General features: G+C 31.8%; 30 protein-coding genes, 2 long non-coding RNA genes and 2 pseudogenes across 57 annotated transcripts; 18 read left to right on the top strand and 16 right to left on the bottom strand.

Annotated features, from left to right (window-relative positions):
• Positions 1-8,039: 8,039 nt before the first annotated feature.
• Positions 8,040-9,554, top strand: LOC106797097 (uncharacterized). Of its 2 annotated transcripts, none has more exons than XR_005889735.1 (2): positions 8,040-8,396; positions 9,226-9,554. It is a non-coding gene; the product is annotated as an uncharacterized lncRNA (long non-coding RNA). The 2 variants fall into 2 exon arrangements; XR_005889734.1 differs by having other exon boundaries at positions 9,207-9,554.
• A 3,822-nt stretch (positions 9,555-13,376) lies between these two features.
• Positions 13,377-19,140, top strand: LOC100812876 (ELMO domain-containing protein A). 4 transcript variants are annotated; one of them, XM_006602801.4, is made up of 10 exons: positions 13,380-13,903; positions 14,856-14,965; positions 15,539-15,607; positions 15,786-15,901; positions 15,998-16,052; positions 16,992-17,042; positions 17,165-17,285; positions 17,899-17,946; positions 18,342-18,436; positions 18,564-19,140. In XM_006602801.4, exons 1-10 carry the CDS (start codon positions 13,819-13,821, stop codon positions 18,663-18,665), a joined length of 852 nt encoding a protein of 283 aa, XP_006602864.1. In that variant the 5' UTR covers positions 13,380-13,818; the 3' UTR covers positions 18,666-19,140. The 4 variants fall into 4 exon arrangements, with proteins under 4 accessions (XP_014626627.1, XP_014626628.1, XP_006602864.1 ...); XM_014771141.3 differs by lacking the exon at positions 17,899-17,946 and having other exon boundaries at positions 13,377-13,903; XM_003552441.5 differs by lacking the exon at positions 16,992-17,042 and having other exon boundaries at positions 13,382-13,903.
• A 3,161-nt stretch (positions 19,141-22,301) lies between these two features.
• Positions 22,302-30,921, bottom strand: WRKY38 (WRKY transcription factor 38). 2 transcript variants are annotated; one of them, NM_001250616.2, is made up of 5 exons: positions 30,370-30,696; positions 30,077-30,156; positions 29,315-29,476; positions 22,737-22,903; positions 22,615-22,634 (listed from the first exon to the last, which is right to left on the bottom strand). In NM_001250616.2, the coding sequence occupies exons 1-4, from the start codon at positions 30,640-30,642 to the stop codon at positions 22,741-22,743; spliced, it is 678 nt and encodes a 225-aa protein (NP_001237545.1). In that variant the 5' UTR covers positions 30,643-30,696; the 3' UTR covers positions 22,615-22,634; positions 22,737-22,740. The 2 variants fall into 2 exon arrangements, with proteins under 2 accessions (XP_040867497.1, NP_001237545.1); XM_041011563.1 differs by having other exon boundaries at positions 22,302-22,903; positions 30,370-30,921.
• Positions 30,922-39,709: 8,788 nt separating this feature from the next.
• Positions 39,710-41,697, bottom strand: LOC100812333 (transcription termination factor MTEF1, chloroplastic). Of its 2 annotated transcripts, none has more exons than XM_006602800.4 (2): positions 40,996-41,697; positions 39,710-40,120 (listed from the first exon to the last, which is right to left on the bottom strand). In XM_006602800.4, the coding sequence occupies exons 1-2, from the start codon at positions 41,440-41,442 to the stop codon at positions 39,755-39,757; spliced, it is 813 nt and encodes a 270-aa protein (XP_006602863.1). In that variant the 5' UTR covers positions 41,443-41,697; the 3' UTR covers positions 39,710-39,754. The 2 variants fall into 2 exon arrangements, with proteins under 2 accessions (XP_006602863.1, XP_003552488.1); XM_003552440.4 differs by having other exon boundaries at positions 39,710-40,132; positions 40,996-41,659.
• Positions 41,698-42,742: 1,045 nt separating this feature from the next.
• LOC100306156 (ribosomal protein S21 family protein) lies at positions 42,743-44,962 on the bottom strand. The gene is made up of 3 exons (NM_001349697.1): positions 44,854-44,962; positions 43,826-44,199; positions 42,743-43,038 (listed from the first exon to the last, which is right to left on the bottom strand). The coding sequence occupies exons 2-3, from the start codon at positions 44,152-44,154 to the stop codon at positions 43,029-43,031; spliced, it is 339 nt and encodes a 112-aa protein (NP_001336626.1). The 5' UTR covers positions 44,155-44,199; positions 44,854-44,962; the 3' UTR covers positions 42,743-43,028.
• Positions 44,963-45,841: 879 nt separating this feature from the next.
• LOC100811406 (pentatricopeptide repeat-containing protein At1g71460, chloroplastic-like) lies at positions 45,842-51,066 on the bottom strand (annotated as a pseudogene).
• Positions 51,067-51,874: 808 nt separating this feature from the next.
• LOC100810725 (PRA1 family protein F2-like) lies at positions 51,875-52,709 on the top strand. Its single transcript, NM_001254565.3, has one exon. It carries the CDS (start codon positions 52,040-52,042, stop codon positions 52,628-52,630), a length of 591 nt encoding a protein of 196 aa, NP_001241494.1. The 5' UTR covers positions 51,875-52,039; the 3' UTR covers positions 52,631-52,709.
• A 2,459-nt stretch (positions 52,710-55,168) lies between these two features.
• LOC102660528 (uncharacterized) lies at positions 55,169-57,574 on the bottom strand. 2 transcript variants are annotated; one of them, XM_006602799.4, is made up of 6 exons: positions 57,282-57,573; positions 56,995-57,075; positions 56,376-56,444; positions 56,079-56,249; positions 55,506-55,859; positions 55,169-55,393 (listed from the first exon to the last, which is right to left on the bottom strand). In XM_006602799.4, exons 1-6 carry the CDS (start codon positions 57,363-57,365, stop codon positions 55,355-55,357), a joined length of 798 nt encoding a protein of 265 aa, XP_006602862.1. In that variant the 5' UTR covers positions 57,366-57,573; the 3' UTR covers positions 55,169-55,354. The 2 variants fall into 2 exon arrangements, with proteins under 2 accessions (XP_006602862.1, XP_014626697.1); XM_014771211.3 differs by having other exon boundaries at positions 55,169-55,859; positions 57,282-57,574.
• A 3,607-nt stretch (positions 57,575-61,181) lies between these two features.
• Positions 61,182-62,129, bottom strand: LOC100810863 (uncharacterized). 2 transcript variants are annotated; one of them, XM_006602797.4, is made up of 2 exons: positions 61,738-62,129; positions 61,182-61,585 (listed from the first exon to the last, which is right to left on the bottom strand). In XM_006602797.4, exons 1-2 carry the CDS (start codon positions 62,117-62,119, stop codon positions 61,572-61,574), a joined length of 396 nt encoding a protein of 131 aa, XP_006602860.3. In that variant the 5' UTR covers positions 62,120-62,129; the 3' UTR covers positions 61,182-61,571. The 2 variants fall into 2 exon arrangements, with proteins under 2 accessions (XP_006602860.3, XP_006602859.3); XM_006602796.4 differs by having other exon boundaries at positions 61,304-61,605.
• A 712-nt stretch (positions 62,130-62,841) lies between these two features.
• On the bottom strand, positions 62,842-67,960 carry LOC100810197 (uncharacterized). 3 transcript variants are annotated; one of them, XM_003552436.5, is made up of 5 exons: positions 67,453-67,960; positions 65,746-66,645; positions 64,565-64,965; positions 63,283-63,352; positions 62,842-63,083 (listed from the first exon to the last, which is right to left on the bottom strand). In XM_003552436.5, exons 2-5 carry the CDS (start codon positions 66,507-66,509, stop codon positions 63,020-63,022), a joined length of 1,299 nt encoding a protein of 432 aa, XP_003552484.1. In that variant the 5' UTR covers positions 66,510-66,645; positions 67,453-67,960; the 3' UTR covers positions 62,842-63,019. The 3 variants fall into 3 exon arrangements, with proteins under 3 accessions (XP_003552484.1, XP_006602857.1, XP_040868094.1); XM_006602794.4 differs by having other exon boundaries at positions 65,746-66,636; positions 67,453-67,844; XM_041012160.1 differs by lacking the exon at positions 63,283-63,352 and having other exon boundaries at positions 67,453-67,889.
• A 4,752-nt stretch (positions 67,961-72,712) lies between these two features.
• Positions 72,713-73,715, bottom strand: LOC121173976 (uncharacterized). The gene has a single exon (XM_041011850.1). The coding sequence runs from the start codon at positions 73,713-73,715 to the stop codon at positions 72,774-72,776; it is 942 nt and encodes a 313-aa protein (XP_040867784.1). The 3' UTR covers positions 72,713-72,773.
• Positions 73,716-75,725: 2,010 nt separating this feature from the next.
• Positions 75,726-80,654, top strand: LOC100809664 (cysteine protease ATG4). Of its 8 annotated transcripts, none has more exons than XM_041012158.1 (11): positions 75,732-75,928; positions 76,378-76,419; positions 76,859-77,003; positions 77,092-77,388; positions 77,467-77,552; positions 77,689-77,739; positions 77,903-78,273; positions 78,825-78,963; positions 79,780-79,838; positions 79,930-80,000; positions 80,100-80,654. In XM_041012158.1, the coding sequence occupies exons 4-11, from the start codon at positions 77,196-77,198 to the stop codon at positions 80,309-80,311; spliced, it is 1,182 nt and encodes a 393-aa protein (XP_040868092.1). In that variant the 5' UTR covers positions 75,732-75,928; positions 76,378-76,419; positions 76,859-77,003; positions 77,092-77,195; the 3' UTR covers positions 80,312-80,654. The 8 variants fall into 8 exon arrangements, with proteins under 8 accessions (XP_014626623.1, XP_014626621.1, XP_040868092.1 ...); XM_041012155.1 differs by having other exon boundaries at positions 76,859-77,037; positions 77,119-77,388; XM_014771137.3 differs by lacking the exon at positions 76,378-76,419 and having other exon boundaries at positions 75,726-75,928; positions 76,859-77,037; positions 77,137-77,388.
• A 4,759-nt stretch (positions 80,655-85,413) lies between these two features.
• On the top strand, positions 85,414-93,174 carry LOC100809120 (2-dehydro-3-deoxyphosphooctonate aldolase). 2 transcript variants are annotated; one of them, XM_006602793.4, is made up of 15 exons: positions 85,414-85,512; positions 85,634-85,688; positions 85,821-85,918; positions 86,922-87,018; positions 87,716-87,781; positions 88,440-88,499; positions 88,607-88,681; positions 88,807-88,891; positions 89,350-89,408; positions 90,242-90,286; positions 91,102-91,200; positions 91,379-91,426; positions 91,572-91,619; positions 92,234-92,298; positions 92,903-93,174. In XM_006602793.4, exons 2-14 carry the CDS (start codon positions 85,650-85,652, stop codon positions 92,288-92,290), a joined length of 876 nt encoding a protein of 291 aa, XP_006602856.1. In that variant the 5' UTR covers positions 85,414-85,512; positions 85,634-85,649; the 3' UTR covers positions 92,291-92,298; positions 92,903-93,174. The 2 variants fall into 2 exon arrangements, with proteins under 2 accessions (XP_006602856.1, XP_014626657.1); XM_014771171.3 differs by having other exon boundaries at positions 85,471-85,539.
• A 1,571-nt stretch (positions 93,175-94,745) lies between these two features.
• On the top strand, positions 94,746-99,798 carry LOC100808583 (nucleolin). 2 transcript variants are annotated; one of them, XM_006602792.4, is made up of 12 exons: positions 94,746-95,262; positions 95,948-96,519; positions 96,605-96,694; positions 96,817-97,056; positions 97,469-97,690; positions 97,768-98,062; positions 98,146-98,486; positions 98,589-98,695; positions 98,787-98,890; positions 98,979-99,052; positions 99,144-99,240; positions 99,422-99,798. In XM_006602792.4, the coding sequence occupies exons 1-11, from the start codon at positions 95,046-95,048 to the stop codon at positions 99,237-99,239; spliced, it is 2,358 nt and encodes a 785-aa protein (XP_006602855.1). In that variant the 5' UTR covers positions 94,746-95,045; the 3' UTR covers position 99,240; positions 99,422-99,798. The 2 variants fall into 2 exon arrangements, with proteins under 2 accessions (XP_006602855.1, XP_003552481.1); XM_003552433.5 differs by having other exon boundaries at positions 99,367-99,798.
• A 3,401-nt stretch (positions 99,799-103,199) lies between these two features.
• CYP29 (peptidyl-prolyl cis-trans isomerase CYP29) lies at positions 103,200-108,467 on the top strand. Its single transcript, XM_003552432.5, has 5 exons — positions 103,200-103,887; positions 104,638-104,736; positions 105,689-105,733; positions 106,617-106,754; positions 107,647-108,467. Exons 1-5 carry the CDS (start codon positions 103,522-103,524, stop codon positions 107,977-107,979), a joined length of 981 nt encoding a protein of 326 aa, XP_003552480.1. The 5' UTR covers positions 103,200-103,521; the 3' UTR covers positions 107,980-108,467.
• Positions 108,468-109,797: 1,330 nt separating this feature from the next.
• On the top strand, positions 109,798-111,679 carry LOC100807518 (trihelix transcription factor ASIL2). The gene has a single exon (XM_041012152.1). The coding sequence runs from the start codon at positions 110,441-110,443 to the stop codon at positions 111,401-111,403; it is 963 nt and encodes a 320-aa protein (XP_040868086.1). The 5' UTR covers positions 109,798-110,440; the 3' UTR covers positions 111,404-111,679.
• A 2,543-nt stretch (positions 111,680-114,222) lies between these two features.
• Positions 114,223-115,474, top strand: LOC106797058 (uncharacterized). 2 transcript variants are annotated; one of them, XR_005889733.1, is made up of 2 exons: positions 114,223-114,484; positions 115,195-115,474. It is a non-coding gene; the product is annotated as an uncharacterized lncRNA (long non-coding RNA). The 2 variants fall into 2 exon arrangements; XR_001386090.3 differs by having other exon boundaries at positions 115,192-115,474.
• Positions 115,475-120,512: 5,038 nt separating this feature from the next.
• Positions 120,513-122,265, top strand: LOC100806451 (cyclin-U4-1). Its single transcript, XM_003552429.5, has 2 exons — positions 120,513-120,959; positions 121,903-122,265. The coding sequence occupies exons 1-2, from the start codon at positions 120,622-120,624 to the stop codon at positions 122,180-122,182; spliced, it is 618 nt and encodes a 205-aa protein (XP_003552477.1). The 5' UTR covers positions 120,513-120,621; the 3' UTR covers positions 122,183-122,265.
• Positions 122,266-131,727: 9,462 nt separating this feature from the next.
• Positions 131,728-132,251, bottom strand: LOC100809807 (uncharacterized; annotated as a pseudogene).
• Positions 132,252-136,349: 4,098 nt separating this feature from the next.
• Positions 136,350-137,131, bottom strand: LOC100500285 (uncharacterized). The gene has a single exon (NM_001248902.2). The coding sequence runs from the start codon at positions 137,085-137,087 to the stop codon at positions 136,560-136,562; it is 528 nt and encodes a 175-aa protein (NP_001235831.1). The 5' UTR covers positions 137,088-137,131; the 3' UTR covers positions 136,350-136,559.
• A 5,324-nt stretch (positions 137,132-142,455) lies between these two features.
• Positions 142,456-143,248, bottom strand: LOC100805925 (uncharacterized). The gene has a single exon (XM_003552428.4). The coding sequence runs from the start codon at positions 143,229-143,231 to the stop codon at positions 142,680-142,682; it is 552 nt and encodes a 183-aa protein (XP_003552476.3). The 5' UTR covers positions 143,232-143,248; the 3' UTR covers positions 142,456-142,679.
• A 3,929-nt stretch (positions 143,249-147,177) lies between these two features.
• On the top strand, positions 147,178-147,968 carry LOC100500673 (uncharacterized). Its single transcript, NM_001250810.3, has one exon. The coding sequence runs from the start codon at positions 147,431-147,433 to the stop codon at positions 147,806-147,808; it is 378 nt and encodes a 125-aa protein (NP_001237739.1). The 5' UTR covers positions 147,178-147,430; the 3' UTR covers positions 147,809-147,968.
• A 2,640-nt stretch (positions 147,969-150,608) lies between these two features.
• Positions 150,609-153,129, top strand: LOC100805386 (trafficking protein particle complex subunit 2-like protein). Its single transcript, XM_003552427.5, has 5 exons — positions 150,609-150,814; positions 150,910-151,006; positions 151,202-151,280; positions 151,393-151,474; positions 152,831-153,129. Exons 1-5 carry the CDS (start codon positions 150,782-150,784, stop codon positions 152,969-152,971), a joined length of 432 nt encoding a protein of 143 aa, XP_003552475.1. The 5' UTR covers positions 150,609-150,781; the 3' UTR covers positions 152,972-153,129.
• Positions 153,130-156,116: 2,987 nt separating this feature from the next.
• On the top strand, positions 156,117-162,789 carry LOC100804483 (V-type proton ATPase subunit B 2). The gene is made up of 15 exons (XM_003552425.4): positions 156,117-156,237; positions 156,426-156,507; positions 156,711-156,766; positions 156,900-156,998; positions 157,349-157,408; positions 158,163-158,274; positions 158,351-158,559; positions 159,891-160,022; positions 160,543-160,680; positions 160,930-161,080; positions 161,168-161,250; positions 161,883-161,930; positions 162,124-162,177; positions 162,258-162,341; positions 162,439-162,789. The coding sequence occupies exons 2-15, from the start codon at positions 156,450-156,452 to the stop codon at positions 162,622-162,624; spliced, it is 1,470 nt and encodes a 489-aa protein (XP_003552473.1). The 5' UTR covers positions 156,117-156,237; positions 156,426-156,449; the 3' UTR covers positions 162,625-162,789.
• Positions 162,790-167,532: 4,743 nt separating this feature from the next.
• LOC100803960 (AT-hook motif nuclear-localized protein 23-like) lies at positions 167,533-169,055 on the top strand. Of its 3 annotated transcripts, none has more exons than XM_003552424.4 (2): positions 167,533-167,800; positions 167,959-169,055. In XM_003552424.4, exon 2 carries the CDS (start codon positions 167,971-167,973, stop codon positions 168,775-168,777), a length of 807 nt encoding a protein of 268 aa, XP_003552472.1. In that variant the 5' UTR covers positions 167,533-167,800; positions 167,959-167,970; the 3' UTR covers positions 168,778-169,055.
• An 11,643-nt stretch (positions 169,056-180,698) lies between these two features.
• On the top strand, positions 180,699-182,616 carry LOC100809269 (UDP-glycosyltransferase 74G1-like). Its single transcript, NM_001398405.1, has 2 exons — positions 180,699-181,379; positions 181,686-182,616. Exons 1-2 carry the CDS (start codon positions 180,753-180,755, stop codon positions 182,436-182,438), a joined length of 1,380 nt encoding a protein of 459 aa, NP_001385334.1. The 5' UTR covers positions 180,699-180,752; the 3' UTR covers positions 182,439-182,616.
• Positions 182,617-189,785: 7,169 nt separating this feature from the next.
• On the top strand, positions 189,786-191,959 carry LOC100803423 (UDP-glycosyltransferase 74G1). Its single transcript, XM_003552423.5, has 2 exons — positions 189,786-190,523; positions 190,889-191,959. Exons 1-2 carry the CDS (start codon positions 189,897-189,899, stop codon positions 191,624-191,626), a joined length of 1,365 nt encoding a protein of 454 aa, XP_003552471.1. The 5' UTR covers positions 189,786-189,896; the 3' UTR covers positions 191,627-191,959.
• Positions 191,960-193,002: 1,043 nt separating this feature from the next.
• LOC100802368 (acyl-coenzyme A thioesterase 9, mitochondrial) lies at positions 193,003-196,487 on the top strand. Its single transcript, XM_003552421.4, has 5 exons — positions 193,003-193,767; positions 194,352-194,529; positions 194,798-195,264; positions 195,705-195,833; positions 195,968-196,487. Exons 1-5 carry the CDS (start codon positions 193,357-193,359, stop codon positions 196,127-196,129), a joined length of 1,347 nt encoding a protein of 448 aa, XP_003552469.2. The 5' UTR covers positions 193,003-193,356; the 3' UTR covers positions 196,130-196,487.
• A 1,944-nt stretch (positions 196,488-198,431) lies between these two features.
• Positions 198,432-203,330, bottom strand: LOC100801837 (formin-like protein 1). The gene is made up of 4 exons (XM_006602791.4): positions 201,229-203,330; positions 200,793-200,992; positions 200,033-200,277; positions 198,432-199,537 (listed from the first exon to the last, which is right to left on the bottom strand). The coding sequence occupies exons 1-4, from the start codon at positions 203,088-203,090 to the stop codon at positions 198,725-198,727; spliced, it is 3,120 nt and encodes a 1,039-aa protein (XP_006602854.1). The 5' UTR covers positions 203,091-203,330; the 3' UTR covers positions 198,432-198,724.
• A 4,851-nt stretch (positions 203,331-208,181) lies between these two features.
• Positions 208,182-213,035, bottom strand: LOC100808729 (rhodanese-like domain-containing protein 4A, chloroplastic). Its single transcript, XM_003551653.5, has 4 exons — positions 212,356-213,035; positions 211,354-211,456; positions 210,765-211,010; positions 208,182-208,437 (listed from the first exon to the last, which is right to left on the bottom strand). The coding sequence occupies exons 1-4, from the start codon at positions 212,979-212,981 to the stop codon at positions 208,387-208,389; spliced, it is 1,026 nt and encodes a 341-aa protein (XP_003551701.1). The 5' UTR covers positions 212,982-213,035; the 3' UTR covers positions 208,182-208,386.
• Positions 213,036-213,573: 538 nt separating this feature from the next.
• Positions 213,574-218,546, bottom strand: LOC100808204 (TPR repeat-containing protein ZIP4). The gene is made up of 5 exons (XM_006602790.4): positions 217,187-218,546; positions 215,639-215,828; positions 215,521-215,553; positions 214,670-215,287; positions 213,574-214,494 (listed from the first exon to the last, which is right to left on the bottom strand). Exons 1-5 carry the CDS (start codon positions 218,506-218,508, stop codon positions 213,871-213,873), a joined length of 2,787 nt encoding a protein of 928 aa, XP_006602853.2. The 5' UTR covers positions 218,509-218,546; the 3' UTR covers positions 213,574-213,870.
• Positions 218,547-222,794: 4,248 nt separating this feature from the next.
• On the top strand, positions 222,795-226,577 carry LOC100527229 (uncharacterized). 3 transcript variants are annotated; one of them, XM_006601715.3, is made up of 7 exons: positions 222,795-222,989; positions 223,082-223,233; positions 223,342-223,451; positions 223,876-223,961; positions 224,689-224,793; positions 224,884-225,043; positions 226,102-226,577. In XM_006601715.3, exons 1-6 carry the CDS (start codon positions 222,880-222,882, stop codon positions 225,017-225,019), a joined length of 699 nt encoding a protein of 232 aa, XP_006601778.1. In that variant the 5' UTR covers positions 222,795-222,879; the 3' UTR covers positions 225,020-225,043; positions 226,102-226,577. The 3 variants fall into 3 exon arrangements, with proteins under 3 accessions (XP_006601778.1, XP_006601777.1, NP_001236705.1); XM_006601714.3 differs by having other exon boundaries at positions 222,829-222,989; positions 226,097-226,577; NM_001249776.2 differs by lacking the exon at positions 226,102-226,577 and having other exon boundaries at positions 222,858-222,989; positions 224,884-225,040.
• Positions 226,578-232,511: 5,934 nt separating this feature from the next.
• LOC100801294 (probably inactive leucine-rich repeat receptor-like protein kinase At5g48380-like) lies at positions 232,512-235,621 on the bottom strand. 2 transcript variants are annotated; one of them, XM_006601761.4, is made up of 3 exons: positions 235,339-235,621; positions 234,089-235,067; positions 232,512-233,698 (listed from the first exon to the last, which is right to left on the bottom strand). In XM_006601761.4, the coding sequence occupies exons 2-3, from the start codon at positions 234,935-234,937 to the stop codon at positions 232,691-232,693; spliced, it is 1,857 nt and encodes a 618-aa protein (XP_006601824.1). In that variant the 5' UTR covers positions 234,938-235,067; positions 235,339-235,621; the 3' UTR covers positions 232,512-232,690. The 2 variants fall into 2 exon arrangements, with proteins under 2 accessions (XP_006601824.1, NP_001239701.1); NM_001252772.1 differs by lacking the exon at positions 235,339-235,621 and having other exon boundaries at positions 232,691-233,698; positions 234,089-234,859.
• A 6,228-nt stretch (positions 235,622-241,849) lies between these two features.
• Positions 241,850-244,410, bottom strand: LOC100500015 (uncharacterized). Its single transcript, NM_001248702.2, is given in 3 exon segments — positions 241,850-242,210; positions 242,648-242,781; positions 244,217-244,410. Coding segments are annotated over 3 exon segments (339 nt in total). The 5' UTR covers positions 244,329-244,410; the 3' UTR covers positions 241,850-242,117.
• Between the last annotated feature and the right edge of the window lie 704 nt (positions 244,411-245,114).

Genomic DNA, 245,114 nt, shown 5'->3' with positions numbered 1-245,114 from the left:
TAGAAAATATATCTACCATTTTTTTAAGGAATGCCATATGGTTATGTATATAACACAAATTCTTTCCTTTTATTAGGGGTGACAAATGAATTAATTTATGCATCATTCATTCAATCCATTCACAATAAATTCATCCATTACAAAAAAAAAATAAAACAACTAGATGGATCCAAATCTATCTATTTCATAATGATTAATGATCCATCTATTATTTTAAAAATTTAATAGATCCTCTAATCAATACTTAATGGATTAAAATTGATTCAACTTAATAAGTAGAGAATTTGTGGGTAATTTTTTACCGATGTTAACCATGATTTTTTTCGATCATCATCAGTCGATACTATTTTTTTAGCAAACATTGACTCCAGTTTTTTGGTAGATGTAGGTTGATAATTTTTTTTATCAACGTCGACTAGAGTTTTTTTGTCTCACATCAACTGATGACGTTTTTTAATCGACAATTGTTGATGTTGCTTTTCGAATGATGTCAGCTAAGGTTTATTTGGCCGACTTTGGTTAGAGCTATTTTTCTAGCCAATGTCGTCTAGAGCTTTTCGGCCTACGTCAGTTGGTGATATTTTCAGTCAACATTGACTTATTCTATTTTTTGGATGATGCCAACTAGGGGTTTTTTGGCCGAATTTGGTAAGAGTTATTTTTTGGTCGACATCAGCTAAAATTTTTTGGGACAACATTGATTGATGATGTTTTTTTATCAATATATATCTATCGAGACTATTTTTTTGACTAATGTCGGATAGGATTTTTTGGTTGGCATTTGCAAAGGCTAATTTTTGGCCGACTTCAACTAGGGTTTTTGGTCAACATCAGCCATGGATTTTTTCTATTGGTTAGGTTTTTTTTTTATCAATGTCGGTTGAGGCTATTTTACGGTTAATGTCAGCCAAAAAATATCACTAACCAATCTCATTCAAAAAACCTAGCTAACATCAACCAAAAATTGCTCTATTGGACTATCTATTAAAAATCCCTAGCCAACATCAATCAAAAAATAACATTGGCCAATGTTGACTGAAAAAACTCTAACTAGCGTTGGCCAAAATATCCTTCCAAGCATCGGCCAAAAAACCTTGCCTTCATCAGCCAAAAATCCCTAACAGACATCTCGGCAAAAAATAATCTCAATTGACATTGAGCAAGAAACTCCTTGTCAACGTTAGTCGAAAAATAGTCTCAATTAACATTGACCGAAAAATCCCTAATCGATGTTAACCAAAAATAGTCACCACCAACCGTAGCAAAAAGACCAAGCCAACATCGGCAAAAAAAAACTCTTAAAATTTAGAATGTTTAAATATAATAAGTAACGTGATAATACAAAAAGAAAGAGTTACAAAAAAATCAAAAATATTATTCATATATTTGAAAATTTAGAATGTTTAAAAATCATTCCTCTCTTAAAAGAATCAGTTCATCATTATGCAATTGAAAAAACACATACATCCATGAGTCCATCATTATCAGAGCATAGCTCAAACACTGTTGAGAGATTCTAAAATGATCATAACAGTGAAGATTAAAAAAAAATTATCAGAGTCCATGCGTATTGTTTCAGAAGCACCAGTTGATAATTGGTGATGATTCAGATGAGGGTGAAGGAAGCGTGGATCAGAAATCACACGCAAGAATTGTTTGCTAACGGATTTGCATTGAAGAAGAAAATGAAGTGGTAAACGATGAAGAATTTCAGCAAGTTGGTCAATTCAAATGATATGTTCATATTCATATATTTTTAATTTGATTTACGAGGAACTGTGTCTTCTTTGCTTATATTTTTTTCACTTCGTGTAAGGGAAATATAATTTCATCTTAGACTTGTAAAACGGAATCGTATTTATGTGAAAATGATAATTTTAAATGATTTAAAAATCCACTCATGTGTGTAGTGAAATAACATTTTTCGTAGTGAAAATAGTAATTCCCTCATAAAACTAGTAGTGAGCCCACTTTAGAACACCCAAAGTTTGGGCTTGAACATGGTTTGAGATAAAAATAAACAAAAATGTTATTGCCTAGTCTACTTAATGACAAAAGGATAGATTTGGACCGAAAAACAACGAAGTGATGAAATGCGTGTTATTAATCATCTAGCCATAGAGGGATCCATTTTAGAAAATAAGGTGAGAAATTATAATCATCTGAATGAAAATTTAATAATTAATATTTAAATAACTACACATATAATTTAAGGTTTAAGTATTTTTTTTAATTCTTGTAATTTAGTGTATTTTTGCTTTTTGTTCTTATAAAACTATTTTTTTTCTTGTTATCACAAATTATATTTGTTTTATTTTTCATCCTTATAGCATTTTAGATATGATTTTTTTAATCATTCAAAGTATTATTTAAAGTGTTTTAAGTAATAAAAAATCAAACATAATTTACAAAAATAAAAAATAAAAAATAGTTTTATAAGAATAAATAAAAAAACATTAAATTATAAGGATACAAATATATTGAAATCATAATTCAATCTCCGCGAATAAACAATCATGCATTCTCAGGTTTAATATATATTAGCGGATTGCAATTTAAAAGATCACATATTGATTATTTTCCAATCCACTAGGCATTACCCCCGGGTTCAGACTAAGATGTTCAGTATATGAGCATACTATTTATCTAAAATTTCAACTAATGATTATAACTTCTTGTTTTATTTTTTAAAATAAATATATCATTTTAGACAAATATGATTTTAAGGATAAAATGTGATGATAATTATGAAGGTTAACTTCCGCTAGATCACACATCCCTCTCCCTTATTTGGTGTGCATGCATGCACCTCCAATATGTCCCCAAAGAAATACACGAGTCCTGATTTATCTTGCTCTACAGCCTTTCAAAAGGAATATATCAGTAGTATACTATTAATTAGTGTATTTTAAGAAAACTAAAATTACAACTTATTAATTAACATACTAGTATTTATTTGCATAAGAAAAAAATTATTAATTGTATTTTTTAAAAAAATTACATTATTGATACAAAATATGTATTAATTTTATTGATGACTAATTTTCGTTATTGAAAAATCTGCTAATCACCTTTAATAAAAAAATTTAATTATGTTTTTTTCATAAGACTAATCTTACTTAAAGAATCAAGTTGAAGTTCAGCTTGGACCAATAACTCAATAATGATATTTACTACCTGTCTTTGAGTTCCTTTGAATTAATTATGTTATTATAACTATTATTATAATTTTATATTTTGACAATGTACTTCTTTAATAGTCGAATTCTTCTTAAAGCACATACCCCACTTTCATCTGTTCCAGTCGTATACCTAACGGGGAGAGGGGGGAGTTGTTCATATTTCACAACATATATCTGATTTCGTATTATTGTCAAACTAGATCAAGTCTTTTTCAATGAAACATCCTTACGACCAACGGCATAAAGAAGCCTTCATTTACAAACATTTAACAAATTGTTTTCCTAAAGAAATGGTCCCCATATATAAACCTTTTTTCACAAAAACTAAAAGTGTAACTTTTTATATATGAGAACTTTATGCCTTTTAGTTTTCATGAAGCTTTATAATTCATGTAAGTTCGCGTTCAGATCAAAATAGGATTAAGCACTAGATAGTGACCCAAAATTGGCTGCTTTGTTCCAATAGTGTCTATTGTCAATTGACACTCTGACATGTTTTATTTTTTTTAAGACCATAGGTGATTTTTTAGGGAAATCCTCTTTGTGCCGATAAAACATTTATAAAATAATGATTTTAATTTTCTAATGATATTTTTAATATACAAAACTCAAATTTAGAACACTTGTGAAGGAGAATTAAACTACTGTTTGAATCAACTCGTTGTTTACTTTAATATATTTTTTGCCACTCTTATTTATGAAATTATATAAAATTTCTCTTAAATGTAATTTGATTGGTAAAGAAGGAAAAAAATACCATCGATAAACTTGGTTGGGACATATAACTGGAGAATGGTTGGGACATATAATTGGAGAAGGCCACTTCTAATAACTGGACGATTGCCCTATAGATTATTGATGGTGGGGCATATATCTTGAAGAACCGATAGATTGATAACCACATTGTGTTGTGAGTTGTGGAAAACTAGGTTCTGCTTGTAGTTCATTATGTTGGATAAAAGAATGAATAATTAAATATAATATTTGAGGTTGTATACTGACTCCCTCCATAGGTTGATGACTTTCTGAGGTGATATCTATCATTCTTAGAATATAATATTGTATGTATTATGAAATTTCATGTAAATAACTGTGTTCATCATATTGTTAACCTTGAACTATATGATTGTAAACGATCATTTCACATAGCAATCCACCTTTGGTGATATTGAGATCAATATCATTCTATTATTCATCTCCTATCTTCTTTATGGAGTTGATTTAGATTTAATGGGCTAAGTGAAATAGTTTGGTGAAAACCAACTTGTCTCATGACTGATCCGTTTGATGAAACTCCATAGTACATGGTGAAACACATGAGAGGTATGACAACATGAGCAATGGGAGAAAGATCAACATTTATTAATCGGCTTATTGCATCTTTGTGATAAGGAGTCCATAAAAATTGTAATAAAAATTACATTAGCATACATGATGATGATTAAAGATATTCAACATAATTGTTATTAATTAAACAACCGCATTTGGTCGTAATCAATCAAACATGTAACGTATGAGTTGTCCTGAATAGGTAGGAATGGCGGTGTTTTACATGGGGCGAGACCACATATCAAAGAAAACACTTCATTTGTTACACTAATAATGTCATAGAAATACAATTTTACATACCTATATAGAAGAGGAAATCCTAGTTCTACATGAACTTCTTCGTTAATGTATTCTTATATGCATGGAGAAATGCAAGTAATCCAATCCCACACCTATGATTGGAGAAGCAACATGCATCCTCCAATATTTTCTTGCTTAATTAAAGTCAAACCTGTTATTTAAAACTAGTTAAAGACAAGCCAATACAGTTGAATCCGAACTGTAGTTTCTAACAATAGTTAAGTCATGCAATAATAATAGATACATCAAATGAACTCAAGAGTATGATGTATTTGACATAAAAATCCACCTATCAACATCATCATATGAGCTCATGCATGTTGTGCCATAACAACTTCCTTGCTCCCATGTTATTGCAACATGTTCTTCTTGGCATGTACAAATAGACTTGTTTGTTAACCTAATCTACATGTTGAAAAACATTTATAAGACTTATGAACTTTAGTTTCATTCCCTTGAATAAAGACTATTGGTCTTAGTATATGAGTTCAAATTTTGTTCCAAACCCTAAAATGCGACAAAACTAATCAAAAAGGTCAAGTAGTAGTTGCATATATGAAATAGATGAATCGGTTCCAAATAAACCTAAAAACTGTTCAAGATGTCACAATGAAGGACATCATCATAATAATTGTCCATATAAGCAATGAAATATATGAAATATCTTATAATATTTTATCTTCTTTTCATACTTAATTAATAGTGTATGTTATTTAAATTATATTAAATTTCACTCATTTATCATTTTATTATTAACATATTATTTTTGTTATATTTTAAAGAAAAATTAGAAACTCCTTAATCATTTATAACTTTATGCTAAAATAAAACCCATTTTATATTCACGAAAATAAAATTAAAAAAAACGAAATCAGTTAAATTATGTAAAAATCAAAATTCTAAAATAGTCAATTGATGCATGATTTCTTCATATAAAAAACAATCAAAATGAAAATGTTTGTGCGAGTACAATTTGTTTGTATGTGAAATCATGATTCTAATGACAACTTATCCATTTTCATAAATAATTCAAAACTACCCATTCTGATAATTTTGAAAAAAAAAATACACACTATAATAGTAAAAAAAAGCCGACTTAAATGGATGGTCACCAACTTATTCTTGAGGGCTGTCCTTTTAAAATATTATTACTAAATTATTTTTAGGTCTATAAATATAAGAAGTGAAGACAATTCTTGTCAACACCATATCGCAATATTTATAGATAACTATTTATTAAATTTAAATTAAGTCCCACATTAATTAAGCCTTGTATTATACACCCACATTATTCACTATGGTTTTAGAACTATCTATCTATATATATATATATATATATATATATATATATATAATGACGTGGGTTTGTCCCCGAATGCCTAGAGACAGTATTAATTTTTTTTTTTATATATATGTTCTACTGAAATTTCTTTTCACTTCGAGTTTGGGACAGTGTTGAAGTTGAACTAAGAGATCTAAGAAAGCGACCCAAACATATATATATTTTTAGTGGAAGTTATTAATTTATATGTTCTACTGAAATTTCTTTTCATATTCACAATTATTAATATTTGACAACTCATAGAAGCTTGTGGTGACTACCCTGGTGGTGTGTGACATCCTCATATATATTATTAATATTTTTCATGACCAAACAAGTTGTCTGGTCGCTAACCAAAATCAGTTAAAACAACTTGAAATAGAGAAACAGGGCAAAGTTGTTTGGTACGGATAGGCATATAATGAATCACCCACCCTTATTTAAATGTGGATAGACTATAAGCATGTCTATTTCAGTGTCTACATATGCTTACTTGACGCGCATCTATATATGTACTGCAAACTATAACATTATCACTACTTTATAAATATTGAATGCTTTATGAGCGTATAGAATGAGTGTCCAAACACGCACGCACTATAAACTAACAAAAGATGATATTTTTTTATATATGACACTATGATCTAAAGCGTTCCCAAATAATAGTATTTACGTAGCATTTTTAATTGGAAGTGTTATTCAATAAAATACAGAGTTTTATAAAAAAAAACATTTTATTTTTCATTTTATTCCTTCAAATGCTCATATATATATATATATATATATATATATATATATATATATATATATATATATATATATTCTTTGACTTTCTATACAACTAAATACGAAGAGAGAAATTTATAAAAAAACATTTTATTTTCCATTTTTTTTCCTTCTTTACTTCTCATTTTTTTTTATTATCCTTATTAATTAAACCCAACATACTATAGATCTTTTCCAACATAATAGCTCACTAACTAATGGCTAATTAAGTTGCATAGAATATTAGCCCTATAATATATATAACACCTAACTTATGATATTGTGTAGGTGGTCTAATTTCACGAGCATAAAGTGACTAAAAAAATTGAGGGATAGTGCTCACTAGCTAGCAGTCCCAGTGGCCACGTCTTGAATGGAGGATTGATGATAATTTACTAGATCTTATAGTTCTGCGGCCACATGCAAATATACGTGTATGACAATTTTTTAAACTAAAAGTCATTTCAATATGTTTGGCAAACTGTTTTGTTTTAAATAACAAGAAACCTTCAAATGGATTCTATTCTCCAGTATATATCCACATATAAAACTTTTAAATTTTCTCATGATTTATAATTCTAGCAATAAAACATCCATTCACTCTACATCGATCAAATGGTTTAAACGAACAATGAGCTGTGAGATATTTAAAAATTAGGCAACGATAATAACTTCCTAAGATATATATTAAATTCAACGTTAGAAAGTAACACGCATTGCCATAGTATTAAAATCATCGTGAAATTATAATCAGAATTTTGCTACAGGCACAACATCGTTATAACAACTCAAACAAATATATATGATGTGATTATAATTGTTAAATAAAAGCTCTCATTAGTTTTATTCAAAGAAAAGAATTGATAATATCTCATACACCCCCACGACTTAATTAGAAGCTAATCATATGTACTGAGAAATAAATAAAAAATTAGAATTTGAAAAGCTCTCCAACGTCAGAATAACCATTCAATTTGTGATAATCATGATAAGTGAGCTTTTGGAAGATGGAATGGCCCCATGGCCATTGATTCAACATTACTTTTTATCATAATTAAGGGGCCATTTTATGCAGCCGAAAGGGTTACACGGTTTATATATGATTTTCTGAAATTTAGTGGTACAGGCCTATATATTATACTTTAAACCACACAAAGCAAGAAGACATACGAGTGTGGAACAAGAAAAATGTGCTCACGACTCACGTAGACTCCAAGCATTAAAAAAAAAGTGAATACCCCCTTTTTTTCTTGGTTGAGAAATCTGGACCTTAATTATTCCAATTTTTCTATTGTGAAAAAGAACATTCCAACATTTTAAAATTTTTCTGAAATTTGGTGGTGCAGCCTATATTATACTTTGACTACACGGGCAAGAACACATACGAGTATGGAACAAGAAAAATGTGCTCACGTAGACTGCAAGCATTAAAAAGAAAATGAGAGAACTTTTTTTTTTGGTGGAGGCATCTAGACCTTAATAATCCTAATTTTACTACCGTGAGAATCAACACTTGAACCTGTTTAAACTTTTATATTAAAGTTATTTGAACACAATTTGAAATATATAAATGAAAAAAAAACGCAATTTTGTAAATTGTTGAGGGTTGTGATTGAGTCAGGTTAACATTAATATAACGTGCACTTTTAATGCAAAATAAAAATATGATTTAGCAATATTATTTATTTTACTTTTTTTTCATCATAGATATGTAATTGGTTAAAGTATTTGATGGTTAATTTTTATCAAAAGAATCTTGATTGACCATTTTAATTAAGTGAAGTCTTCTTTTTCAACATATTTTTTTTTATTCACAATGTTCAAAACTTAATATTTTGTTTAAAGAATTTGAACTTAATTTCACTCAAACCTAACATGTTAGTATTATTTATTTATTTATTTTACTTTAGTGTGAGATTCGTGATTTAACTAGGGGACAACATCAATTGACACCAAATGTCAAATTTGTGCTCTTGTACCTTTTAATATCTTTTGGTAGCACTTGAAATTAGGTAATCGAATAGTTGAATCATTTAATATTATCTTTATGATAATGTATGTCAAATTTATTATAAATTAGACATTTGATGTTATGTTATACTTTTCAATTTTTATATATATAAAAATGTTAGGCAGTATAAGTATACAATTTTGACACTTAGTGTAAATTGATCCTATTCCTTTAATTCATGATATTCATATTTCAAGAATTTAAAGTAAAATACTAATATATAACAACTACTTTTACATAAGCTCAACATAAAATTTTAGATTAATGTAAACTGATACCATATATTTTGGTTTATTAGCCTTAAATGTTTTGTTTAGGAAAATTATGACATCAAAGAAACCAGATAAGATTGATAGAGCATGCATGCTGGTTAGTCTTGGAAAAGTGAAGCACCCAAAAAAAGTGAGTACATGCATGTTAAATTCGCCCGCACGTAAAGTGGCTGCAACTTTTTTGGAGGCTCGCAAGATGCATGCGCGTGGACCAAGCTCTTAAAATATCCAGACCCATTTATGCTGTATAATAAACACTTCGTTAATTATTAAACAAAAAGCTTGATCCACTTCAGCAATGTTAATTTCAAGCTTGTAGGCAAACTCTTCAAAGAATAGCAACTTTAATAACACAAGTAACGATTATTGTCGAATCTAAAGTGTATGAAGAAGCTTTGTAATAAGGAAACAATAATTTGTGAAATAATATTCTGATGAAATCTAGTTTTGCTAAGGTACCTATGGATTGTGAGAGATCTATCTTTGAAAACGGGACAATATCCATCGCGATGTCGTCTAAGAAGAAAAGTACTTAAAGTTCAATGTCTCAAGATCGAATCTAATTGAGTCAACCATTTATGTCTAATATATATTATTTAAAAGAGATTGTGTAAAATTACTAATTTGGAGGTTGAATGATAATAAAGAATCCTAACAAGATACGGCATGTGTATGGATTCTTATTACTCTTTATTTCAGTTTATCATTAGTGAAAATAATTTTTAAGATAAATAAAGAAAAGTAAAAGAAAAAGTTAGTTTTTTTTAGTATAATAGTGGTATAGGTGTAGTATATTGGTGAAGCTGAAAGTGTTCTCTACACACACTTTTCCAAATGAACTTCCCTCTGCACCCATCATGGCCGGGCCATGTTTGGTAACATCCCATGTGAATGTGACTTCTGTTTTCAAAAACTTAGAGAGCATTATGGTCGACCCCAGCTTACACAGACACATGATGCTGTCTAATGCTCTCACAAAGTTTTAGCACGTTCAAGAAATAATCTGGGTAATATAAATTTTATAGCGTTTTAAGGTTTTGAAATCGGTGTCCAGCAAATTAAAAAAATTCATGAATTAATAATCACTACTATATTTGATGGAAAAAGAGTTTGATTATCTTTTGATTTGTTTGATTTTTAATAATATTTAAACCCCATTAGAGAAAATTTTCTTGTTCTAGAGGAAAAAAGAAACTAAGGAATTATGGGACATTTGCTAAAGAATTTTTTTTTAAGAATATGAATTATGATTAGTGGGACTCATGAATTTTGAGAATAATATTTCCTGGAATAAGTAAAATTTATTTGATTAGTCATTAAAAATATTTAGATAAAATATTTTAGAATTAAAGGGTTATGTGACATTTTTATCAATCATTTAAATTATTTATTATATTAACAAAAGTAACATATATTTTTACTGTAATAAAAAAAATTAAATTTAAAAAATAAGATTCTCACCTCATAGAAAAATAACATTGTTACCCATAATTTTTTTTAAAAGATACCAAATATAGGAAATTAAGATTCTCAACTTAAGATTAAGAAACCCAAAACTTCCCTCTTACCAAATACCTCCTATGTGTCAAAATAATCACCAACCAACCTCCAACATAATATTTTTCCTTATTATAAAAGCACAAAATCACTTAACACAATTAAACCTTAACTGGAGTTCCAAAATGTATTTGAAAACTATCATAATATCTACTATCAAATGATATTTATAGTCATGATATATATATATATATATATATATATATATATATATATATATATATATATAATTATACAATTTCAAAATTTATAATTAATTAATAGAAATAATATATAACAAGTCTAATATTTAAACTTTATTTACAATGTTAGGCGCATACTAATACCAACTAATTATAATTTAGATTTTAGTCTGTTTCATTTTATAATATAATACCCTAAAATACTAGCCTTTTAATGGTTGATTTAAGTAGACTCGAGCTAGGTTGTTGTTAATTATTTGTAACTAGACTAGATTCATGAATCTCAACAAATAATTGCTCTATAACCTCTTTAACTTTTTTAAAACTCGACTCATATTAATAAATCATATTCAGCTTAGTTGGCCTCCTTGGATATATTTAGAATTTGTGATAGATTTATGATTTATATAACATTTGAGAGAGTTATTTACTAATATGTAACGGAAAAAGTTGTGCTACCAAGTTGAAAACATAAAATTATAGAGCAGCCAAATTACCATTTCCTCCCCTAAACTTTGTCAATATTTTAATATTAAGAAAGGTAATTACAGAACTTCAAAAGAATTTTAAGTGCCCTAAAAAAAGAATTTTAAGCTTAATCCATGATCAAGTAATTTAACAGTTGAATTATAGCATTAATTATTAGTCCCAAATTTTATAAAATTGAACAACTACAAATATATAATCAAAGGGTTATCACACCCACAAGAGTTTAATTTATCTTTACAAATACCATTACACTCATTTTTCGCTCATTTTTCCTAGTAGAAAAAACAGAAGGACCAATGAGATATTATCTTACATAATTAAAGGATGAACTTAACGATAAAACTATTTTTAAATACTAAAGCGTTTACTCTATAATTTAATTATCATATTCCAATGGACGCATCACGCACGTTAGAAGTTCAAATAACATTTCATTAATATTTAGTATTACAAATATACAAAAATTTTGTTGAAAGCAAAAACTCAGTCAAACGAGTAACCTAACACTGTGTATGTTCTCCCGTTGAATGAAATAGAACAAGAGGGGGTGAGTCAGAAAGAAAAAAGAAAGCAACTAAACGAAGTTTCTTTTTCTTTCACTGAATATCACTTGTAAGATTATTAAAGAAATGAAATAAAGTTTCATTATATTTTGTTACTGCAGTTCATTATATTTATGTTCTGCTCCATTTATCCTAAATTTGGGACGAATATATAATTTAGTTTTTCAAAGAGAAAATGATGAGAATGATTTTCTTTGTGTTATATTTTTTTTTTTCCGTGTGTTATATGTTCCTTCCTCGTTAATTTTTAAATTCCCAAACAAGGGAATTCATTAACCCTACCCACGTGATTTTCTTTTAGAAGTAATAAAAAGTTTGGTTTGATAAATTGACGTGACTCAATACGCTTTTTGTGATTTCTGGAAAAAGGGTTTTTTAATCATGTACAAAGGTGGTTTAAGTAGCCTAAAACCTGATTTGGGTTGTAAGTCAATTTGTGTGCTATTTTGAAGATCAAATTAATTAATTTTCGTTATCTACGTTCAATTAGCTAGTTTGAAGAATACTGTAAAAAAAAAAAGCTAGTTTGAAGAGTCAGTTCCCACTAGCATGAAACATTGAAACCTTCTGTTCCACTTTCTCAAAAAAAAAAAAAAAAGAGAGTAAAAATTAATTAATCCATTTAACTCACTTCACGTGATGGGCATGGATGAGAGCGAGATAGGACTTTAAACCCACAATTGCATTTTTACAAAGATATTATGAGTGTCTTTGGAATCACATCTCTTCCTTTAAATTAAATATGCAAATTAGCAAAAGTTACAACTGATAACATTGCATTTGATACGCATTTCTTCATATACTTTCGGATATATTTATGTTCAACTTGTCTTAATGTAAATCTCATTTAATAATAAAATAATCATTAAATATAACGTGTTAAAGAATATTGTCCGAACATTTTTCATGCACATTAACACGTTGGAAAAATTCTTTAATACAATTTTTAATATATTTATTAAAATTTATAAAAAAATTTAAAATTTATTTATGAATAGAAACACTTATAAAACAGATTGAACCGAGACTTGTACAATTTTATAATTTCTTAATAATATAAAAAAAATATTTTTTAATAAATTTAAATAGTAAAAAATGTATTAAAACGAACATGTAAAAAAATATGTTATTAATATTGTCTATTAATAAATTATTTGTCATTCAATCTTAAATACTGAATTCATTTAATAAACTAATGTTTTCTAACAAACATTTTTCTATAGTATAGATTAAAATCGAATTTTTTACCGCATGTTATTGCTAGCCAGGTTATACCATATCAATAAAACATTTTGTGTGTCAAATAAAAATAAAAATGAGAAATTGAAAATAATAATAAGTATTATTATCACTAATAAAAAATAATAATAATTTGTCACAAAATAAATGCGGCATATGTAAACGAGAGAGCGCAACCGCAACCTCAAGCGCAGTCCTGTCTGCTTCCGAAACGTTGAGATGGTGAAGAAGTAAAGGAAGGATGCCTTAAACGTGCGTTTTAGAGAGAGAAAACAAAACCAAACAAACAAACAAGTCAGAATCTCTTCTCTTCTCTTTCTCTATCGTAACTCTCTTCTCTGCTCTCAGATCTTCCAAAACCCTCCTTTCCTTCATTACTAAAATCACTTCTCTTCAAAGATTCTTTTTCTCTTTCTTTCTCAGCCTCCACTTCTTTTTTCTTTCCCGCGCCCTCCAACCGCTTCTTGCTCCGTTTTTCCCTTCCCGCATTTCATCTCACTTGCATTTTCCGCTCCGTACGGAATTGTTGTCCACTCTGCAATTATTTTCCGGGAAAAACAGAGCATTCTCCCGATGACAGTAACATTTTTGTGAGGAAGTGAAGAAAAATGGACGATAGAGGCGGTTCCTTCGTCGCCGTGAGAAGAATTTCGCAGGGTCTTGATCGAAGCAACACGTGCCATTCAAGTTCCGGTAAAAAAAAAAAAAAAAAATTCTCGTGATTTTCGCGTTTTTTCATTGTTTGATTCATTCTCTATTCTCTCCCCCTCTCACTCTCGTAATAGTCTTTGATTCGAGATTGAACTCGGGTTTTTCACTTGCGTGATGTTTGCGGATGTTCAAAATTGCGTTGGTGGGCGAATTACCGAATTCATTATTCATAAATACAGCTACTACTTTTTAGTAAATTTTAATTAATTAATAATAATAATTATTATTATTATTTTAATTTTGATTGGTCTGAGACTTTGAGTTGAGCTTGGTAGAGATCTCTATGGAGCTCAGTTTACTATCAAAAAGGTGTAAATTAATCTTATCTTAGCGTTAAAAGTTGTTTAATGTGGTTAATTTATGGGTTCTATCTGTGGTGGTGTTATATCACAGATCTAGCATTCGTGAAATGCATTATTAGTGTTTATGTATATTGGAAAATGCAGATACTGTTGTATTTCTTTCTTTTCATTCTAGCGTGAAGCTGAGTTCTACTGTTTAGGTGCAGAAATAGTGGGAAATTATGAATAAAGCAAGCTTGTTGGGTGGCACTATGATTGAAACTAAGCAAGTGGATAGCATAATGATTAAAGCAAAGACCACTCTTCCCTCGGGTTATATATGGTTGCTTGGCTTTGTCCTTTTTTCCTTGTCCTGAGCATAGACAATAATATGAGTAATAGAGAACAAAATATCTGTCGCCGCTCAAAAAAGCGATAGAAAGGGAAACGGTGAAGGGGTAGGCAATATTTTGTGGTTAGGATAAGGTGGGTGGTTGTAGAAGCTTTGGTGAACAACAGCTGTGGTGTGCTGAGGAATAATTAATTACTCATAAAACACACAATTGATTTCCGTCGAACAAATTTATTGTAGATTTGTGACACAAAAATTGGAAGCTCAATCTTCATTTATGGGCAATTTTGTTTTGTTACAGCTGAGTTTGTGACAGGATCAACAGCATGGCTTGGCAGAGGTCTGTCCTGTGTCTGTGCACAGAGAAGAGAAAGCGATGCCAGACCCTCTTTTGATTTAACTCCGGCCCAGGTAATGCTTTTTTGTGATTTAATTACTGAAGCAGTAATTTGATAGTACTCATTAAGTAATTCTGTTAATTTTTCTCTTGGGCATCTTCCTGCAAAAAATAAATAAATAAACAAACGAAATTTTATAATGTGACTTTGTTGATGATGTGCTTCTTCTTTAAATGAGATAAGCTTCTTTTGAACTATTTGCAGCAACCAAAGCCTTTTCAGAATTTCATGTGATAAAAGCATAGAGCTATAAATTCTTATTGAAACATCTACCTTTTTACCAAATATAAAAAATAAAATTCAATTGTATTTCGGGCTATGTGTTTTGTTTATTGTTTCTGGAAATTTCACTCATTTTGAAAAAAATTGTAGTTACGTACAATTTATAGCTTGCTCTGAACTTGTAACAGCTTCTTTGACACCCATGTTTCACATGCTTGGTTTTTTTGTTTGTCTTATAATGTTTGCTTGTGTTGCATACCTTGTGAGATCAAAATAGCATTTCACTCTCTACTTATTCTTTCTATTAAATATTGTTTATAACTATGGCATGACAAATTCTTAGTGCTGAATCTTCAATTCTCAGGAGGAGTGCTTGCAGAGGCTACAGAATCGCATTGATATTCCATATGATGGTTCTATCCCTGAGCACCAGGTACTCCTTCTATTGATATTTTTCAAGTTGTTGTGAGTGATATGGCAATAACTATGAAGTCTATCAAAGACTTTAAGCCATGTACACATTACTTTATGTGCTGCCTTTGTCTTACCATGTGTGCAATCTTTATCTCTCAAGAATGTAATTTAGATTTGCTTTTGATGCATTGCCTTAGGATGCCCTAAGAGCTTTATGGAGTGCTGCATTTCCTGAAGAAGAACTCCATGGTTTGATTTCTGAGCAGTGGAAGAACATGGGCTGGCAAGGGAAGGATCCATCAACAGATTTTAGGTAGATATTATTCTAGATGTTTTAATCTCTATGCCATATACTGTCTTTAGTCAAACTACTTGTTGTTAATAATGTCTAAATGTGTATATTTGGTAGGGGTGGTGGTTTCATATCATTGGAGAATTTGTTGTTTTTTGCTAGGAATTTCCCGGTATGGTCTCTTTCTATTTTTGTTCACATTTTATTGTATTGTAAAAAATATTTTTGAGCCTCTTTTTTACTTGACCAAAATCAATGCATAGATTTAGATTGTTATAAATAAAGCTTATTTGATCACTTGAGGGGATTAACAATGCAATCATATTAGGATTTCATCCAAAAGAAATGCCATTTGTGTTTCTAATTGTAAATAGTTATGGGACTTCTGTAGATAAATATTTTGTTCTAGGATATTTATCTGTTTGAAGAATGAGTACTTCCTCTTTTTAAAGTTAAAAATGAGGGATTGTCATCTTTTTCTTTCTTGGTTCTTGCATGCTTTATTAGATGGTTGATGTGGCGGGAAAAAAATTAATAGGCAACAATTTAGCCGAAATCCTTTCTGATCTGAATAAAATTCTTGTGTTCTGATTTTGGACTTCATGATAGAAATTTTTTGCCAGATTAATTAGTTCTTTTGCTTTATCTTTGACATATTTGTCATGCATTTTAGGTTGAATTATAAATGAGAAAAGAGAATCACATTGAAATGAATTGATCTTGTTTTTCTTTTCCAATGGTCTCTGTCTGTTGAATTACACCAGCCCCATCAGAGTCAGGTAAAATATACTAATATAGTCAAGGAACTTCATAGTAATTTTTTTTTTTTGTTATTCACTGTTTTCTGGATGTTGAAAATCTGTGCGTATCTTAGCAATGTGAATTGGATACATAGTGAGTTGTGATAATATATGCCTTAAATGCTTAGATTCTTCAGATAATTTTCTAAAATAAGGTGTCCTCCTTTTCATGCTCTTATCCCTGGTTTCCTTGTATATTTTTACTTTCTTGGTGTTGAATAAGCATAGACTACATATTTCATTTGTTATGAGTGGTTGCCAATTTTGTTTAAGGAATATTATGTATCAGACATGTCACTGTGATCTTTCAGGTTTTACCAGACACATTTTTTGCGTTTCTTTTAGACCCTAATTCCCCAAGGGTTTGTCTTTTTTACTCTAGTCTTGGTTCAATCCTCCAAGAACTTTCGGGTCAACCTAAGTTTGAATCAGTCTTTGCTATTCATTTATCTTAATCATAAAGCTTGAACTTTTCATTTTGTAGAAATCTTTTCAAGACCTTTTACGGAAGCAGGAAGGAGATCGGTCAGTGTGGGAATATCCATTTGCTGTTGCTGGTGTTAACATCACATTCATGCTTATTCAGATGCTGGATCTTGAAGCAGGTTATTTTACTTCTCCTTTTAGTTTTCTAGTCTCCGTATATTTCATCTATAAAAGGATGAATGGGGGATGCCTTTATGTATGGGCACATTTGTTTCCTCATTCTGGTCTGGTGATATGTCAAGTTCATAGAGCACTACTACCAAATAACCCTTAGAATGTTATATGCTGACATAAAATTTTACCAGTTACTCTTGTATAATCCAGTTACCACTGATCATTATCTGAGTGATGGCTAGTGCCACATTGTAATTATAAGGAATTAGATTAGATGTGTCCAAGAGTTATCCCACCAAGAGCATAAAGTTTTTACTTTATTTGAAAGAATGGAAGTTGGCCATTCCAATCCAATGATGTAGGCCAACCTTATACATCCACTCCCCACTTTTAAAAATTTTATGATAATTTTTTGCATATTATGAAATTGTTTTCTCTTGGTTCAAATAAATATGGCTTGTTACCGATTATAATATTTTCGATTATATTTCTGATGTTAGATATCATGAAATTGCATGTTTCTTAATGCAGACTATTGCAGCATAGATGTTTTTTGCAAGTATGAAATGAATTGAATTTGCTCACTATGTTATCTGTTACTAATGCTTTCCTTCACAGTCAAACCTCGGACACTGGTGGGAGCAACTTTCCTAAAATTTCTTGCAGGTGGCCTTTATTATTCCTCTCATTAATCTATAAATTTTACTTGTATTTTTGTTCAGTTTGGATGGGAAGCAGGGAGGTAGGAACTTAACCATAACAAAATGGAAAAATGTTACAAAAGTATTGGGTACATTTGTTTTGATTTAAAAAGGCATTTTTTACGGAGCATGTTTCTTCCACTACCTCTCTTTCACTTATCTTTTCTAACTTAAATTTTTTTTCTCGTCTGATTGGTGCTATATAATTTGTATTAGATTAATGAAAAATCTTTCATGTGAAATGGCATTGCTTGACGAAAATACTTGTGTTTATAACTTTTACATGATAGTGGCAGCAGTCTTCATTTTGTTAGTTTTCTTTTTCAAGTTCCTAAATTCATTTCTATGCTTGTTTGACAGAAAATGATTCAGCTTTTGATCTTCTCTATTGCATAACATTCAAGATGATGGATCAACAATGGCTTTCTATGCGTGCTTCATATATGGATTTTAATGTATGTATTTATCATGAATTTATTCTGTAGAGATTATGAAATATTATGGCACTAGCAAATTTAATTGAAATATGTAAGTTTACTTGGATTGCTAGTGATTATCAACATGCTACTTATGTTATAACAGACAGTAATGAAGTCTACTCGCCGTCAGCTGGAGAAAGAGCTTCTGCTTGAAGACATAATGCGGCTAGAAGATGTACCCTCATACAAACTTCTCACACGATAGTTGTTGATACTTACTCCAAGCCTACTCTACTAGTTTTAACCACAAGGTTGTACTTGATGTGATGCTACCCTTATAATTTCGATTCCTTCCAATTCGGCTTTTAACCTTCTAACAAGACTGAGGTGAGCCTAAGTATGATATCATCAAGGTTCTGGAGTCAGCAGTTGAGCTTTTAATCTAGTTGGAGGATAATATTGTGGGTGGGACAAACTGCCAGGGGAGTCTGAAATGTAGGTTTGCTTGGTACCAAAAAAGATTAGATTGTAATGAATTGTGGTTTGCCTATATATTTCCTCAATGTCCATCAATGGGCAAATATAGCTTGCAGTATTGTAATTCAGGCAGTTTGTACCCTTTTTTCTGGTCTACAGGCAGGTGTACCTAAGTAGGTAGATTCTGCCTGGGCCTTGTTTGTGGAGGAATTGATATACTGCATATTGTTGTTTGAGTAAGATTTAATGTTTGAGTTGATGAATAGTTCCTTAACTATTGCTTTTGGCTAAAAGTACCCTAGTTTTAATTTTATGCTTGCTTTTCTGGTGCTCTGAGATAAAAGATAAACTCTTGGGGCATTCATTACAATGAAATTGATCTTGGTGATTTATAAATGCCACTTCAAACTAACCAGTGAATTGGTCAGCTAACTAGTTTGAATAAGTTATGTTTCGGTTGTACAATTGAACAAATGCGAATAAGATTGAGTTGGTTCTAAATTGAATTGAATTAGTACGAATATTGGTGAATTTATAGTTACTCTACATACAATTACTCAGCAAGATGAATGACAATGTATATGACTACTGAATTTTCTTTCATTTCTTGAAAATTACCAGCGGTAATGAAATGGGAGAATAGTGTTCTTTCTTTTAAATAGTAGATAATAAAAGACTCGCGGGGTACAGTATTTAAAGACTTCGGTTAGTTGCTTAAGTGAGCAATTAAGTTTCTTATTAAAACTAGTGCAACCTATAAAATACGAATCCTTTATGCATGAATCGAGACGAAATCAGACAGATTTTGTTTTTGTAATTTTATTAGTTTTTAATGAAATAAAAAAAATAATTATAAAATGAGATGGAAATCACCCGTGCGTCTTTGTGCCCTGCTTTCTTCACAAACTTTCGTACCATCCAGCATTTTTGTTAAATCTATTTACCTTAGGATGAGCACATTTTAAAATTTTGAATAAAAGAAAAAATGAGGAGAGAAAATTTTGAACTTTTTATTTCTTAAAGTCATTTTTTTGTCTTTTCATTTATTTTATTTTTCAACCGAATAAAAGATTTTTAAAATTTGTAAAATTTTCTTATTTTATTTTCCTTTATTCAAACATATGGTAAGAGTTCGAATTATTTTTCTTTTGAAAAGGTAAAATAAGTGCAATACAATGGGTACGAAGAGCATTAATGAATGAACAATAAAGGAACATGAAAACTTCCTTTAAGATTTATATGATATGGTGAACATGTACGTACCCACCTGAAAGAATAAGCTATTAATTCCAAAATAAAAACACAATATGGCTAGGAAATGCATTAATGAACCGTAAGGGACAACAAGACCTGTTTAGCATTTATATGACTGTGAACATGTCCCACGTAAAAGAATAAAATTATAAAACCATTAATTCCAACATAAAACAGACATAGTAATAAATTGCAATACAATAATGTTTTTCTCACACTTCTTCATGAAAGGTGAGATGAGTAAAAAAAATAGAAAAAAAAGGAAATAAACAAAAAAGAAGGATTATAAAAATAAAATATAGATACTTGCTAACACACACTTATTTTTAATGAAGATTATCTTAGCAAATTACACCCTAAGTGTACTTTAAGAAAATTGAAGTTATAGTTGGTTAAAAAACTTTTTTATTATAAATAAGTGTGTATAAAAAAAAATAGGTGTGCATAAAAAAAAGGCAGGTGTATGTTAGCAAATTTCATACCCAAGCTATATCTTAAATATATTTTAAGATAATTGTAATTACAACTTGCTAAAATACCCCTAAAAAACAAACGTTTTTGGAGTTAGCTCACCTTTAGGGGATTGATCCTTTGTCTCATCCCTTGTAGCACATTGTCACCTAAGGCAAAGGAAGAATACCCTCACCTCCTCCGGCTTATCATTGGTACTTAATTTGCTCAAGGCTCCAAACTAAAAGTTGGCAACTATACACGGGAATTGCCCTCGTTGAAAGGCTTAACCCATCACCTTCCTACACAATTAAGCTGTAGACAACAATACACCACCTTGTTCACTTTCCCAAAGACACCCTTTTCTTTCAAGAAGATTCACAACATGCATGTCAAGCTAGATAAGAGTGAGAGAGAGAGATTCATTTGAATTATACACTTGAATATTGTGAGAGATGATATCTAGCTAGATGGTGGTTAATTAGACAAGCCTTTTGAACTGATAGCATTTTCCAACTCACCTAAAGAACTTTCGACCTACAATGCCTCAGCAACAATATTGTCTTTAAGTTGGTGATGAAAGAAAGTGCTTGTTAATCACTTGAGACCATATATAGATGGCATTGTTGAACCTAGTTAGAGTACTTAAATTCCTAGTCGCGGTATTTCTGAGAAGAGAAAACCATGATTACCCAAGGAGCTGGTCGCTTGTGCATTTTTTGCATATAATTCTCAAATTAAGCCCATGTTAGGCCCATTCAAATACACCGGCCCGACCCGAATTTCTAAAGTTGGACTGAAGCCCAAAGTTGTTCAAATCAACACAAAACAACAGAAACTTTTCTGAGATATCTACTCAATCGAGAGGAGGACTTTCTGAGAGAAATGAAGAGCTACGGATTGAAAATAAGACAAATTGGCAAAGAAATCTGCAATCCTATAGTCTTTACGTAATGCATGTGCAATCCGCGCAATGCGTTCTTTTCATCTAAGGAACTCAATGGATATACATGTACATATATAACAAGTGATTCTTATGACAACATTAGCATGCATTATTCCAGCAATACTCTTATTTTATACCTTTAGCTTAAATTCGTTAGACACTAAAATAGTGAAAGTAGGGGATATGATATTAAGGTTTTGTTGTTTATAAAAGGGTATATATGATATGAGGTGAGAACTGAGAACCGATCCTGCATGCTATGAATCTTACATTGAGTAGAATAAGAAGTTTAATGCAATAGTTTAGTCATGGAGTTCTTCCAATTTTTTGCTGATCAGAAAAAAAATGGAGTTCTTCCAATTTTTGCTGATCAGAAAAAAAAAATGGAGTTCTTCCACTTGATATTACTTTTAGGTTGAACTCTCCTCTCAGAAGCTACTTATCTAGTATTAGTTAATATGAGAAGGAATGATACAAATCGTCATGAAACATATGTTCATGTTTTATTATTTATATGAAAATTAAATTAAGAAAGGAAGATATAGTCATCTATTTGACAAGTTTGTTATAAAAATGTATATTGTTCGTTACGAAAAAAAAATCGTGCTAACACATAAATGGAACTCATTTTGTGGTTTCTGTTAAATAAGTGAATTAATTTTTTCTTTTATATATTGATTAACTTTAAAATAACCAATAAAACATGTACACATACATTGGTATACATAGATTCGTATCATTGTATCTCACATTAAATAGCTGATACGTGATACGTAACTATAAGTAGAGAATGTATTCAGATAATATCAGTTAGTACACGTACTAGTACTGCAAAGATCAAGATATCTTATACACGATATTAAAGTCCATGACATCCCTACACATGGTCATCTTATCTAGCTAAAAAATAATAATCTATATATTGACAACAAAAAAAGCTTCCAAATATATGGACAAGATAAAATATTTTTTTGTGGGGTAATGTGGTTCCCTCCAAATAGGAAAAATATGGAGAAAGAAATCTAGGGAAATGTTTTAACAAGCATATCGATACTGAGAGTTCTGAATAATGACATGACTGAGTTCATCTTTGAAGCACACTGAACTCTGTGGCAAAGTACATGGCAATCTATCAATAATATCATAGTGCCTTAATTGAGTTCATAATTAAATACATGCTGATCATCATTATAAGCAAATGACATTGACCTTACTAGAAAGAGGTAAAGCATTCATTCTCGGATGAATTTGAGTCGTCGCAAGGGGAGTGATTGTGTCTACCTTCATAGGTGGTTATCACCATACGACAATCCTCTGAGAGTCGTTCAACCCTCTTCTTCACCCTACAGTTGTTGTGCGTGCAGCGGTAATAACTTCTTCAATATCCCAACAAATAGACCAGTAAGAAACAAATTGAATAGGAGTAAATAAATCAGAAAATTGAAAGATAGATATTTTTTTTTCATTTTTTATCTTGCTTTTTGTATCGAATTAATCTTTAAATTGACATTATGCTAGTCCATTAAATTACTCAAAATGAAACTTAAGATGTGATAACTATATTCCCAAGTTTGATAGTTAACAAATTAACTATTATTAGTTAAAAGCTGAAAGTTGTAGCCAATTATTAAAAGTTGAAAATTGAAAAATTAACTTATTAAATTATAATTATTTAATAAAATTAATTTTTGAAGTATGTGAAAAATACAAAATAACAAAAAAATAATAAAATTATAATTTATTTGAAAAAATAATTAAAAAAATGAATAAATACATTAAAAATAAAAATAAAAGAAAATATAAAAAATTAGAATATAGTATTTATGTTAGAAGTCACTAAAAAAATTATTTATTGAATAATCAAATAAATTTTTCAGTTACTTAAAAAAAATTAAAAACTCAATAAAATATCTTATCAAACATAATCATAAATCTTTTAAATACTTTATGACTAAAATATGATTAGGGTTTAATTATCAAATTTACAAGTCTAAAAGAATATATGTTGAGAAAGATTAATTTTTCACTTTCGACCGGAGGAATAGGGATAATTTTTTTTTTTAATTTACTAGATGAATGGCTATAAATTCTTGATGTGCATGACAGATACTGCGTATAGAAGTTATCGATGGTCTGTGAATATATTTCTCTTAACAAGATATTAATCTTAGAAGGGAACCTATATATCCAACAAAACCAGCCTTACTTGCAGGCTGGCTTCTGAAATTTGACCTCTCTCTATATTCTATGATTATATTCGTTGGAGTTTTCTGTTGTGCTCAGATTCCTTTAAAATTTAGCAATCATTTGCGGTATGGTATAAGGAAAAAGACTTGAATTGGGATGGCTTGCCATTATTGGATAATTAATATACATAATTACTTTAAAATGAGATTATTTAATTTCAGACGGTACTGTTGACCTTAGACTTGTAATTTTTAATATCAGTTTAATAAGCACCCACTTGTAAGTTAATTAGAAATCAATTCATCTTTCATATAACTCTTAAAAGTAGTTATCAATAAAAGTTTACTGACTTATTGTATAATTTACAATTAAATAACAGGGTAAAAAAGTGCATATTAATATATAGATTAAAAACTCCTCATATTCATAAATTTTACCTTTGGTGATTTATTTATTTATTTTTTAAAAAATTTAACATGGTGGACTATTGATAAATAGTCTTCGGAAGACCATAATTGATCTTCACTCGATCAATAAATAAACAAAACAAATGAATGAATATAAGTATATAACACAAAATTAACAAAAATATTTCACTTTTTTACAACAGTTATTTGTTTTGTATCCATAAAATATTATCATGATAAATAACCCTAGAAATAGTAAAAAAAATTAAATAAAAACTATATTATTAAAATAATATATAAACAAGATTGGCTACAATTTATAGCTATATTATTATATACCATTTTAATATATAATAATTGATTACAATACTTATAATGACTACGTATTATTTATATATACTACTATAAGATAATAAAATTATGAAATATATCAATGGATTTAATTAAAATACAGTATAAAGTTACTTTAAACCATCATCTAATTATAGATTATTATATCATGATTAAAAATTATTTATTCTTGTAATAATTACTCAAAATGTCATACTTGAAATTACTTTAAAACATACATAAAATAGTTAGCACTGACGATATATAAATTTTGAATTATACTACATCAATTTATAATTGAAACAATTAAATTTTCTTGACATGTTTAAATACATTCAGGTTTCTACTCTATGTACAAGGGAAAATAGTGTAATTAATTCACATTATATGCGGTAATGAAAAATTCACATTAAATATGGGTGGTAGATATTTATATAATTCCTTAATGCTGAGATTTAATAACGATGCATAAAGTAAAATACAGTATATGTTATAATTAATAAACACGTATGTCTAATGTGATAAGCACAAAGCTCATGTATGTAGGTTCAATGCAATTACCCCTTAAATTACTTATATACTAAAAGATTACCGTCGATTTTATATATAAAAATTAAAAGTTTAGTCCAAATTTCTCACAAAGTTTTATTATCGAATTATATAATACAAAAAAAAAAAATGAAATTTCATTTCAATCCAACATATTTATCATTTTAAATTAATGTATATTTTTTTTAAAAAAAATAAGGACAATTATTAGAGCGTACATATTATTATTATTATTATTATTATTATTATTATTATTATTATTATTATAATATCAAACTTATAGAGCATAAGTTTGACATAATACTTAAGTGTAAAAATTTTATTATAATTAATATAAAACTTAATAATTTTCAGTTATTTGACAATTTATGAAGATATAGTACACTGACCGGATAAAAAGCTTTACAATGTCAATATATTGCTATTAAATTAAAATGTTTTATATATGCATTTATGTTTCAAAACATGTATTTTCATCAATACAAAAAATTGGAGATTTTTATAAAACAAAAAGATAACATTTTAATTATTTAAAAATCGAAATTATATAATGTTTTACACGTCCAATTATTTTTCATTTAAAATTTAATTTTTACAATTATATTCTTTCATGAATAAATTCACATTTACAAATACAAAAAGTATTTTAATAAAATATTTAGTAATTATAAATTAATCAAGAATCAGTAATGAAGTCATGCTCTATCTCTACATAAAAATTGAATTTAAATACTTTGTTGTTCGTTATAGTTAGCCTCCTGATCCACTGCTCACTATATTTATTTAATGAGCTATTTCGAACTATTAAGTGAAAAAATATCAATTATGCCTAATATATCAATGAAGTTATTTTTTTTAAAACAAACATGTAGATTTTTCCTTCTTTTTTATTTCTTTTGGTTAATCTTGTCGGTTTTTTCATAAAAACATCTGATTGACTTAAATTGTAAATTTTATTCAATTTAATTCGTTTGATACAATTAAATCATGTGATGGATAAATTTTTAGGTTTTTGTTAACTTTTTAATATATAAATCCATCAAAACATAAAAAATTAATTACATCAAAATACATTAAATATATAAGCCTAACATGAATTCATCTAAATTCTAAACTAATTGTCAACCCACAATATATATAGAGAGAATTAAACTTGACTCATAATATAAATTTTTTTTTATACAATAATAATAAAGTTTTTAAGATAAACATGTTATTTCTCCCACTCCAATGTAATTCCTCTACTGGTATTTATTTTCAATAAAATTGGTAGTGAAGTTTGGTACTGCATCACTTTATGATGTAAATTATTGTTTGTTAAATAATATATGTTAATGTCAACCATGTCCCATCATCATATTTGAAACATTTATTTTTTCAGTTCCATGAACCTTTGTCCATGAAGTCATTAATTTCAATAACTCTTCCATCTTCCTAATTGCACTTCTAAGTAAATATCTTTAAGTGCAATTTTGTTATGATGGTATGTAACAGATATCTTGCTTTTTAGTTTAATGATATAGGATATAAATAGCATTTTGACCATGTTGCAATAGTGTCCGGAAGTACCTCTAGTAAAACTGTTCTTATAATGTTCCTTCCCATGCACGCAACAATTTTAATTAAGATACACAGAAAATGTATATCATTTGGGTCAAATATGCTTGTTACAAATATGTAAAGCAATTAACACAAGAATAAATCATAACTAGCTGTTCTAGGGTCCTGAACCCATTTTCTTCCTTAAGACTAGATATGTCTATTAACCCAGACCCAGTGTCATTGAATTCGACAAATCAATTCGTAAGAAGAATGAGATATTACTTAACATCAAGATGACAAAAGAAAACTTGTCTTTTTCTCAAACTAAATATTCAATATGTACGTAAATCTGAATATTTGTTTTAGTCTTGATATTTATTTAACTTACACGGCCAATTGAACAAATTCAATGCATCATTCACTTAGTTTCAATCCAACTGATTCAAACTTGAGTAACTAGTCTAAATAAGTTATTGGATTGATTATACTATTGAACCAATCTAAAACTAAGCTGAACCTTTTCAGGGTTAATTAATTGAACAAATTTTAAAAATATTAATGCAAAATTTTATGAATGTGTGGTTTTAACTTATTATGACCTAATAACGCTGATTAGAAAAAACTTATGACCTAATTACTTACTTTAATAACATCAATCATATGGATTGATAATACAATTTAACCAATCTAAAACTAGGCTGAACCAATCAAGATCATGTTAGTTTTTAATTATTCTGTGACTTTAATTTTTTAATTAATATTAATTATTTATGTATGACTGAACAAGATTAAATTTATTTTTCTCACTTTTATATAAAAAATGATTTTCTCACGAGATAAATTAATTGCTGTATATGACTCAATCTGTCTGAACAATAACTTGTTAATTAAACTTATTATAATCTAGCTAGTATTCCGACCAAATAAATGATCCGGTTAAGATTAATGAATAAAATTGTTTTAATGCAAGCATGATCTATTTATTACCTTCCATATCAAATATTATAACATGTCGCCTATTTTGGAAACATTTTAGGAAGATCCCAGTATATGGTTGAACTGGTCCAGTCGCACCTTTAAAACTACTTTTTTCTTTTACAGTTTATTGTGAGTGATGTCGGAACTAACTTGCTCCTCATGCGCTACTAACTTACTAAATTCTTAGCTTTTCCTGTAGTAGCATTGAGGCACATGACCATAATAACTCTATTCCCCCTTTTCTCATTCAGGATAAAACTTATATAAAACCTTTCATTCTAATGTAGCTGAAAAATAAACTTATTGTACTTTATCAACACACACACATATACATATATAGAAGTAACAAAGAAGAACCTTGAGCGATAAGTCATATATTTTCACCAGATGTATAAAATTGTGAGAGTTTTACATACATGTTATTATTATATTTGAATGAAAAGGCTCCATGCATTTTTGTTGTTGTTGAAACAAGTAACATATTAATTAAATTAAAAGTAATATAATAATAATATAATGATATGATCAAACAACATATAACAAACTATAAAGAAGAAGAAGAAGAAGGAATGCAATATAAACAATTAAAATAAAAATTGAAGCTTTATTAGATGAAAATAAGTACATTATTAGAGCAGCAGTATAGAATTATGCAGGAACCTTCCTGTTTTAATTTGCTGTATCTGTTTTGTGAGTGGTAAGGGTACATCTTGTGCTCTTTTCCATTTCATTATCAATAATATTTCAGTTTTCGTTTTAAAAAAATAGATGAAAATTAGTATAAAATTATAATAGTTTTTTATGACATTTTAACATAAGCATAAATTGGATTTGGAAAACCAGAAAAATGATTGAGTTACAAAGGAAAAACTTTAAGTTCAATTGCAGGCTTTCCCAGTGATGGATAAATATGCGGAGAACTTTGTCATAGAAATAACACGACAAATTAAATTGGATGGCTTTGAAATAGAGTACGAAAGAGGGGACCCTATAGTGCACCTTATTGTCAAAACTCTAATAATAGCCCACCAAATATATTATCAGTGATATACACATATATCTATTTTCCCCCTTCCATTTCAATATTTGACTTCAAGTTAAGCCTAAGGCTCAATTAATGTGCATCAACAATGCATTATCCCTTCAGCATTATTTATGCATTATTGAAATAAACGATCATGAATCATTTCTATTTCCTCAATATATAGGTCGTAGATTCCCTCTATTTCTTTTGTCCCCGTGTGTAATTAAACTTTCGTGTATCCATTTCTTTCTTACAAACAAAAGTCTAGGATGAATGATGCCAATAAATCTTGAGACTTGTGATCAAGATTTGATTAAATTATTCACTACCGACATAACTTTTTCCCAGAAAAGACATTTTACCTTCATTCCCCCCGGGTATAATGCCTGTGATATTGCCAGTGTACTCAACCACACATTTTCTGTTCATAGACAGTTTCACACATCTTGAAAAGTATATAGTTTATATAATGTTTATCTTTTCATCAACCTCTCCCGCATCTTGAATGTCTTGCAATTATTATATTCAATGAATGTCATTTGATAGGGTAGTTGAGCAAAAAATTTTCAGTTCAAGTCCTAGTTATTATGGCTTCCTTTTATCGAAATCAAGTGCTGCTTTAACTTCAGTTTTGATGAATCAGTGCAGTAAAAGAATAATTCAACTTTCGTGTGATAATTAATTCAACTCATTATTTGTCCTAAAAATTAACATATGGTTTACCATAATGAGCAAATAAAAGCCATGGTTAATCATGATTTGAATATTACCTTGGATGAAGGCTATTCTTGACAACTTTCTGGCCATATTTCCTCCATTTGTAACCATCATCAAGCACATCTACATCACTTCTTGTTTGAAAACAAAACCTTGGTTCTCTAAGCTTCCTCCTTATTTTCACCTTGTTCTTCTCTGTAGCTGCGCTCCTCCACCTACCATAACAGGTACATTATGTAGCATAATATTAGTTTCAAACTTTCTTCATCCCCGTTAATCGCATTTCTCAAATTGAAACAAACGATTAAGATTTAAGTTAAAAAATAGAAATAAAAGATGGACGACTGATCTGTTTGAGAGAACATGTGGAGTCACTAGTGATGAATAAGTGAATTCAAGAATCATCAAGTGTCAAGATTCAAGACTTTTGAGTTTTGAGTCTTTAAGGTCTTTCTTCCAATACTAACCTAAATGAGATTTTAAATTATGGTCGTGGCTGCTTTTTTGTTGCAATTTGTGAAAAAAATATGAAGATGAGTCCTTAAAAACCTTGATGTTACATATGAAATCGTAGTCATGAACCGTTTTGTAAAACCTTGTTTGAAGACAAAAGAAGCAATCCCTTCCTTATAAAGATTGGAGACCTTTTAGATATTCTGATCTGGTGTCTGAAGAATATCTCTTTAATTGGATATATAAACAAATAAATATTTTCGTGCATGCACTTGGAGAGAGAGGGAGGTTAAGAGAGCAAAGAGGAGGGACATAAAAATTACAAGTAGTGGAATGAAATTGAAGTTGGAAGAGGGATATACCAAGTGTTGTTGTTGCCTTGATCACTACCATTTCCAGTGCAATTTTCATCTTCGACAGGCTTTGGATCCAGAGTTCCTACCTAAATTAAATACCATAACCCAACTCTTTTTAGAAAGGCAAGTGATTGAATACCCTAAGATCGAAAAGGACACAAAAAAATAAAAAACACAAAAAGTAAATAAAATCCATAACTGAATATTATAAGGGTGAAGATTATAGAGAACTAGATCGATCTTAATTTCAAATATAGAGATTAATTTTGCAAAGTACATCGCAAAGTGAATATAACCACCTGGTCGTTATTCCAAGTTTTCGTGACAAGTCCGCTATGACTCATGAATCCGATGGTTGCGGTGGGGGTCGTGGCAGTGACAGCAACAACGCCAGTATCACTATTTAAGGATTGAGAGAGGTGAGAAGATTGAGATTGTGAAGAGGGTGACAAGAAGCCAAGGACCTGGTTTTCTTCATATTGAACAAAACCCATTTCGTGTAAGGCTTGTGGGGTGTTGGTGAACGAAACTTGAAGCTCATAATTGGGTGCACCACCTCTCTCTGCTTCCATATCTCACTTTTGGATGGTTCCAACTTGAATTTTCACTCACTAACTAGTCTTTTGCTTCGTCTCTTCTTCCTAGCTAGATCTTCTTCTGTGGAAAACCTCAAATTCTATGCCATGTGATTGGAAGGAACACAAAGAAATTAAGGGTAATTCAACGACCGAGACAAGAAGGGTTTTGTACTTGAGTCAACTGCTACTACATGTTTTCCAGTTATGTTAAACCTTTAGAATTATTCCTTCTCCTTTTTCTTTAAGGTGGTCTATTCCATTTCTAGTTTACACACACTATTTTAAATACACGTGCGTTGTCCAACAAGTGTTTTTCAAGGGAATCTGTATCAATTGGCGGAGAGGAATGGAATTAGCAAAAATTGTTGTCTTAATTAGTTGCCTCACATATTTCAAGGAATTAAGAAAACATTGTTAGTAAACAACAAGTAAAAATGTAGAATATTCAAAAGAGTTTTTCTTTTTGACTTGACTTAAATTAGTCAAGATCAAATATAATTTTCAGATATGGAAAACATTATAAAAAAAATAATATATTAGGCATTTTAAAAACATTCTATTCTTTTATATTTAATATTTTATTTTTAACAATATGCTATACACATTTATAGAAGTATCCATATTTAATCTTACTTGCATATGATTCTATAAAAATGGGATATTGTTTTTTCAGGATATATTCTATAAACTACATTCTATAAAATAATTTTTGTAGTTAATACAACCCTCCTGAAATCATACACATATGTGAGGTCGCAGAATCAAGGTGTAATTAAGTTTACAGAAAATTATTATGTGGGATTAATTATTATTTACTTGTTAATATTACTCTTTGTAAAAAAAATATACGAAAAAGATTGTTTGTGTTTTGTGCGTGTGTGTGTGAATAGATTGTATGTGTTTAACACACTGAATAAGTGAGACAAGCCCTAACATAAACACACCGATATAATGTTTAAGTTGGATTCATATATTTAAATAAGTTAATTTTATAATTTAGGCTTATTATTTTATTTAGATTTATTAGATCCTTTTTTAAGCAATGGACTAAAATAATCTTTAAAAATAAGTTTTTGGTATTATATTTTTTAAAAAATAAATTTTTAATATAATAAAAATGTATGGTTTATACCATTTTTCTTTATAAAATATCGGGGGTTTTTTGTTCTTATGTATAGTGTACACAAAGAGTGCACACTTGTCAATCAAGTTGCTTGAACTTCTCATAATTCATTTTCTTTATGAATTTTTTTTATAGCTTAGAGTATTCCTTATTTTATTATTAATAAAATTCCATTAGTAATATATATATAAAAAAAAGAACACACGTACTCACAGCAAATTATTCATAGGCTTTTTAAAATAAACTCATAAAGTTTAAACATACGATGATTGTTTATATAAGCAAACTTAAAGTAGCTTAAATTTATTTTCTTAATAAAAATAAACGTTTAGTTAAATATTTAATGAGTCAAAACAAATTATTTCATTTGGTTACATCCCTATTTATACCATGTAGCTTTAGGGTAAGAATTACTTTTAATTTGCATTTTTTTTCTAATAAAAATGGAGAAGAAAAAAAATCGACAACATTTGGTTGCACCTTCCCCCTATTCTGTCCTCTTTTGTTCGGTAAATCTTGTCATTTACTTGACTGAAATATTAAATTTATTGAATGTCAATTGGGGCGGCACCCTATATCTAAACTTTCAATTACAGATCATACACAAATCCATCATCTATACCAAATGTTTCTATCACCGACGTCAGAACATAAAATTAATTGACACAAAAGGCAGCGACAAAATACCCTTATTCTGCTAAACAACATAATGTAAGAAATCTTTGTAAAAAGTGACATTATTAGTTGAAGAAAATTTCAAATTGAACCCAAAAACTAAAGTAGAAAAACAAAAATATCTATTTAACCAAAATAGATTTTTTTTATCCATAAAAATTAAAAACAAATAAATATTAAGAGATTTACAACAATTTACTTATCATGCTCAACCAATTAAACTACATCTCTTTGCTAACCAAAATAGTTTCTCTTGATTAATTATTTTATTATATATATATATATATATATATATATATATATATATATATTTTATAAAATGAGTTTTGAACTACTGATGAAATATTTTATTATTTATATAGCTTACATTTAACTATTTTATACTATTTCACACGTCAAATAATTTCATTAATTAATTGAAATATTGTTATCAATCAAATAGCTGGAAGGACTGAATAAAAAAAGTAGCTGGAAGGATTCCTAATTAATTTGTCACTAAAAAAAACTAAGTTGATAAATGAATATTTTGTTTAATTTGTGTTTCAAACATGTATATTAAGATTTTATGACAATGTTCTCAACGCTAAAATACTTCTACTCGCATGTATAATAGGATTTTTTTTTTTGTTACAGTATGGAAAAGAAACGAAAATAAATTAAACAAGGACCACCAAAATTTATTAAGAATTGATATTGTTTTTGGTAATAAAACAACTAATCTCTGTGTGTGTATATATATTTATCTCTCTCTGTGTGTGTGTGTATATATATATATATATATATATATATATATATATATATATATATATATATATATATAACTTGTAAAAAATTATGTGTCGGAAATAACATTTAATGGGTGTTTTTGATTTCTCAAAGATGTTATGTCCAATTGAAACTTGAGATCGAATTGAAGTGTTTTGTTGAAAATGCATTTGAATCGAGTAGAAAATCAAAGTTTTTTTTAATCAGCTACAATAGAGAATCGAAGCTAAAGAATGAATAATCTGGGAAATGGAAATCTTGGTTGAAACCTATATTTATACCAGAATATTCTTAAGATTATTTTGATTCTAACTCTCCAAATATATATTTAGAATTAAAAAATAAAAACTTTTTGCATAAAAATTTAAATCAAAATACAAATCAAATTAATAAAAAATTCTCAAAATAAATTTTACACTCAACATTATCTTAAGCTAATATGCCTTAACTGAAAAATAGCTTTAACATTATCATAATGACGTAGAATGACCACTTCAACACGCAATTTCTTGTAATTATAAGCTATTTATCAACTGAATTATTTCTACCGTTCCTGGCTCCATATAGTTCATTTTGTTAAGAAACATATATATAGTTTTCATCAAAATATATATAATATGAGAAAGGATTCAAGATTTTCAAATTATAATACGTGTTGTTTCCAGGGAGATTGCATATGGGAAAAAAAATAATGCTAAAATGGCTCTTGGGAGATTACGTGCTGCAAGATAGCGAAGTGGCAACAAGAGAGTGTTGGAAATGGTTGAACGCATCACAGGCATGGTCTTTCATTCCCTTGAGAAATAATACTATAATGTACTGCATTTTAAAATTAAACATTTTCTTTAAAATTGATTAAAAATCATTTTTTAATAGATCTCACTTCTTATTAATTAAATAATAAATCTCACTCGTAAGTAATAATTTAAAAAATCAAATAATTAATATGCTGAAATTAATATTAAATTATTAAGATAATATTTGGATTTGATCTTTGATGAAAATAATTTTTTCTTAGATTTTACTTATTTTTTGGCTGAAATTGTAGATTAATCAAAATCCTGACAAATCATAGGATTAGGATAAAAAATAATTAAAAAAAAAAACTAACAATAAAAAAGTCTGTAGGAAGTATGCTCATGAATGTAACACATCGATCTCCATTCCTATTTCAGTGTTTTTAAGGAAGAGAGATGACACTACTAGCTACTATAGGGGTTCTACATATATAGACCTAAGAAGATAATGGTAGTGGAAGAGCAAAAGAAACAGAACAAAACAAATATCATATTTTCAAGAATGAAAATCTTAAACATAGGTATAAGTTAGTGTGAAATTTATATAGAATATCTACAATACTAAATCTTTTTTATTACTTCGTGATGTAGTGGATTAACTTATATAAAATTAAGTTTCTCTTCCAAATAATATAAGCATATATAGCCTTCAAGATTAAATACACAGTACTCGGTTATTTCATGATATTAACAATCTCTCAATACCCACCGAATTGACAAATAGTTGATATGAATGGACATCATACATAATATGTTTCGAAAAGTTACGCTTCCTCTCTCTAACAATAGAGGTGAGAGAAATTATTGAGAAATATCAATCTTTATGGTCTTAAAAATTGGAAACAAACAAACTCTCGCAGAAGTTAATGAAGATATGTTTTAGAAAAGTGTTATCCACATAGTGGTCCCTCTTACATCCGTGGTCTCACATTTATGCATTATTTGTTGCCTTCAACTTTCTCTCTATCTCTTTCAATCTCTCTATGTCTCCTCATGGATGTTTTATCACTGTTTAATTTAATAACATCCATTAATTAGGATATATATATATATATATATATATATATATATATATATATATATATATATATATATATATATATATATATATATATATGGGAGAGACAGATCAGTGAGAGAATTATTTTATTTGGAGAAGTGAGAGAATTAAATAGCCGTAGATCAAAGTAAAAGGTCTAGATTTAATTGTTAATTAAAATTACATGTGCATCCAATTTTGGTCCTTTCACACTCTTATTTTTCCAATACTTTTACATTTTCTTTCTTCACTGTCCCGTCATCTTCCTCGTTTGTGATCATCATTCTAAAAAACTTCAGCTTTTGGTCAGATGCCTTCAGTCTTTTATAATGGTGATCACGAATAAGAAAGATGACGGGACAATGAAGAAAGGAAAGGTAATACAGCGAAAGAATTGGAAACCCAAGAGTGAGAAAAGCACTTCTTCGTGTGAGAGAACCAAAATTGAATGCACGTGTAATTTTAATTAGGAATTAAGTCTGGACCTTTTATTTTGATCTAAGGGCTGCTATCTAATCCTCTCACCTCTCATATTAAAATTTTGATCTAAGGACTGCTATTTAATCCTCTCACCTCTCATGATAAAACAGACTCCTCCCACCTGATATATGTTTTCATTGCAGTCGGCTCAAGCACTTTATGTGCAAAAATCATTGGATATTTATTTGTTCTATAAGTGGTATCAAACTAAACCACATCCCCAAACACGAAAGTCAATGAAAACAGAGCAAGTTGAAAAACCCCAATAAGAGGATGTGAGGAGTGATCTATGCTAACCAAACGAATAAGAAAGATGATGGGACAACGAAGAAAGGAAAGGTAATACATGCGAAAGAATTGGAAACCCAAGAGTGAGAAAAGCACTTCGTGTGAGAGAACCAAAATTGGCTCACCTAATATATGTTTTCATTGCCGTCAAGGCTCAAGTACTTTATGGTGCAAAAATCATTGAATATTTATTTGTTCTATAAGTGGTATCAAACTAAACCACATCCCCAAATACAAAAGTCAATGAAAACAGAGCAAGTTGAAAACCCCAATAGGAAGATGTGAGGAACAAACCAGGAAGATGACGAGACGGCGAAGAAATCGAAAACCAAAGAGTGAGTAAAGTATTGCGCGCATGACTTATCAATTAAATTTGGACCTTCTATTTTGATTTAAGTGTTGTTATTTAATCCTCTCACCTCTCATGATAAAACACTCCTCTCACCTCCTCTCACCTTATATGCCCCTGTATATATAATTGAAAAACTGACCTTTTAGGTTAGCTGATAACGAATAAAAATAATATATAAAAACATGCATGTACATCTATGTGTTTATTGTTTTAGTACTTTTACAACCTATGCATCTTTGTTCTCTATTACCCATTTGAGCCTTTTCTTACTTTCATTTTTGCAAATACTTGTTCTCATTTATAGTTTTAGACACATATATGTGTATATATATTGTTCGAATACAATGTGTTAGAAATTGTATATAGGTTTAGAAATTTGTTTTAGTATTATTTGAATAATATTATGCTGAAATTGATATTGGCTACATTATTTATTTAATTTTTAAAATATTATATTCTACTGAAATATTTTACTCATACGTATTATATGAACTATTGTTCTCTTTAATTACTACTTTTATCTTTTTTTAGTTAGTCTCGTGTATTTACCTTAGTTTTCTATTCAAGAATTATCTGTATATTATGTTTTGCATAGTTTGCAAATATTTTTTGAATTGTCCAAAATTGTGGGTGGTATGAGATTGTAAATTCACATAAATATATAGGTTTAATTACACTTATTTTTTCCTTAGTTTTAAAATTTTATGCAATTTTTTAATATTATTTTCTACTGAAATATTCTACTCATATGTATTATGTGAATTATTGTTCTCTTTAGTTACTATTTTTTTAATTAGTCTCATGTATTTACCTTAGTTTTCTATTCAAGAATGATTTGTATATTATGTTTTGCATAGTTTGCAAATAGTTTTTGAACTGTCCAAAATTAGAGGTGGTATGAGATTGTAAATTTACATAAATATATAGGCTTAGTTACACTTATTTCTTCCTTAATTTTAAAAGTACATGCATTTTTTATTTTTTGTTTGCCTCTTGAGCATTTTTTTCGTGTATTTTGCTCCCTATTTTTTTTAATTGTGCCATGGCCAATTTAATCCTGTCATCAATTGACTCTAATGCAGCAATGTTAATGCTAACTCCGGTGCTTTGATGCTAGTATGGACAACTGACATGGCGCTCTCTGATTCTAACATAGCAATACATGTGGCAATAACATGCATAGATCATTGACAATGACAATGACATTGAAGTTCATAATTACCATTCAACGTTTAGATAAATTTAATTATTTCAATAAATAAATAAGTTAAAACTTAGTCTTATGTTTGATCGTATAAATTACTCGAGGTCAAGTTCTATAAGCTTGACATTAAGAAAAGATAAACATCTTATATGTCTGAGTATAATCATAAACAAAAATATTAATTTTGGATAAAGAAAAAATACTTAGTAAATTTTACTTGTCTTAAAAAAATAGCATTATCTAATTTTTATGTTCACGTTTCATTATACTTTCTTTCTTCTCTTTATTTTATTTCATTTTTTACAAGTAAATGTCTATTAAATAGTTAATAAACTTTAAAATACTTCAAAAATATATTTGATAAATTAGAATAATCAAGTTATAAATGAGTAACAAGCTAAATTTAAAACTTTTTATTTGTATAACTTCGTTTATTTAAATTAATTGAACTTCAACATAATATCTTACAAGTGAAACTTGAATATTAAATACTCAACCATGTTCAAAACATTTACGCCATAGATGCAGTCACTCAAATTAATTAGCACTAGATCGTTTGAATTTAACCGATAGTTTTGAGCCAATATTGATTATATTTGATTGAGCATAACTATATATGTGATAGAGCTGGAGCAGGCAAAATGAACCAGGTTCAGATTGGACCAAATTGAACGGTAAAAATATTGGTCCAAATAAAATTAAACCTCTTATGTATTCATTGGGGGCAGATTTGACTCAAAAATATAGCATCAAATTCAATTGAGTCTATTTTAACCCAATAGACCATCAAATCCAATTAGAGTTCAAAAAATAAAATCCATATAAAATATGAACCGACTTCACCTAATTTATTTTTTACACTTGATCCAACAAACCATCCATTTTGTCAACTCTAGATATATCTCACGAGAAAAATCAAAGAATAAGTGTCAAGTGACACTTCAAGAACCACTAAATAAAAAAAAATGCTTGTCAATTCGAAGTAATCTAACAGTCTAAAATTTGGCCAGACAGACTAGAACAACAAAATATACCCTAGCAGGAAAATAGGAATGGAAAGAATAAAGTATACCAACAGGCTTACAAAACTCATGATTTCTAAATATGAAAATTCAAAAGTGTAATAAACAATACTCCAAAAGCAGGGTTACAAATTGAACTTTTGAAGCAATTTGAGGGAGTGAAATAAAGAGGTGGAGATCATAATGAGGAAGCAAAGCAGTGTATATATGTGCTGAATTCCATGCAGCAATTATGGCTCTTGGATCAATTTCAAAGTCTTCCAAAATCTAATGATGGAAGAGTGAAGCATCAGATATACGTGGGTCCCATTGTCTCGAACCTTTTGTCCCTTCACTTTATAAGTTTCTTTCGTTCTGGCATCTCATTTATTTCACCTCCCCCGGGTGGGTTAGGTTAGCAATGGAATGGAATCTTCTTTCAACGGGTAAAACTTGGTAATCTTTACCAAACTTTGCTTTGTCTGTCTATCGTCACTTAATTGTAGTATTTTTTTTAAATCAATTTGTGGGTATAGTTCTTTTTATCCCTAAGACACTAAGTTACTAGTATCCAAAGTCCAAATATCTTTAGGCTTTTCATCAAACTGGGCCTTTTCTTCCCTGGACTTCCTATACTCTTAGATGGGCTGCTATTCACACCCCTTTTTTTGCTTTTTTATCCGCTTGCTCGTTTTTTGTATGTTTTATAAAATATTTTTTCGAAAATGTATGACCTAGTATTGTTAACTATGTTACAAGAACTAGTTTTCCGAGTTCTGAATACAGAATATTGCATTACAGAAACTAGTTTTTGTGATGGCATTTCACTCAAAAAGTAAAATAAATAATAATAAAAAATTGCATTACGGATAGTTTGATGTGCATTTGTTCAAAATGGAGACCTACGAGATTGAATATTTTGATTATTTTCCTTTAGAGATTCAAATTCTAATAGCTTTGGAGATAGAAGATTGTCCATTTTTCTCATAAATCACCTTAAACGTAGCAGACAACAGCTGATCAGGACCTAGTTCTCCCCTCTTCTGTCAAAAAATGGATGGAACCATGTTTGGTAGTTTTGGTTTTGGATTTGTCATGTAATGTTTGTTAAGCATGTAACCTTGGGGAGCAATAACCTATGTGGTAAAGTTCCTGATTCTGTGGATTCATTGATAAACTTTGGACTTCATGATTTGGTAATTGTTTGTCTCGAAATATATTACTGCTTTACCCGAAAAGTTGCAAACACTTGTGGTTACTTGATATTTTGGGACTCAACTAGTTTATGGAAATATAACAGTCTATTTGGATTAGACAATTAAAAAGAAGATAATATCTTGTTGAATCATATAAGGTTATGAGCAAATATGTGAGTTGACTAATCACTTCCACTTGGCGTAGAACTTTTGATCAGCCCACATCAACATTCTATTCAAGGGAATCCTAACACCCCTTTTTTTCAAATGCAAGTGCCTTGGCACAATCCTCTCCTTCAAACTGAACCCAAAGTACTGAGGGAACCTCTTCAAGTCCTCCAAATCCCTCTCCATTTCCTTGACAAGATACACAAACTTTGGCCATAAATTGTTCTCCACGTCATACCCAAAAATTGCGGGTAACCTAGCACAAGCCCTGACAGCCTCCTCGTACGAAAACCCCAACTCTTGCAAGAACTCAACTTTCGCATGCAGCTTGTCTACGCGCGTGTTCAGCAGGTGCGCGTTCCTTGTCGTTGGCCGGTTCAGCCCCTGCACCCCAACCTAAACAAACTATTTCACATATATTAAATAATATATTCAATTTTATTTTAAATATACAAAAGTGTTTTTATTCAGCTATTATGTTAAAAATTAAAATAATGTCAATAACCATTTTATATGTATATAAAAATAACAGTTAAACTAACAGACATAATTAGACACAACTGATTAGTATATTAAAATTAAAATTAAACCATTCAAATAATATTTAAGTTTGATCATTAACAAGATTGATGAATCGTGAGATGAAGACAAAAAAATAATAGTTAAATTAATTCTTACAATTGCTAATGTAAATTTATTAAATCTATAAAAATGAAAAATAGTAGTATTTTAGTAGTTGAATTTGTTAAATGACTAAAGATTTAAAAAATTATTTAATAAATAATGTTTATAGGAATTTAATATACATACATTGTTAGTATAATTTTTTATTGAGTTGTCAATCAATGGAAAATTATTTTCAATATCACTTTAAACATAATTATTATAAAACCAATAAACTTATTATATATAACAATTTGTAATTAAATGATAATATAAAAAATTATTATCAATATATATGTTATTTATTATTTTATAGTAATTGTCTTAAAAACTACATTCAATCCATTGTTAATTAGTTGATGCTATACTAAAATTAAATTCAATGTGTTTTTATAATTTCAAATATTAAATTGAAAAACGAATGAATGATACAGGCATTAATAATGTATATAATTTTTTTGTTGACATGTATGATAATTAGTTGGAAAAAATATATAAGTGGATAACATTTTCTTTTCTATGAACAAAAATAAGGACTGTCTAATGTATATAATTTATAAATAAATAAAAAATGAAATGAAATCCATGTACGGCACCTGCCGGAGAAATTGGAGCGTGGGTCGGAGGCAGAGGTCGACGTGTGAGAAGAGGAGTTTGGGGCATCGGAGGATGAGGTCGCGGGACTCGGATTTCGTGGCGGCGAGGTCGTCGGCGAGGAAGCGGAACACGGCGGAGACGTCGGAGGGGACGACGGCGGTGGTGAAGAGCTCAGGGGTCAGGAACTTGAGGCGAGGGATGTCGGCGTCGGAGAAAGAGTGCGACTTGAGGAATGTGAGAGTGTCGATGATGTGGTCGACGTCGTTGGGGAGAGGAAGGTCCTCTGGTTTGGTTTTTGGGTCGATTATGGTTAAGGCTCGCAGGTATCGCAGGTTTTCGCGGTACCTTGTTCGGAACTTTATGTAACCGCTCGAGTTGGGACTGCGGTTGGAGGTGTGTGAGTAAGAAGATGTAATTGGGAGGTGCAGAGAGTAACTGAGGAGCATTTCTGTTTCGGCTTAGCGGGAAATGTATGTCGCAGGTTAGACCAGTGAAGTGATGATAAGGAATATGGATAATCTTGTTTGTTTTCACTGGCTTCACTTTTTTATTTTATTTTATTTTTTGGACTTACTTTAGAGAATCAAATTCTATGACTGGAGTTTAATATTTTTTTTTGAAAAATACGATGAATTTAAATTATCTACCGGTCAAAGACCATCTTAATTATAAGTGTAGTATTTCCTTTTAGTCGACTTTTTATTAGACTAATTTATCTTTTAGTTATTCTTTAAACTATTCTTTGAACTATATATTGCACCTTTTTTTTTTTCTTTAAGCTCTCGTACCAAATTAAGCATATTAATTTGTTAAAAAAAAACAAATTTAATACTTTAAAAAAATGTTGGCAGACCAGCACGTAGATCTTGTCTTTCCACTAGTTTTTATAAAGTGAAAAAATTATTGTATATGATAACTTATTAAATTAAAGTATAAAACCTTTGTCAATGCGGTCTAATTAAATTCTTCGTTTATATGTATTTTACTGTAGTTTCTTCTCTTTGGGTTTTGTTTCCTATTAGACTACAAATATATAATCCAAGAGTGCAAAGCTAATTGGGTGTAAATCAATAGCTCACGCCCAAAGTTCGTGACTTAGTTACTATTCTTAAACTGTTTTTGGAACACTTAATCTGTCAGATTACTATTGTAAACCTCATCAAGGAAAAGCTAAACACTTATAACGTGCGCACATAGAAATGCTTAATATATGTGGTAATAAGATGCAATCCTCATTGGTTGCACAAGACTATTATAGCTGCAATTGCATAAATAAATATGGTGCAGTAAAGAGAAAAGGCGCATAATTGACAACAAACCTTCAAGGCTTCAACCAACCACATCACACCCAGCTGCGAACATGTAATCTAGGTTATGCACTACCAAGGGCATACTATAACATATTATTCTGTAAATTAAACTAATACAGGACTGATACACCATTATAATTCATTAACGAGACATTTAATTCCATATGATATCAAACTCCCTATTGACGAGCAACAATAATATAGCAATTTTTATTAGCTTAATTTACCAAAAAGAAAGTGACAAGACGGGGAAAAAACCTTCAATAAATATCCGACTACAAGTCTTCAACTCTAGCTAGAGATCTATCTTTTACTCTTCTAGAAATGAAAAATATTTATAGGCTATTTCAACAAGTGACATGGGAATAGAATTCATTAAATACTTCAAGGAGCATATTAAATAAATTATCCTAGTAAAAAGAAATAACAGGATAATCCTGCATCCACAACTGCTGCTTGAAAACTGCCATCACAAATAAAGAACATTCAACATCTTGACTCAGATTCAAGACTTGACCAAACCATTGTCATACTTGTCATAAAATGTATACTTTATTTATTGTATAGATTGCAAATGCATCTGATACAAAAAATCACAGCTACCAAAGTACTTACGACCTGATTCGGGCATTGGAAAGAATGTGTCGACTGCAGTGGCCACATGCAAATTATAAAATAATTGCAACTTATGCTGACCATTTTTTGTGTGAACTGCAACTTTCTCATAGACCCCTGCCATATTGCAATAGAATATGCAAAAAGTCAGAACAAATAGAAGCAACATAAAATCTTATAAAATGTGAGCATCACAAAGACCAAAAAAGGGTAAGTGTTTAAGCAAAGGGAATGAAGTGGAATAAAATCCCCAGGCTAGAATGATATAATATGCCTTCGATTCAATTCAAACTTTAGTTTTTACTAACTCTCACACTAAAGCATCCAAGGCATAAAAACCTGGCAAATCTCCATAAAAGCAGAACAAGATAGACCATTACTTCCAAACTTGGAATTAACTAGTGAACAGATTAACGGATCTCAAGTTAATATCTTCAAGGTTAAAGATTGCAGGCTAAATTGATATCTTACGCATAATTATTTCACTTCAGCAACAAAACCACATCTCAGTATGTTCAGAGCGTAGGCTAGATAGAGAAAATAAGCCCACAAGAAATATGGTAAAATTCATCTTATTTTGAGTTTTTTTCCTATGAAAAGATAAAGTGATTATATAGTATAACAAGGCTCTAAAAATAATCTTTTTTTGCAAGGCTTATATGTGTGTGTGGTGTGTTTTAGTGTCCTATATTTGGGACATTGGCCATACTGGAGTGTCTGTGTCAAAATCTATGCTGCATAGCTTAAATAATTCCCACTATTGCAGGATATTCTCTGGAATTTAGCTAACATCATGTATTTAGAGTATTACTTGGATAAAAAGAAATGTGATGTAGAGTCAAGGTGCATATTTTGCTAATATTCTAAAGGGGAAAATTAGGTCTTTTACACAAGCGCTATATACCTGACTTTCTTGATCATAATGGCCTTAAGTTTCTTAGCAAGATCTTCAGATCGAATCTTCCGCTCCAAGTTCTTTTGGGCTAAAACACGCTTCTCAGAGTTTTTGATATGGAATCTTTGTTCTTGCTTTATCATCCTCTCAATCCCACTTGATTGCATCTTACGCTGCATCAATCCCAATGCTGCTTCCAAGTTCCCACCCATGACCTTCACTCTTATGCCTCTGCATTGCTGGAGCTGCTGCATTTGATGATGCCCATTATTGAAGGGTTCAGGTGTGAAACCTGAATGTCTGACTAAGCTTGATAAACGCCTTGCAACTGAGTTCATATCTAGGGGAGATGAATGTGCTTACTACTATTCCTTTTATAAGCACTAGCAAAAAGCAAAAGAAAGAGAAAAAAACTCAATTTCAAGAAGAAAAAAAAACAAAATCTAGTTATATTGCTCTTGAAAAAGCATCATGCATTAAAAAGGAGGGACAATCATAGTTTTATCTTTTTTATAAATTTATTGGAACTTTCATATGAATTAATTTTGGGGGATTTAGTAAGTTGTTTAGGTAGTATTAGGGTAGATTTAGAACTGGAGTATTATTTGGATATTATATAGATTCAAAAGAACCTAGGCAATGGCTTACATCTCAATCAAATATGCTTATCAAAGGGTCTGCTATCTGTTAAACAAAATAGAACGTATATAATTCACAATTTGCTCCAACTCAAACATCTGCTTGTACCAGAATTTACTAATTAAACCAGAACCCCTAATTTTGTATTTCATACCAAGTAGCTCTTGTCCAGACTAGGATTTTCAAATAGATCCAAATATTTTCCATCAGAGGCGTATTCTAGTTTAAAACAAAGAAATAACACGTCTAAGTAGTGACCACAAGAAAACACGCACAAAAACCACAATTTCACAGTAGAGGGTCAAAACTGAATTAGGGATCAATACTCTCATTGCAGTTAATTAGAAAGAAATGAACGGAAAGGAGGAGCGAAAATGAAAAAAGGTCCAAGAATTTACCTCTGGTTGCCTAGTCGGAGGAAGTCGCGTCGCGGCAGATAGGGCTTCAAAGTCGAAACTGAGATTCTTGAACAGGGAAAGTTTATTTTATTTTTGGCCAAACGACGGCGTATAGGAATGGAAGTATTTTCAATTTTAGGGTCACCACTCACTGGGTTTTGAATTATGAAACCTGAAGAATCCGTTTCTTAAGTATAACTGTATAAGGGTTAAATTTTTTTATTTTTTTTAAAGAATATATAAGAATTGAAATAAAAATGTGTTTCCAAAAACTAAAGATATATTTAATTTTTAAGTGATTAGTTTAATTTGAACCAACATATAAATTATATTTTGTTTGCACCGAGAATATCATTTCACTTACAATAGGAGAGTATTAATAAAATAAATTTATAATAGAAGAGTAATTTCTTCAAGATGTAGAAATTACCAAATGAATATTATCTCTTTACAAAATCTTTTTTATAGATATAATCAAGAACCAAACGCCTATTAACATATTTAATGGATTTAATTATCTATCAATTGTGTTGTAATTTGTTGGTAAAGAAACATATAAAATTAAAACCAACTAATCATGTTGGGTTTTCATCAAGTCATTTAAACCAATAATAGATTAGGCATTAGTGTAAAACTAAATTTGGTTGGAAGAAACTTTTCAAATTACAGTAGAAAAAGGACTTAAATCAACCCAATTTATGCTTTGAGAATGGACATGGATTGGAATATTGAAACTATGCAAGGTTACTTTTGTCCAAGTAATTTTTAAAACACCAGATTCCCAAAAGGTATGAATGATATAAACACTTAATTTGGTAGAGAAGCTTCAAGAAAATCTTATGAGCCGTATAGTATGGAACAAAATTACAAATACATGACAATTTACAAATTCTGAGCCAAAAGTTACATTTTAGTATTCTGCATTGTTCAACATTCTATAAATCCTTTAGAAGGAAAAGGTGTTGTCTCTTCTACAAGAAAGAACTCATTTGTTCAAATCTCTGAGCTTTCTCTAGCTGACCATTGCAGTCTTATGAGCCGTATAGTATGAAACAAAATTACAAATACATGACAATTTACAAATTCTGAGCCAAAAGTTACATTTATGTATTCTGGATTGTTCAACATTCTATAAATCCTTTAGAAGGAAAAGGTGTTGTCTCTTCTACAAGAAAGAACCCATTTGTTCAAATCTCTGAGCTTTCTCTAGCTGACCATTGCAGGTAAGTAATCGCACCATAATAGCGAAGTGTTCCTTAGATGCTTCAATCTTATTTCTAGGCATTGAATTGAAGATTCTACAAGCATCATCAACAAATCCAGCTGTCACATATAGATAGAATGGCTTCAAAAGTGAAGTGGTTTGGAGAATATCTCATCTGATCAAAAAGGTTAACTGCATCTTGATACAATTCAAGATCTCCATATGCCCTTATAAGAGCAGTCCATGTCATAGAACCTTTAACTGGAACTGCATTAAACACCAAATTAGCTTTATTAATATCTCCAAATGAACCATACATATTAATAAGTTCTGCAGAAACAAAATGGACTGATTTAAAGTCCCTTTTCAATATCTGCCCATGAATCTCCTTCCCCGAGCTTTACAAGTTTAGTTCACCACAAACACTCAACATCCTTCTTATACCAACAGAGTCAGGCCTATGCTTTGACAATTGCATTGACCTAATCACACCAAGTGCTTCACACAGATATCCATTTTCAATATAAGAATCAATCATGGCGGTCCATGAAATCACATTCCTTTGTTCCATATTATCAAATAATCTTCTAGAATACTCAAAAACACCACACTTAGAGTACATTGTCATCAATGAAGAAGTTACAGACACACTAGGCAGAAACCAATGTTTCAAAGCGTAAGCATGAATCTGCTTCGCTTGTTCCAAAGCCCTCAACTGTGCACAAACTGGAAGAACAGTGGCAAGTGTCACCACATCAGGCCTGAACCCTTCTTGCTGCATCCAAATCGTGGACCTCAGTGCCTGCTTTAGTTTCCCATTCACAGCATACCCTGCCATCAGAGCCGTCCAACAAACCACATTCCTCTCCTTCGAACCATAAAAAACCTGTCTTGCCGAAATCATATCCCCACACTTGCAATACATATCAATCAAAGCAGACTGAACTGGCACCAGCTTAGAGTATGACTTCGTTTTCACAACATAAGCATGAAACTCCTGACCCAACCTCCTCAGACAAACCTCCCAGATCACAGGAATAACAATAGTCATCACAACCGAACTCAGCTTCACTCCCTCCTCCACCATCCACCTCACATACTCCAACACCTCCCTCTGCAACCTATTGTGCGCAAACCCAGCAAGCATCGCACCCCACACAACAATATCCCTCTCGGGAATCTCCTCAAACACCCGGCACGCAAGCATAACTTTCCCACACTTGAAGTACTTATCAATAAAACTGGTTCTAAGAATGTAGTTATCCACCAATCCATTCTTGATCAGAAGCCCATGAGTCTTCAATCCTTGCAAAAATGCTGTTGCACCGGCAAAGCTCTTAATCACATTAGAGAAACTATACACATTCAACTCAACCCCCAATGCCCTCATCTCAGTATAAGTCTTGAGCACATCAATGTACCGTCTTTTCCCCGAAACCACAGTCCCTCTGAGCAGAGCATTCCACGGGTACACGCTCTCACAGGGCAATCCATCAAACAGTTTCTGTGCATCTTCCAACGACCCACATGCCGTGTACATGTGAACAAGCTTTGTCCGTAAGAAAGCGTTGTTTTCGAGTCCATTGATTCTGATGTGGGTGTGAACTTCCTTTCCTTGGGGCAGTGACTTGGTGCGAATGCACGCGGCGATGACCGAAGAGAAAGTGGTGGCGTCGACGGGAATGCCGCGTTGGTCCACTTAGTCCAAGATGGTAAGAGCTTCCTTGAGCTTGTTCTGGCGATTTGATGTCTTTGTAGATGAAGATTGGGTTTTTGTTGTGGAGGGGAAAGGAGCACGGAAACGCGTTTTTTCGGTGAAGGGTTTTGGCTTTTTTGTTCTGTGTTTTCTGGGGGTGGCGAATCTGGGAGGTTTTGTGTGGTGGGTTTTGGAGGGTGGTGGTGGGGATCGTGGGGAGGGTCTAAAGCTGAAGACTTGAAAAATGTTGGGTGTGGAATGTGGAGAGAGACGAAACAGAGTTTTCCATGGATAACTAACAAACGGAATAGATATTTTTTATGTGAGGCAGGTTTTTGGAGTAGAACAGAACATGTAAATCATAGATAATTTTTTTTACGTAATAAATCATAGATATGAATCATTTTTATTTTTATTTTATTGTATTTGGTAACTAGAGTAACTAGTGTATATTTGAAAAAATTAATTAAAAAATTAGTAGGATTTAAAGAATTAGTTAAAAGTTTGTTGATAGCTAATAAATTAGTTTATTAAATTATTAATGCTCAATAAAATTAACGGTAAAAGTAGTTGAAAATTATAAAATAACATAAAAATAGTATAATTATAATTTATTTAAAAAAGATAATTAAGAAATTGAATAAATATATTAAGAAGATAAATGAAATAAAATATAAAAAATTAAAATTTAATGTTTTAAAAAAATGTTAAAAAATACTAAAAAAGACTTGTTTACCTTCAAACAAGTTTTTCAATTAATAAAAAAAATTAAAAATTAACTAAATTATCTTGTTGAACATAATCCTAATCATACTTTTCTTGATTCTCTAAAAGAATATATTTTGTAAGGATTAATCTCTCTTTCTCACAAACTCAACATGTGTTATCAATTATATTATATTGAATATCATTTTGATCATAATAGATGCTTGAGATTATATTATAACCCCTTAAAGGTGATGTAATTGATTTTTTTTAAAATATATATATATATATATATATATATATATATATATATATATATATATATATATATATAAAAGCTAAGTTTTAAATATAAAATAAATGTATTTAATGTTTTGATAAATGATACAATAACATACAATATTAATCCCTTATCCATGAGTTTGACTATATGAATCACACAACCACAACCAAGGACATATTCAGGCCTAGATTGTTGAGGAGACAATTTATTTTGGCCATTTTATAGAGAATAAACTTCATCCAATAAATATATGTGTGAAAATAACTAAATCCAAATTAAAATATTAAACTACATTTAGATGCAATTAACCAGTGTTTACTTAAACTTCCCTTATTTCCTACTAATATTAAAAATATCCGTGATATGAGGGTGAAAAATGAAACTATACCTTTACTATTCGACGTGTGAACTGAAGAAGGATGTTAACATTCAAAAAAAGTCATTACCAGCAGTTTGACATTACAGTGGGTGTTGTGTTGGTTCCATTAAATTGACTCAAAACAACTTATGCAAGTACAAAGAAGTTCCCCAATTTGGACTTCAATTTGTTACTTGCCAAATCTTCTACCGCCTAACCAAGCACTTAATCTTAAACAAAAAGGAACTATAAAAGTATTATTTTAACTGTTTAGAATAGTAATTTTCTCGTGAGAATAAACCATCTGTGGAACATCATCCAATTAGTTCCTAAAATTAAAGAATCAAAAAAGAAAGTCTTTCAAATTGGTTTCCCAAGTTAAGTTAGTCTAAATCGCAACGTTAGTCACCTAATGTAGTTTAACACGTTAAATGTCAAGCAAATAACTCATTAGGGTCAGCTTAGTGACATAGGATTTACGATTTAGGTACTATTCATGAGTGGGTGTTGCTAGGTGCACCTAGCATTATTGCTGGTGCACCCAGCACCCTATGTGTAAAGACAAAAGTACCCCCGGATATATTTAAAGTATTTTTTGTGCACCCAACTCATTCTGTTTGATCAGCGTATGTGATAATGTGATCCGCATATGATTTTGTTGATCCGCAAGTTTGTTAAGGATCAAGTTGATCCGCAAGTTGCTCACGGATCAAGTTGATTTGTAAGACTTCTATGGATTAACTTGATCCGTAAACACCTAACATCAGCCTTAAAGCATTGACTCGGGGAAGAAAAAAACAAGGCCTTTAAACTACAAAATTTTTTCACTAAGCAATTTAGGGGGGAGAAAAAAACAGAGTAGATAAAATTGAGTATGGAATACGAGTTAAACGCATTGACTCTGGAAGAAAAAAAAGACAAAGCTCAATAAACTTGAGAAACGTTCACCGAGTAAATTAAGAAAGAAGAAAAGAAGAGTAAAAAAAATCGAGTATTGAATACGAATCAAACACATTTGACTTTGGAAGAAAAAAAAAACAAGCTCAATGTTTAAAACTTCATAAACGTTGAGGGAGCAATTAGGAAGGAAAAAGAAGAGTTTTAAAAAATGGTGCATTGAATACGAATTAAATGCAGAAGAGGAAAAAAATGGTGCTTTGAATATGAATTAAATGCAAAAGAGGAAAAAAATGGTGCATTGAATACAAATTAAATGTAGAAGAGGAAAAAAATGGAAAATTGAATACAAATTAAATGCAGAAGAGGAAAAAAATGGAAAATTGAATAGCTCGGCGCGAAAAAGAAGAAGAAACCGACATAGTGAATTAATTGAAAAAACGTTAAAGGAGAAAAACGTTTACGTTTTCATGGTAATGCACGCAGAGACTTTCGATGTTGTAGAGAGGAGCATGACCGTCGTCAGCAGAAACGGCTTCCACCACCGATCCAACGTCAACAACAATTTGCTAGCGATTCGCATCCATTGAATTCAATTAAATTTCTTTGATGCGTTTCACTTTATTGCAGAGAGAGAGGCTTCGATTTTTTCAACCACAATGACGAAGAAGAGTTCTTGAACCAAGAACTGAAATACCCTTGATCCATAAGCCTTTTAAGTTGATCCGTATAAAGCTTACAGATCAAGTTGATCCATAAAAGGCATATGGATCAACTTGATCCGCATTTGATCCACGCGTCTTACACGGATCAACTTGATCCGCACGTATTACACGGATCAACTTGATCCGCATGAGACTTTCACAGATCAAGTTGATCCACCGGTGTTTTACGGATCACCCTGATCCGTACATATTACTAGTGGAGGAGCATTTTTGGCATTATCAAGTGATGCTGGGTGCACCAACAATAATGCTCAATGCACCAAGCAACATCCCATGCATAAGAGTCAAACCATTATAATCCAAAAAAATGTCAAGCAAAAATGTTCTGTATCCTCTATGTGCCATACCACTCAGCAAAATGATATACCAAAATCTTCTCTTCTTCTATCTGTATGTCTTTCTAATTCATCTCTCTGTCTCTGTCTCTAGTATCCTTTAAAAATTATTTTTCTGAATTCACGCATTCACAAATTGGAACTGCTGGATGAATATTGACAATTCACGTTTTGGATGCATATTTTAAGTTAGATATATCAAAATAAAAATATAAAACGTAGTCATTTGGTCTACATTTAACTTAGCCGAATGCAGAAAATTCTGGTCCCCCTTGCTCTCATCCTTCCCTCTAAATACTTTGTTTTCTTTTGCATACTCTTCCATTTGGAAGAGACACGTAAAGACTTGTGTGATACTTAACGTATAACCTTAGCTGATATATATTATATTATGGACTAAGGTAACCAACAAAACTAACTTAAAGGATTTTTTAAATTTCTCTAATTCTAGAAACCAATCCAATAACGCCTTACAGATTCGTTAAAGATGGTAAGTACTTAATTTACTCTTTCTCCCTAATTACCGATATTAAAGAAATTGTGATCTCAAAGACAATACAACTAGAAATAGCTAGTTAGAATTGAAGAAGAATAACAACAAACTTTTACCAAAGTAACCAGAATGAATAGTAGGTTAAGTTAGTATTCTATGAGTAACACTTGACTAAGTCTTCAAACGCTCAAATTATTCAATAGGAAACATTTTACTAAGTCTTCAAATTCAAAGTCGTCGTCAACCAGCTGTCCTCAGAAATTAATGCTCCCTCTTTTCCTTAGATTCTATTCTATATATTATGAATCAACTTGAACCAAATTATATTCGTAGAGAAAGTAAATACAAGTAGTAATCTAAATCTCTATCCTTATAGTTTTCTGTGAGACACTTTTGGAACAAATTTCTCAATATCATTTGTTTCTCATCAAGAGCAGTTTTTCAATTGAGCAATATTTCTTTGATCTTCCAATTTTTCACTTCAATTGCCATGGCAAATTATGGAACCACACAGAGAATTCCCACCTCCTCAACACCACAATCCACCGCTGACACTTATGAACCAGAACCAAAAGCACCCCATGAAAAGTTCTACAGTGATTTCAGAATCTACTGCCCCATTAACATACCCTCAACATCAGAAGCTGCAGGGGTACGTATCATGAGAAACATGTGCAATTTCGGATTGTACTACACACTCTTTGTGTGGATCATACTCTTCATAACCCTCATCCCTCAGCGTAAGGTGTCATTGATTCTGTTTGTCATCATGACCTATGTGACAACCCTTTATTTTTTACTCTTGAGGGCATTTCCAAACTCTGTTGTGCTTCACAGAATCATAGACAAAAGAGTTGTGCTGGCTTTGCTAGCAATTGCAACTGCAGTGCAGCTGATTTTGACTAAGGCAGGTATACATCTTGCAGTGACTTTGGCTAGCAGTGTGCCTGTGCTTTTGGTTCATGCTGTTCTGTGGGCTAGTTATGATGCCTTTGAGGTTGAGGATTCTTCTGCTAAAGGGGAACTGGCTCCTCTTGCTGGCCATAGTGAAAGTGTTGCTGACAATTCTGATGCTGTTTAAAATTTTGGGGGCTCACTATGTTGTCCTTTCTGAGTTTTGTTTCTTACATCGACATTGATATCATTAAAATAATGCAAAAGAAAAAATATATATATGATATAATAAGAAGATGCAAATGCATACATGTAGTGGTTTTTTTAATACTAAGAAGTTTAGATGAGTTAAATTCTGGTAATTCACTAAGGACACACGTATTTATTAGATATGAGTTTGATCTTTATCAATTAGATCAATCTTTGTTGGCCATAAATAATACAGGTACAAAGTATATGTACAACTATCTTGAATAAAAGTCTAGATACAAAAGTGTGAATTCCATTTTCCTTCTTTTTTACTGAAATTTGTTTACTCTAATAACATTTTGATCAATCACATTTGTTTTTCAAGGTCAACTGCAAAGTATAGAATCGATAGTTCCTATAATTTGAAATGTCCTCTTTATACAGAAAAATCCCACAAGCCAAGTCATAGTCGTATACTGAATGAATTGCAAGGCAAGTTCCTACTATTTAGAAAATGATTTTAGACTAATAATAATACTGATAGAATTGACCACTCAGACTTGCCAATTGCTAATACTGCTTCTTAGCACTGTCTAAGTGGTGCCGGCTCTGATGCTCTCTTGTATGATATATTGGACTTTTGGGGTAGAGAATTATTGTATGGTTTGAGATTTATTGCCTGTCTAGAATTCTGATCAATATTTGTTTGACATGTAGTCATTTTTAATTAATTCTTTAATTATACTGTAGTATATAATAATTTCTCGAAGGTGGGAGGAAAAGAGGAACCTAACTATCATTTGCTAATATCAGATGATGACTGAGGAAAAGAGGAACCTAACTATCATTTGTTTTCAAATAGTCAATTTCTCGACAGACAGGCTCAACCTCATAGAAGCCAATCAAGCAATTGACTATCAACCAGTCAATCAGAACATTTTCATATTGAACTTCTCGTAAGACCACTAAAGCCACATGAATTAACAATACGTGATCAATCAAATAAAAAAAAATATAATCCTTTTCTAAATGCATATATTGCTTATAGAAAATTTCAACCATTTCAATAATTGTTATTTTAGCAAAAAGAAGTTTAAAACTACATTTAACAAATTTTAGGTAAAAAAATCGACAATATATTTCAATAAAAATTTAAAGAACTGGCTTGATTATTGATTTAAAATGTTAAACAAAATCCATTAAGATAATTTAATAAGTAATGTTTCTGCATCATAAAAAGTTCAACAGATAATATCCAAAAAATTATAATAATTTAATAAATTATTGTAAAATTAGTATACAAAATCTCATTTTTAGACTTCACTTTAAGTCTAAATATATATTGAATCACCCCTAAAACGTCTACTTCAAAAGTTGAATTATTCCTCCATCTAGTTTGCTGTAATACCTATCTTGAGTATGTTTTTCGCCAGGTGGTATATGAATAAAATTATTTTTCAGTTGATAAGAGTTTTGTGATGACGATTTTTTTAATTACGTTTTATATTGACAAACTTTTCAGTTGCATTTCTGTTAGAAATGTCAAGTGATTTTATTAAATTTGAATGATGCATGTTTAGACTAAATTGTACGGGTTATTTTATAAATGTAAAAAAGATGATGTGTGAAAAACAAAATCAAAATTGCTTTAAATAAGGCTCCCTAATTGGATGGGGGCTTTTGGGGGAGGGTACTGGGTACGTAGTTGACAAAAGCTTTTCAAATCCACGTGTAGCATATACTATAGGAAAAAATTATCACAGTTTAGACTTTAGATGAAACATACAAAAGTTTTTAAATCTACAAATGTGCAAACAAAGGCGAATGTACCTTTGGAAGCCGTACGGAGACGTTCCGTTAACTGCTTGAGATGGCTGCGAGATGCTTTGGCATAGGTGATTTTGAGAAGGATCCAGAGATCATGCGAGGTCTTGATTTGAGACATCAGGGAGGCCACTTCATTAGAGAGAGTGGTGAGGAGAGCACCATATATAAGGCGGTCCTGTCGACGCCAGGTTTGGTAAGCAGGATTCTGAGTTGTTACCGGAAGTGATGCAGTGGTGGGATCGTTTCCGACGGAGTGGCGTCGAAGATGTTAGAGCGGTGAGGATCGTTTCTGACGGCGAAGGAAAAGATCCATCTGGATATTGGAGGAGATCATAGCCATCAAGGAGAGCTTCAACTTGTTGTTTCCAATTAGGATAATTATTGGGAAGAAGTTTGGTGACATTGGTGAAAGTGATGCAAGCAAGGGGTTTGGATGGCTCATGGGGGTTGGGAATGAAGGAGTTGTTGTCGGCCATGGGAGGCAAGGGTGGAAAACGACGTCCTTAATTGAAGAAATAGGGAATGAGTGGATCGTTTAGGCTGATACCATATAGAGGAATAGGTTTGTAACTTTTATTCATAATTTGATATTAGTTTACAGTGATATATACAAGTGAACAGCCCTAATATGTAGTGAATCAAGCTACCAATCTCCTAATAATTGTCAACAAATCATAATTGAAAATAACATATTTACACGGCTAAATAATTAAAGGAATTGAAAACTAATTATTATTATTGATAGTTACCCTATATGCCAAAGCACTAAGCATTCATCACTTGGCTCCTCCATCTTGTTTTGGGCATCTCCAGGAAGCAAAAAGCACCAGCAAGACCACAACAAGAAGCAGCATAACAAAGCCAAGAACCCCTAAAGATGCAAACAAGATGCCACTCATTCTAAACGTGCCACACATGACATCAAACCCTGATGCTGCAGCAACCAACACAGATAAACAGTACAGAAGAGAAAGGCACAGCATTGAGATGATAGGCACTCTAAAAGCCAAAGACCAAACCACAATTAATGTGTACACAAAACTCACTATGAACATTCCAGTCCATAAAATTGCTGGCAAGAACCCGGTAGAGGCTTTCGACAAACTTAGTATCTGTGAGCTGTTTCTTGAGCTTATGGATTGGGATAGGTTCTCAAAAGGGTTGCCTAAAGCAGATAAAAGTGCTGCTTGAACTCCATATAACTTAACTGCTAATGCAGCACGATGTTCCTGTGGACAAATTATCTTTGTTGAACAGAACTGTATGAATGTCTCACGAATGGAAACACTTACAGAATCATTTTTTGTTAATCCTTGGCCTCTGCGTTCTAAAGTTTTTCTCATTTCTTTGATGTTTATCACATGGGAAGAGGAAGAAGATATAGAAGGTTCCTTGTTTGCCTGTCAAAATTAGGAAGAATTACTCAAATTTTAATCTCTTAAGCTTCAGGAGAAATTATTATATGGTCAGAAACTACTACATGTCTATAGTCCTAACTAATTTTTACACATGTAATAAAAAAAATTGCAAAGAAAAAACTATACTTTGTTTGTAAATCCCATTTATATGGTTACTATTTTTTTCTCAAATGAGCAAGCAAATTAATCTGGATGACTAACCTTGTCAATGTGGCTGCTTTTCTTTTTCCGTTTCTTGGTGAGTATGTCGTTAGAGTTGTTGATAGTTTTTTTAAGTTCCTTCTGACCTTTTTCCTCGTCGCTTTGTGTGCTCCACTCTTCTTCATCTTCCTCATCAATATAGGCTTTATTGTAAGGCAATATTTTGTCAGGCTGCAAAGTGCATGTGGAGACAAAAGTCATATACAGTCTAAAGTAGTGTTTCGGCATCTGTTGCATGAACAGAGAAAAGTCACGGGTAACATGACAAAAATGAAGAACATAATGGTGATCTCTTGCCTCATAATATACTGCTGTAGCATTTCTCAAGTACACAATTGTTCTCAGTAACTCCTTATTTGTAGGGTACTGTTAATGCAAACACGAAAGACATGTATGTTAGAAAGGGGGAGGAAACAAAGAAACACACAAAACAGAAAAATAATGATGAGGACAACAACAACCATAATGAGATACAGATTGGGATAAAACATTAGATGATTCAATTTTCAATCAAAATTGATCTTCATCTCTATACTTTAAAAAGCATAATTTTGGGTAATCACTTCTCACCTTAGTATCTCTCTAGTTTCATAAAGAAAACACACAAAACAGAAAAATAATGATGAGGACAACAACAACCATAATGAGATACAGATTGGGATAAAACATTAGATGATTCAATTTTCAATCAAAATTGATCTCCATCTCTATACTTTAAAAAGCATAATTTTGGGTAATCACTTCTCACCTTAGTATCTCTCTAGTTTCATAAAGAAAAATGAAATTTACTAATTGTGAAAAATACCATAATCAAAATCATTCACTTTAAAGCATAGGTACAAATCATAAGATCAATTTTGATTGAAAATTGAAAGATTTATAACACATTTTACTCAAAAGATTAACAATTTTGTACCTCAATTTGTTTCTCTGGAAATCTCCCTGCAGCTGACCCTCGACGCAATTTCCTGTATATGATTGGATTTGGTTGCCTTGCCTTTGTTGTTAATGATTTGCAAAATAAAATAAAAAGGCCACTTAAAGCCAAAATTAAAATAAAATAAAAAAATCAACTTTGAGGAGGAAGCAAGGTGCATAGCAACTACCAAGTGGCCACTTAATGGCTATTTTTGTTTGTAAGCATCAGTCAAATTTAACTTTGAGGGAAAACAAAACAAGGTGCACTACTGCTGCATAACTTACAGGCTTTCTTGGAAGCAAGAACTTATTGTTTACATTGTTCTCCCTGGCCTGTTCTGAAACAGAAGAAAGACTCAAAGGATCCATGACACAAGAGGATCGCCAATTCTACAAGATGCCAATTTAAAATATTTGGCTTCCAACTTCCATGATCATCCTCCAAGTCTTAACTAGTGTTGTGATGAAATTACATAGAAACTTCGAACCATATAGCTCATGCTTCTTCCTTTTCATGCGTTGGAAGCTTCTTCCGCCTACAATTTGTTTTTCTTTTTTTCCAACAATTTATGCTTTTTTCAAGAGTGTATAGGCAGGGACGGATCCACGTTGAGGCAGGGTGTGGCTATAGCCACACCAGAATTTTTTAAATTATAATTTTAACTAAAAACTTTTTACGTTAGTTTATTAAATTATAGATATTTAGTAAAATTAACTATTATGCTAATTGGTAAATAATAAAATAACCTAAAGAACATGTAATTATAACAAAAATCATTAGTTTTAATTTTTAAGATAATTTTTTATACTTATTATTTTTGTTTAAATATTAAATATTTACTAATGTTAAATAATATAATGTTAAAAATAACGTTTTTTTTTATAATTACACGTTCTTAGTTTGTTTTTTTACAAAGGCTACATGTTCGTAGTTATAAATCAGCACTAAGTTATGATATTAAAATAATAAACATATAGTATTAAAATAAAATTTTAATGAAATAAATATATAACCCAAAGATAGCTAATGTAATAGGTTGTGCTCCGGGCAATAACTTTATGACTGCTCTTACGATTCAAAAGGATAGAGACAAGAATTGCTTCGGGACAAACAAGTATCTCAATTTGTTAAATTGATTGAAGAGGGTCAGATAGAGACTAGTAGTGGATTAAATCAATAATCATCTATTACTAAAGCGGGTGACACTCGTTGGGGTTCCCACTTTAGGACTTTCACTAGTTTGATGACTATATATGGTGTCATTATTGAGGTACTTGAAGAAGTCGGGAAAGATATGTCATTTGAAAAATATGGTGAAACTATGCTTTTGCTAGATGTGCTTCAGTCCTTTAATTTTATTTTCATGTTATACCTGATGGTTGAGATTTTAGGATTTACAAATGATTTAAGTGTAGCGCTACAAAAGCGTGATCAAGATCTTTTGAATGTTTTATCACTTGTCAAAGCCACCAAAGAAGAATTACAAGAAATAAGGAATGATGGATGGGAAGAACTTATATCTAAGGTTATGGAAATTTGCAATAAGCATGATATTGATGTGCCTGATTTGGATGCACTGTATGTGCAAGGGAAGAAACCTAGACGACATGCTACCACTTCTAGTGTTTCTAATTTGCATCATTTTAAGCATGATTATTTATTTAGTGTTTTAGATTTGTAGTTGCATGACCTCAATGCTAGGTTTGATGAAGATAATACTGAACTTTTACAATCTGTTTCATGTTTGAGTCCCTCATAATCATTTGAAGCTTTTGATGTGAAAAAATTGTTGAGGATGGTTGAACTTTATCCAAATGATTTTGTAGATGTGCTAGAAGTGGTGGTACGACATCAGCTTCAGAATTATGTCAGAAATGTTCGATGTGATCCAAAATTTGCAAAGTTAAAAGGACTTTCAGACCTTTGTGCAAAGCTTGTGGAAACAAAAAAGTGCAACACATTTTATATAGTTTATAGGCTTTTGAAGTTGGCTTTAGTCTTGCCGGTAGCAACTGCAAGTGTGAAACATGTTTTTTCAGTTATGAAATTTGTGAAGAGTCAACTATGTAACAAAATGAGTTATCAATGGTTAAATGATTGTCTTATAACTTTTATAGAAATAGATGCTGTTGAAACAATCAACAATAATGTTATTTTAACTCATTTTCAAAAAATGGATAATAGACGATTTTCATTGTAAATACATTTCCTTAAACAACATTATTTCTTATTTTCAATATATTTTAGTCTATAATTTTTTTTATATTTTAGCCACACTGATATTTATTGTCTGGATCCGTCCCTGTGTATAGGTATATATGGTGTCATTGCCGGCCTTTTTTCTAGATAACTTTTTCTAAAGTTGAATGAAAAGGAGGAAGAAGCTTCCAAAGTTGATTTTTTTTTCTTTCAAAAATATTATTTTAATTTACAATATTTTTAGGTTTAATTAGTATTTTAGTCTCTCAATTTGGGAGTTTAACTTTTATAGTTCCTTAAATTTAAATATATTTTAGTTTTAAAATTTTAAAAATTACTCTTTTTAGTCTCTTATGAATATGCACCAAATAGAGAATAATACATTGACAATTTATAACAAATTTTAACTGTCCAGATTTGGTTTTTGGATTTCAGCGCCAATATTTGTATTCTTTTAAAGACACTTATGTTATGCATGTTGTTAGTTAATTGTTTCTCCTACTACAATTCATTCGACCGTTATTCTTTGATCACATTCTTCATTATCTCTAAGGCACTCAATTTCCAAGTATTTTTTTTCCTTGGTCTTCCTCCTTGGAGTTGTATGCTTATTTTGATGAATTACGGTGGTAATTTCACTTATCGTAAGTCTATAATAATGTTTTGCATCTTTCAAAGAAATTCTCTTATTTCTTGGAAGAGCAAAAAGCAACCATTATATCTTGATTCTCTACAAAAGTTGAGTATTGTGCCATGACATTCATCACAATAGACTTTTATGCATTGTGATAATATAAGTATCATACAAATCACTCACAACTTAGTATTTCATGAACGCATTAAAGATATTAAGATTGACTTTCATTTCACTATATATCACTCAAACCATTACTTTAATCTTTGTTTCTTCCTCCATGCAAATTATTGACTTGTTCACAAAACCACATTCCACTCAATGTTTTTGTTTTTTAAATAGCAAACTCTCAATGCTTTTTATTTATTTATTTATTTTTGTTAATCATGATATTGGTACAAAGTAATCCAGCGAGAAACAATAACTAATGTTCATCAAAAATCATGAACACACACAAGGTGAATATTTTTTTCTCAACATAATTTATTTTATATTCAAAATCATGATTCGAATCTTGAATCACTTGCTTAAGAAATACATTCAACAAAATCCTGTTCCTTTGTGATAATGAAAAGAATCAAAGCTTTTGGTTTTAATAATGATTTCCGGGGAAAATATCACACACCATCTCATAAGGAATCTCATTATTTTTCTTGAATATTGTTGATGACTACACTAAAGTTTTGTGGGTTTATGTGATAAAGGATAAAAGTAAAACTGAAACTTATCAATATCTCGACAACTTCTGCAACATGGTAAAAATGCACTTTGGTTCCTAGGTACAACATGCTCTCGTATTGACAACGATACTAATGAGTTTACATGTTTTTTTTTTCTTTATAATTTTTTTCACTTAGTTTTATCACTCAAGTATTATTTTTCATGAATTTATTATATATAAGTTTTTTTTCGTATTTTATTGTCATAATTTTTTAATATTTATACATTTTATCATTATGTTAGTAATAAAAACCATATCATTTTATAAAAATTGGTGATCAAATTGATCCTTTAATTAGTTTATATATTACATTAATTTGCTCAAATGGGTAACGCATAATAAATTGTAAAAGATGTCATGTGAACTAAGAAAGACAGGGATCAAAGAAAAACTTTTTATCTTAATGGATTAAACTGAAATCTAAAATGTAAATAAGGGACTTATTTTCATTGTATTTTCTTTCTCTCGTCTCTCTCGCGTTTGAAATGATGAGTTAAAGCTCTCGTGAACAACAACAACAACAAATGATGAGTTAAAGTTATTTTAATTTACGTTACACAAAATATAAAGTATTGAGATAATTAATTATGACATTATTTAGATTATGCTAAATTGATGAATAGTTTTTATATTTATTAAAACTATGAAAATAAATACACAAATATTTTCTCAAACTAATTAAGTCTTTTTTTTTCAAAACTCACTAGATAAATAGATATTTATGAAAAAATATAAATAAAAATATCGAGAGAGATAATAACTATGAACATTTTTTCCTTTTAACTTGCAATTTAAAACTATGAAGTGGACAATGTAGTATGTACAACCAAAATCAAACATCAAACATTCTCTAGAGCCTTGGCTCGACATGCACATCCATTATGGCCAACAAGAGGAGTCAGTTCTTTGGTGCCAGAATCATCCTCAATCTCAAAGGCATGATGACTAACCCACAAAACTGCATGCACCAAAACAAAAGGCACAGCACAAGCCAAAGTCACAGCAAGTTGAATCCCTGCCTCAGTCAAAATCAGCTGCACAAATGTTGCAAACACTAGCAAAGCCAACACAAACTTTTTATCTATGGTTCTATGAAGGAAAATAGATTTGGGGTATGCCCTTAGAACTAAACAATAAATAACTATCACATAGGTCATGATGACCAAGATAATCAATGACAACTTACGATGAGGAATGAGGACTATGAAGAGTATGATCCACACAAAGAGTGTGTAGTACAAGCCAAGATGCTCCAAGTTTCTGATGACACGAATTGCTGCAGCTTCTGAAGTCAGGGGCATGGTGAAGGGCCAGTAGATTTTGAAATCAGTGTACAACTTTTCATGAGGCCCTTTTGGTTCGTAAGGGTCTAAGGAGGGTGGTGAAGGTGTGGTGGTAGTGTTGGGTGTTCTTTGTGTAGTTCCAAAGTTTGCCATAAGATTTGAAGTGGAATTTGGAGGATCAGAGAATGGCTCAATTGAGGTACCTCTTCTATTGAACCACAAATTAGAGAAGTTTGTTGCATATGCCCCACAGAAACTAGAAGGATAATAGTAAGATGAGTACATGTTGTGCAATTGAATGAAATTCATACGTATATAGAATCTTAACTCGTTTTAATTTATTTTCTAGTCCAGGACAAGACCTATTGTCATAAAGACATGCATGGCGAATATCAAGGAAATTTCGTAAAGAAAAGTACAATATTAGGGAACCTTCATTGTTGTTTCTAATGTGGCTCTCACTTAATGTTCTTGGGTCCATGTGAGTGTGTCCATCCAAACTAGAGTGTAATTTAAGAAAACTTTGTTCTTGATTAACAATTTTAGAAAATAACGGATGAAAATAAAGTTGAGTTTGAGACAATATATACTTGGATTGAGACAATATAAAGTTGATTAACTTTGTTCTTTGAACCTTTTGTTTTTACATGTTAATGTTTGTTTGGAAACTATCCATTTAAAAAAAAAAATCACCAAATTGTCAAAAAAAAATATTTCTAACATAAATTGATACGAATACGTATTTAATAATTTTAATTTATCTCGTAGCCAATATTAATTAAATAACTAATAAAATGTGTTTCTTTTTTATTTTTACCTATTAAATTGATGACTAAATATTGAATGTGAGATATTGTTGTAAGGAGAGTTCAAACGATGGTTCATATTTAGTGTTTAACGGTAATTGAAGCAAAATCATAGTTCCTAGCGAATTGAACCACCGTAACATCTGATGAAGACATGAAGTCGTAATTGCAGAAAATGTAGAATAGAACAAGCATGATGTCTGAAATAAATAATTCCATCTGAATTAATTTTCAATGCCAAGGCAAATGTTTTATTTTACATCAACAGGGAGACCAATATATGTGGAATTAAATCTCACCACTGCTAAATACTCATAAAGTATATGATCCCTATGAAATGGTACAATACAAGAACAAGTTTCTAACGGGGACTCAAAAATCAGTTTTGACGAAACTTGGGCCACACTGTAATTACTCCTGGTCTCATCTCCTCAAAACGGTACCTGCAGCACAACACAAAATATAAAAAGATAAGAACCAAAGTAAACCTTATTCCTAGAGGCATATAATGGGTATCTCATGCACTAGGCTACACATTTTTTTATTCATTTTCAATGTCCTCAACAATGTTAATGGGAGCAAAGGGAAGGGAAGGAAGCAGTAAAGATAGCATATTGCATAGGCCATAGGGAGATTTTCCACCTGTTTTCATTGAGGAAACTTCTGACAGCTGCAGGAAGAGCCGCCAGTCCTCGACTGTGATTACCGATGCCTGTAGAAATGAAAATGTAATTAGGGCTGTGCTTAATGCCGATTGTTGATCCCAAGCATGGATACAGGTTTGCTAAATGAATAATTAAAATCCTAATTTTGTATTCAAGAAAATTGATAAATTTTCAATAAATAAACAAATTCATTGAATGGTGCCAAGGTAAGCAACAAGTATTATAACTGGTGATTTGGAGAAAAGGTTGGAAAAGAATACCAAAGGAGAAGTTCTTTGGATATAATATTCCTTTTCTATAATTTTCCCAAAGAAACAACTAGTAAAAGAAAATGATCAGCAGAAAGAAGCATGACTCATAGTGGGGACAGTAAGATGGGCTAGGCTGGATTTTTCATCCATGTATAGATCCCATCTTGACCTAGTTGCATGCACAACATTTTTTTTTGTGTGTGTGTAACCAAGAGGTATCTGGAATTTTTTATTTGACACTCAACTAATTATCCTTCCATCGGATCGGCCCATTTTGGGATAAAGTGGTAACTCCCAAGTGCAATTTCATGCCCAAGCCGGGGATCGAACCACAAAACGTGGTTAAGGAACCCATGTGCCACACCAGTTGCATGCAAAACAGGATGATTAGTGTTTTCACCTTTAAAATTGTTCAAGTTGCATGATTAACTTATAGGGGAAAAAAGAAAGAAATTACTAATCTTAACAGATAATTACATTATTCCATGAATAAGAGAAGGGTTAAACAGATAAAATGTCAGATTACAATATATTTTAAAACATATAGAAGTAAGGTGATCACTTGGAGAATTTGACATATCTTCCAAAGGTTATCAACAACTCACGAGAATTACCAAGTTCACAAATCTGAGAAAATAAATGGCTGACCAAAAAATAGAAAAAAGGAATACAAAAACAAGGAATGAATGTTTATTTATATGATTAACGGAAGGGTTAGTATGATTTTGAAGAATGTTTGCTTCAGTAAAATGACAACTAACAGACACTAAAAACTGTAAATTTTATGTCCAAATAGACATGACAAAAAACCTTTTGAAAGAGAATAAACAGTATTGTATAGGAGATCTAGGCATAACAAAAATTAAATGCTACCCATGTTGGTTGAAGTGCACATTAGCCTATGCATATGCAAAATCAAAAAGAACTTCTCCAGAGGCATAATTACCTATACAAGTATAAACATAGAATTTATATGTTATCCATGGTAAAAAAAAGTAGGCAAGATACCTGTTATGACATGTAAAGCTAACGGTCTAAGCCGTAATGGTGCTTGTGTATCCAATTTTTCCCTGTCCATGAAATTGAAAGATCCAAGAGTAGAATGTCCAAGCCCATTTTCCTTCACTCCATTTGAAGTGGCTGAACTCTTTGAGAAGCCTTGGCATTCAATTCTGTAGAGATGTTCTTGCAATGCTTGAATAGCTTCGGTTGCATGAAGACCATGCAAATCAAGTCTCCAGATATCATTTTCATTATTCCTGATACTTAAAATTTTTTTGGCTGCATCAGAATTAAGTTCTTCAGCAGTATGCCATTCCGCCCGAGCTTTCATTGAATGATGTTGAGCAGAAAAATGATCACCTCTTAGAAAAGCACTAGAAGCTGCCTTAGAATGGCGTGATGCTAACCTGTTTAATTAAAAAGGTATGAAGTCTCAATTCAGAGTGACCATCTGTATACAGACATGTGATCTTTTCAATAAAATAACTGTTGTAAAACTCAAATGGTTTCACCTCTAATTATGGACAAGGATGAAATCCCTGTAATTGAAAGTGATTACAAATGAAAAATCTTGAAGAGAAGTTATATGATAAAATGGATTAATAAGACCCTTCAAATCTAAAAGAATGTGCAAAACTGGAAATGCCATCACATAAAATCAGCATAGGCTCTGCTCTTTCTCAAGAAGTTATTGCAAGTCAAAAACCATATTACTATTTACAGACATAAATGAAAACAGAAGGCACCACCACAGACATAAATTCATTACTTAATGCTGTTTTTACTGTAACTGATTCAGGTTAAGGAAATCTTTTCTCTAAGCACATTACAAGTAGTTTTGAGACCAAAGACATTATAGGTATAGCAGATGACAAAACAGGAACTTGTTCAAATCCCATCTTGATAAGGTCAAATTAAGTCAAGCATTGATCAATATGTTTCACTGCATGTAGATCCATCTTCACTACACGGTGTTTCAATTTCACCATGTCATCTTATATAGAAATAGACAACAGAAGAAAAAACATACATACATACATAAGTATGCATATATTACCTGAGAAAATAATGCAAAACAGAAAAAATGACAAAATAATGCTGATAAATAAATAGCCAAACAATAAAAGCATGTACGAAATAACAACTAACACCATTTCCAGAAAGAATACATGTATTAGCATTCATACCTCATTGTCCTCAATGCATCCTTTCGATTGCTAATGTAAATATCATCATCCTCCCATTCAGGCTCAACAGGAACAGAATTCAAGAGTTTCATTTTGCATCTCAAGTAATCAACACCAGATAGCTTTTGACCTGAGGGAGCATTTCTATCCTCCAAGTCCTTATCATTGTCTTGGAGATTATCAACAAGATTATAATCGAAGGGAATGTCATCCTCAACCTTTTCTGAAGTAAGACTATCATCAGTCTTATCCATACAAGGAGTATCATCTGAAGTAGTTGATCTAGGATTTATTGATACTTTGGATTCTTCAAAATTCACTGCAGGGGCCATTGTTTCCAATAAAGATGTGGCCTTGTCGATATTGTTATTAACAGCAGTGAAGATATCGTCTATCAAGCTATGTTCAGCCCAAAGATGCTGCTCTCTAAGCTTTTTGATAGCTAAATTAACATCTTCCTGAGTAGTAGCCCCACAATATTTTCCATCAGAATCAGAACCTAGCATTGCCTTTTTGCTATTCCCATCCTCATTCAATGGGGGGAAATTTTTAGTTGGGAGAAGTACTGAAGAGAAAGGCTTTGCGGGAACATGATTCTTCTTGATTATAGGATCAGTAGGGCCTATAGCTGGGAAAGGGTCGTCGTCAACTTCAGATTCAAAATCCTTATTCTTTCTCTGCTTGAGATCAAAAGCTGTCCAACCAGAGGATTGACCCTTAGCCCATGACATCTTCTTAAGAGAAGAATGGGCTGAAGCGGCCATCTTGGTCCTTACACCATAATTTGGTCTCAAATCACTTTGCAATCTCTCTGTCTGAAGACTCGTGCAGATTTAGAACTCAGAAAGCCACAATCTGGAGAGTTTGCTTGCTAAAAGTCCTAGTCAATAACTGTAAGCCCTAAGCATCATACCACCCACCAGTATGTTAGACAATCAAGGTATAATATATTCATGAAAACATGATATGATCATACATTTTATATCATATGACAGTTTTTAAACTAGCTCAATTTAAAACTCAGGTGCATTTGGAAGAGCTTATTTGCAGTTTATTTAAGTCATGTTTGGATAAACTTCTCCATAAGCACTTATAAGAAAAGAAAAAAGAAGGTATAATGGATTGAGCTTCTCCCATAAGTTAAAATCATCTAAACTTTAATAAAATTTCAGTATATAAGTTCATTTTAATTTATTCAAGAAATTCAATTCATTTTTCCTTCTTATTTTATTCTCTTACAAATGTTTATAGAAAAGTTTATTCAAACATAACCTTAAACTTATCTTATGACATAACCAAGTAGTATTTCAAAGATCTTATGAAAACAGCTTATTCAACTTATTTCAATAAATCTCTAGAACAGTTCAGAAACAACTTAAAACTTACATTAAAAACAATTTAACCTTATTTCCTCTTTAATTATAAAAACAACTTATATACAGGCTTACATGATAACAACCTAAAGCCTATTCAATAAGCGTTCAATTATGTTATTTATCCAACCACACCCTTAATCAGATAAAACACCATCAATTAAATCTTAATAGAGAATTCAAAGCAAGCACAGCACAAAAAGTATGCCTAATAATCCCAAAACAACACAAAACATCATACACCATTCCCAACAAACCCAGAAACTAAATTTAAAAACATAAAACAAAAGATGAAAAATCGGGCTTAAAGAAGAAAACCCAGATGAAAACTAACCTTTTTTTTCAGAAGAAAATAACAGGACAAAGAGGGTAGCTTGAATGTTATTTGGGAGATAGAAAGCGTAACCAAGGAATGAATCTATCGAAGGGTTGAAAAAGCGACGGAACCACGAAGTCAAGCACTTGTCGGTGGAAGAAATTTGCGACGGAACAGTGTTGCAGTGAACCAGATTTGCACCTGTTATCCATAAATCTTCTGTATAGAGATTGCAAAGAGAGGAAGAACAAAAGTTTGGGGTTTTCTGGCGTTTCCTCCCAAAGGGTCTCTCAGAGGCCACAAATAGATTCTAGAGAGAGAAAAAACGACGTAGAGAGAGAGAGAGAGAGATCTGACAGCCGCCGTGCCGTCACCGTCACGGAATCAATAACGCCGTCACGGAAGCAAAACAATACGCGAATCGCAATGATAACTTCGGAATTTACGAAAATCCCCTCCTTGATTTCCGGTACCTATTACTGTGTTACCGTATGTTCGTACCTAATTTTCATTTTCCATTCAAATTAAAATTTAGACACAAAAATAAAAATTAAAAATATCTTCACAAATCAAACGATCTTATTATTTTAATATATATATTACCGGCTTGTCACGTGTCAACCGCCAAACAATTGTTCACTTTTTATTTTACTTTAAATCAAAATATTTTGCTCTTATTTTTTCTCTTTCTTTTTTTCACTTCAAAAATTATGTATGTCAAGGATTTCAATGCTAATTTGGTACAAACAGAAAATGCATCAAACACCATTAGAGGTTTATTATTTTGATCAAAATCATACATGAGAGACATTCTTATCTTACTTAAATTAAATAAAATTATTATGGATAGCAAATTTTTTTAAAAGTTAAATTTACCAAAGAAAGAGTTAATTTTCTTAATGTTTTTATTTCTCCAACTACCCAAAAAATATATATATATATTACCATATCTTAAATATAATTTCTTAACTTCCAAAAAAGATATATGTAGAAAACCAGAAAAAAAGTAATACACCAAAAACACGAATCACGTATGTGGTTTAATGTCTTTTTAGTAAAACAAGTATAAAATAGTACAAGATAAGTTTGAGTATTGTATAAAATAAATGTTTATTTTTATATATTATAAAAAAAATATACAAATTATATTTCAGATTTATGATAAAAGAAATAATTATCAAACAAGATGGTTGTTAATCATTGACCAAATCTGTTTAGAAAAAATTAGAAATAGGAAAACAAGTTAAAATGAAAGGGATAAGTAGTTAAAAAATTAATATCAAATGCTTGTGGTTTACATTTTATGTAATTTTTATTATGTTTATAGTTATTTTTAACATGATAAATTTTTATATAAATAAATTTAATCAGATAAATTTCACGTCTTAATTCGATAAAATCACAATTATACAAAATTGTGTTTCAAAATCGAAAATGTTCATTATTTTTAAGGACAGCATCAATTCAAATGTGAGAGATAAAACACTAAAATAAATCTTTTAAAATATAAAATAATAAAAGTATTTTTAGCCAAAAAAATTAACAAATTAGAAAACATTTTTTAAAAATCAACTTGGCATTGGCCCTATCTTTGCATGTATTAAGTGGAAATGAAGACCCAAGCCATACTTATACAAGAGGAAGATCGATTTCGAGACGCGTAGCTTTAATATAAACGTTTGTCTAAGGTGTCTTGAATTTGTCAAACCAAAGAACAATAATTGGAACACTGGAGCAAGACAAAAGTATCAGGGCATTACTCAAATAAATAAATAAACTTGTCTTGGACTTTATAGATCAGTTGCATTAAAAAAAATTCTTAAAAAAGATTTTAGGTTTAAGCTTTTTGGATGAAAAATATAATTAAGAGAAAAGAATTTTATTAAAGATAGTCAATTATGATTTTTTGAGAAAGTTAATAAATATTTCATACCAATAACATAAAGAATATATATATATATATATATATATATATATATATATATATATATATATATAACATTTTTCAGATTAGTTTAGTATAATTAATTAAAAAAGTCAATTTCAAAAATTTCAAATCACATTAATACTCTAGATAGAAATGTACAAAGAATAGATGTAGAAGGTATTTTATAAATCATTTCTTAATACAACCAATCTAGAAATATCTCATAAAAGATTGCAAAATTACAAAGGAAGTCCATATATCTAAATCAGTTGATAAAGAATCTATCTAAAAAAATATTTTCTACATGGGTTCTCGGTTAATCCAAAAATGTTTTCTAGATGAAATTTTTAATAATTGATATAAAATGTATTAAAAAAATATCACCATCTTATATATTACATTGATTTTTTCTAAATTAATATAACTTTTTCAATATAAAGAATGTTTTTTACTAATACATTTATTATCCACATTAATGTAGGAACCAAAGCATTTAAACATAAAAAAAAAGTTAAAAAAGGAACAAATTCCTCCTAATAAAAAATAAAGTAATCATCAATAAAAATTTAATAAATAGTATAATAAGTGGTCTTAAGTTTAAGTTTGAGATAAATAATTATGTTAAATATTGAAAAGAGAGTTTGTTGTTGTTAGTAGTCTTATACGACTTAAACAAGATTAACTTATTTGAAGAATATTTATGTTCTTTATATATATAACAAAATATATAATTTGGAGTTCTCTCTTTTTTTTCTATTTCTATTAGATTTTTTTTATCTTTATTTGTATGTTTTATTTTCTTAACTAAAATTTTCCTCTTAATTTATCCCTTTTTTATCTCTATTTCTAAATTATATTTTAATAATTTTTTTCTTAAAAAAGATAGTTAAAAAAACCTTGTATCACAATTTAAATTATTTATTGTAAATCTAAAATATAAATTTTAAAATCAAATATATTTTTATAGTAAATTGTACTCATAATATAATTTACATATTAAACATATTTATTTACGTGTTGTGTTTTTATGTACAATAATGTTTTATGACAATCAGGTTTGAATATAAAATTTCATACAAACTACTCAAATACCTTCTTTTTTTTTACAGAAACTTAAACCCCTAGTTAATAAGCCAACTTTTAATATGTTATTTAGTTATTATAAATTATGAATTTTAATTATATAAAAACAAACATTTTATCGTACAATTTTTTTTAAAAATAACTATGTATTTTTTTATAAAAAAAAACTTTAGAATGATAAAACTTACACGCATTAATTTTAGAACCATCTTTTACAATTATCGTACAAGTTATCACATAAGAAAAATTTCTTGTCCTCTTCTTAAGGAAGAATTACTTGTTATCCTCCAAAACAAAATAATCCCCACTATCTATTCCTTGGGTACTGATCACTAATTTAATGATGATATAAGAGGAAGAGGACATAAGAATTTTCATTAAATGATACCTTAATTCAACTGTAACCATTCTTTTGTCTTGTAATTTTTTTTATGACTGAATAAAAATGTGTGTGAAATTTGTTAACGAAAGCTACTACAAATTACTAATAATATTTTTTTTGTATGAATTAAAGGATTCTTCAACCAAAAGTTAATGATTAATATTTAAGATATTGAAATTTAATTAAGAGATTGATTTTCCTAAATAAATATATTTTATATATATGAGTCAGAAATCAAATTCAAAATCACATGCTTAAGGAACATGCTATCTTTTAAAAGTATGGGAAAATTAATAAATAATAAATTCTAACTTAAATATACTAATTAAAGTTGAGTGTTTTTATATGAAATCATATTAATCTTTTATGAAGCTTCTAAACAAAATATTAACTTCTTATCAAACATAATCTTGTTTGAAGTTAGTAACATTATTATGAATAATAAATCTTTTCTTTTGAGTATTTAACTCTACGGTATAATTAGGATTCAAAGTTGAGACTAATTGATTAAACTAAAATATCATCAATTCAGTTAATTCACTTGATCAGTAATTAAGGCTGAATTTCCTTTTAAAAGAAAGTAATTAATGTTGAATTACATGATGAAAAGTAGAGAGGATAGGATACAATAGGGTTATCCTTACTAATTCATGAGCAATTCCATTAGCTCGATCACCTCTAATAAATCCCATATCAAAGGTGAATTGCATGTCAATATCTTCCTACATTCTTCAATAAAGTGATCAGCCTCATATAGATCCTCCCTTTTGCTGCATAATCTGTCAACCAAGCACCTCAAACACCACATCTGAAACCATCAGATTAATAGCCCGTAGCAATCTCAAAGCTTCTCCTTCCAATACGTTTAATCAAGGTGTTCACCAACAAGTTCTATCCAATCTAAATTGGCCTTGATCTCCTCTAACATACATGCCAGTACCACTGCAATATCGGTTTGCAAAGAAGCTTGCATCTACATTACATTTAAATGCACCAGATGCGGGTTTCTTCCACACTGCAATATTAACATGTCCATGTTATTAGCTACCCGACCACATACTGCACCAACTCACCAAGCTTCTGCACGTTACTCCAGCTCTGGAAGAAACAACTCTGATACTGATTTTGCAGTCTAAACACATGGATCAATGTTACTTTGCAGTTGAAGCTGAATCCTGCAGCAACCAATATTCACGTTGTAAGTGAGAAAAAAAAAGTGTGGACAGATGTTTCCACTTCAGTTTCACATAAAGGGCAAATGATAGGGCATTGCACTCCTCTAGAGTTCAAGTTTGATCTTGTAGGAATAATATTTCACTCCCTACATAGTCCCAAATTCTAGTGTCCTCTTGCATGATATTCAGAATTGGAACCCTCAATTAATATTGCATGTACATCATCTTGGCCAAACAAATCTCCAAGAAAAATCGAGTTCCAACAATGATTTCGTGATCTATATATAAGAGCTTCCACATTCAACTCTTCCAAGCCTTCAATAATGGGTGATCTAATAAACGCACTTTGCTTATCCTGCAGCCACGGATCCCTCCATACATTAATATTAGCATCATTTTGGCCCCAACCTCCGTCTAACCCCTTTCTTAAGGAGCATTTTTTTTATGCTTAGCCATGTGAATGATGGGTTGCTACTAAGATTCGCACCCATAAAATTTCCTTTAGAAAAATATTTAGGAGATGACAGTATTATGATTAGAGATGAACCTCCATCCTTGTTTTTCTAACATGTCCAAATTGAAGTCGTAAATGTTCCAGAAACAGTGGCGGAGCCAGAAAAATTATAAAGCCTGGGCAAAAATTTAAAGATAGCAAATTCACATTGTATATAATATGTAAATAGTAATCAATCAAAATAAAAGAAACTCGTCATTTTGTCAACAAAAATATAGTTTAAAATAAAAGAGATAAACATAATCTTACAATAGCGGGTTAAATAAAATTACGAGGCAAGTGTCCTTTCCGAGACTTCTTTGCGGTAAATGTTCGAATAATATCAATATCATCAAGTGACTTGAATATCTCCCGCTCGGTGTAACATACCATCAAGTCATTGAACCACACATCGTTGATCTTATTGCGCAATTTAGACTTGATAATCTTCATTGCTGAAAAAGCTCTTTCAACGGATGCTGTCGACACCGGCAATATCAAAGCTAGCTCAATAAGTTTATAAACCAATGGAAATACCAAATGTTTCTCAGTTTGAACCATCTTCATAGCCAAACTTTGAACATCTTCACAAGTGGAAAAAGAAGCATTTCTTCTCACTTGAAGCACATAAGTTTCAAGTTGATCCCTAATTGTTCCTCGGTCATCATCAGAAAAGTCTGCATGATAAATATCAGCAAGACGAGCAAGCTTATCAACATCAAACTTGGAGAAAGAGTTCTTGGGGTCAAGACATGAGAAGCAATCAAGTATAATGTTACTTCCTTCACTAAAGCGGTGATCCATCTCCACACATATTTTATCAATAGCAACATAAAAAATCTCTGCACGGTAATGATGAAGATTAGTGATAGTCCTCCCTTCTGCTCTTGAACGACCCCGAACTGGTATTTCGTCATCCATATTTGGTACCAGAATACTTTTAGCAACACAAAATCCTTGGACATCGGCAAAAAAATTATTCCAGCCACTCTCTCTCATTGTGTCCAACCCAGCTTTGACAACATCAACTAATTCCATGTCATTCACAATATTAAGATCTTTTCTTTGCAATATATTTGAAAGCTTCCTATGACCTGGATCACGCACAATCTCATTTGGGTTAAACTCATTAACCACATTAGGTGGCGATTCTAATTCGGCTTCTTGTTGTACAACATTCACATTCTCAATACTTGCTCTATCAACCAAAAATCTCCTCATCTCTGAAATTAAATGATTTTAAGTTAATACTCAATTAACAATTAAAATCATAAGAATCAAAATTTAAATAAGAATAGTTTTTCAAAATAAAAGTAATCTCTTATGATTTATAAAGAGTAGGAACAAGCATTATATTATATTCAATTAAACACCATTATAGAAACTAATAAAATTAGATAACCAAAAGAAACCTTTATTGTAGATAATTTATCTATCAATAAACAAATTTACAAGTGGTATGATTCCACTGTAAAAGATCTTTTTACTGCTATTATAAATAATACTATATGCTTATAATATTACTAGATACACACTTTAGTTTGACTTATCAATAAAACTTTTATAACCAATGAATATTGCTGTGTAGTAGCTTAATCTGCCACTTAGCAGCACACAAAATGACAAAATATATTATAAAGTAAATATTTTTTATAATGAAATTTATTGAAGTTATCAGTATGATACAATATTATAATTTCACCATATGAGATTTTAGATAAACTTGAAAAATATGGGACCCATTTTCACAATGTTAGTACTTCTATATAACATAAAATATTTAACCTTTCAAAGACAAACCCAAATTTTTCTTCTTCTTTGTGTCTGCTACTACTAGGCGGTGCAAATAAACTCAAATTTTTCTTCTTCTTCTTCTCTGCTACCTTTGTGTTAATTGTTTCAATTTAAAACCACAATCAGTTGAAATTAAACAATTACTAACCGAAAAAAAAAAGGGGAAGGCGGTAGTCGGAAAAGAACCAGTAGGTGTGGATGGCGGAAGCTTTAAGGTTTCTACAGTGTTGCTGCGGTGACGAAGCTTTACTTCTTTTGTTTCTGTTACCTATATTTTTGCCCTTTTAATTTTTAACTCTTACAATTGTTTTGCCCTTTCAATTTCTTGCCCTTTCTTTAATATTTTTCTTTTAATTTTCTCCATTTTTATGTTTGTGTAAAATTATTTCATAATTTATATATAAGTATTTATTTATTATAAATTATAAATTTTAGTTATATAAAATAAACATTCACTAAAATACTAGTAATTGATAAATGTACAACTTAGATTTATAGAACAACATCACATGATATTTGCTTTAAGCTCATAGTAAATTTGTGAAAAAGCTGACCAATAATAATGAATTCATGTGATTGGTGTTTCTATAGTTGTTATTATCCTATTGCATGAATTATCGTAATTATTGTTTACAAAGGGTAAATAAATGAGAAGGAAAATTCTACCAAGAAAAAAAAAAAAGAGTGAAGGATAAGAATACACAGTCCACAAAAAGGGTTATGCCAGCTAGTTCAACTAACTATTTAACATCAAGATACTTTTTGTTGAATCTGCGTGCTAAACATGATAGTTGCCCGTTTAATTCATTAATAAAGAAAAATAATAGTACAGCACCAAAAAAAAAAAAAGAAAAATATTAGTAACATAAAATTAAAAGGGTTATGCCAGAGCCTGGGCAATTGCCCAGGGTAGCCGGGCCTTGAAACCGCCTATGTCCAGAAACCTCCATTATCCTTTAGGCCACATAGTTTATCTCAAACCAACCGATTTCTTATAAAATATTTTATTAGAAGAGGTCAAATGAATTTTAATAGTCTTTAGATCTAAAGAAAACTTAAAAATTTGGATAGTCTATACTCATTTTGACTTTTTTTTCTTTCTCTGAAGGCATTAAATTCGGCTGAAAAATAATTTTGATGAGCATAATAAAAATGAATTATTCTCCAACTTTTCATCGAGATAGTCTTGATAACAAATAAAAAGAAAACAACAGAAAAATCATTCAGCAAACAGAAAAAAAAAAACAGAAAATCTTAACGACCCTTAATTTTTTCAGTGAAATAAATTTAATTTTGTTTGCCACAATTTGAGGCTTGAGTTGAGTTTATTTTATTTTTTATTTCGTGGAAAATAGAACAAGGCTTGAGTTGAGTTGAACTCCTTTATAAATTTTTTAGTAATCTCTATATTATAATTTTTTTAGTAATCTCAATAATGACAGAGTTAGGAACATAAGAGAGGTTGAGACTTGAGAGAAATTAAAAAAGCCAAAAACAAAACAAAACAAGGAACCTAAGAGAGGTTGAGACTTGAGAGAAAGAGAGAGCTGAAGTAGAGTCCGAACCAAGTCTCATAGCTGAGAGTTTAGGATCGGAATTCTGCCTCCGTTCTTCTTCATCTCACCTACCACCTTAACCTCGTATGTCACCCTTCCTCTCTCTTTATTTTACCTTATTTTCTTCGAATTCGCTTTCGACACAAAAATAATTTTTTTTCGCTCGGAGGATTCGTCGTTTTCTTCGCACAATTGCTTTAGCTTCTTCTCTCTGCCTTTGATTGAATGCCTTAAAAACCATTCAATTTGGGTCTCTCTGCAAAATTCCCTTCTGGGTTCTCTTCCGTGTTGTTGGCTTGGCTTTATACATTTTTCTGCTTTGGAATTTATGTGTCTGATGGCTGATGCATACTTTCTTACTGATTATCCAATATATTTGAAGCCATGGTTAAATTTCAACATGTATGCTGCTATCATTGATTTTGGGCATCGATTTCATGTTTGTATAATGCTTTTCTCTCATATTTAAGATGGTTATGTGGATTTGGGGCACTTGACTTTACACAAATTTTTCTTAATATTATTTTGATTAGGGGATTAAAGAAGTCATGGCTATATGGGGTGGTTGATGGAAGGTACCATAGATTATTAACTTATTATTTTTCTTATCATTGATTTCTTTCTTAGTTTCTTGCTTTCATTCTTGTAGAGCTTTTTTTCTAGCTTTCTTTCTTTCTTTGTTGGTTGCTTTTTTATTCTATATTCATTGATAGGAATACATTTCTTCTTTCTCCTGATGGGCAGAAAGTTTGATTTGGATCACTTTAACCAGCTGAACCAACCTGTGTTGGTAGTTTCCTCGATCATCCCTTTGAGTATTTGTAGAAGTCTAAAATGCAGATTATCGTGTCTTTTTTGGCTAGCAGTAGAATGTGTTAGCTTAAGAAAAGTTTCTTTTTTTTTTTGGTTCTTAGATGTATCTTTCAACTTTTAGATTGTCAGTGAATAATAATGAGCATGTGTTTTTGAAGATTTCAGGTCTTTATTTCATTATTTACCTGTTTTTACTGGCAGATATTAGCACAAACTTGGTTTGCTTCTATGAGCCAAATCTCGTGTTTCCTTCTGCTTCATAATGGTCTTGAAGGGTCTATGTGAGAGGATTGTTTCTTCAAAATGCTCTTCTAAAAGCTCAACCGAGACTGTAGATAATACACAGGTGCCCGTTTATTCAAAAGCAGGATCTAGTGACTGTAAGTTTCCCAAGGCTTCCTTATGGTCAAGCATCTTTACATCTGGTTTTTCAGTGGTTGAAACATATAGTGAATCATCAGCTTCTGAAAAGAAAGCAGTTCCTTCTCGAAGTAGTGGGTGGGCAGCTGCTGTGAGGAAAGTTGTTACTGGTGGCTCAATGAGGAGATTTCAGGAGCGTGTACTAGGATCAAGCAGGACTGACATTTCAAGTTCTGATGGTGATATATGGCTTCTAGGTGTATGTCATAAAATTTCACAGCAAGAATCTACTGGAGGTGTTGATACTAGTAATGGATTGGCATCATTTGAACAAGATTTTTCATCAAAAATCCTAGTTACATATCGGAAAGGTCTGTTGAATGTATACTACTTCCTTTTCAGGGATATGATAAATATTAAACTAACAAATTTTAACATGCATACTATAGGCTTTGATGCTATTGGAGATACAAAGTATACCAGTGATGTTAATTGGGGTTGTATGCTTCGAAGCAGTCAGATGCTGGTTGCTCAGGTATGATGCCTTCTATATAATGATTGCTTTTGACAAGGAAATTGTTACATGATACCTTATATTTTCTGTTTTTCTTTTTTGCCTGTTTTTGTTGTCTTTCAAAATAAAGCTACTAATGTGGCTTCCTTGTGCACAGGCATTACTTTTTCATAAATTAGGTAGATCATGGAGAAAACCTATTGACAAGGTCAGCTGATTGATATGCAATGTGTTGTTTCAGTAATTAGACTGTTTTTCCCCCTCTCTTTCTCTCTGTTCTACTTTTTGTCTTCACGTCTTTGTATGTCTTGTTTTGTCTTGAGATATAATGTCATTGGGTTGACTCATTGTTGTACTTCTATAATTTACAGCCACTGGATAAAGAATATATTGACGTCTTGCAACTTTTTGGTGATTCGGAGGCTTCTGCCTTTTCTATCCACAATCTTCTTCAAGCCGGTAAAGGTTATGGCCTTGCTGTTGGGTCATGGGTGGGACCATATGCCATGTGTCGCACATGGGAAGTTCTAGCCCGTAAGAAAAATGACCTTGGAGAACCGCCACTTCCGATGGCTATTTATGTTGTTTCTGGAGATGAAGACGGGGAGCGTGGTGGAGCACCGGTTGTCTGCATTGAAGATGCCTCCAAACGCTGCTCTGAGTTTTCAAGTGGCTTAGCTGTTTGGACACCTCTACTTTTATTGGTTCCTTTGGTTCTTGGACTTGATAAAGTCAATCCTAGGTGTGTAACATTTTCAAGGTTCTTTGGTACTATGTAATTGATTCACAGTTGAGCCTAGTAATATCATTATATTTGTTAAAAAGAAATGTTCCCTGCCTATTCGGATTACAAATAACAGAGGTGGCAATCCGCAAAGAAACTTTCCTTTATCTTTATTCTTAAATTGTTGGTTTAAATATCTTTTTAGTCCTTACAATTTAACGTTTTTTTGCTTTTCGTCCTTGCAAAATTATTTTTGTTTTTGGTCCTCGCAAATTATGTTTGTTTTGTTTTTAGTCCTTAGAGCACTTTAGGTAGGGCTTTAAACAGTGGAAAAAGTGTTATATAAAGCATTATAAGGACAAAAAACAAAAACATAATTTGCAAGGACTAAAAACAAAAAAAAAAAGCAAAAAAACGTTAAATTACAAGGACTAAAAAGATATTTAAGCCTAAATTGTTAAACTCAAGAACAAGCAGACTGAATTACAGTTCAGGTTTAGACAACACAGGGTTTTGTTCATTTTTTACTGTAGCGCAATGACTGATTGGTTGCATCTATAAATTGTCAGGTATATTCCATTATTGCGCTCAACTTTTAAATTTCCCCAAAGCCTTGGCATCATGGGCGGCAAACCAGGTGCTTCAACATACATTATTGGTGTTCAGAATGAGAAGGCATTCTACCTTGATCCCCATGATGTTCAGCAGGTACGAGTGTATAAAAAAATATTATTTATTAGTCATCTCAATACTTTTGAGATTGTGAAACTTGTATCATATTTGTTATATATGAATTAACTTATTGAATGTATAATTTATAGGCATGCTATGCTCCATCTTCACTTCAAATCTGCCATTAATTACTAAGCTAGTATTAAATGTTATTTGTGTTTTTGATATAATAAATGCCTTTTTTTAATTCTTCTTGTTGGCACTTTATCCTGAATATTGACTACCACGGAGCATCTTTATGTATGTAAATACATGTATACAAATTTAGAAAGCAATGACCTTACTGAAAATGTTTTGTGGAATTACAATCATGCATGTTTTGTTAGTTATTTTGCCATGTCATTATTTTGGATTTGTAAATGGGTAACAATGGGGTCCTGAATTTGAGGTTACAAATTGTTGACTTAATGCGGGAATGGGCTAATAGAATTTGGTTAATGGTGTAGGTATGTACATATTTGGATATTGGGGGAGCTTGAGATGGTTTCTGGTGTATAGAGGGAAACATTACAATATTAGCCTATCTGTACTACTCTTGAGTGCCAAACAAAATAATTAAAAAGAACTGCTAATTGCTTAAAGGAAAGAAAAGAAAGTGCACAAACAAAATTACTATAAAATGAAGAAAAAAAGATGGATACATGATAACCTAGTTGTTGGGACTTGGGAGGGAATGAAATCCCATTTGCTTTCCTTGCTGTTTATGCATGACTTCAATCATATTATTGTGTAGGCTGTTACTGGCTGGTGAACAATCAATAGCTTGCTAAGTATGTCTTAAATGGTTTTCAGGTTGTTAATATCAGTGGGGATACTCAAGAGCCTACTGGTACTTCATCATACCATTGCAAGTAGGCTTTCTACTATTATTGATTTTATTTTATTCTGTTAACTACAACTCGTACACTCTTGATTGTCTAACTATTTTAAAACTCTTACTAGTGTTATGAGGCACATACCCCTAGATTCAATTGATCCATCCTTGGCTATTGGATTTTACTGCCGAGACAAAGGTTTGCTGGTTACTCTTGCTAATTTCAAGTGTTCAATACTTACGGCTAATATCCAAGCTTTCTATTGACTCTCATCACTCCAATAATGGTGGCTGGCAGATGATTTTGATGATTTCTGCTCCCAAGCTTCCAAGCTTGCAGAAGAATCAAATGGTGCACCGTTGTTCACTGTAGCTAAGTCTCGGAGTTTCTCAAAGCAAGTGAGTAATGATGTGTCAGGTGACAACACTGGATTCCAAGAGGATGATTTCCCTGGCATGGACTGCGGCAATGATACAGTAACCAATGAGGATGATTGGCAACTCTTATAAATGTGATTGCCGGACTATGACATGGATTCAAAGTACAGGTCAAAAATTTGTTGCTTGATTCTCATGGGCCTAATTGCCACTGCAAGTTTGGTTGATCCCTGGCATGGGGATTCCACTCTTCAAACATTGTTTAATAGTCTTATAGAAAGTAATTTAAATTCATTATGATTCTTTGGCTTAAAATCATTTGCTCATTTGTTCGTATAGCTAACCAGGTATTTGTTGTACATTACAACGGCTAGTTTGATCATATTTGTTGCCTGTACCCTTTTATTTGCTACACAAATGTAGTGGATAGTATTGTGGGACTATCAACTAAATGGTAGAAAGTAGTTCATATTGAGAGAATGTTTTCTTTAAATAGAACATAGCATAAACCAATCACTTGAGTCCCTTAATATAAAATATGGGTAAAGCTCTTTAGTAGTTGCACTGCAGTGATGTCGCATTAGCTAGTCACGTGAATGATCTGTGAGTGTGTTTTGTCTAGACATTTTAGCATTTGTTCCACACGTTCCAAGAAATCAAATGTGATTGGAGAAATTGATGGATTCACATTCAATACAGATTCAATGTTTTTTATATACACACCTTATGACATGTCAATACTGCTGTCATCTTCATGTGTTAGTTGGCAGGTTAGAGATCACTCCATGGGAGTGATCTCTCAATATATAAAGGTTGTTGCTTCTGCACCAAAAATGGAGAGAAAATGGCTTCCTGAGCCATTTTTGGCTTCTAGATTGGTTACACCGTTTACATTATGGATTATTACCCAATCGGAAAGGTGAAAAAAAAAATAGATTGGCAATCCATAAAACTTCATTCGGATTCGTATGAGACTATGGATTGCGTTGGTAAGTGATCCATACGATTTATTTTAAATTTTTTTAAAATATGTTTTACAAATTAATGGTTCAAGCAAGAATTGAACTTCTAACTTTTGCGTTATTAGTACAATACTCTAACCAACTAATCTAATAAGTCAATTATGTTATAAAATAATTAATGTCGTTATTTATAACATTAAAATTTTTAATATATATTTAATGCATATGTAAATTTAGATAATAAATTTTATAATAATTAATATGTTTACATATATGAATTTTTATGAAATTTATGATTTTTATTTAAAATTTATATATTTTAAAAAATACATTAGTAGATTTATGTTTATAAACTTATGATTTTTATTTACAATTTATATATCTAAACAAATTAATTATTAGATCAAAATTAATTATCACAAAATTTATTATTTAAATTTACATGCACATTAAATATACATTAGAAATTTTAGTGTTACATACAACAATGTTAATTATTTTATAACATAAGTGGTCTATGAACTCAGTTGGTTACGTACTAGTCAATTCGTATGAGATTTACGGATTGTCCAATCCGTATCAATTTTTAAGTCCAATCCGTATCAATTTTACAGAAGGACAAAACAGGAATCGCAATGTTGTGCTGGGTGTACCAGCAATTATTTTGGGTGCGTGTAGCAACAACCGTACAGTTAAGGATCACTTGGGCTTTGATACCTAAATTGATATTATTTTGGGCTAAAAGTGTCCAAAATGCATAGTTTGGCATTCAACCAAATCTAATGGTTTAAATTGTAATAACTCAGATTGAGCCCTACCTGAACTTTACAATGACAAAAATATGAAGTAAAGTTAAGGTTTTCCTTTGAAATGATTTACCAGTGGCTAAAAATTTGTTTAAAGGAATATATTCTGTCAGCATTTCATTTTCTTTTCATGCGTCATGTGGAGACCAAGCATAATCAAATGTGTGCCTCTTTGTTTTATGTCTAATGGTTGAAATCTAGCACAAGCCAGCCAATTACACGGCTAGTAGACAATGCCTCATTCTGGAGATGGTGGATTTGTTCAGCTTGAGAGTTTAACAAATTAAAAATGATAGTCTTTAATTATACAGTGAGTGATTGTTGAATCGTTTCAAAACAAATAAAATTATGATTAATTTTGTAGTATAGGAATAATCTAGGTCGACTCAGAGATACAATCCAATTTGGTTTCGACTTCAATACACTTATAAACAACATGGAGAATTTAAATGAATAGTTTGTAAGCAATAAAAAGAAATGCAAAAACATAAAACAGAAATGCATAATCTAAAACAGAACAGATTTTTGGAAACAGAATATGAAATAGGTTTAATATCATCAATCCAATTTACTAAATCAAGCAATTCGAATTATCACAGTTTCTACAAATAATGTTTGGATTGTGAAAGTTCAGCCAATTTCATTAGAGAAAGTTCAATCAAATTAATCTCTAAACTTATTGAGATGACAAATTAGATTGAAATATCATCTAAACAACATATGATTAAATTCGAAACTAGAAAATGAATCCACAACCTAATTCGTTTTCAATCCTAAACACATTCATAATCATGAAAATTAAAAATAAGATTGAAAAAAATGAACATTCACATATAATTGAAATACTAAACCAGAACTCAAATTTAGCCTTGCTTGGATTGGATTTTTGGATTGATTGTTTGTTTAGTCTTTCATGATCATTGCTAGTGGAAGAGCAACGAAATTTGTGCAAGAAAAAGGTAGAACAGAGTTGAAGAGAGGAAGAAGAATGAAGAACAATGGAGAGAAAAAGACAAAAAAAAGTTTGATCCTAAATCTTACACCACAAGTTTCTAAATCTGTTTTTGTGCAAAACGAAGTAACTAAGTAACTAACTTCACTAATATACACAATGACTAATCATAAGGAAAGGATGAGTCTTGATTAGACCCATTTAATCTACCTAATTAAGCTAATTATACAAAGCAAAACCCAATTTCGCAATCCAATTATTCATGTACCAATGTTCCGACTTCCAAGCCCAAAATGACCCTCAAAATGGCATTGGTGCAAGCTTATCTGAGGCAAAAATGAAGCTCTTTTACTTAGCTTTTTAGGACTACTCATATACTCCAATTTAGAATTATATAGTGTCTTATGGGCCTTGCAATAGGTAGATATGTTAAGTAACTACAAAATCTGAAAATAAATAATAATTATTAATTAAGCTCAATTAATTGCCTAAAATAAAAACTAAACTAAGGTGAAAAAATAAGAATAAAAGAAAGGTAAAAAAGTTAAGAAAAATACAAAAATACTAAACTATTCAATCAGGGGAATAACAAATTCATAATACAAGTACTTGAAACCATGCGAAGCACCTTCAAATTGAGTTGAATTAGTTTTGTAAAATATGTATTATAAGTTTCATCGGTGGAAATCAAATTTTGAGACCTGATGATTTATATAGCATTAACCATTGTATTGGTTAAAGTTATATTATCACTGATATTTTTTATTATAATTTTTGTAACATTGTATTAGGAAAGTTGAAAGTTTCAAAAAAGAAAAAGGGAAAGATAAACACACGCAATGGAAACAATAAAAATATCAAATGAGCAAATTAATATTTCCTGCTTGAGACCCTGAGGAGTATAATAAACAATTATAGGAAAAAAAAAATATTTGAGCAACCCAAACAAATAATAAAATAAGTAAATGTTGACACCAAAATTTTAACTGAAAAACCTCCTTAATCCGAGGTAAAACTATGGAATCTAGTCCAAGTTATATAGTCCATACTAATATAATATTTTTAATTATAAATTAATACAAGTAATTAATAATTGACAAAAAAATACAACTAATTAATACATTAAATTATGTATTACATATAAATTGTGTTTTTTTTATCACATGTATCCTTTCACTGGATACAAGTATTGTACATAACTAATATTTTAAATTGTGCATTGTAAAAAATATATATTCATTTTATACAACTAAAATTTATAATTTATAATAAATAAAATATTTCTAAACATATAAATTAAGTTATAATTAAAATATACAATAAATAATTTTTTAACATATAAATTATATTTTAGATTTATGATATATTGTTATTTTAAATTGTTGACAATTTCTTTTATAAAAATACTCAAATTCAAGTTAGACATAAAGATATTAAGAATGATAGAAGGAAGGAAATAAGAAGTTAGACATGGTTGGCAACATATTTGCTAGAAACTTGCTATCCTCATTAACAGCTTAATTACCAAATCATTCAGGTTTGTTGGCAACCACCAGATTGGCTTTACAATTGATTTCAGATAATAGAAGCACCCTTCATCATTATGTTTCGATAATCAGAAAATTCAAGACTTTAAGCAATGTGCTGATGAGTTAGCAAAGCATGGATCTCTCTAAATGTGATTTTCATGTTCAGGACACCTGTCCCCCTCTCATGGTGCAACTGATTTTTGCTGATGTATCAGGTGTTCATTACCTGAGACCTTATTTGTTTTGTTTATGTTGTTTTATTATCCTGTATAGAACAAAAATAACTGTTTTTTTTTTTACAATAACACTAAGGAGAATTTGAGATTTCATGAAAATCATTCACATCCTCACTAAGTATTTTTTGGTTACACATTCCTCTTAAGTTGATAAGTTAGATAATGACTAACAAAAATAAAACGAAAAAAATATCACACTTTAGTAGTATCTTTGTATTGACAGAAAGATCATTACTGTCATTGTGGAACGATTTTTATTATTTGAAGGTTGAATTTTAATAAATAAATAATATATATCCTGATAATGTAATACATTATTATCTTATTACATACAGTTATATATAACAATAATACTAACTTCTTACTTGTTCACAATATAAAAAAGTTCGTGTCTATTAAACTCACTTAAAAATATTATATATATATATTTAAAATATCTGACATTATAGTATATATTTTTATTTGCTTTTTATACATACCTCGAAAAATATTTCATAAAATTAAATTAAAGTCAAAGTGAATATTTTTCTCCTTGAATCTATTCCTATTAATAAAAAGATAATTATTTTTTTATGTGCATATTTATTATTTTAAATTACTCTTTAAATATATATATTTATTTTTATTTCTTTTATTAATTTTTAAAATATAATTATTATCACTATTTTCTTTAATAATTTTTTATTTTAATTTTTTTAAAATAAAAATAGAGATACAAAGTATTTTTTTAACTAGTAAAAATAACTAAAACCAGAGAGTACTAGTAGTATTTAGCCACCGACATAACTGTGCTTTGGAATTTGGAGTGCAATAATTCTGATTCTACCGTCATCAACTAGGAGAAGAAGGTACACCGCAACGCAACGCAACGCAACGTTGTTTCTCTTTTCAGATCTCTCATTCTCACTCTGTTTTACATACAATGTCGTTCTGAATCACTGCATCTTTTCTTATTTCCACTCTCTGCAGCTTCATTTTCTGCAAAATGGATCCCTCTGCGGCATTGCTATTTAACCACCTCAAGGTCCGTGATTTCTCGCTGATTATTATTTTCTAGACTTTGAATTTTTCTGGGTCAAGGCCAAAATTCTCTTTTTTCTTATTTTTTTTATTCTCAATTTTCTCTGATGGGTTGTGTTTCTTTCAATCTCACCAGGGTGCAGACCCGTTCTTCCTGCTAGCGGGTCCTAATGTGATTGAATCGGAGGAGCACATTCTGCGGATGGCTAAGAACATCAAGAGTGTTGCATCTGAGTATGTAATTATCTCTATTTATTTATGATTAATACTTTTTTTTAATGGGAAAATAAATGTGATTTGATGGAAATCCATTAGGAAGTGCCACTGTAGCACCATGAGTTGTCAAACATTTATTAGTAGTTGATTTTACATCAAAATAGATCTTTGGCAACTCATTTTAGGTGTTTGATACTCATGAGAAAAAGATGGATACGGGAGTTATACTCATTGGTTTTAAGCCAACTTCTTTGTAGTCTTCTGTATGAAGTTAAATATTTAAAGCAAGAGCTAACTATACTGACACTTCCTAAGATTTCTTAAGATTGCACATGATCCCATGCTCTTTTAACGTTTACTGCGACCCCCCTTACAAGGATACACACTGCAATGTATTTCTTGGGTAACAGGGGTGTCAATGTAATGTATTTCAAACAATTAAGAGGACTAATGTAGGGGTAAAAACAAGAAGGGTATTGCGGGGAAGTTAACGAATGTGATTTACTCTTAAAATAAAGGTTTTAATTTTGATTCACTGTCTGTGTAGAAGTTATTTTGCACCTATCATTGTTTAGAAAGTATGGGTATGATAGTAACTAATTGAAAAGTCAAACTCTTATAGTGACATGACGAAGACATGGCTGGATGATGGTCTAGAAACTTGCACTTAAGGGTCAAAGTTAAAATTGTGAATGAAATGGTTTGTAGACATGATATTAGTTTTATCTTTGTAGCTAACATGATCTTGAGTGTATATGTGTCTTTCAGAGTTGAAATACCATTGGTTTTCACTCTGTGTAGAAGTTATTTTGCACCTATCATTGTTTAGAAAGTATGGGTATGATAAAACTAATTGAAAAGTCAAACTCTTATACTGACATGACAAAGACATGGTTGCGTGATGGTCTAGAAACTTGCACTTAAGGGTCAAAGTTAAAATTGTGAATGAAATGGTTTGTAGACATGATATTAGTTTTATCTTTGAAGCTAACATGATCTTGAGTGTATATGTGTCTTTCAGAGTTGGAATACCATTGGTTTTCAAGTCAAGCTTTGACAAAGCTAACCGAACATCATCAAAATCATTTCGTGGCCCGGGGATGGCTGAGGGATTGAAGGTTCATATTTCTGCTACCATGTTGCGATAATATCTCCTTGTGATTTGTATCTAGAGGGTTCTAGGTGTTGTAATTGTTCAATAACATGAGATGATGAGACTATATTAGCTCTGTTAAATTTTCATGATTTCAGTTGTATATGAGTAATATAAAGTCGTCTTATCCTAAATAACTGCCAAAGGTAGCTCGAGACGGGGTGGGAGTGGGGTGTGTTAGTTTCCAAATCATTGTAGGGGTACTTTAGCCATATATCCCGCTAATGTGAGATTGTAACAGGGTTCTTTATATTGTTTCTGGTTCCATCTATGCCTAGAGATTTTGGAGTTAAATATTGTCAGAGTTGGAGGTAGCATCTGTGCACCTTATTGTAGGGCCTTGAGAAATCTCATCTATGGGTCAAATGTCACCTCTTCCAGTGCCAAAGGAAAAATATGCTATACTAGTACTAGTAAAATTTCAAGTCATCTTTGTAGTGTGTGGGAATTACAACAGAAATCTTACTTAGGAAGGAGTTGTTTATGACCTTTAATAGCCATTGGCACAAGCACTGGTACAGTAATATACATTTAGTGTGTTTGTTTAACATGTAAATTGCTTTATCTAAATCACCAAATTTTGTACTGGATAAAGCTATTTTATCTTTGTTGAATGTTTTCCTTCTTTTTTCCCGCCTCTTATTTTGATGTTTTATTCTCAGATACTCGAGAAGGTAAAAATAGCTTATGACATTCCTATAGTGACAGATGTGCATGAGACCATCCAGGTAAAATGTTTAGTTTTACTATATATACAATATACAATTGTCAGTTTGATATTTATTTTTGTCTGTTTGGTTATGTTGTATGGAATTCATATTTCATGGCCTTCTTGTATGGGTCAAGGATCACTTACAGTACTAACATTATTTGGCATATCAATCAAACTAGTTTGATCTTAATTATTTGTTGTTTTGGAGGGATAATCATTACTTGCTTGTTAGTGTGGAAAGAAAAAAAATAGCACTAACTTTTCTTCAAGTGATGCTCTGATAAATGGAATGTTAAGTTGTTAACATCATGAAATAGTTGATACCTGGATTAAATTCTTATATGTTCTTTCCCCTCATGCAATCAGTTTATGTTGAAATGGTAACTTGAAAAACATTTTGCTTGGATCATTCATTGGTATGAAACTATATCTTGTAAATCCAAGCTTGGCTCTCTTATTATCACTGATATTTTCCTTAACACTTGGCTGTACCCACCCATCTAATTTTGAAACTCAGAATGGTTAGCACCTTTACTATCAATAATTTTGTAATATACTATCATATTGAATAATTAAATTGGTTCTTCCAGTGTATACTTGTCATTGGAATGTGGTATTGATAGTTCAGATTCTAACTCATGGTCTGCCTTTGGCACGTTTATATTTTTTGCCAGTGTGAAGCAGTTGGCAGAGTTGCAGATATCATTCAGATTCCAGCATTCTTGTGTCGCCAAGTAAATATCTATTGCATTCAATTTCAATATCCATTATAATTTTCTGGTTAAAATTTTAATAGATGTGCCAACTTCAATTATTTCATTCATTTTATTTCTAATGACAGACAGATCTTCTAGTTGCAGCAGCCAAAACTGGGAAAATTATCAACATTAAGAAGGGCCAGTTCTGTGCTCCTTCTGTTAGTATACTATCCAACTTTATGAGTTACAATTTCAATAGTTAGCAATGACTTAACTTAAGCCTCGGAATTAGTGTCTCCTGATTTTTACCATTATTCATGTTTCATAGTTTTCATGTCTATAGGTGATGACAAATTCAGCTGAAAAGGTTCGGTTAGCTGGAAATCCTAATGTGATGGTTTGTGAGAGAGGAACAATGTTTGGATACAGTGAGTTAATAGCAACTATTTTGAGGTTTTCTGTATGTTCCTGAATGATGTGAATCTTGCAAGAACTATTCAATAATTGATATCAGTAATTGCTTAATGTGGAGTAAATTGTTGTTTTTCCTTTCATTTTGTAATGCTTAATTTTTTAGAGCATTTTCTGCAAGATGTAATTTCAATAAGAAAATGTCATATCAAGGGATGCTAGTTATTTCTCTATGGCCACCTGTTCTTATTTCATTGTTGTCTTGCGTTCTTTTCACTCATCTTATTTAAAATTGAAATCTCAATTTTTATTTTATTAATCTGTTACCCAACCTCTTGGCTTCTCCTTTTAATCAAAACTTTTAATGTGTATCAGAGGTATAATATTGCCTTAAAACAGTTAGTATTGAAATTAGTTCTTTTGTTTTTGTTTTCAAAACCCAGAATTGATTAAAATCTTTTCCTTTTTCATACAGATGATTTGATTGTTGATCCACGTAACTTGGAGTGGATGAGAGAAGCCAATTGTCCCATTGTAAGTAAATCTTTCTTTTATAGTATGCTTTAAGATATACTGTTTGAACATTTATATCATTTCTTATTGAATGTAAGGATACAGTTGAGAAGGGCATTTTCTTCCTGCAGCTTTTCTTGATGGCATTGTCCTAATAATTTATTTGATGAAAATATTATAGTTGATTAAATGAGATGAATCCATGTGAACACAATCAACCTGATGGCTGATACACACCTTTTAATGGTAAAAGTTGCTTCAATTGCTTACTCTATGGGACATTTTCTCTCAAATGCTCACATCTCTCCCTTCTCTGTGACTTACTGACTTAGGAGAAGGTTTATTCTGTAGTTCCTGAAAATGTTTTTCTTGGTCTGGATAATAACCCAAGTTTTAACGTACAGATGACTCCTATCAATAAGCTAGAACAAGAGTATTTTATTTTGAATTCAAAATGCAAAGTAATTCACCAATATACATACCAGATAGAAAACTAAACAAATAGATTCACATAGAATTTATTCTTGTGTGGTTCAGAGGACCTAATTCATTTTTGTTGATCTTTTAGTCAAAGGGTATATAACATTTCCCTTTCTTGCAATGCCTAATTAATAAAATAGTTATTTACTCAATGAATCAATTAAGAAGTAAAGCAGAGTGTTGCATTTATTTAACTATAAGAGTGAGATTGAACTTAATTCTTTACTATTCCCTTATTATAAAGAACTATTCTTTTAAGCAGTTTTTCTTTTGGCACTGTTTTAAATTTTCTTATGGTGAAGTTTCTTGCTACTATCTCTGTATGCTGTTTATTTTTAGAAAACTCGAATATTTGATTTTGGTGTTTGCCTCAGGTAGCTGATATAACTCACTCACTACAACAGCCTGCTGGAAAGATGGTGTGTTTAGCATTGTTTATTCCCATATTTCTTTGATATTAACGTCATTTTGAACTGTATATTTCATGTGACAGTATTTTAACCTGCAACATTTTAAAAATAAAAAATTCCAAAAATAGTGGAATAAACCTTTATTGTTGAAGTATTGGTGTTCACAATATCTGTTAGAATATTTGAATTGCTGGTGTTTTCTGAGTCTTAGTATGTTAGCAGTCTTATTGGGCTAGGCTTCTATTGATTGTGTTGTGCTACACTAGAACATGACCTAGATTACTAGTACATCTGTACAAGTAGTGTTGTTTGTATTTTACAGCACCAGCACATCAATTTTATATCAGCCATTGACAATTCTTTTTCTCCCTTTCTCTTTCACATCAATTATCTTAATTTCAACAGTCTCTTTTTTATATTTGCATTGGGCATGTCATAGTATGTGAATACAGCATAGGTCAAAATGTGACTCATTTAATTTTGCTGGGAGAACTACAGATCATAGTTTTGTTTTCAGATTTGCAATGTCTAAAGTTCATGTGTGGCTTCTATGCTTTGCAGATTTGTGAGGAACTGAGGATCATTTAGAATCTTCAAGTATTGTGTTGTTCCCTGTGTGTTTTTGCTGTGTAAACCTCTATGCTATGCTCCATTGAAATCTTTTAAGTATATTGAAGTCTCACATGATCTTTAAGTATGTTACTTCTGAACCCAACTATCAGATCTGACTTCTGTAGTTCTAGCTTTTAAAAATAACTTTCTGAAATGACCTTTCCAAATCTTACACCTGGTTCATTGGATTAAAATTCTGCTTTCATGATTAGTTGGATGGGGGAGGTGTTGCTAGTGGAGGTCTTCGAGAACTAATACCTTGCATTGCAAGGACAGCAGTTGCCGTTGGAGTGGATGGGATCTTCATGGAGGTATGGTGAATAGCCTATGCTAGTTATAATTTACTAGAATAATTATAAAAGAATGTAGTTCAGAGTAAAATCTCAGCTATATAGCCATCATACTTGTGATTCCAAGATCTGCTATTCAAAGAGTATCTTTATTTAGTTTGTCAATCACTGAGCTTCTAAAAGCTTTTTGGGTTTTCAGGTGCATGATGATCCACTGAATGCACCTGTTGATGGCCCAACACAGTGGGTGAGTTGCTGCTTAGCACAGTTATTTAGATTTATAAACATCATTTCCTCAATATTGTTTTCCTTTGGATGTTCCCTATATTTTTTTTTTTATCAAATAGGGCACTTAATGAACTATGTATGTACTAAATCCTCTTATTTGACAGCCTTTGCGCCACTTTAAGGAGCTACTTGAAGAGCTTGTAGCCATTGCTGTAAGTTGTTGATTGAAATTTATGATTCTAAGTTGCATAATAAATCTGTAAGTAGGCAAATTGAACTATTCTTCATACCTCTAGGGCCTAGGACATATTAAGTTCTCTTATTCTAAATAGAAAATCTTGTTTGTTATTAAATACCTTGCCAATGAAGATGTTAATAAATACCCCTTTAGGATTAATTTCCAACTCATACTGTTCTGTTCAGAAGAGTGACCAGAAGATGGTTGAAAATAATTAAAATAATTCTAGATCCTCACCAATTAAAATTGGTCAGGTTGGGTTTAGGCAATCATCGGTGCAACCTGATCCCATTTGAGTCAGGTCATTCTTTTATTATTAAATAATAAAAAAATGGAGAAATACAAAAAAATAATGGAGAAAGCAAAAATCATGAAAGAAAGCTAATATCCTATCTCAAAAGTCAGAAATATTTTTGAAGCACGTTCGTTAAATCACATTAAGTTTATTTATTTATTGAGTATCATATTAAGTGTTATCATTTTTTTATAGTCGGGTTAAGTATGAGATTGCCAAAAATTAAAAACAATTTGAATTGCTATGTATTTTTGAACTTATATTTGATTAACTCCAGTTTTGATATATTGTAGAGGGTAAGCAAAGGGAAGCAACGGTTCAACATTGATCTCACACCATTTCGTGAATAAAAAAAATGGTAAGAAATGCTTTGTTTTTTCACTTTATATTCATTTGTTTTTGTTTCTCCGGCTAGTTAAGGTTCTTTTTTCTTTGTGATTTTTTGACTAAAATTATAACCAGTATACTGTGAAGAAGTATCTCAGTCTTAAATCTTATTGTGAAAGCTGTTCTTAAAACCATTGAGATTTGAGAGGGTATAAAGGCAAAGATTTTACGTACTACATGAAACATCCTTCAAAGTGTAATTAATATACATCCATTGATAAAGAGTAAAGACTTAAAATCAAAATTGAGCTTTAAAGTCAATCAGTTATGATCTTAGTTACAAATTGCTTAATATAAGTAATCCTTTAATTTCAATTAAACATTGACCAATCACTAAATTGTAATTTAACTTAATGTAAGCATCGAAACAAGGTTTAAATAACTAGAAACTTCTAATGCAAAACAAGACCAGGAATGCAACAAATTAATGATAAATCTAGAACTAGTTAAAACAACCACCCTACTGCCTTTTATCCTATTGTGATTTTATTTGAATGAAATTAGAAGTGCTTAAACTATTTTAAAGCATAAATGCATTCATTTTTATTTTTTTTAAATCTGGTCTTTGTTTGCAGGTGATGGTTTTCAGTTATTCTGAATGTAATTTCTTTACCATTGGTCTTTTAAGATTGTTCAAGGGTGAATGCAAAACTGTCTCCTCTCACAAGTTCCTTATAAGGAGAGTTTATCTTAAAAATATTATTTGATGATCAATGCATGTTACTCTGAAGTGGTAACACTATACCAACTCAAGTTTGTCACATATCCTGTGTAGCCTTAATCATGTCAGTTACTAAAGTTGAGGCAATTAATTGAATATTAAGATATAGGTAGATTAATTATTAAATTTATTATTAGGTAAATTAATTTATTATTTTTGTCATTTCTCCCAAGTACTTTCTACAAGGTTTTCAAGCCATTTCTAAAATATCTCAAAATTTTGGCTGTGGCTTAGGGATATTGTTTACGATTTAGGAGAAATATCAGAAAATGATGTATAAGGATATATGGTTTAATGCATGATCTACTTGGTAAATTGTATTGGTGCCTCATTATTTAAAAACACTATCAGTGGTTATGCACTAATTGTTGGTGGTTCCAATGACGCAATGATATTTGAACTGATAATAGATTAGTAAGTAGTTTATACATTGGTTTTGTTACACTGATAGTTGTATGTTTTATTACATTTAGTTTTGTTACACTTTGATTTCACTGAAAAAGTCGAACCAAGGAGAATTAAACAGTATATTTATTCTTTTATGTTTATGCGCCAAATGCTACCTAGAGGAGGATTGCAAGGATAACAATTATGTGTTTTTTACTTGAATTTCATCATCTTTTTTGGGTGACACCAAATAAGGCGAGGGAACTCACTCGATGAAAGACAAGACCTGTATTTTAAATTTCTAGTTCAAATGAGCAAGTTACAGTAATACTTCCTGAAATTTAGTGGACTTACACAAGCACCCACAATTATTTTAATCATTACTTTTGTCTCCCCAGTTTGAGGACGTGTTAATACTTTCGAAGATATAAGATGTTAATGTTATTGAGAAAAAAAAAGATGTTAATATAATGTTTTTAAACTCAAAGGACAGTTAGTGTAAAAAAATAAAAAAAAGTGAAATTATGTGTAATCATATGAAATCTCAGAAATTATTGTTGTAATTTGCTATTTTTTTAATTAACCGATCTAATCATAGTTTATCAGGCTTATTTCCAAAAAATAAAGTTTTTATTGAACTAAAACTTCAGTTTAGACACCTAAGTTGAAATTAGTCATTTTTTTTTCAATTCATTATAGCTCACAATTCACATCGGGGCCTACCTAAGTGTATATTTAGATACATGTATCAACAAACTTATTCGCCGAGTCAATGCTTCTCCTTGTACCTTTATATTTCATCAATTGGACTTTGAAAAAAATTACAACATACACATCTTTAATGCTAAAACAGCATAGTCTAAATGGAGCTAGGTAACTATTTTACCATCTCTAAATGATATCGTGTAGATTTTATTTTAATGATAAGATTTTATCTTTTTTCAAAAATTTTTATTGTATGTGTTTTTAAGGATTTTTCTTATCTCTTATCTCTTTGAATCTATATTTTTTTATCAGTCTATTTTAATCTATATATATTTTTATCTTCATCTCTAAATTCAATTCAAATATACAAGTATATTTCTTAATCATTATGATTAAAATAAACGTATATCACAATATAAATTACGTATTATAAAAATAATATAATTTATATATTAAAATTACATATTATGAATTTTAGTTATATAAATAATAATTATCTTTTACTGTATATTTTATTAATATTTTTTTACTGTATATTAAAATTGAAAACCTCATGTAGTAATCATAAATTATTTCCATAAATTCAAATAATCTCCCAAGACCAAGGGCTTATTCCAAATACTACTAACTAGCATCGCCGCTTGTTCCTTTTCAAGGGTTTTGTGTTCTCCTTTGCTCCCTATTTGATTCTCTCTCTCTTGGTGTTTTTGTCTCTGTCTTCACCAAAATTTCTATCTTTATTCACATTCGGCAATTGGGTTCGCTTCCAATTTTTATTTCGCCTTCGACCACCTTCGGAACCTTTCTTCCCTTCCTTCTTCTGCAAATTAGGGTTTTATTTCCAATTGGGTAATTTTTAATTTGGGAATCTCGTTTATTCAATTTGGATCAAGAAATCCGCGACAATGCCTCCGAGAATAGTGAAGAGAGGTGCTGCGGCAAAGAGGGCATCGAGGGGATCCTCAAAGGCTGCACCTGAGAACCAGCCTGAGCCTGAAACTACGGAAGTGGTTGTGAAAAATAATCAAGAAAATCCGGTTGTTGATGCTGTGGTGGAAGAGAAGCTCGTTGATGTGGAGCAAGAACACGAGGAAGTACCAAATGAGTCGGCTAAGGTGGAAAGTAAGTCCCTTTTTTTTTATTAATTTATATATTTTTTAGATTTTAGATTTTCTTTATTTGGATCTTAGGAGGGTGATATGTGTGCAATGTTATTTGTGATTTAACGTTTTTTGTATTTTGTGGATGTTATGTGAGATGGGTTTGCCAAAAGTTCATTTTTTTTCATACTTGGAATTTAAAATGGGGGTATCATGTGAATTTGGGTCCTGCCAAGGTTTAAAATCATCGCGCAGACAGTTTTCTAAAACATTGAGTTCTACACTTGTGTATATCTTAATTTGATTAGGAAATAACTGGTGAACATATAGCTTGCTTATGTAGCAAGGGAAATCTGGAAATTTATATAGCTTTTCCGCCCCAACCATTTTGGTAAAGTTATGGAACTATTTGAGCGAGCATTTTTAAGATAGATTATGATTAGATGGTGCTACCTATTATTGAAAGTTTTCTGTACTTGGCAACTTGAGATGGAAGCCTGTTGTATGGGATGGATATGCTATGGAGGTGTTTTTTATTTTTTTGGCTCTAATTCCTTTTCTGATGTGTGTTATGCAATGTTGGAAATGGTTTGGACCAAGAATGGGGATTGGTTGTGGATTATGGACTTCCTTATTTTAATAATTACTATGATGTTAGGAAAGTTGTGTTTTGACTGGGATGATTTTAAATATTTATTTTTTGGCAGACACTGAAGAGGAGGTTAAGGAGTCTATAGATGAATATGAAAAAGATGAACACTTAGATTTTGAGGATAATTACCCTGAGTACGAAGCAGAGGAGTATGGTGGTGTTGACTATGACGAGAAGGAAATTGAACAAGAAGAAGGTCAGGAGGAGGGAGATGAAGTAGAGGAAGATCCTGAAGAGATTGTAGGTGAAGAAGAGGGTGATACAGGTGATGAAGAAGTTGAATATGTTTATGAAGAAGTTGAGGATGATGATGATGATGATGATGAGCATGCTGTTGAAGAGTTTGAGCATGATGAGCATGCACAGAAGCCTGATGCGGAGGAAGAGGAACACCGTGAAGTTGTAAAGGAGAGGCGAAAGCGGAAGGAATTTGAAGTATTTGTTGGTGGCCTAGATAAGGATGCTACTGAGCATGATCTGAAAAAGGTTTTTGGTAAAGTTGGGGTAGTTACTGAAGTCCGGCTGATGATAAATCCCCAGACTAAAAGGAACAAGGGATTTGCATTCTTGCGCTTTGAAACGGTTGAGCAAGCAAGAAGAGCTGTGGTGGAGCTAAAAAATCCAGTGGTAATCTTTGATCTTATCATATAGTTAAAGCAGGTTTAAAGTTGCCTGTATATTCAATCATATGTTTTCATTGCTACAATTTCAGATTAATGGCAAACAATGTGGTGTTACTCCAAGTCAGGACAGTGATACTCTCTACTTAGGTAACATATGCAAGACATGGAAAAAGGAAGCTGTAAGTTTTTCTCCTGGTCTTTTCTTGCTACCTCTAACACCTGAGTTATGCTTACTAGTATTATTTTTTTTGCCACCTTCAAGGCATGAGATTCTAACTGTTAATGCAACTTCTGGTGCCAGTTAAAGGAGAAACTGAAACATTATGGAGTAGAAAATGTGGAGGATTTGACTTTAATAGAAGATGGCACTAATGAGGGGATGAACCGAGGATTTGCATTTTTGGAGTTTTCATCTCGTTCAGATGCTAAGGAAGCCTACAGGCGACTGCAGAAGAGAGATGTTGCATTTGGAGTTGATAAGCCTGCGAAGGTTTCCTTTGCTGACTCCTTTATTGATCTGGGTGATGAAATTATGGCACAGGTATTTTTCTGAATCTGATTTCCTTTCTTTTCCAAGGTCATTACATAAAAACTGCAAAGTATGATTCTTCAATCTTATTGAAGCATTTGGGCTACTTGTAAACATCTATGTTGGCTTCCAACAGGGTTTTTTTTTTGGTAGACAGTATTTGGTGTTATCACTTCAGTTTTCTTAATACTCTAGGTTTATTTTTGTATTTGATTAATAAATTTCTACAAATTTAACCCAGTTTACTTTACTCTAGAGATTGGGCAGGCATAAACTTTATTAGTTTTAATACATGGACAAGCATACATTCTATCCCTGTCATGATCATAAGGTGTTTAGCTGTTAATAACTTGAGATACCTTATATTTGCTGATCAATTGTCATTTGTTTTTTTATGTACCTGATGAAGTATAACTATCTGCAGGTTAAAACTGTATTTGTTGATTCGCTGCCTCCTTCATGGGATGAAGTTTATGTCCGAGATCTTCTCAAGAAATATGGAGAGATTGAAAAAATTGAGCTTGCTAAGGACATGCCAGCTGCTCGGAGGAAGAATTATGGATTTGTTACATTTAGTACACATGCTGCTGCTGTGGAATGTGCTGATAGCATTACTAGTGCAGGGTTAGGTGAAGGTGACAAAAAGGTCTGTTTGGCATTTAAGTTCATTGTACTTTGCAACAGATAAATGTGGCATTTTGTAATGCCTCTTGCTTGTTTCAGGCAAAAGTTAGGGCTAGATTGTCACGGCCTCTTTCAAAACCTCTTCAGAGAGGCCGTGGAAAACATGTTAATCATGGGGACTTTCGTTCTGGCCGCAATTCTGGAAGATTGGTAAGATCTTCACGGAGTCGACCTGCACCACGTAGTCTTCCTGCCCGTGTGGTGAGAGGAGTTGGAAGTCGTGTTCCGCCTGTTAGACCTATTAGTGTGAGAAGTAGACGTCCTGTCACATCCATGCTAGAAAGATCCAGGCCAGTGGCTCCTCCAGCTAGAAGCTATGACAGGAGATTGGCTGGTATGAGTTATATATATCTGACTTCCTCTTGTTAGTCTGTCTTTATGAATATTATTATATGATATATTATTTTTAATTGTTAGCTCCTGCATATCCAAAAAGTGGCATGAAAAGAGATTATAGACGACGTGTGAATCTACCACCTCCGAGAAATAGAGTTGCTGCAGATTATGGCTCTAGGTTAGCCTCTCAGAGGCACACATCTCATAGGGATTATCCTGCCCGTGGCTCTAACTACCCTGAGCTGCATAGAAGTACATCTCGTGGTTCTGCACCAAAGAGAGGTTATGTTGATGATGGCCATGGCCAAAGATTTGAGAGGGCTCCTCCTCCTCCTCCTCCTCCCCCCCATCTAAGTTACCGTGAAGGACGGCCACGCGATTATGACACTCTATCTGGCTCAAAACGTCCTTATACTGATATAGTAAGTATTATTTCTAAACATGTATTTTAATAGTATTGTTTTAAATTTCATTTATTTCTCTTTTTGCTAAATGAAATTCCTTTTACTTGAATTTCTCATCAGGATGATGTTCCTCCTCGGTATGATACCAGTGCTCGCCAATCAAGATCTCGTTTAAATTATGACTATGGAGGTAGTGCTTCACAGTATGGAGATGCTTATGGTGACAGGTTAGTTTCTTCTAAACACAAGGTTTTTGCAATCTCCTTGCTCCAATCCTGTTGTTCTTTAGTAACTTATTCCTCACATTTTGGTTTGTAGACTTGGAAGATCTAGTCTTGGATATAGTGGCAGCAGAAATTCTATTTCTAGTCAAGACTTACATGGTACATATGGCAGTCGACAAGGCATGAGTTATGGCGGAGGTGGACACATATAATCTGAATGTTATCTTAAAGTTAAACATCAGATGTTATTTGCTTAGTGCTTACATCTTAGTGTGTTTCATGTCAGGTTCTTTTGGTGGTAGTGATGGTGGTATGTACTCATCAAGTTATGGTGGCGATTATGTATCCCGTGGAAGTGATGTTAGTTTCTCATCTTTCTTAATTGGAAGTAGTTTGATTTATGGCTATCTGTCTGTGACGTTCTCATTTTATTGTGTTCTTGATGATGTAGGTTGGTGGCCGTTCATATTCATCTATGTATTCTGGTAGAGGGGTGGGTGATAGCAGCAATTATATGGGTGGTGGTGGATCTGGGTCATATTATTGAGGTAAGTCTTCTAACTCTTTGCCATTGCATTTTGTGAAGTACATGCGGAGGCACTAGTATATGTAAATCTCATTTTCTCTAGAAGATTTCTCTACCCTCAAACGACATCTCCATATTTTTCCATAAGGGATGACTGGCTGAAGATTGATCCCCTGGTCACTAGTGAATTTATCTATGAACAGATCTAAATACAATAAAGAGGCTGCTGTAGGATGTGGAATTTGAAGCTTATGCTCATTATGATGCCTACCATGTGGAGCTGAACATTGCTAATTAATTGCCTGGTTTGGGTATTTATCAAAGATCAAGGGTTATGCCAATTCAAGTCTTCTATCAGATGGACGAATTTTGAGTTCTTCAATTTGTGCTGTAAGTACTGAAGCTGATTAGAAATGGAAAGAGAAGTGCTGAGCATGTGATGTATAAATAAACTTCGTATTATTAAGCTCCCTTGTGGGTGGGTAATTTGAAAGATCACTCCATATCCTGTTCATTTGGAAAGAACCAAGGCCACAGATTACTTTTTGATTACGGATTATTGGATTTTTTTCTCCTGTCATAAAGTTGGTTTTTTTCCTAACAAAAGTATATTGTTACTCTTTGGATTCATTATATTTTTGCCGGTGCTAAGATCACGAACAAGAGTACCCAGCACTTTGTGGAGCTACCATTGGTAGTAGTAATATGATCACTACTTCGGCAATAAATAAAGGAAAGATTATGATATAGTAACATATCCTAGAAAGCATCATGCACTGATTATGTGTTGCTGGAGTTTGTCTAACATGGTATTTTGTACTAAGGGGCAGTACAAGATGCATATGGAGCATTGCATATTTTTCCTTAAGATTGTTTACTTGCCCCCCTTGGAATTTTTCTTTGTGATGCAATTATTTTTGCGCACTTCATTACTATGCAATCCAATTGTGTATATCGGAAGACATTTGCACGATGCTATATCATTGGAAAACGCAACTTTACGAGATTATAAAGTAGCTGGAATGGATTCAATATCATCTGTTACCTACCGATTTAGAATATCGAGAATATATGGGAATTGGCACTTTATGCACCAGGTTATATATCCTGCTTGGTTTAGAAGAACTCATGCCCCAATGGCAAACATGAACTAACCAAAATATCACTAGAATGTCTATGCATTCATGAACTAGGTCTTCTCATTTTTTTAATCCCCAGTTGGGTAGTTAGTTTCCAACTCACCATTTTATCAGCCTTAAGTTGCAAATGCTTATAAAGTATTGATGCTCGGAGTCTTCAAAAGTGCTGGAAGCTGATGTTGGCAAAATGAGAATATTAGATAATGACTATTTAGGATTTTTCTAACATGTTATCTGCTTTTCAAAAGTGGTTCTGATCAGTACTAGAGGGTTGTTACTTTGATAATGTTGTGTTATAGTTCATGCATATCTGAATTCTCTACATGCTTTATGTTCTTTTAAGATCCTTGTGTAGCTTGTGAATAATTGGTGTCAATCAGGGTTTGCATTGTTCTTAGCTTTTGGTGAAAGGCTTTCATTTTCTTACCCTTTCACTGTATGAGGGATCTTTACGGACTTGTTGAAGTTTAGTTTCCAGTGTGTTCCTTTTGTGCACTGGAGGGTGCTGCCCCTTATCATGTTTGGTTAAATTGGTTTCTGCATAGCTCTAAATTTTTCTAGTGGCATTGAATTTGACATCATGATTTAGTTTTACAATTTTTGTAAATTGTTCCATTCATGACATTGTAGTTCTGGCAAAAGCACCATATGATGCTAAGTTTCGAATTTTGTATTGTGGTTGTACGCTGATACACTCTCGAGCTGCTTTTGTTTCTGAATGGGTTCTGTAACTAGGGATTCCCTGAACATGCTTTTACAACACTTAATTTGGAACAACGTGCTTTGATGACATAATCTTGTTTTGCTTTTGATAAGATACCCCGCCTGATTGCCTTTGTCAAGTTGGCATTTTGTAGTTGATGTTCGACCCAATTTGTCGAATTGTGCAAAATTTAAGACTAGTCCATTTAATATACTGAATCTTGTACCATGTACCATTCAAATGGATATTATGCTGAAATGCTTGATGTAAAAATTGATCCTAAATAAGAGTAAAGCTTGACTATTGGATTGTCCGAAACTACAAAACTAAAGTACCATATTTTTTATTTACACATTCAGATATCAATTCTTAGTTGGATGATGGTACACATTATTTTAATTTATTTAAGACTTAATAATGTTCGTTTTGGTTTATTATGTGTTGTAGTTATTTTGTTTAAGCATATTAAGGTTTTTGAAATGTATTTTATTTTGATTTTTATTTAAAAAAATTAAAAGTTAATAAAACACTAACATTGTTAAGGAAAAGTTGAAAAAATATGATCAAAATGATATATTTTGAAAATATAATAAATTAGAATGAAATTTTTAAAATTTAATGTTAAAAGTTAAACAGTGAAACATAATGTATGAAAAGTCACATTTAAGTATTTATTTAACCTCTACATTGGTATCTAGAAAAATGAATTATAAGAAATATTTTGCTGAGTAGGATTATTCTTTTTAAGTGGATGGTGCAAGCGCATTGGTATCTAGAAAAATATCTCCTTGTAGCAATCATAAGGAAATATTTTGGTATAATGATAAAATTAACGCAAGTTTTAAATACCTCAATTTATAAGAACAATGTTAGGGCATAAGTCACTATGGTCTTAAATTAAAACTAAGATAGTCTTGTCTTGGTTATTGAGTTGAACGAAAATTGACTCAACTAACTGCTTGTTTGGTGTTGCGGTCATGAAGTCTAACATGTATTAAAGTAGAAGAAACTAAAATACCTTTCTTGATTGTTTTTTGCAATTTGATGTGATTTGAGCTTCAACTGTGCTATCTAAAATGGATCCAAACATTGTTTGGGTAAGCACTTGTAAAATTTCTGCTTGATTTTATTTATTTATTTTAAATGTTAAAATGTTAGTATAAATAATTTTTTATTCTAGACAATGATCTAAAAGAAAATTTTTCAATGTGAGACTTATATATGTGAAAATTCACTTAAAAAGCTGGTATTTCAATGTAATTTTGGATGATATGAATTAATTATAAATGTCAACACAAGTTATCAAGGTAAAATTCAAATTCAAATTAGAACAACACTAAAAAAGAGCTGCGTTCAAGTTTTGAAATTAGAGTTTCCAATTATAATTAAATCTGAAATATAAAATAACTTGAAATTAAGAATTACGGATAACTTGAAATTACTGCGTTCGAGTTTTGAAATTAGAGTTTCCAGTTACCAAATTCTTAATATTATTACATATGTTAAATAATGAGATTTAACAACGTCAATGACTAACCATTTATTAATTAATATTTTAGAGACAATTTATATCATATTAACAAGCATTTTAAACATTTAGATGCTAATTAGTGTGAATATGATTTCGTAAAAGAGCAAAAAGGTGACTAATTGATTACTTTTTCAAATTTACTTTACCTTCTGTTCTGTCATATAAATTTCACGTTTTAAAAATAGATACTTATTGTTTGTGATTGCAATTCGTGCAAGGGAGATTCATACAAAATGGTAGCAATCCTGATTTAAAAATATTAATTAAAAAATCATTAAATAGACTTAAAAATAAATAAATGTTAATTAATCTTCTTGGAGCATTAAGGAATTAAAAGAAAAAATATTTTTTATCAGAATGCATAAAGTTTCGTTATTCACAATTTTTTTTTTTACACTCTTTTATAATGTTCACACTAAATATTTTTTATTTTTAATTTCTTAATTAATATTCTAAGAATAATTATTATCAAAATTAAAATCCAGAAAAAAAAAATACTTGCAACATTAAATACTATTATATGTATGATTAAAAAATTTTGATTACCGCATGAATGCGTCAGCATTCCCTCAGTCCAAATTGTCGTTGTCAAACACATAGTAAATTATGCATGCGCTGTGGACGCACCCAATGTGATTGTGAGGTGAAAACAGTGATAAGAGTCACAAGACAAAGCTGAGTGTATAAAACACAAAGGAAAAAGGAAAGAGATAAAGATAGAATAGATTGGAAAATAACGTGTCGTTTTTTTTTTTTTTGCGGTGGAAGCATCCCCTTTGTGTTTTGTTGCAACTTCATAATGAAAAAGCCGCGAAGGTTGTTGTCGCTGTCGTCCCATGTTTCTCTGTTCTTCGTTCCACAAACGTAGAAAAGAAGAACGAAAAACGAAAAACAAAAGCACCCCATTTGATTTTCTCCGCAATCTGAAAAATGGGTCGTCGCCAAAACGACTCAGATTTCGGTAGATTCGCGATTCTCGTCCTCTTCTTGATAGGTGCAATCTCCTGCTCCGCGGTGTACCTTTTCCTTACTGTGGTCTTCAGGCCCAGCACCGAGTCTCTGCCTTCAGTGGATGATGATGTGGGGGTTGCAGAAGAGGAGAATTGTTGCAGAGGGATTGAAAATTTGGAGCTTTGGGGTGATGCTGTGAAATGGGGTTCTGAATTTAGGTTGAATTCCTCGGAGGAATGTTGCATGGCTTGTAAGAGAATGTGTAGCGGCGAGGGAGGGCCTTGTATGTGTAATTCATGGGTGTATTGTGGAGATAGAGAGGCTTGTGGACCTAGATTTGGCGAGGTATTGTTACATTTCTTTTATTTTGCCACTACAAGATTTAATTTTATCATGTGTGTCATGTGATTTAGGACATTTAGTATTGTTGATCCATTTGATTGGCTCATGCAAATGCATATCTCCGCACATGTAATGTCTATTTATCACTATTATGCAATTTTTATTGCCATTCCTGAAGTTTTGGTTTTTAACCGTGTTGAATTGCATCGTGTGGTTCATGTAACATACCGAATAATCCCCGCTGTGAGATCTAGCTTAAGATTCATGTGCTATTTGATGGGGAGACCTCAATTGTTCTGAATTGGGCGCTCCATCTTGGAGGTCCGATTTTCTTTTTAGTCTATGAGCCTAAAACCAACCTTTCTTATTCTCAGAATCTTATGATGATGCTTTCAATTTTTGCCTATGCAATTGGTTTTTATCATACCTTTATGTTCTGTTTATTGAATACTCGATACATGGTGAACTCTTACAGATTATCATAAAGATCTATTTGGATAGATATGAATCTAGTTGGCTTAATGCCTTTGTGGTTTAACTGAATGGTACTCATGAATGGGTTATGATTTATGTCTTGATTTGGAAATTTGGTTGGGCATAATAATAATCTCATGGTAAAGATACACTCTTTTAGCTGGAGTAGTTCATTATTGCTTCAAATGTACAATTGTATAAGGATGGAATATTCCTGTTTTTTATGCATAGAATTTTAGATGTACTTGATCCTAATATTGTTTCCTGCTTTTGTTTCAGTGTTGGTTAAAAAAACAAAAGGATGCTTTAAATCCTGATCGACGAGACTCGGGAGATCTAGTAATGTGGACTTCTGGGTTTGTCTTTGATAAGGGAGAGGTAGGAATATTATTTATTGTAGTTAGTTTGTTGGCATATACTACATATACCAATTTGAGATATGTATCTCCATCAATTATTTTATTTGGGTTCTAAAAGCATTTTCTTTCTAATTAGAAAGAAATTCATTGCAACAAAGGGAAAAACTAGAAAGAAGAAAAGGGAGGATGAGGAATCCTCCCCTGCAAAAGTATAAACAAAAAACTACAAACAAAAAAGAGAACATCAATGCTACAAAGCTGTCCAGTCTCTCAAAATATCTACTAGGGTAATCCCATTATTAAATATGCCATGTGTTAAACTCCTGATAGAAACCGAACACCTAATTGTATCCTAAAAGAAGTAGTGTCATTGAAACCTTCTCAAGAATACTAGAGTTATGCTCCAACCAAATTGTAAAAGTTGTGTTATGAAGTACACTATATAAAAACTTCTATTATTAGATGAGAAACAAGGTAGATTGTACTGCATAATGTTTTCCTCTTTGGATTGTTATGAAAGGCAGAAAGTTTTGCTGAACAAATAGGAAGGCCAAAGTTTTGTGTTCCCTGCCAGTTAATCTGTCAATGTTTAGACATTCATATTTTTTAATCTTCTAAATTACTTTTGGAGGATCTTCTGATACCAAGTCACATTACTCTCAATACATATTTAGATAATACAGCTTTATGTTAGAATCACCTCATTTTAATGCGTTGATAAATTTTTTGTTTTCATGATCCTAAAGTTAAAGTCTTTATGTTATTAAGATTTATCCCATCTTTCTGTCTATAAATGTATTTATGTGTAAGCATTAAGCAATGCCTTATGTTCATTATAATTTGCTCTATATATTCTCAATATACCTTTGTTTTTTGCTCATGGTTAAGCTATGTGATTGTTGCTTATATTTTAGCTTCTGTATATCTTTGAGCTATATCTTTAACTTTTCCTTATACACTTGTATTTTTAGGGAATTGTTGGTATGGAAACTGACCATGGAATTCTTCGAATAAAAGTAAGTATTTGTCTACATGGCCACTATATTATATATCATTTACATTCATTGCACATTTTTTACCTTGTGTATTTTGTATCCAGTATGCCGGACATATTTTTCGTTTTATTTTATTTCTATTGTGTATTCCTTAATGTTTAATCTAGCAAATGATGCATGACCAATGTGTTTAAAAAACTCATTCAAAAAACATATAACTGCTAGTAGATTGCTAATTTGCTTCTCTGTATATGTCTTTATATGTGTGTGTAAAGGAGAGGGACCAATGGATGCCATACATGCCTTGATAATAAAATATTTTGCTGAGCTTTAGATAATCCACATGCTTGGTTGACCAGTATTGTTTTCAATGTGATATTGTTTAGTCATTTTACAGATGGACTATGGGAAATTTGAGTATACATAGCAGACGTTTATTGATAGGCTAGTTATTTGCCTGGAGATAAAGAGATCAAAGATTTTTCACACTTTATTTAAATTGTGCCTATTTGATTTTTTTTCTTCTTCTAATGCAATATCCAATTGGTCAACTAGGGTTTGGGACAAGTTCGATATTAAAAATGCAATTATCAAGGCATGTATGACAAGCGACTGAGGGACATTTTGATATAAACTGTGCCGATCAGTAGTTATAGCTTGAAGATATTGCACATAACATTATCTTGCATCATACTTCCCTTTAGTTTTACAGTGTGGCTGTAAAGGAGGGGGAGGGGAGTTGTTTAGATTTGAAGCCCTTGTTTGATAAGGATCCCGTCTTCTCTAAGCATTAATCATACTGTTAATGTAACTTGCAATACTGTATCATGACTTCTAATGTTCAATAGACATAGATTGAGAGGAGAAAACTGAAAAAATGTGTTCTAAACTTTCATTTCTACAGCTTTTGCCTGAATGTGCTCCACATTCTGTTTCCTACATTCTGGAGCTGTTGGCATTGCCACATTGTGTTGGTTGCCAGCTTCATCGTGCTGAAAGCCGAGGAAGCTTTTGGGATTCAGAAGGAAACCACATTAAAAAGGTAAGGTTCATTATGTGAATAGCTATACAAAATTGTGCATATGTATTGCTGCTTCTGCGTAGATTTGTTTCTTTTATTTTATTTGTGATTTTTTTATAATCAATTTCTTTGTGAATGAATTAATTTTGACTAGTAGTTTCTCTCTGTAGACTCAGTGCTCCTCACATGATTGGCTGTTGTACTTTTATACCGACTGCCAATGTTATTACTATGTTTTTTCTTTATGATTGGACTGGAAATTGTGAAAAACCTGGGTCTATATCACATGAAAAAGTCTAGAAGATGATCATATTTCTTTCCTACTTTCTTTTAGACTTTTAGTGTGAACTTATCTTGAGAGATTATTAGAGTTTGTTCAGTTTAAATATCAACATAGTTTTAATTTAATGTTTACCACCAATTACCATAAGAAAAAGAAAAATGAAGTTTTTTTATCAAAAGAATTCAAACTTGTGCTCCCCATGCTGAATTCCTGTTATCCTATTTTGAGTATTTTCAATTTAAATGGTTTTATTTCGTTTTTCATGCTACCCTATACCAATATTTCTCGGTAATTATTTTTACTTGGTTACTCTTTGTTTTACTGCATTTAATGGTTTTAACTCTCAACTTTTTGTGTCGTTCCTGTGTCGATCATTATAATGAAAAAAAGGAGGAAAAAGAGAAAATCAACTAGTGGATCCACTTATGCTTGGTACTGGTTTTATCCTATACGTGCATCTGCTTAATTTTTATCCTATCTTGTTCAAATTAGTTGAAGTCTGTTCCTGGATGGTGGAAACTTGTCCTGTGCTAGCTGCATTGTTCTTAAATTTCATTCTGTATAACTTACCTCCAGACGATTGATTGATATATTGACCCTCGTGTGGCATGGTTTTGAATGTTGACATAGGCTCCATATGGTCCTCCTTTCGCACTTATTCAAGGAACATTGGAATCCTATGGGTCTATGTTCAAGGATATTCCTAAAGAGCACTGTCCTACCATAAGAAGAGGATCTGTTGCATGGGTTGGTTCTGGTCCAGAATTCTTCATCAGCCTCGCCGATCACGGGGAATGGAGAAATGCATACACTGTGTTTGGTTCTGTTCTATCTGAAGATATGGAAATTTTAGAGAAAATTGCTCAGCTTCCAACTAAATCAGAAATTTGGAATAATATTAAAGTTTCTGTCTTGGAGAACCCAGTTTCATTACGGTTTCGGAGAATGAACAAAAAGTCTTAAAATCCTCAGTTTCATTGGTTTGTTCTCTCAATTTTTTCATCCTTTATTAAGTGATAATGACTTTCAGTCTATCAAGGCAATACAGGAATGGATCTTGGGCTCAAAGTTACTTTTCTACATGCTTGAAGGGGTCTAAAGGATGTTAAGTTATTATTCAGGCACCAAATTATAGCTGATTGCAAATCAAATAGAGTTGAGTATACTACAAGTTTGATAGGCATGAGACTTTGTGGATATTTCATGATTCTGTTATTTCATTTTTTCCTTGTACAGAACTTAAATTAGTGTAAAAGAAAGGGAAGCACCATTTTCATTTTCCTTGAAAACAGAAGGCATAGAGGATATTATATTAGGCCCCAAGATACAACACTCATTTGCAATTTGCAAGCATTATGTGCTACAAAATTAGTGGACATTTCTTGATTCACCTATTATGATGTAGACAAGTTGGAGATATAGAATAGAATTGACTAACTGATTGTATGGAAGTTGTGGCGTGCACTTTTATTTAGACTTTTAGTCTTTATATTCACGTCATGAAAAATTTCTTGGAGAAGCTTTACGCCTTCTATGTTTCTGGATGGGACTTCAATTTTCAACGCTGTATCGTAGCAAGTTACGCAATAAAATATGGGCTTAAATATTGGAACATTTATCAAACCTGACAGCTTCTAATCTTAGTCCAAAAGTTCGCAATTATTCATGTGTTTGTAACTGGTTGGGAACCTAGAAAATCAATCTTACTAACTTAACATTTATTGGTTTAATTGATAGGAAATTTGAACTTCTTTAAAAACATAGTCTTGATTTTTTTTTTCTTTGCTTCGGTTGGGAGTTAAGAAAAATTATTGGAAGAATTGTCCCTTGAGATAAGTTTATATGATTTTACTCGAATTAGTTAAGAGTTTGGTATCACATAAAAAAAAGAAATATGTTCATCTAAAATGAAATATAATGCACTCCATTATTAAGTTTCGGTAATTATTTAAATTTCAAATAGAATATCATTAGCAACATATTTTCAAATTTGGTTCTTTCGTTGTTCAATTTTATAAACATTCTCTTTGTATTTCCTTTTTTTTTATTATTAACCTTTTTCTCTTGTTCAGTTAAAAACTTAAATGTTACGATGTTGATTGGGTTTCTTCCATAAAATAAAATAAAAACGATATCAATTGGGTCAGATATAACGATAAGAATTATTCATTACTCATTCATTCAACGATCAATAACCTTTAATCCTTTTGAATTTCAATGTTTATAAGTAAATTAGATAAGAACTAGTTTATTAAAATGTTTATATTTATGAAAAATATAGAAATATGTCTAACTTCTAACTGGCCTGAAAGTTACAGATAACGTTGAAAAAAAAATTAAGTAGCATGATGGATAGGACCTATTCCACCTTGGCTGTTGGGTAGGTTCATAGACAGACTAACTTTAACCCATGCGCTATGCTTATTGTGAGAGTAATACTGCACTTGATAGTTTAACTTTAACAAGATTTTAGGTTTAACTCATCTAGGTTTGAAATTTACTTTAAAACAATAAGATGCAAGTCTCTCTAAAAATACCTGTGGTTAGTTTCATTATACATTGATTGAGGATTTGACTTATTTAAAGTATGAAGCATATTTTACAAAATAAAAATTCCAAAAGTATTTAATTTCATAAGTTATATATGCGATGGTACAAGAGTCACAACTTGAAGTGATGGTGATGAGTGTTTTAGTGGGTGCTCAAAGCCCCATCCATAGGTCATTAACAAAGAACGCATGGCACTCGCACTCGCACCACGTGATGGCGTGAACCAAAATTCACATAAACCCCACAATTTTCCCAAACTTTAAGAAGATATATTCCACGCCCCCTCCACTCGTCCTTGTTTTATTGGCTCTCTCCAATAAATACAAATTCATTCTTTTCCCCACACCACACCACACCACACCACCACCTTTTGTCAAACCAAACCCACTTGCCACCACATCCCCCAAAAACCAAACCCTCCCCATTAAAAATGTTGGCAAACACTAATCCCAATCCAAAACCTACTACTCACTCACTCACTCACCCACCCACCCTTGGCGGTGGATAACTTTAATAACACCCACCCCACAAAACAGCTAATTTTGATGATAAGGGCAAGGGAAAGGGAATTGGAATTGGTCATGGCCAAAGTCAGAGGTGGACCTCTCTCCCCCGCGGCGCACGTTAGCCCCTCTCCCAAGCGGTGCTCCCCTCCTCATCCACCCACGTCACTCATTCTGCCGCACATCCCTCCCCACTTTAACAACAACCATGCCCTTACCCTTACCCTCACCATTTCACTCTCACCCTCACCCAACACCCCCTTATCCTGCGCCCCTCCCCTCCTCCTTATCCTTCACCCTATTCTCTCACCCCCACCACACCCTTACCTAAAAACTAAAAACCCAATCTTTTTCTCTCTCCACCACCAACCATGGCCTCCCCTTCTTCCCCCACCGACTCCAACCCACCCTCTGCCGTCCCCCTCCCTCTCCCGGCGCCTCCCGCCACCTCCTCCCGCCGCCTTCCTCCTCCCTGCTGGACCCCGGAGGAAACCGCCGCCCTCATCGACGCCTACCGCGACAAATGGTACTCCCTCGGCCGCACCAACCTGAAGGCTACCCACTGGCAAGAGGTGGCCGACGCCGTCACCGCGCAGTGCCCCAACGCCTCCCCCACGGCGAAAACCGCCGTGCAGTGCCGCCACAAGATGGAGAAGCTCCGCAAACGCTACCGCACCGAAATCCAACGCCTCCGCAACCTCCCCTTCCCCCGCCTCAACAACGCCAACACCAATTCCCCTTCCTCGTGGGTCCACTTCAAATCCATGGACTCCATGGAAAAAGGCCCCAACCACAAACCCCACTCCGACATCAACAACAACCTCAATTTCCACGATGACGACGACGACGACTATCTGTACGAGGAATTCAAAACCGCCCCCGGATCCAACACCAACACGAGAAGCCTCAACAAGCTCTACAAGAACAACAACGGATTCAATTCGGGTGGTTCGGGCTCCGGATCCGGGTTTCGGATTCGGATCCCGGCCGGCGTGCCACAACAACAACATACGGCGTCGTCTAATAAGATTTTCAACAGCCATCTTCCTCCCGGGATAGTGCCACGTGGCGGAGGCGTGAAGAGGGAGCGTGAGAGGGACGCGGTGGCGGAGATGGTGGAGGCGATTAAGGTCCTTCGCGACGGGTTCGTGAGGATGGAGCAGATGAAGATGGAGATGGCGAGGGAGATCGAGAGCATGCGGATGGAGATGGAGATGAAGCGCACCGAGATGATCCTGGACTCGCAGCAGAGGATTGTTGAGGCTTTTGCAATGGCCGTTTCGCAGAAGAGGAGCAAGGGCAAGTCCACGCCCTCACCTTCATCGCAACCGTAGAATAATCGAAATCGAATTTGAAATCGGACGGTGAGGGTGATTGATTAATTGTGTTTAGTGGTTCGGTTTCTTGATTAGCTAGGTTCTCATATTTTGCAATAGTCTTCTGTTACTTTTTTTTTTTTTTTTCTTTTAATTGTTAGCTGGTGATGTTTGGATGTGTTGAATGCTGGAAACTTGATATTGGGTTTTAGGATGGGTGAATGTGGGTTTAGCATTTGATATCGGTTAATTGTAATTTTCTGTCTCAATAATTTCTTACTTACAGATTTGGAACTCCCTAGTTTTGTTTGATTACATCTAACTTTTGTAGTAGTTTTTTATTATTCCGATGAATTGTCTCGTCTTATAATTGGCATTTGCCAATCTTTTTTTTTAGCCATGTATTTGCGCAAAAAATTTGGAAATTTTGTTGATGATTAATATCTATTTTAAACTTTTAATGAGATCTCTTTCTTGAGCCAAGTTTTTTTTCATCCACGTTAAGTCCACCATATTAGTTGATAATTGGATGTATGAATGGATGGACGAGTGTGTAAATTTCTTTATAATATCAATGCCTGTTGCTGATTTTTTTTTTTTTTTAACCTTGTAATGCAATGAAAACGCAACTTCTTTGTTATTAATATATATACACAATATTAAAACAAACATCAGAAATGTGATTTATTGCATTATGTTTTTATTTTTTAAACCCTTTAATTTCAACACTCACCATCACCGGATACTTACTCTGGCTGTCCCTCTTCCTTTGAGTAATCGTAGAACCATTTTTGCATAATCCAATGCGTATACAAAAACCAACAACCAAAAGCAAGCATGCATGCAACTGGCATCAGCTAGCCAACACAAAACACCATACCAAGGGCATACACTCCCACCATAAATTTTTCCAATCATGCTGCCCGAACTTTCATTAAACTATCAATCTCCAATTTTGTTTCGTTGACTTATTTTTTGTTTCATTACATTGTTAGAATTTTTTTCCTAAAATCTTATGGGTTCCAATTAATTGTGATATTTTATTTTGTCAAAATGGGTTACTATTATACTTTATTGTGATAATGGACTTTGGATACATAATTCTGTGAAAAATAATGTGAGTCTAACTGTTAGGCCTATAATTTGAAGCATGTAATCAGGCAAAGAAAAATTTGATTTTTTGATTTGAAGGATTCATGCAACTCAGATAATTTCGGTACATTTAATTTGTTCTTAACAAGTAAGAAATCTTATTTAAATATTATTAATGTTCTAAATTCATATAAAATATGTGTTGTTCTTTACATGGTTTTTCTTACATTTGTTATCTTAGCCACTTTTATATAATTTAGGACCTGATTGTTTATCTCAATTGCGGTGATTTCTGTTAAGAATTGTTTTTGTGCAATTGGGTGATGGTGTCTCCATTGCTATCATATCTGATAGTGTTCCTCATTATTTTCTCGTTAGTATTTTTAATTTTTTTATTTTTAATCTTTCATTTATTTTTATTGTTCAGAATTAATTCTAAATATAATCTAAATGAGGGACTAAAAACCCACAACACATGGACTAATTTGAGAAATAAAAATAAATTACAGACTAAAAATATACCAAAAGAAATTTACAGAGACTAAAATGTTAATAAAAATTAACAAAAGATTATTTCACAAAATTTTTTAGGAGCCAAAAATTGGAATCTGAAAAAATTTAGCCACAAAACTTAATTAATCCCTTTTATTTTGGGAATGATAAAAAATACAATCTTTTAAACACACTTTTATCAATGTATTTACTTAGGAAAAGTGACGATGATGAAGATGATGAAATCGAATCGGATTTCAAATTCAAGAAAACAAATTATCTCAATTTCACCATAATTATTTATCATATATATTTTTTAAGGTTTATTTGTAATTTTAAAAAAAATTAAAGAATTCAACTTATCTTTTAAAACTTAAAAGCACACTTATCAACCGGACCACATATGGACCATTTGATATACTTTTTTGAGTGATTGATCTTTTTGGTCAGTTTATAAATAAAAATACTAATATGAACTTAAAAGCACACTTATCAACCGGGACCACATATGGACCATTTTTTTCTAAATAATTTACTAGCATGGTCCTTTTTTAATTGTTCAATGGTCTAAATTATATGTTTGACCAATAATAAAAAAAAGACTAATCAGAAAATTATTTTGAAAGATATCTATATTAGTGTTTTGTTTATAAAATTGACCAAAAATGGTCCATCATTCACACTTCTTCACCTTAATTAGAAGTCATTCATGCTTAAGTAAAAAAAATAGTATTTATTCAAATTTAAAAAAAATTTGAACGCGCCTCTTTCTTAAAAAAAAAAACAAAATTTTGAATGTTTTAACTATTTATAAGATCAAATAGTCTACATATCATTAAAAATGTTTGTATTAAATTTTAATAAAATTGAACAACAACAAAATAATCAAATTATTAATATTTTAATATTTATATTATGTGAATTTTAATGTATATAACGTAATAACAAATGAAAATATAATTTTTTCTATTCAAATTTCAAAATTCTGTTATAGTCACCCATGGAAGATTGAGCTATCCACAAAAAAGAAATTTACTTAGATTGAAAAATTATTAAATGGTTTAGAATTATCACATGTTAATAGAAACTAATCTCTATCTTATAGTATCTATTCATGTTTTTCAATTAACGAATGAAGATTAATAATATTCCACCATTTGTCATGTACAAATTAACAGAGACTATAGTAGTTTAGAACTATATGATAAATTCTCCTACTTTACTCCTTGCTTTTGACATCATTGTTAGTTTGTTTTAGCTTTTAGCATTCTTTCTGATCCTTCTTCTGACTTTCTATATGCTGCAGGCTTATGAAGAATCTAATCTAAATGATGCCGGCCATGCAGGGGCGATAAAATACTTTTGACCCAACAAAGATATTACGAGGGAAAAGGTATAAAGGATTTGATGAATGAAAAGATGAAGAGAGAAGAAAAGCAATTTAGAGAAGAGATGTTTAAGTTTACATGCTTCATACGTGGTTGTCATGATGCTAGCAAACTCTTGCAATACAAGGTAAGGGTTTTCTTTTTTTTTTAACCAAGAAATGCAAGGTAAGTTGGTAAAATTATTGTCATGCACAGTAACATAATTTTCTCAATAACCCTGTGTACTTCAGAAGTATCTGGTTTTCTTTATAAGAAGTCTTGTATTAACAGCGTAAAAAGTGACCGACCATGTACAAAAAATGAATTACCGGGAATCTTGTAATAACAAAGGAAAAAGTGACGGTGAACCTACACGAACCGCCTACCTAGGAAGTTTTGTAACAATAATGTTAAAATGAAGAATATGTACCTGCAGGTATCAGGTACCCATACCCTACTACATACTTGCTAACTTTGTTTCTTTGTGAGTTATTATTCTCTATGCTTTTGTTTTGCTTTCTGATTTATGTCACTAGTTAATCTAGAGGATATATAAATCTTGACTCATCATTTAAAAAGATGATCTTGAGCTCATGCTTTTGTTTTGCTTTCTGATTTCATGATCACTTCCTATTCTAATATTTCTTTTCAAAGGTTTTCTTATTCATTATGTTCTTGTAAAATTAAAGTAATAAAAATACTATTTGAGTATGAATTATGTATGGTCATTAATTATTGTCACCCCTGTTCATTGTTAATCACAAAATAATACTAGTCACAGGAGGGGCTAAAGAATTTACTTGACTCCTTGATTTTGACATCATTGTCTTTTTTCTGACTTTCTATATGCTGCAGCAGAAATATGGTGATGAAGAGATTGGTGCAAAGAAAGGATATGCTTACCTCTCATTCTCTGATTTGTATGGGTCATCAATTCCACGTTTATACAACTGGATGACAAGTCCACTCTCAACAAGTATAGGGCTCCCTTCAGTAGAACAAGTATATACTTCTCATCATCAAGGACTGTCATGAATCATAATAAGATAAAGTTTTTTACACCTAAGGTAGAACAACTGCAATACATGTCCAATGGTTGTAACCTAAACAAGTATGAGGAAGTAGACATACCCTTCAACACAGTAGACATAGTTTAATTGATTTAGCACGGTATCGCTTGAAATTATGATTTGTGTGCTTATTTTCCCCAAGGAACAAGTCAAGTTGGCATATCAATACTCAGGCGAGGCATAGTTCTCGGGAGTTGCCATTCTTATATCCGTACTTGCTATTCCCACTCACTAACTTTGAGCATGATTCCTTTTGTTTTTAATTTTATTATATTGTTTTTTTTAATATAAACATGAAAAATATGGAGAATTTTTTCAACAAAAATATTATAATGATTCAATTTAAGCTCATAGCCAATAAATATATATAAGGAGTACGTACCAATAAGACATTGCCCATAACAGTAACGCATTATTCTCTATTATTAGTTAAAGTTTATCAAATAAAAAACAAGACTTATAAAAATTTGTGATTTCTGATAAATTTAAATTAATAATAGAAGATGTGTGAATGTTCCTGAAACTAAATTTCACATACAATTTATAAGACTTATCCAAAAACATTCAACTGAGATGAAATGCAATTTCACATAGAATTTACTAGACTTACCCCAAAAACACGGTTCATGATCATAGAATGATGTTTAACGTCATCATGTAAACAAACAACAATTATTATTAGTTTGATTAACAAACATCGTCGTCGACCTCGTAAAGCTAGTTCATCTCGTTGAAAACTCTGACAAAGCATCCAAACTAACGTCGTTGAGTTCTGGAACATAATAGCACGGCGTGGCAATCAACATAAGCAAGATAAAAATCTGCATGTAGCACCACATGATAGTCATGATATCTGTAATTCGCTGAAAGAACTCAGTAAATGCATCCTCGAAGCTCAACAGCGATTGTGTTCACGATTTGAAAGAAAATTGAGAAGTCAGCATTTGTGCTCGATATCTGATGATACTGGGACCCATTATGAGCAAAGCGCAGTGGAAGTGACGAGGAATGTGGAATACACTATGCAACATGGAAGATGAAATTCCTTGAAGCCCAAAGCTTTTTTTGCTGGGGTGTCAGTCAAATCCATAGGAAAAATGGGAAGGATATTTTTTGTGTTTTCCTGACAAAAGCAAGAAATCTAATCAATGTAGTTTCGCCGTATATTAATGTATCTCAACATAAGAAATTCTTGCAAACAATGACATGTCAAAAAATCATTTCTTTATCTTCATCTGTTCTCTTTTTCTGTCCCCAATTTCTCAAGTTAGCCACTAGTGTTTTTCTTCATTTAAAAATACATTTCTTAAGGTTTTGTTTGGTTACAAATTAAATATTAGCCCTGCTCTGATTCGCGGACTTGCTTTTTAATTATGATACAAAATGTTGTTTAAAGATTCAGTTTTTACCAAAACCGTCGTTAGTGGTAATTTTATAAATATTAGACGCCTTAACGAACGTGGTAAACACTTTCATGTATTACTAGCTATTATCACTTCTTGTCATCAATGTCATGCCTAAGACGAATTGGGTTAAATTACATGGATTCTGGAAATACCTACTGCAGGCTGCCTACAAAATGAAGTTGTTATTTCTGTTCATTATTAATCAGAAAATAAGAATCACTAGTATAGGATTCAAAGGAGAAGTTCTGACTAGATTTGACTCCTTGCTTTTGACATCGTTAGTTTTTTTGTTGCTTTTACAATCCTTTCTATCCTTCTTCTGACCTTCTACATGCTGCAGACAGCTATTATGTTGAGAGAGATGATAAGAAGTCTGGAGGGCATCCCAGAAATTGTGAAGCTATTGAACACCACAGGAAAGGAGTTATTCCAGAATAGCCATGAATCATATTTATTATAATATTTTATACACTAAGGTAGCGTTGGACTGTGATGGCAAAATCACTTCCCAACAACTGCAACAAGACAAGTCCATTCTAAACACGTATTGGGTCCTGAATGTTGCAAATGAAGGTTGTTCCATACCAGCCAAAGTACGGAACGATAATAATATTTTGTACACTAAGGTAGCTTTGGACTGGGATGGAAAAATGACTTCACAACTGCAAGACAAGTCCACTGGTTGTAATCTAAACCCAATTCTGGGTAAGGGAATGCAAGGAGAAAAGGAGGAGAAAGAAGAACCCTTCAGTGTCTAGCCAAACGCAAGCAAAATGCGCAACATATTTCATCTTTTGTGGCTGCAACCATTGTGTTTCTTTGGATTATCTTTGCCATATGCACCCACTCACCGATTAACCAGCTTCAGCCATTCCACAAACTACATGGCCCTGTTGTCATTTGGTCCTCTTTCTCGAGCCATTTGGTTTTATGGTGTTTCTTTGGGCTAGTGCTGCAACCATTGTTGTTGGAGCACCATTCTCTCGCATGCAGAGTGCAATGCTTATGTTTTGGACCATGTGGATGCTTGCATTGTGAGATCAGCTAAATCAATCACTGAAGTGTACGTTCCAATATTGGGAATCCTTTTCTCTGGGTGGTATATGCTCGTGGAAAACCTGCAGCCAGCACATCAAGGGTAATGAACAAAGAAGCCAATGTGTGTTAAAGTGTTGCCTCCTACATACATATATATATATATATATATATATATATATATATATATATATATATATATATATATATATATATATATATATATATATATAATTATATGCATGCTGGTGTTTTCTGGTTGCTGTCTAACATGCACCTTACTGTTGAGGGTGCATCCATGCTCCAATTGCTTATAGCCAAAGATTTTATATTAATCAAATAATAAACTTCATAGAAATAAATCTACGGCTGTAAAGCTTGGTGCATGCTTCCATGCCCCCAAACCAAAAAAGGAGCATTTAGAAGCCTGTGTGTTTCTTGTTCTAGTTTGTGTCAATAATTCATAGGTCAAACTCCCTACTTTCGGTGCAGTGCTGTGATGTATTACTGTTGTACGCTTCCTTCACATTCTACAGTTTGTATTTGGTACCAAACTTTTATGCTAAACTAAGTCCAAAAGCCCGTGCGTTTTGGACAATTATAATCATTATTGTAATTTTTAATTTGATGTTGTATATTTTTATCCCTTAATGTGTATTTTATATATTAATAACTATATCGCATTAATTATAGATAGACGTTTTAATATGTATAAACACCCAACGCATGCTAAATATTAAGAAAAACGAAACAAATATGATAAATAAATAAAATATTTCTTTACATTGGAAAAATTAAGTAAAAGAAAAGGATTTGTAAACTGAACATGTGTTAATAACAGTATCTATTGCAGAACAACTCGTCTATGAGAACAACTCAGTCTAAAGAAACTGTATTTAGAATCGAATCCACTGATTTGACCTGTTCTATCCGAAATTACTTTGGTGACCAGTCATGACACGCTAAAACATTAAACAATTTCAAAATTGGTGAAAACCGGACTAGAATTGGTGTTGAAAATTGGGTTTGAACCAAAATGTTTTTTAAATTTCTTAATTTTTTTTAAAAGATAAATAAAAATACATATTTAATAAATATTTCAAATAGGTATAAATAATTTTATTAATTATTAACTTAAATATCAGTAGAAGATCTCAATAATTATATTTAATGGATTTAATTTACGTAAGATTAGATATAGTAGCTGTTACACAAAGCCAGCCTTTGTCGTGATGTTTTGCACTTTAGATTATTTAATTTCTTTCATAGCCAATGTCCGAAACAATGGTTTCCTCAGTGGGTTGAGTACAGTGCCGAGTTAGAGATAATTGTACTAAATTGGACAACAAGCATAAGGATATGACCATATGGATTAGAAAATATTATACTCTCTCTCTCTCTCTGTCTCTCTCTCTCTCTGTTTTCTAGACGCCATTTTCTATTTGCAATTACAGCCAATTGTTCCAGCTTGGTTATTTGATTAGTAGGCTAAACCCACCTCATTCTAGCTCTGATTTCAAGGTACCCAGTTGTTGCTATGCAATTGCATAAGAATGTTCATTTTTGTGGTTGATATAGGGAATGTTCATTAATTCAACAATCAAGGTCACATTGCATAAGGAATGCAATTTTAAGACACCCAGTTGTTGTATGCAATTATTGATTTCTTAACTATCAAACACTGATTCAAATTAACCGTATACATTGAATATTATGTAAAAATATTAAGCAACCCTGGAGTATGTTCATTAATTCATCAAGTTCATGTCATGAATTCTTATGAAAAGTCAGATTAATTGTAAGTACGTACTTAGTGCCAAATTAGCAAAAATATTAAATCAGTTCCTTATACTGTAGTATTATGATCTAATATATAGCATGCATGTTATTGATATTCATTTAATTTTGCACATATTTAAATTATATTTTATCAAAGTCAATTCAACACAGGTACACAACAGTAAAATAAATGGACACTGGGAGAGCACCCAAAACATTCACCTTCCCTTTCACAAATTAATGGACCCTTTTTTTTGTTCACAATTAATGGACCCTTTAAGATGCCAAATCTCTGAATCTAATTAAAGCTAGATGAGCTTAAGCCTTACAAATTAGTGACTATTATTCCCTATTATATTGTTAAAAGTCTGAAATTGATTTGGGTCACATGAACCAATCTTGAAACCAAGCAACACCTTTCTCTGCATTTGTTTTATGGGAGGTATAAGCAAATAAGAAGGAACAAAAGCAGCATTTACTAATGCCATGGACCAACATAGCAAATCCAGGTTATGTCACCCCACTTGTTCAGAATCAAAACACATGCAAAGGTCGCCTAATTAGACGTGGGACCCTTAGATTACCATCTCAAATTTCCCACAAGTAATCACATGATGGGTATGGAATGCCGAAACCGTTGTCACAAATAAATCACCAGAAAACCACAGTTCCTTTGCAACAAAGAGACATCAACCCACAATAAACACGTTCCTTTTTTTCCCTCTTTTGCAAGTCAAGTTTTGAATCGAAGAAGAGGAAAAACAAAAAATCATTACCCAACTCAAAACCCCAAAACTTTTTTAAGCCGAAAAGGACACAAGCCACCACAAATGCCAACTTACACGTAGATAATTTAAATTACAAAGGGGCATTTTGGCCAAGAAAAGTTAACAAACAACCTCTCTCACTAGTTTAACACAATCCTTATATTATATATACCTTCACTATCTGACATCAATTCCAAGCTCTTTACTACCTAGAATTTGTTACCACTCATGGCAGAGCTTGAGAGTCCTAATGTTATGCCTAAGCTTATATCATTTCTCTCATCTCTCCTCAAAAGGGTAGCTGAATCTAATGATCTTAACCAGCAACAACTCCTACACCAAAAGGTCTCAGTTTTCCATGGCTTGACTCGCCCCACCATCTCAATTCAAAGCTACCTTGAGAGAATTTTCAAGTATGCCAACTGCAGTCCATCATGCTTCATTGTTGCATACGTCTACCTTGATCGCTTCACTCAAAGGCAACCCTCCTTGCCCATCAACTTCTTTAATGTGCACCGGTTACTCATCACCAGCGTTATGGTGGCTGCAAAATTCATGGATGACTTGTAAGTATCTCAATGTGATCAATACACTGCTTAATTTTGTTTTCTTTTTTAAATCTAATACCCTTAAAGTCTATGATAATCAATGATGGATTCTAAAGTTTAGGCCTCGCTCTCAGAAATTTCTGAGATATTTCTTTGATTAGATGAAGTTAATTGACTTGGAAGAACAAATTTAAAAAAATTCTGGGGGTTCTAAATTTCTTAGTATCAAATTGTCGTGATTAGGTACACGTAAACCAACCAACATGGTGAGGTATGGTTAGCAAATAATCATGTTGCTAATATATGTGGTCAGAGGAGGTGGATCCCCCTATCTGTATGTATGAAATAATATTTGTTGGGAGCTAGAGGTTAAATTCTTAAATGTATCTTTGTTCCTCGAGGATTAGTCTCCCACTCAATCAATTAAGAGAAAAACAAGAGAATTGCTCTACCATTCCTGTGGTTGGAGATTGATGTTTTTCCTTGTCAACTGTGAAGTATTTCATTACTAGGAGAGAGAGAAAATAAATTTCTCTGATAAACCCAGATCTTGCATGTTAGTTTTTCCCTGTTAAATTTGCTGGCTTTCATTTTTTACCAAAATAATGATCTGGTATATAGTTGTAAATTGAAAACGACCACGCCTCTTAAAAGAATATAGTCTTGCTTGTGAATAATACTATGTCCAGGCTGGCTTTACATTGGAAAGAGACCACCCACCCATGTGACCCCACCACTTTATTGCATGTACGCAGCAGCAAACTTTTAAACACAATCATGATCTTCCTGAAAATTTATGTCTCTACACAAATCTATGATCGAATTTAGAACAAGACACAAAAGGAAATGCCAAAACTCCTAATGATTATTGACTTGCTTGTTTTTTAACTTAAAATATTTTTACATGCTATTCAGCAAATTCCTTTAGTGTTAACTTTTCTGTCTCTCTTGAAATCCTAAGGTACTACAACAATGCTTACTATGCAAAAGTTGGAGGAATTACCACAATAGAGATGAACTTTCTTGAGGTGGACTTTTTATTTGGTTTGGGTTTCCATTTAAATGTAACCCCTGGCACCTTCCAAGCGTACTGTGCACATCTCCAAAGCGAAATGCTGCTGATGCAACCACTGAATTTTGCAGATTCTTCCTTAAGTTTAGGAAAATCTCTAAAGGCACATTTATGCTACAATGAGGACGAATCTTCTTCCCATCAAAAGCAACAACAATTAGCTGTTTGATTTCTTGCATTACCTCAATGCATGTAATCTAGCTGTAGATGTATGAACCTATTATAGATTTTCAAATTAAATTATTTTGGTCCTGCTCTCTTCTTACTTCTTTGTGTCTCTAATTAGTAAAAGAAAATTTCTATTTTTCTATTTCTGAACTCTGGTTAAATTATTTGGCATTGCACAGAACTACAGATAATGGTCTCTTCTTTACAGTCTGGCTAAATGAGTGGTATTTTTAATTAGCTCTACTAATATAATAATTTATTGTTTCTTTGTATGGTTGAGACCGATTCTTGTGTTGTCCACCTTTGGATTCTCTTGGCAATTTGCAATTGCATTGTCACTAAGAGAAAGCTTTTAACAACATTTTGGACGAAAATTTGTGTGGTGAGTGAGTACATGTCCATTTTGGCCATAAGTAGACAAAAGAATGGCGTGCACAGTTCAATAGAGAGCTACTATTTTAATGTAACTTTGCACTAGTCTACACCGAATAGGTCCATCCCTTCTAGGGTCCAGGAATCAGTTAGAGATTCAGTATGTTACTTGAAAGGAAAAATATTGGTGAAACTTTACTCCTAACTAAAATCAAGAGGAAAAAATAGATACATTAATTGATATGATAAGAAAAAAAAGTGTTAAACAAGTATTTGTAATATGGTGGTATATATATATATATATATATATTTTTTTTTTTTTTTTGTTTCACTATTCACAAGATGTAACACATGAACTAGTAATTGACTCTTTAAATATATGATATGAGTTTGATTTTTGTGTATATGAATAAAGCATGTACATGTAGGAAAAAGAATTGTTTCTTAACTAACACCTTACTTTCTTAAAAAAAATTAGTATCATAACTTTGGACGGTAAAAATACTTTACTTTAAAAAACAACATTATTCAACTAGAACCTACATTTCATAATAGTCTCTATTCTCAAGTGGGAATTCAAATTATCAGGATTTCTAGAATATTTTAGATTATCTAATGGCTATACTTGGATGGCATGATTGTGAGTTGTGACTCACCACGCCACATTGGAGTGTCTTAAATAGAGGGTCAATGTATCATTAGTCAGACTAGTTTATCCCATTTACTATTAATCTACTGGTTTACATACTCACTTAGGTCTCAGAATGCATTTCATATACTTTCGTGGCTTTACAGTGATACTAGCATAATCACCGACATTCCATTCAACATCAAACAGATAGTGCGTGCTAATTGACAGTTGGGCTAATTCTTCGGAAGTGAAGAAACATGTGCAATAATGGACAACTATAATTAGTTGGTTACATGTATATAGAAAGTGACAGAGGGAGAGAGAGTAGTGCACCACGAAGCAAAACTTAACTGCTTGGTATAAGTCTATCTGTCTGTTTTTATTAGTTTATAAACATTTGAAAATCACAATTTGAGTCATTTGAGACTGGGTATATGGTAATTACAATGATATTTTTTTTTCAACTAATGATTTAACTATATATTCGGGAAAAAAATAGTAAAAAACTCTTTGATGAAATTTCACGAGAAATTGCTAATGAGATCATTGTGGATAAAGTTTCGCATTATTTACAACATTTAAGAAATACTAAAAAGGGGTCTATACTTTAGAAGTGTTAAACTATTTTATTAAAAAACTAACACATGATCTATGAAATTACCGATATGGTTGAATTAGGTTTAGAAGATAATAAAGTACTTGTTTGCTGTAAAATTCATTAGAATTAATTAATATGTTGAATAGCCTGTTTATTTGATCTTATGCATGGGACATGATTGTTTAATGAGAAGTTAGTAAATATATATGACTTTCACTTTTTTTTATAGAAAAATTGAGCTAGTTTTTGGTTTGGCAACGAGTGTCCAAACAACTATGAATTTGATTGAAATGTGTATTAAATTAATTTGAATCACATATTTACACTTGAACGTTTTTTTTAGTATAACAAATGAATTTCATATTTTGAAATAAGTAGGGACAAAATTATTCAAATTGTTACTCAAAAGGAGTCTTGCTGCAGCTAGTACTTCACTACCCGTTGAACTAACTTTAGTTGGTAACACTATCTTTTATAATCTTTGCTTTTCTATTAAAATGGTATTTTATTTGAGATAGTTAACAAAAATTATCAATAGAAGCAATGTTCTATCATCTTCCTTCTAGTCTAATCCTATAGGTTATGTTTTGTAGTTCCGCCTACCACTCCAATCCAAATTAATGTGCACCTTATCACACTCGTCAATTTCTTACCTCCTTTCAGAATAGTTGGTACTTGCTGGATCTGCAAGCTATAAATTAAAGAACACAATCATGTTGAGTAATTATTACATACGTGATAAAATCAGTACAACGAATTAATCAATTAAGAAGTTAAAATGTATAATTAACTATTGATAACATATCTGTCGATTTTTACTAGAATAAATTGACATAATTGCAAAGATATGCTGTCTTCGAAGTATGTACGAGGCCATGAAGATTATTAAATAATGTCCCTTGATAAATGTCATGATCGTATTAATTGTTTGCGACAATTGATAGAATGCGAGCATAAATTTAGGATCATTTGTTTTGGTAGAAAAGGAATATATTCGGCAAATCCTTGCTTAATTTTCACGAGTTTGAACTTTCAAGTGATGGAAAAATAAACCACAGAAAGTTAAATTTTATGAGATGGTAAATAGAGTTGAATTGGTGGAAAGTGACTTCGGTTTCGTCATGCCAAGTCATTTTTCATATTTCTTTTAATTCCTTATCAAGAAGGATCAAATTATATCCTTGTATGCTAAAAATTAATATTATTAATAAATTAGAAATTTTCATCTCAAAATATATGGTTAGACTAATAGTTCTTATTATATAAATTATAATCATATTTATAAAATCTTAAATAAATATAAACTATTTAATCCATTAATATTTACAAAAATCATAATATAATATTATATAGTTTATAAACAATTAATCTCTTAATTAATGTATTGATTTTTTCAACAATTAATATATTAATATAGTATACAACGAAATTTTGTTTTTGCTGTGTTATAAGTCTCACTCCTTACTTTTACTTATAGAACAACGGAAACAGATTTTTCTTGTGTATTGTACACAATTGAAACATTTCGTCAAGGGTATTTTTTTTTAAGAATAATATAAAAAGAGTGGGTGGGAATAGCGAGTTAAAGGTGTGAAAAATGAAAATAACATGGGTCATATTCTTTGTGGACTAAAGGTTTTTTCACCTCATAAAAATTAAGATGTACTCTTTTATATTCCGAAACAGGGCTAATCGTAAATGTAAATTACTTTTCAGAATATAAAGAGGTGCTCCTTGATTTTTATGGGGCACAGAAAGAAGCATTCTTCACTGTGTTTTGTAATTTGTTTAAACTTTTCGTAGCCCAATAATCAACCCAACTAAAAAGAAGCGTCTATTGCTTACTGTGCCCTTTTCAGACTTCCAAAATGATCAATTTGGAAGGTAAAAAAATTCCAAAAAGAGTGTAGGGGGCAACAACTTTGAGGTGCAGGAAGCAACAACCAAAAGAAGCAAGAGGAAAGAGAAGGAATGACAAAACCAATCCTCTTGGCTATGCGTTGACCCAAAGGATTTTGTATATTTTTTTTAACCACAAACAAATGACTATTGTTTTTTGCACTTCCCATGTTGTTTCCTGTACTTCCTTTTTTCTTGCAAAATGTTTATTCCAAAATGTAAAATTACATTCCGGAATGCACTCTCTTTTTGGATTCCGGACTAATCAGTCCGGAGGATTAAAAAATATTTTGAAAAGAATACTGGAAGCAATATGGGAGTGCAGGTAGCAATAGTCCAAAGAAATGAGAAGGATGGAATCCTTTCTAGGTCTATCTTGGCCCACAAGAAAAGAAAAGAAAAATGATCTAAGAAATAACAATAACATAAAATTTGGGGCCAAACCCAATTGAAAATAATGTTATATGTTTATCGAGATTGACTCATGGTTTTGATCATTGTTGTTTACTAACAAAAGAAATGAAAAGAAAAATAACATAAATATTAAGAATAAAAGAAAATAGATAAATTTTACATTATTATCTAATTAAAAAAATTTTGTGTATAATAAATTTATTATTTTCTATAATAATTATCTTAAAAATCATATAATAACATTAATTAATTGTGTAATACTGTTCTACACTTTCAATTCTTCCACGACTATTAACCTGTGTAATACTGTTCTACACTTTCAATTCTTCCACGACTATTAACCTCTAAAAATAAAATGAGAAACCAAAAGTAGTTATTCATAAAAACAATATGTCCCTCCATTTTCTTTTCTTTTTCCAAAAGGATCACAACAAAGATGAAATGTATAAAAAAAATAGACAAGATATGGTATTCACGGGTGGCCGGTGGGATTTTAATTATTCAAAAACTAAATGAGTTAATGCTTAAATTTTGATGGATAAATTGGTGTTTGGCTCTTTTTTCTTGTACAGCTTTCCAATGAGCTAAATACTACTGTTGCACGCGTTCTTATATTTCAGTGATCCTACAACAATAATACACCATTTCTTAGTAACAAAGGTCTAGATCGACCAGCAATTTATTCAAGTGATGAAATATAACTTTGCTACAAAATGGAAGCAATTCTCTCTAAAGTAATTCCAAAAACAAGCTAACAACAAGTTTAGGACGTACGTATTTTGTCCAAAACTATATTATTCATCATATGAAAACAGCCAAGTCCTTCCTAGTGTTAAACTCAATAGAATAAATAAGCTAGTTATTGATTGATATAGATATTACCACGTGTAATAAGTACTCTCCTATATGCTGAACCACATACTAATTGTGTTGATTGAGTATTAGCCACGTGCTACTTCAGTGCAGAAAAAAACTAGCTGAAATAATATCATTTTGTGTATTTGATCACAATAACAAGAAACAAAAATAATTTCCGTTGTAACTGTTTTCCCCTTTCTCTCTCTCATTCTTGAAAAAGTGTATGTGCGTGTATGTGCGTGATTTTTTTGATGAATTTATACTCCAACAAATGGTATCCAGAGCAGGCTGTTGAAGTGTGATCATCGATTGAAAGTGAGGTGAGTGAAACCTAAACACGAGAGACGGTAAACGAGTGAAAACACGAGAGGCGGTAAGGAACTTTATCAATGGCAACGACGAACGGAAACTTTCCGGCGAACTTTCCTGTTCTTGATGGGAGAAATTACGATCAGTGGAGTATGAAGATGAAGGCGATCCTCGGTTATCAAGATGTGTGGGATCTGGTGGTGAACGGACTTGATCTGTTGTCGGAGAATCCAACCGCTGCGCAACAAGCGATATATAGAGATGCAAAGAAGAAGGATTGCAAAGGTTTGTGCATTCTGCATCAGTGTGTGAATCAAGCAATTTTTTAGAAAATTGCGAGATCGGAGACGAGCAAAGAGGCGTGGGATGTTCTCGCGAGCTCCTACGCCGGTGATCAGAAATTGAAGAAAGTACGGCTTCAAACTCTAAGGCGACAGTATGAATTGCTACGCATGGAAGAGAGTGAGACAATTGCTACCTATTTCACTCCTGTTCAAACCATGACAAATCAAATGCAATCGTGTGGTGAAACTTTGTCTGATAAGAAAATTGTTGAGAAGATATTACGATCGGTGCATTCGCGATTTGATCATGTCACGGTAGCGATTGAAGAATCGAAGGATCTATCAACGCTAAAATTGGAGGAGCTTCAAGGATCACTTGAAGCACATGAACAACGAATGAATGAGAGGAAGTCTGTGAAGCCTAGCACTGAACAAGCACTCATGGCAGAAAGTGGAAACAAAAGTCGTGACAGTCAAGGAAGACGTGGCAGAAGTAGAAACAATTACAGAGGAGGAAAAGGCAGAGGTAACAATTGTAACTCAAACTCTGGTAGAGGAAATTCTAGTAATAATTACAATAGTGAACAAAAGAACAATAGCAGTGAGAATTATATAAGAAGAGGTGGAAGAGGTGCTAGAGGAAGAGGTGGAAGAGGAGGAAGAAAAACTGATAAGAGTCACATTCAATGCTATAATTGTGAGAAATACGGTCATTTTGCTGATGAATGTTATAGTAATCCAAGCCACACTGATGCAAGATTGGCTCAAGAAGAAGATGGGAAAGAGGAAATTCTGTTAATGGCAGTAAAGGAGGAAATTGGTGATGATGGAGTGGAAGAAGTGAGGAAGGAGAAAGTAGATATAGAAGAAGTGTTATATATGGTGACTGTGAAGGATGAGAGTGATCATGGTGATAACTAGTTCCTTGACACTGGGTGTTCAACACACATGTCAGGAAAGAAGGAATGGTTTGTTGAGATAGATTTCACTGTCAAAAGCAGGGTGAGATTTGCTGATGACAGGACTATGAAGGTTGAAGGTGTAGGAAAGGTGATGATTAGGAAGAGAGATGGATCTAAATGCTTTATTTCTAGAGTGTTGTATGTTCCAGGAATGAAGAGCAATCTTCTAAGCATTGGACAGCTACTGGAGAAAGGTTACAAGATGGTGTTGGAGGATTGTGCCATGAAGGTGTATGACAATGAAAAGAGATTGTTGATTAAAGCAAATTTGTCAAAGAATAGAACATTTAAAGATGAGCTAGATGTTCTAGTGCAACAGTGTTTAGCATCAACAATTGACAAGGAAGAATGGCTATGGCATTTTCGTTATGGTCACTTAAACTTCACATATCTGAATAGGTTACAGAGTAAGGGAATAGTGAAAGGAATTCCTCATATCAAGGTGCCAAATGATGTATGTGGAGAGTGTATAAAAAGCAAGATGTCCAGAAACTCATTCAATCAAAATGTATCCACAAGATCCAAGAAGAAGTTGCAAGTTGTTTTTTCTAATGTATGTGGACCAATTCAACATATGACTCCTGGAGGTAACAAATACTTTGTTACATTTATAGATGAGTTTAGTAGAAAACTTTGGATTTACTTGATTAAGAGGAAGAGTGATGTGATTGAAGTATTCAAGAAATTCAAAGTTTCAGTGGAGAAACAATGTGGAAAGAATTTAGAGATATTAAGAACGGATGGTGGGGGTGAATATGTATCTGCTGGGTTTGCTGAATTTTGTGAGAAAGAAGGCATCACACATGAAGTAACACCTCCATACACTCCTTAACATAATGGAGTAGCTGAGAGGAAGAATAGAACTTTGTTGAACATGGTGAGGAGCATGTTAAAGAGCAAGAAACTACCAAAATATTTGTGGGGAGAAGCTGTGAACACTATTGCATACATCTTGAACAGAAGCCCAACTAGGAAATTGGAAAATATAACACCTGAGGAAGCTTAGACAGGAGTGAAACCAAGTGTGTCTCACCTCAGAGTGTTTGGATCTATTTGTTATAGACATGTACCTGACCAACTGAGAACTAAACTTGAAGATAAAGGAGAAATGATGATATTGATTGGATATCACTCAACTGGAGGTTATAAATTGTTGAATCCAGTGAACAACAAGATAGTGATAAGCAGGGATGTAGTGGTGGATGAAAGCAAGGATTGGGAGTGGAATGTCACACCAGAGATAGAAAAACATAATCAAGTTGAATTGCAACTTGAAGACAGTGACACTGTGACTGTGCAAGAAAATGAAACTGGAGAAGGCAATGCTGAAGGACCAAGAAGATCTTTGAGACAGAGACAAGTCCCTCAAAGATTAATTGATTTTGAATTGTTGAATGATGGTGCAATTAATGATGAAGGTGAGATAGTGCATTTTGCACTACTAGCTGAATCTGAGCCACTCACAGTGGAAGAAGCAATGCAGAATAAGAAATGGATTAAAGCTATGAATGAAGAGCTTAATTCCATAGAAAAGAATAATACTTGGGAGTTAGTGGAACTACCAAAGAATAAGAAAGTCATTGGAGTGAAGTGGGTGTATAAGGTGAAAGTAAATCCCAAAGGAGAAGTGGTGAGGTATAAGGCGAGGTTAGTAGCAAGGGGATTTCTCCAAAGGCAAGGCATTGACTATGAAGAAGTATTTGCACCTGTGGCCAGATTAGAGACAGTGAGAGTGGTGGTGGCACATGCAAGTTTGAGAGGGTGGAAACTACATCAACTTGATGTAAAATCAGCATTTTTGAATGGTCATTTACAAGAAGAAGTGTATATTGATCAACCACCTGGGTTTGCAGTGAAAGGCAGTGAGAGCAAGGTGTTCAAATTGAGGAAGGCTTTATATGGGTTGAAACAAGCACCACGTGCTTGGAACATGAAAATAGATAAGAGCTTGACCAATTTGGGTTTTGTGAAGTGTAGGTCTGAGCATGGAGTGTATGTGAAGTCAGGGGGTGAAGACATTATGATGCTATGCCTTTATGTTGATGATCTGTTATTGACAGGAAACATTGAAGCAAAAGTGAATGAATTTAAGAAAAATCAGATGGATGAGTTTGACATGACTGACCTGGGTGAGTTGTCATATTTTCTTGGAATTGAATTCAAGAAGTGTAGTGAGGGAATTGTTCTCACACAGCAAAAATATGCTATTGATATTCTGCATAGATTCAATATGCAACACTGTAACAATGCTGAAACACCTGCAGAAGCTGGATTGTGGCTCGATAGAGATAGTGAAGAGGACTTGGTAGATGCTACTGAGTTTAGAAGGATTGTTGGGGCATTGAGATATCTTTGCAACACCAGACCTGATCTGGTTTTCAGTGTTGGTCTGATTAGCAGAGTTATGGACAGGCCTAGAGTATCACATCTCAATGCAGCAAAATGAATATTGAGATATGTGAAAGGAACAATTGGTTATGGAATTTTGATGCCCATTAACCATAGTGAAAATACAAGAAAACTATATGGCTATACAGATGTTGATTGGTGTGGAGACAAAAGTGATAGGAAGAGCACTGCTGGGTTTGTTTTTCTAATTGATTCAGCACCAATTTCTTGGAGCTCGAAGAAGGAATCTGTGGTTGCACTTTCATCGTGCGAAGCTGAATACATTGCTGGTGCAATGGGAGCTTGTCAAGCAGTGTGGCTTGATACTTTGATGCAGAAACTGAAGATCAAAGAAGAAGGTCCAGTTGAGTTATATGTAGATAACAAATCTACAATCAAGTTAGCCAAACATCCAATTGCACATGGAAGATCAAAGCACATTGAAACCAAATTTCATTTCATAAGAGACCAAGTTACGAAGGGAAAATTCAAGTTGAAGTTCTGCAGATCAGAAGATCAACTTGCAGATATATTTACCAAGTCCTTGAAATCTGAAACCTTCAAGAAACAGAGAAGCATGCTGAATATTGTTGATAGTAGGAAATTAGCTTAAGGGGGTGTGTTAAACTCAATAGAATAAATAAGCTAGTTATTGATTGACATAGATATTGATTGATGTAATATCATTTTGTGTATTTGATCACAATAACAAGAAACAGAAATAATTTCCGTTGTAACTGTTTTCCCCTTTCTTGCTCTCGTTCTTGGAAAAGTGTATGTTCGTGTATGTGCGTGATTTTTTTGATGAATTTATACTGCAACACCTAGTTCCTAAAGCTCCACAAGATCAAGCACGAACTGGGTTTGTGTATTCTTAAAGAAATAACTCCTCAAGTACAATTTGAAGATAGTAACCAGAGATCTCACAAGAAGGGGCCCCGCAGCAATGATAAGGATTAAATCGATAGAGTTTTTTGGGGAGATAGCAAAAAGGGCTGATCCAAAAGTCATAGCCATGGAAACAGTGGCAGCCCATATCTCAAAATGGAAAGGAAACTTGTGAGTGAGTAACAAAATAACAAAGATGGAATTAAAAAAGGCCAAAGAATTGAAGATGAGGAAGACATAGTAAGCATGCTCATCTGAAGCATATATTGCTCTTCTTGCAAGTGTCCATCCTTATTCTCTTGCCAAACTCCACCAGGAGGATTCACTCCAGCTTGAAATGTCACTACTGCAACCAAAGTGAAGATTATCAAAAGAATGTTTCTTGTTTCTCTTGGTGTGTCCCTTACTTCTTCATACTTAAAGTATGTTAGCCAATTCTTCCTAATGCCAATTGGAAGAGTACCCATTTTTATTTATTTATTGAGTGAATAGACAATTTAGTCCCTGAGACTGTACCCACTTTACATATTAGTCTCTAACTTAATATTAAATTCAAAATAATCCCTATCTTTGCATAAGTGTTGCAAAATAGTCATTCCGTTAAATTTTAAAGTAACGCCGTTAGTGAGGTCAATTTTAGTGTCACGTGGATAGTCCACGTGGCACTAAAGGATGACGTGGCATGACACATGGACGTGTCTCTTAAAAGATGTCACGTCATTTGATGATAACAAAACTAGTAAATAGGTAATTTAGTCCCTGACTTTGTACCCCTGTTGTATATTAGTCCCTAACTTACTGAAAAATTCAAAATAGTCTCTATCTTTTGTATAAGTATTGCAAAATAGTCATTCCATTAAATTTTAAAGTAACGCTGTTAGTGAGGTCAATTTTAGTGTCACGTCATTTGATGATGATAGAATTAGTGACTTCTTCAAATTTGATGGTTCTGAACCAATTGAGGCATATATACGAAAAAGAACCCACACACACTTGAACAAATAAAAAGAACCAAAAATTCACAGCAACAACCTTATCTCTGTAGCCGTTAACACCAATGGGCGAGGTCTGCATAACCATTCTTTTTTCCTCTTTTTTTTTCTTCAATGACTATCAATGTATCATTCCGTGTTCTGATTTTTTTTTGTGTTTTGAATAGGAAGAGAAAAAACCAGAGGAAAACAAAGTGGAGGAGAAAAAAACAGAGGAAGAAGAAAAGAAAGAAGAAGAGAAAAAACCAAAAGAATCAAAAGATGACAAGGAATCCAAGGAGGAATCTGTGCCGCCAGAAATCGTGCAAGGCACAACCTTTGCAATGCATGGACACTTTAAACACGATTTCTGACATCTTTTAAGTTAGGGACTATTTTGCAACATGTATGCAAAAGATAGGGACTATTTTGAATTTTTCATTAAGTTAGGAACTAATATGCAACATGTGTACAAAATCAGAGACTAAATTGCCTATTTACTCGTTTTGTTATCATCAAATGATGTAACATCTTTTAGGAGGCACGTTCACGTGTCATGCCACGTCATCCTTTAATGTCATGTTGGATAGTCCACGTGGCACTAAAATTGACCTCACTAACGGCGTTACTTTTAAATTTAACGGAAGGACTATTTTGCAACACTTATGCAAAGATAGAGACTATTTTAAATTTAACATTAAGTAAGGACTAATATGCAAAATGGGTACAATCTCAGAGACTAAATTGTCTATTCACTCTTTATTTATTTATTTTGGTCAAGATTGAAGACTCTATGTATGTAATAGGCTGATTAATTGAGTGTTGTATTTATAGACGATATTCCAGCTTATAAAATCAGGGAGAATAGTCCTTGTGTTAATTATTAGGCTTTATTACACTAAATTAATTTTCTTATTTTTTTAATTTATTATTTGAGTCTTTCTATATTTCAAAATATACTATCTTAATTTTCATTTCAACATTTAAATTTTAAATATTTATTGAAATAGAAAGTTAATCAATATTTTCTTAAAAAATAACAACTTAAAAAAATATTTAAGAAAGAATTACGGTCATAATCCTTAAAATAAGAAATAGATTCTTTTACTATTATTCAAATACTCATTTAAATATTTAATATAAAATATAAAGTTAATATAAATTTTATGTAAAAATAATTTAAAATTTAATTTTTTTTAATTTATTTTATTTTATAATCTTACGTATTATCTTTTAAATATAATATATAAAATTAAATTTTATTTTGACATAAATTATATAAGTTTTATTTTTATTTTATATATATTTTAATTTATATAAAATTAAAATTTAATTTTATATATTGTATTTTTTAAAAAATATATATATAAGATTATAAAAATATAATAAATTAAAAAAAAATTATATAAAACTTATATTAATATTAGGTCAAACGTTGAAAGGACCTTTTGCTATTAAGTTTTAATCCTTTTGCTATTAAGTTAAAAATGAGGGCATGTAAAGTCCTTTACGTCATTCAAGATTCCGGTGCACAAGACAATGCTAATAAGGACGAAAGGTTTACCAAAAGTCTTCTAGTAAGAACAATGTGCCACTTGCTTTAATTAGTCTTGTTTGTTTGGATATAAAGTAAGAAAAGAAAAACAAGGTTTCTAGTTGACTTGGTTGACGTGGAATTGGAAAGGAGAACCACTAAAAATTATTAATATTATCATCATTGAAAAAAAAAATTATGTAAGGGGACAATGATTAACTAGACTCATGGACAATGTAAGGGACAGGCGCAGTCTTGTCCTTGACTATCCCTCTCCCCTCAGACGTGAACTAATTCTCATTAATAAAAAGAAAATTTTCTAATTTAATAGTAAAAGAATAAACTAAACAAAGCACATAAATAAATAAGAACTTAAAAATAAAGAAAGTATGGGGAAATTTAGAAAGTTAAACATGTCTTTTGGGAATTGAGGGACGTGAACCTCACACCATTTCTTAAGTTGATGGATTTTTTTCTTATTATAAATTTTATTGTTGTCAATATTAAATTAATAGTTGACAAAAGAAAAGGTTTGTGAGGAAATTATCACCATAATACATATATTATTTATTTATTTTTTGCATAAAAAATATTTTCCAATCAAATTTTGTTATCTAGTCCTTGTCGATGTGCTATACATATACCTGTCCTTGTTCGCACATGGGATCTTCTTAATCAAATTCATATCACAAGGTTATATATTCATAGAAAAGATGGATCAAATTAATTATATCAATATAATTTTAATAATTATTATATTATTTTTTATAATTTAATATAAAATATATTTTTATTAATTCAATTGTTGAATTAGATTTGTATATTAACAAGATGATTTGTGTCAAATTTTATCAAAATTAAATAAGATACAAAAAAGTAATCAAATGATCAATAGTTTAATATATTTTAAAATATTTATATCACTTTAATTTTAATCTATATGAATAGGGTAGTAAGTAATTTTAAATTAATATAAAATTTTGCACATGATATATGTGAAAGAAATTTTCAATTCAATAATGAGTTTTAAAAAAATATTATTCAATTGAAAGTTATAAAATAATGTAATAGTTGTTAAAAATTATTATTCAGTTAAAAATGTGTTTAAAAAGTATGTTATTAGCATATAACGCAAAAAAAATTAAATGACTCTTAGCATTTAATTGAAGGTAAAATATTTCAAAACATTAAGTCAAATTGATTTCATCATTGTTTAGTTTACTAACAAATTGTACTCATAGAGGTGGATCTACCACCAAGGTTACTACCCATCAGCATTAGGCGATTACCCCATTGGCCAAGGGCAAGTACCCTTCAATTATGACAATGCAAGGAACTAATTAAGGATTAAGGAAATGAGATTACTTAAAGGTAATACAATCATCATTTAGATCTCATTAGCATGTAATTACGTATTAGCATCATTACTAACTCTAAAGGTAAGGTCCATGAATCCAATTAATGTCCCTTAAAATGTATATATAAAGGATGAAATTTTCAAAATTACATGCCTTCATTTTCATTTATTATTTTCATTTATCATTAGGGAAAATCATTGACTTGAGCGTGCAGGCACCCACCCTCACGTGCATTGGAGAAGGAGCTCAGTGAGCAAGAGAAGAGAAGAAAATGATGTCACATTTGGAGAGAAGAAAATTACCTTAATATCCTTGTGCAGTGCAGGTACACAAAATAAAGAAGTAAAAAAGACAATATCAGAGAATTTGAAACTAAAATGAGAAATCAAAAGTAAAATTATTCAAAAACTAAACCGGTGTCCCTCTTTATATTTTTTTTAAGGTTCACATACTACTAAATGTGCAACAAAGATAATGTATAAAAAAAATGTAAACAATAGACAAAATACGGTATTCACAGGTTGCTGGGATTTTTACTATTCAAAAACTAATGTATTAATGCTTAAATTTTTATGTATAAATTGGTGTTTAGCTCTTTAAATTTCTTGTGCCGCTTTCCAATATTACAGTTGCACGCGTTAATCTTGTACTTCAATGATCCTTCAACCTTTCTTAGTTTGATAGGAGCTCAAAATATAGAAGTACAAGAAACAAAGACCAACAATTTATTCAAGTAAAATGCAATTTTGCTACAAATTAGAAGTAATTATCTCTAAAGTAATCACAGGGCTAATCAATTAATTTTCGAAATAATTTTCCTAAAACTAGTAAGTCTACTTTCGTCCAAAACTAAACAATATTAATCCCAACTATAAAAGCAATCAAGTCCATGGGTAGAGTTGAAGAACGAGATCAACCACGAACTGAGTCTGATTCAGGTAGTAGATTCTGACTTTGAACATGTTTCCTTAAGAGCAAGTTGAAGATAAGAACCAGAAATCTAAAAACAAAAGGCCCCGCAGCAGTGATAAGGATATAGCGAAATCTTACAGAATCGTCTGGGGAGACAGCAAAAATGGATGATCCATAAGTCACAGCCATGGAAATAGTGGCAACACATATCTCGAAATGGAAAGGGAACTTGTGAGTGAGCGAGAGAATGACCAAGATGGAATTAGAAAATGCCAAAGTATTGAAGATGAGGAAGACATAGTAAGCTTGTGTATCTGAAGCATATATTGCTCTTCCTGCAACGTGTCCATCCTTATCCTCTTGCCAAACTCCACCAGGAGGATTCACTCCAGCTTGAAATGTCACTGCTGCAACCAAAGTGAAGATTATCAGAAGAATGTTTCTTGTTTCGCTTGGTGTGTCCCTTACTTCTTCATACTGAAAGTATGTTAGCCAATTCTTCCTAATGCCAATTGGAAGAGTAACCATTTTTATTTATTTATTTGGGTCAAGATTGAAGACTCTATGTATGTAATAAGCTGATAAATTGAGTGCAGTATTTATAGACGATATTCCAGCTTATAAAATCGGGAGAATAGTCCTCGGTTAATTATTAGTAGGGATGGGTAAGCTGGTGGACCAGCACCGCGTAAGGTCCACTCATATAAGTTCGTATTGGTAGTGGATCAGTCTGGCTTTGTCCTGCGGACCCCGCAGGTTAAACGGGCCAGTCTGCGGACCTAGTTTTAAAAGAATTTCAATTTTAATAAAAATATAATACAATCAAATTAAGTTTAATATAGATGTAAATAAAATCTCCATAATTAGTTAATTATATCAATAAAATAAATAATGACTTAACAAAAGAAAATCCAAATAATTAATCTAAAATATGAAATTTAAACATCTCCAACAACAACAAATGATTCCATATTTGAAGTAGCTTGAGACTTCTTGATCTCCACATTTAAGAGTACAACAACAATGAATCAGTTCCAACAAAAATAGGATAAAAATAAATTGTAGAGAGAGAAGAGATGTACTTTGCATGGTGACGCGGTGGTGGGCCGAGACTGTGCCGCTAGGGTGTGTCGCATGACTACGTGAGTGTGAGTCGCATTTTGTTTTCCTTGTAATGGAAAGAGTCGTATGACTTGCACACTGTGCTTGACTGCGTGGCAGAGAAAAAACCGTGAGGAAAAAAAGTGTTCTTAGTATGTTACAATTACAACGGCTAAATATGATGTGAGTTATTTTTTTATAATAAAAATATATTAAAATATCTTTAAAAATATTTATTTAACAATTATTTTTAGCTTAAATGATAAGAATTGATATTTTTATTATTTATGACGTGCAGATATGAAAATGATAGATTAAAAGAAAAAAAAATAAAATAAAAATCAAAAAGAAAGATTTTTAGCATGTTATCACTTATCTTTTTTATCTTAATCTTTTATTTATGTTATCTTTTATTTTTCTTATTTTATCCTTTTTTATCTTTATCATCTTTTAATTTAAATCTTTTATTTTTATCTTTAAATTTTTATCTTATCTAATATATTTTTTATTTTAAAAGAAAAGTTTAAAGTGAAAAAGAGAAAATCAAACCTAATATAATTGGGTTAAGGTCACACAAATCAAACCTAATGTGGGCTGCGGACAACCCGCGCATCCCGGGGGCCAAACCCGCATAGTTCGCGGGTTAAGCGGGGCGGATCCAAAAATATGACATAATCATGAACCGTTTAAAAAAATTGGTCTATAACCTGCGCGGACCGCAGATCCCGCAGGCCAGTCCAGGGACCTGAGCCCGTTTATCCACCCTCAATTATTAGGCTAGTAATTAAGATTGTCCTCTTATTTTTTTTTATTACATTAAATCAGTCTCCTTATATTTTAATTTATTATTCGTGTATTTCTATATTTCAAGATATATTATCTTAGTCCTTAATTCAATTGTTGATTAAGAGATTGTTGAATTTTAAACATTTACTAGATTAAAAAATTAAATAATATTTTCTTAAAAAATAATAACTTAAAAAAGGGCTACAATCATAATCTTTGAAATAAGAAACACATTTTTTTTACTATTATACTCAAATACTCATTTAAATATTTAATATAAAATATAAAATTAATATAAATTTTATTTAAAAATAATTTAAAATTTAAATTTTATTCTTTTTTAATTTATTATATTTTATAATCTTATATATTATCTTTTAAATTTAATATACAAGATTAAATTATATTTTCACTTAAATTATATAAATATTATTTTTATTTTATATATTTTTTAATTTATATAAAAGTAGAATTTAATTTTATATATTATATTTTTAAAAAATGATATATAAATTATAAAAATATAATAAATTAAAAAAGATAAATTATTTTTATATAAAACTTATATTAATATTAAATGAAACGTTAAAAGGAGCATTGTTTTAATCCTTTTGCTATTAAGTTAAAAATGAGGTGTACCAAACAAAATATTGGAAAAGGTAAGGAGGGCACGTAAAGTCCTTTACGTCATTCGAGATTCCGGTGCACACGAAAATGCAGACGTCAAGGGACAACAGACTAATAAGGACAAAAGGTTTACCAAAAGTCTTCTAGTAACAACAAAACAGTGGCGAACCTATGTACATTTGTACCTTTCATTTTTTAAAATTCATTAAATTTATAAATACATTCTTTGATCCGCCACTGATAAAAAAATAGTATGTTACCCGCTCTAGTATTGTTTATTGGATAAAAAGCAATAAAAGAATAACTATGTAACACATGTGGCATTTAACTGGAGCCATATATCTTCAGGTAAAGATTTTCTGTAAAATAATGGGCATGGTTTACCATAAGTCTTTTAGTAAGGACAATGTGTCAGTTGCTTTAATTAGTCTTGTTTGTTTGGATATAAAGTAAGAAAAGAAAAACAAGGTTTCTAATAGAGTTGGTTGACGTGGAATTGGAAAGGAGAAAAATTATTAATATCATCATGATTGAAAAAAAGAAATTATGTAAGGGGACAATGATTAACTAGAGTCAGGGAAAATGTAAGGGGACAGGCAGGCAAATTGACCAAACTAATCCCCTTTTAGAAACTTATTCTTAAAAGGGAGCTGTTTTGAAACTTTTTCTTGGGGTCTGTTTCTGAAGGGGACTCGCCAATGGAGTTGGCGAGTTGGACACGTGGCGGCACCTGGTGGACTTGTCAGTGGAGTTGACGAGTTGCTGTCCACGTGGCGGATCCCACAATTCGTACTGGCGAAATGTTTTTTTACGGAAAATTTTTTTTAACTTCAAACGGGTATAACTTTTGATAGGAATGTCCGTTTGAGGCCCATAATATGTCAAAATGCTCGAAATTGAATGAAGAATCCCTTGGAAAATTTCCGAAGGGGATTTGGTCAATTCATGTTTCCAAAAAATGGATTTAAGATTCAACCACCCATTTTTTTAATCTTAAATCCTATTTTTGAGCTACTTAGAGGCGTTTTTTGGAAAAATGAGTTGACCAAATCCCCTTTGGAAGTCAAGGGATTCTTCATTCAATTTCGAGCATTTTGGCATATTATGGGCCTCAAACGGACATTCCTATCAAAAGGTATACCTGTTTGAAGTTATAAAAAAAATCCATAAAAAAACATATTTGCCAAGGGATTCTTCATTCAATTTCGAGCATTTTGACATATTATGGGTCTCAAACGGACATTCCTATCAAAAGTTATACCCGTTTGAAGTTAAAAATAAAAAATTCCGTAAAAAAATATTTCGCCAGTACGAATGGCGGGACCCGCTACGTGGACAGCAACTCGCCAACTCCACTGGCGAGTCCACCAGGTGCCGTCATGTGTCCAACTCGCCAACTCCATTGGCGAGTCCCCTCCAGAAACAACCCCCTAGGAAAAAGTTTCAAAACAACCCCTTTTGAGAATAAATTTCTAAAAGGGACCTAGTTTGATCAATTTGCCGATAGGCGCAGCCTTGTCCTTGACTATCCCTCTCCCCTCAGACGTGAACTAATTCTCATTAATAAAAAGAAAATTTCTAATTTAATTGAGAAAGAATAAATTAAATAAAGAACTTAAAAATAAAGAAAATATGGGGGAAATTTAGAAAGTTAAACATGTCTTTTGGGAATTGAGGGACGTGAACCTCACACCATTTCTTAAGTTGATGGATTTTTTTTATTATTATAATTTTATTGTTGTCAATATTAAATTAATAGTTGACAAAACAAAAAAGGTTTGTGAGAAAATTATCACCATAATACATATATTATTTATTTATTATTTGCATAAAAAATATATTCCAATCAATTTTTTTATCTAGTCCTTGTTGATGTGCTATACATATACCTGTCCTTGTTGGCACATTGAATATTCTAGTCAAATTGGTTATATTTACATAGAGAAGAAGGATGAAATTAATTACACTTAATAGAATTTTAATAATTATTATATCATTTTTTATAATTTGATATAAAATGTGTTTTTTATTTATTTAATCGTTGAATTATATTTATATATTATCAAAATCATTTGTGTAAAATTTTATCAAAATCGAATAATACACAAAAAAATAATTAAATAATCAATATTTTAATATATTTTAAAATATTTATATCACGTCAATCTATACAAATAATGTAGTAAGTAATTTTAAATTAATATAAAATTTTACACACATGATATATGTGAAAGAAATTTTCAATTCAACAAATGAATTTAAAAAAAACATTGTTCAATTAAAAATTATAAAATAAACGTAATAATTGTTAAAAAATATTATTCGGATGAAAGTGTGTTTAAAAAGCATGTTATTAGCATATAAGGACAAAAAAAAATAAATGACTCTTAGCATTTAATTAAAGGTAAAAATGTTTTGAAAGATTAAGTCAAATTGATTTCATCATTGTTGTTTAGTTTACTAACAAATTGTACTCATAGAAGTCGATCTACCACCAAGGTTACTAACCACCCTAGGTGGGGGTGCTATCACCAAGCAAACTACACCTTGACCTACATGGCCAAGGACGAGCACCCCCTGATCTTAATCAGGTACGTATTCCATCTTATAAATACCCATCAGCATTAGGCGATACCCCATTGGCCAAGGGCAAGTACCCCTCAATTATGACAATGCAAGGAACTAATTAAGGATTAAGGAAATGAGATTACTTAAAGGTAATACAATCATCATTTAGATCTCATTAGCATGTAATTACGTATTAGCATCATTACTAACTCTAAAGGTAAGGTCCATGAATCCAATGTCCCTTAAAATGTATATATAAAGGATGAAATTTTCAAAATTACATGCCTTCATTTTCATTTATCATCAGGGAAAATCATTGACTTGAGCGTGCCGGCACCCACCCTCACGTGCATTGGAGAAGGAGCTCACGGAGCAAGAGAAGAGAAGAAAATGATGTCACATTGGAGAGAAGAAAATTACCTTAATATCCTTGTGCAGTGCAGGTACAGGTACACAAAATAAAGAAGTAAAAAAGACAATATCAGAGAATTTGAAACTAAAATGAGAAATTAAAAGTAAAATTATTCAAAAACTAAACCGGTGTCCCTCTTTATATTTTTTTTTAAGGTTCACATACTACTAAATGTGCAACAAAGATAATGTATAAAAAAATGTAAACAATAGACAAAATACGGTATTCACCGGTGGCTGGGATTTTTACTATTCAAAAACTAATGTATTAATGCTTAAATTTTGATGTATAAGTTGGTGTTTAGCTCTTTAAATTTCTTGTGCAGCTTTCCAAAATATTACAGTTGCACGCGTTAATCTTGTACTTCAATGATCCTTCAACCTTTCTTAGTTTGATATGAGCTCAAAATATAGAAGTACAAGAAACAAAGACCAACAATTTATTCAAGTAAAATGCAATTTTGCTACAAATTAGAAGTAATTATCTCTAAAGTAATCACAGAGCTAATCAATTAATTTTCGAAATAATTTTCCTAAAACTAGTAAGTCTAATTTCGTCCAAAACTAAACAATATTAATCCCAACTATAAAAACAATCAAGTCCATGGGTAGAGTTGAAGAACGAGATCAACCACGAACTGAGTCTGATTCAGGTAGTAGATTCTGACTCTGAACACGTTTCCTTAAGAGCAAGTTGAAGATAAGAACCAGAAGTCTAAAAACAAAAGGCCCCGCAGCAGTGATAAGGACATAGCGAAATCTTACAGACTTGTCTGGGGAGACAGCAAAAATGGCTGATCCATAAGTCACAGCCATGGAAACAGTGGCAACACATATCTCGAAATGGAAAGGGAACTTGTTAGTAAGCGAGAGAATGACCAAGATGGAATTAGAGAAAGCCAAAGTGTTGAAGATGAGGAAGACATAGTAGGCTTGTTTGTCTGATGCATATATTGCTCTTCCTGCAATGTGTTCACCATTGGTTTCTTGCCAAACTCCACCAGGAGGATTCACCCCAGCTTGAAATGTCACTGCTGCAACCAAAGTGAAGATTATCAGAAGAATGTTTCTTGTGTCACTTGGTGTGTCCCTTTCTTCTTCATACTGAAAGTATCTTAGCCAATTCTTCCCTCTGCCAAGTTGAATAGGAGACATTTTTATTTTGATCATAACTTGCATAAGTGGGTTAATTAATTGGGTGGCTTGTATATATAGACCATATTTTAGCATGAAAAATCAGGGAGAAAAGTCCTACATTGTTTCTTATTATGATATTATTCCTATTTTAGATTTTCAGTATAAATGCATTCTTTACTTGCTATGCAAATCAGGGAGAAAAGTCATTGGAGAAATTAATGCATTCTTTATTTACTATTCAAATTTTGGAAATAAACAAAATATTGAAATAGATGAAGGGGGCACCGGGCACGTAAATTCCTACTTATTGCCGTGAGACATCATTCGAGATTCCGGGTCAATGTACGAAACCGAAAATCAGTCCTATATTGTTCAGAAGTTTAGAGATACAGAAATAGAATAGTCTATAATACAAAAAAAGGGGTTATAATAACTATTTGGCGCTAGATTAATTTTCGTTAATATATCTTTTACTTGATAAAAATTAAAATATTAGTCTGGACATTATCAATATACATATCATACAAACAATAATACACAATTCCATTAGTAGTAGTATCTAATATTACATACACACACTATAAGAACAACAAATGTTAATCTACCAAAAAAATAACATCAAATGTTATTCGCTATTAGAATGAACACTTTAAACGTCGGTTCCAATATATATTCAACGATGGTTCAAGAATCGTTTTTGAAATTACTGTGATGAAATATTTTTCATGATGGTTATACAACCTTTTTAGTTTGAAAGAATTCTAACAGGATTTTATTAAAAAATTATCTTAAAATGTTTTTTTTTAAATAAAAAATTAAGAATTCTAAAATAGTTTTTAAAAAATCATTTTAAGAGATAGACTTTTTAGTATGATTTTTTTAAAGAACTGTATTAGAATATTTTATTTTAAAAAAATATTAAGGATTCTAAGATAATTTTTTAGAAAATCGTCTTAGAATATTTTTATTTTATAAAAAAATAAAATTATTTAGAAAATTTCTAAATAATTTTTAATTTTTTTCGTAAAATATCTCCTTTTTAAAAATATCTACTATTCACACTGCATAAGCTCATTCACATGCATATTAACAAAATCCAACCCGAAAGCAATACCAGCACTATTGCCTTATTGCAAATTGAACTCTAGCACAATTTTCTTGAAAAGGTGACCTTTTCAGTGTTTCTTGAGGCATCTTGTATTTTGGGTGGCATAATGTAGCAAGTTTGTGTGAAGAAAAGAAAAGATGGCAGTGAGAAGAATCTCGGACGGATGTACCTTTTATAGTTGAAGAAATTTTATTATTGTTATTGGATGATAAATCAAAATATTTAATAGTTAAAATTAAATTTTCCTTAAATGAAGACTATATCAATAAAGAATATTTAACCCTTAAAATGTTTTTTTGTTAGTAAATGATAATTTATTTATTGCTAGTCAATAGTAAATCTAAAAAAAACATTACATTTAAATTAAAAGAATTATTTTTAATAATTAATGTTGAGTCTGCTTTAATTTACTTTATTATATCAGTGATAATATAACATTTAAAATAAAAATATATTATAATGCATTATTATATTGTAAAAATTAAGGTAAAATTGTAAATTTGATCTCCTAGTTCATCTCTAATTTTGGATTTGGTCTAATTTAATTCACGAATTGGATCCTTCTATTTTGTAAAATCGTTGCCTACAAACCACAATTGGGCGTTGACCATTACGAATGAATGTTTACTGTCACGTTCTTATTGGATAATGACTAACACATGTTATGTTCTGACTAGTCAATAAAAACAACAATGCATTTTATCTTTTATGGAGTTGACATCCAATCAGAACATGACATGTGACAGTCATCATCCAATAAGAACGTGACACGCGACCGTCAACATTACTTGTTAACGGTCAACGTCCAATTATGACCTGAGAGACCAATATTACACGATTTTATACAAGAAGACTCAACTCATGAATTAAACTACTGGAAGATCAAATTTAAAACTGAAGATAAACTGAGGACCAAAAATACAATTTTACCAAAAATTAACTACAACATTATTATTTTTAGTATTAGTATTTTTAATCAATTGGTATGTCAAATAATAACCCATAACGTGATGAAAACTAAAAAGAAATAGAAAGAAAAAATCAGAACACGAGGATATATGTACAACATAATATACAAAAACATTTTGAATGGTAAGGAGTACGTAAGGAGCAAGTCGTCAGCAATGACACTATCAGTAGGACATTTCAAAGGAAGATATGAAGCATGGAATTGGAAATATCTAATGGAGGATACTATTACAATGACCATGGAATTGGAACTGCAGGTAGAGGAAGGCTCGGTCAATTCACAAGGCAAATTTGTTTATCTCAACACAATTTGGGCCTTGGAAAGCAAAGTAATCGAGAGTTGCTATTCTCACTCTAGCTTTTTTCAAATAATGTGATTTGTGAAGCCACAAAATTACCCCTTCTCCTTTTTCTTACAAACCCATCCCCCCTCAATTTTTTGCTCTCACGGTTGAACACCCCCCACCCATTCAACAACCAACAATACTTCCAAATTCAACATTGTCACCTTTGTTTGTGTTCGTTCTTCAAGCTTGCCGTGTTGTTTTTTTCTTTTGGCATTTGGATGCAGCAGAGTACTGATTACATTTTTGTTTGTTGTTCAAGCTTGTTGAGTTATTTTGGTCAAATTATTTGTCATATCATCAAGAGGTGAGACCAGACATCCATGTGTAATTTTTTGTTTGTCCTTAATAGTTGACCACGTCCAATTAATTGATGAGAGATTAAAAACACATGGGAGAATATTAACAATACTTTATTTGATACACTCTTTCTAACACATATGAGTGACTAAAATTTATTGAAAATGATCAATTTTTATTAATTTTACATCTCATTTAATGATTTTCTTTTCTGGGTTAAATGTAGCATGCATCCACCCAAATTAATGGTTTATAATAAACTCACTAAATAAATGAACAAGTGTTAGAAAAAAAATGTAAAAAGGTGTCATTAACATTTTTCAAAAGACAAGATAAGTCACTCAACTATCAACGTGATTATTATATTCATTACTTAATGGTGTTACTTGATAAAAATTAAAATTGACATGAAAAGGAAGTTTAGAAACTTTAAATGATCAAAATTTAAATCAGGAACTAAAAGTAAAAATCTAAAAAAAATTAGGAAAAAAATAAAAAAAAAAGATTATACACTTATAATGTGTAAAATAATTTTATATAATCATTTAATTATAAATTAAAACATATGATAAGTTGTTAATCTTTATAATAATAATTTTAAAATTATACAAACGATTTTGTGATTCAATTACATTATAAATTTATTTTATATTATCTTATTAATATATGACTATTAAACAAGGTTCTTATGAGATAATTGTATTGTAAAAAAATATATAGATATTTTGATTCTTAATTTGATATCATTATGCCTTGTTTTCATTTTTATAATATTTTATTGTGCATATTCATTAAAGGTTTTTATATTTAGATATTAATTTTTAAATTTAATTAAAATATATTACCGTTTATTTAATAATAAATTCTCCTATAATTTGAAATTGTTAATTTTAAGAATAATTATTTTAAAAATAACATTTGCAGTAATTTTTAAACAATTGTTAGGATAACTTTTTAATTAAAATTAAACACTTAAACATTTTTTAAAGAAAAATTATCTTAATATTTTTTTATTTCTTTCTAATTTTTCTTTTATATACACCCCTAAGCCAAATCTGAAATATTTGGCCATTGAGGAATAAATTTTAAGTTCAATTCACAGTTGTCCAACAAGTAACATCTCCCACAATTTATATTCCAATCTCTACATCGCATTCTCGCAGTACGATCAGAAAAGACAAATATTTCATTTATATATTTTTTTTTCACCCAAAAAACAAAATCCATGTTTTTTTGTTTAAAACGGTGTAGTATCATAATTCATAATGGCTTGCTTGGGTTAAAATATTTAGAACCCTAAGCCACTCACCGATAGAGAAGCCGCCGCCACCTTCACTAGTCACCGTCGCCGCCGCCGCCGCCTTCACCAGTCACCGTCGCATTCCTCTTTCAGCAAAACCCCTTCTTCTCACTCACACTCTCACACCCATATTCTCAAACACACAAAATAACAAACACAACACAGCACCAACCTCGGTGATAACAATTCAAAGAAACACAGAAATACACAGACACGAACAATGGCTGGTCGATTCCGTGAGCTGATGAAGAAATATGGAAAAGTCGCACTCGGCGTTCACTTGAGCGTCTCCACCGCCTCCATCACGGGTCTCTACGTGGCCATCAGAAACAACGTTGACGTGGAATCCATCCTCGAGAAGTTCCACATGGGCACCGTCTCCGAGGGACAAAACCCTAACCCTAATCACTCAGACGGCGCCGCCGCGCCACCCAAGAACCGGACGGCTCAGATCGCCGCCTCCGCCGGCGGCGCCTTCACGCTGGCGATCCTCTGCAACAAGGCGCTGTTCCCCGTGCGCGTTCCCATAACCGTCGCCCTCACTCCCCCCATCGCGAGGTTCCTCGCGAGGAGGAAGATCATCAAGAGCGGCGTATGAATTGGATTCGGTGACGAGAATCGTGAGATTATATTTATATTTGTATACCTTGTAGCATTTTTGGGTTTTGTGAGACCTGGAAGTGGAATTACAAGAGGGTTTTTAATTTGTGAAGAACTGGTCTTTCTGCTCAATAAAGGTCGTGGTATATTCTTAGCTTCATTTCTTGTTGGTTCGGGGATAATTTACTGAATTAGAATTTTAATTGGTTACATTGTTGGGTTTTTCTGTTTTGCTTCAATTTGAAGGATGAGGCATGCAACTAAATTGTGTCTTGTTCGTTTTGAGGGTCATGGTTTAGGCATCAAATTGGAATGATAACAAAAGTTTCAATTAATGGATTTGCTTTTTGACTTGATAAGTTTTAGTGTTAGGCTTCATAGATTTATTTTCGACTGTAGTTGGATATTTGGTTGACTTACATACTGAGTTCTGATCCCAAAAATGTGGGATAGGCTGTGTTTGTTTTTTTCCCTTGGGTTCTTTTTGGATAAACTTCATAACAAACACTTATTAACGAAACGATAAGAAGATAAAATGAAGAAAATGAGCTTATGCATAAGTTAAAATTAACTTTTAGAGAAACAAAATCAGAGAGTTTTTATAAATTAGCTTATGCATAAGTTAATTTTAACATATGGGAAGAAGTTTTTAGCTTATGCATAAGTTAATTCCTATAAGTACTTATTGAGAAGTTTATCCAACATGGTGTTAATTGATACTTGATAGTTTAGTGGACATGATTAGAGTCAGGGAAATAGGACAGATGATTTGATTACTACTTGGTTGACCCCCAAAGTAATGTAATTTGAGTTTAATTTGTTGCATTCTATCATCATTAATCCCAGCTATCAGGTTGTTTCCTACCCTGCTTTGTTTTGGAATGAGCTGGTCCAAATTCTTCTATGAATGATACAGTAGAATTAAAAATGAGTGGTTCTTGCATTCTTAGTACAATGGGGTTGGAGAGATCGAGGAATATCTAACTAACTCACCTTATGCTCTTTATATTGAAATTATGAAGTCTGAAAGATTGCATAATTATCTGTGCTTGACAAGAACTATACTTGATGTGGCCATAAACTGCCTAACAGATCTATCCAATCGTTGAGTGAATGCAGAGTTTATCAGTATGGCCTTGAGATGATTGAAATTGGAATACATTAAACTGTGACGGTGACAAAGCCTACTTTGTTAAAGCCTTAGATGATCCTTGCTTCTTGGAAACTTTGTCATGGTTATTTGAAGGTCAATATTTGTGTTGCAGTTGCTCCTTGTTCAGAAAACTTAGGTATAGTGGAGCTATTTGAGATGATCAGGGTCACTGGGTTATTGGTTTCATGAAATATTTTGGTGCAGGAAAAGCTACTTAAGCACATCTTTGAACTATTTTGAAAGGACTGAAATATGCCATGCTTTCCACCTTGAAGTTTAATCAGCTTCTCAAATGGCAACTCACCTTGTAAACACTTAAACCACTTCTTCATCTCATGACTACGTACCTATTGTTTAACTGCCCTGGGGAAGAAATTTTTTTAATGTCTACAGAGTAACATGTGAAATTAGGAGTCATTCTTTTGGGGGAAAAATAACTTTGCTACTCAGTACAACCACCAGTTAAAGCATTCGGGACAAGTTTGAGTTGACCTTTTTATTCACGAATAGCTTTATTTGATTGTGTTGCTTGATGAGTTGTCAATGTTGTGGATAATGTAATATTTCCTTACAACCATCTTATGTAGGACACCTGATTACCGTAACAAATCTTGCTGCACTGTATTTTTTTGGTTGACTTCACCACACTTTGACCTTTGTAACAAAAAAGGAAAAATGAAGAATTTCGGGTGCATGTTTCTTTTTTGGTTTGTTTTTTGAAAGAGTAGAAATGATCACATTACCTGTCTAAAAGATTTCTCCAAACTAGTTCCCAACCTACTTGGACAGTTTGCAGTTACATTTCCTTGTCTATTTATCTTAAACAACCAAATAAGTGTGATTTAGATGGCAACATATATTAAATTTGTGGAAGTCTCAAGTTTGAGTTTTATAAAACAAATCTTTGAAGATACGTGAGTTATTTTGCAGTCACTAAAGAGTATTCCTTTTAATTATGATGATTATTAAAAAAAATGATCAAAAACAAAATTCTGCCATATATATCGAGAGAAAAAAAAATCATTCTCAAAAAATAACTCAGATATGATAAGTATTTTTTTTTTTTGAGAGACTGACAAGTTTTTTTTAGTCATATGTAATTATATGATTTCGATGGCAATGAATTATACATACAATTAATCAAAATTGAAACTTCTTTGGAAACAAAAGTAGCCATAAAGTTTTAAAATTTCTTTAATAATAATTTTGAATCTTCAAATTAAGAAAAGGAAAAAAGTTATTAACCACTAACAAAGTGTATACATATTTAACTTGTAAAATTATTTTATTTTAAAATAACACATTTGTCTAATACATATTAATAACAAATAGATAACATATTTAATACATATTTTTTTTATCAATAAATAACATATACACTCAAGTGTAAATATCTTTTACACTTTTGTCTAATAAAAAACATTGGATGATAAATTCATGAATGATAATGAAATGAACACTCATAATAAGTCTCTATAATCCACCCCATTAGTTGAAAATCTGCCTCATATCTGGTCCATAGCTATGCATGTACTACTATTTAAAAAGAAAAAAAAAAGGTAAAAGGTAAAAGGTAAAAAGATAAAAGAAAAAAAAAAGTTAGAGAGGTAAATAATGCTCAGGTAAGAGTACGGAGAGTCACATAATGCGTTCTAAATTTAATTCCAGTAGACCCATGCACACCAGAACACTGCCTACTGCGGCGGGTTGCTTCCTCCTCTTACGAGCCTTTCCTTTCAGTCCATTGATTCGGTGGGTGCGGGTGCAGCGAAACCGAGCTAGACCCTGATCGGCGTCGGCACACCGCCGGAGAACAAGATGATTGTCTGCGTCGCCGTCGTCGGTCACCAGGTGAGTCTCCTCCACCTTCCCCTTCCCGATTTCAACGTCGCTGGCGAAAATCGCCGATCTGAACTCGAACTCTGGCTTCCTCTGAATTCGTGCAGAACAATCCGCTGTACATACAGAGCTTCACGGAGGCCGATGATGCTCTCAAGCTCCACCACATCGTCCATTGCTCGCTCGATGTGGTCGACGAGCGAGGTGCGTTTGCGTTTACTATTCAATCGTGTTCGTTTAGGAACCCTAGGTTTTCATTTTTTTTTGTTTATCTGCATTGTTTTTTTTTTTTAATGCAAATGTTTGTGATTTTCAAATCCTTAGGTTTGCAGAAATCTCAGTTACTGATTTCAATTTTAGGGGTAGCTCTGAATCTGATGTGATGTGTTTACTTGGCAGTGAACAATCCTAAAAAGTCTGGGCCGATGCTTAATGAGACGTTTTTGGGACTGCTTTATCCTATTGAAAACTACAAAGTGTGAGTTCATTTGTTATCTGTTAGAGGAGTTTTGTTTGATTTATCTTCAATGCAACGATGGAAAGTTTGTGGATACGCCCTTTTTTGTTTCATAATGTGATGTGATTTGCAGATATGGATATCTGACTAATACGAAGGTGAAATTTATCTTGGTGACCACGGATCTGGATGTTAAAGATGCGGATGTAAGGAATGTGAGTATGGATAGTAATCGATTGTATTTTTTTTTTCATTTCCTCGCGAATTTTCTGGAATTATGTTTTTTCCTAGACGTGTCCTTTTTCTTCCATATATTGGATATCTTTTAGCAATGGTTCTAATGCTACTTTGATCCCTAGATTGTGGTCAATGGTCATAATGTATTGGATATCTTGTTCTTCCATATAATTTTAACTACAGATTCCAATTATTTTAAGCACGAGCAGTGGATGACAACATGATGTTTAAAATGTGTAGTAGCTATTGCCATTGTAGGTATTATATGTAGAACCTGGTTTTGTTTGGCACTTACTAAAAGAGGATGTTAAGAGAAATCGAATGGGTAGTAAGGATCAGTAGCCTGCAAAGGTGATGGGGGTAAAATGCAAGGAGAGAGTATCTTAGGTATCAGAATTGTAACCACCTGCACCCATGGCAAGTGGGTAGCATTAGGAAGGCAAGGGAGGGAATCAGATAAAATATAAAAGGAGGGCTGGGAGAGAGTAGAGGAAATGAACAATAGGATGAGGTATCACCATTCTATCTTTTTCTTTTGTTTTTCTCTTTCACTATTTATACAGATCTTCCTCTGCAAAGCTACCTCTTTTAAGTAGCGGTAAACAGAAAGATTTATAGCAAATATTCTCTGTAGTAATGATCCCGCTAACTTATTATGTGATTGAATTTAAATCCAGTTATCAGAACAATACTGGCATATATCATGGCTTCCCTTTAGGTGAGAGACTGGCATGTTTTGTTATAGGGTCATTTTCATGGCTTCCCTTTGATGCTCTCTACATCTTCTGGGAATTTCATTTTTAGGAATGCAAAGGGATTGATATGCTCTTTTGTTGACAGTTTTTGCCTTGCTTTGTTTTACATTGTTCTCTAAGGTATACTTTTGTTTTATTAATATTTTTGTTTTATAAAATTAAAATCTTGAACTATTTGTTTTTTATTGATGACACAAATGTTTTACTTAAGAATGTGACATTTTTGTGATTCCCTGTAATCATTTTCTCCATTGATGAAATAGTTGCTTTTGTTTCTGACTTTAGTGGTATACATTTAAGAGCTCCTATATGATTTCCTTCAATATGTTGCTTAAGATTTTACAATCTTCAATAATGTTTTGAATTTTGATACCACTCTGTTTCATGTTTTCTTGTTAACTACATTCTGATGGGTAAGATTTATTGGAGATATTAATACATGGATTTATCTACTATAGTACTATTCTTTTCATTTTGTCATGTTACTTCAGAGATATGACCTCCGATGAAGTATTATTGTATTATAACTAGTTGTTATTTTCTCCTTGCTGACTTCTGGTGGATTGTACTTCTGTCCAGTTTTTCAGGAGGTTCCATGCCGCATATGTAGATGCAGTTTCAAACCCATTCCATGTACCAGGCAAAAAGATAACCTCCAGAACTTTTGCAGAAAGAGTGAGCACAATTGTCAAGTCATTTGGCTTGAGTTCTGCTGGGTGAACATCTATAACTGGTGCTAGTATGATGCTTGGTTGATATTTGGCACAAAACTTCTTTTATTATTCTAAGCTCTTGCGTTGTAGTTTTAGCTGTGGTAAATGCTTAGGAACATTTTGATCAGAGTTCTATGTTCAATATATCATATTCAAATTGAACCATCACATTTGCTTTAACATGAATTTGAATTTTGAAAACATTTCTCCCTACAAAATTGTATAGCCTGGGCTGGCTGGTTGCTTGACTTCACGAAATCACTTGTTTGATGCTAGTATGTCTCTTGGTGTCTCCAATTTTAGGGCGAAAAGGATTTTACGTGATAAGCAATGTAGTACATAAACTACAAAACGTGCAAGATGGCCTTGAAACTTATTAGCACGAACCAAATGATTTCACTTTGTATGTAGCAAAGAGAGTCCAAGCTATTAACGGTTTACACCATATTCTCAATGAGGACTCTACCAAGGTGCTGAAATTTTGATGAAGTATATACACATGTCTACCGATTTCCTGAAGGCATAGTTCTCCGAATATTTAAAGGTGTAATTTTCAATCCTTCTCTGAATATTAATATTTTTCTCTAGCATTTAAGAGAAAAATGATTTCATTCTTATAGGAGACAAAAAAAAAATCAATCATTATTTAATACTAGAGATAACATTAAAGTTTTGTCTAAAACCAACTCCTTAATGAGATATTCGTTTTCAATATATGGTATCGGCATCATCTCTAAATAATAAAATCATCTATATTTTCATTTATATCAAAGAAAAAAATAATATTAACTCTAAAATCTGTAAATATTATATATATATATATATATATATATATATATATATTTTTTCTAATAATGAATTGCCACCTTGGGCCAATAAAATTTGTTTTGAGTAAATCTTCCAAAGTTGTACATTTATTTGGGTTTTGTATTTTTATTATCAGCCAATGAATTGACTGCTATATAGATAAGGCTTTGGTCCATAGACAATATCATTGTGATTCCTGACATTCTTTTTTTTTTAATATTATATATTAAAAAAGACGAGACACCATAACTTTTTAAAGCTCACTCGTTTAAATATTACTTAATTTTGTCTAAGTACGCTTAATTGTAAATGAGATCAAACGCCCTTGTACATGGTGATTGCAATTTAGAAGAATTGAGCTGTTGAGGTTATTCTCCTATGAAAGATGCACTATTTATTGAGGGATCCGTTGATAAACATTTTCTTTTAAAATTTCTTATGTGTAGACTCACTATTTTTCCCCGTGAAGGGGCAGAGTGCCATCATTAAAATTGTATTACACTTTTCATTTCAAAATATACTAAAAAGTATTTTAAAAATTCACATTCAAGTACACTATACTTTCTCGTAACGTAAGGGAGCAGAGATGTGCTTCATTCAATAATTTTGTACTTCCAAAAATAATTGAAAAAAAAACATAAAAAAGCTCACATGCAATGCAAGTAAATTCAATGATTTTGTACTTTTCAATCATCAAACAAAAAAAAAACATCAAAAAAAGTCTTTGCAGCTAAAAATGTGAACTTAACATAGGATTCACATTTTTTAGTGATGTTGTTCATACAATAACATTTTATATTTGTATTTCTCTTCATTACACAATTTATTAATTTCATACTTTTTTTTACTTTATAAAAATTCATCTTTTCATTTCTTACACTTGACTTTCGTCATCTTTCTCACAATTCCTCTTCTCTTCTCTCTTATGAGCTTCTCTCAATACAAGTTATGTTTCATTTCCTCTTTTCACACTTCACTTTATCCTTTTTCTAAACTTTTTACTTTACCATTTTTTACTTCTTTATGTATTAACTACATAATAGATATCAATAATAAATTGTTAGATAGTTGAGTTTCTTAAGCATGTTATTAAGAATTTAATTCTTGGTCATATGAATAGAAAATATTTTATTGAAAAAGATAAAACTTATTTTAATAATTTTTATACCTTAAAAAAATTAGTCTCTAACTATAGGTGGTTAAAGATATTTTTGGTTCACACACAAATTTTTTACAATAATAGATCTATGTTTGGAAGATTGTATGTTTTGATTTGGGCATGCAAAAGTGTAACAACTAGTAACCGTCTTGTTTTTTTTACTGAGACAAATGGATGTTGTTTTACAATGAGAAATGTTATTGGCACAGTAAGTCATACAATAATTTTATTCGCACAGAAAGAAAGAGAAGAGAAAAATTTGAAATATAATAGATAATATGTATGATAGAAAAATAATCATGAAAATAATGTTGTATAAATTATTCTATGCCATCTTTTTCCGTATTTGTTTAAAGAAGGTTTACTATCTTTTTTATTCCGAAGTTGTTTTAGAATTTTTATTTACAATGAAACTTTTTTTATGGATCAATCTCTCCTTGCGTATAATTCCTTGACATAACTTTGTAAATAATGAAATTTTTCCTCCAATGTTATTTTAAAAAATGTTTGTAAGATATCTTCTAACACAATTTTTTAGACATACTATTATTTATTTATATTTATTAGAAATAATAAATTTTTGTAAGTTTTACTTTTATTTAATAAATTATACTTATAATTTAATAAATTTTAATTAATAATAGAAAAATGTTACAGAAAATTGATTTTTCCTCGTGTCATTTCATAGAAGATCTACACTCACGAGAACTTTGTGTACAAAAATTAACAAGAATTTTCATCAATTAAAAAATATACAATTACACAAAATATACAATATTGTTTTTTGTTTTACAATACTATCAGTATGCAGTATTTTTTTTAAAGAATAAGTCTCTGGTTTTTATAATAATAATAAGGATAAATACTTATTTTTGTTATTGAAAACATAAAATATTAATAAATTGGTTTCTTTTATAAGATCATTTTATCATTAAATAATTTGATAATAAATCATATTTTTGGAAGACTAATTTTACATTATATTATAAATTTTAAGGATTCATTTGTTATTAAATTATCCATAAAACTCATTTATGAAACCTTTTACTAAATTGAAATTTTTATATTTTATAAACCAATTCCTTGCACTTTTAAAATCTAAAATGATAATAATATAATAAAAAAACATATATTTTAATTATTATCTGTCCTGACAATAATTGTTATTTCCACGATGGTTCCTGAATTTATTTGGGCCATCTATTAGATCTGTCACATACACACCCACATCGACCATCTTCTCTCTTCTCTCTTCCTTTTCAGATCACACGCACACAGTTACGCTCTTCAAATCTATCTCTTCTCAGGTTAGTTACTCTCTTCATTCCTTCAATTCTCGTGTTTTTTTCTCCATACTCTAATAACTCGACCTCGAGGATCAATAATCACTGAAACATTTTTGTTCTTAAGCTATTGGTTTGGTTGGTTCACTATACTTCCTCTTGCCGTGCCTTTAAATTCTTAGTGGGTGTTTTCACGTTTTGACTCTTTGCAGCGATTCTTGCTTCAAGTTCCAGAAATGGGTGTGGCTCAAAACATTCCCGATGCGGAGGAGGGAACCTTGGAGATTGGAATGGGTGAGTATCGTTTCTATTTAACTATTTTGTGTTAGTTTTGATATTATCATTGTGGATATATTCACCAATGTTTGATAAATAAAAAAAACCTCTTTGTTTGATGCATGCCATTATTATGGAAATAAAAGAGACAGTTTTGAATGGGTATTGGATTGATCAATTTTTGAAATTTGTAACTTTGTGATTGTCTGTTCGTGCTGCAGAATACAGAACTGTTTCTGGAGTTGCTGGGCCATTGGTCATTCTTGATAAAGTTAAGGTAACGAGTGTAGTGTAATACTCTATTTGCTTTGTTGCTTATGGCTTATTCTAAAGTTTGCAACTTTTCTCAATGAAGATGACCAACTATTTTTTATGTTATGACTGAGTTTTATGCTGATCAACTGCATCAGGGACCCAAGTTTCAAGAGATTGTTAACATTCGCTTAGGAGATGGTACTACTCGGCGTGGACAAGTGCTAGAAGTTGATGGTGAAAAGGCTGTTGTTCAGGTCTGCCCAGTGCCTTCTCCCTAACTGGCTAGCGCATCTCTAATCATTTGTTTTGCTTCTTGAGACTGGGAGATGGTAGTTGCATATATCATGAAGAGATACTTTGCCCTTATCTTTGATATGATGATGTCCTCATTTTATTGTTTTACCTATTACCAAATGTTCTATAATTATGCTGGTGTTTCTCAATCTTTATGAGTTAGTAAGAAAGCCTTCATTGCTGTCTGCTTTATTGATGTTGTGGTATTGACTTCAATAGCAAATGGTTTTGTCTATCTTGTTTTATCTTCTGCTGCTGCTATTATTAAAACAGTGGGCTTGTTTATTTACCATTGTGTATCATTCACCAGGTCTTTGAGGGTACATCTGGGATTGACAATAAATTTACAACTGTGCAATTTACTGGAGAGGTATAAACTCTTTTTATTATTACCTACTTTATTTCAAAATTAAATGTAAATTTATGTATGCAAAATTTGTTCTGAATTTTTTGTCAATGTATCTGTTGATTTGTGACTTGGTTCAGTAACATTGTAATTCTAACTGTGCAGGACCTAGATAACATGTTAACTATTAGTTTGAGAGTTATATTTTTGTTCTTGTTAATTTAGAATTGGGTCAATCAGTGGCTAGTCTTTCAATATGCCCTCTTCTAAATTATAATAGTGAATAAATAAGACATATCCTAGTATAGATTAGTAATCCCATTAGCATGTCTAAACTGTAGTTGAGAAAACAGTGAAGGGTTGTTTCCTTGTTATCATATTGATTACATTACCTGTCAATTAACTTGATTAAATGAAAAAAAAAATTATATTATGAGTTTGCTTTTAGAAGGGTACCTTGATATATATACTGGTTAGCCTGCTAATTGAGAAGATAGCATCCAAGAAGAAAATAGAGGAGGAATTGCAATTTGCCAAATTTGTGGGATTTATAGTTTGGCTTCTGTCTACTATTTACATATTAAATTTGTTCTAGAAGGATAATTTCCCAAGTTTTATCCTTTCCAATCTGATTACCTTCTAATTACTTTATCCCCTTCTACCAATTTATCCATGTTATTGATTATTGAATCCTTTTTCATTTTGATTCTTTGATTTTGTTTGAATCAGTTTAACTGTTGACTCCCATTTTTTCCTTAATTATTGTTTTTGTTCACAGGTGTTAAAAACTCCAGTATCATTGGACATGCTTGGCCGCATATTCAATGGTTCTGGAAAACCAATTGATAATGGTCCACCCATTTTACCTGAGGCTTACTTGGACATATCAGGTATATAATTTCTTCTGGGGAGGTCTGAATATGCATGTTTTTCTTTGCCTTTTTAAATATTTTCCCTGTAATTCAGGAAGTTCCATCAACCCTAGTGAGAGAACCTATCCAGAGGAGATGATACAGACAGGAATATCTACCATTGATGTCATGAATTCTATTGCTAGAGGTCAAAAGATCCCTCTATTCTCAGCTGCTGGTCTCCCCCATAATGAAATTGCTGCACAGATATGCCGTCAGGCTGGCTTAGTCAAGCGACTAGAAAAGTCTGATAATCTTCTCGAGGTATATACAACGTATTAAAGTGAATTTCCTATGTTAAATGTGCCTGAATTATATGTTTAGGACCTCACATTTTGTATTCATACTTTCTTAGCATTGGCAATTTGAGTGTTTTCATCATTCAGCAGCATGTTTAAGGACTTGAAAAGAAAGTAGACTTATTGGGCTGACCTCTTCTCCTTGTCCATTTATTTACCCTGCACCCTCTTGTCAATGCTCATTGCACATGCATTACTTTAGTTGCAGGATTTAATGCAGTGGAACAGTTATGCCTTTTTTTTTTAATAAATGAATTAATTCCTTCAATAAATGTTGAGTTCATTCCTTGTTCTTGTATTTGCCAATAGTTTGTTGCTTGAAGCTAGAGCTGTCAAAAAGGACCCAAACTCAAGGATCAACCTGGCCCACCAAGGATCCGGGCCAGGCCAGGCCCATAAAGGGGGAGATTTTGCAGTTGGATATACAACTTGACCCAACCCACTTACGACCCTACCCACTTAATCCACCTAAAAAATAACCTATTAGTATTTTATAATATTTTTTAGGACTTTAAAATGTTTTGTTCATTTAATTAGAAAGAGTAAAACTCACCTAAAATACACTTTTAGGTATTTTGTAATATTGTTCAACATTATTTTATTTAGTGTCTTGTTCAAGATTATTTTTAAAATTTTTGTTATTATAGTTCTAGACTTCTAGCTCGTGATAATATGTCTTGCTGTGGTGTGTGGATAGTGAAAAATTTAATTTAACTAATATTTTTCTAATTTATTTTTCTAAAAAAATGATTTTTTTGTTGAATTTTCCTTTTTTCTTAAATAATATTTTTTATTTTATTTTAGGTGGGTTGGTGGGTCAACCCGTTTAACCCACAACCTGTGGTGGGCTGGGCCGGGCCACTTTTTTCTGGAATCAACTTTAAGTGGGTTGGGTTTGGTTGGCCCGTTTAAGAAGTGGGTCGAGGTGGGTCAGGTCCAACGGGCTGGGTCAGCCCGTTTTGACAGTTCATAAACTTTTATTGCCTGCAACTCACAGTATTATTGCTTGGTTGACTATCAGGCATGTGGCTTTAGAATCAGCTTATTTATTGGGGATATGAAAACTTGTACTAAATTACAATATTACAGTTACCTACATGTCCTTAAAAATTGAAATTTCAATATTAAATGACCTTGCCTTTTGTTTTATCCCTTACAGATTATCTAGTTATCTAGTTTTCTACTAATTGCCTTCAAATTAATAAGCCTATTTTCTTCTTATTCATTTATTGGAACTTGTTACTTTACACTAAGATGAAGAAAGTGGTTTTTCCATCTAATTTTGTCAATATACAGGGTGGAGGAGAAGAGGACAATTTTGCCATTGTGTTTGCAGCTATGGGAGTTAACATGGAGACTGCACAGTTTTTCAAACGTGACTTTGAGGAAAATGGCTCGATGGAGAGAGTGACCCTTTTCCTTAATCTGGTAGTCTTTAGAACCAGTATGCAAATGCTCTTTTATTCCTATTTCTTTGTTGTTTACTTGCCTTCATTTCCTTCTTTGTAATTTTGTCTATGTATTTGAGACATTAAAGAAAAATATTGCCCTTGTTTGTACCAATATTGTCTGGTAATTGGAATTACCAGAATACAATTTTATTTTGTTCATTTTTCTATGGGATGTTACACTAAAATTATTCCCTGTCTGGATAGTATCAAAAGGTTATTGTAGTCTGATCATTGTCTTTAATCAAAACAAATTGACATAGTTGTAGTGATAATGTCCATGATTAATACAAAACAAATCTTTTCCCTTGTTAAGCTGAATTTCTTGTAAAATTTTGAAATAGAAAAATAAAATTAGGAAGTACTATTTGGTGGATGTATGACCTTACAATTGTTTTTTTGTGGATGATCATTGTGCTATTTGCAAATTTTGATTTCATGACCTGTATGAAGGAGCTGATCATTAAAATCCTGTCTCTTGTTGCTGTGATTTATTACAGGCAAATGATCCTACGATTGAGCGTATCATCACTCCTCGTATTGCTCTTACTACTGCTGAATATTTGGCATATGAATGTGGCAAGCATGTTCTTGTGATACTAACTGATATGAGTTCTTATGCTGATGCTCTTCGTGAGGTAATGTACCTAAAACTATTATAATAAGGTGGCAAAAGAAAAGAAAAGAGATGGGAAATCTTTTATAGTCTCTATCATTGCCATGGGATCATAGTTTCCTTGTTTGTCTACAAATAATATTTCAAGCTGGCATAATAGTTGCTAGTTGACATGTATTTATATCTTTTTCTCAGAGTATTAGAAGTAACAAAGTATTTTGCAAACAATTAGATTGACAATGGAACTATTAACCCCTTCTGGATCTTGTAGGTATCTGCTGCCCGAGAAGAAGTACCTGGTAGACGTGGGTATCCCGGCTACATGTATACAGATCTTGCAACAATATACGAACGTGCTGGAAGAATTGAGGGGCGAAAAGGCTCTATTACACAAATTCCAATTCTAACCATGCCTAATGATGGTGATGAAATATTATTGAATCTTATCAGCTATCATGCATTATGCACTCTCAATTCTGACTGATTATTTTTCTTGAACTTCTGTACAGATATTACGCATCCAACTCCTGATCTTACAGGATATATTACTGAGGGACAGATATATATCGACAGACAGTTGTATAACAGGCAGGTGGGTTCTTTGAAGATTTTTGGCTGTTATAAATAATGTATAAAATGCTAGGTTAGTCACCTGAATTATGTACAAAAGAATTTGGTGCAGAATAAATCTTAACATTTGACACATGATATTAATTGAAGAAAACTACATTTTCCCCAATATGTAAATTTTCTTTTTATCATGGCCTTAACAAGTATTTTGAAATGGTTTGTTTTTAGATTTCCATTGACATATAAAGGTAGTGGTTGGTGTGTGGATAGAATACAACATAGCATTTTGTTCTGTTTTGAGCTTTTGGTTCCCCCTTAGTAGAACCAAAATGTACCCTATTTTTGTCTCGTTTTCTATTCTATGCTATTTTTAAAATGCACCAAACATAAAATAAAACACATTTTCTGTTCCATCCCATTTTAAATCGTTTACCAAACCCTACTAAAAATTAAGATGGAATGCTGTGACCAAATAGGATCACCTGTAAGATCAATAGAGATTTTATTATGTTCATCCTTGCATTACCGCATAAAATCCTTTTATTCCAATGATGTGCTCTGTTCTTGATGTATTTAAGTAGGTATCAAATTAAAGCCACTTGCTTACGAAATATTAGACTGAAACTTAACATTCAATTCCTTTTTTATTGACAGATATATCCTCCAATCAATGTCCTTCCATCATTGTCTCGTTTGATGAAGGTAAGGTTAATCTTGTTCGTTTGATGTCAAAATGGCACCAACAGATAAATTTGTGACGTTTTGGATGGGTGAGTGGTGCCTACCACTGGATTCCATCCAACAATCACTAAAGACTCTGCAACTTGTTTTCCTGGCTAAAGCAGCATTACCCTTATTAGTTCAAAAAGTAAATTTTTAAGGTTTGCTTATGCAGAGTGCCATTGGTGAGGGAATGACACGAAAGGATCATTCTGATGTGTCCAACCAGGTCTGGTTTTGCCTGCTTACCACATTGCTATTTTTTCTGTTTATAAACCATCTCATTGGTGTTATTTTGTTTCTTTTAAGCTCTATGCAAATTATGCCATTGGAAAGGATGTCCAGGCAATGAAAGCCGTGGTCGGAGAAGAAGCACTTTCATCTGAGGACCTGGTCTCTACTACTTTTCTCTTGGGAATTCTTGTTTGAGTGTAGTGAGATTGTCCTTGAAGTGGTGGTACTAATTAAGTTTATTCTTTATGATCAACAGCTGTATTTGGAATTTTTGGAGAAGTTTGAGAGGAAGTTTGTTGCCCAAGGAGCATACGATACACGCAATATCTTCCAGTCACTAGATCTTGCATGGACTTTGCTTCGGATTTTCCCTCGCGAGCTTCTCCACCGTATTCCTGCAAAGACTCTTGATCAGTTCTACAGCCGAGATGCCAGTAACTGAGGATATAATAATAGCAAGGTCTTATAAGTTATACCTTAGTCACATGCTCAATCATCTTGTAATGACCCTGACTATTGTTTTATTTCTTAGATTTCTCATCCAACAATCTTTATTTCTTCTATCACACCATATTCATCATATATAATAAAAGGTTTGAGTGCCTCAGTTTGTTGGATATTTTGATTTCCTGTGCCATGTTTTTTCAATTAGTTGCCACCAGTGAGGGCGTTTAATTGCATTGTGGGATATTCAGTGCTGCTAAGATTTTTTATTTCCCATGTATGCTCTGCCCAAATACTTGTTTTGTAGCAATGTGCATTCATTTTAGGACAGAATGTGTTTTAAGTTGGTTTTTTTAATCAAAATTAATGTTAGTTCTTACACTTTGAAAACAATGATTTTAATTATGGTATTTATGAAAATCAGTGGAATTAGTTTATCATTTTAACTCCGGTAGCTTATTTGACGATGTAGTTAATGGCAGTCACGTGTTAGTCACATGACGACCACATGTTAGCATGTCTGAGTGGCAGGGCAGCCGTGTGACAGTAGAAACTAATTCCTCCACATTTCAAAAAATCGAGGATTGAAATTAGTTTTTTAAATACAATGATTAAGGTCAATTTTGAAAATCTTTTATATTTTATTCCCATGACAAAAATATGCTGCTGCTATATTTGACTCAAACATTATCAGTGGCATGTCTGATGAACATATTTAAAACGTGCATTTTTCTCTTAACAACTAATAGCCCTACCATTACAATTTAGAAGCCACACGTCCAATTGCCCCGTTTGCCAACCACAGCAAATTTGTGCTGTCTCGATTGTGGTTATATATATATATAATATTTTATGAAAAAAAGTATCTTATACAAAAATAAAAAGATTAAATTTAAACTATATGATTATATATAAAGGATTAAAATTTAATATAAAAATATCAGGTAACTTTTTAAGTAATTATATAACATTTTAATTATTTATGTTTAATTATATAATTAAAATCTAATCTTTTCACTTTTATATAAAATATTTTCTTCGATGCGTCATTATATATATATAATATGGTTGGTTCGTGTTTGCGATGCCCCACCGGGTCTATTATAAGGTGGGCAGGTTGTGTTTAGTCTACCGGTGCTCCAAATGTAGCTTTTGGGCCATTAGTTTATTTCAAAGAAATAATTGTTTATTTTTAGAGAACTTTTTTATGTAAATAGTATAAAATAATTTTATATTATTATTATTGATTTTTACAATAAATATAAGAGGGTATTTATTTCACACATAAATTTTTTAATCAGAATACATGAGGGTAAAAAATAATCCTATATTTGTTATGAAACAATCAAATAATTAATCTGGATAATCAATATTTAATATCAATGGAGGAGGTATGAATATTTATTTCCATGAAACAAAAATTTCTTGTGAGTAAAAAATACACATATATTCTCTTTCTATCCACTATTACACTCTCTTTTTAATTGTCTCCATTTATTTTCTAATTTTTGACATTCTCAAAATTTTTATTCATATGCCAATTTTTATTTATGTTCAATCTTATGAATTTATCCACAATAATTTTTTATTTTCCCTCCAATTCTCCTCTTTTAATAGAAAAATATGCTCCTCTCTCAATAAAAATCACTAAAGGGATCTCATTTTTTCTTTCAACAGGTATGCAATGTGTGTATTCATTTCTACAAAATTAGAGTTAAAAATTCAATTTTTTTTTGTCACAAATCGTTTATAGTTAAAAATTAGAGTTGATCTTATAATAAAGTTTTTTTAATAAAAAAAATAACATCTTTAACATGAAGAATATTTTAGTAATTATAATATATACTTTTAAAAAAATAATTTAATCAAACATGTTTTAATTATTCCTGAAAATATAAAAATATTTCCAATTTATCAAACATTTTTTTTATTAAATATCCAAAAAATAATATTCTATATTTTATTTTCAAAAATTAATATTATCGAGACTAAAAAATTATTCTTAAAACAAATACTGCCTGAGTCATATCAACATTAATTTCACCCGGTTGTCTTAAGAGTCTGAGTCCATCGTACATGCAGTCCTATCTGCATTGGAAACAACAAAAGGGGTGTCAATGTTAGAGCTGTTAAAATATCATATAGTTTTATGTATAGTCAAAATAAAAAGTAAAAATACGTATAGATAAGATAATATTTTATCGTTAAAAAAAGATAATATACTTTAAGTTTGGATATACACGGTAGTGAGTATAATACATGATCATTCTGGAGATGGTGACTCTATTAATAGTTGGATTGAAATCCTATACTCGTGGATAATCAGCTTTGTGCTTTGATACATTTTCTCTACCAGTAATGTCAACTTTACAAGTCACATGCAATTGCATAGACACAACAAGGAGATAAGAAAACACAAGGGGGTGAGCAAAGTCAGATAAAAACGTGGAACCATAATAATAATAATCAATTAAAGAAAATAATTAATTATAAAACATAATATCTTAGGTAGTTAAATTAACAAAATAATTTCTACAGTCTTATTAATACAGTTAACACACATGGCGAGACAATAACAAGTGCAATGAATTATGAATATTAAAAAGAAAAACCACAATTGCATACATTCTTATTATGCAATGCGTGAGGGTCATTTCAAATCACAATCTCATTATATTGCAGACTCCAATCTTCATCGAGATGAGTAATTGGGATCTCGTGTTCAATATGCATCAACTTGATACTAATCTTACTCAAGTTACAACCTTGAATCCTAAACACACCATTCCAAATGTAGCTCACTCTTTTAAAATTCAACTTTAAATGCGTATGCATGCGATAATCACTTTTCATGGTACATATCAATAACTATTAACTAGTCCAACATCATTACCAGTATACAATAAAATTCCAAAGGACTGATCTGCAATGCATAAGAATTTTTGTGGTAATTTTTAACTATTATTGTGTAGGGATCTTTTAGCAACACACAAAGGATTTAATTGTAATTTTTACAATTATGTGACGGACATATTAGCAATATATATATACAAGGGATCTATTTGCAATTTACAGGGGACTAATACACAATTTTCTAGGGGTCATTTTGCAAAATTGTAGAGGTTGTTTTGCATTTTTTAATATTAGGGTTTAAGGGGAATTTTTGTAAATAGGATCATTTTATAATATTTTTTAAAATTTATAATTATCCCAATTAAGCCTAAATTAACATTTCTTTAAATAAGCAGTCAAAAATATTTCTTTATTAATTTTGTGATAAATTAAGTTTAATCTCATCCCCAACTTACTCCTACTAGGTATTAGGGGCCATTTAGCAATTTTGACTTGAAAAATCTTAAATTTATTATTTATAAATTAGTCCCTATACTATAGTTGTTCATAAATTGACATTAATATTTTAAATTCTCTTCCATATTTCATTCCATCAATCCTTCAAATATCACTTGATCAAATCCAAAGACGATCAAGGTCATGAAAATAGAATGACTAACATAAATTTCATGCTACCAAAAATAAATCACCACAAAGGAAATACCACTAAAAAATCAAGTTCATCCGGCTTAAAACAATAAAAGAAATCATTTATCATATAACAAAATAAAAGAGAATTAAATATGGAGAGTTGGGCTATAGTTTTCCTGTGGTTCCTTAACTTTTTATAAAGTACGAAAGTGTTTCTAAAGTAAAGTAACGAGAAACTTTTTACTACATCAGATAGTATAAGGCTTTTGGCTAGCTAAACTACACAAAAGTGAGCATCACTTGGCTTTTATGTCACCAAGTAAAATTGTGTGGTAAATTTTAAGCCACCACCCACATCAGTTTTACATACTAAATATTTTAATAGTTAATAATTATACTAATAATAGATTTTCTAATTGTTATATAAAATTTTTGGAGGAAGAGTAAGAAATTAATAACCGTAAAATTAACAAATCATAAAGCTGGTTGGGCACGATGCTTAAGAACCTGGATTGATTTTTATAAAACATAATATTAAAACATACACAGAAAATCTAAGCTATTTTTGTTTTTTTTTTTTTACAAACAGAAGTCTAAGCTAACTAGTTAATCAGAGGACTTTGACAAGTTGAGTATATAATATGTAACATATATATTAGAAAGGGATTCATAATTAATTCCAATGACGGCTAAAAAGAAACATCTAATTTTAAGGAGAGGTAAGAAATTATCATATAAAGGACCATCTAAATTTTATTTAGGGAAAGAGACAATTAAAGTTCACTCATCAATAGACAAAAATATACTTTGTGAGTATATTTTTTTTCTTTTCCTTATCCATTTCCCCAGCTCTCTTTTACTGTATAATTTTTCTTTTTAGCAGGGAGCTTCTATGCAGACCAAGGCTAATAAACTATATTAATATATTCGACGGATTGTGTCTTGTGATTATTACAAACATTAAAAACTTTTTGAACTTCAAATACATGTGAAATAAATTAATCTTAACTACACACAAGTCATTTAAATTTCACAACTTGTATTAATTTACTTTTGCCAGCTGGTGTGTGAAAACAAATGACAAGGCATCTAGGGGAAGATTTCAACCCTAACAACCTAACAAGATATATATAGGAAGAGCTGCACGTCGAGTCAAAACCTCTTGAACTAAGTCAAAAGACTGTTATAAACAGATCAAGAACAATTTGTATCCCTTGTGTCAACAAGCCTGTTTATGTTCATTGATGACCAAAAGAAAAAAAAACGCTATATTTCTTTTTTGTAATCAAGTAATTGTTCAACATGTGCAAGAATTACTTATTAGCTAAGGTTGCAAATATTTTAGGTTTTCTCTTAGTCGAAAGGTGACCTAGGTTTCCTAAATAATCATCTAACCCCTCTCTCTCTCTCTCTCACCCACTCGCACACATCCTCCAAAGATATAGACATAACATTTTAGCTTCACCCCATGATTTTAAAACTTTATAAATGTGGTTTTCAAAGAAACCAATAAAATAAGTACATAGTTTAATCCCATGATCATTATTTTATTCTTGCGTATACTTTTATGGTTGTGAGAATGGCTGCAGGTTGCCCACTTTATTTGTCTCTCTCTTTCCCTTCCAACCTCATCCCATTCCGTTTTCTCTGCAGTACTCAATTGATCCCTTTGTTTTTCTATTCGTTCTGAGGTTTGAATCATTGGGCACTCCCTAATACTTCTTTTAAAATTCCCTGTACATAATTTAATTCTTCATGTTACTATTCTAATTAAATTCCTCTTATTTTAATTACTCCAATTTTTTATTTTATTTTATTTCCTCTTGTTTTTCTGTTTACACTTCTTTAGAGCTTTGTGTGTATGGCCGGCATAGACTTGGGTTCAGCATCACATTTTGTTCATCATCGCCTTGAACGCCCTGACCTTGAAGACGATGAGAACCAACAAGACCAAGACAACAACCTTAACAATCACGAAGGGCTTGACCTAGTTACACCAAATTCAGGTCCTGGTGATGTTGTTGGTCGCAGGCCAAGAGGAAGACCTCCAGGTTCAAAGAACAAGCCAAAACCACCAGTTATCATCACAAGAGAGAGTGCAAACACCCTTAGGGCTCACATCCTTGAAGTTAGTAGTGGTTGTGATGTCTTTGAATCAGTCGCTACCTATGCAAGGAAGCGACAAAGAGGGATCTGTGTCCTTAGTGGGAGTGGAACCGTGACCAACGTGACGTTGAGACAGCCAGCTGCAGCAGGTGCCGTCGTCACGCTGCACGGAAGGTTTGAGATCCTGTCTTTGTCAGGATCGTTCCTCCCACCTCCCGCTCCACCAGGTGCTACAAGTTTGACCGTGTTCCTTGGTGGAGGACAGGGTCAAGTGGTGGGAGGAAATGTTGTTGGTCCTTTGGTGGCTTCTGGGCCTGTTATTGTTATTGCTTCATCTTTTACTAATGTAGCATATGAGAGGTTGCCCTTGGATGAAGAGGAATCTATGCAGATGCAACAAGGGCAATCATCTGCTGGCGGTGGTGGTAGTGGTGGTGGAGTCAGTAATAACTCTTTTCCGGACCCGTCTTCTGGGCTTCCATTCTTCAATTTGCCCCTTAACATGCCTCAGTTACCTGTTGATGGTTGGGCTGGGAACTCTGGTGGAAGGCAATCTTACTGATCCAGCTTCTTTAGGGGCACAGAGGTGAGAAGTTGAATTGATCTTATATATATTGGTCTTCTCTAATCTTTCCTTTGAATTGTTTGTGAAGAAGTACTGATTTTTCTATTGAAGACTCGTTTTATTTGGCTAGGTTTGTTGTAAGGACTCAGTTCTAGGAATAACTGTAAAACGTTTCTCTTGGTTGCTGGAGTTGTTAGACTAGACTGTTGTGCATTAACCTTGAGTTGAATAAATCATAGGCTCAAATAAATAACAAAAATATATATTTTGGATTATGAAGTTGGATTGTGATGATGTACGTAATTCGTTTTTCATCTAACAATTTCTTTGTTTCCATGATTAATTAGCATATGGAGGAACAAATAATAGTGGATAGTTTTACTCTAACATGTGAAAACATTATAACAAAAAACACAACCTTGAAGCTATATGGATAACCAACCAATTCGCTCATCAAATATTCAAGACAAATAGATCATTTCTCTTGTTTTGTTGGTATTCTAAAGAATAATTAAGGAATCCTAACATTATTGCTTTTGACCGAGTGAAGTGGAACATCTCTCTCTTATAATTAAGTAACTCCACCACAAACAAGTGGGGAAAAACTAATTATATATTTCTTGATTTGTGTTTCCTTTATTTCATTAGGCCGGCCATAGTGTAGAAGTCGTGTAATAAGCTTAATTAATGTTTTACTAACATACAATTTTATTAACATAATGCAATTTGAGGCTTCTACCTTTGATCCCTTCTAACCTATCTATTTTAGGTTTGAATCAAGTTGGAAAAAAGGGAAGTGGATAAAATAAAAATACACGAAGAGTGAGAGGAAAGAAAGTGTGTGATAGATCTCTAAGTGTGTTTTAACATTTTTTAGGGCGTTACAAAAGTGTTTGGTTTGTCAATATATAATGTTTAAAGCAAACCTTGTTAGAAGCTAAATAGATTTGTCTATCTTATATTTACTATTATCCAATGGTTCAAAGCGACAAAATCTGTGCAAGCAACTACTTTGCGAAACTATGAATATTTTCCAGCTTGTCCTATGTACAGTAGATGAGCTAACTTCGATTGCTAGATTGAGTGAACTAATTCAATAACCTTAGATTCCTAAAGATAGGATTTAACCTATTTCACACTCGTCATACCTAACAAGAGGCATGTTTATCCACAGAATGTCTTAAAAGTATAACATGTTGTAGCTTTGAAATACTTGCATCCAACTTTTCTTTCTTGTTTGTCTCTCTTCTAGTTAATGCTTTAAGACGTACTCTCAAAGGGCAACAAGGTAATCTTTTTAGAGGTTAGCTTAACCATCATGCTTCTATTATCCACACAGTTTCCCTCTCTTTTGCACACACACTTTTATAGTAAATAGAAAAGGTCAAAAGAAGAGAAAACACTTGACTTTTCTTGAATACTTGGTTTGATATATATATATAATGCTCTAAAGCACATATATTGACTCTACAAATTCATCAAAAATATAAATTATTCAAACTTATATAAGAATAAAAAAAGTATTATGAACTTAAATATGTTTGTTGTGTAAACATCAGAATTAATTAGTCTAGTTTTTAAAATTATTTTCCAACAATATGCATAGCTGGAGAAAATTTGGGGGCAATACTGTCTATGTAATTAAATTTTGTGTTGATAGTACCACATTGAAAGTGAAATTTTGGTTCATTTTAACCAAATTAATTATAACATGCATCAGGCACTACATCTAATCTTTAGCAATTTTGTTTAACTAATACTTACTAAAAATGTTACTAAAACCTTTGATAACATCAAATATAAATAAATATTATTAATATATTTTCGTGATATTTTATCAAATATTATGTATATTTCATATTATTATATAAAAAATGTCATCAAATATAAATAAATATTATTAAAATGTCGCAAAAATATATTAGTAATATTTATTTATATTTGATGATATTTTTTAAATGTTGTCAAAACATTTTAACAATATTTTTTATTAAATAAAATATTACTAAAAATTATGTGTAGTAGTGACAACTAAATATACTAATTATTCTTAAAATTTCATGAAAATATACGCTCTCATTTTTTTTAACATTTATAATAACCTCCCTTACAAAGAACAAAATGTAATATTTTTCAAATAATTAAGAAATTAGTATAATGTATAAGGAGGTGTTAGTATATATTTTTTAGTTAAACAATTAAGGGAATCCGTGTAAGAGTAGAAAAGGCGAGAACAATGTATGTAATTTCATAAAATTTTAGAGTAATTAGTATAATTTATTCTAACATCATAGGTAAGTGAGACGGATATAAGCTTCTGGTTATTGGTAAGCTTTATGAGATGAATCAATTGTTTGTCTTGTCCCCATTTCCCCTTCAACCCTAACACACACACAAAACACACAATCTTAATTTGGATTTTCTTTGCTAAACAGCTTGGCATGCACATACTTTGTGGATTAACATAATATATATACAACAAAGGTTGTATATCCCTTTCAATATTTATTTTCTTGGTTGTTTCACTAGAACTGCTATCTTTTTCTTTGGTTGATTCACCAGACTTGCATTTTTCGTTCTCTTTGATTGAATCACCGAATTAGCCTCTCTTCTCTCCTTACCTTGGTTGCATCACCCTCAATCCACTATTGTTATCCTTGGTAGGCAGGTATAGCTTCAGAACACTTGGCTTTATCCATGTCCATTTGTCTTTTCTCCTCATTCTTTCTCTTCCCTTGTGAAAACATCCACATGTTTTTATGCAATTTTTCCCACGAACAATATCAGTTTCTGTGGCTTAGCAATAAGGGTTTCTTTTGTATTCTTTCACTAAAATTAAGATCAGTTCGTCTTAGAGGAAAATATTCAAATATTTATGTAAACCTGATTCGAAACTCGATTCCAAGATAAAAATAAATAAACGCTATTGAAAGACATTCCTGCTTTAACGTCTAAATATATTTCAAGGGATTAATCACTTACTTAATTTTGTGTGAAAGATCACTATGGAAAACATTTAAGGAATTACCATCCTATTAGCAAAATGCTTTGTAGCTAGGAATGAAACTCGCTTTAGTTTAGGTAATTATAGTACTGATTTTCGTACTCATTTTAAAAAATATTTTGTACCTAGAGTTATATTTGATTTTATACTCAATAGAAATTAGTATTCATGCCCACATTCTCTGATGAGTACCTAAATACTTACATTTGGACTCGTTACTCACACTTTAGCTAAGTAAAAATGTTATTTCATGTCAAAAATAAAGATAAAGCGCAACGGTTGACTAGTAAAGTTCTCAACCCGCAAACTTTAAAAACAACTTTGTAGTGATAGTGCGAGATAATCACAAAGATGAAAATAATATTAAATGCAAGATATGGGTTAGAATTTTTTATTTTAAAATAATAAGATTAAATCATTTAAAGATATGATTTGTAAATTGAGCTATGGTAAAAGTTGTAATGCTATAATTAATAATATTTTATTTTAAATTTATTACATTAAATAATGTTTAGTTATACATGATACAAGTTGAATAATAAAATACTATATATGCTCACATTTATTTCTATAAATATTCATGTCCTTGACTCCGACCCCTTCATATATATAATGGATCTCTTTTTGTTTTACAACTATCCACTAAATTTAGGCCTAATTATCGTTCTTAATATATTTGTAGGTCACGCCTACATTTGTCAATTTAAATACCAACCTTTCAACAATATTATGTTGGCATGAAATATCGTACAATCAAACAAAATTAGTTGGAAAATAACTGCGGAGAGTGCAGTTCAATCTTGCACATACATTTTTCAAAAGTAATTCAAATAATAATAATAATAATATTTGTTTCAATAAAAAAATTCTTTTAAAAAAATATTCTAAGATGATTAAATTATCTTTGAATGTTTACATTTAAGACAATTTTTGAAAAAATCATCTTAAAATTCTCAATTTTTTTAAGACATTTTAAAATGATTTTTAAAAAAATTATCTTAGATTATAAATAATTTAAGACGGTTTTTTAATTATTTATCTAAAAATTGTTTTAGAATAATATTTTTTTACTTAAAAAAAATTTCACTTTTCATGACGTTGAAATCGAATACGATTTAAAATCATGGTGAAATGTTATTTTTCCCGTTGATCTGACTCGTATAGAGAGAATTACTCTATGTGCAGAGTTTTCCCACAATTAATTAACAGTGTTTACTAAGCTGTCTAATTGAGACACAATTTAATAGTCATCATAATAGGTAATTCACATCAAAAGTTCAATAATAAATGTTCATTATATTTAGTCAAGTATTATGACTGAATCAATAATTTCCATAAATGATAGTATTTATTCATTTAATTTTTTTATTATAAATAGTTTATTAATGCTAATCCGCAAATAAATATTCTCTCAACTTCTACTTGAAAATCATTTATTAAAGTTATTAAATTATTGTAATTAATTACCGCCAAAGCGTACATGTCAATGGTCTAAGAAATATAAGTCTTATTACAAAAGATAATATCTGATACAGATAAATATCATATAACTTAAATTTTATATACAAGATAGATAAATAAGGAAAACACAATTGACCAGGATAAATATGCAATTTCAACAAATGACTCAAGCATTTTAATAATATTATAAAAGATATGATAATAAAAGTGTCGTATATGATGACAACGATATGATGATAAAAGGCTACCTAGCTAGAATAGAAAATTTAAAATTAGTGATAGAACAATCTAAATGTAATTTTTATTAAGAATCACTATACAATTTAGTGATTTCAAAATTAGCAAGAGAAAAATGATTTTCCGTCACTAAATTTAGCCACTAATTTAAGTCCGAGACTTAACCAAACATCTACTAATACAAAATATTTATAGACTTAATCAAATCTCTGCTAGCCAATAACAAACATTTCAAGACTTAGTTAACCAAACCCTAAAAAAATTCCAACATTTAAGTCGTTTAATTTGGTCAATGAATATAGTAATATGTACTTTATAGCAATGTACTTAATTTGAGTTTGAAATTCTAGAATTGTTTTTCTAACAACCAAACATTTTATATTAAAGTTTTATGAACGAGAAGAACTCTTATTATTCTAAGAGAAATGCATAGCAGCAATTAATATTCTTGCAACATATTACAAGTGGACTAAGCACACAAGCTCAATTGAGTGTTCTTTTCCAAAATGTGGGGTGGCAATTGTCTGGCTTTTGTCGTCATCAAAACTCTCATATAAGGAATATTCTCAACTAGGCCATGCATGTATTGGGTTGTTCATTGCTTCACATTTAGCCTAGTATGTTAGCTTTGTTGAATTCGGGCTCGTTATGTGAGATGAGATGGGCCAATAGTCCAGAATAGAGTTTAAATCAAGAGTTGAGTATGCATCTTCATGGGACTTGTCCAATAGTGACATTTTATTCCAAAATTATTTGATTTAGCAGATTAGTTGGACCTTAAATAAATTTTTTTAGATAACTTTGATTTTTTTTAAAAAAAGAGATAGCTCTGGCTCTCTAGCATGGTTGTATCGTGGTCATACCCTGACTAGCTTATTTTAATAATTTTTTAAAAACTTCCCTTTGTCTAACAGAGAGAGCATTTTTGTCTGCTTATTTTTTTATAATAGAATAAGCTTAATTATAAATTTCATCTTCTATTTATCTCAACTCATGAATTTGATGTTCTTCTAATTTAATTCATTAATTAAGTTTCTTATTTTTTTAATTCGATAATTTTAATCCCTAATTCCAAATTTAAATGTTAGACCATTAATTGTTTATATTTAGGGTCACTTGGGGTGGTTTTATTGGAGGTTTTGTTTTTATCCAACAACTTTATTTGGTTTAGACGTTCTTGCTCCTCCTGATTCTTCCTTAGCATGTCTTTGCATCTCTTCTAGCTCTTTACATCTTTCTTCCTCCCTTCATTGTTGGTCTAAAGCTTCCCTTCTCTGAGCTTCTTCAACCTTCCTCCGGTTCTCATAAAGCATCCTTTCAAGATCTTCTTTATTTCTCTTTACGAGCTTGCTCCTGCAGATCAACATAAATGCAATCATAAGGTTTCCCAATGGTTTCAGCCGTAGTCCTATGAAAATAAGTAAACATGCAGAAGTTCACTGCAGTTCCAGCAACTGGAAGCGTAAATACATCATAGTCTGACTAAAACTACCTTCTTTTCTTTTTTTCGTTAAATGGAAATTCATAAACAAGATAAAAAAAAATTGACGATTCTGTCAGAATATCAAAAGAATTAAAATATTAAACCACACCCTAAAATGGCACTTATCTTGGTCTTGTTCTCTATGTAGAGAAAGTAGGACAAATTAACAAGAAGCCCATCATGATATTCATATTCTTGTCACACAGCAGAAAATAATGAATTGGAGGATAAAGTGATTTATAAGGGACTAATCAACTTTCAATAAAATTAAGACATGTGATGATTAACCATTAACGTTTAAATTTAGAATTCAGAACTAAAATTATTGGATTGAAAAAGTAAAAGACCTAATTAATGAATTAAAACGTCTAAATCTAGAGTTGAAAATTAAAATTATCAGATTGAAAAAACAAAAGATCTAATTAGTAAATTAAATTAAAAAAAATCAAATTCATGAATTGAAATAAATAAAGAAATCAAATTTATAATTAAGCCAATAGAATATGAGAAACATAGGACAGATTAAAGTTATTTTATGTTGAAGAACTAACATGGGATGCGCAAATGAAAATTAACAATTGCGCTCAATGCAAGCAAAACAAAGTTTAGCCGTGATGTGACGGACAAATAATATAAAAAGACATGTACATTGGCAAACCAAACGAAAATGGACTTATTGATTTTATTTTTGTTCTGAAAGAAAAAGTCAACATATTATTGAAAAATTATTTTGCAAGTGAACTTAACATGAACTCATAATCAAGCTTAAGGTCCACAAGAGAACGGACATCACTGTTAATTAATATGTTTGGCAATTAATATCGGGTAGGTTGGCCGTTGATTCATTCAGTGCAAGTTGTTTTTTGAATGCTATTGTGCATCTCTATGTTGGCAAGTCACTTTAAATATTATTAAAAAAAATTGCAAGGCAACCTCTAATCACTAATTCACAAAGGTGTTTTCTTAGAAGCTTTTCATGCACATGGCGGGTTGATCGTGAATTTAATTATTGTTGCAATAAAGTCCTGCATTACCGGTTGCATTTAGAGGCTAAGTGGGGAAGTTTCTTTTTTTTTTATTGAATTTTAGAATTAATGTCTCGTTAGGAAACATGTGACTTATGTAGGAACTAATAAATAAATAAATAATTATTAAAGATTAAAATGTAATTAGATTAAATAAGTAAAATTTTCAAATGTATCTGCTACCTGATAAGAGTAGTGATTATAAAAAGGATTAATACCCATTACTCTTAGACAATGTCTCCTTCCTGACAAGTGTTCTTTCTAGTCCCAACCATAAGAAGCATGAAGAGATTAAATTGTAATTAGATTAAATAAGTAAAATTTTTAAAGATAATTATTACATGATAGGAGTAGTGATTATGAAAGGAATTAATACTCACTACTATTAAACAATGTCTTCTTCCTGACAAGTGTTCTCTCTAGTCCCCAACCATAAGGAACTTAGAGAGAGACAACATAAATAATAGAGAAAAGTCTCACTAATAGAGAATGATACACACTGATTATCTATTATTTGTGAAAATTATAGATTTCAAGATCTTGTTGGTTTCTTATAATTGTTAATTTAAGAAATTTTTAAAATTTTTACATGCGATATTAAAACATGTGTTATGAAATTTATGATTCTCTAAGAATAATTTATTTTTTCCTAATTATGTATAAACTTTAATTATAAAATTTAGGAATTATTTTATTTTTTATGCAGCAAGTATGAAATTTTATATTAAAAATATATCAAATTAAATTGATTTTCAAATCACATGTATGAATGATGTTCTACTACGTGAAATTATATTATTTTAAATGTGTTTAATAGAGAAAGTGAAAAAGTACGCTCGTGTTGATCAAATGCATATGGCCAATTTATGGGATGGTACACAATTTCTCTCGCTCACATTTACATGTACGTGATTTATTTTGAGGCCACAAAATAGGGCAGTTACCTTTTACCTTTTGGGAATGGATTTGCACGTTAAGCCGAAAGCTTTTACGTTTTCCAATTCTTTTGAACCTTAGGTAGGTGATCTTGGAATGAACGGAATGAAAAGCAAAAGTCCTCTCCTTAGTAAGTTTGTCTTATAAGTGAAAGGATTTTTTGTAATTGCTATTCCAATCCACTTTTTTCAATTTTCAATCCCACGTGCTCATTTTTTCCCAATACTATTGTTGAATGTCATTAAAGGATTTAAAGTTTATGTTTAGGAATTAAATTAAAATGATTGCTTTGAAATTGTCGATAGCAATAAATATGTATATACTACATATTTGCTTGAACGTATTTAAATGCAAAAGACAAATAAATGTGAATATCATTTTATGGTCTGGAATGAAATTAATAAAATGACTATGAATTATTAATAACAATAAGTATGTGTAGGTCATATATTTGGTCGGAATTAAGTGTATGATAGATGATATATTTGGTCGGAATTAAGTGTATGATAGATTTTTTAATTACCAAAGTGGTCAAATCTATAAGGTTATTTAATTCCAAATTAATAATTATTTCAATTACTCATAAAATAATGGATGCTAAATTATATGATTATTGGTTTAGTACCCAATGTACATAATGGTTTAGTCATTTTAATGCGTATTATATTAGTTTAATCTATTTATTTATTTTTAGTCCATAATGTTTAGTAATGTCACATGAGCCAAAAGTTGGAGAATGTTAGAATTAATGTCTCATGTAAGAGATATGTGACTTATGCATAGACTAATAAACAAATAATTAATAATTAGAGAATAAATTATAATTAGGTTAAGTAGGAGAAGTCTCTAAATGTAACTGCTACTTGATAAGAGTAATGATTATAAAAGGAGTGAATACTCACTAATGTTAAACAAGATTCCCTTCATGACAGAACAATGTTCTCTCTAACCCTTAGTCATCACGAGCATATAGAAAGATAGAAAGTATAGTCAAGGAAGTGAAACTCTTGTTTTGTCTTCTCTTCTTCCAAGGAAATCAAAGTGCACTAAAGAGAAGCCTTACTAATGGAGAAATGTATGCAATGTTTATCTATTATTTGTGAGAATCATAGGTTTCAAGATCCTGTTGGTTTTCTATTATTGTTAATCTAGAGAACCGTTAAAATTTTTACACTGAAGACTTGCATATATGCAACCTGTGGAAGCAAAGCTTTCCAAGTTTATTTTGATGATGCCAAAGACTCAAGATATGCAAAAACCATTAAGATAAGTATTAAAAGAGTTTTTCAAAATATTGAATAGCATAATTTTGTTCAAGAGAATTTTTCAAAAGAAAAATCTTTTACCAAGAGTTTTACTCTCTGGTAATCGATTACCAGAAGGCAGTAATTGATTACCAGTAGCCAACATTCTTTTCAAACTGATTTACAAAGCAGTAATCGATTACCATGAGCATGTAATCGATTACCAATGTTTTAAAACGTTAGATTTCAAATTTCAAGAGTCACAACTTGTGATAAAACATTTTTAAACTTGTGTAATCGATTACACAATATATGTAATTGATTACCAGTATTTCTAAACGTTTTGATTTTCAAATTTAAACATAAAGAGTCACATCTGTTGATGTGTAATCGATTACACTATGATGGTAATCGACTACCAGTGACTGATCTTGAAAAATAAATTACCAAAAGTCACAATTCTTAAGGTGACTAGTTTTTGAAGATTTTTTCAAGAGTCACAACTTTTAAGTGACTAGTTTTAAAAGAGTCACAACTTTTAAAGTGACTTGTTTTTCAAAAGAGTCACAACTTTTAAAGTGACTAGTTTTGAAAAAATTACCAAGAGTCATAAACTTTTAACTTAAGTCATCAAATGACTATAAATATGACCATGGCACGAATTTTAAAAACAGATTTCTTTCATATTCAAAGCATTCTTCTAAGGGTTTTTGTTCAATACTTTTTTTGTCAAGAAAAGTTCATTGGCAAAAAACTTGTGTTATTCTTCTTCTTCATTCCTTCTCCCTCCTACCAAAAGAATTAAAAGAACTAACCGTTTGAGAATTCTTTTGATTCATTCCTTCTCCCTCTTGCCAAAAGAAAAGAACTAACCGTCTGAGAATTCTTTTGATTCATTCATTCTCCCTCTTGCCAAAAGAATTCAAAGAACTAACCTTCTGAGAATTCTTTTGATTCCCCAAACAAAGAATTCAAAGAACTATCCGTCTGAGAATTCTTTGCCCAAACATTGAATTCAAAGAACTAATCGTCTGAGAATTATGTGTAAGAAGCGGGTAGCTTCTTGGTTGTAATAGTGAACACAAGGGAGGGTACATCCTTTGTGGTTCACTTCAAGTAGATGGTATATCTACTTGGTTGTTTAAAGAGAACAAGGGAGGGTACATTCTTTGTGACTCTTTGCTTATAAAGAATTTTACAAGGTTACTGAAAATCTAAAGAACCGTGGGTTGTTTGGGGACTGGACGTAGGCACGGATTGTGGCAGAACCAGTATAAATCTTGTGTTTGTTTTCTTCTTCCCTACACTCTTTATTTGTCCGCTGTGCACTTGTTATTTATGCTTTACTGTTGATTAAGTTATTGTTTCTATTCTTTACTTTCTCATAACTTAGTAGGAAAACTTAATTGAATTTAGTAATATTAAGAAGGATAAATTTTTAATTAGTCAAGACACATTCATAATTAATTCAACCTCCCTTCTTAATTATTTCGAGCCCACTTGATCCAACACAACCCAGAGTTCTACCGTTGTAAGTTTCCGTTATATTTATATAAGAATAATTTATTTAACAAAAAATTTGTATAGAATTCTCACCATATCCAAAACTTATAATTGGTGCATGTAGCTTATAATTACTAATATATTAGTTTTAAGTAAAGGCAACACTCCTAAATTTGTCATTTTTATTTGACAATAAATATACTCTACCAGTTTTTTACTATAGGACATTGTTGAAAAAAAAATCTGAATATTGAGTTAATAACTGGAGGATACAATAAAGATTAAGAGGCATTCCTATTAAAAATTAAATTTGGCTAATGTATGTAGAGCAACGCTATACGGTTGATGCTTTGATTGTTTTTTAATAAAATAAAGACAAAATAAAAATTATGGAATAAAACAATAAATCTCAGCCACGTCTGTTCGTTTGTAATTTGGTCTCATATTTTGTACGATTAAGCATTTCTCAAAGAAAAAATGATAATTATGAGATAAAACAGAAATCAGCTACGTGTGTTGGTGCGTAATTTCGTCTAGCACGATTCAGCATTTCTGGACTAACATACTCAACTTGACCCTTCAATGCTTCTTATGCACAAGTTACAAAAACCTTAATGCAAGTTGACCCTTCAGTGCATCTAACAAAATTGGTTAATACACCTTTTTTTTTTTAAAATGTTGACACTCCAGTGTATATTCTTATTAACAAGTTACATCAAACATTAATACAATTCCGTAATTTAGAAGATAGCTACACAAATGTTCAAGTTTATTAAATGATGATAATCAAATATAATGCTGTTAACTATAGTTTTCTACTTTCACAGGTTATCACATATATAATTTCTCTTGTGTAATATAGTATTGTCCTTGTTATAATTATAAGGTTAATTTAATAGTTAAAAAAAAGAGATTTTAAATTCTTTTTACTAACAAAAATTAATATATTAACAATTGATATTGACCAATAAAAAAAATAATATTATCCTTGATTTATATAAGTAGACCCTCTCTCTATCCACTCCACCTTACACACCAAGGATTAGAGAGATTTATCGAAGAACAAAAGCACAGCCAGTATGGTGCACTGTGTGATCCTACCATATCCAAGTCAAGGCCACATTAACCCCATGCATCAGTTCTCCAAGCTCTTGCAACTACAAGGGGTGAGAATAACACTAGTCACCACCCTTTCCTATAGCAAGAACTTGCAAAACATACCTGCTTCTATTGCACTTGAAACCATTTCTGATGGTTTTGACAATGGTGGTCTTGCAGAGGCAGGGAGCTACAAGACCTACTTGGAACGTTTTTGGCAAGTAGGGGCAAAGACTCTTGCTGAGCTTCTTGAGAAACTTGGTAGATCAGGTAACCCTGTTGATTGTGTTATTTATGATTCCTTCTTCCCTTGGGTTCTTGATGTTGCAAAGGGATTTGGGATAGTTGGAGCTGTTTTTCTCACTCAAAATATGTTCGTCAATAGTATATACTACCATGTACAGCAAGGGAAGTTGCGTGTTCCCCTCACAAAAAATGAGATTTCCCTTCCTTTGTTGCCCAAACTTCAACTTGAAGACATGCCCTCATTCCTCTCCTCCACTGATGGGGAGAATTTAGTTTTGCTCGATTTGGCAGTGGCTCAGTTCTCCAATGTCGACAAGGCTGATTGGATCCTTTGCAATTCATTCTACGAGTTGGAAAAAGAGGTAAGAAACTAGTCTTGTAACACCTTGTGCTTGTGAACACGAGAAATTATTGTATGATTTAATATCAACATGTGTATATAGTCTAGGCTAATTTTCACAACATATATAGTCAAACTTTTAATTTTTTTTTGAAAAATAGTTAATAATATTTAATTATGTGTCAGGTAAAAATTAATGGATCATAAACACGTGACAGGTCTTATGATAATTTCTGCATTTATGCACATAATTATTCTTTCATTTGTTATATAATGTTTTTTACCTTTGATATGTAGTGGTTTGTACTAAAATACAATTTGCTTGTAGGTAAATAATTGGACATTGAAGATTTGGCCTAAATTTAGGACTATAGGACCATGCATAACATCTATGGTTTTAAACAAGCGACTTACAGATGATAATGATGAAGATGATGGTGTTACACAATTTAAGAGTGAAGAATGCATGAAATGGTTAGATGATAAACCAAAACAATCTGTTGTTTATGTTTCTTTTGGGTCCATCGCAGCACTCAACGAAGAGCAAATAAAGGAAATAGCTTATAGTTTGAGAGATGGTGAAAATTACTTTTTGTGGGTGGTGAGGGCCTCAGAAGAAACTAAGCTTCCCAAAGATTTTGAAAAGATATCAGAGAAGGGTTTAGTGATAAGGTGGTGCTCGCAACTAAAAGTCCTAGACCATGAGGCTATAGGGTGTTTTGTAACACATTGTGGTTGGAACTCCACATTGGAAGCCTTGAGTTTAGGAGTTCCAGTGGTTGCAATGCCATATTGGTCTGACCAAAGTACAAATGCAAAGCAAATTGTAGATGTCTGGAAAATGGGAATCAGAGCCACAGTTGACGATGAGAAAAAAATTGTGAGAAGAGAAGTATTAAAGCGCTGCATAATGGAAATAATGAAGAGTGAGAGAGGCAAAGAGGTGAAAAGCAATATGGTGCAATGGAAGGCTTTGGCTGCACGAGCTGTTAGTGAGGAAGGAAGTTCTCATAAAAACATTGCAGAATTCGTGAATAGCTTGTTCAATTTACAACAGAGAATTGCAAATTATCCTGATTAAACCAAGCAGTTTGTTTGTACACTATATATGGTGCATCTTTGTAGAAAATGACATCTTTGTGAGTCATGATGAAGAAGTTATAATTTAAATAAACTATTGGAATAAATTTGGATGTTGACAAACCAGGGCATCTTGCATGTAATCAATTATAGTTTTAATAATAAAGTATTATTTTATTTTGATTGTGATATTTCATTGATTAAATAGTTTTGATAATATTTTAATTAAAATTAAAGACGTGTTATCATAATAGAAATTATGATAATGAGAAATAATTTTTTTTTAAATTTAATCTAAATTATTTTTTATTATAAGATTATTTTAAATATGACATCAATAATTCAGATAAATTAATATACATGGGATAATATTTATTAGATTAATATTATAAATTTCATTTATTAATTTTTATATATAGATGGATTACATGTGAATGTGATCATTAAACTGAATCAATTAAAATTTTCTAAAGATTAAATTTACCATAAATAAACTGTCAATAGAAAATTCTGAAAAAGAGATTTAATAATTTTATTTGACTTGAGATTGTTGTATTAATTAACATGTTATTTCTTATGTTTTAATTTCGAACACATAATATTTTAGAGAACTAGTTAAATGAATATAAGATATGATTAAACACCTGTCAGATTAATGATTAATCAATAAGGAATTAATCAACTCTTGTCAATAAGTTTAAGTTTTATGAATTATATTTTGGCCAAAAAAATTAAATAAAAAATATATAAGTTTCTTAAGTCATTATAATCTATCTCAACAGAGTTTGAGAAGTTTGACAGTCATACCATACTCTAGAGAGTTAACTTAAGACTGTAAAGATGAAAGAAATTATTATACTATTCTTCTAATGATTTTTGAAAGTAAAGCGTTATTCTATGTTATCTTGATGTTAAAAAATATTGTTAGATGTCTACCTTGATTAGTATATTAATTTAATTAATATATTACTGACTTAGTATTGAACCTATGGAACTACACACAAACGAGTGTTCTAATTTCTTTTAAAAAAATTATTTTAACATTAGATGATTAATTAAATTAGAGAATTTAATATGATCAAATTATGAATTAATTTTCTAAGCGGTATATTATATTTTTTGCAAACACTGGAAATATAAATAATTTAAAATATTTAGTGAAACAAAGGATACAAACCTATGAGATCTCATGTTTGGAATTAGGTTTGAAAGAACTATTAGGTACAAGTTGGACCTAATCAATTATTATTTTAATTTCAAATTGTTAAATGACTAGCAATAGAAAGTAACAAGAAATAATATTTTAAAATGACTTAAAAGATAAGATAGTGTGAGTAGCCGTTTTGATTTTATTGGAAATTTATTTTCTACAACATGTTACAAATACAACTTTAGATTACACCTTGAAAGACACAATTATCACTTTTCTTCTCATAAATAGATACCCGTTTTGTATGTCATCTATTTCAATATAATTTAGATGTAAAATAGATCATTTTTATTTTATTGTGTATTTTTTTAACACCTTTTTTTCTTTCAATATTTTAATATCATTATTTCATTTGTCAAAATTATCAACGAATAAAGGTCAATTTCGGTGTGAATATGTACACGTAGAATCTTCATAATATTGAAGAAAAATTTTCATGCTTGAAGAACTCATAAATAGATACATGTTTAGTATGTTGTCTATTCCATTATAATTTAGATGTAAAATAGATCATTTTTATTTTGTTGTGTATTTCTTGAACACCTTTTTTTCTTTCATAAACAAATGAAAAATGTTACATTAACAACTATGATGTTATTTAACACCTAGATTGAGGGGGGAAAGAAAAAATATATAATTAATTAGATATGATAGGATTTATGACGTGATAAAAAGAGAAAGATAAATAAAAATGAGAAATATTAAAGATGTATTTAAAATTATAAAATATTTATATATCATTAACTTAGATGAATATAATTGGAATGTATAAATATTTTAAATGTATACCTATATAACACTATTATTTAATTATAAATTATTATATATGTTTATTAATAATTATTTTTAAAAGTTAAATATGATTTCTGATTAAGTAATTAATATATAAAAAACTAAAACATAGACAGAAAAGTGTTTATAAGAAATTTTAAAGTCTAACGGGCAAAGAAAAAAATGAATGAATAATTGATGCAGAAACCCGTTATAAAATAGTATTTATACGCTATTGAATACCTAAATTCAATTTGGCTAATATACCCATTTTTTCTTAATGTTGACCCTCCAATTATATCTTATATATTTAGTTACTAGTTACAACAAACATTAATGCAAGTCCGTAAGTTACAGGATACTCAATATTCAAGTTTAAGGATCACCATATATATACTGTTAGCTTCTTTTTTACACTTTCACACGTCATCACACATAATTTCGCTTGCGTAATATTTTTGTCCTTTCGATTCGGGAACTATTTATTATGCTTGTGCCTGGGTTTAGGTGTATGTTTGATGCGTATAAGTTGTGGGAAACAGGCTCTGATGCACGTAAACATTTTTGTTTGTTTGTTTGTTTTTTGATCAGATGTGACTTGTGAGGGTTGGATTGTAAGAACAGGTGTTGTGGTGAGGAGTGTTGTTTTTTGGGTTGCTGGTTTTTTCAGCAACATCGAGGCTGGGAAGGACTTTGTGGATGTTCTGTCTAGCTTCTTAACGTTTCCTTTAGGAAACATTGCCATACAAATGGAAAAGGAGTCAATTGAAGTTGGATCCCTGAGCTCACTTTATCCAAGTGTGACAAATATTGACAAAGTGTGTCTGTCCAAAGAAATGCTACTGCAACTCAGGAACTCATTGGAAGCTTATATGGATAATCTGAAGGTGAACATTGATGACATTTTGCTCAGAGTATTTTGTATGTAATGACTTGGTCAAGTGTCCACACAAAAGCCAGGTCTTATTAAGCACCTCCAGAATTGAAAGATGGATGTAGGAATATGTTGGCTAAACCAATTTTTCCCATCAATGAAAGCTCTAATGTTTGTGATGGTGATTGTTTTGTTAAGAGTAATATCACTTTTATTATCACGGACGATTTGAATGTCGTGTCAGATTCTTTGGATACTATTTTTTATCTTCTGAAGAATTATGGAATAGAAGATGTGTCTTTAATGAATGAAATGCCTTTTATCTTTTCATTTATAATTCTGCAAGTAGTATAGCACATGTGTAACATCATCTCCTAAATACAAATAAATAATTCTAATTTCTATTTTCTAATCATTGTCTATCGTGCCAACTATAAATTAATCTTACTCTTCAACTAGGTTATCAAGTCAAACAAAATGGAATTAATCAATAACTCAATCACACTTTCGCAATCGAGCTAGAAACTAGGTTATCAAGTCAAATAAACTCTTACTAAAAATATGAACAATTAACTTTCCCTCATGTTCTAAAGTAGCGGTAGTATCTTCACTTAAAAAACATTAATACGATTGCTCAACTACACCTAGCTACCAACCATTAAAGCAAAGCAAAACAACTTAAAGTTCATTACTGACCAGGCAATAGAGGGAAACGTTGTTTGTGACACTCTCTATCCCGAGATATATTTAAATATATAAAAAATATATTAGTAAACAAATTTATATGGATAAAAAGTTCACATTCACTTCATTATTATCAAATAAAGCTTATTAAAAATATATTCGGCTCAAAACAAGACCGTCAAAATTTAAAAAAAAAATGTTTTGTTAAATCAGTGAGGTAAAATAAAATAAACTAACATAATGCAATTAATATAGAAACTTATGTCCCCAATGTCACATCCTATCAGAGCATTGTGTCCTGCCGTCCTTCAACACAAGGTTCCTTAAAACAATTCACCTAGTCATCTGCTCCCCCGAACACAAAGTTCAAGATCATCACAGGATCCAAACACAAACAACACACAGAGAGTGAGTTATCACATTTTTAACTAATAGAGAGAAATAAGATAACATGTAGATATAAATATCATATAAACAAAATAAAACTTACTTAAACATAGCTCACGTTATTTCACCATTTTGTCACCCAACATCATGTTACAACAAACACATTTCATTCATTTTCACAACATTCACGTACTCAAGAATCAAAACACAATGTCATCAAGTCAATCAATATTGATCAATACACAAGCGTTATGCAACATATACACTAAGACTCAATTCTATATGCAATGTGGTACCATGTCAGTGAAAAACTACGTCGAGCGCCTAGAAGTACATGACAAGACAAACCACACACTAGTAAGTCAGGTCACTCTCATTAGGTAAAATCATAGGGAGACTAGTCAGGGTCATGCTGTTTTACGAGAATGCTCCAACCATGTGGGATCGGTACAGACTTAAAGGAACACTCGAACTGGGTGACCCCTAAGGCCTACACTCCGAAGAGTCCGTCAGGGCCTCTCCCTCCTGATTCAGGTCTAACCCAGAAAACATTTTAGCACACAGACTTTATCTATGAACTGTACAAAACACGCGACTGCTCAATTGTTCTCAAAATAGTTTTAATTCGTCGCCCTTTAAGGGTCTTAGCATTAACTCGTCGCCCTAAAAGAGACTTAGCATTAACTTATCGCCCTTAAAGGGACTTAGCATTAACTCGTCGCCCTTAAAGGGATTTATAGTCATTTGATTGTACAATTCATAGTTCATAATTCAATGTACACAACATCTCAATCACGTGCATACTCAGTTTATCACATACACTCGATTTCAATCACAATGGTATAATCTCAATTTAACACGTTATCACATTTCATGAATCATATACTCTTTACCTATGAACTATGCAATACATACAACTGTTCAATTGTTTTCAAAATCATTTTAACTTGTCGAGTTCCCACAGCGGATCTCATCACAATACTCGTCGCCCTTAAAAGGTCTTAAAATTGTGTGATTGTACAATTCATAGCTCACAACTCAATACACACATCTCATCTCAATACACATGTATTTCATCATTCATCACATGTTCAATTTATCACATACTCACAATTTGAATAATCATTTCATAATCTCAACATAACAATTTATACAAAAGATTTATCACAACATGGGGAGTAAAACCCCTCAAATAGTTTCTCACAATTATATCAAAATCATGGGTCAAAACACAAAAACATCAAGAACACTCAAGTTTATTAATCAATTCTCATCAGAACATCAATTGGTACGTAGAAAACAATAATATTATATTTATAATCATAAAGGAAAAATTATAATTCAATAAACATCCCAAAATAAACCCCAATTTAATCCTCTAAGGATCCCTACACATGTTTATTCTAACCACAATTGCGATAAATTCATCCATTACCTATAAGCGGGCTCATGTGTGTATTCCGAAGGTGATAGCGACATCTCTAGCAATTTCCTATGATTCCTCTGATTGCTCTGATAGAGTTCCTAAACGTCAGAGAGAAGGAGAAAGGATTGAAGGTGTGCGGAATTGAATCGCAAATCAAATATCAAAATTTCACGACAATCCAACGGTTAACAAGTCGAGGATCATAGTTTTACTGAGACAGTTTTGGGTTTATGCGGAAAAGAAAAGGCTATGATGCGAAGTATATTTCTCTCAGCTCGGACATGATTTCGAACTTTCCAATGGTGAGAATGTTCAGAAATAAGTTCCGAAATTGAGAGGAAGAGGAGGCTGAGAAGCTAGCATCAGTCTAAACTGACTTAACTTAACATTTAGTTATTTATAGCTAGGGTACTCACAACCTATTATTTACTCTATTTATTTATTTTTATTATTTTATAAAAACAAACTCTATTTTATTTTCTATCAAATGAATAAATAAAATATCTTTTTTATTTTCTCTCAAATTATTATTTTAATTAATAAAGTTATTTCTCCTTATTTATTTAATTATAAAAACCTCATCATTTTTCTAAAAAACTATTTATTTATAAATACAATCCTTTTTGAATTAGTCTACGAAAAAATAGGATGTTACATTATCATTCTGAGATGATAATGAGACAGAGTGAAGCAAAATGGTTGTTGCAACAGTCTTCAGAGGTCGCGGCAGAGTGAAAGGGACAAGAATAAGTGTTCGTGTAGAGAATGAGTGTACACGTATAAAACTAAACTTAAAGATGATTTTGACAAAATCGTCATTGTTAGGGTCAAATCAAAGACGAGTTTGCAAAAGCCATTGTGGTAAGGTTTAAATCAAAGACATCATAAAAATTGTCCTTAACACTTTTTATCAAAGAAGTTTTTTCGAAAACTATCTTAAAAAAGTTGGAATGAATTTTAAAAATGTCATTGTTTTTTTCTATATTGGTTAGTTAAAAATCGTTCTAGATTCAACGATGTAAAAACACATTATTTTAGTAGTGCTTGTTAATTTGTGCTACTTGTACGATTGGTTTTCGAGTAGGGTACACCTTATACTATTCTTTATCTCTTGATTTTTTATATATTAAATTTTTTTTTTGAATATCTTTCATCACATTTAAGAAATGATGTGCTATCTTACAAGCCTATCTTCCTAATTAATATCAACGATTGTAATAATAACATGTCATCACTTATTAATTAACAACAAAAACTCAAAACAAAAAATTTAATATATCATTGACTTAAAATAACAAAAAAAAATTATTAAAAATTCAAAATAAAATTCAATCATTTATTGTCTTTTATGAATTTCAACGCCTTTAAGTCATTTATTATCTTTTAATATATCATAGATTTTCAATGTATTTAAGTCAACTTTAATTCATTTATTGTCTTTCAATATATCATACACTTTCAATATATTTAAGTCAATTTTAATTGATTTATTGTCCTTTAATATATCATAAACTTTCAACGTATGTAAGTCAATTCATTTATTGTCCTTTAATATATCATAGACTTTCAATATATTTAAGTCAATTTTAATTTATTTATTATCCTTTAATATATCATAGACTTTCAACGTATTTAAGTCAATTCATTTATTATCCTTTAATATATCATAGACTTTCAACCATTTAAATCAACTTTAATTCATTTATTATTCTTTAATATATCATACAGTTTCAACATATTTAAGTTAATTTATTTATTATTTTTTAATATATTATAATAAATAACTTTAATTTATTTATTATCCTTTAATATATCATAGACTTTGAATTTATTTAAATCAATATTAATTTATTATCTCATGAATATAATGAAAACACAATTATTGTCCTTTGTGAATTTTAATTGGATGAATTAAAAGTAGCCACCCACCCTCCAGGGCTCCACCTACAAATTATTTAGTAGGTAATTAATACTAATGACTTATTTTGTCCTTAATGAATATTACAAGTAGCTTCTCTCCCTCCACAGTCCACTCCACAGAAGAAGGAAAGGGAGAGAGAGAGGTCAATTAATCAAGAAATAGAGAGCAAATTAAAGCATAGCCAGTATGGTGCACTGTGTGGTCTTAGCATATCCAGCTCAAGGCCACATTAACCCTATGCATAATTTCTGCAAGCTCTTGCAACAACAAGGTGTGAAAGTAACACTAGTCACCACCCTTTCCTACAGCAAGAACTTGCAGAACATACCTGCTTCTATTGCACTTGAAACCATTTCTGATGGTTTTGACAATCGTGGTTTTGCTGAGTCAGGAAACTGGAAGGCCTACTTGGAACGTTTTTGGCAAGTAGGGCCAAAGACTCTTGCTGAGCTTCTTGAGAAACTTGGTAGATCAGGTGACCCTGTTGATTGTGTTGTTTATAATTCATTCTTCCCTTGGGCTCTTGAGGTTGCAAAGAGATTTGGGATAGTTGGGGCTGTTTTCCTCACTCAAAATATGTCCGTCAATAGTATATACCACCATGTCCAGCAAGGAAATTTGTGTGTTCCCCTCACAAAAAGTGAGATTTCCCTTCCTTTGTTGCCCAAACTTCAACATGAGGACATGCCCACATTCTTCTTCCCCACATGTGTGGATAATTCACTTTTGCTTGATTTGGTAGTGGGCCAGTTCTCCAATATCGACAAGGCTGATTGGATCCTTTGCAATTCATTCTCTGAGATGGAAAAAGAGGTAAGCTACTCAAGTCTTAGAACCTTGTGTTGGTGTACACTAGAAACTATTGTATGATCTGTGACCACAACTGTTTATGGTCTAGGATAATTTTTACCATTTATAAGGTTGTGTAGGAAGGAAATAGATATCATGAATTTGAATCTTCACTAAAAAAAAAACCACGTAATAAAACTTTTAAATTTATTATAAATGGTTAATATAAAACTCAATTATGTGTCGGATGAAAATTAATCAAAATCATACACACATGACAGGTCTTAATTATAATAATTTCTCCATATACACACAATTCTTTCATTTGCTATATAATGATTTTTTTTTTAACTTGTAATGGATTGTAATTAAATAAAAGTTGGTTGTAGGTAACCGATTGGACGAAGAAGATATGGCCCAAATTTAGGACTATAGGACCAAGCATAACATCTATGATTTTGAACAAGCGACTTACAGATGATGAAGATGATGGTGTTACACAATTTAAGAGTGAAGAATGCATAAAATGGTTAGATGATAAACCGAAACAATCTGTTGTTTATGTTTCTTTTGGGTCCGTGGTAGTACTCAACGAAGAGCAAATAGAGGAAATAGCTTATGGTTTGAGTGACAGTGAAAGTTACTTCTTGTGGGTACTCAGAGAAGAAACTAAGCTTCCCAAAGATTTTGCAAAGAAGTCAGAGAAGGGTTTAGTAATTGGGTGGTGCTCACAACTAAAAGTTTTAGCTCATGAAGCTATAGGGTGTTTTGTAACACATTGTGGTTGGAACTCCACATTGGAAGCCTTGAGTTTAGGTGTTCCAATGGTCGCAATGCCAAATTGGTCTGACCAATGTACAAATGCTAAGCTAATTGAAGATGTCTGGAAAATGGGAATTAGAGCTAGAGTTGATGAAAAAAAGATTGTGAGAGGAGAAGTATTGAAGTATTGCATAATGGAAATAATGAACAGTGAGAAAGGCAAAGAGGTGAAAAGAAATATTATGCAATGGAAGGCTTTGGCTGCACGAGCTGTTAGTGAGGAAGGAAGTTCTCATAAAAACATTGCAGAATTCGTGAATAGCTTGTTCAATTTAAAACAGGGAATTGCAAATTATCCTGATTAAACCAAGCAGTTTGTTTGTATACTATATATGGTGCATCTTTGTAGAAAATGACACCTTTGTGGGTCATGATGAAGAAGTTATAATTTAAATAAACAAGTGGAATAAATTTGGATGTTCACAAACTGTTATGAATGGGAAGCTACGTGCGCAGTCTATAAGGAAAGTATGCAACCATGAAGCATTCACAGCGAGGAAGTTAGTTAGGAAGTGTCAATGCTGTTAGGATTCTGTTAAGAAGTTTCTGTTAAAGGGTTCTATATTCTGTTAAGAACCTTGCCTTATAAATAGCTTGTAATAAGGTGTTCAAAGGAATGAGAATATACGTTACTTTCATCTTCTTCTTCTCTGCAATTTCTGAGAGGCACTTGGTCCTCGAAATCCAAGTATAACACAAACCAAGTCATCATGCATGTAATAGCCTGTTCAATTTACAAGCAGCGTGCAGGAATTTAATTGCAAATTAATTCTTGCTAAACCAATTTAAAACCTTGTATTTGTAGTATTTTATTTTATCAATTTAAATTGTGATAAAAAAAAATGTGAGTCTATGTCACTGGATTACATCAATAATCATGTTGCTTGCTTGGAAATGGCTATGGTTTCTTATTCAAATCCCAGGGACTGCTTTGCAAAGACATCTCGTTATATATGATGTATATTTGTTGCTTTAGTCCCTATGCTTATGCGGGCAGGTTTTTGTTCTATATTGGGGAACTGATCTTTGTAGTGTCATAGGGGGTTTGAGGGGTTATGTATTTTCTGGTGTGGGGGTATGTGTTTGTCTAGCTATTTACTTGTGTTCTGCAATTGTTTAGTTCCAACCTAGTACATCTTGTACCAGCTTAGTTGGACTTTAATAAAATTTCTTTTTGCTTTTTCCAAAAAAAACAAAAAAAATTGAACCAATCCAACATGGAAATATCGGGTTGTTTTTTATTGTGTCTGTGTATACAGAAAATTAAAAATTATTTTAAAATAAATAAAATATATGTGAAATCGTTAGATTCAAATTTTGTGATCTATTAGGTGGAGTGTTGAAATTCAATTCTATAGTTAGAAATTAAAGGTATTAATTTCAATTATACCGTATTAGTCCCATGTTATGTAGATATGGGAGGAATATTTTCAATTCCAAGAGTGGTATTATTATTATTATTATTATTTCTAAATCTGGTTATGGTAATTACCTTCTCACTTCTTAATCTCGTACAATATCAAAATTGGATCATTGCATCGATGGATGATCGAATGTGCACAATTACAATATAATAAAATGTCAAATTGGACCAGAAAAATGCAATTACGAATTGCACTTTTAATTCAACTAAAGTTGCAATTACAATATAAGAAATACCACGCTTTGGGTCCCCTAGTGTAAATGTTGTGGACCTCTTCTTTCCAAATCTGTGGCACGCTTTGCACCATTCACCAGCTCTATTATCATTAATTTTGATACTTCTACTTTGGCATTTTCTCTTTACTCTGTTAGCATTGCATTTCTAACTAAACATACCTTACAGATCTTACCAATGTTTTAAAAATACTCTAAAAAAATTAACTATTACTTTTTTTAAAAGGAAAAATTAACTATTACTAATATTTCTTAAAACATTAATATTTCCGAAACATTAATATTGCTACTAACCAATAACCACCAATAAGATTGTATTTCTTCTTGCAGAAGTAGAGAAAAGTTGAAGAAGGAATCTCCTAAGACTGAAAAAAACCCAATGGATTTGAATTCCTCTCCTTCCAACAACACAATTGCCGTGAATGGAACAATCCCCGTCGCTTCCACGTTCGCAACCGCCACCGCGCCGTCGGATAACCCTCCGCCGGCGGACAGCTCCGGCGACCGGAAACCCATCGCCCTGTGGCCGGGGATGTACCATTCTCCGGTGACCACCGCCCTATGGGAAGCTCGCAGCAATATTTTCGAGAGGCTTCTGGACCCTCCCAGGGACGCTCCTCCGCAGAGTGAATTGCTCACGAGAACCCCCTCGCAGAGCAGGACCAGCATCTTGTACAACTTCTCCTCTGATTTCGTGCTCAGAGAACAGTATAGGGATCCCTGGAATGAGGTTCGAATTGGGAAGTTGCTCGAAGATCTTGATGCCCTCGCTGGAACTATTTCCGTCAAGGTTCCATCTTAAAGTTTCAATTTTTGTTTTTAAGTGTTTTTATGGGGATTTGTTATGTGGGTATTTCTTGTTATGTGGGAATTGCTTGTTTTGTGATTATAGGGTCAAGTGGGGATGTATATGATGATGGGGTTGAACTTCAAACTGATTGGCAAAAAAAAAAAAAAAAATCTTGTGGGAATTGAGTATCTGAGTATTGTTTGTATATGATTATGTGATTGAGTGTCGTGTAAAATTGTAAATGTTGATGATAAGGTAGAGTTTTGAAGTTCAAACTTGGTTGTACTTTGATGATTGGCATTTTGTGGTGAATGACTTGTTTGTTATGTAGTAGGTCAAATGTAGTTTGATACTTGTTTGTATTCAGGAAGTTTTCACATGAACATTAATTTAAATTTGGGAAACTGAACTGGGCATTTATATGTAGTAAATAGACTTTTGGGCGTTGTTTGAGTTGAGTGGGTCGGTGGGGTACTTGACTAGCTTGCTTCTGCTATTTTATTTGGAGCAAAATGTCTCTATTTAATCTAGATTTCATGTACCTATTTTTTTACTGTGCTATGTGCTGTTTGTTTGTGGAATAGCATTGTTCTGATGAAGCTAGCACAACAAGGCCACTTATAGTTGTCACTGCTTCAGTTGATAAGATTGTACTAAAGAAGCCAATTAGTGTTGACATTGATCTCAAGATAGTTGGTTTTGTTATATGGGTTGGGCACTCTTCAATAGAGATTCAACTGGAGGTTACTCAGTCCAATGAAGGTACATTTATTAGGGCTTACAAATTCTTGACAAATTGAGTAATTGATGGTTTATTCATAACACTAGCAGTGTTCATCGTGTTGCATAGACCCAAAGAAGTTTCTCATTGCATCCTCCACGTAACAATTATACAAACCTTCATAATAGAATAATCTTTATTTTTTTTAAAAAAAATTTCCCTTACAATTTCCTTTGATACCCATTATTTTCTATTTTATATTTTAATCACAATTGTTCTACAACTTATACATCATCAAAATATGTGCAGAGGGCAATGATTCAGACTCAGTAGCACTGACAGCCAACTTCATATTTGTTGCTCGGGACTCAAAAACTGGGAAAGCTGCTCCGGTGAATCGACTTTCACCAGAAAATGCTCATGAAAAACTTCTGTTTGAACAAGCTGAGGCAAGAAGTAATTTGAGGAAAACGAAAAGAGGAGGGGAAAAGAGGGACTTTGAGAATGGGGAGAAAAATAGGCTTCGGGCCCTATTGGCTGAAGGAAGAATCTTCTGTGACATGCCAGCTTTAGCAGACCGAAACAGCATTCTTCTAAAGGATACCAGCCTTGAGAATGCCTTAATATGCCAGCCACAGCAAAGGAACATCCATGGTCGAATATTTGGAGGTTTCTTGATGCATCGTGCATTTGAATTGGCTTTCTCAACAGCATATGCCTTTGCTGGATTAGCTCCTTGCTTTCTTGAAGTTGATCATGTTGATTTCTTAAGACCTGTGAGTATTTTCTCCATTCTTTTAAAAAATTTCAAAATTTGACTGATACATGATTCTGTATGCTTCAACTACAGTTACTTGCAAAAAAAACATGATACAGGAGTTTCAAATTGTTTGAATTGAAATCAAAATCTAGACTAATTTCTGTTTCATTTGTGTTTTATATCTGTGGAGGGAAGTATTACAGTTATGACAATGTTTTTCAGGGTGAAATACAACATTTAATTTTGTGATGGTGTGAGTAACCGTTCTAAGACCTTATGTGTGCTTACAATTTTTCAAACATTATGATCCTGCAAATGCATTTCTGCTCTTCTATTTCCCTGGAACGTATCCCCCTGTTCAAACTTGTTTTACCAATATAATGTTTCAAAAGGACAAAAATAATGAAAACAAACAATTGGCCTGTCTTATTTGTCATAGAATGAATCCTTGAACAGGTTGATGTAGGGGACTTTTTGCGTCTCAAATCTTGTGTTCTGTACACGGAGGTTCACGATCCAGATCAGCCACTTATCAACGTTGAAGTTGTTGCTCATGTTACACGACCTGAGCTGCGTACTAGTGAGGTTAGTCTTTACTGACCTGCATTTTAGACAATACATAACCATTACTCAGTTGCTCTTTTTCTTTTTGCAACTTCCCAAGTTAATTGAAGATAGTAATCAGCTTTGTCTGTTCTGTTCTTTTTATGTGAGTACAGGTATCAAATACTTTCCACTTCTCTTTCACTGTCCGTCCAGAAGCCAAGGCGATGAAAAATGGATTTAAACTTCGCAATGTAGTACCAGCAACAGAGGAAGAAGCACGACGTATATTAGAGCGCATAGATGCTGACAACTTGAATGAATTCTTCAGAGCATAAGAAGAAAAACATCAATTAGCTGATAAAGTATTTAAAATATCCACCGCTAATTATGTGAGCAGAAGTTCAAAGATGATTAACTCTCTTATATAATAAATTTTTCTGCCCAATTTTAAGAGGGAACTAGTATGCCTTATATGTCTAGCATCATTGGACTTGATAGAAGGCAACTGGTGTTTAGACAAGTATATGAACCTGAATCTAGTAGGCACCTGCTGTGCAAGTTGTATAAGGAAAAACATAGGTAAGCCAATGAAAGAAAGTTTACAATGAATTCTGTACAATCAATGATGGCTATAGTGGATTGCTACGTCTGTTACTTGTGGCATATAAAGCAAGTGATATTATATTACTATTACTTAGAAGCCTTGTTCAGATAGTTTTACATGCACCTTAATTCAACTTCCTCTCTCTAGATTAGGTGTCTAGTTTGTTAACTAAAAGACAGAGTGCACTATTTTGCTGTGTGATTTGTTATTTGCCTACACTATGTGCAGCATTCGTGGCATCAGGTGCTGCAAATTTAATAATGTGTAAGATATGGAATTTGTCTTTTAATTAAAAAAAAAAGTAACAGAGAATAGCAATTACGTAAATAGATTAAGAAATATTTAATAGAAATAAAATATTATTTTTTAGGAATAAAATATTATTATACATGGACTAAACTGTTCTTATGTAATATATCTTAATCTTTAATGTTTGCGCCACTAATAGTGGGATATTAAATAAGGATTTCTTTGAGAAAAAATATTAATTAGATTTTAAAATTCTAAAACATCAATGGCTTTGAAATTAAGAAGAATATAAAACATTTAAAAATATGGAAGGAGATATTTCTTGTATTTTGAAATGGAATCTTTTATATTTAACTCACGTGCTTATATGCCTTAAATATAACATAGGGTATGAGTTGGTACCTGTTTGGAGATTTCAAAAATATTTTTGAAATTCAAAACTTAGTTTTGTATTATGTTTAGATTTTCCTAAAATTAATTTTGTAACCTATCTTAGGAGCAAACCTGAGTTTATATCAAAAGCAACAAATGGGTAATTTCCATATAAGACTCATCATATTTTCAGATAAGCCTTTATATCCTCCTTGTCACACAACTGGAAACCAATTTTCCAGCACCTACTGTGTGGGTGTGTGTTTCAGTTAAAACTCTACAATATCACTTCCTTCTACGTTTTATCTTGAAAAATAGGTAAGTTTCCTTAAACGTGATTTAAATTGGAAAAACAAACATACCTCTATCCATAAGTGTTCTGGTTGCCACATCAACATCAAATGCAACAGTGATAAAAGTAAGGCACACAATTACAGACAAGAAGACCAGTAAAGTTTAGCCAATATTCTGCCATCAAATCCATATGAAGCATATTCCTGATCCCATGAAGGTTGGGCAAGGATCAGAATTACTAATTTACTGTCACTAATATCAAGCAATAAGAATTCTGATAGCCGTCAAGTGTCAGGGAATCTGGCATCAGAAGAAAATTCCATGTTGCAATATACCACAAGTACGGTGTACAGGACTACGTCCTAGTGTCCTATCGGTAATGGGTATTATATTTTTAAATCAAATATATTTTTGCTAGAGACAATATTGTTATAAGATTATTATGGACAATAAAATTCCCTCTAAGTATTTAATACAATCAGGTATCCATTACTCAAATTAAAAAGTTAAAACAACCTCACACCATTTGATCCATATATTTAGTGTATTGGGTATAATACAATGAATAAATATAATTCTAAAAAAAAATAGAATCCGGAAATGGATATGACAATATATATTAAGTTAAATGTATTTATATATTTCTTGATATAGTTAATTATTATTATTCATATTGATTTGTCATCATTATAGTGTTACAACTTTTCTTCTTTTCTTTAACCTCTTGCAAAAGAAAAATTAAAAAAATATTTGCCAACTTTAAATAAAAGTATCATAATTCGAGTTGCCGTTGCCATAATAAATCTCAATGCAAAGAAAATGTACATATAAAACATGTTAAGTTTTTTTCCTGAAGGATCCATCCACACGCAGAAACCAAATTGGAGTCTAAAACTGACCCATCTCAATTTAGTTTCATTCAACCTTATTTAGATTAGATGTCTGTATAATTCAACTTAATTGGAAGAAATGATCACTTATTCTTATCATAAAGTTTTTGAAAAGTAACTAAAGATGGAGCAAGGTTTTATACAGAACGACTCTTTTACTAAAATTCTTTACGCAAAACCTTAAATTCCGATTGTAGGATAATTTCAATTGCAAGCAAAGGCTAGCTCTAACTGAAAAGCCTTTTTTTTTTTTGGAAATAATTGAAAAGCTTTCTACATGCTTATAAGTTACAACAAACTTATCGTACATATCCAGGCTTTTTCCCCCAAAGAAAATATTTTACTCTCTATATATAATCTACATAAACTGAAATCTTTTACAAGGATTTTTACAAATTTAACGAGAAAAAAAATTACAACAATTTTGACCAGACCATGTAGGCTCTGACCAATCAAAAATACCTGGTTCCAGGTTTTTGGGAGAAGATGCAGCCAAAAAGACACTTTCATGAGTGATATAGCTATGGTGATGAAGAAGAACTATCATCATCTGAAGAGTTATTATACTGTTGCCTCTCATGTAACCCAGGAAGGGATTGTGGAAGCATAGGGTTAACTGGCACAGGGAATTTATGAGCTGAACTAACCATAGTTCTCTCATTTATCATTCCAACTTCTTTGCAGACCCGGTCAAGAACTGCTAGGAAGTCTCTTACAACCAAGAAGATTCTAAATGGATGAGCTTCTTCCTTTGTCAAATTTCCATGAAAATACTCTGTAATCTCCTTCACAAGGGTGGAAGTAACACTTTCTTGGGCTTGAATTTTTGGAATTTCCTCCTCAGCCATTCTGATGAATTTGTTCATTGATTCTGTGAATTTCTGACTGCTTTCATCTGATGCCATGGTTTGGTTTAATTGCACAACTTCTGCTATGCTTGCAATTCCTTTCGAAAGTTTTAAGACATCACTGTTGAGAACTTCAGAATCCATAGCAGCAGCCTTCTTCACATTTGCTAGCTCGGAACTCAGGCTTGATACAAATTGAAGGCCAAGCCTCCTACACTTGGCATCTTCACTCAAAGTAGAGCTTGGAGTTTGATTAGTTCTGGAGAGACGAGCACCTTCGGTTCGAATAATTTCCTGTACAACAAAATGCAGTAGAGTGGTTTTGCCATCTGCGCCTTTGACATCGGCCAGCTTGAGAAGAGTATCAAGTTTGAATGCCTCTGCATCCCCGCGGTTGGTCCCCACATTCATGCGGTTCCCAGTTTTAAGTACAGCCTCCAAAAGCTTCAAGAACATTCTACAATGTCGCAGCTCTTCACAGGCAGCCTGCAAAAGCACCAATCAAAAGATGAAGAAACTATAGTCATGACATGCAAGGTAAACTTGCCTGAGAAGTACATAAGTAACATAACTGGATTCTTTTTTACCTCTTATGAGAAAACTATAATGAAATAGCACAAGAATAAGAGAGAAGCAGGGAAGAGACAAGACTATATTCAGCTGCTATTGACGTTTAAAATGTGAGTAATTGTTGAAGAAGTACACTATATGAGCATAACAGGAATTGAAATGGCCTTACACCCTAGGCCATACCGTTTCAATAAATTTCTCCAAGCATTCAATAATTCCTCACAACTGAAAAAAACAACTTTCTAGTTCCTACCAAATATTTTTTTTAAAAAATAGCTATTCATGTTTATAACATTCAAAGTTTCAACAAGATTATACTAGAAGCCTTCAGAACATCTCTTTATCACCTTGACACTAGCATGAATAATCCCCGAGAAATGAATATAAACCAGTATGAGTATGACTGATTACCTCTAGAGTTTGAAAGGATGTCCTAAGATACTCCACTTCAGACTCAAAATTGGCTATGTAAAGCATTGCTTCAATTCTTTTAAATGCGAAAGGTACATCAAGCACTGCCTTCAAAAAAAATTCAGCTAGACCAAGCTTGGTTGGTGAGTCATCTTTATGTTCCTTCAACTTACGTTCTTCTTCCTTGCTTGGTGCCATTCTTAATAAGCTTTCAAGTAATTCTGTTCCAAGTGTATCAGTACTTCCTGTAGAAAGGTAAATTGAATTTGCTGTATCATCAGTACTACTATGAAATAAACCAGCAAGTTAACAAAGTTTTCCACTAGCTTCAAGCGGTATTTAATGATCACAGATATCACTATACAATTTTATTCACACTTGCATATAAGAAACATAATAACCTTTCTCTAAAGAAAGAAATGCACCTAATTTCTACAATGCAACAACTGCAAATGGAAAAAGGATATTGCCAAACTACTGCAAACTAATCCTGCTGTTGTCTATTTTTATTATGACGAATCTTATCAATTGATTCTAACATTGTGACGTACATAAGTTCTTTCCAGTATAAAGAAAAAGAGGCTGTCCAAAGTTCTTAACAATGAATTAACTACTGAAATACTTCTCTTCCCCAAATAATTCCCCAAGGTGTAGAAGGGGTAGTTTAATTACAGGCCCAATACATCAATCAATAGCTATCAGCCTACCAAAAACACTACAGAAAATTGTCACAACTTCAGGACGGAATGAGAAAACGTACCTTCTAAAAGTGCTTCACACACTTCTTCTATAGTGACATTAAGTGCTTTCAGCAAGATTGAAATATTCTGAGACTTTTTAGGATCAAGTATTCTTTCCTCCTGATTTGGCAGGGGAAAAACTGAGTTCGTAGTTGCGTCCTTGGGTTTTGGGTTTGATGTGTTCACTACAAACAATGTTTCAATCATTTTCTCATTCAATCTGCAGCCAACCAATTCAATGTACTCAATTCAAGAACACCAGTTGCAACATATACACAAAATATTCAACCACTAAGCACCACCCACAAAATGGGGCAAAGAAATCAAGAAAAAGATTCGTAGTTAAACACCATCATGAAATATAATCATTCAAATATGTACATCCAATTTCAGGAGAATACCAAATTGATATCTAAAAGGCTAAAAAGCTAATATACATTAGAGTTGGAATCTTACTTAAACGAGCTGGACTTCATCTGATCCCACACCATTTCACGATCAGAGGTCGTTCTCACTTTGTCCCAATGCAGGGGCTTCAATTTTGGTTTACTAATCTCTTCAATTTCCCCCAAACTCGCCGGCAACTCAACATTGGTTCCTTGGTTTTGCAACACAAAAGACCTCGAAGGAGGCACCAATTCTGGCGGCCTTGACACCGGTGTCGACGGCCTCATTGCCGGCGATGGCACTCCCCACTGCTTCCTTTGCCATGGCAATGGTGGCGGCGGTGGCGGAGCAGAGCCCGGAATCTCCCAGTGCTTCCTCTGTGGCAAAGGTGGAGGAGCCGGAGCCGGAACCGGAACCGTTCCAATTTCATCAAAGGGTGGTGTTAGTGACATGTCGGAAATATTCCAGTGTTTCCTCTGCGTCGCAGCCGCACCAAAAGAACCTGTTCTTAATCCACTAAATGTTCCTCTTTCGGTTTCCGGTGATGACAATAGGGCGGGTGACAAAGGCACTGATGACAAACCCGGTAACATTAGTCCGTCGGAGACACTCGACATTCTTGGAGACTGATCGAAAGTGTGATTACGTGTTACCTTCTCCAGCGAAGATGTTAGAGAAAATGCCGAAGACGAAGAAGCATTAGATAGTCTCCGTGGCGCTCGTGGTGGTGATGATGATGATGATGATGATAATGCATCTTCATTTTTCTCCAATGTTCCTTCATGTAATGATGATGATGATGATGCTGCATGTGCATGTGAACATGCACTTAATGCTTCATTTGAATTATGTTCAGTGAAAACCCTATCTGGTGTTGAGCACAACGAAGGAGAAGAAGGAGAAGATTGCACGTGTTGGTGGTTGTAATTTTCCGGCGACTTTGGCTGGGTTCTCCGGGAACTCGAACTCGCCGTCGCGATAGAATGAGGCCTTTCCGGCGAGGCGGAAGAAGAGGAAGGGCACGAACTAGAGATCACGCTTCTTCCTCCGGTGGCGAAAATTCGCCGGGAAGCCGATCCGGTTCCGCCGGAGCCTCCCAACGATGAGCCTCTCGGAGAGTAAAACTCCTCATCGTCCTCCTCCTCCTCCGCGGTGGTGAACCCCGCCTCGTCGTACGTCGGCAGCGGCAAAGAAGCTTGTCGCGCAAGCGGCGGAAGCGGTCGGAGCTCCGGCGATTCCATTTTCCGGTCGCCGCCGGCGTCGGAGACGTCGGCGCCATCTTCAATTATGTGCGAGTTAACTACAGTTCCGAGGTAAAGAAACTCGGAGCTGGTGGAAGACGTGTGCCGGAGCTTGCGAGTTTCCACGGCGGTTTCGGTATTGCGCGGGAGCAGGCGGAGGTCGGTGTCGGATCGGATAAGTTTGCCGTCGGCAGCGAGGGGAGGGCTCCGGCGACGGCGGTAACAGACGACGGCAGAGATGATTATAGCAAGGACCGCGGCGGCGACGGCGGAGAGAGCGACGGGGAGGAGTTTGTTGGAGGAAGAATTGGGTTTGGGGGAGTGAGGAAGAATGAGAGAGGAAATATTGGCAGGGAAGGAGGCAAAGGTGATTGGAGAAGGAGGTGGTGGGGAAGAAGGGTATAATGGGAAAAATGGTGATTGTGGTGTAGTTGTAGTTGGTGTTGGTATTGTTGTGGTAGTGGTAGAGGTTGTGGGAATGGTGGATGATGGATATTTGGGTTTTGGTTTTTGTTTATGGCTTGAAGGAGAAGGTTGTGGTTTTGGTGCTTCAGAAGGTGGAAGAGTGGTTAAAGGAACAAAGGGTTCATGGAGAATCCTTCTATTGAGGAAGAAGGGTTGGGATGAGGCTAGTTGGTGAAGTGCACATAACAAGAAGAAAAGGAAAAGGTACAAGAAGAAGGTTTGCATTGTTGTGTGAAGTGAGTGAGTGAGGGTTTGAGAGTGAGGTAAGTAGTAATGGCAGTGGGTGGGGACTTTTGTTGCAGAGAAGGAAGTGATTTAGAGAGTGAAAAGGTTGATTTTTATGATGAGATGAAAAATGGTGAGAGTGTGAATTTAGGTGGTTTTGTGTTGCATACAGCTAAGATTCTCTTGGTCGTTCTGTTTCACTACTTGAAGGAATCAAGGTTCCACATTTGCACTGTTCCAGGGCCTATGCAACTTCTTCTCTCTGTTGGGGTGTTTGATTTAAGTGCATGCCACTACAACCCAATCATTGTCTCTCCTTTCTCTTGTCTTTTTTTTTCTTTCCTTTTTAACTTTTGACATTCTTGGTTAATTAGTACTAGTAGTACATGGAAACAACAATATAATAGGCGACATTGATGAAGATTTTTTATAGATGTATTTGGTATAGAACATTCAACATTATCATCGTATCTGTTGCTTTTAATATGTGGACAATGAAAACAGTTATTTTTTTAATCTTGAGATTGAGATGCTTTTAAAGTGAATGTTTAGTAGTGGGTCACATTAAAAATACGAAATGTACTTAATGTTACAGTGTTGGTGGCATGTCTTAAATAATTCTATCTAATTAGCTACTTACTTAGTTAACATTAGGTACCCAAGGTTTGGTCTTTTAATATGTAAATATATTAAAATGATCTTTTATTTTACAGTATTTTTTATATTAAACTTGTCCATAGTGTTGTAATATGACATCAAATTGGTCTTACATAAATGGTCATTTTAATGTATTCATAAAATAATGAGGCTTGTTCCATTCCACATTTTTTTAATGCAGGATTAATATTCTTGAGTGTTAAAATTGCCAATCCTTCTTTAAATTATAAGCAATGGTTTGAAAATCTAATAAATTTTAAAGTATTAAGAAATCTTATATATATATTCTATCCTGCATTTATTTTTGAAATTCCACATATGTTTGAGTGAAACAGTCATATTGGAATTACATAATTATTAGAGCTGACTGTTTATTATATTTAGCTTAGATGGGTATTAATTTTTAATAATATATGATAATAAACGTAGGATACTTTGAAATTCCTTAATTCTGGCTAATGTGAAAATTGCATCATTGATTGTAAAAAATTTAGACACGCTCTCTTTCTTTTTCTCCTTAAATTATGTAATATATTCATCTCATTACTACTTTTACTTTTTTCATATTTAATTACAATTTAAAATAAATTACATAATTATTAAAAATTTCTTTGAAACTTAGGTCTTATAGCTTTTTTTTAAGAAAACATAGGACTTAAAGTTAAAGTGTATAGTATATTAACTGTGACTTGAATAATTGTGTTTACTTTGATGAGACTTACATTCATAATAACTCTAATAATAACATCTATTGATTAAATATAATAAAATTATAAATATTTTGTGAATGTAAAATAAATATTTTATACCATGTACTGCATTCAAAAGGGTGTAAGCATCATAAATGAATGATGCTGAAAGTCTATATCTCATAATGGTTCAACGTTCATGTAAAAAAAAAAAAAATAGCCATAAGAAACAAAGAAAATAAATGCAAATAAATACTACTATAAAATATGTATCATCAATGTAAATAAATACATCATTTAATGCTAATGTTGTAATTAATTTACTATATACTACTAACTCTGTATAGGACAAATCATCAATTGATGTTTTTTTCTAAAACTATGCATGTGAGAAAAATTAATAAAAATTAGTAGGCTATGTTTATCTCGGTATCATATATATCATTATAAAACAGATTTAATTAAGAGTATATCAGAAATAAATATTTTAAATTAAAACTTATAATAAAGATTAAATCACATTTTAATTTCAGCCTTATAATAAGGATCGTTTGTATACTCCATCTATCCATTAATGTTGTGTAAGAAAAAAAATTAAGTTTTAGAATAAGTTTCATTTTAATTATTTATTGAAATATTAAGGATAAGATTAATTTTATAAAATTATTATTCTTTCATATTTATTTATTAATTTTTGTTTGTGTAAAGAAATCGAAGAGTATACTTATTAGGGGACAAATGGAATATATATTTTAGTATTGATAATATTAATAAATTAATACAATAATATTATAAATATTAGTATATTAATAGATAAATTAATAATTTAGTAAATATAAATATATTAGAAGAAGGTTAATATAAATATATAATATAAATGTTAAGCGTTTATTTGCATATTTTAGTCATTAATATATATGTGAAAGTATATTAAAATGTATCTAATTTATATTTATTAAATTATTAATTTATCTATAAATTCGCTGGTAATATTAGCATTACTAATTAATCAATAATATTATAAATACTAATAATATATAGAAATTTGTTTATTTAGTAGTAATACATATATGTTCTATAATACATTAATAAAAATTATAATATAATACAAAACTTAAATAGGTCAACAATCATATGATTTTAAAATATTGTAAAAAAAATAATAACATGGCAATAAAAACAAACTATTATTATACTAATTACATATTACCTATTAATATGTCTGAGAACCTGCATTAGTAACATAGTCTCTTCCTTCAACAATTCCATGACAGAGAAATCATTATACTCTATTTACAGTTCGTACCATTAGCTAATAGTCAAACCGACAGACTATTCAGTTGAAAAATGCAAACAATAGTACTAAGATGATGCCAAAAGCTATGTAGTGTATAGTAGGACTTAGGAGGAGCCTTGCTCTTGATTTTTTTTAATGTTCATTTAAAAAAATAATGAAGATTAACTTAATGCAAATGAAGTTTTATGAAGTAAAGGAATATATATATATATATATATATATATATATATATGTGAAGCTTTTTTTCTTCTTAGAATTGAGTAAGAACAAGTTGCTTGCTTGCTCTACTTTGCTACCTGGTCTAAACTCTGGGAAACAATGAAATAAATCACTCTTTTCAGCGCATATATGCTTTTCATCTTTGGAGATTATATTATGATGAAACCCTTGATGTTGCCTTTAAGACACTCACTTAATATAATGCTGATGCAGGGATTATCTTAAGAAATCAAATGTTTGATTGTGTCTCAAATTGTAATTTGCTATGGTTTCCTTTTTCTCATTTCTCGAAAAATAGACTTTCGGTATTACTTTGACGCCGCGCATGAATTAAATTTCCTTACTATACTTAAAAAGAATAAATGGAAGCACTTTTTAGTTTGACAAAAGACAAACGAAGAAAGCCAAAAATATACTATCCTCCTTAAAGTCCGGGGAAAGATGTTCAATTGTGTTCATCAACGAAAATTAACCATCATAAAGACATGGTAGCAAAAATCCCTAGAGTAGTGCGGTGAAAAGTTGTCCTTTTAAAATAAGGATGTGTTTTTTCATTTTTTTTCCCTCTCTCTCATGTTTCATTCTTGGTCTCAGGAAATTAAAATTTTGATAATGAATTTTTAAATTTGCATGCCTCACGAGTTTATAATAGTCCAACTCTCTTGACTATCACTGTTTCAAGATTTAAATAAAATTATTGATTTGGTTCAGCCTCGTGTGAAGCAGGGTGGAGCTAACCAAATGATTACTATAAAATACAAATTAAAAGTAGGATATTTTATGTTTTATTAGAAGTGGAATGTAAAAAAAAGTCATAAAAAAGTAATATGCTAACATCTTTTTAGAAAGCATTAGTCCCTTTATTTTTCAAACCAAGTATATTTTTTTTTGTTTAAAGAATGACAATCTCATCAAATAAAATATGTGTACATTATTGTATTTTTTTTTTAATTTGTGGGGTAGCCGTAAACCTACCTCATTCTTGTATTATCCTCCTCCCTCCACCCATAATGTGAAGCCCAATAACCTTATAATCATTCTTTTTTCTAGAAGCTTTAAATACTATCAAGGGTAGAAAATTTTTCATAATTCTTAGATCTTACGAACTCCCACTATTGAAAATTGCCTCGTCCTATAAAGATAAGGACATAGAGGAATGGTTGGGTGCTTTTTATATGTACCAGCCTTTACACTATTTAAAGGCTTGAGTCTACTCACAGTGAAGCATGGAAGAAATGGGTATAAAGCATTGGATTTGGAGCAATGATTGTAGCAATACTAGGACCACCTAACTTCTTGTACAAAATCTAGCCTATAAAATCTACATCTTCTGTGGGAAAATCTTTGACTAACATCACTGCCCACATTGTTGATTACAATTCTTCAAGCTTAACATTGTAAATCAACAACCCGAATCATAGCTCTTTGAAGTAGAAATAGAATCTCAACTCACATGGTAGGTTTAAAATTTTTTTATGAAATATTATTTGTTAGTTTTTTTAAAAAAAAATGTTAATGAGAAGAATTTAAACTCATAAATTATTATTTTTTCTTTCAACCACCAAACCAACCTTATAATTTATAATTTCTCTTGATTTTCAGTCTTTTGAGCTCGCATTTCAGCCCTATGGATTACTGCCCCCTTTGGCTTAGCATCTTGCATCAACGACGTGGATCACAACCCTCTGAAGATGCAAAATAGAGCTTTAGAACACTATGGGGCTTCTTCATCCTTCACCATAATAGTAGTAGAAAATGCACCGTTTCTAGATTATTATTGTTTCAAATTAATTTATAAATAACTTAAAATTGAAAATCTCATTTTATTTAATAAAATTGGTATTCAAATTATAATTAATACATAAAATACAGTATATGATTAACTAATATCCATATGAACACATTAAAAATGGAGTTGCAGTTGAGTAAAAAACAAAACTGCAGTTGTATCAATTGAGAGTGAATTTAGAATAAGAAAAAAAGGAGGATTCTTATGTAACTAATATTAATATATCACATTAGTCCCATAAACTGTTTTTTTATATACTACTTTATATGTATTATGAATGCCCACCATCTTTTATTTGTATTCTTACAAAGGGCAACACTTAATGGCTTTAATAATTACCTTCATTTTTCTTCACATTTTTTTATGCCTATCTCCTAAGACCTATCAATTGCTCCACTAATTCACTTCTCATTGTTGCCAAAATTTTGTTTAAGAGTATATATACTAAATATCTAGATTGATTCTGTTTGTACAGTGTTTATGGATTGCATGCTTTACACTCTATAAAACTCAACAAAAAGGTTGAAAAAGAATAATTGTAAGTTTAGAAATAAACGATTTCACAGTCACCAAATTGTATTTCTGTCTTTACAGAAATCATTTCTGCCAAACAGATGTCAGCCGAGCATGGTATAACAAACAGAACTATTGTGGCTTTGACGGAGTTGGAGATGATGGTGGCTTCAAATCCGGGTACTGCAAAGAAAGAAAGAAAAAAATGGTGAGAATTCTCATTTTATCAGAGGACGGGATTCCAAAATATAAATTGTGAGAAAGCAGTGCGATGCACACTGCACAAACATGGATGTTCATAGTGGTTCTGTTTCATGTTTTCGAATCATGCAAGCAGATATCTTAAAATAAAATCAATCAAATTTATAAATATGTTTATATTCATTTTCCATAATTTTAGAATATTGGGCATATATAAAAGAGAACACAAACGAACTGACAAAGTTGGGAACCACTATTATCAGAACCAATCTATATACTCCAATGGCCATCTCTATCTGAGATATCAAACCTTCAGAATCACAACGTTCTTTCCAACAATGATATCACACCCATCAATCACGAGCACAACTATTTTATGCTCAAAGATGGCTGTGAACTCTTATATTCATGTGGTTAATCTATACACAATTAAGACGGTTGGGGTAGGGTACTCTGAAATTTGAATTATGACTTCAAATAATAAGCAAAAGTTGCTGCCAGTATCATAAGACCAATGAGTTGTAGCATAACTGGTGCAGGACCAACTCCATTTTTTGGGTGCATTTTAAATGGCAATAAGAATAGGTCAATCAGTTACTCCGTCATTACTACTTATCAGGGCGCTAACAGCATGCTTGGAATCCCAGAGCAAGAAAAGGCCCACCAAGAGAATTACTTCCTAGGATGTTACCAATCAGGGCATTCACTATTCAATTAGCCTCAAGGCACCAGGAGCAACTTCATCAATTCTGTTTTTTAGGTTATTCATTTCAATCTGTTTTGTTTTTATTTTTTATATTTCTACAATATTAGAGTGTTCAATCTCATTCCAATCACATAACCAAACATGGAATGGGCATTGGTCATTTCCATTCCCTCCAACCAAACCATTGTATTAAGGGTTCCTTGCAAAGGATGAACTAGAAAATCATAATTTATGAAAACAAATTGGAGCAAATGACATTTTGATATATTTGCAACCCCCCCAGGCATGTATGTAGTTCTGCCCATGGGCTATGAAATATTAGGGTGAACTTAGTAAAATGCTAATTCCTAACAACCCTAGTATAGATAATCATAGGGATTTTCATTCAGCAATGCATCTCAGTCTTACTGTGATAATTTCTGATGAGAGGTTTCTAAACTGTGATTCTAATTCAATATATCCTACTTTTCTTCCAGATTTCTATCATTTAAATTAAACCATTGTCTATCATCTTCTAACTCATATTGGATTGGGAGTTGGGATATTCAATTATTGAAAGGATGTCAGGTCACTGTAACCAAAGGAAAGAAAAAAATGATGAGTATAGTGTAATGTACAGGCCACATGATTTTGTTTTAAGTAAAGAGAGGATAAGACCCCCAAAGAACAAAAAAGGGAAAATGAGTTTCTTAGACATCCCATCACAACTATGAGCCATCAAAAAACTGAAGTACTCAAAAGTAAAAATTTTGGGATTGCATCACTTCCCTACATGATTGATAGTGAAACTATTTCTTGAGTATTTCAAGTTTCAAAATTATATCAGCATTACCTCAACTGTTTTCCTATGATCGGTTGTCATGTTAAACAGTATAACAAAACCATGGACATAATAAACCATTTACCAGGTTCATGCAGTGGAAGATTAAGGACAGCTTAGACAATAGAATTTGGGAAGAGCAGTAAAGATACAATGAAGTGGAACAATAACCAAGAGGTATTCTAAGGTTTAGAACCTCTTAGATCTGAAATTTCTATAATACAGCTAAAAGATGCGGAATACAAATCCTTAATATTATTTATACTGGGGTTAATTACATAGTACTAAACCTAGTCCAATAAGCCTAAATATCACATTCTTGTCATGTGGCAACTAGTTATTCAGAAAACACATTAAATTCAAAACAAAACAGACTGAAACAAATATGTATAGTATAACTAGATTACTAAAGAATTGCTCCTGCACCAATGGTGCATTTAAGCCAACCTGATATATATGGAGACAAACAAATCATACCAAAGTGTGAATATTTGTGAATGAATTTCTAAAAAGAAGGAAAACTGTATGCACTGCTCTTGGCATGATTAATATGGCCTGAATGTTGATATTATCAATGTGAACCCAAATACGATTCTACACTTTTACTACATTACTAATTTTATGTTAATTTACACATAGACTGAATAACAGTAATGGGATACAAATTTGAGTTGCATAACTCACCAATCAACGTTAACTAATTGATGATTCCTACTTTAACTGTTAAGCATGCACTATTAGAACATGAAGTGACACAATATGAGAGAGTTGAGGATAACATACATTGGGATAAGGAGAGGAGGATGCTACAGAACCAGTTTTCACTTCTGAAATAAACTCTACAGAGCTTTTCACATGACCATCGTCTGTTGTTTGGTTTTCAACAGAAGATCTATCTTGGGTTAAGGAACTATTATTGTTACTATCATTTTGCTGGATGGCTCCATTTCCATTTGTATTGAGTTTCTTTGAAGCTTTTACCCTTTTCCTTATATGCACAGAAGGGGGCAAAAGGGAATCCTGTATAGCCTGCAACCATGAAGACTCTGTTACCTTACTTTGAATAGATTTTCAGCAACCAGATACATACATTCCTTTGCTGGCATCAAGTTAAAGTGCGAAACTGAATTACCAAAATTTGATTTTTGAATTCCCTGCTTAAATCTTTCTATATACTCTAAAAGGTAAGAATCTTTTATAGCTTCATAGGTGTTTTGATGAAGACAATGAAGAATGCCAACTTACATCCAATTTATTCATTTAAATGTTTTTTCTAAGGTGAAGAAAAACATGTATAGAATGTAGACAGATGTTCATTCTGCACATTCTGCTAAACAAACAAGTAAAAGAAAAGAGAAGAGAATGGTCATACCATCCAACCTTGCTGGCCTCTAACTCCACCTCTGATTGCATAGGCCTCTTTGAAACCATTCTTGAACAGTACCTCGGCAACTTTCATGGAATTACCGTCAAAACTACCTTACACACAAAAGAGAAACAAGTGAGGAATTCTGCAGACATGTATAGTATTTAAAGAAAAGACATTACCCTCATTAACAATGACTCCTTTGCTCTTAGTCAGAGTTATACTACAAAGTACAAACAGATTTCTTCCCAATCTTTAGTAAAACGTAAAGGAAAAAACACATAGGTGAAATGTCCAAACAAAAGCCATAGTTAAAACAAATAATCCAATTGTAGGAATTAGGAAACACATAAAAACATACCCATTACTTCCACTTAGCAACTCTTAAAATTGAAGGGACTTTTATAGGAAAACACCAGTGTCATTCCAGCATAAGCCAAATTAGCAATCCAGAATATCATACAAGTGATCAGAATCAAAATTTCATCATTCTATTTTTTCTTCTTTTACTTAGTTCACTTTTCGACGAATCAAAATTTCCATCTAATTTAAAGCGTCTCCGTTAGACCAAGTTAGTAGTTCTATCAATTTATCACACTTAGTCAACTTAATGACATGTCTGTGAGAAATCTCACATTAGATAAGCGTTATGGCAAAATTAACACAATTCCTACAAAAAAAAAAAAAAAAAACGAACAGAAAGACCAATTTAGTCTAACGGAGACATTTAAGGGCAAAAGTGAAACTTTTTACGAGATTCTAAAAAATAGTCTGCGAGCATGATTTGGGTCGAAACATCAAGGTTTTTTAACTGTCAATTGGGACCGCATTATCAACAAACGCCACCGATGATTAAAACCTTGTTAATTTTAGGAAACTGAAACAAAAAATTAAGACATGTTTAGCGTTTCTTTTCTCCATCTCAATCATACCCGAATAAGAATTCAGTTTCAATGCAATGCTTTAAATTGCCGCAAAACATTTTTCTCTTTCTCTATTTTTACTTACCTGTCCAAAACACATACAACAGTGTTAGGCGCGTCCTTGAACCTCCCCAACACCTTCTTCACAAACTCGTCCTCGTTCCCATCCTCAGCGAACTCGACCTGCGCCACTTCCTTCTCGAACATTTTCAAATTCGAAGACTTCAGAAACCTCACGTTCTTCTCGTCCCTTATGTCCAGCAGCTGCGCATTCGGGTCATCGCGGAGCTTCCTGAACGCGTCAATCGCCGACACGAACTTGCACTTCTTCAAGTACTCTTCCGCCAGAGGAATCACCACCAGCCAAATAAAGGTGCAACCGGCGACGAAAAACGGGTACCGATTGAAGAAGTTGTCGATGGAAACCAGCACCGATTCCAGGTTTATTTTTCCGGCGTCGTCGGAGGCTACGTCAGCGAGGCAGGGAAGTGGAGTGAAGAGGTTGAGCATGGTAAATGATAAGAAAGGTTTTGTTAATGGGTTTTGGAGGGAGTTAAGAGAAGGTGTTTGGAGTGCAGAAAGAGAGGGTGAATGGGGTTGAGAAGGTGGTATTTTAGGGTTTGAGAAATGAGAGAAGGGTTTCAAGGTGCTGAATTTGTGGGTTTTGGTGGAGAGTGGATAAGGGGAGAGAAGAAGAGACAGAGAATCCATGACTGAGAAATATTGCACACTCTAAGTGATCTTTTCTGAGAAAATGACAGAGAAAGGGGTTATTATAGTTATAGTTAACATATATATATATATATATATATATATATAAGATTGGGTTCCAATTAGTATCCTTAACAGTATTTATTACAAAAATGAGATATAAGGTACGAAATATTGAAGACTGCCACTGAAATAAGTAATAACAAAATATGGCAAATGAATGGAAACATTTGAAAGAAATTCAACTAAAATTACAGTAAGATTCACATAAACAAAACTCGATTTTCTTGGGCTTGTTTTTTAATGTTTTGCTTCACTCTAAATTTCGGAGTACTTTTGTAGATATCATGTATGCCAACGTCTAATTGCTTTTCCTCGCACCTGCAATCAGCAACATCTTTATATTGTCGCGTTAGATTGGTAAGTTGTTACCTATTTCTGTTACGTAATCTAAAGATAATAAAACCGAGAAGGGTAAAAATGTTATGAAGCGGACGGTTCTTTCATAGTACTCATAGCCTTCATAATTGTAACATTTCTGAAATATCCTACAAGATATTGTTCGATGCCATGTTCCTTTTGGAAAGACCAACATAGATGCAACTTTGGCAACAAAGAAATAACACGTTTTGTAGACTAAAAAAAAAAATATGACTTGTCTTCTAGAGCCATCAGTTCTACCATAGGATCTACTACATTTTGATGTGTACGAAAAAACTAGTTGAGAGGAGTCCCACTTATACATATACACACATTTATAAACCTTACATGTATGAACACTACCAATGCAAAATTCAACACCATATGTTTTCTACACATTTCTGAACTTTTTTCCTGTACATGTATGAATTTTGTAACTTCTAGAAACCGGATTTCAGATTCATGCATATCAAAATTCTTTCTTCAAATTGCCAAGGACTTCTTCCATGCATTCTTTGTAAGCTTCCATGCCTGGGACATGCTTTGCAATGTCTAAGCCCACAGTCATCCATTTCTTCCCCACTTCAATCTGACCCAACCTGACTGGCACTGCTGCTCGGTTCCATGCAGTCATGGCAAGCCACTTTCCTTCTTCAATCGGATACTCATCTTCCTTCAAACCAACCATTATCCTATAGGCTTGCTTGTACATGCTATATACAAGATCATCATCTGCATCACCCTTGTGAATGCTGGCATTGGATATAAGCTTGCGCATTACAAGAGCAACATTTTGATAATCTGGAGCTGCTGATGAAAGGAAAGATGAGAGGCATTCATTTAAAGCAAAGCAGGCTACTTCGTGATTCAACCGTGGTCCCTGTGAGGCAGAGAGACCTATTTGAAGGAGGTGGTGAGGTTTGCAAGCCTTTGAGCTGGCAAAGCTTTTCACATTGAGAAGTTGAGATCCCAAGTCATTCAGCCTGCCTTGTATATCATAATAGCAGAAAGTGTATATGAAAAAAAGTTCAGGCTCAATGGTATTAATTTGGTCACTGTTAACAGAGTTCCTGGCTGAAATTGATTTTAGCATCTGCATCCACACAAGAAGGGGACCAAGAAAATATTCAACAGAGTTCAAAATTAAAATATAACCTAGAAAGGAACTAGTTTTATAGCATGATACATCCTATTTTATGAATCATGTCAAATTGTCAATCTAAAAGACTAATGCATCAAGTAAAATGAAGGTGGTAACATTTTCATACCTCCCCTGCTCTATCTAACAAGTATAAAGCTTGCTTGACTTCAGTTTCTGACATCGAAGTCTTCCTTTCAAATTCTGAAGCTATCATTGATGATACAGAAAGCACTAACGATTTGCAAACCATGACATTGTTCTCATTATCAGACCCCTCAATTAGAGCATAAAAATCTGATGCCAGTTTTAAGAACACGGCAGATGATTCATAGTTCTTATCCTGTCCCGATTTTGTCCCAAAGTTCCATGAAGTCACAGCAAACCAATTCCGTTCCCGTCTTCCAACTTCCTCTTTTCCAAAGAAGCAATCAGGACCAATCTCCGATGCTCGTGTATGGGCGTGTTTGAGGAATTTTATTACTTGCTGTTCGTTACCCGGCTCTTGAGAGAGGACTGTCAGCAAGGTGCGCACAACTGTTACTTCTGCTGTGGGCATGGACTTTCCTGAAGCATAGAACTTTAGCATACTTGATAGAGAAGCAACAGCAATAGGTAGAGCATGGCATGCAACAGCTTCATGTGCTGAAAGTGAGAGAAAATCTGGTTGAAAGTCAAGGCATGTTGTCATCGCTTCAATTTGATTAATAGCACCTTGGTGGTCATTCTTTTGGAGATAAATTTTGAACTGAGTTAAAACAAATGAAATTTCAACGTAAGTTCTCATGCCATTCCTGTTGCAAACGTAATTCTAATGAGATGCAAGTGGGGTTAGTTGTAAGTTGTAACCAGCTTAAAGAATTACACAGGAAATCAAATGTAAAGCGTCTACATGGAATAGCATTATAAATTTGTATAATGTTTTATGTATACATACGGATAAAGAAGCACCAACAAACGTGAAGAGAGAGAAGATGATACCTTAAGAAAAGCACAGACAATGTTAGGCTCAAGCTGCAGGCATGGAAAAGCATGGATAATGTTTCATATTTGACTGAAAATTCAAGCAACGAATTCAAAACTCTGTTGATAACAATACCTTTTCAGCCTCATTAATGTATTCTTGAGCGCGATCCAGCTGCAGGAGACCAAGGTAGCAGAGGCACAAAACTCTAAAGCCCTTTGCTCGAAGTATTCTGTTCTCTGCATCATATGGAATATATAGCATTGATTTTTCAAAGAGTTCCGCACTGGTCTCATAATCTTTTGATTGAAAATTATCGGCACCACTGAAAATCACATTAAAATATTGGGATCAGTAGGTTCATTTGGAGACAATTTCCTAGGTATTGCAAAGTGTTATGGAATGCAAATATGCATGAGCCAAATGGTAAAATAAAAATAACTCCTGAAATACACTAGAGATTGTTCCAGGCTCTGACAACAGTGCTACTCTACTGACTCCACTACAAACGCTCCAATCCTAATTCCAAAAATGTTATTAAGGCTTCGAGAATGATATTACTTCATGTTAATTGATTTTCTGTTAGTGAATTTTGAAAATAAGACAGAGCTTAGCCTCTTAGACAGTTGTTAGTTGTCCAGACTCATTTTGCATAGGGCAGGTATATTTTTGCAATATAATGCATGACACATTAACACTGCATAAGCATACTTATAGTTGATATCTTACCTAATTCTACAATATTTGGGGATTCTTCAATTTGAAGGTTACCTTTTGCAGTAGAGCTAGGATTCAGGGAGAAAGTGGCAAAGAGTGACTTATTAGTGACTTGTTACCTACTAGAATATGTTTACTTTAACTTTCTGTGACTTGACAATAATCAGAACAAGTTTCTGAAACTGTGGGTTAATAAATTGTTCCATCAAACAGAAAAGGCAATGGGGAGACTCCTTTCAGCAAAATATTTCCCTTGCATATATTAAAATTTCTAGAGTCAAATGAGACATTCCATAAGGAACCTCATTGTTCATGATCTTGTACCATCTAAAATCAATAATAATTTAGCCATGCATCACATCTATGAATCAAAGTAATGAATAACAAGTTGCTTATGTCCTTTTTTGGGATTGCTATAGGTACTCAACAAGGCAATTCACTTGAACTACAATAAGGTACTAATTCAAATCTTTATTCACCACTTTATGAAAGACTAGTCCTTTTCATTAGACCTAACCCCCAGCCCAACCACAAAATCTATCTCACTCAGCATATGCTTGGATTAAAGTTTGCAAACTTAAATTTGAATGAATTTCAAATTTCATTTCGGAAACTGAATTTGCAAAAGCAACCCTCCCTTTTCTTTCATTTCACAGAGTTTTAAGGCAGAATTGAGGCAAAGCTCAATTTACAATCGATTATCGAATCTAACTGAAAACCAAACAAAAGGATTTTTCAGTTTTACATTTTTAACAAACATTGCTGCCTCCCAACTAAAAGCCAAACATAACCTTAGTTTGCAATTTGACCGCCAACAATAGCTTGTAGACCATGCAATCACACTCAACATATATTTTCTTGTGAAAACATTAAGATGACAAAACAGATAGCAAATATAAGACACCCCACTGCATTAGGCAAATACCAGCTAGCAGATTAGGAAATAAATGGTTCAAGAAGCAATACCAATTCCACAGAACAGCATGCATTGCCACCCTATCCTTAGCAGCATCCTGTCCTGCAAAGAGGGCCACCACCCTCTCATCCGACACAAGCTCAGCAACCACCTTAGCTCTCAGTCTCCCCCCTTCCCCACCACCCCCAGCCACCCTATGCGCCACCCTCACTGCCGAGCCGGCACTAACATGACACCTTCCCAACAGCCCCAAGAACACCCCCTTCGCCGTCTCTGCCCCCGCCGTCCCTGCTGCCACAAAATACGCCTCCACCGCTGACACCCAAACCCCCTCCGGAATCCCTTTGTCAATCACCATCCCCCTCAACTCCCTCTCCGCCTCCCCATGCCTCCCCAACCCTAACCACGCCTTCATCGCCAACACCGAAAGACTCGGATGCTCATCACCGCCATCAGCACTATCTCTCAAAACCTTCACACACTTAATCACACTCTCAAATTCCTCTTTCTGCAAATGAATCGCAGCGATGAATCTAAGCGCCTTCCACCTCAACCCTCGGATCTCCACCTTCTCTTCCCGTGTTCGCGCCGCACCGAACCCCTTCTCGCAACACTCCAACGCTTCGTTCATCAGCTTCAGCGCCTCACGGTTCGCGTCCTCGCCGCCGCCGCTCGACAGCGCGCGCTTCCCAAACGCCATGAACTGCTTTGCTAGATCCGTGTAGTGCTCGCACGCGCCGAAGAGGAAGCTCTTGCTCCGGTTCAGCAGCGCCACCGCCAGGTTCGGGTCTCGAACCTCCCACGCGGTTCGGGACCGAGCCAGGTTCAGATCCAGCAACAGTTTCCGCTCTCCGGCGTCGGTGATTGAATTGATTTCGAGCTTCGAGACCAGATCCGTGGCGCGCTCGAAGCACTTCGCGGCGAGATCGAATTTCCGGAGGCTGTGCCATATCTGGCCAGTCTTGTGGTAGAACGACGCCGATTTTATCGCCGGAGATGGGATGCCGTCGACGTCGCCGGCGATTGAGAGGAGGTCCGCGGCGATGTGCCGGAGTTCGGCCTGGCTTTCGGTGGTTGCGGAGGAGGAGGAGCGGATGGCGGTGGTGTTGGAGATGTCGACGCACGCGTTCCAGAGGCGGTAGCTGAGCTTCCAAATCTGAAGTTTCAACGAGTTTGGAAACGAAGCGAGTTGACTCAGCTGAGTCAGGCACTGCCGGAGATCGGAGACGACGGTCTCCGGCGGTGGTTTTTCGGCAGAGCGGGTTTCGAGTTGTTTAACGATTGTTTCAATTTGGAAGAGGCTACGGTTGTTAGGCTCCGTGTCTCGGTGGAGCGACCGGAGCTCCGGCGAGGATATCTCTGCAATTCTCATTTTTTGGCGGGAAATTTTGAAAGGCGGGTTTTTCCGTTTTGGCCTTTGGTCGTATTCTTTTTTCTTTTCCAGCATATATGTACTATTTACCTTTCATTTTGAAATTACACCGGATGGGAAACATTTTATTTTTTTGATTTGAATACATTGTTATGGATGGTAAAATTATTAAAATTATATCTAAAACTATTTTAATTAGTTGATAATGTAAAAATATATTAGTTTATTTTACAAATAAAAGATTCAAAATTAGACATTAGGCAATTTAAAATAAAAGCATGAAACTGTTTTGAATTCCAAAAATGAAAAATGGAAAGTAAAACTGAAATTATTAAAAACTCCATCCAAGAAATAAAATGTGTTCACTGTGAGTAGAATCAATAATTTAATTTTTATATATATACTTCTGTATTTATATTTACATATTATTAAAAGAATGATCTTGTAAAACATGTGACAACACCCAAATTTATCTACCAGTCATTTTTTGTCACTCTTTTATTTAATCTACCTTGTTTAGTGATTATATACTTCTATATTATTTTTCCATAGTGAATTATTTTTTTCTAAACATCAGATTTAATCTCTTAATATAAGATATGGTTCATATTAGATCCCCAATCCTACCTATAACTTTCTGTCCAGCCACTATCATCTGCTGCTGCTGGTATCTTGTGGACATGTACAATCTTATATTAAAAGATTAATCTGACAGTTAAAAACTGGTTCACTATGGATCACTATCAAGGTGGTCCACCTTAGCCATGGTCCTATTTAAGGTGAATTCTAGCACAATTTCATTGCATTGTTTATTTATTGCTCTAAAGTGTTGTTTTCTTACAAATAATTGAATACAATTCCTTCATACAACTTTTGATTAAAAAAATTCAAATTATTTAACTTATTACAAATTGAATTATTTTGAAAACACATGCAGAAAGTGGTGTTTTAATTTAATTGCCTTTATAGGCTGGTTGTGATTGACGATCTTACTATGCAGAACTCTCATTTGCAGGCCTCCCAAGAAAAAAGAAAAAAAAATGTTGAACCGTATAATGATTATAACAGTGACCAACAAAATTCAGAAAATTTTAACCATATACAAGGGCATAACGTAGCATTATATCAGCTAATTAAATTGTAAATTTGCATTAAACCAGCTAGTTTTTTTTTAAAAGACAAAAGATATTTTATGATAACTCTTAGTTTAACACTAAAAGTGTCAATTCAAGCCAAAACACCACACACATGATTGTTACAAAGAACAAATGGAACAAAAAGATAAAGAAATGTGCATCCCGAGCTATACGCCACACTTATTTTTGCATTTGCGTTGACCTCTTTTCTATTCCATTTACACAGTATCAGCTCCACGACAAAAAAAAAATATCATTTCTCCTTCCAAAGAATCAAAAGAGTATATATATATTGAGTGCAACAATTCTTCACCATGAACTGATAAAAACTTGTTTCGTTGTATGGGCTCATGTGAGGAGGTAAAAGAAAATATCTATTCTAATTTTATCATCAGCTATGAGTTTGAATATAAGCGAAATTTTAGAGAATGTTTGGGATCCCTTTAATTTTGGTGTCTTTCACACTTCATAAGACAGACGGCCAACACAAGTGTCCACCGTCTATTTGCAAAAAGGACATAGCCAAAACCACCACACGACCTCTCAGATCACCCACATGCAGATAATAGAAAATGCCAAAAACTATGTAATGCTTTTACTCACAAAGCTAGTCAGAAATGCGTGCGAATGTGCAACGTGAAAGAGGAAGAAACAGAATGATTAAAGAAGAGTGAGAGTTGGACTAATGAAAGTATGAAATGGTGAGTTTCATGACTTTTAATTTTCATCGTAGATTTGATTTAATAGATAGACAACAACTGAGATTTGTTGAACATGACCTCTCCTTTAAAAAATAGGAAGGAGAGGATTTCGATCCTATAAATACCAAGCAACTCCCATAAAAATAATATTTAATCTCAGTATTTCTAGACGACTAAAAATATGTTTTTAATCTCCTTAAGTTAACATTTTGTTTATACATTTAGTTTCTTTACTTATTTTAGTCATTATAAGTTAGCATTTTTTATTTTTAGTAACTTTAAGTTTATTTTTCTAATTTTAGTTTATATAAGTTTGTATTTTTTTAATTTTGATTTTTGTAAGATTCTAAGTTTTTTATTTATAATTCCCATAAATTTTCTCTTACATGGATTAAAATTGAAAAAATTATTTATGACTTTTATTTAATTCATCTAACCAAATTAAACATGACAAATAACGGGTACTTCCTCAAACTTGTCCGCATTTGAGGTGGAATACCCACTGATTAAATATGGGTATAAGTATTACCCAAAATTTCAAAACGAGGGTGAGTATGAAGATGTATATCAAATTATACCCATATATGTAATGTCACGGTTACATTTTTTTGATAATTTTTTTTACAACATATATATACATAATATATTTATACATAATATATATATATATATATATATATATATATATATATAAAAGATTTTGTTGTTATAATTTTCAAAAATATAAATCAATTAGCTTAATGGTTAAATAACAAACTTAAAAATATGCATTTAACAAAAAATATGATTGAATCCTTAAATGTTTATCTTTAGTTTCTTTGTTATTCATTATATTTATAAATTGTTTGAATTAAAATATTATTAAAAACTTAATACATAATTTATTCTCACACACACACATATATATATATATATATATATATATATATATATATATATGTGTGTGTAAAGTAAATTAAAATTATAAAAAAAGTGTAGTAGGTTCTTATGTTTGTTAGTCTTTTGATAAACATACTTAGTCACGTAAATAGTATAAAATAGAAAGTCCGAGTATTATATTTATTAGAACTCGCATAATACTTAACAAAATAACAATGTTTACTAACTATGACTTTCAGAAATAACCATTATAATTTGATTGCAACAATGTAAATAGCAAAAAATTAAACAAACATAAAGTTAAAGAGCAAAAGAACAAAAAACTCTTTTTTGATAATTTTTACAAACACTTGAAATACAATAAAAAGAGATAAAATAACAAAGAATAAAAGAGTTGAGATTGATCTCACTAAACCACCATGCAAACAAAGGTCACTCTTCTAATTCGAAGCTCAACTATTATCATCAACTCACTAAAATATTCAAACCCTGATCCCTTAGATGGAAAAAATCTAAGCCCCTTAATAAAATTATCAATCCTTTGACTAATTTAATCAAGTGACTTGTTTTAAGAATAATAGTTAAAAAATGACTAACAAACTTTGTTTTATTCCTAGACACAAAACATATTAGGTGTCCTCCTTCATTTCTATGTTCAAAAACATTTTTGAATGACAATTCAAATCACAACATTAAGCAAAATGTGGTCAAGCCAAAACAAATATTAATGCATAGAAAAAAATACTTAATGAATAATAAACATAGATTACTAATCAAAATGTAAACATAAGGATAACTTCATTACATCAACCCTAAAATCGATAAATTAATTACATAACCACAAGAAAAAAACAAGAAAATAGATAAAGAGATGTTGAAAAATGATGGGGAAACCAGAAAGAGCAAGGGAGAAAACTTTCCAGCCTTCCCCTCAATCCTAGACACCTTCCCCCAACCAAATATGCCTTCATTTTGCAAACTTGGAACTTAAACAGAATCAAACAAGCTGCACAGTTGAGTCTACATAATGACTTGTGTGCTTAGTCCAACCAATAACACTTGTTTAAGTGACGACAGGAAGCTTGCATGCTAAATAAAATTGTTGTAAGTGATTATGCCTTGAGTCTAAGATTTACATTGAGCCTAAATATGGTAGAGAAAACAAGTCACTTAGCCTAAAGTGCGCACATGTGTGATCCTTAAAACCTAAAAATTTTCCTTTAAAAGAGTATTGAAAACACCATCTATCTTCTTTTTTCGTTTATTTCTATACTAAAATAAACAAAAATTAGATGAAAAATCAAACATTTAAACTATTATAAAATTATTCTAATTTATTCAAAACTTAATTATAAATAAAACCAAACAAACTTAAATACATTAAAATAGTAAGATAATTAACTACAAAATCATTTTTAAAATAAAATTCTTAAAAGACAATTGTTAGCATGTATATCCAGACAAGATAAAATATGGGAATGAGAATAATACTAAAACTGTAATCCTAAATGTTTTACCCGAACTCATATGCCTTTTGTGGATGGAGGGTATTTTGGTACTTTCAATGGGGCCATGAGAAATTAGAAGTGGAAAAACCTAATTTCCCCCGCAGTTTCTTTCTTCGTCTGTTCTTGGGCAAACTGGAGTAATCGCGAATGGAGGGGCTCAAGGTCTCCAAAGCGAACTTAACAGTATACATTCACCCTTCCAAAAGTAACCAAGTTTCCCAAGCCGTTCTCCGCCAACTCAGCTCTTTGCTTTTCACGTCAGCACTGCACTCTTCCTCCAAACGTCGCCGTTTCGCACCTCATCGTATCCTCGTTTTTAACCTCTTCTTCTCTCCCCCTTGCACTGCAGGTTCAGCGAAATCTTCGACGGCGTCGTTTTGGCCTACGATGTCAATTCCTTCGACACGTGCGCAAAGATCCTCTCCGGCGTTCACCCTTACTTCGGCGTCAAACTCAAGGTCAATCTGTTGCTCTTTTCTCCCAAGCCAAACATGCTCTTAGGTACTCTTTCTTTTTCTTCTTCTCTCTCTGCCTCTTTTTTTTTTTTTTGTCAAAAATATGCCTCTGGTTAATTAATTGTGTTCGTGATTTTTGTTTTGTTGGTTTCAGAAGGGAAGGTGGTTAAGGTTACGCAAGAGTCCATTCACGTTGTTGTGCTTGGCTTTTCCTCTGCGATTATATCTGAGAAAGATATCAGGGAAGAGTTCGTGTGCAAAACGGTGAGTGCCTCGCAATAATGTGATTTAGTTGATGGTTGCTACTTGTTAGTGGTGCTGATATGGTTTAGCAAGTTAATGATTAATTATGGCCTGTTTAGGGTTTAGGGTTTGGGGCATGCTTGGATAAACTTCTCCATAAGAGAAGAAAATAAGAAAAAAAATGAAATAAGCTTCATAAACTAAAATTAGCTTATGCATAAAGTTAAAACAAGTTTTAGAGAAGCTAATATGAGAGAGTTTCTACAAATTATCTTATGCATAAACTAGTTTTAGCTTATGGAGAAATTTATTGTATTTTTGCTTCCTTTTTTCTTCTCTTAAAAGTGCTTAAAGAGAAGTTTATTCAAACAGGCCTACTAGCCTTATTTGTTTTAGCGATTAATTAGTGGTGATGATATGGTTTGCTTGGTTCCTCTTTTTGTAGAAACGAGGGCAAGAGGTGTATGTGAGCAGGTCTCACAAGCGGCATGTGATAAAGGTCGGGACCATGATACGGTTTTTAGTCAAGAGGTGACATACTGTTAATTTGCTTCAATTTAAGACTAATTGTGTGGAATGTATATGTATATTGTGGAATTCGTTGTGACTTGAAATTTTGATGAGTTGATGCATATTTGTATCATTGGGTAGTGTCACCTATCCTAGCTGATACAATGAAGAAACAACAAACAGAGACCTAGTGGAAACACCATACTTGCAGAGTTGTATGATTAGTAACTAGCAAATAGAGAGTAATAATTTTGCATGACTGTTTATAACTGTATCTGAATATATCAGAAGCTCCGCAGTTTTGACTTATCGATTGTATGTGAATATGTATATTTATTTGTGGTAGTCATTTCATTGAACTGATTAAAGCGAGCACTCATACCATCTTATGCAATTGCAATAGGTATCATATGATTGTTTTATGTTTCTTTGTAATTTTTTTTAGAGACTTTAGTTTGCGTCTTGTTGTTCTGTAGTAGTGTTGACTGTAGAAGGAATAATATGAACATTATTTTTTTCATATAAATGGAAATTTCTTAGACACCAAATACAGGACACTAAATCATTGCAACTTGTGAGAATAAGATGACCTCCCGAGAAGAAAAGTCAAGATATAGCAAGGATGATGAAAATGTCATGAATTGATAGTATCAAATAAATAAAATGACCCTGGATATAATTAAACAAATAAAGATTCTGAGTTGAATATTTCATCTCATGATAAACTTCAATGATTTATCTTTTGCAGTTTTGATGAAGAAATACTTCATGTTTATGGATCTCTGGTTCCTGATCACACAGGCAGCATTTATTGGTTGGATAAGAACTTGGAAGTTGATTCCCATTCTGACAGGTTTTTCTCTTATAATGTATTTGTAGAGTTAAAAGAATATTTTTTTTAAAGTATATACTTTCATGTTTAGCTGTCTCATCAAACTTACAGGAGTGAAAAGAAGAGAAGAATTGTGCCAGAACGAATAATGCTAGAGCAAGATGCTGTGGATGGGGAATTGTCAACGTTGAACATTGGCCAAAAGAGCAAAAAATCAAAGAAGCAAAAGCACCAGGAGGAATCTTGAATGTACCTTGGACATTGTCCACAGGTAAATTTTCTATTTTTAATATTGGATTATATATTAAGTGTCTTGTAATGTTGCACTAGCCACTTCACCTTTTGCAATTATATATCACTTAATCTTAAATACAAGAAAACTATAGAACAACAGATCAAGTAAAGATATAATGTACAAAATCTATCTACAACCTTTTATGTGAAGGTTTAATGCACAAATGACATATTTCATACTCATTACGAAACAGTAGTAAGGAGAGAAGTAAAGGGAAAGTCAAAATTTATTGAATGCCTTAAATATAACATGAACTTTTTTTCTTAGGATAGAATGGACAGAATACCTCGATTGTAAGTGTTTTAGAAAAAGTGTGGACACTAGCATTTCCCTTCATATATTATAGTGTTAATGTTGCAGATTGATGTACGCATGTTTCTATTTCTCTGTTGTCTTGAGGCCTAAAAAATATCATGTCATTTTATTGGAAATGTAAACTATGTTTTTCTATATTTTTGGGTTAATGTTGTAAAATTGTTTTTTTTAGCTTTAGTAAGATAATTGAATGCTAAACATGTTAGAAAAGTTTTTTTTATTATCTGTTCAGGTTTTATAAAGCTGTTTTTTAGTTGCATCTACTCACTCAGACATTTTCAGGCCATAACTTTAACAAAACATGATGCATGCCACAATAGGATGTTGTTTGCTGCCCTTAGCATTTCTCTACTCTGTTCATTGCCGAACACTGCTTTGTTGTTCCATTTGCATTTATCTATTGAAACATTGGTTAGTGTAGTCTCTTGTGCTCACTATTTTTTACATTAGTCTTGTTGTATCTGAATCATAGCTCGGGAATAAGACTCCTAGAATTGTATAATTATCTAAATTCATTTTTTTTTCATACAATAGTTGAATTTGGATTTCCAGCATCTATGTTCGTGTAACTTTATGTGGTATCTACTTTCTGCCCTGTAGAGTCTATAATGGCTATAAAATAAGATGAATGGCATTGCATGGTAGCTAAATTTATGGATGGAAGAGTTTGAACTTGTCATCTGATGTCAAATATGTTTCATTTTTCTTTTCAAGGACAGGGAAAACAAATTGGCGTGTCTATATTACCAAGGGGATGCCTTCAGCATTTAGATTTCAAAAGCATTCTCTATGTTGCCTTGGAGATCGGTGCACTTGTTTTCATTGAGATCCTAATTCTTTCAGAAACTTTATGATGATAATTTACTGTATGATCAAGAAGCTTAGGCAGGTTTTTTTGGGGAGGGTGCGGCAAGTGTAAAAAAAAAGCCTTGGTGCATTTTCAGTTTAGGAATTACAGGTTTGCAGTCTTTTCCTAGAGTCCTTTAGGAAGTGAGAACTATTCATGTATATCACTGAGCCCAGCCCCCCCATAATTAGAAAGGATGGTGGACTACTGTGTATGAAAAGGTTGTTTTTTTTTTTTGGTTTGATCACTTCTGATGTTATATGCTGAAATGATCTTCAAACTTTCCTCTATTGGTTTGTAGATTACTATGTTCTCTTTTGTGACAATTTGACTAGCTAAATGTTGATAGCCCTTCTCTCCTTAAATCCGGTGAGCTTCAATCACATGATTTGGAGCATATGAAGTCACAAATTCGTCTTTAGTCTTCACAATTACTTCCATTTGAAAACATGATTTCTAATTTGGCTTTTCAATAATCGTATTTGAGGAACTTGCAATGTAAAAAGAGCTAACAAGGTGGTGATTTTGGCTTTTAAATTCATAAATTATAAGTGCTCACGCGTAAAGGTTGAGGAGGGGACCCCTGAAATAGATATTTAAGCTTTGCATTTAGAAAGACTACGTTTCGATGAGTATTTATTTAAAACAAAGGCATCAAGAAATGCTCTAGGATGAAGTTTTTTGGTCCCGCAACCTCAATCAATGCTTTTCTTTTTCTTTTTCTTTTTTTGCGAGTCCAAACAATGTTTTCCTGTTAAGCTACCACTAACTTGCGTAGTTTCTATTTTCTTTTTCATTGTTCCGTGTGAAATAAAAATTTTAAATATACTAAAGCAATTATTTCAGTGAGCTATACTTTTTGAGGGGCTCTTATCCGAATAATTGGGGTAGGACTGAGAGTCTCAAGTTTTCTCTAACACTAGTCTCTGTTGTAGTAAAGATAGTTGATGATCAGTAGTCTCCGTTTGATCACTTTGGTCGGAGACTAATCTTCAACTATGGAAATGTGTTATGGAAAAAGATAACCATAAAATTTGATCGTAAACTAACATCCACATCAAAGAATCTGCAAGCAATATGGAGTAATATATACAGTTGGAAAATCAACATTATTCTTGGAAAGGTTGTTACATAATTTTAAATGAAAAGTAGTAAGTATTCTAAACTCATTATCCTTGAATTTTGTTCTTTACATAATTCAAATGAAAATCACCAAGTCATTACATAGTCTATTTTTTCTTACCATATTCAAGACCAGTTGTCTCTCCAGATCATTCCCAAGATGTCACTCTTTATATCATCAAGTGTCAGGTTCTGTCACCTTCAAGGTTTATCTCACTAAGCAGAAAATTATCTGTAGCAATCTAGTAAGCAACTTCCTAATTTAGTTGTCAGTATTTCTTTATTTTTTTAAGTTTTAAATTTCATTACATAAATTGCTGACATAACACTATTCTTAATATCAGGATGTTCCAAGCAACATGTATTATTTTCTTAAAGACAAAGGCTGAACTCATTTACACTTGGAGAACATTACAGAATGCCGGCTTGTTTTCAATCATTGGAGGAAGACACTTAAAATTGGAGCTGGATGAAAACATTTATGCAAAACCTTGTCCTTGAAAGCTGACATGAAAATTGTTTTTGAATTCATTGATCCCACCCTTAAGCGTGTGCTTTATTGGCCATGTTTATAAACATTTTAGGATTTCGAATATTTTAATTACTTCTGAACAATTTATTTATATAATAGTTGTCTTATAATAATTGTTTTATCATGTGTTGATTCTAAATTTGTTGCAACTTATATATAATAGTTTTTTGTAATGTCTAATATTATTCCATTATTTTTGAAAAAAATTGGTCATGTTTTTGAAATAAATTATTTTTAATTAATGACTAAATTAAATTTTATCATTGCTAAATTTAACCAATTAGTAAATTAAAATTAATAACTAAATTTAAGCAATAACTGAATTAAAATTAATCATTAAAATATTATGTGAATTCATTTGTTCTATCATTGCAAAATTTTTGTTATTTTTGGATTTTTTATTTAAAAAAATTTGTAATCCGTATAAAAAAAAAGTTGACGTACGTACAGATTGGCCATACGGATTGGCAATCCGTATGAACCATACGGATTGACGTACGTCAACTTTTGTTGACACTCCTTTCATTTTCCTACGACGAAAATCGACCAAAAATCACCGTATACTCCTAAAAAATTCATGTACACCACCGGAGACCCAATATGCTTCCAAATCACCCTTAATGGAAGCAACTTACACTAAGTTATAGAAAATTTGCGGAAAAAAGATGGTACTACAGAAATGAAAAAATATAGCTGCTATTTGTAACCGAAAATACCTTAAGGATATTTTTGGCATTTTAAAAAGTTGTTGGGTGCCCTAACAAAAATGCTGGGTGCCCCAAGCAACTCCCTTAGCTATTTATAAAGTGCAATCCAATAATTCAAGGATTATCTAGATGTGAACCAAAGATTTGATATGAGGGATTTTAATCAATTTTATGAAACATATTAGAGATATACATGCTGTCTTTATAGTGGAGGTTTCCACATTAGAGATACTTTTTTTTGGTCAACATTCAATAATGTACCCTTACTTTGGGGGCACCATTGTCTTTACCTTCATTCCAAACGTAGTGGAAGTCTTAAATTTACTTTCGAAGCGTCATATGAAATTATACTTTAGTGCAATTTCACTAGTAATTATCCATGCTTTACCTAGCATCAATTTAGATTTATTATCAGTATAATTGATTTCACTTTTCTTTATCCTCATTTATCTACTTTTATCATATTCTCCTACATATGGACTGATAGATATCTTGTCATGAGTCCTCCCACGATAAGAAATGTGATCTAAATACTTGACTTTTTCAATTAACATTCTGCATCTTAAAGGAGTCTAATCCTTGTAGGTATATGTGCACGAAACCTTTTTCTATTGCACTAATGTCATTCCCTTTGTAGGTGGATAGAATTTATAATTGCCGGAAATATACCTTAACAAGTAATTTATTCATGTATCTTTTAATCCAGCTAGTTCATTAAGCATTCTGCCTATTATCATTTAAGAGATGTCTTTAGTTGATACCAAAAGTAGTATTAAGAACTCAATAAAATTGAAAATAAGCAACTATCACTAAATACGTAGATCAATTAACATAAGATTATTTTAATTTACTAATGATGTTGAGTTTGAATTTTAAGTTTTCAATTACAATAAATATTAAAAAAAGAGTATTTTATTCCTCATAAATTTAAACATAATTATCTCTAATAAAAAATTATTTTAACCTAATCGGTGATCTTAAATCCAAGTTTTAAACATATAATTACGTTAGATACTAAAAAAAAGTACGTTGTCATTTATGATAGTTCTATTTAGCTTATGCATAATTATATTTAGTGGAGAATATATGTAATTTGTTAAATAAAAAAACTAGTAATAAGCAACATGAACAGCAACTATAATGCAGATAAATAAAGGTGGAGATGAGAGTAATAAACTAATAACTCGATTTTGTCTTATATATTCGTATTTATATTAAAAATTGAAAAAATAGCATATATTAAAAAAAATCCAAAAATGGCTGCTGTCGATTTTCAGATCATTGCCATATGTCAAACAGCTTGTTTCGGCACTACTTTGTCTATTCTAGTCTGAAATGGGCATGTAGAGGTCATAACTGAAAATTTCAACCTTAAAAAATATTTTATAGTAAAATTATAAATAAAACATAATAATTGTAGCATTTGGATTTATGCTTTTGTTTGGTTGGAAAAAATGGGTTGGAATTAAAACTATAAACTTCATGATAAATTTTTTAATTTCTGCCCATGAATGACCTTCTTAAATTTTAATAACTATGATCATTACCTATTATAAATTAAATTACCAGTAAATATGTTATTATTTATATATTTTATTAACGAATATACTTTTAAAAAAGGTCTTATCTATGTTTGTTTTATCTGAACAATCAATGTTATCTAATGTTTTTGTCTGATTCAAAACAATAAAATACACACAATTAATTTAGCGCTGACCACATTTGTATCTATTGTCGACCCACGAATAAGAAGCCATTTCGTTGCATTGTAGATTGTACAATTATTTGTCAAATATTTTTTTTTTAAAAGAAGCCAATTCATTATGTATCATAATTTTTTAAAACTTTTTTTTATAAGTATTCTTATAAGTTTGGTTCTTTAAATTGGTTATGAAATTATTTTTCAATCCAAAACTTAATTATACTTAAATTTATCATTCATTTCTAAAAATATATTCTATGATACAAAATTTAGTTATATTTAAAGTTTATCAGTGATCTCTAAACATATATTTTATGCAATACAATTTTAAAAAAATTATATTATTTTAACATTTTACGTCGATTAATTCACGCAACCTCCTAACAAGTTACAAGAATTTAATATTATTCCGATTCCAAAGTAATGCATTGTGGTTAGCCTTCTTTATCAAAGTAATGTTTGAAACATTACTGTCACATGTCAAAAGTAAACACATAAAAATTCATAACATAATTTGTGAAACATCGTTTTTTTTTTCTCTCTCTCTTATTTGTATAAATTGTTTTGCAATTAACATTTGTCAAAGTGAATTCATGATTTCTTGATGTCTTTCAAACTTACACGAAAGCCGTACCCGTTAGGTTCAAATAGGTGCAATAAATTTTGAATCCCCGCATACACAACAAAAATGGTTTGAAGAATTTCTCAAAATTAGAAATTTCTTCTAAATGTATACATATAAGTGATAAACTTTGCACTGACGCGTATTGTTTGCAACTGTGATTAACTTTGTAGCTAGGATACTTCTTATACAAAGTGTATGTTTATCCACTATTAATTCACTGTTGTTTTGAAGACTTTAGTAATACCTTTTAGCAATGGTGGGGAATGCACAAGATATGATGAGATTTGCCTTTTGAATGTAACAAAAATTAACCAGTAACACGTGAATTTTTCTTACTGGAGATTTAAATTTACGGGAGGAATTGTTTGGAAGACGTGGTCCTAAGGAAGTTCGATTCGGTTCAAAACAGAAATGAACATGTTTCCTTCTCTTTTTTTTCTTTTTTTTTTCCCATTGCAATATCTCCAAATTCTTAAGTTATATTATTCTATTGTTTTATTTACCTTGATTGCCAATTCAAATACAAGTTTTGTAAAGTGTTTGTATGTATTATTTATGCTTCAGATTCCTCTCGCCTACTCCCTCTTTCAGTGGTTGACCTCTAACTTCTACAGAACTTTGAGGTAACTGATGATCTTTGAATTTCTATTACTACTTACTTTGTAAATTTTATAATTCAACTTGTATAAAATTCAATTGATGCTTTTCCATAGGACTAGGGAGTAACTACAAGAGTTTTTATGAAAATGACTTGGCACTCCAATAATCTCTTTTTAATTTATTTCAATAATTTTTTTAGTGAAACCTTGTCAAAATAAGCTGTTTGAACAGCTTAATTAATTGCTCATTCAATAAGGTCTCATCATATGAAACTTTATGCCATAAATTTAACCTTGAAACTTGTTAGAGTAAGCTGAAAAAAAGCTTATTTTGATAAGTTTTGCCGAGAAGCTTAATTAAATAAGTTAAAAACTTATTATGAAAGTTATAAACCATATTCTCAAGCTCAAATAAGCTCCCCTAAGTTCTTCCAAACGCTCCCAATATATGCTTAATTAAGTTGGTTAGCATCTTTAGTCTCAAGCAAACAGGTATAAGTGAGTTACACAATCTTTTTTACTTCTGATTTTACGTCACAACACAATAATAACTGAAGCCACATATATTTAATTATTTTCGTTTCCAAGCATTGTAGTATTTATGCATCCATGCTTCAACGGGCCAAAACATAATGTGACCATGAATATATATATTGGCCCACGTCCTACATGAACATCCACTCATGCACATGGGATTGTGGAAGCAACAGAAAGGGTATTAAATGCATACATGGTCTACTATGCATAGATAATACAATGTAAAATGAAATTTATCATGATGACCCTCCTATGGTTTTCTTGTAATTTTTCCCCAATAAATTAGTTGGTTTGCACGTTTAAACCACATGAGAGCAGAATTAATAATGCAGTAACTCATGACTCGATTCATTGAACTCATTAAGTACTTAAAAGGGAAAGAAAATCCACTAACATATCAACATGCAAGGGAGAGAACAAGGAAAATAGAGCAAAATAAGGATTATAACAAAGTCACCTATATATAATGGCATTCATGGTTGATGATATTAAATTGATGTTTCAATATTGATAGCACACAAATGGATCTAAACCATAAAACCTTATATAGCACTAACATTTATTTTAGGACCACAAGGCAAGAGATACTTACATATTAAAATTGATTACATACCCTAATTATATCTCACATACCTTTTCAATCATGTCCCTCTCGAGCTACAATAAGTTCTTCTAAGTTATCAGCATCACCAGTGTCCATAGGCAACATGATCTCATCCTCAGTTGTGAAATTATAATTAATCCCAATGGCTCTTAGAAGCTGGTATACTTCAAACATGGTAGGCCTCTCCTTTGGCATTGCTGTAACACAGTTACATGCAACCTTCAGAAATTGGAAAAGCTCCTGGTCTACACCCTTCCCAACTAGTGATTCATCAATGGCTTCATGGAGTTTTGCATTGCTAGATTGCTGTTGAATCCATTCTACCAAATTTCCTTTAAAAGTTTCTGGAGCTTTAGACACATGGGTAGGTCTTTCACCTGTCACCAACTCAAGAAGCACAGTCCCGAAGCTATAAATATCCCCTTTAGGAGTAGCCACCAAAGTTTTTGTATATTCAGGAGCAACATAACCTAAATCCCCAAACTCCCCATTCACAAAAGTACTCAAATGTGTATCAATTGGGTTCATCAATCTAGCAAGGCCAAAATCAGAAATTTTGGGCTCAAAATCAGCATCCAACAAGATGCACTTAGAGCTTATGTTTCGGTGGATAATGCGGGGATTGCAGCTATGATGAAGCCATGCTAATCCCTTGGCTGCTCCAATTGCAATTTTGAGCCTTAGAGGCCAATCCATGGTGCATGCACCAGCATCAGGGTGTAGTTGATCATGGAGGGTACCATTTGGCATATTTTTATAGACCAAAAACCTCTCCTTTTTAGCCACGCAAAAACCTAAAAGCGGAACCAAGTTACGATGTTTGACAGAACCTAGTATATTCATCTCAGACAGAAATTCTTTCTCTGAATGTTGAGATTCCTGTAATCTCTTAACCATGAGTGATGTGCCATCATGAAGGACAGCTTTGTAAACAGTTCCTGATCTTCCAGTCCCAATAATATTGCTTTTGCCGAAGTTATCAGTAGCCTTCATGAGATCATTCAAGTTCATTTTTGAAATTGACTTCTCAAACATAGAAACCTGATGTACAATTAAGAATAGTTAGGCATAATAAATGAAAGTTCAAATCACATGAACTGAGGCTCTGTAAATTTAGAAGAAACTAAACAGACAGAAACTATTGTCAGAATTTCTAATATCTGCTACAGAAAATATAGTTTTCTTGCATTTGGCACAGCAGTAAGTAAAAGAATTTTTTTCAGTGTTAATATGATAAACAAAGTCAAGAAGATATATCATTAGTTAAAAAAATGAAGTTGAAAATATTATCAAAATAGATAACTTGCAATAAACATATTACCCATGAAACTTTCCATAATTGAACAATTTTCTAAAACACAGATCAATCTAAGAAGAAAAATGAAGATCAGCTCCAAGTAGAGTAATAAGCCATGCATCAATATAGCTTACCTTTATTGTTTTAGTTCCCTTTAGACTTCTTGCCCACTTGTTTCCTTCAGGGTCCTCTTCCTTCTTCCTATAAGAAATACGGCGCACGTAGAAGAACATTCCAATGCCCAAACCTAATGCTGCAACAGTCACACCACCAACAGCTGCTCCAGCTATAACAGCTGTGTTACTCTTCGAAGCCTTGGCCTGGCAAGCATCCAATAAGGGTTTACCACACAGACCTGAATTATTTGCATAACTATTGGCACTAGCTACACCATTTGCAAAGATTGGAACTTGCCCTGTCAAAAGATTATTGGCAACACTAAACAACTTAAGCCGCGGGAGCTGACTCAAGTTAGCAGGAATTTGACCAGTGAGTTGGTTTTGGTCAAGTCTAATTGTATTAAGATAGGTACAATTTGAAAGGGATGCAGGTATCTCCCCTGTAAAATCATTTGAAGAAAGATCAAGGGTTGTCACAAATGTAAGAAGTGTGGATATATCGGCCGGAATGGTTTTAGAGAGTCTGTTAAGCGAAAAATCTAATCCTGTCATGCTTGAACAATTCTGAATGCCGCGAGGGAAGGGGCCCTTGAGTCCCATGTTTGACAGTTTGAGATTCAAGACCTTGTTTTCATCAGGGTGCCAACACTCAACCCCAGTAAACTTGCATATATACCCTTCTGTATTGTTATTGAAATTCCAGGATTGCAAATAATTGTAGGGGTCGTCAAGTGTTCTCTTTACACTTTTCAAGCAGAATATATCACTGTCAGTCCCACAAACCATGCCACAGAGGATCAGCAGAAAGAAACTAACAATAATAACACCAGCACCGAAAATTTGGCCACCCATAAACATCTTCATCAACACCCCAAAACAAAAATCCAAGAACAAGCTATCAAGATGATTCACCAAAATTGGTATCTAATGAAGCTGCAGCATGAAATCTATAGACTCCATAGCACTGCAACCTTCATAAGAACACACACTTATCCTGAAACACAACAAAACAAACATCATCAACTCAATTCATCACTTCACAATTCACACCAACCAAATCAAACAACCACAAACCAAACTCAAAAGGCAACAACTTTTCCCCCCTTTCAGAACAAAATTCACAGTCTACACCAAAAACCACAGAACATACATAAAAAAAAAAAAACTGAGAAACCCTTTTGACATAAATCAACACAAGCATAAACAGAAGGAACCCCGGATTCAGAAATCACGTGAATTTTGCAGAAAAGCACTGAAATACCCACCTGGGATATTGAGCAAGTCAACTCGGAAACAAAATGGAAACACAACTTTGCCCGAAGAAAGGGCAAGGCATAGAAAAGGAAGACTAGAGCAAGGATAGTGTAGAGAGAGAGAATCACAAAGAAATAATGATGATGGGAAAAAAGAGAGCGTGTTTCATGAATTGTGATGAGAACACACATAAGAGAAAGATATTCACCGGGTCAAACAAATAACACGCTAAGGTAAGCCTTTTTTGTTTTTTTTTGTGAGAGCTTCAGTCTTCAGAGACGACTAGACTATGGAGCAATACGAAGACTTAGGGAACTTGTTTCTTTGACTAATTCACTTGCTTTGCCTGAAAATAAAATAGAGAATTATCTTATTTTAATTTAATTTTGCCTTTTGAAAATAGGAAAAATAAAACATGTTAGTATTTTACACCCCCATTTTTGGGGTCTCTTAATCTAAAGTCATTTCAAATTAATTAATGGTGTCCAACTTACCGTTTGCTTCCCCTATAGAATAAATGTGATATATATAAAAATAGAATATAATAACTCTTTGAAAATAAATTTCTATTTTAGTCTTCCAGATATACGATACCATTTGACATCTTGTAGAATTAAGATATGTTAACGATTAGTTTCAAATTTTAGTGTTATTCTATTTTTAAAGATATACAGTCATATATTAAAATAGAATCTCATTTTCTAATTAATTTTTACCATAGTAGTACTATTTTTTAATATGGCTTATATATTATGTTGTGTTCAGTGAGATTAGTGGTTTATTGCGAGCGTAATGAAAGTAAATATAAGTAGGTGAAAAAAAAAGTTATACATTAATAATATGTAAAATAATTTATATATCATTCAATTACAAATTATTGTATATAATAATTTATTAATTTTTTAATAATTATATTAATTTTTTTATTAAAAATAATACATGCTTGAATGATTGTAACTGTTTAACATGATAAATAATTACATCTTACAAAAATAATTAAGATTAAATATGTAGGTACGTAAGAAAGGATAAATGAAAAGCAAAAGAAAAAAAAAGTTGAATTGAATTTTTCTTTTTACTTTTTAAAAAGAACGTTAAGAAACCAATCATTAAGTGTTGAAGAGGCTTATGACAGTAGAACATAAACTTGGGTTCCTAAGCCACTTTTTCAAAACTTTAATAAAACGTATTTTTAAATAATACAAATTCTCAAGTCAATATTTCCATTTTCCAAAGCGTTAGTTGCGAAAATAAAAGATAAAGAAAAAATATAAGAGGTGTATATATACATATTAAGTTTTCTTAACTAATAAATTCTTTACTAAGAATTTATTTTCTTACAAAAATAAATAATTCCTCATTTTTCAAGTATTTTGTACAAGTTTTTCTATACTCTTAATTAATTCAAGTATTCTTGTTTAAATTACTTTAGGCTTTTTTTCTCTTTCGAACTTTCAAAAAGGTAAATTTAATATTTATATAAAGGTTTGCAATAAAGGCTCAATGATACCCAATTAATAAGAAAAACGTTTGAAGATGTGATCGTGTTAAATTCTTTTGGCAGGCAGCTAGCTTATGGCAAGATATTGAGCCTTTCAAAGGTTCTATTCGAGACACACTTTCAACAGCTGTTCTAAGGGACTCTCTGATTTTCATATTATTATAAATAAATGTAGAGTAGATATTTCTAGCATTCCAAACTTTAGGGTGAATTTTTTTAAGATGCAAGCTAATCTTGTATTTTCTTAGGTTCTAATTATAATTTTTTTTCAACTAATTCACGTTTTTTAAGAAAAATAATTAATTATATTATATTTATTAATTAATTGTACTATTATTATAATATATTTTTTATTCTTTTTTTATTCTTTTATTCACTTAATTGTTTCTCATTAATATTTGAAGAAAAAATAATTAAATAAAATATATAGAGAAAAAATAATTAATAATCTGAAAATTAAGAAAAATTATTAAAAGGAACAAATAATTTTTTAAAAGAATCTTATAATTAGAAACATAACAGCTTTAAGATTCAATCATTTCTGTCATGATTTCAATTATATCCGGCTTATATTGTGAATCATATTATGAATGAAATGTCACAAGCTTATTTTCTCTGGAAAAAAAAAAAAAACCTTTGAAAAATGTATAGAGAATAAAGAATTGGAGGTTTGAAAGAGTTAAACAGTTAATGCTGAAGTAAATGATTTTCTTTAATTCTTTATAACTCTAGTGTTTTAAAGATGAAACTCGTTCTTATTCAAGAGTATCAGTTTGGTGTTGAAGTATGCATATAATGTAAAGATATATTCCTTCTAATCTCCTCCTAGAAAAAGTTGTTTTATCTTTTGAGTTGAGAACTGCTTCTTATGTGTTATAGTTTTTAGGTAAAAATATCCATATATTCTAATTGACATTTTGTCACTTAATTTTATTAAAGTTTCATCATGTCATACACATCTCATTTTAGGATAAGAGCGCAATTTTAAAGATCCTTGAATGGCCTTATTCACTTTCAAACTCTTGAGACAATTCATAGAGCTTTAGGACACTAGGATTCATGAATATGCTTCAAAGACAAATCATCTATTAAACACATATTAGAGTATTCTACACACATACTAATTAAATGTGTCATTTTCTCATTAAGAAACGTTTTAAGTATTAATATTTTGTTACTCATAAAAAAAATTGAGTGTCATCATCTTAACTTTAATATTATGTAAATTTTCAGCAATTAGACAACTTTAACTGTTCATATATAATTGTATAGTGAAATTTATTCTTCTTAAAATAAATAATCTAACTTCACTATAAACTAACCTTGATAAACATTGAGGGCAGGGTCATATCTAGTGAGAGGTGAGAAAATCTTATATTACTGTTTAAAATTAATTTATATAAGAGCATTGTTTTTATTTAAGATTGGAAAAGTATATATAAATCATATAATTATATATAGATTTTTGATATTAGAAGTTATTAAAAATCATATTGTCACTTGAAATAGATACATAATTTTCATATTTTAATCTTAACTATTTATATAAGCTATAATGTTCAACATTTACTTTTATATTTATATAAGCTATTGTCAAATGAATGCAAACAAATCAACAAGTAATTCCACTTTTATCAGTGGTCTTTGACAAAGAACTCTCATAGGTAAAACCAAGAGTTTTAACCTTCAAGGTGAAGCTTTTAGTTAGGTAAAGTCCTTTATATAAAGATGACTTCAGTATTTGAACACATAATATTAAAGTAAAATTCTACAATAACAAGCAACTGCCAAAGAATGTAATCCATATTTATAAAGAGAAAAAATAGTTGTTATTTTATAACAACTCTTTGGCCCCTAAGAGGAAAGGAGTTAATTTAATACATCCTATCCATACTCTCTATACTGAGAAAATAGAAGAAAAAAAATAGATCGAGATAAAGAGTCATTTAAAAAGTTTAAAATTCCTTATTCTCTCTCTCTCTCTCTCTCTCTCTCTCTCTCTCTCTCTCTCTCTCTCTCTCTCTCTCTCTCTCTCTCTCTCTCTCTCTCTCTCTCTCTCTCTCTCTCTCTCTATATATATATATATATATATATATATATATATATATATATATATATATATATATACACACTTCTAACCCAACTAAACTACTAATATATAACAATATTACTTAAAGTTTAAAAGTACATATGTAGTCGACTTAATTATTTCGTGGGTTCAAAATTTATAATTAACTTTGGGAAATTAATATTTTTTTTTAAATCAGTCATAAAAATGCAATTACTTACTCATAACCATCACATATTTTTTCATATATGTTTTGTAATTTGAGATTTTTTTAGGAAATTTATTTAGATTTATAACAATAATTTATGAATCTTATAGTTTTTTAATTTTATTTTAGAAATTCAAAATTGAATTTATGAAATAATTTCACTAAATATTTAATTAAGTTTATCCCAACGCCTGTTATCTTGTATTGTCTCATTTCTTTTACTACAATTCTTACATTATTTTAAAATAGAAAAAAGTAACTGAAAGCCTGAATTGACCTTCACGTCACTCTAGTCTCCAAAAGCCATTTCCTGATTTTTTTATTTTTTTTCTTTCATGAACTCAACACGAAATAATGCAAGCGAAAAGGGGTTAAAGATTAAACAATGAAACATCATGACTAAAAAAAAAACAATGAAAATCATAGAACTTTCGCAGTATCCCAAATTCCAAACCTCATCTTAGATTGACACTAGAATTTCATAGACCCAAATTTGGACACAACGTACCATGCGGGTCCACTTTACGTAAATTAGTAAGAGATTTCTCATTGTTTCACTAAATAGTATGCTTTCTAGTTTTCGCTGTCGAACTCAAATTATTTTACTTTTTCAACTACTAATGAGAAAACTGCAAATGAGTTTGGTTTTCACCTCAACTGTGAAAATGACATGCATTTAGACACGTTGAATGTTGAAAAGCTAGAAAATTGTCCTTCTAAAATTGCAGGAGACGAGGAGCTTTGTGATAGCTAGCCGAACAAGCACGGAACATATTACAACAATTAATTTACTTAAATGTTCTATGATGTTAACGATGGTGCATATGAGGAGCTTTGAAAAAATGAATTGGTAATCCGTATGAATTATATGGATAGCAATTTTTTTGGATATGTAACATCATGACACTAATCAATCTTTTTTTAATTTACTTTAAAAAAATTCATACGGATTACCGTATGAACCATATGAATCAATAATCCATATGGCTCATACGGATTGCTGATCTTATAATAGATTTTTTTTAAAAAAAAATAAGCCATACGGATATGGCTTTTATCTAACAAAAAACAATTTTTTTTAAAAATAAAACTATACGGATTGACAATCCGTATGGTTTATACGGATTTTTGATCTGTATGGATCATACGAATTTGTAATCTGTATGATCCATATGGATCAACAATCCGTATAGACCATATGGATTGTCAATCTGTATGTCTCATTTTCGCAGAACAAACACATGAAGACGAAGAAAACACCAATGAAAAAGAAGACAAACACAGTAAACACCAAGAAAAACGCAATCAATAAGGAGAACAAACAATAACAACCACAAACAGTAACAACAAAAGAACAAGGATAACTTACCTCGAAGGAGAAGAAGAAGGAAGAAGCAGCAACAACAGAACACGATCACAGTCACGACAGCAGCAACAACATGAACGCACCACAAACGACAGCAACAACGAAATGCATAGTCACGATCACGGCGGCATGGTCACGGTCACGATCCGAGAAAGGAGGAAGGAAAGCAGAGGAAGAAGAAGGTGAATAATGACTCATACAGACGAGTCACTATTTGGTTTTTATAGGAAAGAGTAAGGGACATTTTTGCCCTTTCACTCGACTTGCTGGGTGCCCCAACAAAAATGCTAGGTGCTCCAAGCAAGAGCCATAATGGTGTCAAAAGAGTCTACCTCATAGACCCAGTCCAACAATTGCCCAATAGCCTTTTTTTTTTCCAACTATTTACCAGTCAAATAAATGAAAAGAGATCGACTCCATGATTCACACCACACACTATATGAAAATAATGATTCTCATTTATAATTTTACAATTATTTAATAATTTTCTACAATAATAATAATAATAAATATGTTATTAGCATTCTTCACCAATGTGCACTAAAAAATAAAATTGAAGATACATATTATTGAGTTGACCCGACAATGCCTGGCATTCAATGCACCAACTTATAAGCTCCAGGCCCAAAAGGTTTCAATTTATTTTAAAAATTCAACTAAATGCCATTTTAAAATAAACATTCAACAATTAAATATCACTTTAGTACAAACTAATTCAATATTAACATTTATTATAATTACATAAATATGTTAAAAAAAATACCAGTCACTTTCACATAATTCAGACTGAATTGGACCGATCGTTAACAATGCCTTTGGATGCTGTAGCCTTTTTCTTCGTACTACACTCTTTGTAACCCCAATTTCAAGCCCAAAATTTATTTATGTTTATATTACCATGAACTAAGCACTACCCATCCAAATCATTAGATTATTAAGCTTCCAATCCTTGGATAGAAATTTTCTGGAGTAAAACCATCCCCTTTCCCTAAATTGTCACCTATCATATTGGAGGTAAAAAATTTCCTCGGCCATCGTAAATAATTACTCTTCTACTTCCCTTGCTTTCCATTTTATGAGAAATACACCCCATTTCCTTTCACTCGTCACCCAATCATAAACTAAATTCCCATGGCAACCACCTCCACAAAATGACAGTAGAAAGACTTGTAGTCAAAATAGATTAAAGCCTATGTGCTTATCTCATAATTCAAACTATGTGCTATAAAATGCAAAAATTGTTCAGCTCAAATTTCTTTAGGGCGCTGATCCAGGAATTGAATCTCAATAAATATCCATTGAGCTTAAAATTCAGCCCTTTGCATTCAGCTCTGCAAACCAAAGAAAAAAAATTACATGATTCGAAAAATCACTTATCCGGCAAAGAAAGACTAATTGTGCTTCCAGCTTAACTATATATCAATAACAATGTTTTAACTCTCAACAGGTAAATTAATTGAACATTAGCCAATAAATGGCAGCCTCTTAAGAAGCAATGCAAAATGAACAAAATAGCATTGCAAACCAATCAAGTCTACTTTATTTGTTGATACAGTATTTACTGCACCACAGAATAAAATGTCTGAAAATTAAATATCCAGAACTTTGAAAGTAAAGTGCATAACTGCATGTATGAAAATTTAATCATTATGCAGTGGATTCTTTAAGATATGCAATAAGATCTGCACGTTCCTGAGGTTTCTTAAGACCGGGAAACACCATCTTTGTCCCTGGAATATACTGCACAAGAGGATAAAAGAAAACACAAATCAATAACATTGTGGTGGAGACAAATTTTCAATGTTGCCCTGCATTGCAATAATACCATAAAATTCAAAAGCAAAATACACCGACTACATTAGAGAACACTACATCACAAAATGAAAATTATATAAAGTAGCATGAAATGATTCACAAGCAGATTTCACAAAAGGATAATCAATGATTAAATTAATTAAAAGCCAATAGATAGAGAAACACTTTTTTTGTCATCAGTATATAAGAAACAGATTAGCAATGTCACCTAGCAACATTACCATAAATTTAACAGCACAATGCCCCAATTATAATAGAAAATAGAGAATCTCACAATGAAAATTATACAAGTAAGGTGAAATGATAACTATGCAAGTTAGTGAAGTAGAGATGTGAAACTAAAATATTAATTTATACTGCACCTTTTTGGGGTTGAGCAAGTAATCATACAAGGTCTTTTCCTCCCAAATCACAGCCATGTTTTTGTTAGCAGTAGAATAGGAATATCCAGGAGTTGTGCCAGATTGCCTTCCAAACAAACCATTCAGATTGGGTCCTAAGATTGTCAACAAATACAGCAAACATGTGTCTTTAGAATTTTACATAATGACATTATTCATGGATAGGAGGCAAGAAACAGAAAACTAAAGATATAACTGCAGAGAGTACGATCAGTTAAGTGGCACCATAATTGGAAGAGGTAAACCAATCATACAGGGACAAAGAAGCAATGTACAAATTAGTGACCAAGTCTGTCAAGGCAAAGGCATAAACCCTTAGGCTTTGTTCATTCTACAGACTTTGCACAAAAGCAAGAGAGAAATTCAACATAAGCATTTCTTTTAATGTCACAAGAGTTATTTGAATAGAAATTAAAAATAACATCATAACAAACAAAAACAACAATAACCTTATCTCACTAGGTAAAGTCCACCACATAGATTACACAAAGGCCATTAGCATGGTTAAAAACGAAAAAATCTTTAAGAGATATTGTTCACCATGAGATTCCTTTTAATTTTTTAATGATATCCTCCAATGTCTTTCTTAGTCTCCCCTTCTACTCTTTCTGAAAAACACAGGTGTAAACCACCTAACCAACTACATATCCCTAGCAACATCATAACAAAATAAAAATTTAAAAAGTAATTCAAAAATAATAAAGAAACATAACATCAGCGAAATCTTCCTCATAGAAGAACCAAGGATACAAAATTTCAAATACAATCAAATTATGGTACAAGAGTTGAATCACAAGCCCTGTCACATTTCCACACAAACTATAATGCAGTATACAACTTTGCAAAAGAGAAAGTAGTCAGTACATGAACAATACCCCTATTACACACCCATGTATTAATATAGTTGGTTAACACACACTTGCTTTTAGTTAGATAGTTGGTGAAAGCCAATTTACACACCCATGTCTTTTATTTTATCTACTCACAGTCACACCAACTATATTTTTTTAATTAGCTAAGAGTGTATATTACATAAAAATTAAACTCTTTGTGCATTCCGAATCAATTGATCCCCCTTTTAATTCTCTCTACTTTAATCTCCAATAGACAAACCACGTAACTAGGGGGGAGGGGGGAAATCGAAAGTGGTTGCCGGATCAAGCTAAAGTAAACAATTCAAAGTTTCCAAAAACGAATTCCACATCAAAATAAGCTTCAGATTTGACAACGAGTCTCCAACCTCAACAAATAGAATGTTTTCCTCAACATCAATACAGAGTAACTTTCAAACCTAAACACCGAAAAATCACAACATAGCCATTAATTAAAATAAATAACAACTACAATTTCTTTTTATATTCAATAGCGCAGCGTTAAAATGCGCCAATCGACAAAATCCCTAAACCTGAGACCATGGAGTGTTGAGATTTAAGTAAAAGCTGATGTAAAAGTAGCATTGGAATCGTAGATCTGAGAGTTAATTAGGGTAAAAAAAAACAGGAAACGAAGATGATGAGTGACAATAGATACCTTGTTTGTGACCGGCACCTTTGTCCACGGTGTGGCACTGAGCGCACTTGGTCTTGAAGATCTTCTCGCCGTTCTTGGAGTTTCCGGGAGGAGCTTCTTCGAACGACGCCATGGATGCCGAAGTGAAGCTTCCAGAAAGAAACAAAACGCCAAATGAAATGCAAATGCAAATTGAAATGAGAATATGCGCGGATACCACAACACCACGGTCACATACATCTATTTTAAAACCCCCCGAATTGCCCCTGAATTAAAAAAATAATAATAATTTTTTAACTAATAATATATATAAAATAATGTTTATAAAACTAAATAAAAAAAATAAGAGTGTTAGGAATTTATTATTTTATTTTTAAATAAAAAATAAGAAATTTAATTTTTATTAATATTTTTTTTATTTTCATTTCATTTATTGTCAACACGTTAGATAAATGTACATAAATGTAACTTTAACACTAATATAACATATGACCAAAATTATTTATTTAAAAAAATATGAAAATTAAATTTTTTGATTTAAAAATAAAAAAACATAAATTTAAAATTTAAAATTATAAAAAATTAAAATTATAATTTAACCAATAAAAAATATATATAACTACCACTGCAAATACGGTAGACTTTCTTAAAAATTTAGGAAAAAATAATGAGAAATGACAATAAATGGATAAGAAAATATTTTTAAAAATTTCAAAATTTAAATAGTTAATAAGATGGTCTTATATTTTTATTCAACTGTGGCCTAGTCTAGAACTTACAGAATTGGTTAACACATCACTAACACAAAGACATTTATTTTCAACACTTTCTGCTTCCCGCATTTATCAATATTTTGAATTTCTAAACTACCCTTTTCATATAATAACTTTTTAGAGTATTTCATAATAAACTTATAATC

This window comes from Glycine max, chromosome 18, assembly GCF_000004515.6.
Source record: "Glycine max cultivar Williams 82 chromosome 18, Glycine_max_v4.0, whole genome shotgun sequence".
Taxonomy (NCBI): domain Eukaryota; kingdom Viridiplantae; phylum Streptophyta; class Magnoliopsida; order Fabales; family Fabaceae; genus Glycine; species Glycine max.
This window is presented reverse-complemented; position numbering and strand designations above follow the sequence as displayed.

Excerpts from the sequence above, each read along its gene's own strand:
- LOC100812876 (XM_006602801.4), top strand. The coding sequence starts at position 13,819 with ATGGACGATAGAGGCGGTTCCTTCGTCGCCGTGAGAAGAATTTCGCAG. Across the intron at positions 14,966-15,538 it reads TTGATTTAACTCCGGCCCAG|GAGGAGTGCTTGCAGAGGCT; the intron begins GTAATGCTTTTT and ends TTCAATTCTCAG. Across the intron at positions 15,608-15,785 it reads GTTCTATCCCTGAGCACCAG|GATGCCCTAAGAGCTTTATG; the intron begins GTACTCCTTCTA and ends GCATTGCCTTAG.
- WRKY38 (XM_041011563.1), bottom strand. The coding sequence starts at position 30,642 with ATGGAAGCAGAGAGAGGTGGTGCACCCAATTATGAGCTTCAAGTTTCG. Across the intron at positions 29,477-30,076 it reads CAAGGCAACAACAACACTTG|GTGGAGGAGCGCAGCTACAG; the intron begins GTATATCCCTCT and ends CTGTTATGGTAG. Across the intron at positions 22,904-29,314 it reads AAGAATAGCCTTCATCCAAG|AAGTTATTACCGCTGCACGC; the intron begins GTAATATTCAAA and ends GGGATATTGAAG.
- LOC100812333 (XM_003552440.4), bottom strand. The coding sequence starts at position 41,442 with ATGCTCCTCAGTTACTCTCTGCACCTCCCAATTACATCTTCTTACTCA. Across the intron at positions 40,133-40,995 it reads CGCTCCAATTTCTCCGGCAG|GTTGGGGTGCAGGGGCTGAA; the intron begins GTGCCGTACATG and ends TAGTTTGTTTAG.
- LOC100306156 (NM_001349697.1), bottom strand. The coding sequence starts at position 44,154 with ATGAACTCAGTTGCAAGGCGTTTATCAAGCTTAGTCAGACATTCAGGT.
- LOC100810725 (NM_001254565.3), top strand. The coding sequence starts at position 52,040 with ATGGCAAATTATGGAACCACACAGAGAATTCCCACCTCCTCAACACCA.
- LOC102660528 (XM_014771211.3), bottom strand. The coding sequence starts at position 57,365 with ATGGATCCTTTGAGTCTTTCTTCTGTTTCAGAACAGGCCAGGGAGAAC. Across the intron at positions 56,445-56,994 it reads TTCCAGAGAAACAAATTGAG|TACCCTACAAATAAGGAGTT; the intron begins GTACAAAATTGT and ends TTGCATTAACAG. Across the intron at positions 56,250-56,375 it reads CTACAGCAGTATATTATGAG|CCTGACAAAATATTGCCTTA; the intron begins GCAAGAGATCAC and ends TGCACTTTGCAG.
- LOC100810863 (XM_006602796.4), bottom strand. The coding sequence starts at position 62,119 with ATGTACTCATCTTACTATTATCCTTCTAGTTTCTGTGGGGCATATGCA. Across the intron at positions 61,606-61,737 it reads CATAGTCCTCATTCCTCATC|TGTTTGCAACATTTGTGCAG; the intron begins GTAAGTTGTCAT and ends TGGCTTTGCTAG.
- LOC100810197 (XM_003552436.5), bottom strand. The coding sequence starts at position 66,509 with ATGGCCGCTTCAGCCCATTCTTCTCTTAAGAAGATGTCATGGGCTAAG. Across the intron at positions 64,966-65,745 it reads GATGCATTGAGGACAATGAG|GTTAGCATCACGCCATTCTA; the intron begins GTATGAATGCTA and ends TTAATTAAACAG. Across the intron at positions 63,353-64,564 it reads AGCTTTACATGTCATAACAG|GCATCGGTAATCACAGTCGA; the intron begins GTATCTTGCCTA and ends TCATTTCTACAG.
- LOC121173976 (XM_041011850.1), bottom strand. The coding sequence starts at position 73,715 with ATGAGGAGATTTTTGGTTGATAGAGCAAGTATTGAGAATGTGAATGTT.
- LOC100809664 (XM_014771135.3), top strand. The coding sequence starts at position 76,920 with ATGGTCTTGAAGGGTCTATGTGAGAGGATTGTTTCTTCAAAATGCTCT. Across the intron at positions 77,553-77,688 it reads GTCAGATGCTGGTTGCTCAG|GCATTACTTTTTCATAAATT; the intron begins GTATGATGCCTT and ends CCTTGTGCACAG. Across the intron at positions 80,001-80,099 it reads ATTTTACTGCCGAGACAAAG|ATGATTTTGATGATTTCTGC; the intron begins GTTTGCTGGTTA and ends GGTGGCTGGCAG.
- LOC100809120 (XM_006602793.4), top strand. The coding sequence starts at position 85,650 with ATGGATCCCTCTGCGGCATTGCTATTTAACCACCTCAAG. Across the intron at positions 85,919-86,921 it reads ATCAAGAGTGTTGCATCTGA|AGTTGGAATACCATTGGTTT; the intron begins GTATGTAATTAT and ends TGTGTCTTTCAG. Across the intron at positions 91,620-92,233 it reads AAGAGCTTGTAGCCATTGCT|AGGGTAAGCAAAGGGAAGCA; the intron begins GTAAGTTGTTGA and ends GATATATTGTAG.
- LOC100808583 (XM_006602792.4), top strand. The coding sequence starts at position 95,046 with ATGCCTCCGAGAATAGTGAAGAGAGGTGCTGCGGCAAAGAGGGCATCG. Across the intron at positions 98,696-98,786 it reads GGAGATGCTTATGGTGACAG|ACTTGGAAGATCTAGTCTTG; the intron begins GTTAGTTTCTTC and ends TTTGGTTTGTAG. Across the intron at positions 99,053-99,143 it reads ATGTATCCCGTGGAAGTGAT|GTTGGTGGCCGTTCATATTC; the intron begins GTTAGTTTCTCA and ends TTGATGATGTAG.
- CYP29 (XM_003552432.5), top strand. The coding sequence starts at position 103,522 with ATGGGTCGTCGCCAAAACGACTCAGATTTCGGTAGATTCGCGATTCTC. Across the intron at positions 103,888-104,637 it reads GTGGACCTAGATTTGGCGAG|TGTTGGTTAAAAAAACAAAA; the intron begins GTATTGTTACAT and ends CTTTTGTTTCAG. Across the intron at positions 106,755-107,646 it reads AAGGAAACCACATTAAAAAG|GCTCCATATGGTCCTCCTTT; the intron begins GTAAGGTTCATT and ends ATGTTGACATAG.
- LOC100807518 (XM_041012152.1), top strand. The coding sequence starts at position 110,441 with ATGGCCTCCCCTTCTTCCCCCACCGACTCCAACCCACCCTCTGCCGTC.
- LOC100806451 (XM_003552429.5), top strand. The coding sequence starts at position 120,622 with ATGGCAGAGCTTGAGAGTCCTAATGTTATGCCTAAGCTTATATCATTT. Across the intron at positions 120,960-121,902 it reads GCAAAATTCATGGATGACTT|GTACTACAACAATGCTTACT; the intron begins GTAAGTATCTCA and ends TGAAATCCTAAG.
- LOC100500285 (NM_001248902.2), bottom strand. The coding sequence starts at position 137,087 with ATGGTTACTCTTCCAATTGGCATTAGGAAGAATTGGCTAACATACTTT.
- LOC100805925 (XM_003552428.4), bottom strand. The coding sequence starts at position 143,231 with ATGCAAGTTATGATCAAAATAAAAATGTCTCCTATTCAACTTGGCAGA.
- LOC100500673 (NM_001250810.3), top strand. The coding sequence starts at position 147,431 with ATGGCTGGTCGATTCCGTGAGCTGATGAAGAAATATGGAAAAGTCGCA.
- LOC100805386 (XM_003552427.5), top strand. The coding sequence starts at position 150,782 with ATGATTGTCTGCGTCGCCGTCGTCGGTCACCAG. Across the intron at positions 150,815-150,909 it reads TCGCCGTCGTCGGTCACCAG|AACAATCCGCTGTACATACA; the intron begins GTGAGTCTCCTC and ends GAATTCGTGCAG. Across the intron at positions 151,281-151,392 it reads CCTATTGAAAACTACAAAGT|ATATGGATATCTGACTAATA; the intron begins GTGAGTTCATTT and ends TGTGATTTGCAG.
- LOC100804483 (XM_003552425.4), top strand. The coding sequence starts at position 156,450 with ATGGGTGTGGCTCAAAACATTCCCGATGCGGAGGAGGGAACCTTGGAG. Across the intron at positions 157,409-158,162 it reads CTGTGCAATTTACTGGAGAG|GTGTTAAAAACTCCAGTATC; the intron begins GTATAAACTCTT and ends TTTTGTTCACAG. Across the intron at positions 160,023-160,542 it reads TGACCCTTTTCCTTAATCTG|GCAAATGATCCTACGATTGA; the intron begins GTAGTCTTTAGA and ends GATTTATTACAG.
- LOC100803960 (XM_003552424.4), top strand. The coding sequence starts at position 167,971 with ATGGCCGGCATAGACTTGGGTTCAGCATCACATTTTGTTCATCATCGC.
- LOC100809269 (NM_001398405.1), top strand. The coding sequence starts at position 180,753 with ATGGTGCACTGTGTGATCCTACCATATCCAAGTCAAGGCCACATTAAC. Across the intron at positions 181,380-181,685 it reads TCTACGAGTTGGAAAAAGAG|GTAAATAATTGGACATTGAA; the intron begins GTAAGAAACTAG and ends ATTTGCTTGTAG.
- LOC100803423 (XM_003552423.5), top strand. The coding sequence starts at position 189,897 with ATGGTGCACTGTGTGGTCTTAGCATATCCAGCTCAAGGCCACATTAAC. Across the intron at positions 190,524-190,888 it reads TCTCTGAGATGGAAAAAGAG|GTAACCGATTGGACGAAGAA; the intron begins GTAAGCTACTCA and ends AGTTGGTTGTAG.
- LOC100802368 (XM_003552421.4), top strand. The coding sequence starts at position 193,357 with ATGGATTTGAATTCCTCTCCTTCCAACAACACAATTGCCGTGAATGGA. Across the intron at positions 193,768-194,351 it reads CTGGAACTATTTCCGTCAAG|CATTGTTCTGATGAAGCTAG; the intron begins GTTCCATCTTAA and ends TTTGTGGAATAG. Across the intron at positions 195,265-195,704 it reads ATGTTGATTTCTTAAGACCT|GTTGATGTAGGGGACTTTTT; the intron begins GTGAGTATTTTC and ends ATCCTTGAACAG.
- LOC100801837 (XM_006602791.4), bottom strand. The coding sequence starts at position 203,090 with ATGCAAACCTTCTTCTTGTACCTTTTCCTTTTCTTCTTGTTATGTGCA. Across the intron at positions 200,993-201,228 it reads ATGAAGTCCAGCTCGTTTAA|ATTGAATGAGAAAATGATTG; the intron begins GTAAGATTCCAA and ends GGTTGGCTGCAG. Across the intron at positions 199,538-200,032 it reads CATCCTTTCAAACTCTAGAG|GCTGCCTGTGAAGAGCTGCG; the intron begins GTAATCAGTCAT and ends GTGCTTTTGCAG.
- LOC100808729 (XM_003551653.5), bottom strand. The coding sequence starts at position 212,981 with ATGGATTCTCTGTCTCTTCTTCTCTCCCCTTATCCACTCTCCACCAAA. Across the intron at positions 211,011-211,353 it reads GAGGCCAGCAAGGTTGGATG|GCTATACAGGATTCCCTTTT; the intron begins GTATGACCATTC and ends TCATGGTTGCAG. Across the intron at positions 208,438-210,764 it reads CCTCCTCTCCTTATCCCAAT|TACCCGGATTTGAAGCCACC; the intron begins GTATGTTATCCT and ends CTTTCTTTGCAG.
- LOC100808204 (XM_006602790.4), bottom strand. The coding sequence starts at position 218,508 with ATGAGAATTGCAGAGATATCCTCGCCGGAGCTCCGGTCGCTCCACCGA. Across the intron at positions 215,554-215,638 it reads ACATTAATGAGGCTGAAAAG|CTTGAGCCTAACATTGTCTG; the intron begins GTATTGTTATCA and ends CCATGCCTGCAG. Across the intron at positions 214,495-214,669 it reads TGTTAGATAGAGCAGGGGAG|ATGCTAAAATCAATTTCAGC; the intron begins GTATGAAAATGT and ends GTGTGGATGCAG.
- LOC100527229 (XM_006601715.3), top strand. The coding sequence starts at position 222,880 with ATGGAGGGGCTCAAGGTCTCCAAAGCGAACTTAACAGTATACATTCAC. Across the intron at positions 223,962-224,688 it reads ATACGGTTTTTAGTCAAGAG|TTTTGATGAAGAAATACTTC; the intron begins GTGACATACTGT and ends TATCTTTTGCAG. Across the intron at positions 224,794-224,883 it reads GTTGATTCCCATTCTGACAG|GAGTGAAAAGAAGAGAAGAA; the intron begins GTTTTTCTCTTA and ends TCAAACTTACAG.
- LOC100801294 (XM_006601761.4), bottom strand. The coding sequence starts at position 234,937 with ATGAAGATGTTTATGGGTGGCCAAATTTTCGGTGCTGGTGTTATTATT. Across the intron at positions 233,699-234,088 it reads AGGGAACTAAAACAATAAAG|GTTTCTATGTTTGAGAAGTC; the intron begins GTAAGCTATATT and ends ATTGTACATCAG.